Source organism: Motacilla alba, chromosome 23 (genome assembly GCF_015832195.1).
Source record: "Motacilla alba alba isolate MOTALB_02 chromosome 23, Motacilla_alba_V1.0_pri, whole genome shotgun sequence".
NCBI classification, from domain to species: domain Eukaryota; kingdom Metazoa; phylum Chordata; class Aves; order Passeriformes; family Motacillidae; genus Motacilla; species Motacilla alba.
This window is the reverse complement of record NC_052038.1, coordinates 981,903-1,209,786: the sequence shown is the minus strand read 5'-3', so window position 1 is coordinate 1,209,786 and position 227,884 is coordinate 981,903. Positions and strand designations below refer to the sequence as shown.

At 54.2% G+C, this 227,884-nt stretch overlaps 3 protein-coding genes and 1 non-coding gene across 9 annotated transcripts in view; all 4 read left to right on the top strand.

Annotated features, from left to right (window-relative positions):
• The window catches only part of NKAIN1 (sodium/potassium transporting ATPase interacting 1), a 24,016-nt gene extending 3,573 nt beyond the window's left edge, over positions 1-20,443 (top strand). Inside the window, exons 2-7 of the mRNA XM_038161163.1 lie at positions 9,571-9,708; positions 10,659-10,739; positions 12,331-12,528; positions 13,096-13,156; positions 15,361-15,442; positions 18,432-20,443. Of these exons, the coding sequence (XP_038017091.1) occupies positions 9,571-9,708; positions 10,659-10,739; positions 12,331-12,528; positions 13,096-13,156; positions 15,361-15,442; positions 18,432-18,441 (570 nt within the window). The 3' untranslated portion in view covers positions 18,442-20,443. The remainder of the gene's footprint in view (positions 1-9,570; positions 9,709-10,658; positions 10,740-12,330; positions 12,529-13,095; positions 13,157-15,360; positions 15,443-18,431) is intronic.
• Positions 20,444-34,207: 13,764 nt separating this feature from the next.
• Positions 34,208-118,606, top strand: PUM1 (pumilio RNA binding family member 1). Of its 6 annotated transcripts, none has more exons than XM_038160640.1 (22): positions 34,208-34,346; positions 38,226-38,599; positions 54,188-54,256; positions 63,001-63,106; positions 66,442-66,620; positions 68,472-68,638; positions 71,393-71,663; positions 79,127-79,220; positions 80,326-80,430; positions 86,224-86,375; positions 89,169-89,307; positions 90,686-90,829; positions 92,572-92,868; positions 96,625-96,861; positions 102,793-103,060; positions 104,673-104,802; positions 105,684-105,812; positions 107,138-107,275; positions 108,990-109,115; positions 110,266-110,387; positions 112,658-112,850; positions 116,760-118,606. In XM_038160640.1, the coding sequence occupies exons 2-22, from the start codon at positions 38,237-38,239 to the stop codon at positions 116,889-116,891; spliced, it is 3,561 nt and encodes a 1,186-aa protein (XP_038016568.1). In that variant the 5' UTR covers positions 34,208-34,346; positions 38,226-38,236; the 3' UTR covers positions 116,892-118,606. The 6 variants fall into 6 exon arrangements, with proteins under 6 accessions (XP_038016568.1, XP_038016565.1, XP_038016562.1 ...); XM_038160637.1 differs by having other exon boundaries at positions 62,998-63,106; XM_038160634.1 differs by having other exon boundaries at positions 62,998-63,106; positions 105,684-105,818.
• LOC119711251 lies at positions 84,174-84,258 on the top strand. Its single transcript, XR_005259688.1, has one exon. It is a non-coding gene; the product is annotated as a small nucleolar RNA SNORD103/SNORD85 (small nucleolar RNA).
• Positions 118,607-124,568: 5,962 nt separating the features above from the next.
• SDC3 (syndecan 3) lies at positions 124,569-167,604 on the top strand. Its single transcript, XM_038160862.1, has 5 exons — positions 124,569-124,799; positions 163,263-163,380; positions 163,850-164,466; positions 166,032-166,302; positions 167,384-167,604. Exons 1-5 carry the CDS (start codon positions 124,710-124,712, stop codon positions 167,548-167,550), a joined length of 1,263 nt encoding a protein of 420 aa, XP_038016790.1. The 5' UTR covers positions 124,569-124,709; the 3' UTR covers positions 167,551-167,604.
• The last annotated feature ends 60,280 nt before the right edge of the window (positions 167,605-227,884 follow it).

Sequence of the window (227,884 nt, the reverse complement as noted above, 5' to 3'; positions counted from 1 at the left end):
ATGGGGCATTTCAGGAAGAATGGTGATGGGATTGTTATTGAATTCCTCAGTGGATACTGAGATATCCTGGGCAGACTTTTGCACCCCAAAAAGCTCCTTGAGGGCTCAGGGAACATCCCAGCCCTTTCCCTGCCACTCATCTCTCCCACCCCCTATCATTTCCTTACAGCCCAAGGGAATTTCTATCCCAGCACCTCCTCCTTCCAGGGTGCTGATCCAGCCAGGAGGAGACCCCAAACCCTCCGGGTCCCATTATTCAATGGAGAAATAAGAATAAATCCCCAATTCTCCAAGAAATTCTCACCCATTGGGGGGGGGGGGGGGGGGGGGGGGTTGCTCCCATATTTAAGCTCCAAATCCCCCATATTAAAAATACAAATCCCCCAAATTTAAACTAAAGGTTTCCCATATTTAAGCCCAAACTCTCCCATATTTAAGCCCTAAATGTAAGCCCAAACTCCCCAAAATTTAAGCACAAAAATCCACCAGATCCAAGACCAAGATCCCCAAATTCCAGCCCCCACCCACCCAGGATTTAAGCCCATGATGGGAGCGGGCAGTGGGGGTGGTGCCCGTGGGTTGTGGAATTACCCCGAGGAGAGGGAAACCCACCGGGCTCATCCCACAAATCCCATTTGCGCCGGCAGCTCCCACGTCGCCGGGCAGGCGAATCCCTCAGACCTGCGTTGTTTGATCCGCGGTTTTAACGCTAAAAAATTGGATAAACGCTGGAAGGAGCACCCACACCCGCCGGGCTGGGTGGGCGCACACGGGAACCACCTCCAGATGTCCGCTCATCCCTCCAGGATGTGGGAGCGTCCCCTCCTCCTCCAAAACAATCCCAGAAAAATCAATATTTTGGGAGCCGTTTCGCCTCCCCACCGGCTGCCGCCGGCTGCTCCTTTGGCGGCGCCGGCGCTCGCAGGGATTATTTTCGCTCCCCGGCTCGTTAGCGGGGTTGTTACCAGGCAGATTTCCCCAGCCCGGCTTCTCCTTCGCAGCCCGCGGGCCGTGGAGGAGGGAATGCCGGTTTCCATAGCGATGCGCTTGGCTTTAATCGGGGGCTCTTCCCTGGGAGGATTGGTTACGGAAAGGGGCGCTAAAGAAGTCAGTAAATTGGACATTTTTTTGGTATACATATGTATATAATATATTCATTTTTTCCCTCTCCTCTGTGGGATTATATTAACGGTGTCTTTGAGGCATCAGTTGAGATTTGGGGGGAAATACCTCTGGCTTCTCCCAGGTGTCAGGAGAAAGGACAAAACCGGGAAAATCAGCACGGCTTGATCCGTGTCCACCGCGGGCTGCTGGGGCATCTCCTCCGGCATCCATCCCGCCCCATCTGCTGGGCTTTGGCAAATTTTTGGAGCAGGTTGTCCCATTCCTTTGCTCTTCCCTGCCTGGTCCCCTCCCACGTCCAGCCCCAGCCTTTGTCTGTGTCATTCCCGGAATGTGTGATTTAGGGAGTCAGGCTCCCCACATCGCTCCTGGCTGCCCATCTTATTCACTCTGGCTGTGCAGTGCCCCAAAGTTAAACCCAAGATTCCCAAATTTGAGCTCAAGATCGCCCATATTTAAGCCCCAAATCCTCCAAATTTAACCCCTAAATTCCCCAAATATAAGGACAAAATTCCCCAAATTTAAACCTAAGATTCCCAAATTTGAGCCCAAGATCCCCCATATCTAAGCCCCAAATTCCCCAAATTTAAGCCCCAAGTCCCCCAAATATAAGGACAAAATCCCTGAAAGTGAAATCCAAGATCTCCCAAATTAAAACACAAAATCCCCTAAAATTTAAACCCCAAATCCATCAGATCTAAGACCAAGATCCCCAAATCCAAAACCTAAACCCAGATTAAAGCACAAGCTGTCCTAAATCTTAGATCCCAAAATTAAGCCCCAGCTTCCCCAGATCTCAGCTAATGAGTCCCCAAATTTAAGCCCAAAACCTCCCAAATTTAAGCCCTAGTTTGCTCAGACCTAGGCCCAAGATCTGCCAGGTTTAAACCCACATTCCCTACATTCCATCCCCGAGCTCACAGATTAAAACCCAACACCGCCCAGGTTTCAGCCCTGAGCAATTCCCCATTTGCTCGTGGGGTTTTTAGGGATTTTTCCTGCATTTTAATTAACGCTCCACCTCTCAGTGGCTTCTGCTGGGGCTCTCCAAGGGGATGCCTGCTCGAGGTCCTGGATTAATCCTGATTTTCTTTGGGGCTGTTGGTTTAGGGGCCGATGTCCCTGGGGATAACAAATTCCTGCAAGGCTGAGCTGGGGCTCAGGGATCTGCCTTGGATGGGACAGGGATTGATTGATTGATTGGGATTTGGGATGCTAGAATGGGATGGGGGGATGGGATGTGGGATGGGATGGGATAGAATGGATGGAATGGGATTGGCATGATGGGATACAGTGGGATAAAATGGGATAAAGTGGGATGGGGATGGGATATGTGGGATGCACAGAATGGATGGAATGGGGTGGGATAGGATTGGCATGAATGGGATTGGGAATGGATGGGTGGTATGGGACACAATGGCATGGGATGGGATACAGAGGGATGGGATATGTGGGATGCACAGAATGGATGGAATGGGATTGGGATAGGATGGGATACAGTGGGATGTGTGGGATGCATAAAATGGATGGACTGGGATGGGATTGGCATGAATGGGATTGGGAACGGGTGGGTGGTATGGGACACAAAGGGATACAATGGGATACAGTGGGATACCATGGGATGGATGGCTGGGAGAACAGCAGACTCTCTGGTCACTCCAGAGGGGCCAGCCCTGCTCCCACAGGTTTGGAGCAGCTCCCAGCTTGGTGTTCCCAAGGCACAGCTTTTCTCCAGGGCTGGAGCTTCCCTGCACTCTGCTGTGCCTCAGTTTCCCTGAGAACCTGCTCCATGGACCTGCTCCCCCTTGGCAGGAGAGCAGATGCTGAGCAGGAATCAGGCTGTTTTCCAGGGAAACCGAGGCACAGCAGGGCAGGCTCACCACCAGTGACCTCAGCCTCACTGGAACGCTGGGTCCAGCTGTGGTCACAGCCCTGTGACTCAGTTTCCCCCCTGGGCTGTTCCCACTGCATTCCTCTCTCCGGGGACACTCCTGGCACCCTCTCATCCCCTCCCATAAGTGCCACCACCCCGTGTCTCCCCACCAGGGCACCCTGGGCTTGCCGAGGTCACTGCCAGGTGACGCTGGGGGATGCTGAGCACCAGCCCGGGATGAGCGGAACCGTGCCGGCTCCCTCCTGCAGGAGCAGCAGTTCCGAGGGGATGGATGGAGCAGTGCCCCGCGGGGACATCCAGCCCGGCTCCCTCCTGCAGGAGCAGCAGCAGTTCCGAGGGGATGGATGGAGCGGTTCCCCTCGGGAACATCCAGCCCGGCTCCCTCCTGCAGGAGGAGCAGTTCCGAGGGGATGGATGGAGCGGTTCCCCTCGGGAACATCCAGCCCGGCTCCCTCCTGTGGGAACAGCAGTTCCGAGGGGATGGATGGAGCGGTTCCCCGCGGGAACATCCAGCCCGGCTCCCTCCTGCAGGAACAGCAGTTCCGAGGGGATGGATGGAGCAGTGCCCCTCGGGAACATCCAGCCCGGCTCCCTCCTGCAGGAACAGCAGTTCCGAGGGGATGGATGGAGCGGTTCCCCTGGGAACATCCAGCCCGGCTCCCTCCTGCAGGAACAGCAGTTCCGAGGGGATGGATGGAGCAGTGCCCCTCGGGAACACCCAGCCGCTGTGCGGGAGGGCAGCGTGCGATGGGCGGGCAGGAAATTGAGCTGCTTCGATCGCCCCGGCTTTCCCTCGGCGTGGAAAAGTTTCCTGGCTGGGAGGCAGGAGGGGAAAGGGATCTGGCAGCAGCATTTGTGGGATGCTGCCAACAGGAGCCGGGGCGTTGTGCTAAAGCTCAGTGAAATATAAATGCCGTGTTGTGTCAGAGTTAAGGAGATATTTTAGCAGCGGTAAATCGGTTAGACCTGCCTGCTCCTGGGGAAATTGGGAATTTGTGGTGTTTTCAGGGGGAAAAAAATAAATCAGAATTCCCGGGGTTCTTATGGGGGTATTGGAGCCGAATGCAGCCAGACCCCGCAGGCTGGGAGCTGAGGGGGCCCAGGGCTTTGTTTTAGGGGTGGAAATGAGGAGGAGCTTCCTCCGGGGTGACAATCATCGGGAGGTGATCGTGGAGCATCCCCTCCCCACGCGGGAACACCAAATTCCCTGGATTTCAGCGTTCCCAGCATCTCAGAAGGTTTGGGGGGGTGGGGGGGGTGTCTCTATGCTGTGCCTCAGTTTCCCTTTCCTGTGGTGGAGCCAGAACAAGATGGGCCGGGTTTGATCAGCTACATTTAGGGGAAATAATAATAATAATAATAATAATAATAATAATAATAATAACTGTTAGCCCCCCCAGGGCTGCATTTTCCAGCCCTCCCTGATGGAACCTCAGGGACGGACGGAGCCAGGAGCACGGATGTGGGAGCAGGGCTTGGAGGGCACCCGAGGGGGGACACCCTGGGGTCCCCAGGGGGTCCCAGGGGTGGGGACGCCCCCAGGGGTGCATCCCATGGGGCAGATTCCATCGGGATCCCGGGGTACAGACAGGCGCATCCAGCCGGGCCTGCGTTCCCATGGCAACGCCGCCGGATGCGGGGAAATGAAATAAATAACTGGGAAAGGGGAGGGGGCATCGGATGGGAGAGAGCAGGGGAAGCCGTGGGGTGAGCGGTGGATGCTGGAGGGCCCTGGCGGGGGACCCTGGGCACCCCAAGTGTCCCCAGTGCCACATCCCGGGCACCAGGGATGCTCCAGCCACGCGGTGGGAGCTCCCACCTGGGGGGTTCACAGGGGCCCCAAAACCTGCGGCATCCACCAGGGACTGTCCCAGCTGGGGAAGGACCCCATTTGTGCCTCTTTCCCCCCAGTTTCTGCTCCTGCCGTGGTTTTGCTCCTGCATCGGGGCCTCGTTCCAGCTGGGGCTGCATCCTGCTCGTCCCCACCCGATGCTGGAGAGGGATGGGCGCCTTGCGTTTCTTTCCATCTGTGATTTCATGAAGGTGTTTGCAGATGGAAGTAGGTCAGGAACTTGTTTCCAAGTCATTAAATGAAGTCCCTGGGTTCACAGCGGTGTTTGCACCTCCGTAACAGCCAACCGTACTCTCCTCTCATTTAAATCGCGGCCGATTCCCCGTCCCGGGGCCGGGGCTGCGGGGCGGAGCCGCTTCCCACGGCTCCTGGGGCTCCTCATGGGCAAGGGAGGCGTTGGCAGAGCCAAAATGCCCTGAACGGCCTCAAAAAGAGGGGCTGGGGGAGGGGGGAGCCTGTTAGGGGGTCGGGGTGGGGATGCGGGGTCCTGGATCACCTTTGGGGTGGGACCGGGCGCGGCTGTCCCTGGGGCTGGGCCGGAGCTCCAGGGATGCTCCATCAGCCGGGGGCTGTGGAGAGCATTCCTTATGGATCGGGCATCCCGCTGCCTTGCAAACGCCGCCCCGGGGGGTTTCTCTCCGAACCCCGATGTTGTTTTGGGACCAGAACTCCCAGAGGTGGCGGCGGCTCCGGGACGGGGCGAGCGGGGCTGTCTCAGCACCTCCGGCCGCGGCACGCGAGTCAGAACGGCCACATCTCCTCAAAACGCGGCCGAATGAAGAGTTAAATCCCTGGCGAGCCTCGGGCATATGGTGTGCGGGAGGAAATCACCCGGCTGCGGGATAATGACCCATGGGGGGCCAGGAGCCCTGCCCGGAGCGGAGCTCAGAGCTCAGCCCGAGGTGCAGCTGCTGCTGCGGGGCTGAGGAGCAGCAGGGAGCCGGGAGCAGCATCCTGCCTGCTCCAGGATCCTGCCCAGCACCTGCTCCGGGTCCTGACTGCTCCAGGAAGAGAGAGAAGGCTCCAGGGAGAGCTCAGAGCCCTTGCAGGGCCTGAAGGGGCTCCAGGAGAGCTGCAGAGGGACTGGGGACAAGGCCTGCAGGGCCAGCACACAGGGAATGGCTCCCAGTGCCAGAGGGCAGGGCTGGATGGGATCTTGGCAATGAGGAATTGTTCCCTGGCAGGGTGGGCAGGGGCTGGGCTGGAATTGCCAGAGCAGCTGGGGCTGCCCCTGGATCCCTGGCAGTGCCCAAGGCCAGGCTGGACACTGGGGCTGGAGCACCTGGGACAGGGGGAGGTGTCCCTGCCGTGGGAATGGGGTGGGATTTAAGGTCATTTAAGGTCCTTTCCAACTCGAACCATTCTGGGATTCTCTGGTTCCCGGAGGAGCTGCTGGGCAGGAAGGTTCCTGCTTTCCCAGGTTTTGGGTCCGGGGTGTTCACCCAGCACTCCCCCCTCGCAGTCGGATTTCCAAGCTCAGTTTCTCAGCTGTGGGAAGGGGCTCCTGGTGACCCTGCACTGCTCCCAGCACAGCCAGAGCAGGATCCAGCTCTCCCACCCTCCTTGTGGGGGTTAAGGACTGGGAAAACTTGGAGTGATGGGATGGGTTTGGAAGAAGGCGAGGGGGCTGAAACCAACGCGTGATCCAGGGACAGAGGAACTCCTTCCCTCTTACATTTGGTGCCAGCACGCCAGAAAAATCCCACTTTCCCCCAGCTCTGCCTCCCTGGTGCCATCTCCCTGAGCCCCAGCTGAGCTTGTGTCCCCTCCCGGCACTGCCCTGCCCTCCCGCTCCAGTTTCCCGGGGCAAACAAATCCCTTTCAGGCCGGGATGAGCGGGACCAGCGCCCGCCCCCAGCTAATTGCTGGGATTTGCTGCAGAGCGAAGTTTTGGGGCCGATCGATGAACTCGGGAGTGTTTAATTAAGAGGGAGCCCTAAAACTCGTTGCATTGATCAGCCGCAGGTTTATCTTAATTGGCAGTGGGACGGCGTTTGCATCCCGGCTCCGGAGGCTCTGGGGCTGGGGGTGCTGGGAGCAGCAGGAATTCCCATTCCAGGGGCAGGGAGGATGCTCTGAGCCCCGCGGAATAATTCTGGCTGTGTTGGATGCTGCTGGCAAGTTCCTTGAGATGCCGCGGAGCCAGGGCTGCTGTCGCCGAAGGGCTGGGGGTCCTGGAGGTCCCTCCCAGGGCCATTTTCTCCCACAAGGATCGGGGATGATGCTCCGGGGGCTGGAGCAGCCCGAGGAGCAGCTCGGAGCTGAGGGTGCTCACTCAGCCCCGCAATTCCCTGGGCAGGGGCACCAAACCTGGACTCTCCCGCTGGAGGCTGTGCCTCAGTTTCCCGACTCGTGACACGCGTGAGGCTGGCCTTGGGATGCCCTTGGGATGCCCTTGGGATTCCTGGGATTCTCGGCGGGCACTGAGAGCTGGGGAGCTGCAGCCACGCTGCCTTTGTGAGTCTCTGTCTCTGAACCTTAGGCTGCATCCCACGAGGATGGAAAATCCGAGATCTGCTCTTCCCACGGAGGGAAAAAGCTGGAATAACACAGCCAGGGAGCGGGGCTGGACCTGCTGGGGCGGCTCCAGCAGAGCTCTGTGGTGCAATTAGCAGCCCCTAATTAGCTCATCCGTGGGGAAACTGTGGTGCTTATCCCGAATTCTGCCTCTGTGGGATGGAGAAGGGTTTGCTTCAAGCAGGGTCTTCCCAGCTCCTCCTCTTTCAGGCTGGAATTAAGGAGCCACACGGGCGTGATCCCTTCACTCCCAGCTCCATGGGATGCCCTCAGAGGTTCCCCCCACTGGATTTGCGGGGTGCCCCAACGAAGGCAGGAGTGCTGAACCTGACTCCACGTTCTCAGAAGGCTCATTTATTATTTTATGATACTATATTATATTAAAGAATGCTAAACTAAACTGTACTAAAGAATACAGAAAGGATATTTACAGAAGGTTAGAAAGATACTAATGAAAACTCGTGACTCTCTCCAGAGTCTGACACAGCTTGGCCCTGAGTGGCCAAAGAGTGAAAACAACTCCCAGCAGATCCAATGGAACAATCACCTGTGGGTGAACAATCCCCAAACACATTCCACACGAGCACAGCACAGGAGAAGCAAATGAGATCAGAATTGTTTTCCTTTTCCCTGAGGCTTCTCAGCTTCCCAGGAGAAAAGCCCTGGGCGAAGGGATTTTTCAGAGAACGTGAGTGCCACACTCTCCAGCCCCATCCCTCAGCTGGGAGCATCCCTGATACCCAAAGCTCCCATCCAGCTCCCGTTAAGCAGCTCCAGTGACAGCCCCCAGACGGATGGGTGGCCATAAACCCCGAGCACTGCGCTCCCGGTATCATTTATTATTTACATTCCTCAATTGAGGAGATTTACAGCCTGCCTGTGAGTGTTTCCAGAGGCTGTTTCCTCGGAGAGCTGAACGAGCAGGGAAGTGAATTCAGTTTCAGTGCAAACAGCCTTGTCCCGGCCCCACAGACCCAGGGGCTGCTGCTCCAAGGGTTTGCATCACCTTTAATTAAAATCAGGGTCCTGCTGGCACTGATCCAGCAGATCCTACCCCAGGGATAGGGTAGGGGATGGGATATCCCAGCCCTAGGGTGGAGCTGGGCTGAAATCAGTGGGAATTAGAGGCTTCACTAAGGAAATTCAATGAGTATTTGGAGTTTTATGGATGGGGAAACTGAGGCACAGCTGGTGGATGCACATTCCTGGGAAAAACTCAGGCATGCACTTTCCCCACCTCATTAATTCTCGCCTGTAATTAGGCTCACTAAGGCAGGGATGATGCCTGGGCCCCCGCGGGTTGTCCCCTGATTCCAGATCCCTGTGGGAGCTGCTGGGGAATGGAGGCGAGAGGCAAACCCCTTTTTTCTCATGGTTTTCAGGATTAACTCCCCCTTTCTGTGGCAGAAAATTGGGGAATGATTCTGTGAAGAGAACAGGAGGCCCTGAAGCCCTCAGGGTGAATCTGGGGCACCTCAAAGAGTGACAGGACAGGGCTGAGTAAGACAACTGGAAAAAAATTTGGGTTTTCCAGGCTGCTGCCAACCTGTCCCTGCACCTTGCGGTGTGTCAGCACCCTCAAGTCCCCTAAAACTCCCTTAAAAGTTCTCTAAAGAGCCATGGCCTCATCCAAAATCCCCATTTTTTTAAAAATTTAACCCATTGCTGAATGTTCCAGAGCTCCCACCTCGCCTTTGCTCACCCCTTCCTTGGAGCTAATCCTGTGATTAGGAGCAATGGAGCCATGAATTAGTGCTGGGATCAGGGCTGGGTCCCCTCGGCTGCCGGGGGGATTTACCCCCTGCAGCACGGCCCCGTTTGTGGGTTGCAGATGGTAACGGCCATCAGAGCCCCATGGACCCACAGAGGATGGGCTGGAAATCAAAATACGGGAGCTGGAGGCTTTTCCTGCCATAAATCCTCCTTCGGATGGGTTTTCAGCAGTGCCCGGGCTCTGAGTGCTGGGGCAGTGAGGCACAGAGTGGGGTCAACGTCTCCGTGGCTTCCCCTTTTAGCTCCAATGATCCCCAAAAGCCCCAGTCCTGCTGGCCAGTGCATCACACAGACATTCCAGCCTACCCAACCCGTTATCCATGGAATTCCCAGCGATTCCCAGCTGCTCCTTGCCCTCAGCGCCCCGGGGGTGCCCGGCCCTGACCCCTGCCCCTCCCCTGCTCTGTTGCAGGTCGCTGCTCTGGAGAGGCAGATCTTTGATTTCCTGGGATACCAGTGGGCCCCCATCCTGGCGAACTTCCTGCACATCATGGCCGTGATTTTGGGCATTTTTGGGACCATCCAGTACAGATCCAGATACCTCATGATGGTAGGTACCACCCTGGGGGGGCAGCAGCACCAGCCCCGGGGGGCTCAGCCCCGGGTCCCTCCTGTATCCCTGGGAACACAGAAGCCGTGGCTGCTCCATCCCTGCCAGTGCCCAGGGCCAGGCTGGACAGGGCTGGGAGTGGGATAGAGGGATTTGGCAGAGGTAGGAATTGGAGCCCTCACAAAGGAAATCCAACGAGTATTTGGAGTTTTATGGACGGGGAAACTGAGGCACAGCCGGTGGGTGCACATCCTCGGGAAAACCTCGGGCAAGCACCTTCCCCACCTCATTAATTCTCGCCTGTGATCAGGACTCACAAACCCAGCCTGGGATGATGCCTGGGCCCCCGTGGGTTCTCCCCTAACTGATGAACTCTAAGGTCCCTCCCACCCCAAACTGTGCTGTGATCGTGGGATTGTGTGATTGATCGTGTGATCGTGTGATCGTGTCATTGTGTGATCGTGTCATCGTGTGATCGTGTCATTGTGTGATCGTGTGATCGATCGTGTGATCGTGTCATTGTGTGATCGTGTGATCGATCGTGTGATCGTGTCATTGTGTCATTGTGTCATTGTGTCATTGTGTGATCGTGTCATTGTGTCATCCCACGGTCCCAGCCCGGACCCCTGGACGCAGCGGGCGGAGCGGGGCTGGAGGGAGAGCAGCGGGGCTGGAGGGGGAGCGGTGGGGCTGGAGGGGGGATGGAAGGGGTGCAGCGTGGGGGTACAGAGGGGCTGGAGGGGGTGCAGCTGGGCTGGAGGGGGAGCGGCGGGGCTGGAGCGGGAGCGGCGGGGCTGGAAGGGGTGCAGCGGGGCTGGAGCGGGGCTGGAGGGGGTGCAGCTGGGCTGGAAGGGGTGCAGCGGGGCTGGAGCGGGGCTGGAGGGGGTGCAGCGTGGGGGTGCAGCGGGGCTGGAGGGGGTGCCCGTGCCCTGAGCCGTCTCCTCCCGCAGTACGCGGTGTGGTTGGTGCTGTGGGTCGGCTGGAACGCCTTCATCATCTGCTTCTACCTGGAGGTCGGGCGCTTGTCACAGGTAACGACCCCACCTTCCTCCCTGCATCCTCCTGCCCTCCATCCTTCCGTCCTGCCTGCTGGCCCGGCCTTGCCCTCCTCCTCCTCCTCCTCCTCCCCTTCCTTCTCCCCCAGAAGTGCCCTCCAGGGCCCGGGGGTGCCCCAGCCCCCCAGCAAAGCGGATGCCGGGGGCGTCTCCCCGCAGCACGGAATTCCCGTGGGATGGGATGGACAAACGGACAGCTCAGGGTGGCAGAAGAGCGGCTGTTTCTGAACCCAAACTGAATTTCCTTTATCTCCGCTGAGGATAAGGGAGAGGCGGAGCACCGGGAACGGGATGAGCGGGGGCAGGAAAGCTCGGGGCAGGGTCTCTGGCAGGGATGGGGAGGGCAGTGGGTGAGAGGAGGAGAACCCCTGCTGTAAATTCCCAATTTTCCCGGGATTTCTGGGGCTCACCGGGATCAGCATTCCCAGCTTTGGGACGTCACCGTGCGGCCATGGGGTGAGGATGTGATGGGGCTGCGCCTCCACCACACCCCGCGCTGTTAAATGGCAGCTTTTACACCGAAAAGAGCGAAACTTCCCGCGGGGATGGGGCAGCACCGGCTGCTCTGGGGGAACCTCTGAGCCCAGGGTCGGGGTCCCTGTGCGTCCCTCCCCGGCTCTGGGGACATCACGGAGGGCTGGGGACGGCCAGCTCCGCTCTCTCCGTGCTGCCCGAGCAGGGCGAAGCCTCTGGGGGTGTCCCATGGCTGGGAACATCTCCCCGAGCAGCTCCAGGGCATTCGAGGCTCTCCCGGAGCGCTGGGTGCGCAGCAGGATGGGGAGAGGGGGAGGATTCCCTCCCACCGCGGGTTTTTGTGGAAATCCCCGGTGCCGTCACAGCTCCCCCTCTTCCCTGTGCCTCAGCCACATCCCCCAGCTCCCGAAACCCAAACCCACTCGCTCCCTTTCGGGGTTTTTGCCGCCCCCAGCAGCAAAAATCTTTTAATCCCAGATCGGTGATTTCCTGTGGGGGTGGGGGAGGGCAGAGAGGGGCTGGGGGGGCTCTCTGGGGGGTGGGGGCTCCCCAGGGGTAGCAGGGGGATTCTCATGGGGTGAGGGCCCAGCCAGAGGTACCAGGGGGACCCTCGTGGGGTGGAAAGAGGCAGCCAGAGGCTGAGGATCACCCCCGCCTTGCAGGGGGGTGCTGCCTGCCCAAGGCCGCCCCACAGCTGCTGGAGAGGACCCAGGCAGAGCCCCAAAGCTTGTGAGGGGCTGACAAGGAGCTCCCTGGGACTGGGATGAGGGCGTGGCACCCCGAAAGCCCAGGGGAAGCAGCAGGGGCTGCCCTGCATCCCTGAACACGCTGATGGGTTGCTGCCATGCTCCCGTCCCTGGGGTGGCAGGAGGCCTCACAAACACCTTCCCTGCCACTCTGGTGCCCGCTCTGTGACAGTCACCCTGTCCCCCGGGTGCTGCCTGAGCAGGTGCCCACGGTGCCCGCGCGGGAGGAAGCCCCAAACCGCGGGGCTGGGGCTCAGGGAGATCACCTGCTCGGGGAGCATCCTCGCCTTGGGAAAACCCATTTTCTGTGCAACCTTCCTACAAAGAACCTCCTCCTCCTGCTGCAGGACCGGGACTTCATCATGACCTTCAACACGTCCCTGCACCGCTCGTGGTGGATGGAGAACGGCCCGGGCTGCCTGGTGACGCCGGTGCTCAACTCCAACCTGGCGCCCGAGGACCACCACGTCATCACCGTCAGCGGCTGCCTGCTCGACTACCAGTACATCGAGGTGGTGAGCAGCGCCACGCAGATCTTCCTGGCGGTAAGGGCGCCCCTCCTCACCCTCCAGCCCAAACCGGGAATGGGACTGGGGTCAGCAGAGGCGCCGTGGTGCCCCCGTCACGCGTTTCTGTCACCCAGAGAGGAGCAGACAGAGCCCTGCCAGCACCCCAGGGGTGTGTCCCACCCCAAAACTTGTCAGGTCGAGGGCTGGATGCTGCAGGGATGGAGGAGCCACTCCCTGGGAATGAGCTGCCTGCTGGGAGGGAGGGTCCCCCCACGCCGGTGACTGTCACCCCCTGTGACAGGGAGGCGGCAGTGGGACACGCCTGGAGGCAGAGCTCCCGAAAGTGGAGCTTTAGGGGGAATCGGGGTCCCCAAAGGGGCCCCCAGCACTGTGTGGGGCTCAGCACCCTCTGTGGGGGGCCAGCTCTGGACCCCTTAGAGCCCCCCCCGTGCAGCTGAATCCCTCCACCCCTGCTGCACCCCGAACTGCACCGGGATGGGCTCTGGCTGCTCCCGGGCCCCCAGCCGTGCCCGCGCTGGCACCGTGCCCGTTGTGCTGCCCATCACCCCATAACCAGCCTCTCCCTGCCCTGTTTTTCCCCAGCTCTTCGGCTTCGTCTACGCCTGCTACGTCAGCAAAGTGTTCCTGGAGGAGGAGGACAGCTGTAAGTGCCTTGGCTGGGGGGACAGGGGCACAATGTCCTTGGCTGGTGCCACCCTGAGCGGGATGGCAGCTCCCAGCGGGGCCTGGGGAAGCAACGTCCGGGTCCCAGGCAGCTGAGGAAATCCCTTTAGTTGGGTTTTTGCCCCATTTTCCCATCCCTGGTGAGGCAGAGCTGCTGGTGTGTGATGGGACCGCTGTCACTTCTCTCCTCCCTCGACAGCCACAGTGACATGGCTGTGTCCCCACTGCCAGGTTTCCACCCCAAACCAGGGGGAAACAGCATTTGAGGCAAAGTGAAGGCTAACTTCTGTCCAATCTGCTCCTCCTGATCCCACCCCGCTCCCTGCAAACCCCCCTCGGGAAGCGCCCCAGCCCCAGTGAACCAGGTGGTCGAGGCTGTGGCTGCCCAAGGGCATTAAAAGCTCATCTGCCATTAATTAATTCCCACCAGCTGGCAGATCCCAGCAGGGATGTGCTGCTTCCCCGGGATCAGCACCGGGATCAGCACCCCACCCATGGCACGGACCCACAGGTGGTCCCAACCCAGCCTGGGGCTGCAGCACCCCCGTGTTTCCCCTCCTTTCCCATGGAAATGAAACATCTCCGTGAGGAACTGGCCACTGCCTGAGGAACCAGCTCCTTTCCAAAGGGTTTATCCAGCGCTGGCGGCTCTGGAGCTCGTTTGCACTCCCACAAACTCCTGCATCCAACACAATTTTAATATTAATGCTGCCTCAGCCCGGGATGCAAATGCATCTTTTTAATGGAATATCTTATTAGATTTGGAAATGGGTGGATGGCATCAAAATCGAGAGCTGGTGGAATATTGAGTGGGGAAGGGAAATATTGCGGGAGAGGGGGGCTCTCCCCTGGGGCTCTCAGCTCTTGGACACCCATGGATAACCCAGCCCAGTGTGGGATTTGGGGACTTGGCTGGTGCTGGGGGTCCTGGAAAGGATGGAATTCCCAGCCTGGCTGCACCTGGAGTCCATCCCTGTGCTGGCTGTGCTGGGGAGAGGGGCCAGGTCTGGGGAAACATGGGGGGATCTGCGAGAAGTTGAGGCATGTCCACCCACCCAGGGCACCCCCAGAACCCCCCAGGGCACCCGCAGCCCCCCAGAGCTGCCCCGGCACCACTCGGGACGAGGGGCCAGGCTGTGATCCCGCCGGGAACGGGCTCGGAGCGGGATGAGCCTCCAGGCTGGGAATGCCAGCGGTCAAAGCCGATCTATCGTGCCTGCAGTGCCCCGAGGTGACAGCCCCAAAGGAGCGCTAGTTCCCCCAGAACTCTCCCGAAATGCCCACTCCGCGGGCAGCAGAGGGAAGCTCGCCCTCTGTCCAGCGAGGCTGTGTGGGGAGAATGGAACGGGAACGGAATCGCCGCCATCACGGGAGCTGCTCCGGCTCCTTCCCCCCGTTTCCCAGCGGTGTTTTCCCGGGATGCTGCCACGATCCCGGCTGCTGTTCCCTGGGGTGAAGCCCTGGCCGGGGGTGCCCCTGTGCCTCCCTGGATGCTCCATTCCCAAAATGCCCAGAGAGCCTGTGGGGTCTCCAAAGCGGCCTGGACAGAATTCCAAGTGCCCCGGGGGACCCTGCTTGAGTTGGGCTGGGTGACCATCAGCGATCCCTTCTGAGCTGATCCAGTTTGTGGTTCTGATTTATTCCCCTGGGAATGCAGCACTGGGATTCCCTGGGATGCTGTGGTGGCTCAGGATCACCGAATCACGGGATGGTTTGGGCGGGAAGGGACCTAAAATCCCACCCAGCGCCACCCCTGCCGCAGCAGGGACACCTCCCCCTGTCCCAGGTGCTCCCAGCCCCAGTGTCCAGCCTGGCCTTGGGCACTGCCAGGGATGCAGGGGCAGCCCCAGCTGCTCTGGCAATTCCAGCCCAGCCCCTGCCCACCCTGCCAGGGAACAATTCCTCATTGCCAAGATCCCATCCAGCCCTGCCCTCTGGCACTGGGAGCCATTCCCTGTGTGCTGGCCCTGCAGGCCTTGTCCCCAGTCCCTCTGCAGCTCTCCTGGAGCCCCTTCAGGCCCTGCAAGGGCTCTGTGGACTTCCCAGCTGCCCCCTGAGAAGTCGCATTTCCCTGGGGTGTCACATTCCGCTGGGTGCAGCTGCAGCCCGGGATGTTCCCCGCCGCACGGGGATCTCCCTGCCGCCCTTCCCGGCTCACCCCGCTGCTCTCCCGGCTCTCCCCAGTTGATTTCATCGGCGGCTTTGACTCCTACGGGTACCAGGCACCCCAGAAGACGTCGCACCTGCAGCTCCAGCCGCTCTACACGTGAGTCCCGGGCTGTTCAGGGGTGCAGGACCCTCGGTGTGCCCGCGGCGCTGTCACAGCTCCCATTTGGGGCCGCGCATCCTCCCCGCAAGTCCCCAGGCTCCCCGGGCGGGCCCGAGCGCTTGGGGGGATCGCGGTTTGTGTTCGCTGCGGTTTGTTCTCCCGGGGAGCAGCGGCTCTCCCGATCAGCGCAGCCGACTCCTCCTCGCTCTCCCTTCCCGCTAAGCCGAGCTCGATAAACACTCCAGCTGATAAGGCTGGCAAATCTAAAGGGATTAACCGCGAGCAGGCTCTGCCCGCTGCCAAAAATTAATTGTATTTTAAGCCTTGTATGCAAATTCAAGGGCGGGCGATGCCATTAGGGAGGCGGAGAGGCGCTGGGAGGGGACAAATCCATCTGTGGCACTGCTGGGCCCTCCCTGGGGACACTGCTGGGGTGGAGAGAGGAGCACCCGTGGGTCCTGTGCGCCCTGCACGGGGCTGGCCCTTCCCTGGGAGTCCCCAGCCCCCCGCGTGTGGGTGGGACACAGATGGGGACGTGGACGGTGGCATTGGCACCTCCCCATGCCAGCACCCACATCCTGGGGCTTACTGGGGTGTCCTCCCCCACCTTGAGGGGACCCAGGAGTGCTGTCCCACGGATGGGACATGTCCCCTGTGTCACTTCAGCCCTGCCTGGGTGGGACTGGACAAAGCCAGCATGAGCAGAGGGACAGAGGAGCCCACCCTGACCCCCGTGTCACCCCCAGGGCACAGGGGAGCCCACCCTGACCCCCATGTCACCCCCAGGGCACAGGGGAGCCCACCCTGACCCCCACATCACCCCCAGGGCACAGGGGAGCCCACCCTGACCCCCGTGTCACCCCCAGGGCACAGGGGAGCCCACCCTGACCCCCGTGTCACCCCCAGGCACAGGGGAGCCCACCCTGACCCCCGTGTCACCCCCGGGGCAGAGGGGAGCCCACCCTGACCCCCGTGTCACCCCCGGGGCACAGGGGAGCCCACCCTGACCCCCGTGTCACCCCCGGGGGGAGCCCACCCTGAGGGGGGGAGCCCACCCTGACCCCCGTGTCACCCCCGGGGCACAGGGGTGCCCACCCTGACCCCCGTGTCCCCCCCAGGCACAGGGGTGCCGGGGTGCTGCAGGCCCAGCGCGCCCCACGGCTGCGGGGTCAGTGCTGGAGGCTGCAGGGTTTGGGGCAATCAGCTCCAAACGGATTTGGGGTGCTGGGAACAGCAGCTTCACACACACAGGGGACACGAACGCTGCTGGCAGAGAAGGCTGGGGCCCTGTCACCGGGTAGGGACACCTCGGCTCCTGGTGGGTCCCTGTCCCTATCCTGGGAGGTTGTGCCCTCCCTGTGCCCTCTGCCAGCCCCAGTGTCCCCCTGGCACCGCCCCAGCTGCCAGGGACCCGGGCTGGGGTGTTGGGTGGCACAGGACACTGTCACCACTCTGCCAGCTCCCCCCTGTCCCCAGCAGCTCATTAATGAGCCAGTGATTAATTAATGCCGTTGTCATTGCCGTGTCCCCTCCATCCCCCTGGCAGCAGTGGCAGCTCAGGGACTCAGGGGTGTCCCTGTCCCCAAAGGAGGGGACAGGGAGGGGACACCAGGGTCCCACTGCTCCTCTCACCAGTGAGGGGACAAACGAGGGCTGGCCTGGCTCTGTGGGGCAGGTCACTCGTGTCCCCAGGGCCAGCCGTGTCTCCAGGTCACTCGTGTCTCCAGGGTCACTCGTGTCCCCAGGGCCAGCCGTGTCCCCAGGGTCACTCGTGTCCCCAGGGCCAGCCGGGCTGCAGCAATTACAGCTCATTCTGCAGTTTCTAATTAGCTGTGATTGAATTAACAGACATGGGGGGGAGGTCTGGGGATAATTACAAGAATAATAGAAATAGCAATAGCATTATTATTATTATTATTATTATTATTGTTGTTATTGTTATTATTATTATTGTTGTTGTTGTTGTTTTGTTGTTGTTGTTGTTATATTGTTGTATTGTTGTTGTTGTTTTTAACAATAACAACAATGATAAGGAAAACCTGTGATAAAACAATGGTTTAATAATTGAAACGAAGCAAAATATAATAACAACAATAATAACAGTAGTAATGGTGTTAACAGTTGTAGTAGCAAGTGCATTGTTATTATTAATAAAAATAAAAATAGCAACGACAGTAATAGGGAGGACTTGTGGGGTAACACCAGCTTAATAATTGAGGTTAAGAAAAATATAATAACAAGAATAACAGTAGGAGGAGGAGCTGTATTATTATTATAAATAATGTGAAAAATAACAGCAATGCCAGTGGGGTAACAACAGTTTAATAACTGAAATGAAAAAATATATAATAACAGGAATAATAGTAATAGTAGTATTCATAATGGTTGTAGGAGGAGCTGTGTTATTATCAACAAAAATAAAAATAGCAACAAAAGTAACAGGGAGAACCTGTGGGGTAGCAACAGTTTAATAACTGAAATTAAGCAAAAGATAATAATAATAATAATAATAATAATAATAATAATAATAATAATAATCCTAGCAATAGTAGCACTAGCAACTGGATCATTAGTATTAATAATGACAACAATAAGATTATTAATGATAACAACGATAACAATGCTGATTAGAATAACAACAATACAAATAAAAATAAAACTCAAAAGCAAGCGTAAAAATAAAAATAAAAATAGAATTATAATAGACGCAACAAGGAGAGAGAGGAATGAGCCCCAAGAGCACGGTGTCCCCATGTGAGGGGACACCAGCCCTGCTCCCCAGCCCCTCTGACATTTTGGGGGTGGAAGAGAGCAGTGACCCCATGAGAGGTCCCTACCCCCCTCTGGCTGCGGCTCTGTCCCCACATGGGGACACCCGCGGGGTCTCTCCCAGCCCCTCCCGTCCCCTCTTTGTCCCTTTGTGCCTCCTTGTCCCCCACGACACCCACGGGCTCTGTCCCAGCCCCCGCTGTCCCCTCTCTTCCAGCTCGGGATAACCGGGAGCCAGCGGCGCCAGGACCCCGCGGAGCCACCAGCCCTGATGCCACCAGCCCTGATGCCACCAGCCCTGATGCCACCACCCCCGGCGCGACGGGGCCGCCACGGCGAGCGCCCGTCCCCTCCTGCCCCCCGGGACATCGCGACAGCAGCGCCGGGAGCCGCTGGGCGGGTGGGCTGTGCCACCCCCGGGCTCCCACCCTGCCCGCGGTGGGGACACGGCGACAGCGCCGAGGTGGCAGCGCTCACGGGACACCGCTGGATCTGCCTCTCCCGGCCTGGCTTTTCCTTGGAGCAGCGGAGCGGGCTCGGGACGGGGACAGGGACAGGGACAGGCACCGCCCTGGGGACAGGCGGGCTCGGGACAATTTCGCGGAGCTCCGGATCTGGCTCAGACTGGCTCCACGCACGGGACCGTGCTCCCGGCAGGAATTCTCCGGCCCCCACGCCGGGATGAAGCGGCGGCCAAGGGGCTCGCTCTGGGATGCTCCGAGGAGTCGGATCCGTCCATCAGCATCGCCTCGACCCCCGGATTTGGGGACGCGGGGGGACACACAGGACCCCGAAGTCCCCCTGCACCCCCCTCCCGCCCACATTCTGGGGCCTTGCTCCGAGCTGGGAACAGCGAGGCTGCTGTGGCCCAGCCCCGTTCCCGCCCTCCGAACGATCTGATGAATGTTTTGGGTTGCTTTGGGATTTTTTTTCCCCCAATCATTTCTTTGGGTTTTTATTTAATTTAAAGTGCCTGAGTAGACTCTGGCTGAGCCGGGCCCCCCCAAGGCTGACACCGTGCCTTCAGCATCGCTGGGACCCCCCAGGGCCCTCCCAAACCTCGCCCAGGGCTGGGGGTTCCCCCCGGTCCCTTCATCCGTGGGGGTCTCGGTGCCACATCCATCCGTCAGCTCCAGCGGCACAGGGACACCGGCACGGGGGGAGGGATTTTTGGGGTGTGAGGTGGGGTGGGCAGGATTGCTTTGCAGAAGGAAGATCAGCTGGGAAGGAAAAGCCTTGGAAGGAACTGGAAGGGGAAAAGGGAGTTTCCTGGAGTGTCCCAGCTTCCCAGAAGCTCCTCGCTCTCCTTCCTGTGGGATGTGGCTCCTCCAGACCCCTGGATCTGCTCTGAAGCCCACCCTGCCCTCCTGGGAGCTGGGGAATTTGGGTGGGTTTCACCTCCCAGCTGTTTCTCCTCCAGTGCCAGGGGAATTTTTTACACCCTGGAATGGTTTGTTGACCCTTCCCAACAGGGAGTGCTGGAAGTGCCAGGGCCTGGAGCTGGGATGGGCTGAGCCCCCACGGCCCCCACCACCTCCAGCCAAGCTGTGAACTCTACAGGCAATAATTTTCCACCCTTTGCCCCTCTTTTTTCCATGGAAAATGGTGGGTTTATCAGGCAGTGATCCCCCTCATCCCCCACAACATATCCCCATCCCCAAGCCCTGGGGCCAGCAGCATCCTTGGGGTTTATTTTCCTCTCCAGGACCAAGGATGCTGCACTGACCTGCTCTGGGACGGGATGGGATGAGATGGGATGGACAGGCAGGCACTCCCCTGCTACCAACCCTTCCCAAACCCAGCAGGAAGCAGCAGGAAGAGCTCACTGCATTGAAGCTCTTGGGAAGAGCCTCCCTCCCTCCCTGGGCTCCACAGGAGCTGGGCACGGTGCTGCAGGACCTTGGGTGTTTCTGTTCCGTTGGCTTGGTTTTCTATGAGCCCGTCTTTGTAACGTGAATCGAGGATTTCTTTTCTATTCTGTAATTATAAAAGTCAAAGGAAAGTTTCAGCTGGTGCTGTTCTGCTTTGGGGCACTTCCCTTCCCCAGGCAGTCCAGGTGACTAAGGTGGGGGTGGTTTTTAAATTTTTTTAAAAATTCTTTTTCTCTTCTTCCCTTCCTTCATACTGCCACCTCCCTCCTCAGGGCTCTGAATGCCCCAGATTTCCCCATTTTATATCATGGAATGCTTTGGATTGGGAAGAGAGCTTAAATCCCACCCAGTGCCACCCCTGCCATGGCAGGGACACCTCCCCCTGTCCCAGGTGCTCCCAGCCCCAGTGTCCAGCCTGGCCTTGGGCACTGCCAGGGATGCAGGGGCAGCCCCAGCTGCTCTGGCAATTCCAGCCCAGCCCCTGCCCACCCTGCCAGGGAACAATTCCTCATTGCCAAGATCCCATCCAGCCCTGCCCTCTGGCACTGGGAGCCATTCCCTGTGTGCTGGCCCTGCAGGCCTTGTCCCCAGTCCCTCTGCAGCTCTCCTGGAGCCCCTTCAGGCCCTGCAAGGGCTCTGAGCTCTCCCTGGAGCCTTCTCCTCTGCAGGGGAGCACCCCCAGCTCTCCCAGCCTGGCTCCAGAGGGGCTCCAGCCCTGCAGCAGCTCCATGGATTCCTCTGGGCTCTCTCCAGTTTCCATGTCCTTGATTTCGGAGGCTCCAGGGCTGGGGACAGCTCTGCAGGTGGGTTCATTCCATGACCACAGCGCTCCAGCATCCCACGGACCCCCAGCCGGGGCGTCCATCCTGCCGCGCTCCTCCGCAGCCGGGCGGGAGGGGCGAATCCTTTCTCTGCTCCCCCTGCGGATCCGCCTCCTCCCCAACAACCTCCCAGGCCAGCCCGGCCCGGCCCGGCCCAGCCCGGCCCAGCCCAGCCCGGCCCGGCCCAGCCCAGCCCGGCCCAGCCCAGCCCAGCCCGGCCAGGCTCCGCAGCCGGGCCGGCGCGCCGGGACATCCTCCGGAGGTGGCGGAGCTGCAGCTTCACCCTCCTGGGAAGGGTGGGAGAGCATCAAGCTGGAGGCTGGAATAGGCTCCTTAAAGTGGTTTTCCATTAAAACCTTTAATTTGGGACATAACTCCGAGTTTATAACCAGGGCTTTGGTTTTAGAGCCAGAATCGTCTTTTGAGAGCAGCAGGGGCAATTCTTGGGACGGGGCAAAAGCTGTCCCAAATGTCACCCGCGCCCCCAGCCGAGCCTGGAGCCGGGTGCAGCACCCAAAAAAAAACATTGGGGCACCCCAAATTTAAAATCCAGTGCGTGTGGACGTTGTATTGATACTCACAGACACGGGGGAGCCTGGGGGGTCGCTCTGCACCCCTCTCACCCTGGCCCCAGCCGGTCCCTCTGCACAGCCCAGGTCCCATTCTCAAAGTCCCCGTGCCCTTCCCTACAGCCCCTGTCCCCTCCCCAGCCCCTCTCCCCTTCACACGGCCCCTGTCCCCTCCTCAAACCCCTGTCCCCTCACACAGACCTGTCCCCTCTTCAAACCCCTGTCCCCTCCCAGCCCTGTCCCCTCACACAGTCCCTGTCCCCTCCCAGCCCTGTCCCCTCACACAGTCCCTGTCCCCTCCCCAGCCCTGTCCCCTCTTCCCAGTCCCTGTCCCCTCTTCCCAGTCCCTGTCCCCTCCCCAGCCCCTGTCCCCTCCCAGCCCTTGTCCCTTCCCCACAGTCCCTGTCCCCTCACACAGTCCCTGTCCCCTCCCCAGCCCTGTCCCCTCACACAGTCCCTGTCCCTCCCAGCCCCTGTCCCCTCCCAATCCTGTCCCCCCCAGCCTCTGTCCCCCCCAGCCCCTGTCCCCTCCCAGCCCTGTCCCCTCACACAGTCCCTGTCCCTCCCAGCCTCTGTCCCCTCCCAGCGCTGTCCCCCCCAGCCTCTGTCCCCCCCAGCCTCTGTCCCCCCCCCATAGTCCCTGTCCCTCCCAGCCCTGTCCCCTCCCCACAGTCCCTGTCCCCCCCAGCGCTGTCGCCTCCCCTCGGGGCTGAGCTGTCCTTCCCGGCTCCGAGCAGTGCCCGGGCTCCGTGCAGAGCCCCCAGCGCGGCCGTGCCCGCTCGGGGCAGCAGAAAAACGAGCTGATTTTCTTCCATCCCAAGCCCGGCGGAGAAAGAAACGGCGGAGGAGCAACAAAGGATGAATTTTCCGTCCCGCAGCCGCCGGAGCCCGGCGAGGCACAGCTGCTCAGGAGTGAAAAAGCCGCTTTCAGAGCCCCCAACAAAGGCACAGAGCGGCTTTTCAGGGCCCGGGGATGTGCGGAGCCAGCTGGGCGCTCCCAGGTGCGCTGGGGTCCGGGGTACGGAGCCGTGAGGTGCTCCCACTAAACCAAACCCCGCAAGGGACACGCTCGGGGCTTGACTCCTCCCGCTTTGGCTCGGGAGCAAGGGGGGATGGAGGGAACATCCCTGAGCAAGGGGGGACGGAGGGAACATCCCTGAGCAAGGGGGGACGGAGGGAACATCCCTGAGCAAGAGGGGATGGAGGGAACATCCCTGAGCAAGGAGGGAAGGAGGGAACATCCCTGAGCAAAGGGGGACGGAGGGAACATCCCTGAGCAAGGGGGGATGGAGGGAACATCCCTGAGCAACGGGGGATGGAGGGAACATCCCTGAGCAAGGGGGGGATGGAGGGAACATCCCTGAGCAACGGGGGATGGAGGGAACATCCCTGAGCAAGAGGGGATGGAGGGAACATCCCTGAGCAAAGGGGGATGGGGGGAACATCCCTGAGCAAAGGGGGATGGGGGGAACATCCCTGAGCAAGGGGGGATGGAGGGAACATCCCTGAGCAAGGGGGGGATGGAGGGAACATCCCTGAGCAAGGGGGGATGGAGGGAACATCCCTGAGCAAGGGGGGGATGGAGGGAACATCCCTGAGCAAGGGGGGGATGGAGGGAACATCCCTGAGCAAGGAGGGAAGGAGGGAACATCCCTGAGCAAGGGGGGATGGAGGGAACATCCCTGAGCAAGGGGGGGATGGAGGGAACATCCCTGAGCAAGGGGGGATGGAGGGAACATCCCTGAGTAAAGGGGGGGATGGAGGGAACATCCCTGAGTAAGGGGGGGATGGTTCTCCAGGGGTCCCAGCCAGGTGGAGATGTGACAACCCCAAGGACACCCTCCTGAAACCACATCACCATGACATGACGTGGGTGGGGTGTCCCAAACATCCCCAGCCCTTCATCCCCAGAGAAATGTCCTTTTCAGGGCTCCCATCATCTCTGGTCCCGGCTGGAAGGTGACACGTGGAGGGGTGCTCACCCGGATGGGCACTGCAGGGATGTGACACCTACCTTGGTGGCAGATCTGGGGCTTTCTCTGCTGGCTGTGGTGCAGCCACAGCACGGGCACAATTTTTCACTCCATATATCTCTATCTCTCTTTATCTATATCTATAGCAAATATATTTTATCTACTTTGTGAAAATATAAGTAAATATAAATAAAATAGAAATATATAGAAAATAAATTTATAGAAACAAATATAAATAAAAATATAAATGGAAAAATATAAATATAAATATAAATATAAATATAAATATAAATATAAATATAAATATAAATATAAATATAAATATAAATATAAATATGTGGCCCCATCAGTCCCCAGGATGAGCAGCCAGGATGCCCTCGCTGGAGCACAGCAAGGCCCTGCTCTGGTCCTGCCCTAGATCGGCTCCAAATCAGCCGGGTTTGGCCCCAGAGTCTCAGGGCGGGGCTGAGGACAGGATGGAAGCAGCTGGAGCACGGTGCGGGCAGTGAGGGTGGAGTTTGGCAGGGATTTGGTGCTCCAGTGCCACCGTGGGCAGGGCAGGGGACACTGCTGGGAGCAGGAGGAGGTGGCAGCTGGCACAGATGGCAGGAGAAGCTCCACCGTGCTCCTGCACCATTCCCTGCCCTTGGCCACGGGATTCCCTGGCTGTTCTGCACCATTCCACGGGATTCCCTGGCTGTTCTGCACCATTCCACGGGATTCCCTGGGCTGTTCCTGCACCATTCCATGGGGTTCCCTGGGCTGTTCTGCACCATTCCACGGGATTTCCTGGGCTGTTCTGCACCATTCCACGGGATTTCCTGGGCTGTTCTGCACCATTCCACGGGATTCCCTGGGCTGTTCCTGCACCATTCCATGGGGTTCCCTGGGCTGTTCTGCACCATTCCACGGGATTCCCTGGGCTGTTCTGCACCATTCCATGGGGTTCCCTGGGCTGTTCTGCACCATTCCACGGGATTCCCTGGCTGTTCTGCACCATTCCATGGGATTCCCTGGGCTGTTCTGCACCATTCCATGGGGTTCCCTGGGCTGTTCTGCACCATTCCACGGGATTCCCTGGCTGTTCTGCACCATTCCATGGGATTCCCTGGGCTGTTCCTGCACCATTCCATGGGATTCCCTGGGCAGTTCCTGCACCATTCCACGGGATTCCCTGGGCTGTTCCTGCACCATTCCATGGGATTCCCTGGCTGTTCTGCACCATTCCACGGGATTCCCTGGCTGTTCTGCACCATTCCATGGGGTTCCCTGGGCTGTTCCTGCACCATTCCACGGGATTCCCTGGGCTGTTCCTGCACCATTCCCTGCCCTGGCCATGGGATCCCCTGTGCTGCTCCTGCCTCCAGGAGCTTTGGTTGCAGCTCTGGGGTCTCCAGGATTCCCAAACCCGCCCTGCAGACCCCACTCACCCCTGAGGGCCCTGCCCTGCTCCTGCCGCAGCAGCCAGGGGGGTTTGCAGGTGGAGGGGGTGGGGAGGCAGCACCTCCCAGGCAGGGAAGGGAAGGGAAGGGCCTCAGGAGTGGCAGCAGAAGGATTCATGTCCCTTTGCCACCACGAGTGCAAGACCTGAGTGTGGGCCGGAGTAAATCCCTTGGTTACAGTCCGGATGGCTGCAAGGACAGGGAAAATCAGGCAAATTCCCACCTGGGACTGGCTGAACAAACCCTCCCAGCTGGGCTCTGAGGTCCCTGCAATCTGTTTTCCCTCTGTGAGAGCAAAGCTTGGCTCCTGCTGTCTGTAAAAATTATAAATTGTTAAAATGATCTGCAAGTGGAACCCCCAGACAGTGCCACCACCACCCCAAAGCATCACCTGGGGTCACCTCTCGGGGGATGCTTCCTGCTCTCCTCCCTCTCCAGCCTCACAGGAGGAGCAGGGCAGCTCCAGAGGGCGGGTCAGCCCTGCTCAGCACGGATTTGCTGCCTCCAAATTACACCGAGGTGATTTGGCTCCCGAGCCAGGGGTACCTGAGCTCCCAGCAGGAGGAGCTCCCAGGGAGGAGCTGCGAGCTCCAGGGAGGATGAGGGAGCTGAGGGATGTCGGGCAGGGCAGAAGGGTTGGGATCAATCGTTCCTGGCCCCAGGGGGTTACAGCTCTCTCTCCTTTCCACCGGGAGATTTTTCCAGCAAAGCCATCGAGCTCCAGCTGCTCCCCAGGCAGCTCCTCCGGGCTGGGAGGTTCTGGAGCTCTGTGGGGCTGGGCCAGGAGTGACAGGAGGTGTCCGGGCTGTGCCCGGGCTGGGCTGCAGCAGGAGGGAGAAGCAGCAGCCCCAGGCAGAGCCGGAGGAGCCGGGGGCAAGGAAAGGTGGAATGAAGCAGCCTCCACTTGCCCGAGGCACAGCCCGTGCCCACAGCCCGGGTGTGTGTGGCACAGGGATGGCAGGAGCTCTGCTGGGCCAGGGGAGAGGGAGGAGGCGCCAGGAAACCCTGGGCAGCAAGGGAGGTGCTGGGGAGGGGGTCTGGGGGGACCCCGGTGGCAGTAGGGGATGGGTTTGGGAGCAGAGAGGCTCAGCCTCCACCCCTCACCCTGCATTGCTCAGCAAACCCTCCTGGGCTTCTGCAGAATTGCTCAGAGAGAGGAAAAGCAGAAACATTTCAAGCACCAAACTTCTGCCCTTCAAGCTCCTTCCAGCTTGGCCAGGAGTGGACATGGGGGTCCCCTTGTCCCTCTCTGCCCTGGGACAGAGCCAGCCCTGCCTGGGCCGGGGGTGTCATGCAAAACCCCCTCATTCGTGAACCTGTAATTGAGGAGTGCACAGCCTGAGGGGGCTGAATTAAAGTTACAGGCAAATGTGACACTGCTATTTCCTAAATTTGAGCCCAGGAGGGTGCAGCTGGCAGGGTGGTGGCCTTAGAAATGTGACGGTTTGGGGGCTGTTGATTTGTCTTAGCAGGGAACACAACAGGAAACGTCTGGAAGGTGCAGGGAGCAGATAGCTGTGCACCCCAGCAGCATCAGCTTCTCCAGTGTGACAAGGACGAGAGCAATTTGGAGAAATTAAACACCAATAAATAAGGTCTAGGGAGCTGGAAGCAAAGAGTGGGGTTGAGGACTAGCAACACCCAGCCGCCAGAACAATATTGTAAAATTAGAGAGTCTCACAATATCCTGAGCTGAAGGGACCCCCAAGGATCATCCAGTCCAACCCCAGGCTCTGCCCAGACCCCCTACAATCCCACCCTGGGCATCCCTGGAGTGCTGTCCAAAGGCTCCTGGAGCTCTGGCAGCCTCGGGGCTGTGCCCATTCCCTGGGAGCCTGGGCAGTGCCAGCACCCTCGTGAGTCCCCGCTCACCCCTGGCTCTGTGTGAGCTTTGCTGCTCTGTGACTCTGCTGAGGAATGATAAATATTGTCCAGTATACACAGAAATTCCAATTAACAGCTCTGGCTGCAGAGGAAGGGTCCTCTGGTCTCAGTGCTGTGCTCCAGCCCAGCTTGGCTCTGGAGATGTTGATAAAAAAGAGGAAGAGCAACTTTTTGCAAAGAGAGAGAGAGTGGAAGAACAAAGGGGAATGGCTTTAAACTGAGAGAGATTGAGATTAGATATTAGGAGGAAATTCTTCCCCAGGAGGGTGGGCAGGCCCTGGCTCAGGTTCCCAGAGCAGCTGGGGCTGCCCCTGCATCCCTGGCAGTGCCCAAGGCCAGGCTGGACACTGGGGCTGGGAGCACCTGGGACAGGGGGAGGTGTCCCTGCCGTGGCAGGGGGGGCACTGGATGGGCTTTGAGGTCCCTTCCAACCCAACCCAACCCTTTCCAGGATTCCATGATCTTGTCAGAGCAGCAGGAGAAGTCAGAGCATCCCTCTCCCACTTTCCAGCCCAAGGAAGGGCTGATGCAATGCAAATGAGAAGCAGGGAGCTGGCAGAGGGAAATCACTCCCCAGAAATGCAATCAGGCCGTGGGGCTGTGAGGAGAAGTCATGCGGACAGGAGGGCAGGAGGCTTCCAAAGGGCTGAGTCACGTAATTGCCTGTTGAGAAAACCCAGCCTCCATGTCCTTAATGATAACAAACGAGCTGGAAACCTTAATCAGCCTCCTGTTCAGAGCGTTAATGACAGAATCTGGGACAAGGAACGGGGTGGGGGATGATCCCCAAGGAGGGGAGTCTCACCAGCCCCTCTGAGGAGCTGCTGTCACTCCAACCACGGCAGCATTTGGGGACAAGGTGGCACCAGTGGGTGGGAAATGACCCCAGGGAGTGTCTGCTTCCTTCCCCACGGGGCAGCCCCTGTGCCCCAGCCACCCCTCCTGGTGCCCACAGAGCAGGTGGAAGGATCCAGCTGGGATTTTGGGGTTGATGCCTCAGATTTTAGCTTTCTTTTCCAGATTCTGTGCTGGTTTTGTATGTGGGTCTGGGCTTCATATTATGGGATGGGGAGCTCTCTGCACAGAGCAGGGACACAAAACAATTCCTGCTCCAGCTGGGCACCAAGGACAAATGATCCAAATCTCAGCCCAGGAGCACAAACAGCGTGGGCTGGAGAGAGAAAAACAAGCAGGGTGGGAGTGCCTGGGCTGGGGCTGGAACGGGACAATGAACTGCAAGGTGCAAATGGACCAAAACTCATAAAAATGTGAAATCTTGTGAGCAAGCTCTGTTTTGCTTCAATCTTGGAGCCATCTGGGCAGAGCCACGACTGTGGCTCCGGTACTGCCAGGGTGTGGCCTTTGAAGGCTCTGCAATGAATATCCCCTTTATTCCCCTTAACTCCATCTAGCCCCTGCTCCAGCTCCCTAAGGCAGCAGGGTGACCCAGCGAGGCCACACACAGGGCCAGTCCTGGCTGTGGCTGGCCGGGTGTTTGGAGGGACAGGTGCTGCAGGTGAGATGTCCTGAGCAGGGACAAGTCTCCTCCAGGCCCGGGAAGTGCTGGCCATGGATCCTGCAGCTCCTTCCCAGCCGGATCTCAACCATAGGGGCAGCGGGGACACCACAGCCCCAGGGGGTGAAGCTGCCACCACCTGAACTCTCCTGCCTGCAGCCGCTTTGTGAAGCACAGGAATTTTGAGATCCCAGCAGCTCCCAGGTCTGCGCTCCATGCAGCGGCTGCCGGCACCCCAGCCGCTCACCTTTTAACCCTTCAGCCTCTCTCCGCGCTCCTGTTCTCTCTCCCCACCATCCCTGCAGGGTTTGGCAGCTGCTTCAAAGGGCTGCTGGGAAGGTGGGAATGTGAGCCGGGCTGTGACACGTCTCAGCAGCGAGGGCTGGGGGGAAAACCCGGGTGGTTTTTAAACCAAACACGAGTTTCCTTTTTCCTGGTTTAGAGCTCTGTCGGGTGTTTGTGTGGCTGCCATTGCTGCAGGTTTCTGAACTCCATCCTCACTTTCAGTGTGGCAGGGGGGTGCAGAGGGGCACTCGGGGATCCCTTCCAGTGACCTTTGACCCCCTGTGCCTGCCAAAACCAAAAAACTTTTGTCTACCAAGCATTTTCCTGACCAAAACATTCCCTACTGGCTGGGCTCTGGAGAAAACACCTTCTCGACCCTACAGAGTGAGAAGAAGCCCCGTGTGTCTCTCATCCTGGATTTAAACTATTGTGGATCCCATAAAGCCATCCTGGGTTTATCTCTGCTTCTCCAGGGCATTTTTCACTGCCAGCCTCTGGCTGTCTTCTGCTGCAGTGGCTCCATGAGCTGTGACAAACCGGAGGAGGCACAGCAGAGGACATCACTGGGATCACAGAACCATGGAATGGTTTGTGTTGGAAGGGACCTTAAAATCTAAATTCAACCCCCTGCCATGGCAGGGACACCTCCCCCTGTCCCAGGTGCTCCCAGCCCCAGTGTCCAGCCTGGCCTTGGGCACTGCCAGGGATGCAGGGGCAGCCCCAGCTGCTCTGGCAATTCCAGCCCAGCCCCTGCCCACCCTGCCAGGGAACAATTCCTCATTGCCAAGATCCCATCCAGCCCTGCCCTCTGGCACTGGGAGCCATTCCCTGGCTCCTGGCCCTCCAAGCCCTCATTAAAAATCTCTCTCCACTTTTCTTGCAGCTCCTTCAGGCACTGGAAGGTCACAATTTGGTCACAATTTGGTCACAATTTGGAAGATGCTTCTCTTCCAGGCTCAACAATCCCAGCTCTCCCAGCCTTTCCTCCCAGCAGAGCTGCTCCATCCCTCTGTCCATCCTGGTGTCCTCCTCTGGACTCTCCAGTGGCTCCATGCCCATCCTGTGCTGGAAGCCCATTCCCCTGGGAAGCAGAGGCGTTGGCATGACTCTTTCCTCACCATGGGATGTGGCATGGCTTTGCCAGCAGCTTTCCTGAGCACAGAGAGGAAACAGTGGGATCTGAGCAGCCTCAGGACACTCCCAGAGCAGCTTTGTCCTTGCACCAGGTACTGGGGACTCCATGCACGGCTCAGCACAGCCCTAAGTTCAGCTGGTGGGTGGGAGCTGCTTAAAAACTTTAATTTTGGGGGCTGTATTTTCACAAGAAAAAGCAGCTCTGCAGCCAACACCAAACTCTCAGACCCTGCTGCTGCCAGGTGGGTCTGCAGCCAGAACTCCCTGCAGCTTCCCATAACCACAACATTTCAGCAGCCACTTTTAGACACTTGGCTGGGACTCCTGAAAAAAAAAAAAAAAAAAAAAAAAGAAACAACAACAATAAAACCCCCAAAAAACCCCAATCTGCTCTGGGTGTCTCAACACGAGCGTGGAAAGAAACCCGTGGGTGAGAGGTGTCGGTGGAAAGCAGGGGTTGATCTGCTGGCTCAGAGCTGCTGCAGAGCCCAGCGACATTCCCCGGCCGCTGCTGACCTCAGGTCCAGCTCAGGAAGGGTTTCCATGAAGGTGGCACTGGGAAGGCCCCTGATTTCAGGTGTCTGGAGCAACTGGTGGAGCAGTGGATGTGCTCAGGAGCAGCACTGGAGCTGCCCAGCTCAGGGCTGGTCATTGTTTTGTGTCTCAGGGCTTTGACGAAACGCTGCCCCAGTGATGCAAATCAATGAGGCACTTGGCTCTGCGAGGATTTTTCGGTCAAGCCAGCACACTCTGAAAATATTCTGCAGAAAGACCTCAGCAGTTTTTGGCTTGGCTTGGGAAAAATTGAGTCAGTCTGAATTTTTAATTTTTTTTTTCTGGTGGCTAAGGAAATGTTGGTGCCCTACACAGAGGGAGATCCTCTTTCCTTCAATTTAGCTTTTAACTGCAGGCATCAGATTGCCATTGAAACACAAGCATTGGATATATCAAGTCTGGGGCCAGTCAGGTTTCCCTGGGGCAGCACTGAAGCCACTTTTAGGAGCCCCCCAACCAGTTTTTTCTCCCAGGTGAACCCTCTGTCCTGTGCAGGTGTCTCCCTTGTGGAGCTGTGGGAAGCTCTGCTCCCAGGAGGATGAATCACAGCAGCAGAGCTGGGTTTGTTCGCTCTTAGACTCCTTCAAAGAGAAGATTCTGCGGTGTTGGGCATGGTGCCACCGGGCACAGTGTCTGGGCAGAGCAGGGAAGGAGGGTCTGGACTTGGCCTTTGGTGGGGATGTGGAATTTTCATGCTCACTGAAGAGCACCGTGGATTGAAGCCCCTTCTGTGGGGCAGAGAGGGAGAAAGGCCCTTCTAGGGAGGCATTTGGAGGTGGGAGGACATCAGTCACCTCCTGGAGGTCCCTTTTTCCCTTTGCAGATGAAGATGTATCCCAGGATAACTTCTGTCAGGAATGGTATGGGGTCAGCCAGGGCCAGGCAGCTGGGGCAGCTCTTGGTGGCCAATGGTGCAAGGAAGATCAGAAGGACATTTCCACCCCCAGAAGGTTTTTCCTGTGGAGGTGGAAGTTATTTCACTGCCTGTTCCTCTCACTCTGGCTCTGAAGCTTTTGGAGCAGCATGTTCTCCCAGTGGGAGACTTTTCCATGGATGGCAACAAGCTGGGAGCTTGGGAAGGTCTGAGGCAGAAGAGAGGATGGCAGTGGTGGGAGGCAGGAGAGGCTGTGGGAGGGATGCAAGTGCTGGAGATGAGACCCAAACTCCCCTCAGCCCCACAGCCGCAGGACTTCTTCCTAAATCCGGCAAAATTCACTGGCAAATGAGGGTTTGAACCACTCACATTTCATCCCCAGCAGGACTCCTTCCCTCCCCCTCTCATTACACCAGCATAACTGTAATTATCCCAGGTATAATTAACAGAAAGCACATTTCCAGTGCCAGCAAGCAGCCTGGGCGTGTGCTGAGCCCACCTGGCAGAGCCCTTATCTCTGCCTCACAGCAGAGGAACAGCACTGCTGGGGACCTCAGGGCCACCGCCAGCAGGACAGCTCAGGGACAGCCTGCTGGGGTGCTGAGGGTGGCAGCTGGCAGGCACAGCATCCCAAAAGTGGCCAGAAGAAGTGCAGGGGGCTCTGTGCCCAGTGAGGACATGGTGTGGGAAAGAACTCCTGACCTCTCAGGCTCTGCAGCCCAAATCTTTGTCAGCCAGGAGCCATCTCTGGTGCCTTGCATCAGCCCAGGGTGCCCAGGAGATGGGTGGAACCAGAGCAGAAGGGTGTGCAGGCAGATTGAGTTGGTCCAGTGCCCAGATGACACAGTTCCACCATTCACATTTCCACCCCAGCGAGAGGCTGGCCTTGCCCACACGGTTGGCATTTTGGGGACACTGCATGGGCCCCCACAGAACCATGGAAATGTTTGGGCTGCTGGAAAACACCTCTAAGATCATCCAGTCCCACCATTAACGCAGCACTGCCATGCTCACCACTAAACCACATCCTCAAATGCCACATTCACACATTTTTTGAACACTTTCCGGGCTCGTGGCTTCACCACCCGTGCCAATGCCTGATATCCAAATTTTTCCTGATGCCCAACTCAAACCTCCCTTGGCACAGCCTGAGTCTATTTACTCCCATGTTGCTCCCTGGGAGCAGAGCCTGATCTCCCCCCGGTTGTCCCCTCCTGGCAGGAGCTGTGCAGAGCCACAGGGTCCCCCCTGAGCCTCCTTTTCTCCAGGCTGAGCCCCTTCCCAGCTCCCTCAGCCTCCCCTCACAGGACTCCTCCTCCAGCCCCTTCCCCTCTCCAGGGAATTCAAGACACTGGAGCCACAGGAATGACCCAGCAGAGCCGCGTCCACTTCTCAGCCACGCGTGGGTCCACGCCCAGTGTCACAGCAGAGCCGAGGCCAGCAGAGCCGAGTTTATCCCAGCAGGGCTCGGCCAGGTCACACCAGCCAGGCTGCTGCTGGCCAAGGCCACCTCTGAGTGTCTGTACAAGGCTCGGCTCCAAACCCTCCTCAGCAGGGAAAACCTTTGCTCGCTGTTTATCTTGACTGTCCTGTCATCCCCGGCCCGGGGCACCCAGCACCAAACCCTTCAAGCCGCGTTTCCCCAGGTTTTTGGGGGTCGGGGTGAGGCCCTGCTGCCCCACAAGGGAGTGCACGCTGGAAGAGGCGGTGGAAACACCCATCAATCACCCCGGCAGCCCATCGAGCAGAAAATGGATGCAAGGCACGGCTGGATCCAGCTTTGCACGTGTTTTAATGACCGAGAACCCGGGCTTGAAGTGACTTCTTGCACCCTCATAACCCACAGAAGCTGCGGCTGCGGGGACCCGCCCGTGCCTCGGGCTCTGTGCCCCACGGCCGGCCGGAGCCCTTGGGAACAGCTGCCGGTTCTCTCTCCGTGCAAGTGAGGGCACGTCCCGAGCTCTCCCCAGCGCCGGCTCTTCCCTCCTGCTTCCCTGCGTGCCCCGCCAAGACGGAGAGAAAATATTCCACGAGCGCATCAAGCGCTCAGCCTCCCGCAAAAGCTCCGGGAGCGCAGCACGGCGGGGCAGGAGGGCACAAAGGCGCTGCCCACGGGCTGCCCCTTTAACATGGAGGAGCCGGGGCAGAACTACCGCTCCCAGCGGCCAGCGCCGCCCGCCCGGCCCTGCCCGGGCTCCGCGCCCAGCGCCGCACGCCGGGGGCTGTAGTTCCCCCGCAGACCCGGCTTTGTGGGCAGGGGACATGGAGAGGGGGAGGCACGAAGCGAGAAGCACCCCAAAACTGTGTTTGGCTGTTGGTGGAGAGGGAGGAGGCGCCGCTGTGCAGCCGGCGCTCGGTGCTCCCGGTGCGGTTCTGGGGCAGGAGGGGAATCACCGCTGCTGGGGGCTCGGGGGGGCCGGGCTGGGGGGGCTCGGGGTGTCCCGGCGTGTCCCGGCTCGGAGGGGCTCGGGGTGCACGAGTTGGAAGTGCCAAGGCTGGGGGACTCCGGGAGCACGGGCTGGGGGCCTCAGGATGCCCAGGCTGGAAGGGGGCTCGGACGGGGAGCACTCGGGGTGCCCAGGCTTGGGGGGCTCAGGGTGCACAGGCTGGGAGGCTTGGGGTGTCCAGGTTGCCCAGCCGGGGGGACTCAGGGTGTCCCGGCTCGGAGGGGCTCGGGGTGCACGAGCCGGGAATGCCAAGGCTGGGGGGACTCGGGGGCCGCGGGATGTCCAGGCAGCGGGGTGCAGAGCGTTCAGGATGCCCGGAGTGGAGGGGAAATCAGGGTGCCCAGGCTGGGGGCGCTCAGCCACATCCCTGCCAGCCCAGCGAGCGCTGGTGGCGGTGCCAGCGGCAGCGCGGGGCTGAAGGCGGGGCTGTGCCCGCACCCCGGCCGGGGCAGGGGCCACGCTGGGAGGGCGCTGCGGGCTGACTCCGGCCTGAGCAGCGTGGCAGGGTCGGGGCACAGCCCGGGCACGTCCCGGTCGGGTCGAGTCCGGTCCGGTCCATCCCGATCCGATCCGTCCCGTCCCGGCCCTTCCCGGTCCATCCCGCCCCGTCCCGGCGGCGCTGGAGCGGCCTCGCCTTCCCGTGGTGCAGCGCGGCCGCGGCCCCGCCGCGCCGCCATGTTGTCGGAGTGAGCGGCCGGGGAGAGGCAGCGGCGAGCGGCCGGGGGGGGCCCGGCATCCGTCTGCATCCGAGCGCTCCGCCCGTGAGTACCGGCCCGGGGCCGGCCCCGCCGCGCCGCGGACCCCCGCGGACCCGCCCGTGGGCGCATATTGGCGGGGGGCGCGGGAGGAGAGGCCCCAGGCCGCCCCGAAGGCGAGCGGCGGCGGGGGCGCTGCGCCGGCGCTCCCGCCCGGCTCCCTGTCGGGGCCGCGGCCTGGGCCCATTGTTAGCGGGGAGGGGGCGCGGGGGGACCCCCGGGCCCCGAGCGCGGCCCCGCGGGCGCTCCGGTAACGGGGACGGGGGTTATTGTTGGGGGGGCGCGGGCCCATCGCAGCCCTCAGCCGCCTTGCCCCGGGCCCGGCCCGCCGGGAGCTGCCCCTTGGTCTGTGGGGCTCCCCCTTCTCCTGGGGAGGGTCTCCCCTTTGTCCTGGACGGGTTTGATCCCGGGGGGGCTCCCCCTTATCCCGCGCCTTCAATCGCGGGGGCTCTGTCGCTCCGGCCGAGGCCCCGCTTTGTTGCCCCCGGGGCTCCGGGGGGTGGTTGGGTTCCGTCCCCCCGGTTTTGGGGGGGGGTTTCGGCGGCTCTGGGGGTCCCTGGAAGAGGAGAGGGTCGGGGCTGGCAGCGGGAGGGAGGGAGAGAAGCAGACAATCCTTTCAGATGTGCTGGGTGACCCTGGGGGTTTTGTGTTTGTGTGGGGTTTTTTTTCCCCCCTTGTTTTTATCTCGTGCTCGCATAACGACAGCCTCGGCCCTTGTGAGCTGCAAAGTTGGAATTTTAAGAGCCTCTCGGCCCAGCCTGAGAAATGCTCTGATTTTTTGTTGTTGTTATTGTTGTTGTTTGCTTTGGTCAATGTTTAATAACTTTGTTCGGAGCAGAGATTTTATTAGGCAGATCATGAGTAAGGAATTTCCTTTATTGAGAGGGGTGGAGGTGGGGGAAAGGGGGACCGTGGGTCCTTTTGGGTTTCAGTGCTGGTTTTGGGGATCCGATGGCTCAGGAATTCAGTGCTGCGGCTCCCCAGGTTTTCAGGAAAACACAGGGATAACGTTAAAAGTTCTGCTAGGCCACAGAGCTCTCAAACAATGGCTCTGCTTTCATTTCCAGTGGAACTTTCCAAAAAAAAAACCAAACCCACCCAACCCAAACTCCTCCGCTTTGGGGTTGAACTTCTTTGAAACGGGCGTTTTACACCGTGTTAATTTTGTAATAATCTGTGATTTTGGGGGTAATACGGAACCAGAGCCGGGAGGATCTGGCCGTGGAGCCGGGCTCTGTGTGGATTAAAGCTCCTTTATTCAGTGTTGTCACCGGCGGTACTTCAGACTCGCTGGGAGATTCCTCCGAAGTTTTTTTTTGTTTGTGGAACGTCCCATAATCTGCAGTGTTCCGCCTGCGGTGACAACACGGAGCAGCTCATTTCCACGCCGTGTTTCACCCGGGGAAGAGCCGAGCCGCCTGCCCCGAGCGCGGCGGAGCAGCGTGGAAGCCTTTGTTTGCAAACCCGGGGTTTCACCTGGGAAAAGTTGATCCTCTGTGTTCAGGAAGAGTTTGGGAATGCAAGAGGCTCCGGAGGCCCCGAGCAGCTGCGGCTTTGCAGTGCTTGTGTAGGTGACTGCCCGTATTCCCGGCGCTCCGGGAGCTTTGAATGACAGGATTCAGCTGTCCCGCTGCTGCCTCGATCGCGGCATTCCCATAAAAACACGGCTTGGAACTAAACTTGAACTACCCACAATGCTCCCTTCCCCTTTGCTCCCTTGCAAAATGTCGCCTTTGCCAAGTTTTCGGCTCGTGCTTGGAGCAGCCCAGAGAGGAAGCGCCTGGGAGCTGCCTCTCCTTAATCCATTGACTGAGATTTTCTGGACCCTCCTGATTTTTAAGATAACACGTTTATTAACTCAGAAATTAATTAGTGTCTGCAGCCTTTTGAAGGAGCAAAGACTGTGGCAGTGCGACTTTGTACCTTGTTTCTCACTGGAAATGGGCTTGTCACAATCTATAGATACAGGAAATTTTTTTTGGTGGGGATTCATAGTATCTTACTTTGTTTATTTTTTTTTTTTACAGTCTGCCCTGAGATAACTTGTAACTTCCTTTCAAGGGGCCCCGCTCAGATTTCGTTGCTGCAGTTTGTACACACCTCAGTTTGATGATAAATGAATTTCTTACCATTAGTTACTTAATTTTTTGTTCTTTTTGCATGGAGGAGCTTGAGTGCTTCATGTGATGCTACTGACGGATTTTGATATTGTTTGCTAAAGGGAAATTAAGAGGAAAATGCCATTAAACTGAATTGTAGTCTTAAAATCAGTCAAGATTTAGCCATATCGTGTTTTCAGTGTTTTTTCAAGTATGTGGGGAAGGTGGTGATTTCCAGACTCTTTGAAAGCTGGAGGAGTGAGTCCTGTTGGATGTCCCTGCTATTTAAGTTGTGAGTGTATAAAAAGCCCTGCAGAGTGGCCCTGGGGGCTGTGTGTGCGCAGCACCAAATTATGGTGGAGGTGCAATTAAAACAACCTGATCTCTGCAGTTTTCAGAGTCATTTTCCCCTCAGTATTAACCCCATGCTCGACTCGTGGGGCAAACCTGACAAAGTTTCATCAGAGATAGGACTCAGATTTTTTTATTTTGGTCTCTCCACCGTTAGTAAATTGTTCTTGGAAGTTGTTTGTAGTAGAGTGTTGTTCAGGGCTACTACGAGGAGCAGAGAGGGAACAGAGCCGCCTTTCAGGCCCTCGGAGGCGCTGGCAGGAGCAGGGCCAAGCTCTGAGCCACCAAGGTACAGCAGTGAAACGTCCTGGGGCTGCTCTGCCAGGAGCTTCCCAGGGCTCCGCCACCCCAGGGTCATCCTCAGAACTCTCTGGGGGGCTGCATTTAGGTACCTCGAGTCATAAAATGTTGATCTTTTAATGAAGATTAATTCAGACTATCCCATGCCTTTAAAAATGAATTTGGCTTGTTGTGTGAGCGTTACATAATGGGGAGAAAACACTTTGCTGTTCACACCTGTAGTGTCTTTATTGCTCTGATAGTCCTGCCTTAAAAAAACAAACAAACTTCTGTGGTTTTGTGCTGCTGGAATGTTATCAAAATATTTGGGGACTAGGAAGTTAATGAGTTGCTATCAGCTTAATCTGCAGGTTTTCCTCCTGCTTGCAGATCATTTGGAGACATGCAAAACATATGGGATATTTCATTTATTGGGGTATTTTACTGGGGTGGTCAGTGCTCTGGGCACTGAAAGTGTGTTGGAGTTGTCCAAATTTCCCCCGGTGCCATCGAGAGCAGGACCAGCAGTGCTGCTGAGATCTCAGGTTCAGATTTGCTGTTCTTTCTCCAGGGAATTCCATAAAGCATGTCCGTGGGTTTTACTGCCTCCTGAGCACAGCTCCTGAGTTAGCACGCTGTGTTTGGGCCCCATGAACTGTATGAGCAGAAATCCAGGATTTTAAGTTTGCATGGAAAAACAAAAACCACAACAAAAGCAAACCAAACTTTGCTTTGCTTTGCTGCTTTGCATGACTGAGGGAATACTTCGGGATACAGGGGACCTTGAGTGTTTATATGGATGGGGGACGAGGCTTCTTTTGCCTGGTGTAAATGGACACAGCAGGTTCTGGTGTCACTGCCTTCCATGGGTTTTTTGGGGGCTTTTTCCCGGCAGTTTTCCAGTCAGTGTGTTGTCCCTGGCAGAAATTGCCGTTGTGCTGCTGCTCCATGGACATTCTGTGCGTCCTGCTAAGGCCGTGCGGCACAGAAAGTGGGGTCTCTGTGCATTTTCAGCGCTGTTCTGGCTGCTGGGTTCACAGGGCGAGTGCGTGTTGGGGGAGTCACTTTGGCCACAGTCACAAGATGGGTGTGTTACTTACCGCTCCACGCTCAGCTGGGAGGATTTCATGTCTCTTTCCCCCGTGTCCCCCTGCAGGTGTTGGTGGAATGAGCGTAGCGTGCGTTTTGAAGAGAAAAGCAGTTCTGTGGCAGGACTCGTTCAGCCCCCACCTGAAGCAGCACGCTCAAGACACAGCCAACCCCACCATGCCTGTGGTACTGACATCTGGCACAGGCTCGCAGGCTCAGCCACAGCCGGCTGCAAACCAGGCCCTCGCAGCAGGGACACACTCCAGCCCCGTGCCCGGATCCATAGGAGTGGCGGGGCGCTCCCAGGACGACGCCATGGTGGATTATTTCTTCCAGAGGCAGCACGGGGAGCAGCTCGGGGGAGGAGGCAGCGGCGGAGGCGGCTACAACAACAGCAAACACCGCTGGCCCACCGGGGACAACATCCATGCGGAGCATCAGGTAGAAAACCACTCCCAGCTTGCCCAACTCGGCCCTGCAGCCTTCTCAGACATGCTTTCCATGGTGCTCTTCTAGAGCTGGAGCTGGTTCTGGTGGAGTGGCAACAGTGGTGCTGTTTGTTTTCTCTTCTCAGGGTGGCGGTGCCCTGGTAGCTCTGAGTTGAAAGGTTTCTGCTCTTGAGGGTGTTGAAATCCCAAATCCCAGTCCACTCCCTGTGACAGTCGAATGCGTGTTTACAAAATTCATCGCTCCCTTTATTGATTTTTTTTCTGATGTGTGAGCCAGCATAGCTGTGACTGCTGCTGCTGCTTTTCAAATCTGTTGCTGTAGTTAAATAATTCTTATGTAATGGTATTACAAAACTGCCAATGCCTGTAGGTTGTGCTTTTACCATTCCCAGTATTGGAAAACACAGGAGTGGAAGTTGCTGGTGGTACGTTTGACTGGGTTTCTTTGCTTTGGGGTTGGGTTTTTATGGTTATCGTGTACAGGGGAAGGTGGTGATGATGTGTGTAGCTGAACTGAGAAGAGCAGCCGTAAGAGTGTCACCAAGCAGTGGTTTTAGGAACTTCCTAGAGCCACTCGGTCTCTGGAGGGGTGGTGGGCCAGGCTGTGTGCTAGTGGTGTTTACTAGAAGTCTTTTCAGCAGTTGCATTGTCACTCGTGCTGCAGTTAAATGAGTGGCTGACTCACTCCACTCTGTCTGTGACCTGTAGCTCACTCATCAAAGACACACGAGTGCTTCCTCTCCGAGGCAGCAGAACCCAAGTGTAAGCACATTTTAAAGCAGAATGATCCCCGCAAATATTGCCAGGGCAGCAGACACAAAGCTTTTGCAACCTTTGTGAACATCTCCTGCCTCCAGTTTCTGGAATCAAAGCAGCCAAGCCCTGGCTCCTCTGCTGTGCCTCCCCAGGGAATGTGTTGCCAACCAGAGCATTTAAAAGCAAACATTGCAGGGAATTTTGCAGCCTCACCGAAGGCAGTGTGTACATCAACAAAGAAATAAACCCAAGTGCCCTGTTAATTTGTTCTGGAAGAAAAATCACATAAAATACTGCAATATGAGCTAAGGAGCCAGAACAATATTGTTGTTATTCCCTTATAGAGAAATGTAGTATTTAGGTATCAGTTCAGAGGAAATAACTGCATTGAAACAGATGTAATTTTTCTGTTTATTATCCAAGTTTTCAGTCACTAACTGTAAAACTTGCTTCAAGAGACATCAGTGCCAGAGATCTTAAAACATTTTAAGTTCTGAAAGAAGCCATAAACAAGAATTTCTTCCTGCAAACTTGTAGATTTTTCAAATCAAAGCAGCCACGCAGTCTTGGATGGAGATGCCTGGGCAGGGCCTGCTATTGTTTGGGCATTTTGTGGCAAGATGACTTCATGAATTAAAATGATGTCATAAAGTCTCAATCCTTTTTTCCTCCAGCTCGCGCTTTCATCCTCCTTTTGCTGCAAATCCCTGAAAGCAAAGAAAGCAAAAGTGACTGGAGATAAGGAGGGTGGGGACAGGGCACTCCAAGCTCTCAGTCATTAAAAACTCTGCTGGTATTTGAACTTTTATTTATCTAATAATGGAAAGATTTAAACTTTCACTCAAACAAGAGAATCCTGCCTGTTCCAGAGACTTGTCCTGTTGTCAGCAGAAGTGTTGCTCAGCTTGATTTTCTTCAGTAACTTGTGGAATGAAGTGATCCTAATAAATAAACCACTTAATGAAAGGAAAGCTCATTAACTTATGCTAGTTTAAATGAACTTTTCAAATCCAGTTCCTGTGGTGAGAGTGGACAGTGGTGAGAAGGTTGTGTGACTGATCGCACCTGCAGGATGGAGCTCACGGATGATTCTGTGGGATGCTCTCCGTTTCCCCTGTGAGTCCTGTGACCGAGGCTCAGGAAATACCCACCAGGCCAGAACTAACGTCGGCGTTTTTATCTGTTCTGCTTCCTGCTGGCTTTTACACTCTGATAAATGGGGTACAGCTCTAGTTGCAATGTTTTTGCATTCAGTGCTCATCTCCAATCTTTGTGTCTAATTTCTTGCAGGTTAGCTCTGAGGCGGGGCACTAACCCTGTTCTCCTCAGTCTTGTTTGATGCTGGGTGTTCCAGTGATTGATGGGCGCTTTTATCAGAGTTTGGTGCTCCATCCCTCTTTTTCTGTGGTTCTCTGCTTGCCTCAGGGTTTACTCCTGGGAAGCAGAATGCAGGATATGTGTAATCCTAGCACTGCCATTCTTCTTGACTTCTTGGCCACCTCCACATCTGCTGCTTAAATTATAAATTCCTTGGAGCAAGGACTAATCTTATGCATGCAAAATGATTTAATTCAGTTTGGGTTTAGCTGGGGTAGAATTTAATTTGGCCTGCAAGAGCAGAAGTGGAAGGAAGTGCTGGGACATGCAGGGAGGTAGGGAATCATTAGGGATGTCTCCTGACTCTCAGTTTCTTATGGATGCACTTTTATTACTGTACTTTTCATTTTAGACTTTCAGAGATGGTTCAGTGAGGGCCCAGCCTTGAAGACTGGTTAGGAAACTCAGTAGCTAAAAGATAATGGGAAGTCAGAAAAAAAAAATAATTATAGGCTAATATACGTTAATGTCTGCCTAAAGCTTGGGAGGTCGTGATTAAAGGTAGAGGGATTTGAATTGTTGAATCCCAGATTCTTTTTGTTGCGTGTGTAGACAGACGTGTGTCTGTTGGTGATAACACTGCAGTGGTTTTTACCAGTGATGACATTTCGTGGTGGTGTTAAACAGCCAGGAGTGCTGTGAGTCACAACTGAGCCGCAGTATCCTGATTTTCCATGGGTTTCATTGTGCTGTTCCTCCTGGTCACTTTTCCTCCTGGCAGCTCTGGGAATTGGGCTGAGAGTGGCTTTAGCAGGGATGGCTTAAGGAAAAGTTCCTCCCAAGGAAGGGAGGAGAGAATCTCCTTCCTGGTGGTGTCCTCTGCTTGTGAGCAGCAGGAAAATGCTGCGTCTGTTTGTGTTTCACTTAGAAACGTTCTTTTCCTGTTGCATTTTCCCTTTCTCCTCTGGAAGGTGTGTTGGGGGCCAGGTTTTTATATAGCATGAAACTATTAAAGATGCCTGTGTCATTTCACAAATATAGGTGTCAAAGCTTCACCATCCACACAAAAAAACTTGTGCTTACAAGGTCTTCTTTGTCCTGCAGACACTGAATTGATGCTGGGATCAGACTTTTGATTTCCTGACTTGGTCTCTCTGCTGTTTGCAGCTCCAAATCATTAATCACCAAACTTCCATGGAAGACACTTAACTGCAATTTTTTTCTCTTTTTATCCACAAAAAGCAGCAGGATGAGGCTGAGGTTCAGGGTCCCCAGTAATTTTAATATGGGGGTGAGCAGGTTTAGGCTGTCTGATGCCTGGTTGGTGTTGGGCAGAGCGTTACCCTGGCTGCAGGAGAGTGTTTGTGTGCTGTTTATCCTGCAAAACCACGGGCAGGGAGCAGGACATCACGTAGGGAGGGCACAGGATGGCTCCGGGTGAGGAATGGCCTGGGTTGGATCTGCCCTGGTTATGAAAGGTTGCACAGAGCTCCTCACAAACCCAAACAGCCTCTGCTGCTCCTGGGGGCAGTGAAAAAAACACTTGGGATATTCAGCTGGGACAAGTTATCAACACTGAGCAGGTTTTTAGGAAAATTGGCTGGGTTTTCTTGGCTGGGGTCTCCTGTGGCTGGTGCGTGTGTGTGCCTGAGATGGAGTGAAGGGAGAGTTCTGTGGTGGTGTCCCTCTGGAATCGCAGTCACTGGATCTGCTTAGACTGTCGGAATTGCACTCGGGTAGTGTGGGAGTTGCTTGGTAGAAGCAAATGATTTTAGGCATTTGCTTTCTCTCAGAGCATGTTTAATTAATAATTGGAGACAATAGAGCTCTGCAGGGATGGTCTTGTTGAATGTGGGGAATTTTTCACATAGAGTTGGTGAAGAATAGTCAGCACAACAGGGCTGGGACTGGGGTTTCTGCTCAGTTTTGCCTTTTGGCAGCGTGACCATGTGAGAGTTCTTCACTGGGAGCTGGATTCAAGCGGAGGCAGGAGGTGATTCTGGCAGCTGCCCTCGTGGGGCACAGCTTCTCCAGCCAGGCTCCTTCCTGCCCTGGGAGCAGCTGGATCTGAGCACATTTGACAATGCTGGGTGCTGCTGGCAGGCACCGTGGCCAGAGCTTGCCTGAAAGTTGTGGCAAGAGCCTCTAAAAAGGTCCTGGAAGCAAAGGTAGCCCTGGTGTTTGTTCTTTCAAAGGGGAATCCTGGCTAAGTGGTGCTTAACTCCTTAGGACAGAGATTTTGCACCATCCCTGGAAGTGTCCAAGGCCAGGTTGGAGCAGCCTGGGACAGTGGAAGGTGTCCCTGCCCGTGGCAGGGGTGGAGTGAGCTGAGATTTGGGGTCTCTTTCCACCCAAGCCATTCCATGATTTCTGATGTGCCTGTGAATACGTGCTCCGAATAATTGGATGTATTGTCTGCGCTGGGGTTGAAGGCATGGAGTGAGTCCCTTGTCACACAAACCATGTGACAGCACCTGTGGCTCAGCTCTGGAAGGTGGTTTCTGACCTCTCTTTCATTAAACCTATTGAGTTTTCATGGGAACTTCCTTGTGTCCTAGTGAACTGCTGAGGGCTTTCCTTTCCCTGACACTGAAAGGGCTGTGCTAATTTGATACCCAGGTGATTTGAAACATAATTCCTTGCTGAAATGAAATGTCTGGTTTGACTGATCTGTTTCACAGAGATTTCTCCATAGTGGAGGGAAACTGGAACATTTAATTTGGTTTTCTGCTTTATGTTGCTCCCTGAAAATTTCTCCTGAGGTACAAGGAGCCTGAGTAGTTTGGCTTAGTTGGATATTTCAGGTTGGAAAATCCTTGTGATGTACAGGGGAGAGAAGACACTCTGAAACATTCAGAAAGATACTATGAGACTCTGCTTCTTCCAAATCCATGGATTTTACTGTTCCTGATGGGCAGCTGCAGATTGTCCAGGTGGGATTGCCCAAGAGACCTCGTGTTGGGATTTCTCTGTGGTTGTTGTTGTTCTACTCTTAATTCCTTGTCATGGTGTTCACTCAGGAGGACCAAAAACACTTTCACATTACTGAATTCACAAATTTCAGTGCTTCCAGAAGACTTCAGGCATTTCAGTGGATATCTTGTACAAGTGTGCTTTGTGAAGAGGTTTATTACAGAACTCGTCCTGCTTGTTTTCTCCTCTCCCCAACTTTGCTCTCCCCGTAGCAGCTCATTTGTGGTTTGCAGAGTTGCTGTGACCTCCTTGTGCTTCTGCAGAGCAGGTTGTGATCCTGGGAGCATTTTTGTAAATGGGTGAAGCTTTGCAGTGGATCTGAGCCCCACAGTCCCTGCCCAGCCACCTCAATCCATTCCCAGTCGCCTGTTCCTTGTGAACTGCCACAAATTCCAGCTGCTGATCAGAAATCTCCTGGATGAAGAGCTGTTGCAGAGCGCTGTCTCTGCCTGCCAGGCTCCGAGAACTCTCTCCTAGGTGTATCAGGGACGATTTCCAGGCTCTTTTCCCTGAGTGCTGATGTCAGGCTGAACAAACGCTCCTTTGTGCTGCTGCCATGTGATGCTGCTCCCTCCCGGCAAGGAGCTGCTCTCAGCTCTCCTGTTACTCCTGCCTTTGTTAGGGATAACTTCTGTTCCAGGGAAGTTGTTTTTGTTGGGAACATCTGGCTCTGGTTCTTGCCCTGTTCACACTTTTGTTCTGACTGTTGCTAAACCCTCAGTGAGTCCCTGTCAGGGTGGCATGAGGCCACTCTCATCTGTTCTGACCGAGGTGCCTTGACACTGCAATTAAACACTGCTGCATCCCTTCTCCACACCTTTTTCCCTCTGAATTTAAACTTTGGGAGGTCAGAGTAGGGCTGGCAGTAAAAGGAAAAGCCCCCCAAGGTTGGATCTTGGCGTGGCCCCAAGCTCTTGCACAGACCCAGGTTCCAGGCACACACCTGGGGTGCAGAAGATGGTTTTCCCAAGGGATTGCCAGCTCCAGCAGGACACAATTAAAGTTGTTTCTTCCCTAATCCAGTAGTTTTGAATCCTGCACCCCAATATGTGCCTGAGACATGGCAGGGTAACCTAAATTCCACATTAATGAAGCGCTTCCCTGGGTGGATAAAATGGGAGGAAAAACATAATTAGCTAAGGAAGGAGAGCCCCTCTGCAAGGCTGGCTTTGCTGCAGTTATTTCTGTCCCCTGAATCATTAATCAGCCTGGCCCCATGCCAGGGAAGGCATTAGCCAATCTGCAATTTCAATGGCTTTTTGCTTCCAGTGCTAATGGTAGTAGCAATTCTAACCATGAATCCTTTACTACAAAAATAGTAGTTAAACCACCTAATCCTGTCTAATACTTGTGACTTCACATTCTTTCTTTACCCACTATTGTTATGGGAGAAGGCTAAAAATAGGGCAGTAATCAGTTGATGGAACAAGGTTTTTTAACCCTGGCTCTGGTTGTCAGTGCAAACCTGTTGTGGAGTGTGTGATGCTTTCCTTGCTGTCAGCTGGGGAATGCATTTCCCCTCTGCTGGATGCTATAAATTGTCTGACTGCACTCAGATCTGGCATTTTTTTGAAATAACCTCCTGTGTGAGCTGTTCAAATTCAAGCAGCCTCCCCCAGCTGAAGGAGGATTTGTTTCCATCTGAAATGTGTAAACCTTTAGTTCATTTAGAGTTTTAACAATTGTGAGTATATAAATCAAAGTATTCAGCTGTAGTTTTTGGTTTTCTCCTCTCCATTCTAAGGATGTTTCTTGGTTTTGATGATTTTTGTTCTTCGTGTCTCAATTCTAGTGTTCTTGCTGTAATGTTGACTCTTTTGAGGGATGTTTTACTAGAGAAGTGTTTGGTTGGAGTTTTTCTGTTGTTTTTTTTTAATTGCAAATTGAGCAAGACTTAAAATATAGAGGCCAAATGGATGGAAATGTTGCATTCCTACTTGCAGAGTGCACAGGAGTTAAAAATAAATATCCCAGGAATAATCACACTCTGGAGGTGCTCTAGGTAAGCACCCAGCATGTACACATAGGGAGAACTTGGGATTTCATCTTGTTTTCTCACAAACCAAACAAGTGCTGTTGGGTTTTCCAGGCTGGAAAGAGATTGGAGCAGCCTGGGAGGAGTGCCTGCCCGTGGCAGGGGTGGGATGAGATGGGATTTAAGGTCCTTTCCAGCCCAAATCAGTCTGGAATTCTGGGATCTTACAGCTGAGGAATCAGGACATTTGCCTCTCCAGAGAAATATAACAATGATATAATTTCCCACATTTCTCTGCAGCAGTGGAGGAGCAAAACAAGAGAGATCCCCCAGCAGAGCTGAAATCCTGGGAGGCTCCTCAGGCCCTGCAGGAGCTCAGCCAGCAGCAGGAGAGTCCTTCCCACGATTTGTGGTCCCGGCACCCATCCCTTGCCATGCCTTTGTTTGCCAGGGTGGCAAAGAGGAGCTCAGCCCAGAACTCCTTGTGGAAGGATCTGTGGGATTCCCTGGAGTTGGTTTGCAGGGCTGAGGGCAGCACCGGGCCCTGTAATTTAGTGCAGATCAAAGGAATATTGAAATGATCCATTTGCATGTTCCAGCTTCAGGAGTTCCTGGCTTTGCAGGGCCCGTCCTGGGAGCAGATCCCTCCTGGCCAGGAGGGGAACTGGGCAGAGCAAATGCTCCAGTGAGAGGGAGGGAAGGGCTGGGACAAGGGAGTGGGGCCAGGTGAGGAGCAGGGGTGGGAGTGGGAGCCTGGAGAGCTGGGACTGACAGAGGTTTGCTTTGGTTCCCTTCTAAGAGAATTGGCTAAATAGAAACAGATCATTTAAACCCTCTTCAGTCACTGCTACCCCCAGTAAATACAGGTATTTGATTTATTTAATGTTGAACATTAAAATAAAGAATCACTAATCCGGCTTCACAGTGCACTTTTACAGACAGTTTAGATCATCACTCGAATATTTCTTAGCTCAAATATTTATTAGCAAATATTTTTTAGGTTCTTTTTATCCAAAGGAATTTCTAGTTAGTTTTCTGGGGTTTTTTTTTCCTCCTGTATGCCAGATTGTTTTGTTTAATTCCACTTGCCTTTTGTTTCCTGTGAAACATCTCTTGGATAAGGAGAAAGAAAAAGAATCCTTTGGGGTTGAGAGTGAAATTTAGCCTCGGATAGTTTGGCTGCCTGTCTGCCCAGGTGAATGTAAATTCTACATAAATGAGGATTCCTTAATATATAAAAAACTGGTGTACAATCCCCTGGGATACCTGAAATGTGATACAGCCCTGCACTTGGAATTTGTACGTAAAGGTCATTTTAGCAACCATATTTGCTTAATATAAGGTGCAGTATTAACACAGACTGTTGGCATTAATATTTACCTAAATTACAATTCACATGCTTTGCTCGTTGCTCTCAGGGCATGAAAAACCCCCCCTTGGATTATTCTGGAATAAAAAATACAGTCCTGGAAATCTGCAAGGTAAATTCCCTGTTGTTTTCATGCTAATTTGTTGGGTCTTCAGCTCAGTGCTCAGTAATCAGAAGGACAGTTTGGGGCCCTGGCTGCTGTTAATTGACCTGAGTGCAGAATCCCTTTTGACAAGCGCCGTTCCCCGGGGCCTGGCTTTGCTGGGATCCAATGAGCTGGAGTTTGCAGCACCAGCAATGCCCTGGCTCCTGCCAGGAGTTGGGCTCTGGGGCTGCTGCACGTTTGGGAATCCTGGCATTCTGAGGTTTCATGGAATCTCAGGTGGTTTGGTTCAGAAGGGACCTTGAAGCTCATCCCACCCCACCCCTGCCACGGCAGGGACACCCCTGACTGTCCCAGGTGCTCCCAGCCCCAGTGTCCAGCCTGGCCTTGGGCACTGCCAGGGATGCAGGGGCAGCCCCAGCTGCTCTGGCAATTCCAGCCCAGCCCCTGCCCACCCTGCCAGGGAACAATTCCTCATTGCCAAGATCCCATCCAGCCCTGCCCTCTGGCACTGGCAGCCATTCCCTGTGTGCTGGCCCTGCAGGCCTTGTCCCCAGTCCCTCTGCAGCTCTCCTGGAGCCCCTTCAGGCCCTGCCAGGGCTCTGAGCTCTCCCTGGAGCCTTCTCCTCTGCAGGGGAGCACCCCCAGCTCTCCCAGGCTGGCTCCAGAGGGGCTCCAGCCCTGGAAGATTTTTATGTCCCTTTTGCTGTGTTGCATTTTTTTACCCCAGAGGACACCAGGGCCTGTTTGGGGTGCAGTGTTGGAGGTGGAGCAGGCGGGGCTCGGTCCCAGTCCCTGTGTGTGGGTTGTTCCTCCACTCTCACTCTCCGGGGTTATCCACACCCGTGGATCTTTGGTGATGTCTGTGACGAGCATCTGAGTGTTTGCTCTTCTGCACAAGATAACTTGGAAAACTTAAATCCGTGACAGGGTGTGTTTAAGGGGATTGGAGACAGGGAAAAGTGTCTGCCTGGGTTAGTTGGGGGGTGGGTGAGCAGCGGGTCCCGGCACACAGAACATCCCCACCTGCTGGCATTTGCTTTGTGCCTGTCTGGTACAGCTCCAGCCATTCAGAAGTGTTCCAGACACGGACAAGGGCTGGTGTCGGGGTAGCTTTGGGACAAAGAAAACATTTGCTTCTGAGTTGTTGTCACTGAGTTTTGTGATGCTGAGTCTGTCTAATCTTATTTAAAAGGAAAGAAAGCGCAGTTGTCCTGTGTGAGGTGGCTGCCTGACATGAATGAGCTGCTCGAGGGGGTGGAAAATCCCCGTGAATGTTCGAATGTGTTCGGTTCAGAGCTGCCGAGAGGCTCCTCTGCAGTGTGCGAGGTGTGAAGTGGCCATTGACCACCGGAGAAATGCCTTTGGGCTGCTGCAGTACCGGAGAGCTGAAAGCATTCCATGCTTTTTGTCCTCCTGGAGTAGGATTGGGTGTCTGCTCTTGGAGTTGTGAAAGGCCCCTGGAGCACTAGTGCAAGGCCAAAGGGGTTGGGAGGATCAGTAGGGTGAAATGCAGGGTCCTGCCTGTGGGTCACCACAACCCCCAGCAGCTCCGGGCTGGGGCAGAGCCTGGAAAGCTGGGAAAGGCCCTGGGGGTGCTGGTGACAGTCTGAACATGGACCCAGTTGTGCCCAGGTGTGCTACAGGCCGCTGCCACCTGGGCTGTATCAGCAGCAGTGTGACCAGCAGGAGCAGGGCAGTGACTGTCCCTGTGCTGCCACTGCTGGGGCACCTTGTGGCGGGAGAGACACTGAGGGGGTGGAGAGTGTCCAGGGAAGGGAATGGAGCTGGGAAGGGGCTGGAGCCCCAGGAGGGGCTGAGGGAGCTGGGAAGGGGCTCAGCCTGGAGAAAAGGAGGCTCAGGGGAGACCTTGTGGCTCTGCACAGCTCCTGCCAGGAGGGGACAGCCGGGGGGGTCGGGCTGTGCTCCAGGGAACAGGGACAGGAGCAGAGGGAACGGCCTCAGGCTGGGCCAGGGCAGGCTCAGGGTGGGCACAGCAGGAATTTCCCCATGGAAAGGGAGCTCAGGCCTTGGCAGGGGCTGCCCAGGGAGGCTTGGAGTGCCCATCCCTGCAGGTGTCCCAGGAAGGGCTCAGGTGGTGGCACTGAGTGCCCTGGGCTGGGGACAAGGTGGGCATTGGGCACAGCTGGGACTCGATGGTCTCTCAGATCTTTTCCAGCCTCAGTGATGTGGGAGAATGAATGAGGTTTTGGGGTCTGACAGAGAGGAATTTGCAGTGAGGAATCCAGCTGTGCCTCAGGGATGTGAATGAGGAATCCAGCTGTGTCTGTTGGGGTGTGCATTGGGAATCCAGCTGTGTCTGGGTGTGCAGTGAAGAATTCAGCTGTGTCTGTTGGGTGTGCAGTGGCAATCCAGCTGTGTCTCAGGGGTGTGCAGTGAGGAATGCAGCTGCATCTGGATGTACAGTGGCAATCCAGCTGTGTCTGGGTGTGCAGTGGGAATGCAGCTGTGTCTGGGCGTGCAGTGGCAATCCAGCTGTGTCTGGGCGTGCAGTGAGGAATCCAGCTGTGTCTGGGCGTGCAGTGAGGAATGCAGCTGCATCTGGATGTGCAGTGGCAATCCAGCTGTGTCTGGGTGTGCAGTGGGAATGCAGCTGTGTCTGGGCGTGCAGTGGCAATCCAGCTGTGTCTGGGCGTGCAGTGAGGAATCCAGCTGTGTCTGGGCGTGCAGTGAGGAATCCAGCTGTGTCTGGGCGTGCAGTGGCAATCCAGCTGTGTCTGGGTGTGCAGTGGCAATCCAGCTGTGTCTGGGTGTGCAGTGGCAGTCCAGCTGTGTCTGGGCGTGCAGTGGCAGTCCAGCTGTGTCTTGCTTTGCCCGTGTTTTTCAGCAGGGAGGTGAGGGGTGGTGCAGAGCAGGGGCTGAATTCCCCCCAGCCTCGGGAGCTGCGGTGATCCCCTGGTTTTGCTCCAGTTTCTCAGCGTGGTTCGTGGTGAATCCCACTTTGGGATGTGTGCTCCCACGGGGCAGGCAGGGAATGATTTCTGAGTCAGTGGAGTGGCTGGAGCTGAAGTGTGTTACAGTGACACACATTCCTGTATCAGTGTGTGGAAATTGTTCTTCTTGAATGAGATTCACATAACTCCTGAGTGCATCCACCTGTTCATGGCGAGGGGAGGGATGTTCTTGTGCGATGATCTCGTTCCAGAACATGGTGCTCGTGTCCAGAGCCTTCATTTTGTGAAGTGGGGTTCCACGGTGTGTGTGAGCAGAAGGGAGGAGCTCTGTCATCCTGGGGAAGGCGGCAGCTGGCTCCTGTGAGGATGTGCCTTCTGCATCCCTTCCCAGAGGCACAGCCTGCCTGGAGCAGGGAGCAGCCTTGGGGTGCTGCTGGCTGAGAGCAGCAGAATCAGGTTTGCTTGGATCACTTCCCAAGGGATTTGGACTCCAGCTGGCCTCTCTTGTGTGATTCCTGATTCCTGAAGTTTGTGGAGCTCACCTTTCTCTCCCAGGATGTCACATCAGCTGCAGGTGTCAGGGCATCGCTCCCTCGTGCAGCCGATTGATCCTGGCGTTGTCTTCTGGATTTCTTTCAAATCTCTGCTTCAGTGGTGAGCCACATTTTCTGGTAATCAAATCCGATCAGCGTCAGTGCTCATCTGGGGAGAAGTTCTGTCTCTGTGGACCTCCTTGTTTCTTGTGTTCTCACCAGCCTGGCTCTGCTCTGTGCTCCTCAGAGCTCAGGGGTCAGTAACAAGAACAGATCCTGATGAGGTGGAAGATCAGCTCCATTGTTCAGTGGCCATTCCGGAGCAATCCCTTCCTTCTGGAATGCAGAGGTGTTGGAAGTCGTGGCTTTGGCTTTGTGTTCTGCTGTTTCAGACACTTCGTTCTTGAAGGAGCCCTGTGATATTTGTGTGCAGTGAGGTGAAAATGTGTTGCTGTTTAGCGTTATAGCTGCTGAGAAATGGGAAAAGGATCTTTTGGGCGCAGTGTTTGAAAATCAAATAAGTAGATCCAATGATCAGTGAAGGTAAAGAAACTGTGGGTGAGAGAAAGAGCTGGAGAATTGCGGTTTATGGACACTTCGAGCTCAGAGTGGCCAAAATCAGGCACAAAGACCCGATTTAGAAAATCCTTTTATCCATATTGGTTAGGATTCTTGTAAGAGAGATGATAAGGGACGTGAAATACCTGCGAATGAATAATATTTTCATTTCCTCATGTCTGGTAGCTGATAGAGAAAGCAATTTTTATTTTCTGCTTTTCATCATGGCTGGGGTCAGGGATAGTGGGGAGGGAGATGGAGGCAGCTTGTTTCTCCTGTGGCATTGTCCTGGTGGAGCAATCCAGGAGCCACCGAGTCATCTGCAGGGCTGGAGCACCTCTGCTGTGAGGAGAGGCTGAGAATTGGGGCTGCTCAGCCTGGAAGAGAGAAGGCTTGGGGTGATCTCATTGTGGCTTTCCAGTGCCTGCAGGGAAAAATGGGGAAGGGACTATTGACACGGGCCTGGGGTGACAGGAGGAGATGGCTTCAAACTGACAGAGAATAGGTTTCAATTGGATATGTGGGAGAAATTATTCCCTGCCCGGGGGAGGGGCTGGGATAGAATTCCCAGAGCAGCTGTGGCTGCCCCTGGCAGTGCCCAAGGCCGGGTTGGACAGGGCTGGGAGCACCTGGGACAGGGGGAGGTGTCCCTGCCATGGCAGGGGTGGCACTGGAGGAGCTTTAATGCCCCTTCCTACCCAAACCATTCCATGTCGACCAAATCAGATAAAAATATCACTTAATATCCTTTTGGATTTTGCTGGGAATGTAGTGATGGGATCTTTGTAGCAGCTTTGTTTTGAGGTTCCCACAGCTCAGCACCCAGCCCTGGGAGATGGTTTGTTTTGGGGAAGCTGCTGGGCACACTCTGAGCAGCCTTTGTGTGGCTTCTGTGGTTTGCTGGGACATCACTTCAGCAGCTGTGAGTTCACATCACCTTCTGAATCTCTCTGTGCAACTTCTCCATTCCTCAGATGTCTGATGGAAATAATAATTTGCTCTCTGCCAGCTTTTGTGGTTTGGCACATCTGGAGGTTGCAGCACTTTCCATGAGTTCAGCCTCAAGAGCTCCACGGAGGAATTTGGTCCCAGTGACGTTTGTGTGGCACCAGGCAGCTGAGCTGTGTCAGCTGCAGAGCAGGGACCGAGCTGGCAGGGGAGGAAGGTCCTTGGGGCTGCAGCTTCGGGAAGGGTTTCACTTGGTGTCAGTGGCCCATGTGACAAATGTCACTGCAAAAGGTGGCGAGGCTGAGGCAGAACTGAAAATAACTGAGATACAGTAACGGGATTTTTAACCTGATTTTTAAACTGGGATTCTGAGTGAGTGACCCTTGAGCATTTGCAAATTATAAATATCTATTGAATAATTCACTAATATACCACTAATCTATTGCAAAGCGTGATGGCCACAGAGTAGAAGAATTTAGACTGGAGGGGATTTCTGGAGGTTAATGTGGTGCTTCTGTCTGATTCTTAGATGAGATCTATAAAATAGTGTCTTAGTTGACATCTACAGAATATTGTCTGGGTTGACATCTCCAGAATATTGTCTGGGTTGACATCTGCAGAATATTGTCTTAGTTGAGATCTACAGAATATTGCCTTAGATGAGATCTATAGAATATTATCTTAGAATAGAAATAAAACATAATCCCAAGGTCTTGGTCCTGCTGGAAGTGGTGCTGCAGTATCAGAAGTCATGGTAAAGGTCAGTGATGGTGGTGTAAGATTACAGTGCTACAGGTCACTGGTGGGCCATGAGCATTTGAACAGTTTTTGGGACTTTTTTGCCCTGTAACTCACCCACCAGGTATTGCTGAGCTCCTTCCTTGGCCTGGCAGGGCTCTGGACAGAGCCAGGACTGAACCCTGTGTGTAAACGTGCAGCATGCTGCGAGGAGCCTGGATCAGTGTGGGCATTACTCATTTCAAAGTGCTTTATAAACTCCTCCCTGCTGAGCAGAGCGGTGCCTCAGCCCTGCTGGGCTGCAGGGAGTGTGCAAGCACGGAGCAGAGGGGAGTTTGTGGCTGCGGGGACGTGGAGTGGGGCAGGGGAGGGCAGTCACCTGCTCCAGTCCCAGCACGTGCCTCAGCTGCTGGGCTTTGGCCTCGAGTCCAGAGTTGGGGTTTCCTTTTGAATTTGCTTCCTCGTGTGTGCTCAGCAGCTGAGATTTGGGAATGAGAAGCAGGGGAAGGGTTTTCCTGCAGTTTCAACCTTTCCAGTCCATGTCAGGTACTGATCCCTGCTCTGGGCCAGGGACAGCAGCCAGGGCACGGCTGGAGCTGGGCCAGGGCAGCTCAGGCTGGAGAGCAGGGCAAGGTTCTTCCCCCAGAGGGTGCTGGCACTGCCCAGGCTCCCCAGGGAATGGGCACGGCCCCGAGGCTGCCAGAGCTGCAGGGATGGCCAGGGTGGGGTTGTTGGGGTCCAGGAGCTGGATCAGTGATCCCTGTGGATATTCCAGCTCAGGATGCCCAGGGTGGGATTGTTGGGGGGTCAGTGCAGGGACAGGAGCTGGACTTGGATCATCCTTGTGGATCCGTTCTATGCTTCTGTCAATTTATTTAGCCAATAGTTTTGAGTTTAAGGTTTATTTTTCTGCTCTAAATGACTCGGTTTTCATCAAATCAAAGTGTTGTTTTTTTCTGCTTTGTGTCAGTGTAACCTGGATGTAAATTTGCCAGGTTTATACAGGAGATTTTCCTTGATTCCCACCTGAAATGATGCTGGCTCCTCATGCCTTGACTCCCTCACCTGAAACTACTGTGAAATACGAGCAGAGACAGTTGTGTTAAGGCTTGTGTGTCTTAAAAGTAATTGCTGCTTATTCCTTCCTGTGCATGTATAAATCTAACACACAGAAATAAATCTGTGTGTAACAATACATGTGTGTGTATAATAATGAAAGTTTATAAATGTTGTAACTGCTGGGAGTGTTAGAGGTAAGTCATCCTCTGGAGCTCCATAATCTTGTTACAGGCTCTCAGTCTGCAGCAGAAAAATGGCTATAAACGGTGATTATAGTAAAAATAGCAGCAGAGAAAAGCATTTCCTCATGGCCTTTTCTCCCCCGTCTGTGAATAGGTGCGTTCCATGGATGAACTGAATCACGATTTCCAAGCGCTGGCTCTGGAGGGACGGGCTATGGGAGAGGTAAGTGAGAGGCCTGGAGAAAAAAAATCTGTATTTTGGGTAGGGGGAAGAAATGAAATAGCAGCTTTTTGAGGCTGCTGGGACGATTGTGATGCTGAGGGTTCTCTGCTCTGCCTGTGAGGTGTGTGTGGGTGTGTGTGTGTGTGTTTGTGTGGTTGATCCAACTCCAAACCCAAACCTGCCAGGCCCTGAACCTGCCAGGCTGGAATCCTTCTCAGAGGGAGGAACAGTTAAACTTCCACCTGTTGGCTCATCCAGCAGGAGAGAGTGGCTGGACAACAGCAGCTTAAAATCCGGCTGGGGACAGGTGTCCCAATCCTTGGAGCAGGTTTATTTTGGGATTCACTGAGCTCAGACCTCATTGGGCTGTGGGGCATTGTCTGCTGCTCTGTTTCCAGTCCTGGCCACCTTTTTTTGGCTCTTGCAGGAGGGCCAGGGCTGTGTTTAATATTTGGAGTAACTGGGCAGGGTGAGCCAGGGCTGCAGGAGGGATGAGAGCAGGGCACAGACAATGGGCCTGCAGCTGGAACTTCACACAACCCCAGCCAGAGTTAATTTAATCTCTCACAGCAGCAAGGTGGTGGCAGATTTAGGGGGAAATGCCCACTGGTTTTCTTGGAAAAAAAGAGAATTTATCTGTTTTTAGAGTGACCTGAAAGAATAGCTTGTTCCTGTAGGTTCCTGGAAGCTGGATGGAAAGACTTCTTTGCCTTGCCTGGTTCCTTCTGCCTTTAGTGAGTCCCTTGTGGAAGGACAGAGGAGAAAATCATGTCTGGTAGGAGGATGTTCATGTGTGGCAGCTCAGCTTGATGCAAGTCTGATGCTCCTCTCAAGCTCAGACCAGTTTATTTCCTCCGTGTTTAATCCATCCTGTCTGTTACTCAGTGCATGAGCCAGGTGTTAAAAATAAAAACCCCTGGAACCCTGAAGTTGCTGTTTTGGAGAAAAAGAGCAAACCAGTTCTATGCTGTGGTGGAATTCATAGGAAGGTGCCCTCTCTCAGGTCAAAGACCTCCTTCCTTCCTCTGTTTCTTCCTCCATTATGCTTTCCATCCCTGCCTTTTTTCTCTCCCCCTCTCCTTTTTTCTCTCCCCCTTTCCTTCTCTCCCCTTTCTTCTGTGGAAAACCATAATCCAGGGCTGGATTTTGATGTGACTAGAGAGGAAAATCCATTTCTCCAGGTTGGGTTAATTTACCCCAAGACTGTTGACTAAGAGGAGGTGAAAATGATTTTCAAAGGAGCAAACCTGACATTAAAAACCTGCCTGAAGCTGCTGCACAGCAGCTGCTGTGCTCCATGTGCAGCTTGCCTGTGGAATGCTGGGGGTGGGAATGTTCTGAGGAGATGAGTTTGTGACACCTCATTTGGGCAGGAGGTTCATTCCCAGAGAGAGAGCCCGGGCTGGCTGAGAGCAGGTTCACAGCAAGCACAGCGCTTGCTTTGCTTGTCAGGACACAAGGTCACAGAGCTGGAATGCCTGAAGTAATTCCTAAAAATGCTGAGTTCTCCCAGCTTTTGGTTTATTTAGGCATTTCTGAGAGGAGCGAGTTTGGGTTTGTGTTTTGGAGCTTTGCCTCCCAGTGATGACTCATTTTTTTCCCCCCCTTCTTGTAACTGTGATGCAGAAAGTTTTTTGCAATGGCATCCTTTTGTCACTGGGCTTTTCCACATGCTGGAATGAGCGGGTTTTTCTGGGAAAGGTGACATCTCACCCTTGTCTTTCAGCTAAGCCACTATTGTTCCTCTCGGGGTTTTTCTCCCTCAGTCTCACAGTTTCCATTCTTTACCCATTGAATTTTCTCTCTATCTCTCCAAGGGTTATTTCAAAGGATCCCATGGGATCTGTTTTGATTTTCAGGACCGTGTTCCTCACCTGGGTTTTGTGCAGTTTAGGTGCTTTAACAAGGCACTGGTGGTTTCTTCCCCTTCTGCTCCTGGAATGGGAAGGAAACTTGGGGAGAAAGTCAGAGTCTGAAATAAATGATAGTGAAATAAATTGATAGTGGAGAAAGATGAGGAAGAGCGTTTCTGCATTTAGTGTTAGATTTCTGTTATCTTCTAGTTTCCTTGCTCCTTGTTAAGCACCGTTGTAATTTCAGTGATGGAAGGAGTTTGTGAAGACATCAGAGCAGTTTTTTAAAGGGCACTGTCAAACAGTTAAATCTCTTATCTATCCTGCTCTCGAAATGTAGATAATGCTTGGAGATCAACAGATATCCTTATCTGGGAACATTAAGAATACTTTAAAAACCCCCACAACTTTCTTCTCTCTTGGCACTATTTCCATCCTCAGAGTCCCAGCCTCGTATTCCTGAATTTCCAGAGAGTGAAGTGCAATATTTTCTCAAGCAAGGTTTGAAAAGGGTCCCAGAGTCCCTTCTCCCCTCTGAACTGTGAAAGCTTTGTGCTGTTGGTAGTGACTGTGGTCAGTAATGCTGAAAGCAGCTCTGGGGCAGGGGATGTTGTCTGTCTGTTCCAGCACCTTGTCCAGCCTGTTCTCTGGGATGAAGATCTCACCTTGGAGATTTGGCTGGCAGCTGCATGTGGGATTTTGGTGCTGTGGCTCAGCCCAGCACATATGGGCCTTAAGGCCTTGATCCCACAGCCCCGACCCTTATCTTTGCCTTAACACAAGGCCCTGCAAGTTCCCTTTCTCCCCCAGCCTCAGGATGGGGAGCTGCATGTCTGCTTTTCCTTGCTGAAGTCCCTTGGGTTTCATAGTTTCATATCCCTTTGCAGCAGGGAGTATGGGTGCAGTGTCTCTGGGGATCTTGGGCAGCACAGAGGGGCTGTGAGGTGCAGTTGGGTTTGTCCCCAACCCCTCACAGGCATTTGGACCCTTGGGTTTGGAGTAGGTTGTGCAAAGTCTGTGTCTGCAGTCAGGAGCAGCTGGGTGAGGTGCTGGTGAAACTTAATCCCGAGAGTGGGAGGAGGATGGGGACACAGAGCCATGAGGCAACCGGAGGTGCTCAGCTTCAAACCTGGCATCCCGGGGGTAGCAGGGAATTGCAGCCTGCCCTGGGAGAGAAATGCTGGTAAGAAATAATTATGCATTTCACTGAAAGGGTTTAATTACTGCTGGGCTGCTGCCCTTGCAGGTGGTGGTGCTGGGATCACTGAACGTGGGCAGTGAAATTCCTGCAGTCCCTGAGGATCCTTGTAGGGGAACTCTGGGACATCAGAACCTGGAGAGGCAGGGACAGGGAGAGGGGACAGCAGCCAGGGCACGGCTGGAGCTGGGCCAGGGCAGCTCAGGCTGGAGAGCAGGGCAAGGTTCTTCCCCCAGAGGGTGCTGGCACTGCCCAGGCTCCCCAGGGAATGGGCACGGCCCCGAGGCTGCCAGAGCTGCAGGGATGGCCAGGGTGGGGTTGTTGGGGTCCAGGAGCTGGATCAGTGATCCCTGTGGATAGTCCAGCTCAGGATATTCCATGATTCTGTGCCCATGTCCATGGTCAGTGCCCCTTTGGTGCAACTGGGCAGGTTCTGGAGAAGCCCCTGCAGAGGGACACAGTCCCAGTGGTTGTGACACTGGGGCTGGACACTTCTGTACCTGGATTAAAGAAAACAACCACAAACCAAACAAAAATGAAGGAAAAACCCACCCCAAACTAAACCCCCGTGCCTCTGCTTTCCACGCTGCTGATGTATTGTGTTCCCATAAATTCATGATTTATTGGCCCCATAAATTTATGATTCATTGGCAGCTGGGGAGTGCTGGCAGTTGGGAATGATGTTTGGGTTGGGCTTTTCAGTTTCCCCAGCGCTGGCAGCGCTGAAAATGGGAGTGGAGCCAGGCTGGAGATGGGAGCAGTGGGATCGGGCTGGAGATGGGAGCAGTGGGGCTGGAGATGGGAGCAGTGGGATCGGGCTGGAGATGGGAGCAGTGGGATCGGGCTGGAGATGGGAGCAGTGGGATCGGGCTGGAGATGGGAGCAGTGGGGCTGGAGATGGGAGCAGTGGGGCTGGAGATGGGAGCAGTGGGGCTGGAGATGGGAGCAGTGGGGCTGGAGATGGGAGCAGTGGGGCTGGGCTGGAGATGGGAGCAGTGGGGCTGGAGATGGGAGCAGTGGGGCTGGAGATGGGAGCAGTGGGGCTGGGCTGGAGATGGGAGCAGTGGGGCTGGAGATGGGAGCAGTGGGATCAGGCTGGAGACGGGAGCAGTGGGGCTGGGCTGGAGATGGGAGCAGTGGGGCTGGGCTGGAGATGGGAGCAGTGGGGCCGGGCTGGAGATGGGAGCAGTGGGGCTGGAGATGGGAGCAGTGGGGCTGGGATGGGAGCAGTGGGGCTGGAGACGGGAGCAGTGGGGCCGGGCTGGAGATGGGAGCAGTGGGGCTGAAGACGGGAGCAGTGGGGCTGGGCTGGAGATGGGAGCAGTGGGGCCGGGCTGGAGATGGGAGCAGTGGGGCCAGGCTGGAGACGGGAGCAGTGGGGCTGGGCTGGAGATGGGAGCAGTGGGGCCGGGCTGGAGATGGGAGCAGTGGGGCTGGAGATGGGAGCAGTGGGGCTGGAGATGGGAGCAGTGGGGCTGGGATGGAGATGGTGGCAGTGGAGCAAGGTTGGTGATGGTGCCACAGCAGCTCCCCTGGCATTTCAGGAAAGCTCAGGGCAGGGCTGGGAGCAGACCTGAGCAGGAGCACAAGGAATGGTCAGGCATTCCCAATCCTATGCTCCCTGTCCTGTTCTCTCCCCAGAGCTGGGAGTGGTGTGAGTCCCAGAGTGGGCAGGGAATGCCTGTTCCTCGCAGGGCAGTGCAAAGGCAGTGCCAGGGGCTGTCGTGGGGCAGTGCCAGGGCAGTGCTCGGGATGTGCAGGGCAGTGCGGGCTGGCATTGCTGCCAGGTGCTCCCCTCCCTGTGCAGGGCTGGCTGCAGATAACATCTGCAGTACAAAGCAGGACCTGTAAACACCGGTAAATACCCGCTCTGCCTTCCCTACCTGTTGCTGCAGACAAACCCAGTTTGCGCTGCACAGATGGCTGCTTTTATCTTAATATTTGCCTTGTCTGAGGGGGATCAGTTTTCCTAATTTGTCTAATTCATACTCCCATCTCAGTGGGATCTCTGTGCCCTGGCTGCTGGAAGAATTGCTTTTGTTGGTGATGGGTAAGTCGTCCCCTCCTCCCTGCTCTGCCAAATTGAATATTGGCCTAACTCGTAAGTCCTGTGTAAGAGGGCTTAGCAGGATTATTTTCATACTGGATAGGGTCAATTTTAATAAAAACCAGGGAATGAAAAAACGACTCTGGTTCTAAACCACTGCTTGTTCTTTTGAAATTTCCAACCTGCAGAACCGCATGAGAGTCACTTAAAATACCTTTTTTTTTCTTCCATTGAAACTGACAACTTTCCCTGAGGAAAAATTCATTGTCTTAGCAGCCTGTTGCATAATTGCAGATGATTGCTGCTTGCTAATGCTCTGTGGTGGTTAAAGCAGCACTTGACAGAACAAAGCCCCCTCCCCTCGTTAGCATCTGTTAATATTGGCTTTGGGGGTTCCCTGATATCTGTAAATAGCTCTGGAATCTCCGGGTGAGGTAAACTTCTCTCTTCTGTTCGTTTCTGCTGATGGAGCAGAACTTCCAGTTGGAAACACAACTCCAGTTCGTGCTTCTGGTGGGGAAAGGGCTGGAGGGGACAGAGCTGGGGTTGTCTGTGCAGGAGCAGGGGGCCTGCAGGAGACAGTGAGAATTTAAATGTTTTGTGACCTTGGGTGTGATTTACTGCAAAATCCAGAAGGTGTTGGGGAGCAGTTCTGCTGGATTGTGCTGGTAAAGGTTTTGATTTCCTTAGGAAAGGGGTTGAGGAGAGCAGGGCAAAGAGGGAAGGGCTGGATTAGCTGCAGATCCCTCTCCAGCAGGAAATGCTGGGACAGCCCCAGGTGTGCTGGAGCTGCTGCAGGGGTGGGAGAATGCCCGAGTGCTGTGGGTGGGGAGGGATCTCAAAGCCCATCCAGTTCCACCCCAGGGACACCTCCCACTGTCCCAGTGTCCAGCCTGGCCTTGGGCACTGCCAGGGATCCAGGGGCAGCCCCAGCTGCTCTGGCAATTCCAGCCCAGCCCCTGCCCACCCTGCCAGGGAACAATTCCTCATTGCCAAGTAGAAATAAAGGATGAGAGGGGTTTGGGCCCTGCAGGACAGGGCAGAGGCAGGAAAGAATGAGCAGAACAGAGAAATTTCCAACCTTATTTTCTTTTCAGGGATACAGGAGAGGGATTTTTACAAGGCCTGGAGGGCCAGGAGCCAGGGAATGGCTCCCAGTGCCAGAGGGCAGGGCTGGATGGGATCTTGGCAATGAGGAATTGTTCCCTGGCAGGGTGGGCAGGGGCTGGGCTGGAATTGCCAGAGCAGCTGGGGCTGCCCCTGCATCCCTGGCAGTGCCCAAGGCCAGGCTGGACACTGGGGCTGGGAGCACCTGGCACAGGGGGAGGTGTCCCTGCCATGGCAGGGGTGGCACTGGGTGGAATTTAATATCCTTCCCACCCAAACCATTCTGGGATTCCATGTTTGGAGCTGTGGCTGCAGAACATTTTGTGTCCTGCAATGTGAGGTGTTGTCAGGGGAAATGGGAAGTGTTTAATTGCAGCTAAAATTCAGTTGAATCATGAGGAGAGTTATTATTTCTGCACTGTGGCAAGAGCAGGAGACAAAAAAAGCTGCATTTGAAGAAATCCGGGAATGAGAGAAGCTTAAAAAGAATTTGCAAGACACCTGAGGCGTGTTGATGTTTATAAGCACTGGAGAGCAGTGGCTTGGCTTTTCCCTCCTTCCTGGTGCAGATGGAGGGGCAGGTTCTTGTGTGTTTGGCAATGATTGCTGCTCATGGGAGCCTCCTGCCCTTCCATTTGGGGTTATTTTGGGATGGCAGAAAGGGGAGCATGGGGCAAGGTCCCTGCTTTTATCCTTGAGCAGCCTGCACTGTACTGAGGATGTGAGGAGAAATCCTGTCTGAAATCACTGCAGACTGAATGGTTTTGTAAACAAACAGCTCTTTGTTGAGTTGGGGAGGAAATGAGAGCACAACTTTGTGATTGTGCTTTAAACCAGCACACGAGAGCTGTGAAATCAGTTCTTGCTGCTTCCCCTGCATCCAGAGCTGATTTACTCCTCAAGTTCAGCCTTAGATTTGCATTTCTGCTGCTGGAGTTATCAGCAGGAGTTGGTATCAGTCTGGATATTGAATTTGATTTCAGTCAGGGCACTGAATTTGCTATCAAATTGAGATATTGAAGCGGTTATCAGGATATTTAATTTGCTATCAGTCAGGGTATTGAAACAGATACTAATCAGGATTTATCACCATTCCTGATTCAGAGGAGAGATCCCCAGAACTGATGATTCTTGTTTGTTCCATGGTAATTTCAGGCAGATTCAGGTTCTTTTCATCTTCAGTGCCTGAGTTTTATCCCAGCTTGAGGCAAGGCTCATTTCATGGTTAATTTGCTGTGAATGTGCTGCTAGGAATTCCATCCACCCCATGCAGAGGATTTACTGGGATATTGTCCCCTTGTCACCTCAGGGCCGGGAATTCCCAGTGTGGAGGTGATCCCTGGGGAAGCTCTTCCCAAACCCCCTAAAGAATGGGAGGAAGGATTCAGGAGAGGGATTTTTACAAGGCCTGGAGGGCCAGGAGCCAGGGAATGGCTCCCAGTGCCAGAGGGCAGGGCTGGATGGGATCTTGGCAATGAGGAGTTGGTCCCTGGGAAGGCGGGCAGGGGCTGGGCTGGAATTGCCAGAGCAGCTGTTCTCTCTGCCACCTCCAGAGCTGGGACCCCTGGGCTGTCCCATCCCCAGGATGGCCCTGTCCGATTCCCAGGGAACTTTTCCTGGGCTGTCCCAGCTCAGGATGGCCCTGTCCGATTCCCAGGGAGCTTTCCCTGGGCTGTCCCAGCTCAGGATGGCCCTGTCCGATTCCCAGGGAACTTTCCCTGGGCTGTCCCATCCCCAGGATGGCCCTGTCCGATTCTCAGGGAACTTTTCCTGGGCTGTCCCAGCTCAGGATGGCCCTGTCCGATTCCCAGGGAACTTTTCCTGGGCTGTCCCAGCTCAGGATGGCCCTGTCCGATTCCCAGGGAGCTTTCCCTGGGCTGTCCCAGCTCAGGATGGCTCTGTCCGATTCTCAGGGAGCTTTCCCTGGGCTGTCCCAGCTCAGGATGGCCCTGTCCGATTCTCAGGGAGCTTTCCCTGGGCTGTCCCAGCTCAGGATGGCTCTGTCCCAGATGGCATTGCTTACGTGGCAGTGCTGCCCTCCCTCCCATCAGTGTTCCCAAAGAACCCCTGCAGCACTGGAGTCCCCAGCAGAAGGAGAAATGGCAACTCCTGAGCTTTCCCGTCCCTGATGTCCTGTCCCTCCAGCAGCAGCTCCCAGTGGCAGGCAGGAATTTGTTCCCAGGTGAACTCAGGAAAACTCACAATATTTTCCCCTTCTTTGTTTCCCTGGTGAGTGCAGAGAAGCTGGAGAGTGTCTGTGAGAGTGTCTGACGTGTGGGGGGTTCCTGGAGCTGGGAGGACAGTCAGGAATGGGGAGATGGAATTGTTCCCTCAGCTTTCGCCTGGGACATGGCGATATTTGATTGTGTCACTTGTGTTTAATGGTTGATACCTGATAGAAGGGAGACGCTTATGGGGTTTATGTTTGCGTTGTTTGCATTTTATACTTATTTTAATCATGCATTGCTTTGTTTTGTTCTTTTTTGTTTGTTTTTTTTGTTTGTTTTGTTTTGTTTGTTTGGTTTTTTTATTGCAGCAGCTGTTGCCGGGTAAAAAGTTTTGGGAATCTGATGATTCCAGCAAAGATGGACCAAAAGGGATATTTCTGGGAGATCAGTGGAGAGACAGTGCTTGGGGAACATCAGGTAGCTCAATTATTTTCTTAATTTAGTTGGGGCTGAATACAGAAATGTGCAATTTATTTACTTGAAGTCCGTGGCCAGGCTGGATGACCCAGCTCTGAAAAGATTTAAAAACCCATCTGGCTTATATAATCAAAACCAAATAGAAAACCTCACTTTGCTTTGTGATAAAATTAGGTTATCTGTTGATGTCAGAACATTGTATAATGTGAATATGTGTAAATTCATGTTTATCTGCTTAAAAACCTTAAATTATCCTTAAAATTTCAATTTCTCGTGTGTTTTCTGCCTTGGGGTGGATCAGCTGAAAGTTTGAACAAAGGTCTTTGAGAACAAGATGAATAAAAAAAAAAATTAAAAAAAAGTTTTTAAAATACTGAGCCAACCAACCAAAACCCACCATTCAGTTAAAAAAATAAAATTAAGTGATGTTTTGAATTAGTGTTGAGTTAGATCTGCCAAAGATTTTGTTCTTGCATCAGGGATTGTCACTGATTTTGGACTTGATGGGAGAATGGGGGAGCAACATTCAGTTTTAAAAGAAAAAAAAAAAAAAAGAGGTTTTGAATTAGTATTGAATTTTATCTGCCAAAGATTTTGTCTTGGCTCAGAGACTTTCCCTGATTTTGAGCTTTGGGGGAGAATATTCAGGTTGGTTTTAGGAAAGAAAACAAACCTGCAAGTGCTGGGTTTGAAATGCTGATCTTTGATCTGTTCTGTCCGTGGTTTCTGTGTCGTGCATCTGCTCCTGGAACACAGCTGGGTGTCTGGTGCAGCTCCCAAAACCTGCAGCTCCCAGGAAATGGCATTTGCAGCTCCCAGGAAATGGCATTTGCAGCTCCCAGGAAATGGCATTTGCCTCACTGTTGCGTGGGGTTTTCCCTGATGAAAATACCCGTTTTTAAATTAGTGATAAGGCCTCGTTTTATTATTTCCATTGGAAAATGGCCATGAAAAGGGTACAGAGCTTCTCCAAATGTGCCTGGCTGGATCAGTCTGGGCCCTGGGGGATTTTGGGCAGCTGCTGCCTGTCCCGCCCTCGGGAGCACCTTGTACCTGGCATAGTCCAGCCTGGAGCTGAGGGGGATTAGGGCTGAGCCAGGCTTTGGGACCAGCTGAGCTTGGGATTTTCTCCCCCAGGCCCCTCTCATCCCTCCCTGTGCTGGTTCCCATTCATCCCACAGCTCACAGAGCCCTGAGTGTCTGAAGTTTCCCTTTGGCTCCCCCAAAATAAGGGAGCAGCACCCGGGGGCTCTGCTCCCAAAGCCCCCCAGTCCATGAGCCCCCGTGGGATGGCGAGGCTGGATCCTCCCTGGCTCCATCCTTCCCATGGGCTGCACTGCTGGATTTGGGGTTTCACTCCTCTGCCTCAGAGTTGTGGATTTGGAACCTTTAAAGGCTTTTCAGAACTTTTAAAAGCTAGAATTCTAGTCCTGCCCTTCCTTCCACTCCTGGGACATGGAGCTGGGCAGCAGTGCTGGGTTAAAACCAAATTTTCCCTTTTTGTTTGGTAGCTTTTTTCCTCCACAATCCCCCCAGTCCATCCAGGTGATCTGGATCTTCCTTGGCTCCATCCCTTCTCCGTCCGTGCCCACGGGATGCACTGCAGGCCTCCCACGTGGATTTGGGGTTTTACTCTACCCCAAAGTTGTGGATTTGGACCCTTCAAAGCCAGCCCAGCTCCAAGCTGCAGTCCTGCCCTTCCTTCCCTCCTGGGGACACAGAGTTGGGCAGCACTGCTGGGTTAAAACTGGCTTTTCCCCACGTTTGGAAACTTTCTGCCCAAAAAATCTCCCCAGCCCAAGTCCCTTTGTGGCCACACTGATGGGAAAAGGAAGGAAGTTTAGCCAGGAGCAGTGAGAGGATGGAATTCTTTCACCTGCTTCATCAGGAAACTCCAGTGCCAGTACCCGTGGGTATTGATGTTCCTTCCACGTCCCACCAGCCCCTGGCAATTCCCAGACCTGCTGCCTGTTGCCAGGAGCAGAGAACCCTTTCCCCTTTCCCCCTTTCCCCCCTTGCCTTTCCCCCCTTGCCTTTCCCCCTTGCCCTTTCCCCCTTGCCCTTTCCCCCTTGCCCTTTCCCCCTTGCCCTTTCCCCCTTGCCCTTTGCCCTTTCCCCCTTGCCCTTTCCCCCTTGCCCTTTCCCCCTTGCCCTTTGCCCTTTGCCCTTTGCCCTTTGCCCTTTGCCCTTTGCCCTTTCCCCTTTGCCCCTTTGCCCCTTTGCCCCTTTCCCCTTTCCCCTTTCCCCTTTCCCCTTTCCCCTTTCCCCTTTCCCCCCCCTTTCCCCCTTTGCCCCTTTCCCCTTTGCCCCTTTCCCCTTTCCCCCTTTCCCCCTTTCCCCCTTTCCCCCTTTCCCCTTTCCCCTTTCCCCCTTTCCCCTTTGCCCCTTTGCCCCTTTGCCCCTTTGCCCCTTTCCCCCTTTGCCCCTTTGCCCCTTTGCCCCTTTGCCCCTTTGCCCCTTTCCCCCTTTGCCCCTTTGCCCCTTTGCCCCTTTGCCCCTTTGCCCCTTTGCCCCTTTCCCCTTTCCCCCCCCTTTCCCCCTTTCCCCTTTCCCCCTTTGCCCCTTTCCCCTTTGCCCCTTTGCCCCTTTGCCCTTTCCCCTTTGCCCCTTTCCCCCTTTCCCCTTTCCCCTTTCCCCCTTTCCCCCTTTCCCCTTTCCCCTTTCCCCCCCCTTTGCCCCTTTCCCCTTTGCCCCTTTGCCCTTTGCCCTTTGCCCCTTTCCCCTTTCCCCTTTGGGGTCGCTCTCCTGCCCAGCCAGGGATTTTTGCAGAGCCCAGCAGGATTTGGAGCCCCCGAGTTGCCCTGTTGGACCTCAAAGCCTCAGGGATGGCAAAGGGCTGGGCTGGTGCAGGAGGACAGGGGGATGAGGAAGGAGAAATGAACTCCTCAGAAACCTTTTCTTGAGGAAAGAGCAGCCCAAAAAAGTTCTGATCCTGACATGAACACAATTGGTGGAGCAAGGGACGCGGGGCTGGTGAGCAGCAGGATCATGTTTTAAATGACAAGCCAAAACTTGTTTCACTGTACTAATGCAAGAATTTTACTAAAACTAAAAACTAAACCTTTGGTTTTTTAATTACAACCTTTAATTAGTCTTAAATTTCTGACATTTTATGGGTTTAGATTTTAAACCTAGCTCTCACTTGCAGGTTTGCATGTTGTAGTATTTAAAAAATGAGAAAACCATCCTGGTTTAACTAATGGACATCAGCAGAATCACAGAGCTGGCACTTCTGAGTGCAAATACGCCCCTGGGGAGTACATACTGAATGATTTAATTTGCCTCCTTTGAATAGTTGGATCTGCTTGTGAGAGTTTCCCATGTTTCTGTTCCAGATCACTCTGTTTCCCAGCCAATTATGGTTCAGAGAAGACCTGGGCAGGGCTTCCATGTGAACAGTGAAGTGAACTCCGTGCTGTCCCCGCGGTCAGAGAGCGGAGGGCTGGGGGTGAGCATGGTGGAGTATGTGCTGAGCTCATCTCCTGGAGACTCCTGCCTAAGGAAGGGAGCATTTGTAAGTGCCTGATTGCCACATCTCTGTTCTTTCCTCCCTTTGCTGCTTGGTTTGCTCGCTTGTGAATCATTTCTAGGGCAGAGGGTTCTCTCTTTGCTCTCAGTTGAGCTCTTCCCTCAAGCAGGGCAGGTTTAGTCCTTGGCTTGGGGATGTGGGGTGGGAGATGGGAAGGTGCTGGCATTCCCTGCATGCTTGGAAAAGCCCCCCAGCAGAAACAGCCCATGCAAGCTAATCCTTGGAAAGGGTCCCACAAACCTGCCGTGGTGCTGATCCCAGAAACGGGATTCCAGCTCCAGACCCTTCACCTGGTGATACCTGTCATGGCATGATGTTCATCCTTGTCCTGGAGGTTTTCCTCGTGCTATTTTTTGGGATACCCCACCCCCTTACAAATAGATTGGGGTCAGCCCCCCTTCCCTGGACTCCTGCTTGTGGCTGGGTGTGTTTCCCTGCTGGGGTTGCTGGGCAGGTTGTTTCCCGTGGGGAATGGCAGCAGCCCTTTCGTGGGGCGGGGAAGGGGCACAGCCTCCAGTTTATGGATGTGGGGAGAGCTGGCATCAAGCCCAGCCCTGCAGTGGGGAAAAGGGCTCCAGAAATGTGGGAAAGCCTCCTTAGGCTGCTGTCCTCTGCAGCTTCCCTCAGCCCTGCTGGGGTTGCTGGCCCTCACTGGAGGCTGCCCAAGGACCTGGGAGGGCAGGGAGGATTTTTGGGATGTGAGCACTCAGAGCCAGGAGCCAGTTTATCCCCGCTGGGGGTCAGGGAGGGGTTTGCTCCTCAGCACAATCAGAGTGACAGTGGTGACACAGCTGTCACCCCTTGTTTGGGGTTGGATGTACAGGTGGAATTTCCAAGTAATATTAAGGAAACACAATTCTGTTTTCTTTTAGAAGCAACACCAAAAGATTTTTGCTTTCAGAACAATTTATTTTTCTCTAAATATGAGGGGAAAATCCCTCCCTCCAATCAGAGAGAGTGGGAAGAGGGTTCAGTGGATAGAGGCAGAAATGCTGTGTGCAGAGCACTTCTCCCTCCAGTCAAGTGGAAGGCAGGCTTTGGATGTCTGTTCCTGTGACAGCACCAAAGCTGCCTCTGATAAATATGTTTATATGCCCCTTGCTGGTTTTTATCATAAATTATGTTGTTTTTCCTCTCCCTTTTGTTGTTCAAAACGCTGCCCCAGGCATCATCACCCTTTATTCTCCTCCCAAGTGCAATAAAATGCAGACACGCTGCAGATGTTAACACCACTCATGGAATGCTCAACAGAACAGAAATCCTTTTTTTCCCCTCTTTTTTTTTTTCTCCCAAAGAAATGTGCTTCAGGATTACAGGGGCTAATGATTGAGGCAGTGATTTATTTGAGTGTTTTTAAATGAGCTGTGCCTTGGAATTCACTGTTGTTGCCTCCAAAACTGAGGTGATTTTCAAACACTTGTCCAGTCAAGAGCTGTGTCTGACACTGAGCCAGGCACTTCAGAGAGGCACTAATTCACTTTATGCCCCTGCAGCATTTGCTGGTGTTTATTTTGAAGTGCTTAAGCCCCATCTAGAAAGAGAATTCCTTAAAATTATTTTGGGATGGGATTTTTAGAGCCTATAAAAGCAAACCTTGAGTTACTAAATGAAGAAACCTGTAGAGATGAAACACCTCTTGGAAGAGTGAGTGCTAATTCCCTTATTTCTTTGATTACTATTGAATATTTTGCATTTTTAGCTATTTTTTGGAAGGAGCTAATGTTTGCAAGTGACTTCTTTTATGGTGACATGTGTCTTTGATTTGTTACTGTCTTGGGGTAACAGGAAAATTGATCTGAAAACTCAGTTTATTAAAACAATGTCTCTTTTGCCCAGGGGCCAAGGGATGCAGAGAGTGATGAGAATGACAAAGGGGATAAGAAAAGCAAGGGCACGTTTGATGGAGATAAACTGGGAGATCTGAAGGAGGAGGGGGATGTGATGGATAAATCCAATGGTTTGCCTGTTCAGAACGGGATCGACGCCGATGTCAAAGACTTCAGGTATGTGCACGGGTGCTTAGTAATTAATCAGGTAGTAATTAATCAGTGTTGGGGTCTAAGCTCAGCCCCTGCAGGCTCTCACTCCATCCCCTGCAGTGCCATGGGAGGAGAATCAGAAGGGGAAAAGTGAAAATTCCTGGGCTGAGGTGGGAGCATTGAAAGGGGAAAGGAAGAACGGCCTGGCAGTGAAGCTGAGGCAGGAGTCCATGCAGGCGTCCCAGGCGAGGGGTCAGGCACCCCCTTCCCAGGAAAGCTGGGCTCTGCCGGGGGTCACTGCCTGGGAAAGGCTGAGGGAGCTGGGGCTGCTCAGCCTCAAGGGGAGCCCCAGCTGAGAGGGACCCTCAGCCCTGGGTGTCCCCAGGTGTCCCTGTGTGTCCCTGTGTGTCCCTGTGTGCAGAGCAGGCCCAGGCTCTGCTCCAGGCCCAGCAATGGCCCCAGAGCCACGGGCAGGGCCTGAGCCCAGGAGCTGCCCCTGCCCAGGAGGCAGAGCTGCTGCCCTGGGCAGTGCCAGCCCTGAGCAGAGCCCAGAGAGGGGCTGGAGTCTCCTCCCTGGGACATTCCAGAGCCACATGGACACTCTGCTGTGCCCTGAGCTCTGGGATGCCCTGCTGGAGCAGGGAGTGGCACCAGTGACCCCATGGGGTCCTCCCAGCCTGACCCAGTCTGGGATTCTGTGGCGGGGACTGGTGAAGACCAAACACCATCCCTCCAAACACCCTCCCCTGCCCTGTTCCCTCAGCTCTGGGTGCTGTGTGGGCTGGGATATCACAGAATCCCTGAGTGGGTTGGGTTGGAAGGGATGTTAAATGCCATCCAGGGACACCTCCCCCTGTCCCAGGTGCTCCCAGCCCCAGTGTCCAGCCTGGCCTTGGGCACTGCCAGGGATGCAGGGGCAGCCCCAGCTGCTCTGGCAATTCCAGCCCAGCCCCTGCCCACCCTCAGTGTGACAAACTCCTTCCCTTATCTTATCCAGATGATTTGATAAATGAATTATAAGATCTCTTTTATAAAACCCCTTGGATCAGTTGGGATCAGCTGTCCCAGCTGTGTCACCCTCCCTGTGTCCCCCAGTCCCTCAGTGGTGGGGTGAGGAGCAGAGCAGCCCCTGGCATCCCCGTGCAGTCAGCCCAGTGCCAAACCTGCCCGTGCACTGGTGGTTTTGGGAAGGTTTTCCATGCTGTAGTGTCCCCGGGATGTTCTGAATGTCCTCAGGGAGGCAGGGGAGAAGGGGGGAACCCCTGAGAGCTCAGGGCTGGGTGTGATCCCGGTGATTTTCACACCCACTTTTAATCCCTCTGGGTGAAGTTCCCATGGAAACCCCCATGGGAAGTGTTGGCTCTGCTCCTGTCCTGTCCACACCACAGCTGGGGCTCTGGGTTTGTTCCCTCCAGCTCTGCAGGGCTGAAAACCTCCTGAAACTGTGGCTCTTGATGCCATTGATACATTAGTTTGTGTTCCTTGTTCATTTCTGGATCTCTTGTGGTTCCTCATGGCCTGTAGGAAAACTGGAGAAGCCAAACAAATGGTAAAATAAAATGTAGAAGAAGAATTTCCCAAACAAAGTGCTGGGAAATGCCCATTCCTGGCTCTTCCATGGATCTGAAGCATTCCCATGAAGTCCAGTCCTTATTTTGGGGGATCAGGAGCCCATGGCAGCTGCCTTAGAGTGGTGTTAAGTGAGGTTTGGTGCCAGAGCTTCACACAGCTAAAAATCACCAAATGCTCCATTAAATAGAAGTATTTTGGGAGATTATGGCTTGTTCTGTCTGACTGTCAGCTGAGGAGAAAATAGAAACTGAATTTTTTACATTTTTACTGTAACAGGTGTTTGAGGCTGGGGACTGGGGGTTGTGGGTTATTTTTTGTTTGTTTTTAAAATCCATCAATTTCTTTGTAGAATTAATTGAGGGAGCAGTTTCAGACCATGTATTTTACTTTCCCCCCCTTTATTACACCACCTGCAGGCACTTCTGATGGGTTTGATGCTGGGCTGGAGCATTCCTGCTTTTATTTTTTTATATGCATCAACTTCTGTGTAGAATTAACTTAGGGAACTATTTCAGGCCATCTCTTTAATTTTTTTCTTATCTTCTACAACACTTCTCCAACTTCAGGGAGTTCTGGGTGTATTGCTGCTGTGGTGCTGGGCTGGAGCATTCCTGGTTTTGTTTTTTGTTTATTTTTTAAATACATCAGTTTCTCTGTAGCATTCACTCGGGGAACTATTTCAGACCATCTTTTTTATTTTTCCCCTCTTTCCTCCAACACCTCCGAGCAGTTCTGGCGGGTTTAGGGGCGTGATGTTAGGATGGAGTATTCCTGGTTTTATTTTTTGAAATACACCAATTTCTCAGCAGAATTAACTATTTCAGACCATCTCTATTTTTCCCCTCTCTTCTACAACACCTCCGAGGAGTTCTGGTGGGTTGGGGGTGTGATGGAGCATTCCTGGTTTTAATTTTGATTTTTTAAAATACAACAATTCTCCATAGAATTAATTTGGTGATTGGTTTCAGACCGTGTCTTTATTTTTCCATCCTGTACTCCACCACCTCTGGGCAGTTCTGGAGGTGTGATGGAGCATTCCTGGTTTTAATTTTTTTTTTAAATACATCCATTTCTCCATAGAATTAACTTTGAGAACCGTTTCAGACCGTGTCTTTGCTTTCCCTCCTGCACCCCAGCACGTCCTGCCGGGTGCCATGCTGGGCTGGAGCACTGCTGCCTTTTCCTGACCCGTTTTCCTCCCCGCAGCCGCACGCCCGGGAACTGCCAGAACTCGGCGAGCGAGGTGGATCTGCTGGGCCCCAACCAGAACGGCTCCGAGGGCCTGGCCCAGCTGGCCAGCACCAACGGGGCCAAGCCCGTGGAGGACTTCTCCAACATGGAATCCCAGAGCGTGCCCCTGGATCCCATGGAGCACGTGGGCATGGAGCCGCTGCAGTTCGACTACTCCGGCACTCAGGTCCCCGTGGACTCAGCTGCGGCCACCGTGGGGCTCTTTGACTACAACTCCCAGCAGCAGGTACAGAGCTGAGCCCTGAGCCCTGATCCCTTAGCCCTGAGCCCTGAGCCCTGATCCCTTAGCCCCGAGCCCTGAACCGTCATCCCGAGCCCTGAACCCTGATCCCTTAGTCCTGAGCCCTGATCCCTGAGCCCTGATCCTGATCCCTTAGTCCTGGTCCTGATCCCTGAGCCCTGATCCTTGATCCTGATCCCAAGCCCTGAGCCTGATCCCTGATCCCAATCCCTGATCCAGCCCTGTGGCCCCACTGGGGTTGGTGTGGGGAGGGATGAGCTCAGGATCCTGTCCTGGGAGAAGGGATGGAGGGAGATTGGAGATGTTGTCATCATCCTCGTGCTCTGTGTGTCGTCCTGGGGAACTAGAGCAGATCTGCTTCCCAAGGCAGCTGGAATAACCAGAATTCCCCCAGCAGTTCCCACAGCACTGCCCTCTCTGGTGATCCTGGCTGAATTGAGGAGCTGGCATTGAAAAAGAGCTTTAAAGTAGTAAAAAGTGCTAAAAACCCCCCAAACACCCCCCCTGGAGCCCAGGAAGTGACTGAGAGCCAACACCTGCTCAGCCCAGGTGTGAGCCCTGCACTGGGCTTTGCTGAGCCCCACGCTGGGTTTTGTTAAGCCCTAAATTTGGCCCTCCTGGTCTCCACATTTGGCCCTGCTGAGCCCCACGGTGGGCTGGGCTGAGCCCAGCTTGTGAGCCCTGCTGAACCCATGTGGGAGCCCTGCTGAGCCCCACCTTGGGCTTTACTGAGCCCCACACTCAGCTTTGTGCAGCCAGAGCAGCCTGAGGCGATTACAAGTTCAAACTTTCTTCTACCTGAGCCTGGTTTAAACCCTAAGGGCAGAGTCCACTACTACAAATCTTTATCTGGGCCTGGCTTAGGTTTGTTTGACCTTTCTCCCACACAAGCCCAGACTCCCTTGGCTCCTGCTGAATGCTGGGCCTGGCTCCAGCAATCGACTCCTGCTCTGCTCCTGTTCCTGCTCGTTGGGGTAATGATTGGAAACTTTATTGCTCTCCCTTTGCAAGTCTGATATCCCTCAAAGTGGAAGGGAATCCTTTGTTGTAGCTGATTGCAGGGATATATAACTCTCCCTGGCTTCCCTAAAATATCTGATTTTTTCAGCAGAAGAGCCTCTGGCACTCTGGAGTGAGGGAAAGCATTGCCAAGTTTGTGCTGAGTTATCACAGCCTCAAAAGCAATGTAAATATCTGTATTGGAGCTCAAGTGGCTGCTCTGTTCTACAGCATCTTTGGGAGGTTAATGATGGAAAATTTAATGATTAAACAAAATAGCTGCTGTAGAGTTCAAAAAGGAAAAAAAACCAGATAGTTCCAAGTCTTTGTCTTACTCTGGGGTAAGGCCTGGGATGCCAGAATTACTTCTAAACCAGGAATGTTGTGTGTTTTTAAAAACATGAGGGCTCCACAAGTGAGCTGCTTCTGGAGAAGCATTAGAGATGGGACTGGAGCAGCAGGAGTGGGAAATCTGGAATTTACATTTTGTCAGGGTTTTCTCTTTAGGTGAAGGCTCATTTACAAGTTCAAGGAGTTTTTATTTGTTTCTTTCAGCCTTTAAAAATTAAGATTTCAAATTTGGCACATCTGGCACCTCACTGGTGGAAATAAACCCTGCCAAAGGGAGGCAGAGCCGGGCAGGGTCCCCGTTTCAGGGACGATGCTGTGAGGATTTTGGGCTGGGTTTGCATTTTTTATTTCATACCAAGTGGATGGGCAATTTCCATGTGGAGCTGATGTCACCTCTGTGTCACCAACTGTCTGGGAATCACGGAATCACTGAGCCTGGAAAGCCCTCCCAGAGCATCAAATCCCAGCAGTCCCCCCCTTGTCCCCAGCCCAGAGCTCTGAGTGCCACATCCAGGAATTCCTGGGACACCTGCAGGGACGGGCACTCCAACCCTCCCTGGGCAGCCCCTGCCAAGGCCTGAGCTCCCTTTCCATGGGGAAATTCCTGCTGTGCCCACCCTGAGCCTGCCCTGGCCCAGCCTGAGGCCGTTCCCTCTGCTCCTGTCCCTGTTCCCTGGAGCACAGCCCGACCCCCCCGGCTGTCCCCTCCTGGCAGGAGCTGTGCAGAGCCACAAGGTCCCCCCTGAGCCTCCTTTGCTCCAGGCTGAGCCCCTTCCCAGCTCCCTCAGCCTCTCCTGGGATCCCAGCCCCTTCCCAGCTCCATTTCTGTGTTGTGAAGCCCAAATCCCCTCTGATGTCTCCCTGATTTTGGGGGAGCAGTGGGGACACAGCTGCTGTCCCTCAGTCCCCCCCAGGCCCTGCTGGGCTGGCAGACAAGATCTGTTATTTTCAGCTTTCACCCTTGTTGCAGCTTCCACCTGCAGTGAAAGCAAACGGGAGCCTTTAGTCAGCCTGAGGTGCTGTAGGAAAGGTCAGGAATCACTGCCCAGCCAGATGTGCCCTCTCAGGGCAGGTTTGTGTGAATCCAGGGTCTTGTGCCCGTTCCCTTAATTCCTGATCCCCAGAGCCAGGAGTCCTTGCTGCCCGCTGCCACTCTCAGCCTGGATGAAGGGAATCTGTCTGACTTCTGCTGTTCCGTTGGCAGCAGGAAATCTGTCCTGAGCAAGGGACATCCCTGAAAGTGCCTTTAGGGGCTGTGGGGAAGCATCCCATCCTTGGAAGGGATTACAGGCGAGCACAGCTGCGGGCACTGTGAGGAAGGGGAAGGTTTTACCCACGGCTGATCTGATTAGAGATGTCAGATGTTGATACTGCAGAAGAAACTGGCTGAGGCAAATCTGATCTTCCAGAATTCCCATAATTGTGGGGTTCTCCTCCCTTGGAATTCCCTCAGTGAGCTCCTCCACGTGCTGGAAATCACCCTTCATTTGTCTGCACATGGAACAGCCTCACTGAAATGTTGGTTGATCTCCCTGAACTCCCCCAGAACTGTGTCAGGGCTCTGTAGCTTTTCACTCCAAATGCATTTTCCAGCAGCCTGAAACGCCCCAGGTGCACTTTTCTGATACCTTTGTCAATTCAGGTCAGTATTGCTGTTGCAGAGGTTCCTTGTCCTTTTTCTGCTCCCCAGTGCCACCCTTCAGCACTGCTCTCTGGGCTGGGAGTGTGGGGCTGTGCTGTCAGCAGATGGAGGCAGCGCAGCGAGGCTTCAGCAGCTCTCCCTAAAGACGTGGAGCTGATGATTCCCAGGGCTCCCCTGGCTTGTCTGGCTCAGGACAGGCTCCAGTTGGGATGGTCGTTCTTGGCTCTGCTTCCTTGGACAGGCTGCAGGATGAAATCTGCAGCTGGGCTGAGCTTCTTCTGAGGGAGCTGAGCCAGGCTGTGAATTAAAGGGGAGAGGGAGAGGTCACAGAATCCTGCAATGGTTTGGGTGGGAAAGGACTTCAAAACTCATCCTATTCCAACCCCTGCCATGGCAGGAACACCTTCCACTGTGCCAGGCTGCTCCAGCCTGGCCTCGGGCACTGCCAGGGATCCAGGGGCAGCCACAGCTTCTCTGGCAATTCCAGCCCAGCCCCTGCCCACCCTCCCAGGGAACAATTCCTTCCCAAGATCCCATCTAAATCCCTCCTCTCTTAGTCTAAGGCCATTCCCCCTTGCCCTGTGCTGTAAAAAGTGCCTCTCCAGCTTTCTTGCAGACCTCTTATGTCTGGAAGTCAAATTTTGCAGGGACTAGATGAGCCCCCAGAGCAGGCAGACAACAAAAAGAGCCAAGAGCAGCAGGTGAAATATTGATGGTGAAGTACTGAAGCTCTGAGTGGGTGTGGATTCCTTTATCCCAGTTTTTCTGATTCCCAGGTGGTTCACTGAGTTGCATTTGGGAGGTGTGGAAGTCTTCACACGTGTAAAGTGAGCAGAAGTGTTTTTAGGGAGATAAATGCTTTTTGTGCCCTCAGAGAAGGAAATAATAACACAGCCATTTCCTCTCTGCTTCACTGTGATGGAATCCACAGCAGCAGGCTGGAAAAGCTTGTGAGAACTCAGGGGTTTGGTGAAATTGTGCAGCTGAAGAAGCTAAAAAGCTCAAATTGCTGAGCTAATACAGCAGCCCCCAACCCTGAGGATGTTGCAGAGGAGTCCACACTTCAGGAGGAAACCGTTCAGGGGATTTATAGGATTTTTTTCCCCATATTTGCTGATCTGTAAGATGTTGCTGGTCACTCCCACAGAGCCACTGTCCCTCATTCCATGTTCTGCTGCTCCTGTTGTCCGTGATCTCCTTGGTGTTTTGCACTCAGGGATGTTCACAGAATTCCCAGAATCACTGGGTTGGAAGAGACCTTCAAGCTCATCGAGTCCAACCCAGCCCCAGCACCTCAGCCCAACCCTGGCACCCAGTGCCACATCCAGGCTTTGTTAAACACACCCAGGGATGGGGACTGCACCACCTCCCCGGGCAGAACATTCCAGAACTTTATCACTCTTTCTGTGAAAAACCTTTTCCTGCTCTCCAGCCTGTATTTCCCTTGGGGCAGCTGGAGGCTGTGTGCCCTGGTTCTGTCAGTGCCTGGAGACAGAGCCCAGCCCAGCTGAGCACAGGCACCTTTCAGGAGCTGTAGAGTGATGAGGGCAGCCCTGAGTCTCCTTCTCTCCAGGTTGAGCACCCCCAGCTCCCTCAGCCGTTCCTCACAGGGTTTGTGTTCCAGGATGTCAGTGGCGTTTTGCCCAAGCTCCTGGTGACCTGAACAGAGGTGGCACCAGAACAGAGGTTGCACCTGAGCAGAGCTGCCCCCAGCTTTGTGTGACCAGTGAATGGCACCTTAAAACAACAAAAAGGGCAGGAAAAGCAGGTGTGTTGTGCAGCCAGACTGCTCAGGGTGTTTTATGGCCCAGGAGGCAATAAAGGAACTGTAGATCAGATATTTTCCTCCACAAGGAACATTGTGATAGCCCCTGAGGGATGAGCAAACAAAGCCGTTGTGAGGGGGAGGGTTTGGCACACAGCAGGTTAATTCTGGCTGCCCTAAATGCTGCATTTCCACCTCATAAACCCGATGCTGATCCCTCAGATGTATTTTCTCCACCTGAACTTGTAAAAAGACAAAAATAAAGGTAGATTTTCTCGCACAGCTTTGCTCACCCTGCTCTCAGGAGAATCAATGCCAATTTTTGCCTCTAAATAAAATAAGTAATAGAGTTTTCTTGATGTTTCTGGGCTTCTTCTTGATGGTTGTGGGTTTCTGCCAAAAATTTGGGCAGAATTATTGCTCTGTCTGCCAGCAGTTGACTTGTCTGAAAGGAGGACAGGATAATAGGTGTGAAAATCATAGGCATTTGGGCATCCAAGTCTGTTCTGAGGGAGTGGAGGGAGAAAACATTTCTCACAGTGCTTTGTGGAGTCATTCCCACCTCAGAAATGATCCCTGGAAGTGAGGGGGGATGGACATGCTGGATGATTTCAGAGGAGATACTCAGCTGGTGTGTCCTTAAATGTTTTAATTAGAGCCGAAGATGGGTGAATTCAGGGTTTGCTTTAGGGAGAGGCAAAAGAAGCTGGGGAAGAAACTTTTAGTGAGGCCCTGAAGAAAGGAAAAAAAAACCCCAACCCTCAGCAAAAATACTTCAAGGGAATCCTGTTCTTTTTTCCCTAGTGAGGAATAAGTTCTCAATACCCCTGAGAACTGAGCAGGTAAAGGAAGTGTTTGCTCTGGGGTTTGTGATGCTGGGGCTGTGTCCCCTCTGCTGGCTCTGAAGGCATCTTGGGTGTCTCAGACTTGGCTCTGCATCTCTTTGCCATCCCCCTTCCATCCCATTTCCCACTTCAGCCAAACTGGGAGGGCACACTGGTGGCATTCCCAGCACCTGGGAGTGCTCCTGGGGACCCCCGGGCTGCAGCTGGGTGTGAGCAGGAGCTGGGATAAATCCTTAGGGATTGAGGGAACAGCAGGGGAAAAGCTGGGCTGGGGCTGGCTGTCTGCAGAAATGTGGGGTTTTTTCAGGTGGATTGACACAGCCATTGATTCCAAAGGAGTTCAGGTCCTTTTGAGGTGTGGAGTGGAGTATTTGTAGGGTTAAAGGAAATGTGGTGTGAAGGGATTGCTGAAAAAGGAACAAGTTGCTGCTTTTTGTGCCAGATTTCAGCAGTGCTGGTGTGTTTGTGTGCGAGTTCAGCAGTGCTGGTGTGTTTGTGTGTGAGTTCAGCAGTGCTGGTGTGTTTGTGTGTGAGTTCAGCAGTGCTGGTGTGTTTGTGCCAGATTTCAGCAGTGCTGGTGTGTTTGTGCCAGATTTCAGCAGTGCTGGTGTGTTTGTGTGTGAGTTCAGCAGTGTTGGTGTGTTTGTGTGCGAGTTCAGCAGTGTTGGTGTGTTTGTGCCCCAGTTCAGCAGTGTTGGTGTGTTTGTGTGTGAGTTCAGCAGTGCTGGTGTGTTTGTGTGTGAGTTCAGCAGTGTTGGTGTGTTTGTGTGTGAGTTCAGCAGTGTTGGTGTGTTTGTGTGTGAGTTCAGCAGTGTTGGTGTGTTTGTGTGTGAGTTCAGCAGTGTTGGTGTGTTTGTGCCAGATTTCAGCAGTGCTGGTGTGTTTGTGCCCCAGTTCAGCAGTGCTGGTGTGTTTGTGTGTGAGTTCAGCAGTGTTGGTGTGTTTGTGCCCCAGTTCAGCAGTGTTGGTGTGTTTGTGTGTGAGTTCAGCAGTGTTGGTGTGTTTGTGCCCCAGTTCAGCAGTGCTGGTGTGTTTGTGCCCCAGTTCAGCAGTGCTGGTGTGTTTGTGCCAGATTTCAGCAGTGCTGGTGTGTTTGTGTGTGAGTTCAGCAGTGTTGGTGTGTTTGTGTGTGAGTTCAGCAGTGTTGGTGTGTTTGTGTGTGAGTTCAGCAGTGCTGGTGTGTTTGTGCCAGATTTCAGCAGTGCTGGTGTGTTTGTGCCAGATTTCAGCAGTGCTGGTGTGTTTGTGCCCCAGTTCAGCAGTGTTGGTGTGTTTGTGCCAGATTTCAGCAGTGTTGGTGTGTTTGTGCCCCAGTTCAGCAGTGTTGGTGTGTTTGTGTGTGAGTTCAGCAGTGCTGGTGTGTTTGTGTGTGAGTTCAGCAGTATTGGTGTGTTTGTGCCCCAGTTCAGCAGTGTTGGTGTGTTTGTGTGTGAGTTCAGCAGTGTTGGTGTGTTTGTGCCTGATTTAAGGGAGGGCTGTGCCTGATCTAATGCTGTTTGTGTGTTTGTGCCTAGTTTAAGGGCAGTGTTTGTGTTTTGTGCCTGATTTAAGGACACTATTTGTGCTTCTTGCCCGGTTCCAGGGCTGTTTGTGCCCCGTTTCAGGCTGTTTGTACCCACTTTAAGGGCTGTTTGTGCCCCCTTTAAGGGCTGTTTATGCTCAGTTTCAGGCTGTTTGTACCCACTTTAAGGGCTGTTTGTGCCCCCTTTAAGGGCTGTTTGTGCCCCGTTTAAAAGGCTGTTTGTGCCCCCTTTAAGGGCTGTTTATGCTCGGTTTCAGGGCTGTTTGTACTCACTTTAAGGGCTGTTTGTGCCCCCTTTAAGGGCTGTTTGTGCTCTCCCTACAGCTGTTCCAGAGGCCCAACGCGCTGGCGGTGCAGCAGCTGACAGCAGCCCAGCAGCAGCAGTACGCCCTGGCTGCTGCCCACCAGCCACACATAGGTGAGTCTGCCTCTCCCCCGGGCTGTCCCACTGCCCTCCTCCTGATCCTTGGGGAAACTCCGGGGGGGTTCAAAGTGTATTTTACAGCTGATAATCAGTGCATGAGCAGCAGTGCATTTTTACAGTTTTGCTTGTGGGTGTCTCTTGCACACTTGAGAAGCCTTTTAAAAGAGTTCCCCGGGTGGCAGGAGTGACACACTCACCCTCCTGAGGGTGCTGGTCAGTCAGGAGAGGCTTTGGAAGCCTCTGAGTGAAACATAAATCAGAGTGGCAGCACACTGAAGTGAGGGGAAATGCACAATTTAATATCAGCCAAACGTGCTGCCAGGGGTCTTAGGAGTTAGAAATGTAATTTATGCAAACACATGATTGATACTAATAAAATTATTAATTAAAAATATAAAATATAAATTTTTATTAACTGGGAATGAAGCACTTAATCATGTGTAGAAACCCAGGAAAACAATGCATTAATGTTTTAGCACAATAAGCAGTTTGTGGTAGTTCTTCCTGCCCCAAACCCCGATATAAATGTGTTGGGGCTCTCCCAGCTCTGTGCTGCACCCTTGTGTGCTCGGTGCAGTTCAGGGACTGAAATTATTCAGCTTTTCAATTTCCTCCCCTTCACCTTCACCTCCCCTGCACACCCCTCTCCCGCCCACCGGGCTTTCTCTAATGATTAAACTGTTTTGCCACTCTGAGCCCTTTCCAGACTGTGCAGCTGGAGTGCTGCATCCTGTGCTGGGCACGGAGCTCGGGATGGGGCGCTTCGGCTCCTCATTCAGTCACTGTAGGGAATACAGAGTAGCAGCAAGCTCCAGTCTCCTGAACAGGGTCTGTCTGCCCTGCAGAAGCACCCGAGCTGTTGGATATAAAGGATTTTACCTCTCAAGGAGCATTGAATCCCTTGAATTGGGTTTTTTTATGCCAGATCTCTCCTCTGCCCGTCAACACTCATTGGTTGTCACTCCCTATAGAAAGCCACCCGTAAAAAGCTTTAAACCACGAAACCAGCCTGAGTTTGGAGTTGCCCAGGCAGCAGCAGGGGGTTGTGGTGGGGCTGCAGTCCTGTTGTGTTTGTTTTCACTGACAGGAATGTTTTCAGCAGGTTTAGCTCCTGCTGCCTTCGTTCCCAACCCCTACATCATCAGCGCGGCGCCTCCGGGGACGGATCCGTACGCGGCCGGGCTGGCGGCAGCTGCCACGTTAGGTGAGAGCTCCCGGCTCCCTCCAGAGCCCTTCCCCGCTCCAGAGCTGCTCTGCATCTGGGGCTCTGCCAGGCCAACATCAGCACCCTGTGCTGGGAGGATTGCTAGAATGGTGTGGCTGTGAGTAAAACCAGAATTTGTCGTTGAAACTGGAGGTGAAATGGGATAATTTTTGTTTAAGGCTCCCAGAGCAAATGGGAAGGGAACAGACACAAATACTGCTCCGTTTTGGGGGTGTTTTGGTGACTGACAGTAGCAAGGAATACCTCTGAAAACAAACTTCTGAAAGGCTGGAAAGATGCAGGATGTGTTTCCTGCCGGGAAAGTTGTGTGTCCTTTCTGTTCGGCTTGTGGTGCATCCTGCAAATGAGCTCTTCCCTGAAATTCTGCTGGGAATTTCCACTTCCCAGGAGGTGAACACATCCATATCTGCTGGGGCTCCTGCTGGGAACGTGCCCTTTTGCAGATGGTAGCGAAGATGGAGCCTCTGCTCTTTCTGCAGGATCTTCTTCCAGCCATTCATGTATCAGTTCCCAAATTCCTCCCAGCTGTCACGGCCAGAACTGGTGATTCTGGAGGTGACAGCTCTGTGCCACAGCTTGTCAGGCACTGTGAGGGACATGGTGAGCGTGGAACTTCTGCTGGGGGTGCCATAAAGTTCTTGCCCAAGCACTGGGGACAAAGCAGGAGTGTGCTTGTAGGAGAGGATTTTCAAAGGAGGAACGTGATTTCAGGAGAGGATTTTAAAGGAAGAATGTGCTTTTAGGGGAGGATTTTTCTAACCATGCCTGGCTTTCCTTGGGCAAGGCAGAGGGAATGTTCTGTGCTGTGTTTGGAGTGGGGTGTTTGTGGGGTCTCTCCCTGCTGCCATTCTTCACTTAGAGCTTGTAAACTCACTTCAGTCCTCTGGTTTTGGGTGGCTTGTCCCAGATCAAAGCCCCAGAGCTGGGCTGTGTGTGGATGTGGCACTCTGTGGTTTGGGACATGACTTTGGTCCAGCTCTTACCAAACCCCTGCTGAGCTTTTAAGCTTTGAGGCCGTCGTGGGGTCAGCTCTGAAATGGGAATTGAGTGACTGCTGCCCGCTTGGATGGAGGTTTTAGTGGATCGTGCAGATGTGTGTGAAGAGTTTGGATTAGAATCTGGGCTTTGGCCTGGGCTGCTGGGAGTTTCGTGCTGGGATTATGCAATGCCATGGGGAGATTGGGTGGAGGCAGCCCCGGGCCTCGGCAAACGGGTGACGCCGTGTTCCGTGGGACAGAGCCAAGGGCAGGGGCACAAGGACGTTCCTGCTGCTGCAGGGCTTGATAACCCTCCTGGGATGGTGAATGGAGCAGGGAATGAATGAGCTGAGCTGCTGCTGGCCAGTGCCACAGGGCACTTCAGTCAGGAGGGGCTCCAGGGCGTTGGCAGCCCCAGTTTCGGGCAGAGGAGGAGATTTGTGAGTGATTCCTGTACAGAGAGGCTCCTGCCTGGCCTTTCTGCATCACCTCAGGGCCTCCAGAGCTCCTTTCTGGGTAGCAGCAGAGTGCAGAGGAGCAGCAGGTCAGCAGCTTGCTTTCATAGAAAGACCACATGGAACTGGGCCACCTTTCCAGGAAATACCAAGTGCTGGCCACAATGTTCTTTTCTTTTTCTCAGCTCTACTGAAGCTGAGCTGCCTGAGCTTTTGCAGCCTGTCACCAGGAGAAGAACCCATCTAGGCTGTGTTTAACTCAGGTTTTAGACATTTGAACTGGAAATAACACCCCAGGGATACCTAAAGCATCCCAAAACTTGGCATCAGGGCCTCTACTTGAGTAATTCTAAATTTATGACTCTTGAAAGAAACCAAACAATGTGTAATGTGCTGGGTGTATTTATAGTGTTACACCACTGAGAAATAGGAGTTCTTTTAACCCTCTCATCAGGCTTTGGACCCTAGAAATGACAAGATAAACTCCATGTTGATGTTTATTTCAGAAAAGCATCTTTCCTGTCTAGGCCTGAGCAGGTTTGAGAACCCTTTTTTTCTGTCATGACTGAGAGCAGCACTGGAGGAACATGAGGCAATTTAAATGTTTATACAAAGCCAAAAAGCTGCCTTGAGGTGCTTGGGAGTGTTAAACTGGGAGGACTTGGAGGAGCTTCTGAGATGGAAGAAATGAGTTTGGAGTTTATTTCTCACAGTTCCTGTCAGAGCAGAGAGGAGACTTTGGTGTGTGTTTTATGGCAGAGATAATCTGTCAGTTAAAGTTCTGCCATTATGGCAGGTTTGTCATGATTGTGAGACTGGCAGCTCTAGGATAATGCTCTTCTCTTCCCAACAATAGCAGCATTTTAAAGAACAAATTTGAATGCAGAGGGAAGAACTTCCTAAAAAAACCCCTCATTTAGATTTTAAACTGTGGGGAAGATGCTGCTGCCTTTGAATTGCCTTCCATCATTTGAGAAAGATGTCACTCAAAAAACTGAAATCTTGCCTTTTTTTAGGCCAGTTGGGAAATGATTCCCTCTGGGGTGGAGTGTTGCAGGTAGCAAAGTGTTCCTGTTCTTTGTGGAGAGATGGATGAATGCTGGGATAACCTGGATGCAGGAGAAGCAGAGCCTCCCACAGCAGGTTCTGGGATTTTCAGCCTTGGGTGGTAGGAAATGATTCCCTCTGAGGTGAGGTGTGCAGAGCAGAACAGTATTGCTGTGGCTTGTGGGGAGGTGGGTGAATGCTGGGATGCCCTGGTCCCAGGCGAAGCAGAGCCTCCCAGTGCATGTTCGGGGTTTTTTTCAGCCTGGGTGAATTGATCAGGCCCTCGGTGCTGAGCTGGAGCAGGTGTGGGTGTGTGCACACCCTGCAGGACTGGCATTTGGGAGCACCTGCAGCTGCCTTTATCCTGGGTACCTGAGCAGTGCCAGCCTGGCCAGTCCCTGCCCTTCGGGGCTGGGGCAGCACCTCTGAGCTCAGCTGCTCACTGCCGTCCTGAAAGCAGCCCTCCCCTGCTGGGATTCCATGGGGATCACCCCACAGATCACTGGGAATTCCAGAGGATCACCCCACAGGTCACTGGGATCACTGGGAATTCCAGGGGATCACCCCACAGATCAGTGGGAATTCCAAAGGGATTACCCCACAGATCAGTGGGAGTTCTGAAGGGATCACCCCACAGATCAGTGGGAGTTCTGAAGGGATCACCCCACAGATCAGTGGGAATTCCAGGGGATCCCCCCACAGATCAGTGGGAGTTCCAGGGGATCACCCCACAGGTCAGTGGGAGTTCTGAAGGGATCACCCCACAGATCAGTGGGAATTCCAAAGGGATCACCCCACAGATCAGTGGGAATTCCAGGGGATCACCCCACAGATCAGTGGGAGTTCTGAAGGGATCACCCCACAGATCAGTGGGAATTCCAGGGGATCACCCCACAGATCAGTGTGAATTCCAGGGGATCACCCCACAGATCCCTGGAGTTGCTGAGGTGCTCCCTGCAGCCTCTCTGAGCTCCTGGGCAGGCTGAGCTGCTGTGGCCTGTGGTGCAGGAGGGCTGAGGTGGAGCACACCCCCGCAGTGCTCTCACCATCTCAGTGATGTTCTGAGCACGCTCCCAGCTGGATTTGCTGCTCTCCCTGCCAGGAGCAGCTCTGGCTGCCCAGGGGCTGAGTGTGACACAGCATGGGCAGTATCCACCTCCAGAGGTGCTGGAATTTTTCTTTCCCAGGGATGCCCAGCTCTGATGGGAGCAGGAGCAGTGCAGCAGCTCTGGGTGCTGCTGGGTCTGGCAGTGATGCCACACTTGCCCTCACTGAGAACTCGGTTCGATAATGAGCCTCTCTCCTGTGCTCGGAGCAGCTGAGCCAGACTCGCAGCCCCTTCAAACCCAGCTGCTGCAAACTTCAAAGTCTCCTCTGCTTTTGTACACCCAAGGCTTTGGCAGCAACCTCTGCCTAGGAGAAAAGCCCATCCAGGCTGTGCTTGGTTGATAATTAGAGCTGAGACTAAAATATCCCAGAGAGATGCCCAAATTTTGCCTGGATGAAGGGATTGCAGCAACTTCCAGCAGCCTGAGGGCAAATGCAGGTTAATGACTTGCATGAAAAGGGAGCAGTTGCAGCTCTTGCCCTGTTGGGTGCAGAAGAACCCTGGGAGTTGGGGTCTGATGTGCATTCAGTGATTATAAACAGGTTAAAGTCACTCCCTGCCCACCTGTCTGTGCCTGCTGAGGCACCACCTTGGTGGCACTGGTTCATTTGCTGCGGGTTCTTTTCCATTTTAGCTGGCACTGCTCATGAATTTCCAGGGTGGAAGGTAAGAAGTGAGTGGTTGCTGCTCCAGATCTGAGTAGGAGAAGCAGATCAGCCTCTCTGATTCTGTAAATCCAGCAAGGATGGGCTTTGGGGTGAGATACAAATCCAGGTGTTCAGCATCTGCCTGGAATTAGCCAGCACCTCCCTGCTGGGCACAGAGCTGGGCACCTCAGTCCTAAATCTGGGGAAAGCACAGTAGTTAAAACCAGAATAATATAATGAGAGTAACTCTTACATGTTTGAAATATGAATTTAATCTTTGGCACAAAACATGGAATGAATGTTCTGCAGTGTGAATGTGGGAGCAGGAGCTCATCCAGCTCCTTGACATCCTGCAGGAGGTCAGCTGAGCCTGTTACTGTAAAAGTCAAGAAGAAAGAAACAAAAGCCAAAAGGAAAAGGGACTTCCAGGATTTCCCCCATTGTTGCAGCCAGGCTAACACTGAACACTGTTTGCACCTCCCTTTTTGTGTCATCCCTCATTTTCCATGGAATCACACACTTGGGCAGAACCCAAGTGCTGAGTGTCTCTCTTTAAAAAGAAAAAAATCCTGGTTTTACTCCAGACATGGCCAAGGTTCTCTAAAGATTTGTTTATTCCAGTGTCACACCTGACTCTGGCTCTGCCTGAGCTATTCCTGCTGTGGGGAGGGAGCCCTTGGGATGGGGATGTATTTGGGAATCAAAGGGAACGCTTCTGCTTTTCTGCTGACCTTTCCTAAAGATATGAAACAGTCATTAAAAACTATTATTGGATTCTCATCATGTTATTGGGTGGGAAGGGCTCCTCCCTCCAGCACTGAGAGCTTCCTCAGCATTATTCTAACTGGGATTATTTAAGGAGAGAGGCTGCCATTCTGCTATCTCCAAATTTCTGTGGTCTCCTGAGACCTGATAAACACAAGGAATCTTCAAAAGTGAGGCTTTTTCTGCTGCTCTCCAAGATGATGATGATGATGATGATTATTATTATTGTTGTTGTTGTTGTTGTTGTTATGCCTCTTAAATTTGAGGAGGGGATGTGAAGTTTGAGGAGGGAATGTGGGAAGGGACAGGATCATGCAGCCTCTTTTAGAAAGATTTGCAAATGCAAAGCAGGCCTGGAAAAAGCATTTTAATACTTGAGAGTTGATGCACTCCAGCTGTGAAGAGGTTTGGTGATTTATTGAGGAGCTGAAGGTGGATGGCAGTGAGCTGTGAATGTCAGCTGGAATGAGAAGTTATCTCTGTGCTTGAAACAAAGTTCCTCTGTTGGGCTTGGAGATTTTTGTTCCTTCTCTGTAAAACCGGGGCACACCAATAAAAACATAGAATCTCTGCTGGCAGAGTTTGACCTCGTGCAGTGATGAAATTCCTGAAAGGTCTGACTTGAAACTTCATAAATCTGTGACCCAAATGCCAAATCCCTCAGTGTTTGCAGAGGGTTTCACACGGGTCCCATTAAACCAGCCACGACGAGCAGGTGTTTTTGGGGTGCCCCTTGCCCCCCAGCAGCTCACCGTGCCCGTGCTGTGTTCCAGGTCCAGCTGTGGTCCCTCACCAGTACTATGGAGTCACTCCCTGGGGAGTTTATCCTGCCAGCCTCTTCCAGCAGCAGGCGGCCGCCGCCGCCGCCGCCACCAACTCAGCCAGCCAGCAGAGCACGCAGCAAACGCAGCAGGGCCAGCAGCAGGTAAGGCCTGGCACCTCCTGGGCCAGGGACACCTGGGAACGACCCCCAGGGATCGTGGATTGCAACCCCTGGCCCTGCACAGACCCCAGCAATCCCAGCCTGGGCATCCCTGGGAGCGCTGTCCAAAATCTGCTGCCTCTGGGCCGTCCACGCCCGTTCCCGTGCTCGTTCCATGCCCGTGCCCCCATTCCTGTGCCCGTGCCCTGATTCCTGTGCCCCAGTTCCCGTGCCCATGCTCCCATTCCAATGCCCGTGCCCATTCTCATGCCCATTCCCTCTGGGGAACAGTATCGGGGAGAATTTCTTCCCAGGAAGGGTGTTAGGACAGTATGAGGGGTTGCCCACTGGAGTGGAGTCCCTGTGCCTGGGGGTGTTTGAGAGCCTGGATGTCACTTTGTCACTAGGTGCCGTGGTCTGGATGACAGGGTGGTGTCAGCTCATAGGTTGGACTCGGTGATCTCAGAGGTCTTTCCCAAGCCAAGCCAAGCCTCCCCTGACACAGCTGCAGCCATTCAAAACCCTGATTTTTTCCATGACTGATCCTGCCCTCAGCTCTGGGCAGTTTAAAATGAGCAGAAGACCCTTTGGCCTGTCCTGAAGACAAAGGGACAGGAGCCATCTGTGCATTTGTAATTTGATTTCTCCATCATGCACATGGAGAATGACACGTGTACCTGGGTGGTGGTGAATTGCTGAGTGTCAGTGCTGTGGGCAACACCCGTGGGTCAGGCTGGGAATGGCCTGAGCTGTGCAGCAGCAAACCTCTGGTGCTGTTGGTGTGTGAGGGGGAATCACCAGGAGCCAGAGCTGGCCTTCAGTCCTCTCAGCAGCTCTCCTGTCTGGTCCTTGGTGATGGCAGAATAAAGAGCTACTGGCAGGTGAATTTTTCAGCTCGAAAACCCTTTGAAAACTAAACCCAGTGTCAGGAGGTGTTCTAAGGCCTTTACAGATGCAGCAGGTGTGAGCTGAGAGAGCTTCTGCAAAGGCTCAGGCTATTAAAATAAAATATCTCAGTGCCAGTGGCCTTTATGGGATGTTTCATTACTTTTATGGCCGTGGAGCAGGCATGAGTGGGGTTGGGAGCGGGGTTTGGAATGCAAACCTTGCTCTGAGGGGATGCAGCAGGGATTGTTTGCATTAAAAGTGCTGAGGCAGAGGCTTTGGGAACCTGCAGCACTGAGTGTGGACTCTTGATTTGTCACCCTTGTGACATCTTAATAGTGTGTTAATAAAACCCACCAGCATTCCAGTGCTGCAGTCTGCACCCCCTGGAATTCTTGGCTCCCAGAGATTGCCCGGGCTGGAGGGTTCCTGTTGGTGATGGAGAGAGCCAGGGAGGCTGATTCAGTGATCACAATCCAGCTTTATTGTGGGATACAAACACTTAGGTGCTATTTTAGGGAGACCAGTAATGTGCACTGCAGTGATTAGGTTAAAATCACACACACAAACTTATGCACAGAGCAGCATCTCTTGCTTGCAGAGTTTATTGGGATTTTCTTTTTCTGGTGAATCCATCTGATTGAATCTTCTTGCAATCCAGGTCTAATTTTCAAAGTTCCATTTGCTTTTGCCAAGGCATCCTGTTATCAAATCTCTTATGCCAGCCAGGTCCAAAGTCCATCGTCTGTCTCGTGTCCCCCAGCATTCCAGTAGCTTCCTGAGCACGCTCTGGCAGGCTCGGGGGGCACCTCCCAGTCAGTGAACCTGGGGATCCTCCCCAGCCTCTCTGTGCACAGAGTCAGTGCTTCCTGTTAATAACTGGAGCAGGTGACACCCCCGATGTCACCTCTGCAGCGGGATGTGCTGGGGACACGGGGCTGGCTCCTTTAAGCTGAGCTTGCAGGTTCCTGCAGCAGCGCTGAGCCAGGCTCTGCCAAGCCAAGCCTGGCCCAGGTAATTGCAGCGTGGCCACTCTGCCATCATCCCTTCTGAGGGACTCCCACCACAGCAGCTCATCCCTGCAAACCCCACTGTGGGCTCTCTGGTCATGATTTCCTGTGTTTTAAGTCTTGTGTCACCAGGTCTGTGCCCTCTACTGGGGCTGATGGCTTGGAGACACCCAGGTCATCTCCTGTCACCTGCCCCCAGCTCCTGAACTGGGCTTTGTAAGGTTTCTGCTCAGAGGGCTGTTAGTGGGGCTGTGGTGGCAGGGACCACATGTTAGCTGGGGTGGGCAGGTGGCTTGTACACACTTCTGGCAGAGGATGAGTGTGGGAGGTGGGATCAGGGAATTAGAAAGGTTGGGAAAGCCCTCGAACGATCATCGAGCCCAAGCATGAACCCAGCACTGACCCCTGTTCCAGGCGCCACTCCGTGTGCTTTGCACACTTCAGGGATGGGCACTCCACCACTGCCCTGGGCAGCCCCTGCCTGACCACCCTTCAGTGAAGGAATTTTCCCTGCTGCCCACCCTGAGCCTGCCCTGGCCCAGCCTGAGGCCGTTCCCTCTGCTCCTGTCCCTGTTCCCTGGAGCACAGCCCGACCCCCCCGGCTGTCCCCTCCTGGCAGGAGCTGTGCAGAGCCACAAGGTCCCCCCTGAGCCTCCTTTTCTCCAGGCTGAGCCCCTTCCCAGCTCCCTCAGCCTCTCCCGGGGCTCCAGACCCTTCCCAGCTCCATTTCCCTTCCCTTGACTCTCTCCAGCCCCTCCAGGTCCTGTTTGAATGTGAAGAAAAGTGAATTAAGAGCAAAGGAGAGAAGTTTTCCCCCCCGGTGCTGCTCCTGCTCCTGCCTGGTGACAGTGGCTGTCTCCCGGATCCCAGAATAACCCAGTGGCTGTTCTGTCCTCCCCAGGTGCTCCGTGGGGGAGCCAGCCAGCGTCCCCTGACTCCCAACCAGAACCAGCAGGGCCAGCAGACGGATCCTCTGGTGGCCGCCGCCGCCGTCAACTCCGCGCTCGCCTTTGGCCAGGGGCTGGCAGCAGGAATGCCAGGTACCAGCACTCCTGGGCCAGGGGGAGCCTGGGAAGTGGCATCTCCCAGGGCTGCCTTTGCCTGGCACCAGCACTGCCTGCTTGTCTTGGTTTGGGGGTTCATTCCAGGGTTGGGTGTGTCCCCAGCTGGCGGCACTGAGGGGTCACAGGTGGACCTTGTGGCACAGGTGACAGCAGTGTTATCTCCCTGTGCCTGCATTGCACTCCAAGAATTGATGGCTCCTGTAGAAAATCACCTCCAGATTTTTCTGTGGATCCTTCAAGCTTATGGGATCTGTATTTTAAAGCTCAGAGATTTCTTAGTCCTGTTCATTCATCTCACCTCTCCATCCCTGCCAGGTGCTTGACTTAACAGGGGCTTCCTTCCATGATTGCTCTTCCAAGAGGCTTAAAATCAGGGAAAGAAAAGGGATAAAAGGGAGCAGGGTTTAGTTCTCATTTCTGGCTCTTCATTGCAGGAGCTGCTGTAGGAATTCTGACTCTGATCGCTGAGGCTTTGGGGTAAAGTGCTGCTGAAATTCAGTTATTCAGGACATTATTGTGATAGTAAAGCACAAACCTGAGCTCATTAGAATAACGTGCAGATATGTCCTGCTGGTCAAATGCAAGGAAAAAAGGATTATTTGGGTTTCAGGTCTCTTTGCTGGCACTGTCCTGTCTTTAATTGGGGCTTTTTATTTTATTTTTAAGAAGAATGTTGGAGTATTAAGTTACAAAGTGAACTCTGCAGATTTCCTTTAATCTCTGTTATTTGGGCTGTATTTGCAAAGCAAATACACACACACATACAACCACAGATGTGTGTTTGTACCTGTATTTGCAAAGCAAATATTCCCTAACATTCTCTTTGTGACCCCCCACCTTAGAAAGTCACTGCATTTAATTTTATTGTTTTCATTTAATGTAGAATTCCATAATGAGGTGCCTAAATCACTATATTCTGTCAGCCTGCTGCTGTGTGTGTCACCAGCATTTATGAGAGTTTATTTACAGGCATTAAAGAATATTTTATGGTACCAACCTTCCAAAATACAGAAGTGGAAGTTCCTGTGGGTGCACCCTGGCAGCCCCAGCTCTGAGCAGTCCCAGCACATGTTGTACATACCATGGAGCAGCAGCGGTGCTTTTGTATTTTAAACCCTGTTTTAGCTGAATTTCCACTGGTGACAGTGTAATAGAAAAGATCCAGGGGGCAAAAAGTCTTTTCTACCTGAAATTCTCAGTGTAAAATCGTGGATGTTTTTGGGGAAAGCAGGGCTGTTCTTGCTTCTTTTTTTTCCCATTCAGCTTTTCCTTTAAAAACCCTCTTGCGCCGCACTCACCTGGACATGGCCGATGTGTTTGTCACCTGCCCTGTCCCCTGTGCTTGCCTCTGCAGGTTACCCCGTGCTGGCTCCTGCTGCTTATTATGACCAAACAGGAGCCCTCGTGGTCAACGCCGGGGCCAGGAACGGCCTGGGGGCTCCCGTGCGCCTGGTGGCCCCTGCCCCTGTCATCATCAGCTCCTCTGCAGCCCAGGCAGGTGAGTCCTGTCCCCCCCTGCTCAGGCAGGTGAGTCCTGTCCCCTCCCTGGCCCAGGCAGGTGAGTCCTGTCCCCTCCCTGGTTCAGGCAGGTGAGTCCTGTCCCCCCCTGCTCAGGCAGGTGAGTCCTGTCCCCTCCCTGGCCCAGGCAGGTGAGTCCTGTCCCCCCCTGCTCAGGCAGGTGAGTCCTGTCCCCTCCCTGGCCCAGGCAGGTGAGTCCTGTCCCCCCCTGCTCAGGCAGGTGAGTCCTGTCCCCTCCCTGGTTCAGGCAGGTGAGTCCTGTCCCCCCCTGCTCAGGCAGGTGAGTCCTGTCCCCCCCTGCTCAGGCAGGTGAGTCCTGTCCCCTCCCTGGCCCAGGCAGGTGAGTCCTGTCCCCTCCCTGGTTCGGGCAGGTGAGTCCTGTCCCCTCACTGGCTCAGGCAGGTGAGTCCTGTCCCCTCACTGGCTCAGGCAGGTGAGTCCTGTCCCCCCCTGCTCAGGCAGGTGAGTCCTGCCCCCACAATGGTTCAGACAGGTGACTTCTGGTCCCTCCAAGTGCCTGCTGTGTCCCCACCCCTCCGTGCTCCGCTGGCAGTGATGACAAACTTGCCCTCACTGAGATCCCTGCAGGGATTGTTGTTGAGAAACATCCTCTGTGCTCAACTTGGGCTGAGCCTCCGGAGCAGCCACGGAGAGGGGCAGGAGCAGGAACCTGAGTGATTTTGTAGTTTCATGGCAGGTATTTAAAACTGCCCCCTGACACCACCAGCTTTCCTACTTGCCTTCAGAATTCCCAGTGGCTCCAGGGAGAGCTCAGAGCCCTTGCAGGGGCTCCAGGAGAGCTGCAGAGGGACTGGGGACAAGGCCTGCAGGGCCAGGAGCCAGGGAATGGCTGCCAGTGCCAGAGGGCAGGGCTGGATGGGATCTTGGCAATGAGGAATTGTTCCCTGGCATGGTGGGCAGGGGCTGGGCTGGAATTGCCAGAGCAGCTGGGGCTGCCCCTGGATCCCTGGCAGTGCCCAAGGCCAGGCTGGACACTGGGGCTGGGAGCACCTGGGACAGTGGGAGGTGTCCCTGGGGTGGAACAGGATGAGTTTTAAGGTCCTTTCCCACCCAAACCATTCCTTGATTTATGCTTTATGACACTACCGTGCCTAAAATGGCCTTTGCCATGAGTTGCTTTGGCATTTATTTGGGTTCCTTGGGAGTTCAAGGCTTTTAAAAGGACTTTTCAATCCATTGGTGTGAGCAGCCCCTGCCAGCACTGGGTTCAGATTATGAAATGGGCCTTTTAATTGTTTTCTTGTAGTTCTTGTTTATTTTGCTTTTTCTTTAACTTTGGAACTGGCTGAAAACCAAAAGTCCTCGGGTTCGATGTTCTTGGCACCGAGGTTCATGTTTCATGTGCTGAAGGACCATTTCAATTATTTCAAAACTCTGGTTTCTTAACTGGCCCTTGCAAGTGTGGGGCTGCACTGATTGGACTCTTGGGTCTTTGGAGAAAGAGCCATTCCTGGTTTTGATCTGTGCAGCTTCAGCAGCACAGGAGCAGCAAGAACAGCTGGGCATGGCTGGAGTCTGGGCGCTGTGGGCAGCTCAGATAGAATAAAGAGAGATTTATGCAGAGTTTGGTCCCGAAAGAAAAAAACTGTAGCAATTCAAAGCAACCTGCTAAGTTTTAACTTCCAGAACTGTGATGAAAATGCATTTTCTCAGTGTTTTTCAGCGGCTTTTCCATTTTCCCCCCGTTTTTGTGTCCCGCAGCCGTGGCGGCGGCCGCGGCGTCGGCCAACGGAGCAGCAGGAGGGCTGGCAGGGACCACCAACGGCCCCTTCCGGCCCCTGGGCACGCAGCAGCCGCAGCCGCAGCCCCAGCAGCAGCCCACCAACAACCTGGCCTCCAGCTCCTTCTACGGCAACAACTCCCTGAGCAGCAACTCGCAGAGCAGCTCGCTGTTCTCGCAGGGCTCGGCCCAGCCCGCCAACACCTCGCTGGGCTTCGGCAGCAGCAGCTCCCTGGGAGCCACGCTGGGCTCGGCGCTGGGCGGCTTCGGCACGGCAGGTGAGGGGCACGGCAGGTGAGGGGCACGGCAGGTGAGGGGCACGGCTCCCAGCACTGCCAGCTGGGCTGGCTACGGATCAGCAGCGGGACGGGGCTGGGAGGAGCGCCGCTGCTCCCTCCGAGGCGGAGCTTAGGTGATGTGTTCCAGGAGCGGAGCTTTGCGCTGTCAGAATCCGTGTCTGGCCGGGCTGTTTGGGTCCCGTCCGGCTAGCTGTGGACCCCAGCCCACACGATCCTACATGAAAGGCAAAAGACGAGAAGCATTCTTCTCCACGTGGGGAATAATGTCCTTGGTTTGTTGACTTGATAGGAGACACCAGATCAGGCAACCCCACAGATGGAAAAGAGGACGTCGCCTTCTCGAGGGGAGATTTGGACCTGGGAGGGAATAAAGGGGGCAACAGCCCATGGGATACAAGTGAGGAGGGGCAAGGGGAGGAATCTGAGCAGCAGAGAGACCCCCAGGGGGTACTGGGGAGAGGGGTGTGTGAGGGAAAAACCATGGGATAAGAGAGGGGATTTCCCCAAGAGGGGGAGAACAAACCATGAACATAAACTGTTCAGTGCAATATAAAGACTGCTCAGTGCAAATCTCCAACCGCCCAGTGCAAAACAACTAAATGAACCATTTAGTGCACTACAGCATTGCACCTTGGCTAAGGGAACTTTATAAAATAGGTTTATGTGTGTTGGGTGTTGTAGTGGTGATACTGGTAGCATACTTGGGTGTGTGTCACAAATGATGGACAAAAGTATCAAAGAGGTTTTTATCATACGAGAGAGAGGTAGGAAATGGATTCAGAGAGTTCTTGAAATCCTGCAGAGATAGTGGATGAAGGTGTATATAGTGGATTGAAGGTATATATATATAGAAGGAGGAAGGTTTTGAATTAAGACCTTGGAACTGGTGAGGCTTTTTTGAACAATGACCTGTAATTGCTATGAGGCACGACTTACTCCCTTTGGACTGACTGGACTTTCACAGCATTAAAATTGCTGTGCTGTAATATAGCAATGCTTAATGCGAGCAAAAAAGATGCTTTAAGCAAGTAATAAGCAGATATATTCTAGTAAAGCTGTGAAACACAAGGTAGTTAATAAATAACGCAGTTACAGAGGTTTCTTTTTAGGTGAACTGAGGGGGGAATTGTGGGAATCACCAGCAGGATGGGGCTGCTGAGGGATGCCTCTCTGTTGATTTTCCAGCATCTGTCTCATGACATGGTTATGGCAGTGGGAAGATGCCAGCAGCTCACATCCCCAGCAGCAGCCACAGAACTCAATGTTCCAGCTCACTTTCAAAGTTGGGATATGGATATGGGAGAGGGAGCATGGGCAAGGACTCCTGGGGATCTGAAAATGCCCACAGTGCTCCCCACCTGGGACCACAGCAGCACTGGGGGAAGGCAAGACATGGAGGAGTACAGAACATTGATTGTAGATAAAAGAGGCAGCTCCACGTAATCAAAATGCCCATAAGGCCTTCAGTGAGCAGCAAAAGAAGGAAGAAACCCCAGCAGAGTGGTTAGAAAGGCTGGGGAAAAATCTGAGGCAATATTCAGGGGTTGACCCTGACATGGTGGCCAGGCAGATGTCACTAAAGATAAACTTTGACCAATCACACAAAACAAAAGCACACTGACAGTGGTTCTATCCAATCACTGTGAGCACAGGTACCTTTGGTTAAAGCAATGCTTGCTTATTTCTAATACCATACCTGCTTGTAAACCTTCAAACACAATGCACAGAGCTCCATTATTAAGCTTAGAACTTCCTAATATCTCTCTAAATACACTTTTCTGCAGCTTAGGGAGTTATTCTAGCCAAGTGTTAGTACACAGACCATTGTTCTGTTTGTCCTTACTGTCTGCATCTTACACAGCTGGTCTGCTGCCCAGTCTTATGGCTCCTGCTTAGCTCTAACCACAGCTCTGCTGTTTCTGAGGCCTGCCTTGTGCAGCTTTCCCAAACCCCTCTGTTTTTAAGGATTCCCACCTGGGGACAGGATCATGAGGACAACTCCAGATTTCAGGAGTTTGTGCTCTGAGCTGAGCCCTCCTCATACATCCCAGCCTAACGGGGAATTTTCCTTTAGGGACTACTTCAGGCTTTAAAATCTGCAGCAGTTCTTGACAAAAATGCTTTTAGTAGGTGATAATTAGCAGTAGCAGAGTAATTAACTTGGAAGTGTTTTTCCCTGCATGTACTTGGCTGACAAGATTGGTTCCAGAGTGTGTCAACCCTTCTCACCTTGGAGTAAAGGCTGAGGAACCTCCTCATGCCTTTAAAAAAGCTGATCTGAGGTGGTTTCTGTGCTTTATCCTGGGAATTGTTCCCATCACACACCACAAGAATCACTCCCTGTGCTTGCAGACACCTCCCATCCATGCTTTGATGGTGTTGGGCAGCTGGAGACCAAGGTTCCTTTCAGAATCAAACCCATCCAGAGATGGCTCTGGTTTTTTAGGGTTTTTTTTTCCCTTAGGTTTGTGTTCCTTTTGAAGTGGAACAATTGTTTTAATTACTGCTCAGTCTCAGGGCAGTAATTATGTCCTGAACTTTGCTGCTCTCATCAGTGTGAGGGGCAGGTTCCAACCTGGCTCCATCAGAGCCGGCTCGGGGAGGGGCTGTTACCTCACAGAGGAACAGTTTGCAATAAAAAGTTATTCTAAATATTTCTCTTTAACCAAGCCTTGAGATTGGAACCATCTTGGTTCCAGGTAAACAAAGCATTTGCTTCTCTCACCTCAGTTTATTTAACTAATTGAATTCCATGAGTGGTTTGCTCAATGCCAAGATTCACAAAGTTGTTTTCCCTCAATCAATGAATAAAGCTCTGATCCTGCTGCTCCTGGAGCCCGTGTGCACTCACCAAAAATGATCAGTTCATTGCAGTTAACAATTTCACTGTTTATTAAACAAGATTTTAATGCAAAATTGATTTTTCTCCCCGCTAGTTGACAGTGCATTTTAAGAGTTTGTATTTGCCTGTCGAGACAGCTCTTAAAAACCGTGGGGGTTAGGAGTGAAATTGAATTCTGATTTCCAGCTCCATCAAGCTGGGGGCAAACAGGGGCTGATTTCTCACCTGCTGGAAGGTGAGCACAGGGATTTCAGGGAGGTGCACCAGGCTGGGCTCGCTCCTGAGCCACCACAGGGAAAATCCCCTGAGGCTGGGGCTCAGCTCTGATGGCTGGGAGCAAACAGGAGAGGGAGTTCAGATCTGCCCCATCCTGGGAACGTGGGGAGGGAGCTCTGGGGAGCTCAGACCTTCTCCTGGAGGGCCAGAGCAAAGGTCTCAGTGTGTCCCCAAAGGTGTCAGTGTGTCCCCAAAGCTCTGAGTGTGTCCCCAAGCTCTGAGTGTGTCCCCAAAGTGCTCACTGTGGCCCCAAAATGCTCAGTGTGTTCAAAGGTCTCAGTATGTCCCCAAAGATCTTAGTGTGTCCCCAAAGCGTGGTCCCTTCCTTTAGGGAGATTGTTGACCTTTCTGCTCAGGGATTTTTGGAGCTGTTTTTCCATGTGCTCTGTCACAATAAATCCTCCAAGGCACTGAAGGCAAAGACAAGATCCCAGAGAATTTGTTTGGCCGTTTTATCATTACCAGCGTGGTTTTAATGACTGTGGTTTTAATGACTGTATTTGATCTCTTTACCAAGCAGCAGCCCAGTGCAGTGTAGCTGTGGCTCTTCACTGTAGGGGCTGGTGGCATTTCCCATTTCCCCATTTTCCCATTTCCCATTTTTCCTGTCCCTGCAGTGGCAAACTCCACCACGGGCAGCGGCTCGCGCCGGGACTCGCTGACGGGCAGCAGCGACCTGTACAAGAGGACCTCGAGCAGCCTGACCCCCATCGGGCACAGCTTCTACAACGGCCTGGGCTTCTCCTCCTCCCCCGGGCCCGTGGGCATGCCCCTGCCCAGCCAAGGCCCCGGCCACTCGCAGACTCCTCCTCCTTCCTTGTCCTCACACGGATCCTCCTCCAGCCTCAACCTGGGTAAGAGCCCTGCTCCTCTCCTGGGGCATCCCTGATCCCCGAGGCAGGAGCTGTGGGGGGGTCTCTCAATCATTTAGGTGGGAAACAATCTTGAACTCAGGTCCAACCCTCCTGGAGTGTGTGTCCTGCAGGGTTCAGCTGGAAACAGGTTTCCATCTTTCCTTCTCATTTCCTGTCCTGGTTTGAACAGCCAGGTGTCTGCTGAGGAAGGCAGAAATGCAAACCCCCTCCCTCTGAATTATTGTCATTTTGACATTAAGGGGCTCTCAGGCAAAGATATGGGAATAGGAATAACAGTTCTGTACTAGGGAAATTAAAAGTACAAATGCAACAGTACAAACAAAGCCCTGCCAGAGTCAGAGCAGGCCCTGGCACGCTGTGGCTCAGGCTGGTGGCAGCAGTGCCATTCCATGGTGGCTCAGCCCTCCTGCAGTGCCAGCTGTGCTTCTGCTGGAGCAGGGATCCTGCACAAGGCTGGAGTTTTCCTCTGCAGCTCCAGGGCTGCTGGAGATGGGCCTGCTCTTGCTCTGGCAGTGCAGGGCAGCAGAAAGCTGCTCCTCTGGGAATGCAGGGGGCAAAGGCTGCTGTGCTGCTGCCAGGCTCAGATTGGATCCAGGGAGGAATGCTTGGCTCCTGCCCTGGGCACAGCATCTCCCCATGGGATGATGGAATTGGATCAGCCCTGCAGGGACACTCAGTGGCCATGAGCAGCAGAGATCTCCTGCAGGGAGGATTGGCTGTGGCAGAGAGAAAGAAAACTGCCCCGTGAGCAGCAGAGAACTGCCCCAGCTCTGACAGAGGGGGGATTGAACACACAGCCCATTTCCAACCTGAGACATTTCCTCAGCTCAGAATTAGGGACAATATTCCCAAGTGTTTATAAAGCAGGATTTTCTTGCACCAGTCTTGGTAACAGCAGCAATGGTTTGTGGAATAAACTAGGTAAGGAGAGATGATCTTCAATTTAAATGGTTTTAAAGGGGATGTTTTAAAATACCAGTAGATTGGGAATAATGAGCTTGGAATACAATTCCTCCTTTTAACCAATGTTCCCTGGAGCAGTGCTCAGCTTTGAGCTGAGGATTTGGTGAGTTTACCTTGGAAAGTTTCCCATCAGTGTGGCCTTATCAAAAGCACAAGAGGAATCATTTTGGGAAGATCCATGACTTTGTGCAGCTGAATCTTCTCAAAGAGCTTCTGCCTGGCCTGCAATAAAATAAATCTTAAAAATAAATAAAGCAAATATTAACTAATAAAGCAATGCCCATCTGAACCTCCTGCAGTGTTCATTCCCTCATAAACAAACCAAAGAGATTATTTGTTGCACCTGCAGCAGGTAATTTAATATTTCCTCCAAAAATTCACTTGGTTTTGGTTGTGTCATGAATCTGCTGGGTTTAACGAAACTTCTGCTTCTCAGAGCAGTTTTCCCCCCTCAGCAGACTGTGTATTTATTATGTTTGTTCCATGCATGTGTGATAAATCCAGTGCTGGCTCTAGGTTAGCTGGAGTAGTCGTAAATATGATTCTTGGAGATCAAGTTTAGATTTACCATCGTGCCTTGTTCAGAGCTTTAATGGAACTGGAGGGATTTTGACTTTATTTATGGAGCTGTGGAGGCCTTGGCTGACAGTTAAATGGCCACAATAAATTAGTCCTGAGGAGGAAGCAGATTCCAAACCTAGGAAAAACCTGGTTGCCCTTGCAGGAAAAAAACCCCAAATCCTGGAAATTCTTTGGAATCAAAGAATCTTAAGAATTCCTCTGGATCAGAGGAAGGTGGATCTGTCTGGGAACAAACTCTGGAAAGAAATTGGAATTAGCACCCCCAGGAATGGGTTGTGCTGGAGAGGATCAGTGTGGGACTTCCCACCTTCCCAAAATATTCCTGTCCTTGTGGCCTTGTCCCCTCCATGGCTGGTTCCATGCTGGGTGATGGCTGTAGGTCACATGTCACCTGGGATTGCTCTGATTTTGAGGGATTTCACTTTGAAATCCATGAAAAGTCATTTTATCTCTCCAGGTTTCTCTTTCATTGGTAGTGGAGGGCACTGGGAAGGAGAGGTCTGATTTCCTTTGATATAAAATCAGTTCTAATGGAGAGGAGAAGGCTCCAGGGAGAGCTCAGAGCCCTTGCAGGGCCTGAAGGGGCTCCAGGAGAGCTGCAGAGGGACTGGGGACAAGGCCTGCAGGGCCAGCACACAGGGAATGGCTCCCAGTGCCAGGGGGCAGGGCTGGATGGGATCTTGGCAATGAGGAATTGTTCCCTGGCAGGGTGGGCAGGGGCTGGGCTGGAATTGCCAGAGCAGCTGGGGCTGCCCCTGCATCCCTGGCAGTGCCCAAGGCCAGGCTGGACACTGGGGCTGGGAGCACCTGGGACAGGGGGAGGTGTCCCTGCCATGGCAGGGGTGGCACTGGGTGGGATTGAAGGTCTCTTCTACCCCAAACCATTCCCTGATTTCTCTGTAGTCCCACAAGCAGGGATCCTGGGTTCCAGGGATGCAGGGGCAGCCCCAGCTGCTCTGGCAATTCCAGCCCAGCCCCTGCCCACCCTGCCAGGGAACAATTCCTCATTGCCAAGATCCCATCCAGCCCTGCCCTCTGGCACTGGGAGCCATTCCCTGTGTGCTGGCCCTGCAGGCCTTGTCCCCAGTCCCTCTGCAGCTCTCCTGGAGCCCCTTCAGGCCCTGCAAGGGCTCTGAGCTCTCCCTGGAGCCTTCTCCTCTCCAGGGGAGCACCCCCAGCTCTCCCAGCCTGGCTCCAGAGGAAGAAGGAGCTGTTTCTTTATAATTTTTGGTAAAATCCCATTGAAGCCTGGGATCTGACCAAGTCCTGGCACAGAGGAGCTGGAGGCACCCTAGGATCTCAGGCTTTTGGTGGGGTTCAGAATTGTGATTTAGGAAGCTGGTTCCCCATGGGATCTCTGTGTTCCCAGGATGATGTGGAGCATCCTGGGGAAACCTGCAGTCAGCATTTCCCTCAGGAGAGACAGCCAGGGGTGACAGCAGAGTCACTCTGAATCGCCACGTGATTGGAGCTTTCTCAGAACACCTCTGACAGATTTTCTGTACTGACCGTGCTCTTAACTGAGAGATAACAGTCTGAGTGCCAAACCCTCCCCTTTCCCGTCAGGAACCATTTTCCACTTCAGTCCCAAGTTTTAACTTTGCTCCAGGTGTTGGAACAAAAAGTGGGAATTGTGAGAATTCCAGGGGAGTGGGAAGCATCAGTGCCCCATCGCTCAGCTCGTCCCTCCCAGGTGTCCTCACCTGGAAAGTGCTTTACTCATCCTGTGGCAGTCCTGCTCCTTCCAGGAGACAGGAATATCAGCACTGTCACCTGGGAGTTGTTGCTCAGTGTGGGAGTCGGGGTGCAGGAGGTGCTGGGCACTCCAGAGCAAGGCAGCACAAGGAGCTCTCAGCTCTCCTTTTCCTTGGGAAAAAATAAAAGGAGGAAAAAGGGTCTTCCCCTTCCTTGGGAAAGGAGAGTTCTGGCACTAGCTCCAGAGAAAATTGCTCGGCTCAGAGATGTAGAATCACAAAATATCCTGAGCTGGAAGTGAGCCACAGAGGTCATAATTAATAATTAATTAGGCTGTCACCAGATACAGAGTTCTCCTCGAGTTTCCTGCATGGGCGCTTCCTCCAGGTGTCGATGGCTGAGGAGTGCAGCTCCCTCAGCTCTGTTTTATGGAATACTTTAATTCCAGCCCGGCTGCCAGGAGCTGCCTCTCTGCAGCCAGCCCTGCCAAGGTTTCCTTGGAGTTCTCCCCTCCGTGGCACAGATTCCTGCAGCTCCTTTCCCGGGCATTCCCCCCTGCCTCTGCTGGCCCTGCAGGTCCCTGTGTGATCAGGACGTGTTCCCTGGCAGGACTTTGTTCCACCCAGGAAAATCCATGCAGGCTCCTCCTGCACCAGCAGAGGGATCCCAAGCCCTGCAGGAAGGGCAGAAACCAAATCCTCTGCCACCGTGCTGAGCCACATCCCGAAAAATTGCAGGCAGGGAAAGAGCACTGGAAGGTCTCAGTTTGTTCCTATCAAAGCTTCTCTTTGTGGGATGAAGCATCACCAGTCCCCGTATTCTTGTTTTGGGGTCACGCAGCATCTCTGTTAATGTGGCTGCAGATATTTCAGCCACTTGTGAAAGCACCGGGGTTTAAAATCTTTCCTGGTTTTAATTTATTGGTATTGACCTGTGTTTAATAGTGATTTGTGCCTTTATATCCACATTTTTTATACTTTTATGTCTATCCCCTCCCCCCAGCAGACTTCCTTTAACTCAGTCCTTGCCAGGGCAGCAGGAGAGGTGGGAACAACCTGAGGATGGAGGCAAAGGCAGTGGAAACAGCAAAAAAGCTAAAATTTGGGTGTGTTGGGATTGCCACTGGTCTGGTTCAGACATTTTGGAGACAGGGGGAGGAACAGGAGTTGTTTCACTCTTGTCAGGAAGCCACAGTCAGAGATGTGATGTCATTGAATAGAGTCAGAATCACAGAATATCCTGGTTTAGAAGGGATCATCAGAGTCCTTTGCTGGAGTCTGTAGCTGTTCCTGCCCTAATCCAGCAGTGCCACAGATGCTTGGACACATCCCCCTCTAAATTCCTTGGTGGGCGGCTCACTTAGCTTTGTCAGGAATCACAAAATGGGATCATGGAGGTTGGAAAAGCCCTTTGGGCTCATTGGGTGCCACCTGTGACTAATCAACCAGCCCAGCTGAGTGCCATGCCCAGGAATTCCTTAGACACCCCTAGGTATGAGGAATCCAAACCTTCCTGGGCAGTTCCAAGGCCTGAACATCATGAAACGGGATCATCAAGGTTGGAGAAGCCCTCCAAGGTCTTCAGGTCCAACCTGTGACCAGTCTCCACTGGGGCACTGAGTGCCACGTGTTTATTCCTTTGACATCTCCAGGGATGGGGACTCCAAACCTCCCTGGGCAGTTCCAGTGCCTGAACACCCTTCCAGTGGGGAAATCCTGCCTAGAAATCCCACCTAGAAATTCTGCTTAGAAATCCCACCTCAAAATCCTACATAGCTGAATATCAGACCCCCCCCATGTTGGAACAGAACTCAGGATCCAGTGTCAGATCCCTGTGTCCCCATGAGGCCCATCCATGTCCTGTTCCTTTATCCCCATCCATGCCGTGTCCCCATGAGGCCCATCCATGCCTCGTTCCCTTGTCCCATGAGGCCCAGCCGTGCCTTGTTCCCTTGTCCCCATGCAGCACATCCATACTCTGTTCCCTTATCCCCATCCATGCCCTTTCCCATGTCCCACAAGGCCCATCTATGCCTTGTTCCCTTATCCCATCTGTGCCCTGTTCCCTTACCCCATCCATGCCCTTATCCTATCCATGCCCTGTTCTTATCCCCATCCATGCCCTTATCCCCATCCATGCCCTGTTCTCTTATCCCATCCATCCCCTTATCCCATCCATGCCCCATTCCCTTATCCCATCCATTCCCTTATCCCATCCATTCCCTTATCCCATCCATTCCCTTATCCCATCTAAGCCCTGTTCCCTTATCCCATCCATGCCCCGTTCCTTTATCCCATCCATCCCCCGTTCCTTTATCCCATCCATTTTCTCATCCCATCCGTGCCCCGTTCCTTTATCCCATCCCTGCCCTGTTCCCTTATCCCATCCACGCCTTCATCCCATCCCTGCCCTGTTCCCTCATCCCATCCATGCCTTCATCCCATCCCTGCCCTGTTCCCTCATCCCATCCATTCCCTCATCCCATCCATTCCCTCATCCCATCTGTGCCCCGTTCCTTTATCCCATCCCTGCCCTGTTCCCTCATCCCATCCATTCCCTCATCCCATCCATTCCCTCATCCCATCTGTGCCCCGTTCCTTTATCCCATCCCTGCCCTGTTCCCTCATCCCATCCATTCCCTCATCCCAACGCTGCCCTGTTCCCTGGCAGGGGGGCTGACGAACGGCAGCGGCCGCTACATCTCGGCGGCGCCGGGCGCGGAGGCCAAGTACCGCAGCGCCAGCAGCGCCTCCAGCCTGTTCAGCCCCAGCAGCACGCTGTTCCCGTCGTCGCGGCTGCGCTACGGCATGTCCGACGTGATGCCCTCGGGCCGCAGCCGCCTGCTCGAGGACTTCCGCAACAACCGCTACCCCAACCTGCAGCTGCGCGAGATCGCGGGCCACATCATGGAGTTCTCCCAGGATCAGCACGGATCCAGGTGGGCTGGGCAGCCTGGGCGCGGCTGCTCCTCGGGGAGCATCCGTTGTGTTTTGTGGCTGTGTTATGCAGTTTTGTTTTGTTGGTTCCATTTTGCAGTTGTGTTTTGTTGGTTCCATTTTGCAGTTGTGTTTTGTTGGTTCCATTTTGCAGTTGTGTTTCATGGTTCCATTTTGCAGTTGTGTTTTGCAGTTGTGTTTTGTTGGTTCCATTTTGCAGTTGTGTTTTGTTGGTTCCATTTTGCAGTTGTGTTTTGTGGCTGTGTTTTGTGGTTCCATTTTGCAGTTGTGTTTCGTTGGTTCCATTCTGCAGTTGTGTTTTGTGGTTCCATTTTGCAGTTGTGTTTCATTGGTTCCATTTTGCAGTTGTGTTTCGTTGGTTCCATTTTGCAGTTGTGTTTCGTTGGTTCCATTTTGCAGTTGTGTTTTGTGGTTCCATTTTGCAGTTGTGTTTCATTGGTTCCATTTTGCAGTTGTGTTTCGTTGGTTCCATTTTGCAGTTGTGTTTCGTTGGTTCCATTTTGCAGTTGTGTTTCATGGTTCCATTTTGCAGTTGTGTTTCATTGGTTCCATTCTGCAGTTGTGTTTCGTTGGTTCCATTTTGCAGTTGAGTTTCACAGTTGAGTTTTGTGGTTGTGTTTCATCTCACTTCCCCAAGCTGAGGCATACCAGGGAATAAGCAGGAAAAGCCAAGCCAGTGTCACTCTCAGAATCCCCAAGGATTGTCCAGTCCAATTCCTGGCCCTGCCCAGACACCCCAATGATCCCACCCTGGGCATCCCTGAGAGTGTTGTCCAGGGTTGGGGATGGGTGCTGGTAGCAGGAATTCCTCCTCAAATTTATCCTGGAGAGGAGACTCAGGGCTGCCCTCATCACTCTCACAGCTCCTGAAAGGTGCCTGTGCTCAGCTGGGCTGGGCTCTGTCTGCAGGCACTGACAGAACCAGAGCACACAGCCTCCAGCTGCCCCAAGGGAAATACAGACTGGATATCAGGAAAAGGTTTTTCACAGAAAGAGTGATAAAGTTCTGGAATGTTCTGCCCGGGGAGGTGGTGCAGTCACCATCCCTGGGTGTGTTTAACAAAGCCTGGATGTGGCACTGGGTGCCAGGGCTGAGTTGAGGTGTTGGGGCTGGGTTGGACTCGATGAGCTTGAAGGTCTCTTCCAACCCAGTGATTCTGGGAATTCTGGGAATTCTGTGAAAAGGAGCTTCCCTGCTTTGTGGTTTGCTCACTCATCCTGCTGGCACAGCTAAATCCATTTTAAAAGCCAGCTGGACACGAGGCCGTCCTCCATTACTCCACTGAGATCTGCTTTGCTTGGCATGAAGATTCCACCACGTGGCCATGGACCTCATGGCTGTGACCACCCCGAGCTTTCAGATGGCTGGATAAAATATCTGTGTTTGCAAGAGCCTTGCAAGTTGTGGATGACTAAAATGTCTTAAATTTGAATATTTAACTTGTGATAGGAAGCTTAGGTTAATGAAAGTGCTTAATCTTCACGCCATAATAGGATTTTTCATGGTCGTTTCTGGAACACACGGGTGAGGCTTTGGGAAGGGGTTGAATGAACAGATGTGCCCGTGGCATCACTCCAAGGCCTGCTTTTCAGATTTATTCAGCTGAAACTGGAGCGTGCCACCCCAGCAGAGCGTCAGCTGGTGTTCAACGAGATCCTGCAGGCCGCCTATCAGCTCATGGTGGATGTGTTTGGCAATTACGTCATTCAGAAGTTCTTTGAGGTGAGTCTGCCCTCCTCTGCAGCTCTTCCTGGGGCTCGTGCTGTGCTGAGGTGTTGGATGAGCCTGGAAAACCCTGCCCTGAGGCTAAACCCCTTCAGCACTGGCACCATCTCCTCCCCACAAGCTGTTGGATCTTCACTGCTGGGGTGACTGAGGGGTAGGACTCGCATTCCTCTGAAAAGAAACACTTCAAAAAGCAAAACATGTTGTGATAAACAGCAGCGTTCAGGAGATGTAGATTTCAGTGAAAAGGGGGTGGGGGTTGGAATGAGCTGAGCCTTAAGGTCCCTTCCAGCCCAAACCCCCCTGGCGTTCTGTGAGGTGCAGATCCAGCACAACTTGTCCAGGATGCTGCGTTGAGCTGTCACTGCTCCTGGACTTGGGAACAAGGGAGAAACTTCTCCAGTAACAGCAGCTGCTGGGAGGGTGTTGTGTCCTTCCACCACTGTCTCTCGACACTGGTCTGGTCCTTCACCAGCTGTTCTGGTGCTTCTGCCCAGTAATTGAGAGTCAGAATCACAGAACCTCCTGAACTTTAAGGGACCCGCAAGGATCAAATCCAGCTCCTGGCCCTGCCCACACGCCCCAGCATTCCCACCCTGTGCATGCCTGAGCATGCCTGAGTTGTCCCAGTACTTCTGGCAGCCTGGCAGCCCTGGGGCTGTCACCTGTCCAGGGCTGGTTGGTCACCCTGGTGGCCCCAGCCCCTTTGGGGTGTGCAGGCAGACACAGAACGCGTCTGGCTGTGCCAGTTCACCCCTTTCCCGTGGCATTGATCTTTGATCCTTCTCTGCGGGCAGCTCCTGCCTCCGGGGTGGGAGGGCAGTGCCAGTGGCCAGGACAGGGGTTTGTCCTTGCAGTGACAGTTTCTCCTGTCCCAGTTTGGCAGCCTGGAGCAGAAGCTGGCGCTGGCAGAGCGCATCCGTGGCCACGTGCTGTCCCTGGCGCTGCAGATGTACGGCTGCAGGGTGATCCAGAAGGCCCTGGAGTTCATCCCCCCAGACCAGCAGGTAATTGTAAGTTTCAATTTTAACTTTCTTCTTGATGTTTGATGTTACTGAGCTGTCCCCTCCTGTCCCTCTTGTGCCCGGTGTTCCCTTGGTTTGGTTCCTGGCATGTTTGTGGTGTTCCTTGTGCGTGACGAGTCCGTGCCACCGTCCTTGGTTGTCATTGTCACCTCCTTGTTCCCCTTCCCTGGCCATGGGGCTGCTTCTCTGTTAATTCCCTGGAAGCAGATGATGTGTGTAGGGAAAACTGAAAATGAGGGTGAATTAAAAGAGATTTTTAAATCCCTTGAAGGAAGAGTTTTCATTTAATATTCACTGAGTTATTGCTATGTGGGTCAGCATCCTGCGCTCCTGCAGGGAGATGGATGAGGAGCTCCTCGTCCTGGCTTTGGAGAGATGTGGCTGATAGCCCCACTCAGAGCTCATTAATAAAGCACTTCCTCAAGGGCTTTAGGAACAATGAATTGAGATGAAAAATACACTGGGCAGAAAGGGTTGGGAATGGTTGTAACAGGAATCTCAATGTAGGTTATGAAATTAGAAATATGAAAGAGGCTTTAGGAGTGGTCCTTTAGGCTGAGCCTGAGCCAAGTGTGTCAGCAGGGCCGTGCCCAGGCTCCAGCACTGCTGCTCCAAGGATTTACTGTCTCCTCCAGAGGGGCATTTTTCAGTACTCAGTGCTCCCCAAGTTCCTGGGTTTGGTTCAGTTACAAAATGAATTCACCCGGGTCTTGTCAAAGCATTAAAGTTCCCCAGAGTGTCATTGCTGTTTGTGAGTGAAGCTTCCACCCTGCACGTGGGGTACATCAGTCATGCCTAAACTTCATCAGTTCCTTAATTATCACCTGTGTAAAATCCCAGCAAGTTCTGAGCCCAGAGCTGACCCTGTTTTAGTGACAGGTGACCCTGATAACCCAAAGAGTTTGTGAACTTTGTGCATTTTAGATTTGCTTCTCTTTAAGGGGAGCAGAGAGGAAAATGGGGGATGCGCAGGAAAGCAGTGGCCAGGTTAGGATTTCTTTAATTTGGATTCTTGGCAGAGGATGCTCATCAGGAAGGAGGGTTTCATCTTCCTAGACTCCCACGATGGTTTGGGTTGGAATGGAGCTCCAAGCTCCTGTTCCAGGGCTCCTCCCAGCAGGCCAGGCTGCTGACAGGGTGTCAGAGCAGGATTTTCCTGCTGGTTTCTGTGTCCAGCCAAGCCTCATCTCCTGGCCATGGGAGCACCCCTCTCTCGTGTGCACTCCTGCCCAGGCCAGCAGTGCCAGCTGTGCTCTCTGAGCTGGGGATGCTGGTGGTGCTTTCTGTTTGTGCTGTGTCCTCTGTAGAACGAGATGGTTCGGGAGCTGGACGGGCACGTGCTCAAGTGCGTCAAGGACCAGAACGGGAACCACGTGGTGCAGAAGTGCATCGAGTGTGTGCAGCCCCAGTCCCTGCAGTTCATCATCGATGCCTTCAAGGGACAGGTGAGGCCCTGCCCAGCTCCTGCTGCCAGCTTGGAACAGCCTCAGAGTGGCTGGGACTTCAGCTCCTGGGAATTCTCAGTTTCAGCAGCTGTTGCTTGCAGGGTTGATTCAGCAGTGAGAGTCCAGGAACTCCTTGGTCACATCTGTGTTATCATTCCTGGGCAGAGCTGCCAGAGTAAAACGTCCTTGCACGAGTCTGTTCTCCTGGAATAGTGAATATTTTTGAGTGATGAGGGAAAACAAGACTCTCCCTAATCCATCTTCCAGTGAAGGTGGTGAGCAGAGTTTTGTGCTGCTGAGGTACCTTAGTCATGTCTAAACTTCATTAATTCCTTAATTATCACCTCCCTTGTGTGGAATCCCAGCAAGTTCTGAGCCCTGAGCTGATCCCCTTTTAATGACAGGTGACCCTGATAACCCAAAGGATTGGTGAACTTTGTGCATTTCAGATCCGTTTCTCTTTGAAGGGAGCAGAGAGGAAAATGGGGGGTGCACAGGAGAGCAGAGTTTCATTGTGATCCCTGTCTGTGCAGGTGGCTTAGAGGAATGCTGAATGCTGATCCCCAGGGGCCTCAGAGCAGGGAAGAAGCAGGAGTTTCATCTAGAAATGGGCAGTTGTCCTTGACTCTCTTAGTTCTTTGCTTTTTTATTGGTGTCCTCTCCTGAATTGATGTCCAGTTGTGTCTGGCTTTACTCTGCCTGCCTCAGGTCCCAGTACAAAAGTGCTGCTTTTTGGGTGTTCCCAGCCTCAATTTAATTGGCTTTGCAGGGGCACTTTGAAGTTTTGAGGACTTGCCCCAGAGATGTGAGGACAGCCAGGGGCTAATACAGCACAAACCAGGAGCTGGGCGTCTGGAGGAAGTGGGGATTTGGTTGGTTGGGTCAAAACAAGCAGGATTCTGCCTGGAAACTTGCTCTTGACTAGAGTTTAGGCTTGGATTTTCCCCCGGGAGTTTGGGAAGGCAGAAACATCTCTGGGAGCTCAGCTGATGGCACTGACATTTCCTTGACCAGTTGTTCCAGTTTTATCTGAACCTTCACACAGTAGATCAAACTCAGCACCTCCAGATGATTTCCCAGCAGTTAATTGCACTCCAAGCCCTGTTTCCCTGCAGGGTTTACTCACCAGTTATTAAAAATGTGTGACTGTTGATTTAAACTTCAGTGCTTGGATTTGCTGCTGTTGTTAAATCAAAGCAACCAAACGGGACTTTGTGCTTCAGACAGAAAACGGAGCAGCAATAACAGAACGTGTCATGTTCTCACCCACAGATCTGCTAATCCATTAGAAATGAGAAAGATTCTTTGTTGTCGCTTCTCCTAAGCACTGTTAAGGCTTTTAAACAAATCCAAACAGCTGAGGAAAATCCTTTGCTGGGCATTTTTAACTTTTCTGGCTCATAGCATTTCTTAAATAGTTTAAAATTTGTGCTGGCAAACAATGTGCTGGAATTATTTGGAAAGAATAATCAAGCTTCCAGCAACGCTTGGTTGTTCCAGGGCTTTTTTATTAATCAGGAGGTTTTACCATTTGTTTTCATGGATGGGGAAGCTGAGACTTCCCCAGGTGGGGATGGCATGTGCCAGGGGTCCCCGTGGGCATTTCCAGTTGCAGCTGGTGCTGCCTGGAGCTGGCATTCCCTGCAGGAATCCTGGCAGGTTTCTGGGATTCCCGAGGACTAATGGCATGTTGCTGCCTGTCCTTTGTCCCCAGGTGTTTGCTCTGTCCACGCACCCCTACGGCTGCCGGGTGATCCAGCGGATCCTGGAGCACTGTCTGCCCGAGCAGACCCTGCCCATCCTGGAGGAGCTCCACCAGCACACGGAGCAGCTGGTGCAGGTCAGTGGGGAAGGGGCTGCAGTGTCCCCAGGTCACTGCTGGGTGCTGGGACAGCTCCTGCAGGGAACATTCCCACCTGGAAAAGGAGTGGGAGTGAGCACAGCAGGCAGGAATTTCATCAGCACCACCTGCTTTGGCCACGGGCACGGGTCCAGGGGGTGCCAGGGGTGTTGTCACCTCCCTTTCTGAGGATGCCTCAGGTCCTGGTGCTTCTCTCCAGTGCAGGGGAGAGCAGGAGGAATGCCAGGAGCTGATCACTCCAAGGAAAAGGAGGTGCCAAGTCACTGGAATTCTTAAAAAGAGTTGGTTCTATGCTCCCCCCGCCTGGCTGCCTTCCCTCCTCCCTGCAATCCCTGGGAGAACCTGGTGTGCCAGGGTTTTACAGGGATACCTGGTGTGCCAGGGTTTTACAGAGATACCTGGTGTGCCAGGGTTTTACAGGGATACCTGGTGTGCCAGGGTTTTACAGGGATACCTGGTGTGCCAGGGTTTTACAGGGATACCTGGTGTGCCAGGGTTTTACAGGGATACCTGGTGTGCCAGGGTTTTACACGGATTCTGCTCTTGGGGCCTGTGGAGAAAGCAGCAGAGCCAGTCCTGGTCCAGTTCCCCAGTGGCCCCTCAGATCCCAAGGCACAGACTGGTGAAATTTGAGCTGGTCCAGTTCCCAAGTCCCGTGTGCTCAAGCACTGGGAACTGGGAAGAGGCTGGGCGTGGACATCAGGCCTGTGGTACCCTGAACTGGAAAATAAATATCCTGTGCCCTGAAAATTCCCAAATCCAGAACAGTGTCCCGTAGCCAGACCCATGGCACACCCCTCCAGGACATGGGATTTGGTAGGTTTGAACCTGGAGAGAGGGAAAAAAATGGGGACTAAGCAGAATATGGACATTTCCTGTGCAAGGACATAATTTTAAGTTCTATAAATAAGAAAATTTCTACAAAAATGCATAATTTTACCACCCGGTACCACCCTAGAATGCACATTTTTGCAGAAATAGAAAGTATTGAGCTGATTTGTTCAGGAAATACTAAAATTAATCTTTAGTTGAACTTTTAACTCTGAATGCACTTTGGGAATCAGTTTGCTGGGAATGCTTCTAGTCCACTTCTCCACCCTTGGTGACCATTGCTGCTGTCTCCACCCAGGATCAGTATGGGAATTACGTTATCCAGCACGTCCTGGAGCACGGCCGGCCTGAGGATAAGAGCAAGATCGTAGCAGAAATCAGAGGCAACGTGCTCGTGTTGAGTCAACATAAATTTGCCAGGTAGTAACTCCTTCCTTAAATTCTCCCTCTGGGAGCACGGACACATGGAAGAGCTGCAGAAGACTTAGGAGTGGGTGTAGGGGAGGTGAAAATGACTTTTGCTTCATAAAAAAAATGTTACTTATAACAGTTATAAACTGAGGTGTGTCAGCCAGTCTGTCATGGAGGAGGATGGAGATGTGGAAGAGTAGCTCTAATCCAAGCTCCTGAATTTACCCAGGAATTCATATGTGCTTTGGTTTATCTGATTTATTTTCATGGGGCTTGAGTTGTCACTACCCCTTGGATAGTAAGAGCATTCACTGCCCTGGGATGCTGTGTCCAGCCATGGGGAGATTTGGGAAATCAGTGCAGCAACATTCCATCCCACTTTTCCCAGAGGAATTTCCACTCACAGTCATGCCATTCCCAGCTTTTTGCTGTGTCCCTTTTGGGTCACACCAAAGGAACCCTCCAAGGGGAGCTGCAGCATTCCCAGATGCTGCAGAGCCGCACGTGGGTGAAGCAGGATCCAGGTGTTTGCGGATGTCAGGACAAAGCACTGCTTCCCACGTGTGTGAATCCCTGCTGGATGAGCTTCCAGCCCTCGGAACATGAAGGCTGAGCTCTTCAAAGGCCCTCTTCCTCTGATGAGAGTACTCATGGACACGAGGGAAGTGGAACATTAATGAGAATTAGGAGAGTGTGGTCTTCACATTGTTATTTCAGGTTCTTCCTCCGTGCTCTGCCTGGTTCTTTTTCCCAAACTTCTTTCCAGCTCCGTTAATTAGTGGAGGGTCCCCCGAGCTGAGCAAACCCGCTGGGTGCTGCTGTGAGTCAGGCAGGGGTGTGGGATGAGCCCAGCACAGCTCGTGGTCCCCTTTCATGTACCCTACTTCTGGCTCTCCAGAGAGCTCAGGCTGCTCATTAATATATTCAGGAATTCTGGGAATCCTCTGCTTGGCTGAGATTTTTCATTCCTGAACCAGCGTTTCTGTGTTGTTCTAACCTTGGATGTCCATTCCCACCACGTTCCAGTGGGGAGAAAATCAAAACAACCACTTGGCTTCTCTGTTGTGAGAGTGGACAGTGACCTCATAGAGCATCACTGGACACTGGCCTGAGCTGGTCCAGTTCCCAAATTCCCACTCAGATCCCAAGGCACAGATTAGGGTGAAATATGAGCTGGTCCAGATCCCGAATTCCCACTGAGATCCCAGATCCTGTTTGACACTGTTGAGCTCTGCCAGCACAAATCCCCTGCCCTTGTAGCAGCACATGGGATCTTTTTGGGTTGGATGAAAAGCTCTGAGGAGACACCTGTGCTCAGTTCCCTGTTATATTCCCACTTCCGTGCTCCGTTCCCATTCGCAGTTCCTGTTCCCAGTTCCTGTTCCCATTCCCAGTTCCTTTCCCGTTCCCATTCCTCGTTCCCATTCCTGTTCTCCATTCCCCATTTCCCATTTCCCATTCCCCATTCCTGTTCCCCATTCCCGTTCCTCATTCCCATCCCCGTTCCCCATTCCTGTTCCCGTTTCCTGTTCCCATTCCCGTTCCCCGTTCCCGTTTCCCATTCCCGTTCCCCATTCCCCATTCCTGTTCCCCATTCCCGTTCCCCATGCCCGTTCCCATTCCCCATCCCCGTTCCCCATTCCCTTTCCCATTCCCGTTCCCCATTCCCGTTCCGCATTCCCATTCCCCATTCCTGTTCCCATTCCTGTTCCCCATTCCCATTCCCCATTCCTGTTCCCCATTCCTGTTCCCCATTCCATTTCCCCATTCCTGTTTCCATTCCCGTTCCCCATTCCCATTCCCCATTCCCGTTCCCCGTTCCCTTTCCCCGTTCCCGTTCCCAGTCCCTTTCCCCATTCCCGTTCCCCATTCCCATTCCCATTCCAGTTCCCCTTTCCTGTTCCTTTTCCTCATTCCCGTTCCCATTCCAGTTCCCCATTCCCGTTCCCCATTCCTGTTCCCCATTCCCGTTCCCATTCCCGTTCCCATTCCCGTTCCCATTCCCGTTCCCATTCCCGTTCCCATTCCCGTTCCCATTCCCGTTCCCATCCGCGTTCCCCATTCCCCATTCCCGTTCCCCATTCCCCGTTCCCGTTCCCCATTCCCATTCCCCCTTCCCTTTCCCCGTTCCCGTTCCCATTCCCTTTCCCCATTCCTGTTCCCCATTCCCGTTCCCGTTCCCCGTTCCCATCCGCGTTCCCCGTCCCCATTCCCATTCCCGTTCCCCGTTCCCGTTCCCGTCCCCGTTCCGCCCCGCTGACGCTGCGGTGCCCTTGCAGCAATGTGGTGGAGAAGTGTGTGACGCACGCGTCGCGCACGGAGCGGGCCATGCTGATCGACGAGGTGTGCACCATGAACGACGGCCCGCACAGTGCCTTATACACCATGATGAAGGATCAGTACGCCAACTACGTGGTGCAGAAGATGATCGACGTGGCCGAGCCCGCCCAGAGGAAGATTGTCATGCACAAGGTGGGCACTGGGGAGGGGCAGCCTGGCACTGCCACGCTGGGAAATGATGGCAGAGGGGTTGGAGTGTTGCAGTGGCTGGGAGCTGGAAATTATGGTTTGGGTTTGGATTGGAAGGGACCTCAAAACCCATCCTGCTCCACCCCAGGGACATTTCCCCCTGTCCCAGGTGCCCCAAACCCCATCCAGCCTGGCCTTGGGCACTGCCAGGGATCCAGGGGCAGCCCCAGCTGCTCTGGCAATTCCAGCCCAGCCCCTGCCCACCCTGCCAGGGAACAATTCCTCATTGCCAAGATCCCATCCAGCCCTGCCCTCTGGCACTGGGAGCCATTCCCTGTGTGCTGGCCCTGCAGGCCTTGTCCCCAGTCCCTCTGCAGCTCTCCTGGAGCCCCTTCAGGCCCTGCAAGGGCTCTGAGCTCTCCCTGGAGCCTTCTCCTCTGCAGGGGAGCACCCCCAGCTCTCCAGGCTGCCTCCAGAGGGGCTCCAGTCCTGCAGCAGCTCCGTGGATTCCTCTGGGATCTCTGCAGCAGCTCCAGGTGCTGCTGGTGTTGGGTGCCAGGGAACAATTCCATCCCAGTATCCCATCTGTCCCTGCCCTCTGTCCAAGTGCAGCCATTCCCTGTGTGCTGTCACTCCATTCCCGTGTCACAAATCCCTCTCCAGCTTTCTGGAGGAATACGGAGCTGCCCCTGGGCTGGAGCTGCAGCTGGCAGCAGTGCCCATGTCCCAGTGACCCAGTTCTGCACGGAGCAGGCGCCGCGCTCCTGCCAGCGCCGGGCTGGGCACGTCGGAGCGACACCGGGAGCCAGCCGCGCCTGGGGCTGTGTCCCTGTGGGCTGTGTCCCAGTGTGTCCCCCTGCCTGTGTCCCAGTGTGTCCCCCTGCCTGTGTCCTACGCCTGTGTCCCTTGCAAGCTGTCCCTCTCTGTCCCTGTGGGCTGTGCCCCTGCTGCTTGTGTCCCTCTGTGTCCTCCTGCCTGTGCTCCTCTGTCCCTGCTGCTTGTGTCCCTCTGTGTCCCTGTGGCAGTGTCCCTTGGGCTCTGTCCCTCTTGCTGTGTCCCTGTGGGGTGTGTCCCCTTACCTGTGTCCTTGTGACTGTGTCCCTGTGTCCCTCTGCCAGCAGCTGTGTCGCTCAGGCTGTGTCCCTCTGTGTCCCTGCTGGATCTGTCCTCTGCCTGTCTGCTGTGGCTGTGTCCCTGTGCCTGTGGCTACCAGCCCCACCTGTCCCTCTGTGTCCCTCCCAAGGCCACCGGCTTTGCCTGGTGCCACTGTGCTGGTGCCACCTCCGAGCCCACAGCAATTTATCAAATCCTCTGTTTCTCACTTCTAAATGAGTTTGATGTGACAGTTCCCAGAATCCTGGGATCCCTGAGGCTGGAAAAGCCCTCCAAGGCCACCAGGCGCAGCCTGTGCCCCATCCCCACCTTGTCCCCACCGAGCCCTGAGTGCCACCTCCAGGGATGGGCACTCCAGGCCTCCCTGGGCAGTTCCAGTGCCTGACCACCGTTTCCTTGGAGAAGAATCCTCCTGCTCTCCTAAACTTCCATGGTTTAGCATTGCCCTCAGTGCGTGCACAGCCATCCCAGGAGTTCACATTTCTCCAAAAGGAGGACATTTGGAATGCAATCTGCCTTGCTGCCATCCCCTGTGCCTGCTGCTCCAGGGGCAGGGAGCCCTGGAAGCAGGGAATATCTTCATTTCCCTGCTTTCAAAGGTCACATTTGCAGGGCTGTAGAACGCCAGGGGATGGAGAATAACAGGCTGTAGCTGGGGGTGGGGCTGCGGGGATTTTCATTTTCCTCAGTGACATTTGTTGGGGTCACTTGATGGAGAAGCCCAGGTACAGCCAGAGAAATGAAATCCTGACTGACCCAGGCATGGAAAATCTGAGATGTATTTATTTCTAATAATGTCAGGTATTCAAATGCTAATGAAGCTTTTTTAGAAAATTGTATTTAAGCATCCTTGACTAAACCAGACTGATGTTTCTGTAAGCAACAGAATTTGTGTGAGGGAGCTGCTTTGACCTCCACACGCCGGGAATCAGCACAAACAGCTGGAATAATCCTCAGGGATGTTAGTTCTTAGGTTTAGGAGCCACTCAGAGTCATTCCTTTAACCCCAAATCTGTTTTAGTCCACAAGAAATGCTAAAGATAATTGAATAAAGATATCTGGCAAGGGATACACCTAATTTATCTGTGGCAGCAGAAGGGCCCTGGATTTGTTAATCCATAACAGAGTTGTGTATTAAAAAAAACAAACAAAAACAACAAATTATTGTTCCTAACATTTTTTACTTTCTTTTTCCCATGGAGCAAAGGCTTTGGAATAAAATGCAAATTAGATTATCAGTGGGGCTGTCAAAAATAGCTCAGGGTTGACAGCTAAGTGGGCCTGAGTGAATGTGATTTCAGCTGTGATCCCAGGCTGCAGGAAAGCCTGGAGAAATGGAGCCAAGGGCTGTGGGAATGGCTGCTGAATGTGGAAAACAGCAGCTTGGGATGGGGCTAAAAATGGGATTTTATTTAGGGTTTTATTTTAAAAAATAAAATTGAAAAGTGATTTTAACAGTTGTGTCATTAAAGGCAGAAAGTGAAAGGGATGAAGCTGGACAGAGAAGGAAGGGTTGGAATTGGAGCTTCTCTGCTCCTTGTGCTGGGCACAGGCATCATTCCTGCTGGGAATGGGGAGCCAGGTTGGATTTGTGCTTTGGGAATGGGGTCCCTGGAGTGGAACAGGAATGGGAGGGACCGGAGGCTGAGCTGCTGAGCCAGGGGCAGTTGGAGATGAGGTCCTGGTTAGGGGCACTGGTGGGATGTGGCTGCCCTTGGAGCAGGGAATGCTGGACATCCACTTGGAGAGGAGGAAATGGTGAAATGGTGGAATCCTGGAATGGTTTGGGTTGGAGAACCCTTAAATCCCATCCAGTGCCACCCCTGCCACGGCAGGGACACCTCCCACTGTCCCAGGCTGCTCCAGCCTGGCCTTGGGCACTGCCAGGGATCCAGGGGCAGCCCCAGCTGCTCTGGGAGTTCCAGCCCAGCCCCTCACCTCCCTCTCAGCCAGGAATTCCTTCCCAGTATCCCATCTAACCCTTCCCAGGCAGTGGGAGTCCATTTAATTCAAAGCCCCAGTGCTTGCCTTGTGCAGAATCCCACTGGGAATTGAGGAGCAGGGCCTGGATTCCAGGAATTGTGTGATGCTGATGCCTTGGGAAGGCTGCCCTGGGACAGAGGCTGGACAGAGCTAAAGAATAAAGCAGGGATTTATTAAAAGGATAATGGATCCGTGGATCCACCTTGGGCAGCACCAGAGCCCAGCCAGGGCTGCACCCAAGGTGAACCCAAATGGTCCCAAAATGCACGAGCGGGCACGGGGTCTGTCCCTTGGATCAGCTCTGCTCCATTTGCACCTTGCAGTTCATTGTCCCGTTCCAGCCCCAGCCCAGGCACTCCCACCCTGCTTGTTTTTCTCTCTGCAGCCCACGCTGTTTGTGCTCCTGGGCTGAGATTTGGATCATTTGTCCTTGGTGCCCAGCTGGAGCAGGAATTGTTTTGTCTCCCTGCTCTGTGCAGAGAGCTCACCATCCCATAATGTGAAGCCCAGACCCACACACTAAAGCAGAACCTGAAAAATAGAAAAGCTGAACCTGGGGCATCAGTGCCAGCAAAGACCTCTGGGCTCTGGGGGAGCTGGTTTGACCCAGGGGACGGGTGTAACCCCACTCGGGCTCCTAAATCCTGAGGGGGGCAGGACACGGGGAAGAGCTGGGGCTCTGCTTTTCATGGAATGTTGGAGTTTGGAGCTTCACTGTGGGACCGGGACACGGGGAAGGGCTGGAGAGCAGGGGAAGGGGCATTTTTAAAGGCTTTATTTCTGTCTTCAATCCCATTTTGGCCGCTTTTCCCTCAGATCCGGCCCCACATCGCCACGCTGCGCAAGTACACCTACGGCAAGCACATCCTGGCCAAGCTGGAGAAGTACTACATGAAAAACGGGGTGGACCTGGGGCCCATCTGCGGCCCCCCCAACGGCATCATCTGAGCGGGGCTGCTCCAGAGGCACTCCAGGATCCCAGGAATCCCGCCAGGAATCCACCCCAGAAGCCACCCACGCCACCCGCCAGGGTTGCTAAAAAACCACAAACAAACAAAACCCACAAAAAAAAAAAAACAAACAAAGAAAAGCAGAAAAAAAAAAAACCACAAAAAAAAAAAAAGAGAAGCCTTTGTAAATTTCTTTAATTTTATTACGCATAACATGTACTAATTATTTTTTTTAATTAACTAATTGCCCTGCTGTTTTACTGGTGTATAGAATTCTTGTACATAGGTCTCAGATGTACATGGAAGGCCACATTTTTGTTCACTGTTGTATCTATATTCCAAATGTGGAGACTTTCAGGGTGGTTGGTTCGAAGACAACAAACAAAACAGGAAAAAAAACCCCGTTTTTAATTCATCCTTTTTTGCAAATACCTTTTTTGGGGGTTTTTATTTCCTCCTTTTAGCCCAAAAATCAGCGAGAAGTTGGAATTTTAGTTCAGTGACACCACTGGTAGAAATACTAAAAAGAAAAAAATTCAACTTGCTAAAGTTTGGTTTTAAACAAAGACACCAAAATTCCAGTTTTGGGACTTTTTAATGGCTTTATTTCTATTTTATTTGTGACTGACATGCTGAAGGAGGGAGCTTAGCTGGCGTTTTGAGAAAACACCCAGAGATGATGTAAAAGTGGAGGATTTTTGGGATTTTTTATGCCCACTCCTCTGTTCACCTGGAGAGACACAATTTGATTATTTAGCATGAGGAAAAACAAAAAAAATCCAACTCGGCTTTGGTCTTGCTTCTATAAATATATAGTGTATACTTGGTGTAGACTTTACATATATAAAAATTTGTAGTATTTTCTTGTTTTGATGTCTGATCTGTATCTATAATGTACCCTAGTAGTGGAACATACTTCTGACTGTACAATTGTACATTTGTAAACCTCTGTAATGTAAATGTGGAGAAGTTTGAATCGACATAAAACCCGTTTTTTGGTAAGAAAACAGGAAAAAAAAAGAATTTAGCAAAACCTGTGCATTTCAGTGTATATTCACACCTTTTATGGTCGTAGCATATAGTGTTGTATATTGTAAATTGTAATTTCAACCAGAAGTAAATTTTTTCTTTTGAAGGAAATGTTCTCTTTATACAGCCTAGTTAATGTTAAAAAACAAAAAAGGAAGAAAAATAAACTGCTTGGTTTTATTTGTCACCTAGTTGGACGGTAGAGATCCTTTCTAAATGTTCTACAGACCTGATTCAGTTCCAAATAGTGTTTTTTTGAATCTTAAAAAGTAATGTTTTGCTTCTTTTGTGACAGTAAGAAACAAAAAGTGCAAAAGTACAGCCCCCTCCTAGTTTTCCTTACAATCAGAGCCCCTTTTCACCTTGTAAAGTGTGAATCACCTCCCCCTTTTTTGTACAGAAGATGAACTGTATTTTGCATTTTGTCTACTTGTAAGTGAATGTAACATACTGTCAATTTTCCTCGTTTGAATATAGAATTGTAACACTACACGGTGTACATTTACAGAGCCTTGTGTATATTTCCAATGAACTTTTTTGCAAGCACACTTGTAACCATATGTGTATAATTAACAAACCTGTGTATGCTTCTGCCTGGGCGACTATTTTTTGTAACTCTTGTGTAGATTGTCTCTAAACAACGTGTGATCTTTATTTTGAAAAATACAGAACTTTGGAATCTGGCTCAGGGTTTCATGGAATCGTTTGTTGGAGTTTGGAGCCTCAGTCCTGGGGACAAGGGGAAGAGCTCCAGCTCTTCATGGAATGTTCTGTTGGAGTTTGGAGCTTCAGCGTGGGTCCAGGACACAGGGAAGAGCTGGAGCTGTTCATGGGATTGGAGCTCCAATCCCAGGGCAGGACACAGGGAAGAGCTGGAGCTGTTCTCATGGGATTGGAGCTCCAATCCTAGGGCAGGACACAGGGAAGAGCTGGAGCTGTTCATGGGATTGGAGCTCCAATCCAAGGACGGGACACAGGGAAGAGCTGGAGCTGTTCTCATGGGATTGGAGCTCCAATCCAAGGACAGGACACAGGGAAGAGCTGGAGCTGTTCATGGGATTGGAGCTCCAATCCAAGGGCAGGACACAGGGAAGAGCTGGAGCTGTTCATGGGATTGGAGCTCCAATCCCAGGGCAGGACACAGGGAAGAGCTGGAGCTGTTCATGGAATTGGAGCTCCAATCCCAGGGCAGGACACAGGGAAGAGCTGGAGCTGTTCTCATGGGATTGGAGCTCCAATCCCAGGGCAGGACACAGGGAAGAGCTGGAGCTGTTCATGGAATTGGAGCTCCAATCCAAGGACGGGACACAGGGAAGAGCTGGAGCTGTTCTCATGGGATTGGAGCTCCAGTCCAAGGGCAGGACACGGGGAAGAGCTGGAGCTGTTCATGGGATTGGAGCTCCAATCCAAGGGCAGGACACAGGGAAGAGCTGGAGCTGTTCATGGAATTGGAGCTCCAATCCAAGGACGGGACACAGGGAAGAGCTGGAGCTGTTCATGGGATTGGAGCTCCAATCCAAGGACGGGACACAGGGAAGAGCTGGAGCTGTTCATGGGATTGGAGCTCCAATCCAAGGACGGGACACAGGGAAGAGCTGGAGCTGTTCATGGGATTGGAGCTCCAATCCCAGGGCAGGACACAGGGAAGAGCTGGAGCTGTTCATGGGATTGGAGCTCCAATCCAAGGACGGGACACAGGGAAGAGCTGGAGCTGTTCTTCTCATGGGATTGGAGCTCCAATCCCAGGGCAGGACACAGGGAAGAGCTGGAGCTGTTCATGGGATTGGAGCTCCAATCCAAGGGCAGGACACAGGGAAGAGCTGGAGCTGTTCATGGGATTGGAGCTCCAATCCCAGGGCAGGACACAGGGAAGAGCTGGAGCTGTTCTTCTCAAGGGATTGGAGCTCCAATCCAAGGGCAGGACACGGAAGGCTTGGAGGAGTGCTGTTCATGGAATGTTGAATTGGAATTTGGAACTTCCATGTGGGAGCGGGACACAGGGAAGGGTTGGATTTGTGCTTTTCATGGAATTGGAGCTGCAATCCAGGGGCAGGACATGGGGAAGAGCTGGGGCTCTGCTTTTCATGGAATGTTGAATTGGAGTTTGGAGCTTCACTGGGGCCAGGACGTGGGGAAGGGCTGGAGCTGTGCTGGAGGGCTGGCATGGAGAGCAGGGGAAGGGGCATTTTAAAGGCTTTATTTCTGTCTTAGTGAGTGTGATGTGCTGAAGGAGGGAGCTGAGCTGGCGTTTTTGTGGGGGAGAAAACACCCAGAGATGATTTTAAAGTGGGGGATTGGGGGCCCATCCTGAACAGGCTCCCTGGGGCACAGGGATGGGAGATTCTCCTGAGACCCCACCTGCAGAGCTGCCCCAGCCCTGGACCCCCCAGAATCGAGGATTTGGAGCTGCTGGAGAGAGCCCGGAGGAATCCACGGAGCTGCTGCAGGGCTGGAGCCCCTCTGGAGCCAGGCTGGCAGAGCTGGGGGTGCTCCCCTGCAGAGGAGAAGGCTCCAGGGAGAGCTCAGAGCCCTTGCAGGGCCTGAAGGGGCTCCAGGAGAGCTGCAGAGGGACTGGGGACAAGGCCTGCAGGGCCAGGAGCCAGGGAATGGCTCCCAGTGCCAGGGGGCAGGGCTGGATGGGATCTTGGGCAGGAATTCTCTCCCTGTTCCTTCTCCAGGCCACTCCATGGAGCTGATGGTTCTACCCCCACTCACCCCTGCTGCCCCCATGATGTCCTGGTCTCCCTTATTCCTTCAATTCCCTATTTAAGGGAGCTCCAGCTCCGCTTTTCTTTCCCTCTGTGAACAGAACCCCAAAACCAGCCTCTCCTTCCCACCAGTTTCCCCCATTTGCAGCATCCGGGACCTTCCCTGTCCCTAACTGTGCTTTGCTGCATTGAAAATCCCTTTTCCAGAGGGACATGTGGGGAATGCTGATGAATCTGGGATCCTGTGGCGGGAGGGTCACGTGGCCAAGTGATGGAGGGCAAGAAAGCGCCCATTTTACAGAAAATGACTCCTTTTGGCTTTGCACATGGAAAGGATGGGTTTGAAGCCCAGACTCTTCCCACGTCCCATTCCCACCCCTCAGCAGGGCCAGCACCCCTGGGACCCCACTCTGGGATTGATCTAGGATCCTGTACTGGGATTTATCTGGGACCCTGTACTGGGATTGAGCTTTTCCCACACTGGGATTAATCTGGGAACCCACAATGGGATTGATCTGGGACCCTGTACTGGGATTGATCTGTTCCCACACTGGGGCTGATCTGGGACCCTGTACTGGGATTGATCTGTTCCCACACTGGGATTGATCTGGGATCCCCACACCAGGACTGACCTGGGACCCCACACTGGGATTGATCTGGAAATCACACTGGGACTGATCTGGGACCCTGTACTGGGATTGATCTGTTCCCACACTGGGATTGATCTGGGACCCCACACCAGGATTGATCTGTTCCCACACTGGGATTGATCTGTTCCCACACCAGGATTGATCTGGGACCCCATGCTGGGACTGACCCTTTTCCACCCCGTTGGTGTAAAACCCAGCAGATTTGGGGTTTGACTCCGTTTGTGCCCGGCGTTTGAGGCCGCCCTGTGCCCAGCACGGCCACCAGGGCCACGGCCCCTCCGGCTTCGGGGCTTTGGAGCTCTCTGGGTGTCTCTGAGCTCTTCAGCAGCTCATTCACCTGGTGGCGCCTGTGGAGCTCAGCCAGCCCCGGTTTGGGGACAAACATGGTGGAAGCGAGGGACAGCAATCCAGTGGTTAATGTTTAATTCAGCGCCGAGCGCTCGTTCCGGCCGCAGAGGGCTGCAGTGCCGGGCTCAGTGTCCGCTCCCCCGGACTCCTGCGGCTCCGGGCTCAGCCCGAGGTGCTGGGGAACGGCATCGGCTGTCACCCGGAGCGGCTGGCCCTGCCGGGTGACAGAGGGGACACGGCCGGGGAGGGCCCGGGCGCTCCGTGCTGGCCCGGCCTCGGTCCCTCCTGAGCGCGGCCGGCGACTGCCGCTGGAGAAGGGATGCGAAGGGACCTGTCACCTCAGCCAGGATCCCCTGTGCCACCCCCCGTCCCATGGCGCTGCCCGGACCCGAGGGGACACGCGGGGACCGGAGCTGCCGCTGTCACCGCGGCGCAGGGGGACAAGGCCCCGCTGGCAGCGCCCGCCCGCCCCCAGCTCCTCCTGTGGGGTCCCGCAAAGCCCCGCCACCCTCGGGGGCCACGCCTGGGCGGCCACCCCTCGCTGGGGACCCGCGGGGACCTGGCCCGGTCCCTGCAGGGGCGGCGGCGGCCACGGCGGGGCGGTGCAGGCTCAGCAACGCGCGGGGCTGGGGACACTGCCCTGCTTGGGGACAGGAGCCCTGCCTGGGGACAGCAGCCCTGCCTGGGGACACTGCCCTGCCTGGGGACAGCAGCCCTGCCTGGGGACAGCAGCCCTGCCTGGGGACAGCTCCGGGCCTAGGGACAGCAGCCCTGCCTGGGGACACTGCCCTGACTGGGGACAGCTCCGGGCCTCGGGACACCGCCCTGACTGGGGACAGCAGCCCTGCCTGGGGACACCGCCCTGCCTGGGGACACCTCCCTGCCTGGGGACAGGAGCCCTGCCTGGGGACAGGAGCCCTGCCTGGGGACACCTCCCTGCCTGGGGACACTGCCCTGCCTGGGGACAGCACCCCTGTCTGGGGACACCCTGGCACCGGGACCCCATCCCTGGGACCCCCCCAGCACCGGTGGCCCCCTGCTCCACAATCCCCCCTGCATGGGACCCACCAGTGTCCCCAGGACCCCACTGCCTTGTGATACCCCCGGCTCGATGTCCCCGCTGTCCCTGGCACCTCCCCCACTGTCCTTGAGGCCCCCCCGATGTCCCTGGGACTCCCCCACCCCAAAGCCACCTCCTGTCCCCAGACCTCCCATGGCCCCAGGATGCCCCCGGACCCCCTCTCTGGGACTGCCCTGCTCCGGGGCCACCCCACTGTCCCGGGAATCCCCCCATTCTGGGACCCCCCCGCTGTCCCTGGGATGCCCCCGGGACCCCTTTTCACCCCCAGCCTCGGGGACCCCTCCCCACCTTTCCCTGGGTTTTGCCCCCCCTTCCCACTTCTCACTCCTTCTAAAAATGCACTTAAAAAATTAATTTGGATTCTGCTAATTACAGGCCAATTCAATCCGAATGGAGTCACTCAGGTGGGGGCCCCCAGAGCCCCCCGATGTTTCCCACTCCCCCCGGTGTTCCCCGAGTTCCCAGTCCCGGGGCAGTGGGAGGATCCTCGGGGGGGATTTGTGGGGAGCCGAGTCCCGGCTCCCCCAGCCAGAGGTTCAGCTCCGTTTGTGGCTGAATTCGGCTGATTTTCCCTCCTTTGTCCCACTAACCCCCCTGCCCCCCCGAGCCCCTCCCGGGCTGTATTTTGGGGGTGAATGAGGGGGTTTAGGGGAGCCCGAGTCTACTTTTAGGCCCCTGACAGGAAAGGAGGAATTCCACGTGTGTGGAAATGGCTCATTCCATCCCATCCCATCCCATCCCATCCCATCCCATCCCATCCCATCCCATCCCATCCCATCCCATCCCAGCTCACCCGCAGCCTCACCGCCCCCAGGGGTGACCAAACCCCGGGTTCAGAGCGGAGCCGCTCCCGGGCCGCCCGGCAGGCGTGTGGAGTCACCGTCACCGCCCTCTGATCCCGCTGCCATCCCGGGTTTTGAACGGGGAAACTGAGGCTGGTTCAGCCCCCACCCCCCTGTCCCCTGTCGGCCCGGGAGTGATTCCCGGAATGCCCGAAGGTTTTCCCCTCCCACCCATCCCTGGTGGGTACCCCCCAGGCGTCCCAAACACCACCTTGGCTCCCCCGTCTAATCCTGGGTGCCCCCAGCTGCCCCCAGACCCTCCCACCTCCCCCTGGATGTCCCCGATCTGCCCCTGATCCCCCCCCACACACACCCCGGGCTGCCCCAGTTTGCCCCAGTGCACTCCTTTACCCATCCCAATGCACCCCATCCACCCCAGCCCCTTCCAGCTGCCCCAGATCCCTCCCCATCTCTCCCTGCTCGCCCCTCAGTCTGCCCCGGGCGCCCCCTTCCCATCAGGCTTCCCCCTTTAACCCATGGCCCACTTATCTGCCCCATTCCCCCCTTACGGCCCCCAGTTCTCCCCTCCCAAGGTCTCCCAGTCTGCCCCAGACCCCTCCCAAATGTCCCCCTGGTCTCCCTCATCCACCCCACGTCGCCCCCATCGATGCCCGCTCCCCAGCCTGCCCTAGACGCCCCCCACATGTCCCCCACGCTCCTCCCCATCCACCCCAGGGTCCTCCCAGTTTTTCCAGACCCCCCCCCCTCCTCCATGTGTCCCCCAACGTCCCGCCATCTACCCCAGGGTCCCCCAGTCTGCCCCAGACCCCTCCCACGTGTCCAGCTCCCCCCCATCTACCCCAGCTCCCCCCCATCTACCCCAGGTCCCCCCCATCTGTCCCAGGTCCCCCCCAGGCTCCCCCATCCCCCCCAGGACCCCTCAATCCACCCCAGCCCCGCTCGGTCCCCCAGGCTCCTCCCCCGTCCCCGCTGTCCCCGTGCCGTGCCGTGCCGTGCGGGGCCGGGGCGGGGCGGCGGCGGCGCGGGGGGGGCGCGGCGGGGCCGGGAGGGCGGCGCGGCGGCGGCGGCGGCCCCGCACCCAGCGCCCGCACCCACCGCCCGCCTCCCGCGGGCGGCGGCAACAAAGGCCCTTCCCCGCCCCCGCCGCCGCCTCCCGCCGCCTCCCGCCGCCGCCGGCAGCGTCCTTGCGGCAGGAAGATGCCCGGGGAGGTGCCGCCGCCGGCGCCCCGGGGGCTGCGGAGCCTCCCGCTGCTGCTGCTGCTGCTGCTCGGCGCCCGCGCCGCGCTGGTGAGTGCGGGGGCACCGGCGGGGGGCACGGGCAGGGGGACAGGGGGACACCGGCACCGCCAGGGGGGCGGCGGGGACCGGCACCGAGCGGGGGGTGAGGGGAGGGATCGGCACCGGCCCCGGGAGGGGCGGCGGGGACCGGCGGCGGCAGCGGGGACCGGCGGCGGGCGGCACCGGCCCCGCGGATGAGCCGCCGTGGGCAGGGGGGTGGGACCGGCCCCGGCATCGCGCGTAGATCGGTACCGCGAGGGACGGGGGTGTGTGCGGCGGCGCCGGTTCCGTGCCCGAGCCGGCCCCGGGCAGCGGCGCCGGTCCGGAACCGGCCTCGGTACCGCGCGTGGATCGGCAGCGGGCGGGGGGCGCGGGGCCGGCAGCGGTACCGGGGGGGACCGGCCCCGCGCGGGGTCCGGCAGCGGCAGCGGGCGGGGGGCGGCACCCCCGGGGACCGGGACCCGGCTTGTGGGGTCTCCCAGCTCCCCCGGGGCTCCGCTCCCCGCACCCTGCCCCGTGGCAGCCCCTTGGTGCCCGCAGAGCCCCCCCGAGCCCAGCAGGCGCTGCCCCCGGGGCTGTCCCCTCCCCTGCGACCCCCCCGGGCGGTGCCGGGCGGTGGCGGCCGTGGGGAGGGGGCTGCGGGCAGCTGCCGTTTGAAGGTCGTAGCGAAACACGCCTTAAAAATCCCCCTGAGGTGCGGAGAGGGAGGAACCCCCCGCTGCTGCTCGGGGGCAGCAGGGACCCCCCCCGCCCTTCCCCTCCGCCTCCCCGCGTGCATCCCCAGCCCCCGATGGGGCGGGGGGCGGCAGGCGCAGCCCGGGCCCCCCAGGCAGCGCCCGCTCTTCCCCCTCCGGAGGAGAAGGGGCCGGGGGGGCTCGAGGCACTTCCAGAGCTGCTGCTCCCCCCGGGATCCGTGGATCCGAGGGATCCGCGGGAACCTCCCCGCCCCGCCTGCTCCCTGCCCCGAGCCCGGCGTTGGAGTTTGGGGGATTGGGGCGCTGCTTTTTGGGGGATGCTCTCCGGGAAGGAGCCCGAGGATGCTTCTCCCTCCAGCTCGAGAGCAACGGGAGAGGGTGGTTGGGAGGAAGGCTGCTCCTCCTCCTCCTCCTCTCTTGAAGAGGGGAAGAAGCCCCAGGGCCTGGCTGCTGCATTGAATCGCCCGGAGCTCATCCTCCTCCTCCCGGGGCTCCGGTTCGGGGGTGCCCCGGGCTGGCTGCCCCCCGCACCAGGGGCGTCCTCCTGGCTCTCCCAGCAGCAAGTCTGCCCCTCTGGAGCAGAGACACGGCTCCAGAGTCTCCGAGGGGACGTGAGACGCTCCTCCAACGCCTCTGGTGAATTTGCACGGCTCCAAGGGCGCTTTATCCAGCCCGCTATTCCTCTGCCATGGGTCCGGGGAAGGCTCTGCTCCACCGGGAGCTCCCGCCGTGCCCGGTGGCCGCGGTGCAGAGCGGTGAGTGTGGCTGTGCCGGTGTCCCAGCCCTCCTGGGGGTGTGGGGGCGGCTCTGGGGTGCTCACCCCCCCCGAATGAGCATTTCCCCTTTGCTTTTGGAGAGTTGGAGTTGCTGGTTACTGGATGAGGCTGTTGGCGTTTCCGGGGGGGATTTGGCCATTCAGGGGAGGCTGTGAGGCTCTTCAGTGCCGGGCTGGAGGTGACGGGATGTGGGATGCTCCCAAGGGCTGGAGGAGCTGCTGCCTCCACCTGGATGGGATCGAGGCCTCGCCTCTCCCCCTCTCTTCCCCCTTCAGTCCTTCCTTCTCCTTGGACTGACTCAGCTCCTCCCCTGGGCCACCGGGAGGGAAGCGGGGCCTTGGCACAGCTCCGGCACATCCCTGACGGTGGGATGGGGACGGTTTGGGGATTCCTGTTCCCCCAGCGCCGGATCCTGGGCCCTGCCAGGGGACCTTTCCCTGGAGCAGCACCCGGAGCGGTCGTGGCTGCTCGGAGGAGCCGGGATGAGCGACCCCAGCCCCGCAGGCACCGTGAGCTCCCGGGGCTGGGTCCCTGTGCCCGTCCCAGGGGAGCAGGGGACAGGGACAGGGCACGGCTGTGACACCTCCCCGGGACTCGATGCCTCCCTTTGATCTTCTGCAGTCCGTGACCCCTCTCGGCCCGGCCTTTGGGGAAGCTGGGATGGATCCCCTTGGGATCAGCCCCTGTAACTCTTTACTTGCCAGCGTGGGAGAGCTGGGGGACAGCGGCTGCTCCTCCTGCTGGGCCCCATCGCCGGCAGAGGGGTTTTCCCAACAGCGCCGTGGACCAGTTTGGGTTTGGCTGTGATTTCCCAAGGCTCCTCCCTGGTCCTGGCTCATCCCTTTGGAGCTGGATATGGACCATGGGGAGAGGGGACAAGGGACACTCAGGCTCCTGCATCAGCCCTTCCCGGGGCAGGGACGGGCTCAGCCCCTGTGGGACACCCCAGATTCCCAGGAGAGGCTCCCCTCTGTGGAGGGGGTGGGTGCAGACAGCCCTGAGTGTCCCCCTGGCTCCGAGGTCCCCAAGGTGGGGGTCAGGATGTTTTGTTGTGGCCCTGGCTGCTGTCGGAGCCCAGCTTAGGGATCAACTCATCACCTTAATTACCGAGAGCGTTAATTGCTCCTAACCTTTCCCAGGTCCCTGGGGCACTGCTGGGGTGGCTCTGGGGCCGGCCAGGTCCTGGCTCCCCGTGCCGGCGATCGGGGGGTGCTCTGGATTTACTCCAGGGTTGTGTTTCACTGTGGAAGGGCTTCCCTTGCTCCCTGCCACCCCCCAGATCCTCCCCTGGCTCAGTCCTGAGGGATAATGAGGGACACAGCCCCCAGAGAAGCCCTGCAGGGTTTTGGGGTGAAGCACCCCCTTCCCGGCAGGGATCTGGAGTGAGTTCAGCCTCCCCACAGCTCCGGGTCCCACCAGGGCCGGGGGGTCACAGGACGCCCTCATTCCCGTGATGATTCCCAGTGTTTCGGGCTCGGCAGCTCCTGGTTTCCAGCCTGGCCTCGAGGCCGCGGGGGAGGGTCTCTGCTGAGCTTCGGGGGTGCTCTGGGTTTGGTGTCATGGGTTCGCGGGGCTCAGCCCGGCGCCCAGGGGTGGCTTGGAGCTCCCCGGTGTGAGCTGGAGTCACACGGGGTCCAGCCCGGCTCTCCCAGTCCAGCCGTGCTCAACCCCAGCTCCTTCCTCTTTCACGGAGAAACTGAGGGGAAAAAAAGTATCAATAAATAAAGGAACGGGTCTCCAAAGGGTGCAGGGTCCCCTGGCCACTCTCACCTCCTACCCCTGCCTGGGAGCAGTGGCCGTGAAGTCCCCGGCTGTCCCCAGGGCTCCTTTCCCTCGGGAGATGTGCGGCAGCCCCGGGAGACGGCGGCGGGGGCTGGGGAATGCCGGTCCCGGGAACGTGAGCCGGGTACCAACCCTGCCGGGCCCGGCGGGGCTCCGGGAACCGGGCACTCCTCTCTTCCCGAGCCCTCGGAGGCTTCAGCCCGGCTCCGGTGGGTTCTGTCCCCGTGTCCCGGGTCCCTCCCGGCTCTCCCGGAGCTGGGGCCGGTCCCACCCTCGCCTCCCGCCCGGCTCTGGGTGGGTTTTGCCGCTGTTCTGCTCCTGGAGGCTCAGGCCCGGCGCTCTCGGTGCTCCGGAGATGGGGAGCGGGGATTTGGAGCCCTGCAAACGCGGCTGGGCTCTCCTGGGAGCACGGAGATGCGCTCCCTGCATCCTCCCTTCCCTCCTCATCCTCCCCAGCCAGCCCGAGGCTCCCCTGGCTCGGGAGCTGCTGGAGAAGGGTTTATCCGCAGGAAGGGGCCGAGGCCCTGCCCGGTGCCACCGAGACCCCCCGGTCCCTGCCGGGCTCCGGAGCCCCCGCCCGGCTGCGGGGGGAGGAGCAGAGCCTTCCCCGCGCTCTGGGCCATTCCCGGCTTCTCCCTCTTGTTTTGTGCCATTCCCAGATTTTCTACTCATGATTTGTGCCATTCCCAGCTTTTCACCCGTGTTTTAAACCATTTCCATCTCTCCCACACACGTTTTGTGCCATTCCCAATTTTCCACCTGAGCTTTGTGCCATTCCCAGATTTTTCCACCCATGGTTTGTGCCATTCCCAGCTTTTCCACTCGAGTTTTGTGCCATTCCCAGCTTTTCCACTCGAGTTTTGTGCCATTCCCAGCTTTTCCACTTGAGTTTTGTGCCATTCTCGACTTCTCCCCTTGTTTTTTACCATTCCCAATGTTTTGTGCTATTCCCAATTTCCCACCCATGGTTTGTGCCATTCCCAGCTTTTCCACCTGTGTTTTGAGCCAATCCCAATTTCCCACCCGGGTTTTGTGCCATTCACAGTTTCCCACCTGAGTTTTGTGTGATTCCCAGCTTTCCCACCCATATTTTGTACCGTTCCCAGCTTTCCCACTCATGGTTTGTGCCATTCATAGGTTTCCACCTGAGTTTTGTGCCAATCCCAGCTCGTGTTTTGAACCATTCCCAGTTTTCCCTCCTGTTTTCAGCCATTCCCGGTTTCCCACGCGTGCTTTGCGCCATTCCCAATTTTCCACCTGAATTTTGAGCCATTCCCAGTTTTCCACCTGAGTTTTGTGCCAATCCTAGCTCGTGTTTGAGCCATTCCCAGTTTCCCCCCGTGCTGTGAACCATTCCCAGTTTTCCCCATATTCTGTGCCAATCCCAGTTCCCTCCCTGCCGGGGGGTTCCGCCGGTGCCTCCCGTCCCTCCGCGGCTCCGGGGGGAGCGGAGCTGGATCCGGGAGCTTTGCACGGCCACTCCTGCCTCTCCCCATTAATTAATTTGACATTTAAGGCGAGCTCCTCGTGTGGAGCTCTCCGTGGGCAGCTCCAGGACGGGAATTCCAGCTGGAGGGAGGGACGCGGCCGGATCCAGGCAGAGGAGGCTCCTGGGGTGCAGCACCTGCCCCCCAAACTCTCTTTTGGGGCCTTGTGTGCTCAGGAAGGAACGGGACGTGGCTGTGGGAAGGCGAAAGCATTTTTAGAGCTGGTTCTTTCAAGGACTTTAATTAAAATTGACTCAAAAGAAGTTAACTCTGGGCTGCTTGAGGCAGCACTGAGCCCGAGTGCGGTGGCTCTGCTGGGGGACAGCACGGATTTGGGGGGACCCAAACTCCTTTTCCTTTACCTCAGCATCCCAGAGCAGCTCCCAGCTCCCCCCAGGCTGGACTGGGACGGGCTGGGATGGGCTGGGACGTTCCCTCTGCCCTGCCCACAGGGCTGGCTGTGTTTTCATCTCTGCGGCCACACAAAAGCCTCTCCCTCCTCCCTCAGCACAGCTTGGCCACAGCTCAAACTCTTTCTTTCGAGATAAAAATAACAGCAGCAACCTCAGGGCTGCTGCTTCTGCCCCGGCTGCTGGAGACATTGGGATTATTTTAGGAAAAAAGGGGGAAAACCTCAGTGTGGGGGAGCCTGGGTGCAAATCCCCCCTGGCTGCAGCCCCAGAGGGGGACCTGGAGTGGGGAGGAGGAGGCTGGAGCCAGGGAAAACTGGGAAAAGCCTCATCTCCCAGGCAGCACGGAGCACAACTTGTTGGCAAAACACTTTGTTTGCCAAAAAAATGAAGTTTTCTGGAGGAGGAGGAGGAGGGGAATGGAGCCTGTTCAGGAGCTGCGGAGGGAAGGGGGGGCCTGGCTGAGGGTTTGGGGGGGTTGGGAGGGAAACTCAGGCAGCAAATGTCAAAAATCCAACGCAGGGCTGTGTTTTGGGGCAAGGGAGTGGGAGTTTGGGGCCAAAGCGGGCATTTAAGAGAGAAAAACAATCTTATTTATTTCTCATTTCTGCAAGTTAAGCTGGAAGGGAACAGAAAATCGCTGTGTTGGTGTCCCTGCCCGAGCAGCTTTCCCTGGAGAGGCAGCAGGTCTGGGAGCACACAGGGAGCTTTGCTTCCCCGAACTTGATGTTAATCCACTATTTCCAGCTTTTTTAAAGGCAAATTTGAGCTCCTCACAACTTTTCCAGCTGCTGGCAGCGGCCCTTGCGTCCCTGCAGAACTTCTCCATGCACCCAATGAAAACCAAGCAGAAAAAACCGGGATAATGTCATTTTCCCCCACATTTTGGAGGTTTTTTGGGGAATGGCATCATCCAGGTTTTCCTTTCCCCTCTCCCTCGGTCTCCAGTGCCAGGTGAGGGAGATGTGGAGATCCTGGAGCCGGGATCAGGGTTTGGAGCTGGAGCTGGGACAGGATCTGGGCGGCCTGGACTGCTGCAAAGCCCTGGATCCAGCCCAGCGGGAAATCCCGGAGCTGCCAGGGATTTGGGGATGGAATGGGGGATTTTAGGCAGCTGGGACCCCCTGGAGGCAGCTCCGAGGGTGAGGTTCCCTTTTGTAGTGATTTCAGGGTAATTTTGGGGTGGGATGTTGGGCTTGGGTGCCACCCCTGCCTTTGTCACCTCCTCCTCCTCCTCCATAAATAATCCAGGATTATTCCAATTCCAATTTCCTGCCCAGCCCGGTGCCCCCCAGCCTGGAGCCCCCCAGCCTGGACTGATGGGGGGGGGGGGGGGTCTCTGATGAGCACTAATTAAACTCTAATTAGCCCCCAGTGGCAGCAGGTCAGTGCCCTCTGTGCTGACAGGTGTTAATTACCCTGGTGTTAATTAAGGAGAGTGCTGATGGGGATATTGGGGGTCCATCAGGATTCCAGGGCAGGGAACTGGGATGAACTGGGATCCTGGGTGGGGGTTAGTGGCCAGGGGCCCTCTTCACTCCCCCAGGCTTCTCTGGGATTTGGGAATTCCCATCCCCCTGGGACAGCCGGGCTCTGCAATCCCAGAGGCACCGGATTCCTCGGGCTGTTTTCTCGGGAGGAGCCATTTCTCCTCATTTACCGGGGGTGAACTGGAGCAGGTGGGAGCTGGGATGGGCCCCCCTGGATCCTGGGATTGGGGGATGCCTCTGGATCCTGGGATCAGCCTCTGGCCGTGGATCCTGGGATCCCCCTGTGACCTTGGATCCCAGGACTGCCCTGGGACAGTTCCTGCAGCATTGGGGGCCCAGGGCTGGGCAGGACCCCCTGGATTTTGGGGTGTTCCTAGGGCTAGAATTGGGGTGGCCCAGCTGGTTCTCCCCCTTTGCTCTCCTGCCTTTAATTTGGATTAGTTATTTATAATAATTGGGATTAATTAATCCTCCTCCGCCTCGGAGGGCTGGGCCCCCTGCAGGGCCAGGCCTTGGCAGGGTGTCCCCAGGTGTCCCACAGGTGTCCCTAAAGCCACCAGGGCAATGCCCAGGGGTGCAGTGGGAAGAGGCTGGTGGGATCTGTGGCTGGGATGCCGGGATGGGAGCAGATCCTGGATTTGGAGCATCCTGAATCCCTTTCTTTTCCATGGCAAGAGCTCTTCAGCAGGCAGCCAGGAGGAGGAGGAAGGAGAGAGGGAATCCATGGAGAGTGGCACGGCTGGGTGGGCAGGGAGGGCCATTGTCCCTCACAGGGATGTCCCTGTGTCCACAGGGATCCCCTGATCCAAGAGGAGATGGGAGTTCCTGGGAGTGGCTGGGGCTGCAGGGAGCAGCAGCTCCCGGTCCTCTCTCCCGCCCATCACAGGAGTTTGGGGCTGAACTGGGACCTTTTGGGGCTGCCTGCTCAGGGAGCTGCTTCCAGCCCTGGAGCACCTGGGAATTGTGCTGGGAAGGGCTCTGGGAGGAGCATTCATTCCCAGGGGCTCTTCTGGGCAGGTTCTGACTGTTAAAAGTCCTTCGTTTCTGTGTGGGTTTGGGGATTTCTTTTCCAAGGAGGTTTTTGGCTGCTGGTCCCACCGGCCTGGCGTGAGGCCGAGGGTCTGCCTGGGACCATCCCAGAGGCAGGGGAGTCCCAGGAACCCGACTGAGGGATTTTCCTGCTGGTTTTCCTTCTGATCCCACTCCGACATTCTCGAGTGCTCTTGCCAGCTCTGGCCAAGGCTGACTCTGTGATCCCAGTGCTGGAACTCCTGGATGAAAACATTCCCAAGGCCCAGCCAGGCAGCTGCTGGTGCTGCCAGGGGTTCCAGGGCAGGAAGGGGAGTGGGATTGGGATGCAGAGCCGGCTCCCAGCCCGTTCCCATCCCTGAACTCACTCCTGCTCGGGAAGTGGCTGCTGCTCCTGGGGCTCCCTGTCCTTCCCTCCCCCATCCCATCCCCTCCCTCCAGCCGAGTTTTCCCGGTGGGCTGGCTCAGATCAGGGAGAGGAGCCGGGCTGGACACTGAGGGTTGGCAGGAAGGGACCATTTCATCCCTCGTGCTCCAAAGGGTGAACTTCCCGTTCCCAGAAAATGCTTTTGGAGCAGCGGGTGCCTGGATTTTTGCGAGGAGCTGCAGAGCAGCAGCTGGGCTGGCCCTGAGCCTCTCAGCCTCATCCTCTTTGCTCTGGGTTCGGCCTTAAAACCCCAAATCTGCCCCCAGCCCCCGGTGCAGGTGAGATTCCCACACGTTCCTGCCGCGGTGGTCAGGGACCAGTGGGATCGGGGCTGACCCGGGCGGGGCTGGTGCCCCAGAACCCCAAAATCCCTGCTGCAGGCAGGGCCGGATCCCTCCTCAGCACGATTCCAGCTGCTCCCAGCGCTCCAGCCGGAGTTTGCCTGCAGCTATAAATACCTCGGAGCGCAGCAAAGCCCCCGGAGGGTTTCGGCTCTATATTTAGGTTCCTGCAGCACAAAGCCATATTGCACGGAGGCTGGGCAGTGGGATCTCCTTCTAGGAACTGGGAGGAGGAGAGGACTGGAGCAGAGGGGTGTGATGGAGCCTTTCCATGTGGATCCGGGGCTGGATCCTCCCCCTGCAGCCGCTGTCCCATCCTGGTGCTCCAGTCCGGGCCTTTTCCCCCAAACCCCAGCAGAAGTTGCTGCCTGAGCGGAGGGAAAGGGACATCAAACATTTATAGGCCTTGTGAATCGTCAAGGAAATGCCTGGCTCTGTTAAAATAGCAGCAGCAATTAGAGGAGAGGGGGAAAAAAAAAGAAGCCAAACTCCACATCCGCGGCTCGTGTGTTTTCCCAGCGTTTTCCCGTCCTCAGCCGGGGTCACAGCTCCGGGGCTGGGCTCCCCGAGTCCAGCCGGGGGATGGGACAAGCTCTGAACCCCCCCAAACCCGACCTCGTGGCTCTCCAAACACATCCCAGCCTCAGTTCTGACCTAAGCTGAAAGGGCGGTGAGAAGTTAATTGGGTTCCTTCTCCTCTCGAGGTTTTGGAGCGGGGTCGGTGCTTCCTGCTCGCTCCTAATTAGGGAAACACCAAATCTGAGCTTCCCCGGTGCCTCAGTGGGGTTTATCCTCTGGGGACCAGTCCTGCCCCTCACCCAGGGTGAGGATGGGGTGGGAGGTGAAGGAAAACAGCCAAACCCGAGGATCAGGGGAATTTTGCTGCTGCTTTTGTGTGACCCAGGGTCTTCCAGAGGAAAAATCCACTGCCTCTCCAGCGGGCAGCAGGGCAGGAGGGTCACCCTCGCCTGCTCAAGCTTTGCACTTCCCTGCATAAAAATCAGGGCTTTGGTGATTTTTCATTGTTTTTTTCTCTCTGGCAAAGGTTAGAAGCTGAATGAGGAGCAGAGCGAGCTCTGGAGTGAGGAGGAGGATCAGGATCCAGGACTGGGTGTGGATTTGGGCTCTGCCTGCCCCAAGTTTTTGGGAACTGGGGCTTGTCTGGCACAGCTCAGAGCTGGTGTGGAAAAGAGGAAAGAAAATTCCTGGAGGGGAAATCCAGGGAGGAAGAGCAAGGCTGGGAGCAGCAGCTGAAGGGTGCAGAGGGGTGATGCCCACAGGGACCTGGAGGGACCCATTTTTCTGGTGCTGCTGACGTGTAGGGACGGGTTTGCCAAGGAAGAGAAGAACTCAGCCGGTGGGAATGAGGGTGGACCTGGCTGGACTTGAAAATGAGGGGTCAGTTGGTGTTTTGGGCTCAGGAATTGGCTTTGTTTGCTTTGGGAATGTGAAAAACACGTTCCCTCTTCTGTGAAAATGTGCAAAGTTTAATAAAGGACAAAGGGAGACAAGGACCACAGAGCAAAGGTTATTAGGGCCTGGTGGATCAGGCACTGAGCCAAGAGCACACTGTTATCTTGGGGTAGTCCTTAAATACCTGTTAATTACATCAGCCTGTTGCATATTCATAGATCCTTATGCATATCCATAAACTAGCTTACATGTTCCAAGAACTGTTTAGCACAGCTCCTCGGATCTGCCTTTTTAGAGCATGGGGATTCCTTGGTGTGGTTTTAGTCCATTCTCATCCCCTCCAGTTCTGGGCCCTGCCCACACTGCCTTCAGCCAGGGAGTGCTGGTGGTTGGCAGATCTGTGCAGGTGTCCTCGTCCTGTGTGCACTGGGTGTTATCCCATCCCAGCAGGCATTTTAACACAAGCACACTGATATCAGCTATTTCACTGAGCTTAATCAACAACAGAAACAAAACCTGTATCTCTATAACAAAGTTATTTAACACCACAGATATAAATCTATTTTACTGTTTGAGAAGAGCCAATATCATAATGAGTCTCTGTAACAGGGAACAATGCTCCTTCCCAATGGGGTCACCCCAGCCGTGGAGCCCACGGGAAAATCTTCCCTTTGTGAAATCAGAGTTTTGGGTGCTTCCTTCACCCCCTGGGCTCTGGGAGCTTCCATGGTTCCGTCTTTAAGATTTTCCTGCTGGCACCAGAGCTGGAGGTGTTTTTCCAAGCACAAGGTGGATCCTGCAGCTCTTGGAGTGGAGAATTTGAGGAAAACCTGGTGTGGTGGGGGGTGGTCACTGCAGGGGGGACCATCTCCCCTGCTCTTCACAGAGCCTGGAGCCTCCCCCTGGAGGAATCAGCTGAGGATGGGCTGGAAGGAGCAGCTTCTCCTGCTGGTGGCTGCCAGGGAGTCCTGGTGCCCTGGGCTGACATTCCCTTGCCATGGAGCTCTCCCTGTTCTCATTTTCCTCCTGCTCTGCTGGGTTGTGGGTGAGAAGAGTTGTGGGGTTGGAGGTGGTGAGGCTGGTGCCAGGCCTGGCTGGGGGTGTTGGCCTAGGATGTTGGGAGCCATTCCCATGTGGGAATTCTGGTACCTGGCCCTGTACTGGGAATGCTGGGACCCACTGCTGTATGGAAAAGCTGGTGCCTGTCCCACTGAGGGGATTTTGGGACCCATTCCCATGTGGAGATCCTGGTGCCCACTCCGCTGGCAGGATCCTGGTGCCCATTCCCATGTGGATATCCTGGTGCCCACTCCACTGGCAGGGTCCTGGTGCCCATTCCCCTGGCAGGATCCTGGTGCCCATTCCCATGTGGATATCCTGGTGCCCATTCCCCTGGCAGGATCCTGGTGCCCATTCCCATGGCAGGATCCTGGTGCTCATTCCCCTGGCAGGATCCTGGTGCCCGTTCCCTTGGCAGGATCCCAGTCTGTCTGACATTCCCCCCGTTGGCATGCTGGGCCCCGTTCCCACCTGCTGCCATGTTGGGCACTCCCTGACCCCCCCAGCAGGACCCCCCCAGTTTCTCCTCCCTCTTCCCCCCCGTGGCAGGGCAGGACATTTCTGTGCCTCCTTTCTGTCACCTCCTGTGTTGCTCTCAGCCGACCTGGACTGCTCTGGGAAAAGAGGCCTCAGGGGCAGCAGAACCCCCTCACAGTTCATTTGTTCCTCACCCGTTCCCAGGCTGGATCCCAGAGCTGCCAGAGCTGGCTTTGGTTTTCCCTCTCCAGCAATACATTTGAATTCCCCAGTGAGGCTGCGAGTGTTGAGCAGCTCAGAGCAGGTGACAGCAGGCGCATCGGGAAGGGACATTTCCACAGCAGGCTGGGGCTGTGAAAATCCCTGCTGCTGTGGAAAGAGCAGGAGCCTCCTTCCCGCCTGGATCTGCGGAGGGAAACAACAGGTTGGGGAGTAAATATTGGCACTTGTCCCCTCGGGGCCTTCCCAGTGCCGTCCCCAGTGCAGCCCCGCAGGTGGACACTGCCCGTGAGAGGGAAGACTCCCAGCAACGCTGGATTAGGGTTGGATTTTTTTTTAATTTTTTTATTTTTTTTTTCCTGAATGGAAAAAGCCGTGTTCGCACAGAAACCCATCGGTTTGTGCGGTCCTGAAAGGCGGGAGCATCCCAGAGGCGCCTGAAGAGCTCCTGGCTCTCCACTCAGCGTGGCAAAAAGGTTGAGAAAATTAAAAATAAAGCGTGGAGGGCGCGCCTGTGGAGCGCGGGGCTCTTTGCGGAGGAGCTGGGAGAGGGGATGAATCCCCGTGGGTGCTCCGAGCCCGCCGCCCCTTCCCCCGGGCTCCGGGGGCAGCAGCCGCGCATCCCCCGGGGCCGGGGCCGCGATCCCCCGGGGCAGCAGCCGCGCATCCCCCGGGGCCGGAGCCGCGCATCCCCCGGGGCCGGAGCCGCGATCCCCCGGGGCAGCAGCCGCGCATCCCCCGGGGCCGGAGCCGCGGATCCCCCGCGGGGATGGGGCGGCCCCGGGGCGGCCCCGCGGAGCCGCCGCAGCCGCGGGCGAGCAGGGCCCCGCCGGGCGGGCGGAAAGTAGGTCGTGGCTGCGCTGGCATGGCCGCCCCGTCCTACATATGGAAATCGGGGCTATTTCTGGCCGCTCCTGCCGGGCTCGGCCGTGTCCCCGCTCCGGCCCCGCCGCGGGGCCCCCCCGGGCACGGCCCCGCTCCCGGCCCCGCAGACGCTCGGGGGATGGAGCTGCGGGGTTGCTTCCCGGGGATTCCTGCCCGTGGCACCTTCCCCTCTCTCCTGGGGGGGGTGACTCCATCCTGTGCATCCCACTCGGCTTCCCAGGGCTTGTGGGGTTAATTCCTCATGGGAAAACCCTTTTCCAGCTGCGCTTGTCCAGGCTCCTCAGTCCGTCCCAGGCAGGGGCCGGGTCTCTCTCCAAGGCTTCCCCCCAGACCCAGCCCTGGGTTGCTCCCATCCCCTCCAGGCTGGGCTCCAGCTGGAAATCCTGGATTTGGCAGCATCTTAATCAACCTCGCTTTGCATTTCCATGACAACCGCGAGGAAGGTGGGCAGGAACTCCTTCCTGTTGGACACACAGGAGCTGGCAAACACCGGGTCCTGCTGCTGGGGCAAAAAAGCACCTCCCTGGGTGGGATAATCCTAATGAAACGCCAGGAGCACAGGGAAAAGGGCTGCTTGGGGTTTTCCCCGGTTTTGAGTCCTGCCTGTGGGGAGGGGGAGCCGGTGTTGATCCAGATCTGCCTGTGAGAGTCTGGAATATATTCCTGATTAATCATTCCTAGGGTTCATTAGCTGTGGCTCAGCACCAGAACGAGTCCTGGAGGGTCTCCAGTAACGGGACCGGCACCGTCTTAGGGGCAGCCAGGTGAGGGTTGGCTTTAGGGCAGTGACAGCTCTGTCCTTGGCCTGCCACTAAACACAGCCTGGACACCCCCATATTCCTGGGGTTTGATGTGTTTGTGGGAGCTGGGAAGGGGCTCAGCCTGGAGAGAAGGAGGCTCAGGGGGGCCCTTGTGGCTCTGCACAGCTCCTGCCAGGAGGGGACAGCCGGGGAGGTCGGGCTGTGCTCCAGGGAACAGGGACAGGAGCAGAGGGAACGGCCTCAGGCTGGGCCAGGGCAGGCTCAGGGTGGGCACAGCAGAGAAAATTTCCTTGTGGATAAGTTTGTCAGGCCCTGGCACAGCTGCCCAGGGAGTGGCGGATCCCCATCCCTGGAAATATTTGAAGAATGTGACACTCGGGGCAGGGGTGAGTGGTGACAGCCCAGTGCTGGGTTAATGGTTTAACACCAGGGGCTGAGGGGATTTTCCAACATCGGGGGTTTTCCAACACCAGTAATTCCAGAATCCCGTTGATGTGTGACCTGGCTGGGCCTGGATGCTCCCTGCACCCCTCAAAATGAGAGACAAACCCTTTTCCAGCCTCCTGTGCAAGGTTTTCCAGGTGACTTTGGGGTTGGGACGATGCCTTTGGGGGAACTCCCTCCTTGTGGGGGAGCCAGTGAGGATTTCTGGGCTGGTCCATCCAGAGCAGTTCAGGAAGAATATTCCCACATGTAGGACTGGTGGGGTTTGCACAAAGCACCCCAAAAGCTGTTAAAGCAGAGGGCACCCCCAGCTCTGTGGGCCTGCTACCCACCCTCCCTGCAAGGACAGGACACGGCTCCTCTGCCAGCTCCTGACCCCTTTCCATGCTGGAAATTCCCCTAAATTGTGCCTGTCCTTCTGCTCGTGCAACTCGGGGCTGGAGCGGTCCCGGGTGCCCCCAAACTGCAGCACGGGGAGGGGCGGGGGAAACTGAGGCAGCGGCTGCGAGGGAGAGGAGCCGTCGCGGAGCAGGGATTTGGGGAAAGGAGAATGACTTGTAGGGCTGGAGGATGCTCCCTGCGGGAACTCTGCCCCCGCCCCGGAGCCCTCCTCTCCTTTCCCAGCCCATCCCTGGGGAGCTCAGCTTTCCCTCGCCCCCTCAATGACCACAATTAAGCCGATCCCAGCAAATGAAGTGGCGCTCAAGGAGCCAAATAAAACGGGAAACACCCCACGATTGCTTTCTGTGGTCGTTAAGAGGCTTTTTACTCCCGCAGCTGCCTTCCTGCGGTGTCAGGGGAGCGTCCCCTGGCACGGTGACAGCGCCCTGGCACGGTGACAGTGCCCCGGCTCTCCAAAGCCACCCCCAGCTCCCACTGGACTCCTTTGGGAGCGATCCCGGTTTTTCCTGAGTCTCCTTAGGGGAAAAGCGGTCCCAGTGCATCCAGCAGCGGGACAGCTCCCTCCGAGCTGGTGTCCCCGCGGAGGAGGTGGCTTTGTGCCCGCGGGGAGGAGGTGACACGGCGGTGGCCCCTGAGCAGGGGGATTTGTGTCCCCTGAATCACTGCGGGCAAGCAGAAAAGGTTCGGGGCCGGCTCGTGCCCCCGGGCTGTGTCCCCGGGCTGTGTCCCCGTGTCCCCAAACCACCCCTGGCGCTGCTCCCGGGCCGGGGGCCGAGCCCCGGCTGTTCCCCACGGGAACGCTCCCGGAAAAGCGGCTGCGGAGCGTTCCCGGTGCCGGCTCCACCGGGGCTGCTTTCCCCGGGCCCGGAGGCGTTTCCAGCTCAAACCTTTCCTTCCACAAACACCATGAGATCATTTTCCTCTCCCAGGCGCACAATGCGCCATTGTCCTGCCCTTCCACTGGAAATCGAGCCGGGAATGTGAGTCCGAGCGCCCTGATCCCTTCCCCAGCGCCGGAGGAGCCGGGATGGGGCTCCCCAAACATCCCAGAGCCTTTTAGGGAAGGGTTTTCCCTGGGAGAGGCCCTGGGAGATCTGTGATCGAGCGGCTGCGGGTTCCTGCTGGGAACCAGGGGGCTGGGAGGGCAGGAGCTGCGCTCGGCTGGCTGTAAAAAACGGGAATTGCTCTTTTCCTCGCCTTTTCATTGTTCAGGGGCTCTTATCGGAGCGGGCAGGAGCAGCCGGGATCGGCTCAGGGCGGGAGCTGGGAGCGGCAGGAATGAGACATCAGGGCCGAGACTTGGGGGACAAAAATGCCATGGTTTTGTGGAGCTGTGGAATGATGGAATGGTTTGGTTTGGAAGGGAGATTTAAACCTCATCCAGTGCCACCCCTGCCGTGGCAGGGACACCTCCCCCTGTCCCAGGTGCTCCCAGCCCCAGTGTCCAGCCTGGCCTTGGGCACTGCCAGGGATGCAGGGGCAGCCCCAGCTGCTCTGGCAATTCCAGCCCAGCCCCTGCCCACCCTGCCAGGGAACAATTCCTCATTGCCAAGATCCCATCCAGCCCTGCCCTCTGGCACTGGGAGCCATTCCCTGTGTGCTGGCCCTGCAGGCCTTGTCCCCAGTCCCTCTGCAGCTCTCCTGGAGCCCCTTCAGGCCCTGCAAGGGCTCTGAGCTCTCCCTGGAGCCTTCTCCTCTGCAGGGGAGCACCCCCAGCTCTCCAGGCTGGCTCCAGAGGGGCTCCAGCCCTGCAGCAGCTCCCTGGGCTCCTCTGGGCTCTCTCCAGCAGCTCCAGGTCCTTCCTGTGCTGGAGCAGACCCCAAGGTGGGAGCGGGATCTGGCCTGGCTTGCTCGGGAACGGGGAGGAGGAGGAGGCTGGAAAAGTCTCTGGGAGCTCTGGAAAGCCAAACTCTGCTCCCAGGGTGCCCGTCTGGGTCCTGGTGTGCAGCCCGTGCTGCTGGCAGGGATTCCCTGTGCTCCAGAAATATCCAAGGGATATTTCTGTCCCATGGGGACACGAGGGAGAACAATCCCCCATCCCCTCAGCCCTGCAGCACCGGCTCTTCCTCCTCCTCCTCCTCCTCCTCCTCCTCCTCCTCCTCCCTCCGCGCCCGGCACATCCCAGGACAGGAACCCTCCAGTCCCACCTGGGAGCGTCCCACGGCACATCCCAGGACACGAACCCTCCAGTCCCACCTGGGAGTGTCCCACAGCACATCCCAGGACACGAACCCCTCCAGTCCCACGGCACATCCCAGGACACGAACCCTCCAGGACAGGAACCCTCCAGTCCCCAGCCGGGAGCGTCCCCCGGGGCCACCAGCCCATCTGCTCCGTGCCCAAACCCTCCGGGGTCATTTTTGGCGTCCATCGCTTTGGGCTCCCGCGTTTCACATCTCCCTCCGCAGTTTAAAAAAAAAAAAAAATTAAAAAAAAACTATTAAAAAATAAATTAACCCATCATTATAAAAAATCTATAATAACAATTTCAAACCCTAAAACCCTACAAAAATTACATAAAATTTATTTCTACCTCATCTTACCTCAAATGTAGCATTAAAACAATTAAACCAATTAAAGTATTAACTAAATAAAAATCGATATTACTTCCATTACAATTAATAACATAATAACAAATATTAATACTATCAAACATACAACCTTAAAAAACAAAACCCCCAGCAATTTTCTGTCACTAACACATAGACAGTATTATAAAAACTTTAAAAAATATATTATATAAATTTATCTAACCATTCAAAATCCATCCACAAACAAGTTCAAAACTGAAAAAAATTAGCTAATCAAATTAAGCCAAACAATAAATCATAATTAAACAACTTATTTAAAAATAGAGTTTTACACCTTAGCTAAAAAACTTTACAAAATAAATTTATATACATGAATTATTATAGTAACAATGTTAATAATAATAATACCTTATGTACTTTACTATACACAGCAATCAATAAACAAAACCATCAAAAAAGTTTTTCCCATTCAAGAGAGGGGGGAAATGTGGGAAAATAAATTTATAGAAAACTCTCAAAACTTAACAAAAACTCCCATAGCATGCATCTGTATCCAAACCTGGAGGTAAGAAATGCTAACTTAGAAAAAACACGGGATAAGACAAACATTGTGAAGAGAAAAATAAAAGTTAAAAAAAAAAAAAAGAAAAAGAAAATTAAAAGTTGTATAAATTTTCTATAAATCCGTTTCCCACAGGTTTTTTTTCCCTCTTAATGAACGGGAACCATCCAGGTGGGCAGTGACAGCAGAGGTGACCTGCCCTGCACGCCCTGCTGGGGTGAGGAGCTGGGGCAGGGACAGCAAACCCGGCCTGGGAGCCACCAGGAAAATAACCCGGGATTTGTTAAACCCGGCCTGGGAGCCACCAGGGAAAATAACCCGGGATTTGTTAAACCCGGCCTGGGAGCCACCAGGGAAATAACCCGGGATTTGTTAAACCCGGCCTGGGAGCCACCAGGGAAATAACCCGGGATTTGTTAAACCAGGCCTGGGAGCCACCAGGGAAAATAACCCGGGATTTGTTAAACCCGGCCTGGGAGCCACCAGGAAAATAACCCGGGATTTGTTAAACCCGGCCTGGGAGCCACCAGGGAAAATAACCCGGGATTTGTTAAACCAGGCCTGGGAGCCACCAGGGAAATAAACCCGGGATTTGTTAAAGCCTGGCCTGGGAGCCACCAGGGAAATAAACCCGGGATTTGTTAAAGCCCGGCCTGGGAGCCACCAGGGAGATAACCCGGGATTTGTTAAACCCGGCCTGGGAGCCACCAGGGAAATAAACCCGGGATTTGTTAAATCCGGCCTGGGAGCCGCAGGAAGGCAAGCCCGGGATTGGTTAAGCCCTGGAGGGAAGGCTCAGGAGGGCCCAGGGCTGGGTCCAGCCCCTGTCCAGCAGCTCCGTCCCCTCCGTGCCTCGGGGACAGCCTTTAGGCAGGGCTGTTGTGAGGGGACAAGGGGAAATGGCTTTAAATTAAAATTGGGAGATTCAGACGAGATCTAGGAGGGAAATTATTTGCAGTTAGAGCAGTGGGACACTGGGCTGGGATTCCCAGAGCAGCTGGGGCTGCCCCTGGATCCCTGGCAGTGCCCAAGGCCAGGCTGGAGGGGGTTTGGGGCACTCGGGACAGGGGGAGGTGTCCCTGCCATGGCAGGGGTGGCACTGAGTGGGATTTAAGGTCCCTCCAACCCAAACCATTCCATGAATACACGATCCCAAGGTGCGGGTTGGTGGGACACACCTGGCTGGTGGGATTTAAACCTTGCCCAGACGGTGCAGAGGATTTTGCGCGGCTCCTCCAGGCGTGGAGCTGCTCTTCCTTGGAGATTTTTGGCCTTGGCTCCCGGGTGTGGAGCAGCCCGGCGCCAGCAGTGCCCGCCAGCTCTGGAGATGCACCCGGGGCTGCAGCCGGGGGCTGTTCCTGCATTTTCTGTGAATCTTTCCTTGAGTTTTCTCGAGCCATTCCGCAGGGAGGAGGGGATTTAACCCCCCGGGAGCGCCTCAGAGCTGCCACAGCCCCCACCCCGAGCCCCATCCCCCTCCAAACCTCCAGGTTTCTGTCCCCTGCTTCGCGACACTCCTCCCCCGTGGCTGTCCCCCTCCCCAGCTGCCGGCCCGGAGGCTCCGGCCCCGTCCCGGCCCTGGGCGGGATGAGGATCCCCGGAGCCATCTGAGCCCTGCAGGAGCAGCCCCTGCTCAGCCCCGGAGCCCGGAGTGGATCAGCAACCCTGAATCCATGGGACAATGTCCGGTGCGGGGCTCAGCCCCAGGAGAATCCCCTCAGAGCCTCCCCGTGTCCCCAGAGGGGCTGGCTTTGGGGACGCTCCTCCTTTTGGGGTCGCTGGAGTGGCGGGGTTGGGGTTTGCGGCTGCAGGGGCTGAGTTTGGAGCCAGGTGCATCCATGGAAAGAGAGGGAAAATCTCCCAAGGGCATCTCCAGCCGTGTTTTGGGGAGATTTGGGCCACAGCCACCTGTCATGGTTGGGATTAAGATGAAAGATCTCAAAACGGCTTTGGTGGGAAGGGAATTTAGGGATCATCCCGTTCCAACCCTGACACCTCCCCCTGTCCCAGGAGCTCCCAGCCCCAGTGTCCAGCCTGGCCTTGGGCACTGCCAGGGATGCAGGGGCAGCCCCAGCTGCTCTGGCAATTCCAGCCCAGCCCCTGCCCACCCTGCCAGGGAACAATTCCTCATTGCCAAGATCCCATCCAGCCCTGCCCTCTGGCACTGGGAGCCATTCCCTGGGAACAGGGCTCCTGCCTCGGTTGGATCCCCGGGGAAGGCTCCCCTGGCTGGACACTCCCGCGGGTGCCACCTCGGCTCTGGTGGCTCCGTGTGGCCGCTGTCACCGTCTGAGCGGTGCCGTAATTCCCGGTAATCCCCGGAGCGGCTGCGGCCTCACCTGGGGCCGGCGCTCACCGGAGGGTCAGAGCGGGCAGGGCCGGCGCCGCAATCGGCTTAGGGGGATAAACCGAGGGGACAGAGGGACAGAGGGAGAGGGGGACGAGGGATAGGAGGGACCGGGGGACGGGAGGCAGAGAGGGACAGGGGACAGAGGGACAGGAAGAACAGGGAGACAGAGGGACAGGGGGACGGCAAGGACAGAAGGACAGGAGGACAGGAAGGACAGAGGGGCACAGGGACAGAGGGACAGGAGGGGCAGAGCGACAGGAGGGACAGAAGGACAGCAGGGACAGGAGGGGCAGAGGGACAGGGGGAACAGAGGGACAGGGGGACAGAGGGACCGGGGTTATAGGAGGGAGAGAGGGACAGGGGGACAGGAGGGACAGAGGGACAGAGGGACAGAGGGACAGAGGGACAGAAGGAGCTGCTGCCACCTGGGGGCGGGGCATTGCGCCGTGGGGGGTGGCCTTTAGAGGCTGGGTGTCGCGGGTGAAAGCGGTGTCACCCTGGGGGACAGGGTGGCCTTTGCCCCCTCGGGACATCCCCGGTTTGTCGGGGCTGCTGATGGGTGGCACCGAAGGTGTTGTTTTGGGGTGGGGGGAACTCTGTGCATGTCAGGGGGGTCGGGGCATTTCTGCTCTCCCTGGGTAAAGCCTTGATGTCCCTGCCCCACCTCAACCCTGGCATCCAGGGAGAGGAATTTCCTGGAGGGTCTTCCTGGAGGGTTTTCTTGGAGGATTTTCCTGTGGAGTTTTCCTATAGTGTTTTCCTGGAGGATTTTCCTGGAAGTTTCTCTTGGAGGATTTTCCTGTAAGGTTTTCCTGAAGGATTTTCCTGGAGGGTTTTTCTGTAGGGTTTTCCTGTCAGGTTTTCCTGAAGGGTTTTCCTGAAGGGTTTTCCCGTAGGGTTTTCCTGTCAGGTTTTCCTGAAGGGTTTTCCTGTAGGGTTTTCCTGTAGGGTTTCAGGACACTGCCCCATGGATGTTGTGCATACAGGGAGTAGCCCCCCAAGTGGGCTGTCCCACAGCCGGGTCCTGGTGGGGTTTTGGGGCCAGGCAGAGCAGAACCATCAGCCCTTTTCCAGCATTCCCACTCCAGGGTTGGGCTGGGAGCCCAAATCCACATTCTGAGTGCAGCCCAGTGTGTAAAAACCCTTCATTTGGGATAATTGTAGGTGAGCGAAGGGCACAAAAAAAGCACTTTATTTTGGGTACTGTGAGGTGGGCGCAGGGCACGGCACCTCCTCCACCCCAAAACGGGGCAGCTCTGTGCCCTGGGCATTGTCCTGCCCGGTGTCCCTGTGCCTCCCCCATCCTGGGATCGAAGCACCCTCCAAAATCCGGGAATGCCACGAGTCCCAGAGCCCGCGATACGAGCTGCTAAAAATAGGGGATTTGTCCACAGACACACGGGTTGTGCTTTTGGGGACGGGGGCAGGAGGGGAGGCAGGACGGGGCTGGGGTGAGCTGCAGCTCTGGGCGCAGCGGGGACGTTTTTGGGGTGCTGGTGTTTGTAGGGAAGAGCAGAGGAGATCCCCGCTCCTTCCAGAGGTGATTCCTGGTGAAGCTGCTGAAGAGGGGACACGGCTCCGCCGGGATTGGCCCTGTGACTCAGTTTCCCCCGGGTGACAAGGGGGTGGCAGCGAGGGTTAGAAATTCCTGGGAAAAGCAGGAGTTTCTGTCCCATAGCTCAGACAGGGATTGGTCACCCCCTCCAGCCGATCTCCCGTGCCCATCCCTCAGGGAATTTCAGCATTTCAGCCTCCCCGGGTTTTATTACACCCTAAAAGTCCACCAGAAGCAGAGCCCCGAGGTTTCCTGTGCCTCTCCCGTGGGGAATTTCAGCATTTCAGCCTCCCCGGGTAAATCCTGTTGTTTTACACCCTAAAAATCCGTGAAACGCGGGGCCCCGGTGTTTGCTGCTCCCTCCCCCCGATCTGGGCAGGGCTCCGGGTAATCCCTCCCTGGCACATCCCTAATCCTCACCCTGGCCCTCGCTGAACTGGCCACGGGCTGAGCCTGGCAGGGGCCAAACCCCGCTGCTGGCAGGTGGGGAGCGGTGCCAGCCCCGCTGCCAGGGCGGGAAGTGCCACCAGCAGGAGGAAAATCTCCTGGATTTCGAGGGCCTGGCTTGCTGGAGCATCCCCTGGGCGTGGGGAAGGGAATGAGGATCCCCCGCGCCTGGGACAGCCGAGCGTCCTTCCCTGGGAGTGAGGGGACACTCCCGGGAGTGGGGCTGGGGCACCTCCCGCTCCCCCCAGCCCGTCCCAGTCGGGGTTTTCAGCCTGGAACTCGGGGGCTGGGCGCTCAGGGAGGCCTGGACTGTGTTTTGGGCCTTGATGGCCATTCCCAGGGGACAGCAGGGTCCCCAGCGGGTGGGGACATTCTCGAGGCTGCCGCAGCTCCAGGAGCATTCGGACCCCGCTCCAGGGGTCCCCAGGGTGGATTTTGGGGTGTCTGGGCAGGGCCAGGGTTGGACTGGATGATCCTTGGGGGCTCCCCCCGGCTCAGGATATTCTGTGATTCCATGAATCCCTGTGTGAGCATCCCAAAAGCGTTGCTCAGCCCAGACCATCTTCCTGGGCACCCCACTGTTCCCTCAGGCCCAGGTGACCCCGGCCCAGCCCAGCAGCCCCTTCAGCCCGGGCTGGGCTCTTCCCTTTGCCCACGGACCACATCCTACAGCTTTCCGAGCATCATTCCTGGCACTGGGTAGGCTCCCACGATTTATGGGAATATTTTAGGTGAAACCACCAGCAGCCCTGCAAACAACCCAGGGGAAAGGGGCAGATTTTAAAGGTAAATTCTCCCTTTTAACTGATTTTCTTTTTTCAACAAAGCAGCAGCTGGGTGAGCTGGGAGCTGGCTGCTCCTCTGCTGAGCAGAAATCCGTGCTGCTGGAGGTTTTTCCGTGCGGAATTGTGGCAGCCGGAGGATTTGAGGAGGCTGCCAGGGAGAGGCTGGATCTTTTATTAGAGCAACTGATACGGTTGGGGAAAAAAAGCTCCAAAGCAGATCAGCTTTTGGGCTCACCAGTCCTTATTCAGGTCCTAAATAGAAACAGCTCAGTCAGATCCCCGGGTTTATTTTAATCAATTTTAGGTCTGAAAACAAAAAAAAACCAAAAAAACCCAAAAAAAAAAAAAAAAAAAGAGAGAAAAGAAAACCAACTGGTGAGCTGAAAGCTTTCCCCCCCTTTCTCTGGTGGTTTTTCCTGCTTTTTTATTTTGGATTTGTTTTCCTGAGAGCCTCGTGTTGGTGCTTGGCAGAGCTGCTGGCCTCAGTCATGGCCCCGACACCTCCAGACACCCCAAATTTGGGCTTTTCTGCCCCCTCCAGGAGAGGCTGGGTGAGGTGGAGGCCAGGACAGCTGGATTCGCTCCCAGATCATTCCGGGCTCCAGGAAAGCACTGCCCAGCTGCTTTTGGGACTCATTTATCCCCTGGATGTCAGGGATGCTCCAAATCCCATGGGGCTGTCCCTGAGCTCCAGGGCTCCGTGGGGTCAGTTCTGTGGCCCCGAGTGATTCCCAGGATTCATCCATCCCTGGGGAAGGACATCACCCCCCTGAGCGCTGCCTCCAGCCCTGGAGATCACCTGACCCTGGGAAACATCGGGAAATTGGGAATATTGACCCACCTGAGAGCCTGGGGGCACAGAGCTGCCCCGGGCTCTTGGAAAAGTGAAAGGGGCAGAAATCCCTCTGCTGGCCCACTTCCAGCAGGAAATCCCAGGGATGTGACAAAGGAATGACAGAAATGTGGTGGCACAAGGCCTTGATCCATCCGGTGTCCATCCCACCAACCTGGGAGCAGAGCAAAGGCTGCCTTTGTTTGTTGAGAAAATGCTGGAATTTGTCACTGCTGGGCATTCCCTGCTCTGCCTCAGTTTCCCTCTCCCTCAGCAGCACTGGGGGAGGTTTTTCCTTTCCATGGGAGGAGTTTGATCCCTTCCATCAGCAATCCCTGGGATGGGGAGATGGAGGGAGCTGGGAATGTGAGGGGCATTTCCCTCTGGACCAGCTTGGCTCCAGCTCCACCCGACGGCTGCGTCACTCCATGGAATCACAGAATTCTGGGATAATTTGGGCTGGAAGGGACCTTAAATCACATCCAGTGCCACCCCTGCAATGTCAGGGACACCTCCCACTATCCCAGGCTGCTCCAAGCCCCAGTGTCCAGCCTGGCCTTGGACACTGCCAGGGATCCAGGGGCAGCACCAGCTGCTCTGGGAATTCCCAGAATTCCCAGAATCACTGGGTTGGAAAAGATCTTCAAGCTCATCGAGTCCAACCCAGCCCCAGCACCTCAACCCAACCCTGGCACCCAGTGCCACATCCAGGCTTTGTTAAACACACCCAGGGATGGTGACTGCACCACCTCCCCGGGCAGAACATTCCAGAACTTTATCACTCTTTTCCTGATATCCAGCCTGTATTTCCCTTGGGGCAGCTCGAGGCTGTGTGCTCTGGTTCTGTCAGTGCCTGGAGACAGAGCCCAGCCCAGCTGAGCACAGGCACCTTTCAGGAGCTGGGAGAGTGATGAGGGCAGCCCTGAGTCTCCTTCTCTCCAGGCTGAGCACCCCCAGCTCCCTCAGTGCTTCCTCTCAGGGTTTGTTGTTGGCGATGGAGAGAGCCAGGGAGGCTGATTCAGTGATCACAATCCAGCTTTATTGTGGGATACAAACACTTAGGTGCTATTTTAGGGAGACCAGTAATGTGCACTGCAGTGATTAGGTTAAAATCACACACACAAACTTATGCACAGAGCAGCATCTCTTGCTTGCAGAGTTTATTGGGATTTTCTTTTTCTGGTGAATCCATCTGATTGAATCTTCTTGCAATCCAGGTCTAATTTTCAAAGTTCCATTTGCTTTTGCCAAGGCATCCTGTTATCAAATCTCTTATGCCAGCCAGGTCCAAAGTCCATCGTCTGTCTCGTGTCCCCCAGCATTCCCACAGTTTGTGTTCCCAGCCCCTCTCCAGCCTCGTTGCCCCCTCTGGATGCTCTCGAGTGTCCCGTTGTCCTTCCCAAGCTGAGGGGCCAGAGCTGCACCCCGCACTCCAGGCGTGCCCTCAGCAGTGCCCAGCGCAGGGGCACAGTGCCCTCCCTGCTCCTGCTGGTACCCCATTCCTGACACAGGCCAGGAGCCATCGGCCTTCCTGGCACCAGGGCACGCTGCTGGCTCGTGTCCAGCCGCTGCCCAGCAGCGCCCCCAGCCCTTGTCTGCCCGGCACTGCCACACGGCCCGGCCCCACGCCTGTGCCCTGAGCCAGGGCAGATCCCATGGCAGGGGAAGGGAACGGCCCCAGTGGCTCTCTGGGGACGGGGAGGGATCCTGGGGTGGATCCTGGGGTGGATGCTGGGGTGGATCCTGGGATGGATCCTGGGGTGGATCCTGGAGTGGCTCCTGGGGTGGATCCTGGAGTGGCTCCTGGGGTGGATCCTGGGGTGGATCCTGGGATGGATCCTGGGGTGGATCCTGGGATGGATCCTGGGGTGGATCCTGGGGTGGATCCTGGGGTGGATCCTGGGGTGGATCCTGGAGTGGCTCCTGGGGTGGATCCTGGGGTGGATCCTGGAGTGGATCCTGGGATGGATCCTGGGGTGGATCCTGGGATGGATCCTGAGATGGATCCTGGAGTGGATCCTGGAGTGGATCCTGGGATGGATCCATGTGTGGATCCTGGGATGGATCCTGGGAGGGATCTTGTTATGGATCCTGGGGTGGATCCTGGGGTGGATCCTGAGATGGATCCTGGAGTGGATCCTGGGGTGGATCCTGTAGTGGATCCTGAGATGGATCCTGGAGTGGATCCTGGGATGGATCCTGGAATGGATCCTGGGGTGGATCCTGGATCCCTAAAGCCTTGGGGCTGACACCTGGAGGTGTTTCCTGCTTTTCCCCTCTCTGCCAGGTGTGGGAACACCACCGTCCCACCGGATCCACGTGTGGGGAATGGATTGACAAAGAATTGTTAAAATTTGATGGAATTTGGAAAAGCTGAGGAAACCAACATCCGTGGAGTACACTTGGGAAGGAGGGGTGGGAGCAGCTCCTCCAGCTCCACTGCCCTGCTGGAGATTCAGGGGTTTTTTTGTAGGATTTTTTTTAGGTAATTTTTTGTGGGATTTTTTTGGAGGGTTTTATTTTGTGGGGTTTCTTTGTGTGGTTTTCTTTTTTTGGTGTGGGTTTTTTTTTTGTGTGTGTGGTTTTGTTTAGGGTTTTTTGTGGGGTTTGGGGGACAAACTGGACAAGCACAGCAGTGGTGGAATGAGAACTAACTTTCTGGGGTTTCTTTTTTGGGTTTTTTGTAGGTTTTTTTTTTTGTTTGATTTTGTGGGGGAGTGTCTTTGTGGTTTGACTTTTGTTTTCGTGGTTTTTTTGGTGAGTTTTGGGGTTTTTTTTGCTTTGTTTTGGTTTGTATTGGATTATGGTTTTATTTTTGATTTAGAGATGGGGTAATTGAGAGGTGTTTTAAAATATTTTAAAATATTTTATTTTATTATTTTATTTTATTTTATTTTATTTTATTGGTTTTTTTTTTGGTTTTGTGTTTATTTTATTTTTTACCTGAACACCTTATTCCATGGCATTTTTAAGTCAGCATTTCTTATCTCGAGGTTTGCACACTGTGTGAGCCTTCTGTCAGGCTCTGAGAATTTTTTACAAATTAATTTCCCAGAGGTTTGGTTTGTTTTTTGTTTGTTTTTATTTGTTTTTTATTTTATTTGTTTTGTTTGTTTGGGTTTTTTTTTTTTTGGTTTTTTGGTGGGTTATTTTTTGGTTGTTTGGTTATTTTAAACCCCTGGCAGCAGCAAACTCCAAGAACTCCATAAATATTTGATTAAATCCTTCTGGCACCACCACCATCCCACAGAAAACCTGGAAACGCTTCCCAACCCATCCCAAAATCCCCCAAATCCCCCATTCCCCGCCAGGATCATGGGGTGGGATTGCTCTTCCCTCGTTTCTGGGGTTGGAGCTCCAGCTCTTTTATTTCCCGGGTAAGCCGAGCCCAGCAGGGCCGGGATTGGAAACCCGAGCTGGGCCAGGCTCAGGTCAGGGCTCAGCTGATTCCAGACTTCTCCTTTCAGCTGGAAACCTGAGCAGGATCCCTCAGGAATGACAAAAATAACAGAAAAAAACAGGCTCCTGGTGGCAAGAGAGGGAAAAGGGGGAAAAGTGGTGGAAAAGGGGCAAAAAATGATGGAAAATGGGAAAAAATGGTGGGAAAAAGCCAAAAAGTGGTGGAAAAGGGGGAAAAGTAATGGAAAAAGGAGGAAAAGTGGTGGAAAAGATGAAAAAAGTGGTGGAAAAGGGGTACAGAATGATGGAAAATGGAAAAAAAGTAGAAAGGAAGCAAAAGGTGGTGGAAAAGGGGAAAAAGTGGTGGAAAAGAGGAAAAAAGTGATGGAAAGGGACAAAAAAATGGTGGAATAGGAGGGGGAAAGTGGTGGAAAAAGGGGGAAAAGGGGTGGAAAATGGGCAAGAGCTTCTCACTTCCCCTGCATTAAATTTAAGGCAAAAAAGAGGAAAAGGATGGAAAATATGGATGAAAATGTGGCTGTTCGTTTTCGTAGGGTTTTTTAGTGGATTTTTGTTGTTGTTTTGGGGGTTTTTGTGATTATTTTTTAATTTTTGAGTGATTTTTTGTTGATTTTGCTTTTTGGGTTTTTTTTGTGGTTTTAGTTTAGGTTTTTGTAGGGCTTTGGGTTATTTTTTGTTGTTGTTTTGGGGTGGTTTTTTGGTTTTTTTTGGTTTGTTTTGTTGGAGGTTTTTTTGTTTGATTTGGCTTTTTGGGTTTTTTTTTTGTTTGTTTGGCTTTTGGGTTTTTTTTCTTTATGTTTGTTTATTTCTTGTTTTTTATTTGTTTGTTTTTAAATTCCATTTTCACTTGCATTTGCCCCCGTTTCTGTGCTGAAGGCGAGGTGAGGCCACTAAAGGAGGGTTGATTTCCATTTCCAGCTGAACAATTCCTGCTCAGGGTAGATAAATCTGAGTTTCGGGCCCTTTGAGCACTGAGCAGAAAGAGAAAATCCCATTTCTTCCCTTAATTTGAGCTCTGGGGGGAGTGGGGAACACCAACCTGCTCCTGAGCATCTTTGCAGGGTGGATTTTGCAGCTGGAAAATGCGGATTAAAGGAATTTTGTGCTGCTGGGACGCGGAGAAAGCGGGAATTGCAAGCGGGGAGGGAGCGGGGTTGGGTTTCCCCCGCGCGGGGGAGAACAAGGGCAGCACTGTCCGAGGCACCAAAGCAGCCCCGCGCCGAGATCGCCTCCCCTTTTCCTGCTGCTGGGGTGGGAAGGGAAAACTGAGTCTGGAGAAAGGGTTTTTCCATGGAACTCCTGGGTGTTGGTGTTTCCTCAGCTGTTGGAGGGAGAAAACGGGATCCTGTTGGCAAAATGGGTGGAAAATGGGAAAAAATGGTGATGGGAAAGTGGCAAAAAGTGGTGGAAGATGGGCAAAAATGGTGGAAAGGGAAAAAAAGTGGTGGAAAGGGGAAAAGGTGGTGGAAAAGGGGCAAAAAGTGGTGGAAGATGGGCAAAAAGTGGTGGGAAATGGGCAAAAATGGTGGGAAATAGGAAAAAATGGTGGAAAGGGGCAAAAAGAATCTCCTTCCCAATGTTCCCCTTCCCATTTTTCCTGCTGCTGGGGTGGGAAGGGAAAACTGAGCCTGGAGAAAGGGTTTTTCCATGGAACTCCTGGGCGCTGGTGTTTCCTCAGCCGCTGGAGGGAAAAAACGGGATCCTGTTGGCAAAATGGGTGGAAAATGGGAAAAAATGGTGATGGGAAAGTGGCAAAAAGTGGTGGAAATGAGTGGAAAAGTGGTGGAAGATGGGCAAAAAGTGGTGGAAAAGTGGTGAAAAAATGATGGAAGATGGGCAAAAATGGTGGAAATGGGAAAAGTGGTGGAAAGGGGAAAAGGTGGTGGAAAAGGGGCAAAAAGTGGTGGAAGATGGGCAAAAAGTGTCGGAAAATGGGCAAAAAGTGGTGGGAAATGGGAAAAAATGGTGGAAAGGGGCAATAAGAATCTCCTTCCCAATGTTCCCCTTCCCATTTTTCCTGCTGCTGGGGTTGGAAGGGAAAACGGAGCCTGGAGAAAGGGTTTTTCCATGGAACTCCTGGGTGTTGGTGTTTCCTCAGTTGTTGGAGGGAGAAAACGGGATCCTGTTGGCAAAATGGGTGGAAAATGGGAAAAAATGGGGTGGAAATGGTAAAAAATAGTGGGAAATGGTAAAAGATGAGGGAAAATGGGAAAAAACAGTGGAAAGCGGAAAAAAGTGGTGGAAAATAGGAAAAAATGATGGAAGGGGGCAAAAATGGTGAGAAAGGGGCAAAAAGTGGTGGAAAAGAGGGAGAACTGGTTGAAAGGGGCAAAAATGGAAAAAGGTGAAAAAGTTGTGGGAAAAGGTGAAAAAGTGGTGGAAAATGGGAAAAAATGGTGGAAGATGTGCAAAAAGTGACAGAAAATGGGCAAAAAGAGACGGAAAAGGGGGAGAAAATCTCCTTCCTGATGCACGGCTGGGAGAGGGAATATTTCCTGTCCCTCGGAAGCGCCGGGGTGCCCCGGAGTGACCCCGGCTCTGTAATCAGCCCAACCATCTGCTGGGAGATTTGGGTGCTCCCAGGAGCTGCAGCTGTCACCAAACCCCTCCCGGATCCCAGCAGGGCTCGTGCTGCTGGATTTGGGAGCCTGGAATTCCAGGGATCCATCCCGGGGGATCAGCCGTGCCTCGGGGATGGAGGAAAACATCAAAATGTTGATTTTCACCTTCCGTGCTGGGCAGCGGGCAGGGGGCGGTGAATGAAAACGTCTTGAAAATGGGAATCATTTATTCAGGTCACCAAAATCCTCTCAGGGATAATTTTGGGATTAATTAGGAGACAGGAGGCTGCTCCCTAGCAAGTTCTTCCCCACAGCTCGTCCTCCTCAGGTTCCTTTTTATGGGAAAATTTTTCTGAGTGCGCAAAGTTTTCCATGGAGTTTGTCAGGTGTGGCTGAAAAGCTCTGGAATTTTGGGTTTTTTTTTGGTTTCTGGTTTTGAGGCTTTCCTGTGCAAATTTCTGAGGTTTTCTTCCCGCTCTGGAGGGCTGGGAATGAGCTTTTTTTCCTCTGTCTCTTCGCTGGGAAGAGCCAAAAGGTTCTGGAGCCTGGAATTTAAAATTGAAAATCTTTCATTTTCCTGGGATGGAAAATGAAAAAGAAACATTAAAAATAAAAGGAAAAATGTTAAAAAAAATCAAGAAAAGGAAGCAGGTGCATATCCAATCCCAGGAATACCTGGGGGAAAGGAAAAACATGGATGGGACGTGGATGTCCCTATTAGAAAGTGTCCCCAGCACCCCTGGAATGGGACAGGAGCCGCTCTCTCCTCCCAGGTTGTTTGCAGCTCTTTTGCATACAGGTAAACTGAGGCACGCGGTGATTTCTTTTTCCTCCTGGGCACATGCACTCCCTTGGAGCTCTGAATTCCAAAAAATTCAATAACAAACCCCTCAAAGCCCATTTTTCTTGGCCAAACTCCCTCTCCTTGGGTAGGGAGCACAGGAGTGGATTCCCTTGGCTCCTGGAGGAGCAGGAAGGCAAACGGGGAATGTGGGAATCCCTAAATGCCAACCAGCACCACCCTGGAGCATCGGGGTGGAACAGGCAGTGCCCATCCCTGCGCCGAGTGCTCCGGGAAGGAAATAAAAGGACAGACATAAAGAAATTCCTATTTTGGAGCTCTTTGGAAAGCTGAGGGAGCTCTGGAATGAGCCTTGGTCGAAGGTGAGGAAAGCCTGGGGCAGTTGTGCACGTTAAGCTGCAATAGGATTATGGAGCAGAGCAAATTAAAACAATTCCCTAATGAGGAGGGGGGGAATTCCAGCTGGGATGGAGGCTGGGAGAGCCGGGAAGGAAGGAATGGAGGGAACAGGGGCAGGAATGGATGGAACGGGACAGGAATGGAGGGAACAGGGACAGGAATGGAGGGAACGGGGCAGGAATGGATGGAACAGGGACAGGAATGGATGGAACAGGGGCAGGAATGGAGGGAACAGGGACAGGAATGGATGGAATGGGGCAGGAATGGATGGAATGGGGCAGGAATGGAGGGAACAGGGGCAGGAATGGATGGAACAGGGACAGGAATGGAGGGAACAGGGACAGGAATGGATGGAATGGGGCAGGAATGGAGGGAACAGGGGCAGGAATGGAGGGAACAGGGGCAGGGATGGAGGGAACAGGGACAGGAATGGAGGGAACAGGGGCAGGAATGGAGGGAACAGGGACAGGAATGGAGGGAACAGGGGCAGGGATGGATGGAACAGGGACAGGAATGGATGGAATGGGGCAGGAATGGAGGGAACAGGGACAGGAATGGAGGGAACAGGGACAGGAATGGAGGGAACAGGGGCAGGAATGGATGGAATGGGGCAGGGATAGATGGAACAAGGACAGGAATGGATGGAATGGGGCAGGAATGGAGGGAACAGGGGCAGGAATGGATGGAATGGGGCAGGAATGGAGGGAACAGGGACAGGAAAGGATGGAACAGGGGCAGGAATGGAGGGAACAGGGACAGGAATGGATGGAACAGGGACAGGAATCGAGGGAACAGGGGCAGGGATGGATGGAACAGGGAATGGAATGGATGGAGCCGGGGTGGGGATGGATGGAGCTGGGGCAGGAATGGGGCAGGAATGGATGGAACAGGGGCAGGAATGGATGGAGCTGGTATTCCCTGTGGGATGATGAAACTCGGGAGCATCCATGTCCATTTTTGGGATGTGCCTGGCTCCTCTCATTGGCAGTGGAGAATCCATACAAATCCGGGATAATTGCAGCTCCTCCATCAACGTTAATGATTATTTTCCTTGCAGAAAATGAGTGGCCAATTAAATCCAAATGTGCTGGCTTTTGGGCAGCTCTTAATTGGGGTTTTAATTAATCTGAGGAACAATGAAGGGACACAAAACAAGGGGGTGGTGCTGGCTGAGCTCATGTCACATCTTGGGAGTGGAATCTCCACTGGGATGAGCACCCACACCCCTTTTCCAACATCCTGCATCCCAAATTCCACCCCATCCTCCTGCCTCTGCCTTGGGGATCTCCATCCCGAGCAGCTCTGGTGGTCCTCAGTCCCATGGTGGTCCTCAGTCTTTCGCCAGGTTCCTGCCCAGAGCTGCTTTCTAACAGATTTATTTTTAGCTCCCAGCCTTGGATCAGGGAATGGAAATTCAGCAATGTTTTGGAGTGGGAAAAGAATCGTGGAGTTTTTTAAACTTCAGAAACGATGTTTTCATTCCAGCTTTTTGTGGAGCTCGTATTATTCCAGCTGCTTATAGTATCCCTAAATCACTTGCTGGGATGAGTTACTGAGGTTTTCAGTATAAAACACCAGAAAAGGACTTTTGAGGGGAGATTAATTGAAAATATCCCATAGAAAATATTCAAAGAATCAACATTTCCCCCGTGATATATTCTCAGTATAGAAGTGTTTTCCCGGAGAAAGAATCTTCCTGCTCCTGACGGATTCCTGCCCCTGGCTGTGCCATTCCAAGCTTTCCAAAATGCCCAGACCTGCCATTTCTCTGGGAAGAACAGCCTGGGGTGCTGCTGATCCATTGGCTCCATCTCGGCAGGGCCACTCTCCGTCCCCCTTGTCCTCCCAGTGCCTCCCTGGCACTCAGAGCTGCTGGAATGGGATTTGGGCTTCCCAGAGCTTCTCCAGGTTTGGGATTCCCAGAGCTTCTCTGGGGCTGGAATCCAAACGAGTGCAGAGATTTTGGGTTTTTGGTTTTGCTGTTCATTTTGGAAGTGGGATGGGCAGGAATGGGATGCAGAGACGAGAACCTGGACATGGCACCAAGGGATGGGGATCTGTGGGATGGGAAAAGGATCCTCATGTCACCTGCACAGCCCTGCCCCATTCTCCCGGCACTTTCCCCCTGATTCCATCTTCCTTTCCCTCTTTCCCCATTGGGATGTGACCTGGCTGCTTCCCTGTGTCCCTCTGCTGCTTCCCTTTTCCTGCCTTGGCCCCAGCCCACATTCCAGATATTCCAGAGGCTGCTGGATGGACACAGGAGTTCCTATCATGGAATAAAGTCCCCTCCATCCCCAACTCTCCCTTCCAGGTCTTCTCAGAGCAGGAACCTCCTCATCTCCAACCATTTGTGGTCCCAGAGGCTGTGGGATGTGTGGGCTCCTCAGGGTGCCTGGCTGGACCTGGACGGGGCTCCTTGGAATTCCATGTTTTCTTGGGATTCATCCCTCTGGAGCTGCTTGTGGATGCTGCCAGAGAACCTGGATAGGAAAGGACTTGGCCACCTGGACTTGTCCTCTCAGCCAGAGCACCGGGCACAGCCCAAACCTGGGTCCCAGCTCCTCAGGAACATTCCAGAGCCAGATCCTGATTTCCTTTCTGATTCCCTCAAGGAAAGAACTCCTGATGTTCTGCCCGCAGCCAGGAGGGCTGGGAACACCCACGGGCTGGGGTGTCCCTGTCACCTCCCACCTGCAGCAGATCGCTCCCAGTCACAGCTCCTGGAGCTGGGGGTGCTGCTCCCGCCTTCCCCAGAATCCACGGATGGATGCCTGGAGTTAAATCAGGATTCTCCCCACCGGGAGAGCTCCCTCAGGAGCTGGAGGTGCCTCCTCTCCCCCTGCTCCCGCCCCATGACCCCATTTCACTGCCCCCGCCCCGGGAAGGAGCCTCCATCCCTGGTTCTGGCGGCAGGACACCACCCCGGCTCCGGCGGGATGCGTCGCCATGGAGGAGGCGTTGCCATGGTGACCGTTGCCGTGGCGATGGCGACGGGCGCAGCAGGGCCTGGGAGCATCCCAGGGAGGTTTCCCGGCCTCTCCCGAGCTTGGAGATGGATTGATTGCCCAGGTTTCCCTCCTCCCGAGGCCAAACACTCGGCACTGAGAGCTTTCACCACGGCAGCGCGCTTTGGGGTCTGTTTTGGGGCAGATTTAGGGAGTTTAAATCCCATGGGGTGGAAATGCCCTAAATAATAAAACAGTCTGCCTGGGGAAGGAGGGATGTACAGGGAACTTAGGAAGCTCCGAACCAGGTGCTCCCTGTGCCCCGGGATGTGTTCAGAGATGAAGAGGTGTCTGTAGGAACATTCTTGTGCCACACATGAAGGTGACAGGAAGGTCCCTTCTGTGCCTTAGTTCCCACCTCTTTTAAGCCCCCAAATCCTCTGTATCCACAAAAGCCCTTCCATGGAGGTGAAAATGTCCTAAATAATAAAATTCCCTGGCCCTCCCTGCCAGAGACGTACAGGGAATTCGGGAGACTCCAAACCAGGTGCTCTCTGTTCTCCAGGAATATCTTTGTACCATGAAGGTGACAGGAGGGTTCCTTCTGTGCCCTGCATTCTTTAAGCCCCCAAATCCCCTGGAGATCTGCTCCTGGGGGTCCGGGTGAGACCCTTTACCCCAGATTTGCATTTCTCACCTGTAAAATGGTGTCACGCAGGCTGCCAAGGGGAGAGGAGAGGGAGAGGGTGACACTGTCCATGTTGGGTGGTGACACAGCCAATGGAGAGGGGCTGAAGCTTCCCTGCCCCGCTGCTCAGCTCGGATGCTGCCACGCCAAGGGCTCCGAGCCCTCCCTGGCTTTCCCAGGCTCTCAGTGTGGGCTTTGGGTGGGATTTGTGCTGCTGGGGCCTCTTGGCTGCCGGTCCCTGCCAACCCAGCCACGCATGGAAGGGGGCAGGGAATGTCCAGGAGGGAATCATCACCTGCCCATCCCCCTTTTCAGGTGGAAAAGGATCCTCTGGATGGGCTGGGGGATGTGTTTCTTATCCCAGCTCGATGTAGTGCCCGCGTCACCGCTGAGATCCAAGCCCTTTGTGTCTGGCGCGTATTTGGGGTCATTCAGAGCACAATGAAGGAGCTTTCAGTGAAATGTGACTTTTTGGCCCTGCCCTGGAGTCTGCTCTTCATCAGGGCTTGTTTTTATAGCAGCAGAGCTGTGACTTTTGGGGACCCTGGGGGAGAGGGAACGGGGCCGTTGTTTGGGGTCTGGGTGGTGCCTGAGCCGGGTCCTGGCCGGGGCCACCCCCAGTGACGGCTCCTGGGACATGGGAATGTGACAGGAGCAGTTTCCTGGCTGCAGGACAGTCCTGGGCACAGCCAGCTCCTCCCTGGGCACACAGAAACCTTCCCGCTCCTCCAGAGGTGGCGCAGCCCCCAGGGCAGCCTCATCCCGCCGCCTCCAGCAGCTCTCCCGTGGTCCCGGGTTTAATTTCCCTAATGAGGCAGTGCTGAGCTGGGGAAGGAACCCCTGCCAGGAGCTGTCAGCCGGGCAGTTGGAATGCAGGAATGGGAGTTACTGGCCCTTGGCTGGAGCTGGCTAATAAACGGTAACCTGGTGCCACCAGGGCAGGGGGTGACAGGGGGAACAGAGCCAGGGCCAGCAGAGCACAGGGATTTCCTCCCTGCCCCAAGGAACCCTCTGCCTGGCCCGGCTTTGGATTGAGCACCTGGAGAGGGTTGCTCGGAGCACCTGGAATGCTGTGAGCCTGTCCCTTGTGCCAGGCACGGGAGGGGATTGATCCAGATGGGGACGTGGCTGCTGTGGTACCCCCAGCCCCCGATGGCTTGGGGGCTGAGATGGACTGGGGATGGGGGCTGGGATGGACGGGGAATGGGGGCTGGGATGGATGGAGAGGGGGCTGGGATGGATGGAGAGGGGGCTGGGATGAATTGGGAGGGGGGGCTGTGATGGATTGGGAGTGGAGGCTGTGATGGATTTGGAATGGAGGCTGTGATGGATTGGGAATGGGGGCTGTGATGGATGGGAAGGCAGCCCCAGGTCGGGAGGTGGGAGATGCTGTCCTGGGTGATTTGTGGTTTCCCGGGCTGGCAAACTCTGCCTTCCGGCCCCTCCACCCCGGTCAGACCAGAGGGAGCAGCCCCTCATTCCTGGGGGAAGCAGGCTCTTGTTCCCAGAGGGAGCAGCCCCTCATTCCAGGGGGAGCAGCCCCAGAAGCAGCCCCTCGTTCCAGAGGGAGCAGCCCCAGGAGCAGTCCCTCATTCCAGGGGGAGCAGCCCCAGGAGCAGCCCCTCGTTCCCAGAGGTAGCAGCCCTAGGAGCAGCCCCTTGTTCCAGGAGGAGCAGCCCCAGGAGCAGCCCCTCGTTCCAGGGGAGCAGCCCCAGGAGCAGCCCCTCATTCCGGGGGGAGCAGCCCCAGGAGCAGCCCCTCGTTCCAGGAGGAGCAGCCCCAGGAGCAGCCCCTCATTCCGGGGGGAGCAGCCCCAGGAGCAGCCCCTCGTTCCCAGGGAGGGAGAACCAGGCACGGCCGGGGGCACACAGAGCACTAACAATCCAAGCAGCACTAAATCCAAATAAACCTCGACTGCTCCCAAGATTTATGGCATGAGCCTGACCCCAAACTGTCGGGGCTGCAGCTGGGAGGGGGTTACGTCAGCACCTTGGGAACAGAGTGGGGAGGGGGCTTCTTTAGGAACAATATCCCAATGTCCCAAATATCCCTGTGCACTGGGAACACCTGGAGATTGTTCCCCAGTCTTTAGGTCTGTGTGGATCTTGGCTGGGGCTGTGCTGCAGGTGGGGTCCCCCCAGATCTGGCCCTGCCTGTGGGGTTGTTGTGGGGTTCGTGCTGGTCCTGGCTGGGGCTTGATCAGGTTTAGGGTAAGGTGGATGGATGGATGATGGATGGATGGATGGATGGATGATGGGTGGATGGATGATGGATGGATGGATGGATGGATGGATGATGGATGGATGATGGATGGATGATGGATGGATGGATGATGGATGATGGATGATGGATGGATGATGGATGGATGGATGGATGGATGGATGGATGGATGATGGATGGATGGATGATGGATGGATGATGGATGATGGATGGATGGATGGATGATGGATGGATGATGGATGGATGATGGATGGATGGATGGATGATGGATGGATGGATGATGGATGGATGGATGGATGGATGGATGGATGGATGGATGGATGGATGATGGATGGATGGATGATGGATGATGGATGATGGATGGATGGATGGATGGATGGATGATGGATGGATGGATGGGTGATGGATGGATGATGGATGGATGGATGGATGGATGGATGGATGGATGGATGATGGATGGATGATGGATGGATGGATGATGGATGGGTGATGGATGGATGATGGATGGATGGATGGATGGATGGATGGATGGATGGATGATGGATGGATGATGGATGGATGGATGGATGGATGATGGATGGATGATGGATGGATGATGGATGGATGGATGATGGATGGATGGATGGATGGATGGATGGATGGATGGATGATGGATGATGGATGGATGGATGATGGATGGATGGATGATGGATGGATGGATGGATGATGGATGGATGGATGGAGGGATGGATGGATGGATGGATGGATGATGGATGGATGATGGATGGATGATGGATGGATGATGGATGGATGGATGATGGATGGATGGATGGATGATGGATGGATGGATGGATGGATGGATGGATGGATGGATGGATGGAGGGATGCATGGGTGCACAGATAGGTGTTGGACAGATGGGAGCTGCTGAGCCAAGCTGGGACTTCCGTTCCCATTTCCTGCTCCAAGCCCAGAGCCAGGAATCTGGAATGGCCTCATCTGGTTCCAATTTCAGGAGGAACAAAGGGAGCGGGGCCATGTGGCTCCCATCAGCGGGAAGCTTTGCAGGTCACACAGGGAGAATCCCACCCTCGGGAATGGGGATGGGCTGGGGAGCGCTGGGCTCTCCTCATTTCTTGGGGAGCCTCGATACTTCTGGTGTACAAACATCAAAAAGCAAATGAGAGTGATTCCCAATCTCTGCTTCTTCCTGCACCTCTCAATCCTTGGCAATTTTCCTTGCCTTCCCATCAGTTCTGGCGATCTGTCTCATATTTTTGGGCTGTGCAATTCCCAGATCCCTGTGGATTTATTCTGCTGGATCACAAAATCCAGTGAGCTGCTGGTGAGGGGGCGTTGGGAATCCAGGATGCCTGCCAGCTGGGGGGCAAAGGCTGAATATTCCCAGAGATTTGGGAACCACATGGGATGTTGGGGACCAGCAGTGGCTGCTGAGGAGAGCTGGAACAGATCCAGCCAGACACAGCTCAAACACTTAAAAGCTCAACTCCCCCTGCCCTTCCCGAGCTGCTGGATTCTCTTTCCTGATGGGAGAAGGGATGTGGGGACAAAACGCGAGTCAGGTCCCAAATTTCTCTGCCTGACTGTTCAAGCTCCAAACAGTGAAAACAAAGAAACCCCGAGCTGTTTTCGGGAGGTAAAATGCTCCGAGAGAGACAGGGACCCTTCAAGGCCTTGATTTGAAACTGAAGCTCGAACCTGGCTCGTTACATCTTGAAACATCCGATGCGATCTCGCAGATCAAAGCCGCCTTGTTTGCCTTGTAATGAGGTGTCAAAGCGTTTCCTTGCAACGCCGACAGGAGACACTTTGATCTGCAAAACAAGATGTTTAAGAGCGCTGCTAGCGAGGGCTCCCCGTGTTTTCGCAGCTCTGGGAGGCAGGGGAATATTTGAAGTCTGGTGTTGTTTCCTCTGGAGGTTTCCCAAGCTGTGGCAGCTGATGAGGTGTTGCTGTCACACCGGAGCCAAGACTCACAGGGAAATCATCGAGCCTGAACAGCAGCCAGCTGGAGAACCAAGCCAAGCATTTTTCTTACAGCTTCCAAAAGGAATTGTTGGGTTTTCCTCAAAAAAAGGCCTTTTTGTTAATGGGAAATGCTGGAGTCGGTGTGAGCTTACTCTGAGCTGTTTTGGGGGAAAACACTGCGATTCTGGGTGGTTCAGCTGGAGGCTGTTTGTGCTGCTGCTGCCTTGGTCTGGATGCCTGTCACACGAGGGGTGGCTGGGGAGTCACCTGGGAGGGGCTGGAGCCGCTCACGTGTCCCTCTGGTCACAGGCTCAGCGCTGGCGCAATGAGAACTACGAGCGGCCTGTGGACCTGGAGGGCTCTGGGGACGATGACCCCTTTGGAGAAGATGAGCTGGATGACATCTACTCCGGCTCTGGCTCGGGGTGTGAGTAACTGGGAATGGTCCCTGGATGGCTGGGGGGTTCCTGGGATTCCTGGGAAGGGTCCTTGGCTGGGTGTGGGGTTTGGGGAGTTCCTGGGAAGGTCCTTGACCAGCTGTGGGTTTGGGGGGCCTCTGGAGAAGGGTGTCTGGCTGACTGTGAGCTTGGAGGGCTGGAGAGGGGATGTGAGGAAGGGAATTGCCCTTTATCCATCACTGGAATTGTCCTCTGAGACAAAAGCAATGGGAGCTGTCCCAAAAGTTGGGCTCCAGTGCCTCCATGTCTCAGTTCAGCCTCTGGCCCTACTGGGCAGGACTGGCCACTCCACAGACTCCAGGCAGGGCTTTGGCCACCACACGGGCACAGCCCTTGGTTTCTGCCAAGCCTGGAACCATCCGTGCTCTCAGGTTTTGGGGGTGATGCCAGGGAAATGCATCAGCAGCAGCTTCACTCCTCCCTCTTGTCCCGTTTCAGATTTCGAGCCGGAGCCAGGGCTGGACACGGCTGTGAGCCTGACCACGGACACACTGGTGACACTGCCCACCACGGCGGCCGTGCTGCCCGCCACTGCCGCCCAACCCATGGCAACGCCCCTGGAGCCATCCTCCACCCCCCAGGACACCACCCTCGGGCAGGCCACCAGCGCCTTCCTCATCCCCAGGACCACAGAAGCACCAGTGGTGCCCAGCTGGAAACCCACCAGCACCAGCACCACGGCCAGCGAGCCCCCAACCACCACAGCCACCACCGCCACCACCACCACCACCACCACCACCACCACCACGGAGGCCACCACGACCACAAGCAGCACCACCGTGGCCACGGCCAAGCCCACTACCGTCCGGAGGTTCCTGCCCCCCTTGGCCACCAGGGCGGCCACCACTCGAGCCACCACCCTGGAGACCCCCACCACGCCCGTCCCCGAAACCAGCACGCCGACAGAGGTGGCCACGTCACGCCTTGTCCCCACCAGCACGGCCAGGCCTAGGGCCCTGCCAAAGCCCAGCACCTCGAGGACTGCAGAGCTCCCCGAGAAAAGCACGGCCTTGCCACCCACGGCCACCACGCTGCCACCCACAGAGGCTCCCCAGGTAGGAGGCCAGAGCCCTTCTCACCTGCTCGGCGCTCCTGGCTCCATGGGAAGCCAAGCAGTGGCCAAGGGAGGCCTTTGGTGTCCGTCCATCCTTGCCACTTCCTCTGAGGGAGGTGGAGGCAGGCTGGGCTCCTCCAGAGCGGAACGTCTGGGGAGCTGGAGGGAAGTGAAAGGGGGAGCTCAGCCCAGGCAGGGGCTCAGGCTCCTGGGGGCACCCAGGGTGTGCCACCCACGCCGGTGACCCCCGCACTGCCTTCTTCAGAGCGGCTTCCCCAGGCGGGAGGGCAGCGGTGCCACATCCCAAAGGGACACAGCGACTGTCCTCGGGGTTTGGTGTCTTGTCCCAGCTCCCGCCCCTCGCCGGGAGTCCCAAACTCTCCTCAATTACCGGTTGGTGGTGCATTTCCAGCCCATCGGGTGTCCTGAGCAGGAATTTCAGCTCCATCTCGCATTCAGAGCCCCTCAGGGGCCCTTTGCAGCCGCTTTGACTGAAAGGTGGAGTGATTTGTCTAAACTACTCTCTCTTTTCCGCCTGCAAATGCGTGCTCGGAGCGCTCGGGGCTCTCGCTGACCTTCAATTAATCCCTGTCACAAACGCGGCCGCTCGTGGGGAGCGCTGAGCCGTGCGCTGCCCCGGGGCAGCGGGACATGGAGAGGGCTCCCACCCCCGCCCCAGACAGCTCCCGACTCATCCCGAATCCTGCCTCATCCCGAATCCTGGCTCGTCCCGAATCCTGCTTTGTGACCGAGGCAGGCGGGAAGGAGCCGTTGGCCCCACCAGGGAGGGATCCGGGGCAGGTTTGGCTCGGGGATGCTCTGGCCAAGGGACATGGGGGAAGGTCCGGGGGATTTGGTCCCGAGGGGATGTGCAGGAGGCAGTGAATGGATCAGGGATGGGATGGAGGGGTGGGATGGATAATTTTCCCAGGCAATCCTTGAGGCTGGGATCCCCTTCTTGCCAAGGGAATTGAGCAGGGACAACAGGGAGCTGGGCTGGGTGACAGCTCTGTGGCCTGGGTGACGGCCCTGTGGCCTGGGTGACAGGGGCCCATCCTCCTGCTCCCACCCTGTGCAGCAGGAAGGGGGGAAAGGAAGGGGGAAGGGACCCTTGGAGCTCATCCAGCAGCATCCAATCCTTCCTCTTGCCGTGCTGACGTGGCATGGAGGTTGTGTCATCTCCTGTTAGAAGTGAGTCACCTTAGAGCGGTGACATCCAACCTGTGCTCTGGGGACAGAGCCCAGCGCAGGTCTGGGGTGGGATATTGGGGAGAAATCCTTCCCTGTAAGGGTGCAGGGTCTGGGATGGGGTCTCTTTAGGAGAAACTACAGGGAACAGGTCCTGCGATGGGGACAGAGAATGGCCTGGCTCAGCCATGGTGGCCTCAGGCATTTGGTGACCAAGTCATGGGATTGTGTTGTTGCTGCGGTACAACTTCAGTGACACAAGGAAGGGACACCCCAATGTCATCCCCATGTCCCCCACCCGGTCCTCAGTCTGGTGATGTCCTCCTTGCGGACACCCTTTGGTCCTTGTCCTCTGCTCCATCTTGTCCTTTCTCCCAGATGGAGCCAGGGGAGGTGACAACAGCCCCCGACAAGGAGCCGGAGGTCCCGGCCAGCAGCGGCCCCAGCGGGGACTTTGAGATCCGGGAAGAGGAGGAGACGACTCGTCCCGACCTCGGGAACGAGGTGATGGCTGTGGTGACACCGCCGGCGGGGCCGGGGCCCGGCAGGAACGTGGAGACAGGGCTGATGGACAACACGATAGACTCGGGCAACTCGGCCGCTCAGCTGCCCCAGAAAAACATCCTGGAGAGGAAAGAGGTGTTGATAGGTGAGATGTGGGAGCGGGGGTTTGGGGGAGAGGGTCTGGGGGCACAGGGAGCTGGGCTGTCCCAGGAGACGGGACAGTCCTGGGAAGAGCATTGGGATAACCCACACCCACCTCCCAAAATTGCTCCGTGGGCTGTCCCAGGGTCTCTGTGCCTTTGTCAGGACAGCTCTGCACAATTTCCTTCTACTGAGATGGATTTCCAGGAAAAAAAATGGGATTTTAGTGCAAAATGTTCTGTGGTCGTAGCTCAGCACCCAGTGCTGCTCCCAAACTTCCAAAGCACAAAACCAGGCTGGAATCCCAAATGAGCCCCCCAAACTGTGGCAGTGCTGAGCCTGGTATAACCCACATCTGCCTCCCAAAATTGCTCCATGGCCCTGCTGAGGGGTCCCAGGGGTCTCCATGCCTTTGCCAGGAACATTGTCCACAATTTGTTTGTGCTGAGATGGAATTCCAGGAAAAAAATGGGATTTTTTTCCTGGAAATCCGAAGATGTGCTGCAGTGACCCAGCCACTGCTGAGAGGCTGCTCCCAGATTTCCAAAGCACAAAACCAGGCTGGAATCCCAAAGGATCCCCCCCAAACTCTCTGTGCTGGAAGCTGGGCTGGGGCTGGCGGTGGCACTGATGGCCAGAGGGGTGACACTGATGGCCAGAGATGGCACTCATAGTTGGAGGTGCCACTGACAGCCAGGCCAATGGGTGGCACTGATGGCGGGTCTGGGGGGGGACACTGATGACCAAGGGGATGGCACTGAGGGCTAGGGGTGGCACTGAGGGCCGGGGGTGGCACTGACAGCTGTGTGGGACACTGAAGGCCATGGGGGTGACACTGAGGACCAGAGGGGTGGCACTGATGGCCGTGGGTGGCACTGAGGGCCAAGGGTGGCACTTATAGCTGGGGGGGGGGGGTCACTGATGGCTGGGGATGACACTGAGAGGCAGTGGTGGCACTGATGGTCAGAGGGGTGGACTGACAGGCAGGGGGGTGCACTGACAGCTGGGGGTGGCACTGAAAGCCGTGGGTAGCGCTGATGGCCGCGGGTGGCACTGACAGCCGTGTCCCCTGTGCGTTGTTGCAGCGGTGATCGTGGGTGGCGTGGTGGGCGCCCTTTTCGCTGCCTTCCTGGTGATGCTGCTCATCTACCGCATGAAGAAGAAGGACGAGGGCAGCTACACCCTGGAGGAGCCCAAGCAGGCCAACGTCACCTACCAGAAGCCCGACAAGCAGGAGGAGTTCTACGCGTAGACGGAGAGCCCGGAGTGCCTCACGCTTCCTCCCTCCCTTCCTCCCTCCCTCCCCGCTCCAAACCCTCCCTCTCCTCTCCTCTCCTCCATCCAGTCTCTCTCCCCTCCCTCCTCTCTCTCTTTTTTTGGGATCAGACTGTGAATTTTTAAAAGCAAAACCCGCAGCGGCTGAAGGAGGAAACGCGTCCTTGGCATGGGGGGCACGGGGTGCCCGGAGCAGCATTGGGGTCACACCGAGCGCGCCCAGGTCACACTGAGCACCCCGAGGTGACACCGAGCACTGCTGAGGCGACACAGAGCATTGCTGCAGTCACACTGAGCAGCGCCCCGGTCACACTGAGTGCACCTGGGTCACACCGAGCTGCGCCAAGGTGACACCGAGCAGCGCCTGGGTCACACCAAGCACCCTGAGGTGACACCGAGCAGCGCCTGGGTCACACCAAGCACCCTGAGGTGACACTGAGCACTGCCTGGGTCACACCGAGCTGCGCCAAGGTCACACTGAGCAGCGCTGAGGTGACACTGAGCACCCCAAGGTCACACCGAGCAGCGCTGAGGTGACACCAAACTCCACCAAGGTCACTCCGAGCAGCGCTGAGGTGACACTGAGCATCGCTGAGGTGACACTGAGTGTGCCTGGGTCACACCGAGCGCGCCGTGGTCACAGCGAGCACCCCGAGGTGACCTGAGCAGTGCTGTGGTCACACCGAGCACCGCTGGCCTTTCTGCTGGCGGGAGGGACGGGACATGGAGCCGATGCCAAGGAGCCGATGCCAGGGCAGCCGTGCCCAGGAATGCCCTGGAGAGCACGGGATGGGCTGCTCACGGTGCCTGGAGCTCATCTGGACTTTTCCCACCACCACCACCACGAACTCTGGGATTTGGACACCTCCTGCCAGCCCTGGGGCGCAGGGGGTTGCTTTGGATTTATTGCCCTTTCTTTTCCATCCATAAAGGAAGGAGATTTCCTTCCCTCTGTCTCGTCTTTATTTTTTGGTTTTCCTTTGGAATGAGGTTGGTTGCTCTGCAGGAATCCCCTTCTGCTGGAAGAGAGAACATGACTTTCCAACGCTCCTGGAACCTTGGGAAAAGCACAAGGGGCTGGAATACCTGGAATTTGCTCCTGGAGTGGGAAAAAAAGGAAATGAATACAAACGCTGGGAATGATCCCTTTGGATCAACATTCTGGAGAGCTTGTGGAGCTGGATTGGGGCGTCCCAGAGGTGCCATCCAGCCACCCCCTGGAATCTCTTGGATCCACATCTAGCTGAGGGGTTTGGCCAGGAAGGGACTTGGCTTGGGCTGGGTTTTCACTGTGACCACTAAAGCTCAGCTTTGCTGGACATTCCCTGGGGAGGAGCTGAATCCTGTCCCTGGCTCTTCCAGAGGGGATAACAGAGCTCAGCAAGGTGTGGGATGCAGCCTAAGGGAGGAAATCTAAGCAGGGACCATCCCTGTCCCCTCAGCGTCCGGCAGGGATCCCACTGGCTCCAGAGGTGAGGAAGGGGAGGCAGAGCCATGGCTCAGCCCCAGGGGCTGATTGGATCATTGGGAAGATCCCAAAATCGATGGAAACACCCAGGATTGATGGTTTTCCTTTGTTTTTTGAATCCCCAGGATTGATGGTTTAAATCTCAGCACAACCCACAGGGCCAGAGAGAACCCAACCCTGGCACCCCCCAGGTGTCCCCTCCGAGGCTGCCCAGGGTGCAGATTAATTAATTAAGATATTTAAATTAAGGTGTTTCAATGAGGTGGCTCTTAATTAGCTGGAGCCCTGTTTGTGGGGTTGTTTCTGTGGTTGTGATCTCGGTGGGGTTCCCTGGAGACTTTTGATTTGCTCTTGGAACAATTTAAATGGGAAAATCTGGAGGGAAAATTGTTGCTTTGTGAATTAACAGAGCCAGGGACACTTTGGCCCCTGAGGGGGGTGGGGGACGTCGGGTTTCATGGGCCTGGTGGGGGTTACAGGACAGAAGAGCTTCATTGTGGAAGGGATTTGAGGCCAGATGAATATTTTAAACACATTTAAATACACATCTCCACTCCTGTACACCACAGTAACACAGGTGTGGAAGGAAATGAAATCCCTGGAATCTCTCAGTGCGCTGGGATGCTTGGGTGGGATTGGGAGTTGGGAAGCTGGGAGTTTTGGGCTGCTTTTCCCTGGGATACAACCCAAAATGACAACCTGGCTTTACTTTGGGATGGGGAACAGAGCCCCACACATGGATCAGCTCTAAATCCTCATTTTTGGGCTGTCAGCCCCAAAATTCTCATGGTTTAGGTTCTTGGAGCTTGGAGAAGGCTCTGCTGGATGTCTGGGGTGGTGGTGCTGGGAGTGACCATTTCTGTGTCCATCCTGGAGAGAGGATGAGGATGAAGGATGAGGATGCTCCAAAGGAGGGAACACACTTGGAAGGAGCCTGGTGCCAACCCAGAGCCACTTTGTGCTGCTCCAGAGGGAGTTTGGACTCCTGGATTTGATGATTTGGAGGATTTTGGCTCTGCTGAGATCACACAAAGGGGAGTGGCACAAGTGAAGGTCACCAAGGCCACCCAAAATCCCCATCTTTTGGGGAAACCTGGATTTAATCTTTGGAGCTTGCTTAAAAAAAAAAAAAATCCCTCCCAGCTTAATCTTTTTAATGCTGCTTTTCAGAGCTGCCTCCTTAATCTTCTTCATTCCATTTTTTCCTCCTATTTAATAGTCTGAAGTTCCATAATACAATTTTTTTACTCACTCAAGCTTAACCTCGTCCCTCTCAGCTGGTGTTAGGTTGTAATCCCGGCACTTAAATCCATCACAGCTTCGGGAGAGAGGGAAGCTGGAGGTGGGAGGGTGAGAGGAGCCTGGGCAGGGCTTCTGCAGTAATTAAAATATGAGATAAACACAATAAAAAAAAGGTGAAGGCAATTAAACTGCTAATCAGAAGTGATCAAATAATTCATTGTTTATCTCCTGCTTCCATGCTTTTGCTCTCCACCTGGAGAGGGATGTGAGCTCCAGGAGAGTTTCTGGGTTTTGGAGCCAACTTTTTGTGGTTGTGGAATGATGTCACAGCCTCTCGTGTCTCCTCAGCTCCATGGGGGCTGTTGGAGTTGGTGTTTGAAGAGGGAAAATAAGTCTGGTGCTTTTGGAGGAGAACGTGACCCTGTGCCTCTCTCCAAGGAGCTGGGATGGAGCTGAATATGGGCAGGATTTTTGGGAAGTCCATCTCCCTGGATGAAGTAATTTCTCCATGAGCAGAGCCACAGGGATGGATAAACCCCGAGGGCTGGTGCCTGGCACCGCGGGTGCCGCTCCCGCTCCGAGGCTTTCCCAGGATTCCTGGTGCGAACACGGATGGGGAGGAGGAGGAGAGGAGGCTCCGCACAGGAGGAGCCATCCCCCAGAGCAGATTTTTGGGAAAATGAACTCCAGTGGGAGCGGAAGCGTCTCTGGCATCTTCCCAAAGCCAAGTCTGGCATCGTCCCTCTGCCCATATTCCCATCCCTCGTGGTGATCCCAGCCAGGAGCAGCTGGAGCAGTGCCCAGATGTGCTGGTCCTTCCAGCTGTGCTCCCTGATGGATTTTCCATGGCTTTTCCATTTCTTTTCCTCCCGTTCCTGCGTGTGTGTGATGGGCTGGAGCTGCAGGGAGAACCTTGGCTGTTCCAGCTGGATAATTTTAGGAGTTTCTGGAATTGGAGAGTGGTGTGTTCTGCTCTGCCAGCTGTGCCAGCCTTGGGCTCTCCCTGCTGGAACTTCAGCAGGAGAATGATGGAGAATATCCAGCAGGAGAACAGCCAGGAACTCCTAGGCCACATCCAAAGGGAAGGGAAGAGCAGAGAGCCCAAACCAGGGCTGGAATGGGGAGTTTGGGAAGGGGAGGACATGGAAGGGGCCCAGCAGCAGCAGCACCAAGCCCTGGGTGGGTTTTGCAGGGCTGGGAATTGTCCCTTTGCTCCAAAAATCTCTCTGATCTTGGATCTTTCCATGAAAAGCACCAGGTGCCTGTGTTGGGATGGAGTTGTCCCTTTGCTCCAAAAACCTCTCTGATTTTCTCTTTCATAATGAGCTGTGCCGGGGGGATCCAGCAGCAGGGAAGGGGATGGGACAGGGATGGCCCGGGCTGGGTGACTGCCAGGATGGGCTGGTTGCTGCAAATTTCCCCTCTCCCTCCCCCATTTCCCCGACAATCCCTGTCTGGGAGTTCCTCTGCCTCAGCTCCAGCATTCCCAGCTCTCTGTGCTGTGAATCCCCAGCTCAGCTCCTTCCACAGGAACAAACCCACCGGCCAAGAACTGGAATGGATTTTTTAATTCCCTTTTTCTCCCATAACCACCCTTATCCTGATCTTTTCCTTGCTCCAAGGTTTTCTGCCGGGCTCTGAAGTAACTCTGAGCTTTCAGCCCAGGAAGGTTGGGTGGGAATGAGCTCCCTGGGATCCCTGGGAACAGGGCTGGGGCTGGGGGTGTCTGTGTGTGTATATAATGTGTGTATGTAATTAATGTATATGTAGAGATGTATAGATGGGCACGGGGCCGGGGGGCTCTGCTCCTGAGGGGGAAAAGGAGGAGGAAAAAGAGGAAAAGGAGGAGGATTTCTCCTCCAGCACCACATTGGGCACTGCAGCCCTTGGCCCCTGTCCCAAGGAATGTGGGATTCAGCCTCATTCCCTGCCCAAGGAATTCGGGATTCAGCCTTGGCCCTGCTCCCAAGGGATCTGGGATTTCCTGTCCCAAGGGCTGTGGGATTCAGCCTCAACCCCTGGCCTAAACGATTCGGGATTCCCCCTCATTCCCTGCCCCAAGGGATTTGGGATTCATTGGGGCCTTGGCCCCATTTCCGAGGGATGCAGGATTCCCTGTCCTAAAGGATGTGGGATTCCTCATCACTCCCCATCCCAAGGGATGCAGGATTCCACCTCTCCAATTCCTGCTGCTCCTCCCTCCCCTCCCTGCCCTTCACATCCCCCTGATCCCAGTCCCGATCCTGATCCCGATCCCAATCCCAGTCCTGGTCTCGGTGGCTTGGGATCACCCGGGCTGGGATCAGGAGCCTTTTGCTGCCATAGGGCCGGAGCAGATCTGGGCTGGGATCCCAGGGTGGATCCAAAGCCCCGTGAGCTCTGGAGCCTCCCCAGTCCTTGTGCCGGCAGCTCGCCCTTCTCTTAGAGGAGCCTCAGAGGGTCTGCAGATCCCAACTGTTTATTTCTATGCTTATTTTTCCCATTATTTTGATTTTTGGGTGAACCCCCTGATTTTTTCACACCCCACACTCCAGTGCTTCTCCCAAGACCTCCAGGGCTCCAGGGATTTTTCCTGCAGGAATTTCCCCCGTTCAGGGTCCCCCCTGGCCGATGTCACCCCAGCCCAGCTGACAATCAAACCAGACTCCCGAAAAACAGGAATCCATTGCAGTTTGATAGAAAAACTTTTTAAAATCTCCCCTTCTCTCTCACCACCACATCTCCAGGATAAACCATCACCCACTGCTCGTCCTGTAAATAAACATCAAACCTTCTTGTATAAATTAAAAATAAAATAATTGTAAAAAAAGACAAAAAAACTCCATTGATAAACATCCCAAAAATAAAATTAAAAAAAAATCTCCCTTTCCAGAAGATTGAAGTAATTCCAACTTCACTTTTTTTTGGAGCTGATTTCCAATCCCCATAGGAGAACAAAACAAAGATCTGGAACGCTACAAATGTTGGAGCTTTCAATGAATCCGGGAGGGAAAAAAAATGCATGTAAATATTTTTAATAGGAGACATATCTTAAACAGAACTTTTTTTTTGTATGTACATAACTCTCCTAGAGTTTAGTACTGAAATGGCTTCATAGTGTCTGTTTCAAAAAGGAAAGGAAAAGAAAATGTTTGTTAATTGTTTTTGTTCTTACTCAATGGCCAAAACTTTAAAAATAATGACAAAAAAAAAAAAAGACTCTAAAAATAATCTTTGCCAATGGATCTAGCACTGTAATGGTACTGTCTATTTTTTTTAATTATTTCTGTGCTGTGCCCATTTATAAAATGAGGAAAAGATAAAAAATAAAGTCATTTAAACATTGTCTGCCCAGGACCTGGCCTGAGTTCTTGGTGCCGGCTGCTCCGGGCTCTGCCGTGCCCTGGCAGTGGAGGGAGAAGGTTCTGCCTGGTCCTGGGCCCATCACGGTGGCGTCAATGAATGGTTTCTTTGGCAACTGCAGCGATGCTGAGGAACCTGGAACTTTCCAGCACAGCCATGGATGATCCCAATACAGCCTGGACCATCCCAGTGCAGCCCTGGGCCATCCCAGCACAGCCTGGAAATGTTCACCTGGAGAGGAGAAGGCTCCAGGAAGAGCTCAGAGCCCTTGCAGGGCCTGAAGGGGCTCCAGGAGAGCTGCAGAGGGACTGGGGACAAGGCCTGCAGGGACAGCACACAGGGAATGGCTCCCAGTGCCAGAGGGCAGGGCTGGATGGGATCTTGGCAATGAGGAATTGTTCCCTGGCAGGGTGGGCAGGGGCTGGGCTGGAATTGCCAGAGCAGCTGGGGCTGCCCCTGCATCCCTGGAAAGGATCCAAGTGTCCCTGGAAGTTCTTGGAGCAGCCTGGGACAGGGGGAGGTGTCCCTGCCGTGGCAGGGGTGGCACTGGATGGGATTTAAGGTCCCTTCCAGTCCAAACCATTCCAGGATTCTGTGATTCCTGGAATTTTTGGGAAAGCCTCATGACAGAGGTAGGGGACACCCCTTTCTCTCACAGCCTGGGGATCTCTCCAGGTCTGATCCAAACTCAGCTGGCAGCAGGAACTGCTGGGTGACCCTTGCATCCCACCCCAGAAATCCTCTTGGGCTGCTCTTGGCCTCCCTAAGGACGCCCTGGATGTCTTTATCCAGCTCCTGCCAGACCTCCCTGGCTCCATCCCTGGAGCAGCAGGCAGGGTTTGGATGCCCCCATGCTGCCCTTGGAGCCATCCCCAGCCCCAGTGCCAAAGCCCAAGAGGCTCCCAGAAATATTCCCCCAGCCCCAGTGAAGTCCTGCTGGCCCGAAATCCAGGGAACATCCTTCTCTTTGGGCTTGGGGAATGGGTTTTTATGACCCTGCTTCCCTCAGGACCCCCTGCACCAAGCGCTTCACTCCCCAAGGAGCTCAGCAGCAGGATATCCCAGCCCTCAGCCTCCAGCAGGGACACATCCCACTCTCCTGGGAGCAGCTCAGGAACCCCTCCTGGATGGCCGCAGCACCAGAGCCCCATTCCCTCCCTTTTCAGCCCATTTCCTAGAGCGGGGCAGTTCCATCAGCAATCCCTGCCTGCAGCAGCAGCTCAGCATTCCCGGTGGGAAGGGCCCCAGTCCCGGCTTCCAGCCCGTCCCAGCCCCAATAATGACCCCACTGTGCCGTGCTGCCGCGTTTGGCAGAGCAGAAATGAGCGACTGCCTGCTCGAGGTGTTGGAATTTGGGCTGAAGGCTGGAAACAGCCTCTGATTATATCCCAATCCCCAATTTTTTATTTATTTTCTGCCCCAACGGCTCTTACAGGAATTTTCCACTCCTGCGGTGCTGTTGCAGACCCCAGGATTTACCAGGACAGCCCCAAATGTGGTTTATTTGGAATTTTTTGCACCCTGTGGATCAGCCTCTATAAATCTCTGTGATGTGAGCAAAGAACACAAAAATAACACCAGGATTGGGATTTCACCTGGAAAATGAACGGCCCAAAGGCACCAAGCCCCTGGTGGCTGACAGGGATTTTAGGGAACAGCCACACCTGAGTGGCCAGGTGACCAGCTTGGGGACACACAGCTGGGAAGGTCCTCAGGTGCCAGCCCTGAGCTGTGGAGGGTCCTCAGTGGGTCCCAAATCCTCCCTGAGCTTTTCTGGATACTCCAAATGAAGAGGATTTATCCCATGTCCTGACCTGCTGCTGCTCTGCTCCTGCCTCACTCCATGGACACGCTGGCTCCCCTCCTGCCTCCCTGGAAAATCCAAATCCCATTCCAGAGCCCTCTGCATTCCTGGACATAAACAACCCCTCCCCATCCTCATTCCCACCTCTTCCCGTTTCTCCCACCCTCCGTGGCTCCACAAATCCTCCTCCCTGAGCCTTCTCCACGTGTTTCTTCCCACCTTTTTTAGCTCCTGGCCCCTTTCCCCCGCTTTCCAAGGACAGGAAGCCCTTTAGGACAAAGAGTGCTGAAATCCCAGCGGGACTGGCCGGATACAGCTCCTTGTCCTGCTCGGGGGGAGCGATGGATATCTGGGCACGGCGACGCTCCGAGGATTTTTGGGCCATTGTTCAGGATCAGAGGCAAAGAGCAGAATTCGTGGTCCAGGAATTCCAGCATTTCCTGAGCCCCGGTGATCATTCCAGCAGCTGAGCCAACCTTCCCTGGTATCTGCCTGCTCCAGGACAATCGGCAGTGGGAATGCACCTTTGGGAATTGTGTCCCTTCAGTTCCCACCTATTTCCTGCCCTCCAATTGTTTTCCCCGAGGCTGAATCCATCCCTGCGTGGGGACAGGACAGCTCGCCCGTGTCCCACATCCCCGAGGACAGAGAATTCCCTAAGGGAATATTTCCCACTATAGAAACGCTCCGTGTTTATCCAGGACTGCTGGAGCCCGGACATTTGGTGCCTGGATTTGCATTCCATGAGGAATTGTGCCCGCTGACAAATCTGTGTTCGATCTAACGAGGAACGAAGCCAATTAAAAATAATGGGGAGCCTGAGCTGCTGCCTGGAACAAAACACTGATCATTATAATTCTAATAAAGACAAAACCCATCGCAGAATTCCCACTCAGATCAAATCCAAACCTTCCAAGCAGATCCTGCCTCCCTCATTTTTTGTAACCCTCTCCCATCCCCACGGAGTCGCTGGAGGAGGAATGGGAACAGCTGCTCCTGATAAAGCTCCCACCCCATTTCTTCCCTAGCAATGAATTCCAGAGGGAAATGTGAGTGCTGCTCCCACCATGGATGGGGGCTCCTGGCACTGCCATGGGATTTCTCCCTGGATTCGGCCCACTGAGTCACAGGGAGGCTTTAAACTGGGAGCAGGAATGGATACTGGGAAGGAATTCTGACTGGGCTGGAATTGCCAGAGCAGCTGTGGCTGCCCCTGGATCCTTGGGAGTGTCCAAGGCCAGGCTGGACACTGGGGCTGGGAGCACCTGGGATGGTGGAAGGACTGAGGGGACTTTAGGGCACCTCCCAACCCAAACCATTCCATGATTCTGGAGCCAGCCTGGAGAGCTGGGGGTGCTCCCGTGGAGAGGAGAAGGCTCCAGGGAGAGCTCAGAGCCCTTGCAGGGCCTGAAGGGGCTCCAGGAGAGCTGCAGAGGGACTGGGGACAAGGCCTGCAGGGCCAGCACACAGGGAATGGCTCCCAGTGCCAGAGGGCAGGGCTGGGTGGGATCTTGGCAATGAGGAATTGTTCCCTGGCAGGGTGGGCAGGGGCTGGGCTGGAATTGCCAGAGCAGCTGGGGCTGCCCCTGCATCCCTGGCAGTGCCCAAGGCCAGGCTGGACACTGGGGCTGGGAGCACCTGGGACAGGGGGAGGTGTCCCTGCCGTGGCAGGGGTGGCACTGGATGGGATTTAAGGTCCCTTCCAGTCCAAACCATTCCAGGATTCTGTGATTCCTGGAATTTTTGGGAAAGCCTCATGACAGAGGTAGGGGACACCCCCTTTCTCTCACAGCCTGGGGATCTCTCCAGGTCTGATCCAAACTCAGCTGGCAGCAGGAACTGCTGGGTGATCCTTGCATCCCACCCCAGAAATCCTCAGCATTCCCTTCACACAGCACCCCTGGAGAAGTTTGGAAGTGCTTGAGACACCTGTTGGACCCCTCTGGATCCAGATGGATCCCATCCCCTCCCAGAACCTTTAAACAGGGCAGGAGCTCATTTTGGGAATGTCAGATGAGGTCTCTGTGTGGAAATGTTCCCTCCAGCTGCCCATCCTGGCATTAAACAATCCCTGGGATATCCTCACACAGGGCAGGAGGGATTTTGCCAGGAATGGTGCATCTTTGCAGCTCAAGGTCCATAAATGGGGGATCTGATCCCTTTAAAACCCCCCATGGATTCCCATGGAATGCCCTGGGAATGGGCAGGATCCTCCACCAGGACAGGGAATTTGAGGGGCAGCAGGAGAAGTAATCCGGATACTCCCCCCTGCCCTGTCTGGAGCATCCTGCAGGAATCCCAGAGGCAATCAGCTCGGATTTGAATTACTGAACCTGTTTGAAATGTGGGTTTTTTTCTCCCTTTATTCCCTCACCTGTGTCTCCTGCAAACATTCCCGGCTCTGCTGGCTATTTTTAGACGCCGGGAATTAACACCTTGATTTGCATTTTCCCTTGGTTTGGCCGCGGCTCAAAGCGATTTCAGGGTAATTGGATAATGACAGGGCTCCCAGCCGCCGGGGCGGTGACAAATCGCCACACCTGGCTCACAGGAGGGGCTGCGAGGGACCTGCAGCGGCCACGAGGAGCAGCTGGAAGAGGGGAACAGAAGGAATTTGGGGCAGAGAGGGAGTTTTTTGAGCAAAATCCTAAAATCCTGCTGAAACCAGGAGTTTTTGTGAGTTTTAGGCTTTTGGGCTGAGCTTCTTTCTTTGGGAAACTGAGGCCCAGACAGGGATTTCTCTCAAATCCCCCTAATCCAATATTTTCCCTCCTGACATCAGCTGGGGATGCAGATGGGGACGGGAATGATTCCTTCTGCTGCTCCCTGAGCTGGAGCCGAGGTTTCCTCTTGGCGGGGTGGTCTGGAGTCAATTCCTGCCGGGAACCCCAGGTCCTGTGCCCAGTGGGGCTCAGCTTTCAGGCTGAACCCACATTACTGTCCCCAGGGAACTCCCAGGGCTCTGGCCCAACCCTTGGAATCCAAAACAAGGCAAGAGCAGCCAAGATCTGTGAAAAAGCTCAAAAACGAGCTGGTTTTCAGGGATTCCTTTCCAGCGTGTCTTGGAATCAGAGAATCCTTCAGCTTGGAAAAGATCAGGGAGACCAACATTGAACCCTGCCAAGGCCAGCACCGACCATGTCCCCAGGTGCCACACCCACAGGGCTTCTAAATCCCTCCAGGCACGGGGATGCACTACTGTCCTGCCTGGACAGCCCTTTCCACGAGGGAATTCTTCCCAAATATCCACCCTGAGCCTGCCCTGGCCCAGCCTGAGGCTATTCCCTCTCCTCCTTCCCTGTTCCCTGGCAGAAGGGCGGATGTCACCTCAGAAGTTGTGCTCTGGGGAGGGATGTCCCAAACCTGATGTTCTGAGGTCTCCACATCTCCATAGGAGCACTTGGAGGGTGCTTTGGGTAGGGAGCAAAAGCCCCGATCTTGATTGCTGTGGGATGTCCAGAGTGTGCTCCTTGTTCTCCTGCTCCACCCAAAAAGGATTTTGGATCACAATCTTCCCATCCCACCTTCCACTTCTGCTCTGAAAAAAACCTTATTCAGATCCTTAAAGATCCCTAAATTCTTCCCCATGCTGTGTCCAGTTCTCCTATACGGTCATGGAATTCCAGAATGGTTTGGGTCGGAAAGGACCTTAAATCCCACCCCTGCCATGGCAGGGACACCTCCCCCTGTCCCAGGAGCTCCCAGCCCCAGTGTCCAGCCTGGCCTCGGGCACTGCCAGGGATGCAGGGGCAGCCCCAGCTGCTCTGGCAATTCCAGCCCAGCCCCTGCCCACCCTGCCAGGGAACAATTCCTCATTGCCAAGATCCCATCCAGCCCTGCCCTCTGGCACTGGGAGCCATTCCCTGTGTGCTGGCCCTGCAGGCCTTGTCCCCAGTCCCTCTGCAGCTCTCCTGGAGCCCCTTCAGGCCCTGCAAGGGCTCTGAGCTCTCCCTGGAGCCTTCTCCTCTCCAGGTGAATAGACAGGAGCAACCTGGGATAGCAGAAGGTGCCCCTTCCCTTCCCTTCCCTTCCCTTCCCGATCTCTCTGAACAGTTTTGGAGCCTCACTCTGGGTGAGCTGAGCAGGTTCCAACAACCATGACACAGACCAGGCATTTCCACAAGAAAAAAAAATTCCCAAACCACAACATCTGGGGCAGTTCTGGAAAATAAAAGGAAGCTGTTCCTTGATTTTCTTTTTTTCTTTTTTTTTGGGGGGGGATGGGGAACAAGACTCCTACCAGCAACCCAACAAAAAGCTTTTGAGCCTTTTCCACATGGCTGGGATTTCCTGCTTTTGGCAGGGGATGCTCAGGGCGCTGCTGTGGAATTGGGACCTTTCCTGATGTTTCCCAAACAGGAGATGCTTGGAAAACAAGGGGGACCAAGAGATCCCCGCCTGATCCTGATTTCTCTTCAAAAGTGACCTGCAGGAATGGCCCTGGGAATGCCCCAGGGACGGCAGCTCCTGGCTCTGCTGGGGAGCCTGGATTTATCCCACTGGGATGGCAGGGATGGCTCCTGGCCTTTGGGTAAAACCTGGATTTATCCCTCTGGGATGGCAGGGATGGCTCCTGGCCTTTGGGTAAAACCTGGATTTATCCCACTGGGATGGCAGGGATGGCTCCTGGCCTTTGGGTAAAACCTGGATTTATCCCTCTGGGATGGCAGGGATGGCTCCTGGCTGTAGGGTAAAACCTGGATTTATCCCACTGGGATGGCAGGGATGGCTCCTGGCCTTTGGGTAAAACCTGGATTTATCCCTCTGGGATGGCAGGGATGGCTCCTGGCTGTAGGGTAAAACCTGGATTTATCCCACTGGGATGGCAGGGATGGCTCCTGGCCTTTGGGTAAAACCTGGATTTATCCCACTGGGATGGCAGGGATGCCTCCTGGCTGTAGGGTAAATCCTGGATTTATCCCTTTGGGATGGCAGGGATGGCTCCTGGCTCTGCCTGGATTTATCCCCCAGTACCAAGTGACTCTGGAACCCTTTGGAATAAGGATGCTCAGAGAGAGAGGCCTCTTCCCAGACATTTGGCTCCCAGTCCCACCACATCCCTGCCACCCACGTGGAATTCCTCTCATTCCTGGCCAGGATCCTGGGGAAAAAACAGCTTTGAACACCAGGCCCCCAAAGTGCCGCTTTTCATGTCAAGCTTTGGAGAGGGATTTGCTTTGGAGTCTGTTCCTGTGATCCCAAAGGGGCCATTCCTCAGTCACTTCCTGATCCACACATCTTGGAGCCACATCCCAGGTGGAACTTCCCTTCCCAAAACCCCCCATGTGGATGTATCTCACGGAAGGGACTCTGCCAGCAGCTCGTGAGGGAGGATGGTGAGGAGATCCAGCCATGCCTTGTCCTGACTTCTCTGGAAAACAAGGGAAAAACAGGGAATGAACCCCAAATCCCCAAATCCAACTCCACCGCATTCCTTATCCATGGAGCTAATGATGTGGGATGATATAAAAAGGATCAGGGATGCAGCAGGCGCTGAGGCCCTGGCACGTGGTGCCCAGAGAAGCTGTGGATGCCTCTGGAATTGTCTAAGGCCAGCTTGGATGGGGCTTGGAGCAGCCTGGGATAGTGGGAGGTGTCCCCACCCTCGGGAATGGGACGGGCTTTAAGGTCCTTCCAACCCAAACCATTCCATGAGGATCCCACGCCAGGGAGCTTCGGGCACTGGGCAGGTGAAGGGTGCAGGGGCTGGGGCTCAGCAGCTCCCTCTGGAATACAGATGGATCAGGGAAGCGCAGGAAACGGGGTTTTCCCAGGAGTTTGGGGCGTTCGGGAGAGGGATGGGAAAGCAGCAGTAGGGAAATGCTGCGGGGCAAAACCTGCGGGGGCTGGGGGACCTCAGAGCTGACATTCCCAGCTCCCCCGGCACCTCCCAGCCATGGAACCCGGAGCCGGGGAGCAGCGGGTGCAGGGCTGAGCCCGGGCTTTAAGGGATCCCAGAGCGGCTGCCGTGGGCTCCGGGCTGATCCCATTGCCCTCCCGGCACAAAGGGAGCTCTGTGGGGCCGGGAAAGCCCCGGGAAGGGCTCCGCATGGAACGGGAGCCAGCCAGGGGCGGTGGTGGCTCTGTTTGAAGCTCCAGCGCTGCGGCTGGATGGTGTCGGGGTGTTCCCGGGAAGGGGGGTTGGTGTTTTCCCAGCGATTTTGCCTTTCAAGTGCAGCCGGCGCTGCTCTGCCTTTGATGGCAGCGCTCCCAGCTGGAGCTCAGCTTTGGTGATGGAGGCAGGAAGGGATTCATCCAGCCCGGGCAGTGGGATGGTGGCAGGGACAGCACTGTGAGCTCCCATTCATGCCCTAACTCAATTAATTCCTCACCTAAATTAATTTCTAACCCCCACGTCTCAGGTGTTACCAGCCCATTACATGCCAGTGTGACGGTTTTATCAAATCCTTGCAAGCCAACACGAGCTGGAGCAGAGCCACAAACAGCCTAAAGTTTTGCTGAAGGTGAATTCAGTTCTTCAAAGCACCGTTGACTTGGGAAGCAGCGAGTGGTACCCACTGGAGTTCTGCAAATCACCCGAGGGTCCGAGCCAGTCTCCTGCAGTGGCTGCACCAATGAACCAGACTGCGGCAGCACCGTGCTCATGGGGGCATTTCCACATCGTCTCAGGCTGACAGATTTACCTGGGCTGTGTGTTCTACCCCCACCTGTCAGAGCTGGGGCAGTTCTCTGCTGCTCACGGGGCAGTTTTCTTTCTCTCTGCCACAGCCAATCCTCCCTGCAGGAGATCTCTGCTGCTCATGGCCACTGAGTGTCCCTGCAGGGCTGATCCAATTCCATCATCCCATGGGGAGATGCTGCGCCCAGGGCAGGAGCCAAGCATTCCTCCCTGGATCCAATCTGAGCCTGGCAGCAGCACAGCAGCCTTTGCCCCCTGCATTCCCAGAGGAGCAGCTTTCTGCTGCCCTGCATTGCCAGAGCAAGAGCAGGCCCATCTCCAGCAGCCCTGGAGCTGCAGAGGAAAACTCCAGCCTTGTGCAGGATCCCTGCTCCAGCAGAAGCACAGCTGGCACTGCAGGAGGGCTGAGCCACCATGGAATGGCACTGCTGCCACCAGCCTGAGCCACAGCGTGCCAGGGCCTGCTCTGACTCTGGCAGGGCTTTCTTTGTACTGTTGCATTTGTATTTTTAATTTCCCTAGTACAGAACTGTTATTGCTATTCCCATATCTTTGCCTGAGAGCCCCTTAATTTCAAAATGACAATAATTCAGAGGGAGGGGGTTTGCATTTTCCATTTCAGGGGAGCCTCCTGCCTTCCTCAGCAGACACCTGGCTGTTCAAACCAAGACACATCTGTGTTTGTGTGAGCATTTCTATCAAACAAAGACATGGGCACTGTTAGGATATTGATTCTGTAAATACAGAGTGCCTTCTCTTTTGAATTTTACAACACTCAATGTATTTACATAATATGATTTCAATTTTTATAAGACAAGGATAAAAAAATAATATAAATGAATAGTGGAATTTGCTTTCCCATATGTTTTTAACATATTTATAACATTAACTTCATTAAAGAATATTAAAATATGTAGACACAAGCCTTTCTCAAGGAATGAATCAATCAACTGCTTGGTTTAAGTTTAGGGTGACACCTCTGAAAACCAAAGAGAAATCCTGGAAAAGGGAGTGAGCTCAGTTTGCCAAACCTCTTCCAGCCAGAGCCCGGGCAATGCCACCTGATGGTTTCAGCAGTGCCCAGGGGATGAAAAACTGTCACCATTAAGTCAGAGGTGGCACAGAGCCGGAGCAGAAGGCAAAGTGGCAAAAGCCTTGTTTATTTCATGCTCTCTTTTTTATATCTCAGTTTGCTACAGGTGGACCTGATTGGTCATTTAATCAACACATTTCACATGACTGGCTAATTACCAAGACACCCCTTTTAAAAAACCTCATGAGAAAAACAGCAAAACAGATTGTTAGAAAAACACCACCTGCAGGTTGTTTTAATATTTGGCTATCACTGTTAATCTCCAGCTTCCTAAAGCTTCCCAGGCCAATTCTGGGAACACTTATCTAGCTTTCTCTCTCTCTGACCAGGCTGTCACATCCACAAAAAGCTCCAGCCAGACCCATCCCAGCTTCCCAGTCATCCTTCCCCATGCAAATCCTGGGATGTGATTCCAGCAGCTCCCAGCGTTGCTCCCGGAGGGCTCAGCTGGGAATTGGCACTCCTGTAATTGGGAACAGCGCCTGGCTCGTTGTCAGAGCATCCTGGGGTGCTGCAGAATGGGATGAGGCATTCCGGTGGCTGCTGTGCTCGGAACAAATTGGGATTTTAACACTCAGATGTGGCTCCTGAGTGCCAGCGGCTGAGCACAAAGAAATCCATAGAAATGGGGATTTTATGGGGTGGCTGGAGGTGCTGCCCCTCTTTGTAACACCCAGAGCTGCCTGGTGAAGCCTCTGTTTCCATCAGCTCCCATTTTTCCAAGTGTTTTCTCTGTGGATTGAGGCATCCTGGATTAAAAGCTGTGGGAAGAGCTCAGGAAAAGCAGCTCAGCTTTGGTGGGGTAAAAATTTCAAGGGGTCAGCCCTGACCCTCTGGTGTGAACAGCCAGGTGTCTGCTGAGGAAGGCAGGAGCCTCCCCTGAAATGGAAAATGCAAACCCCCTCCCTCTGAATTATTGTCATTTTGAAATTAAGGGGCTCTCAGGCAAAGATATGGGAATAGCAATAACAGTTCTGTACTAGGGAAATTAAAAATACAAATGCAACAGTACAAAGAAAGCCCTGCCAGAGTCAGAGCAGGCCCTGGCACGCTGTGGCTCAGGCTGGTGGCAGCAGTGCCATTCCATGGTGGCTCAGCCCTCCTGCAGTGCCAGCTGTGCTTCTGCTGGAGCAGGGATCCTGCACAAGGCTGGAGTTTTCCTCTGCAGCTCCAGGGCTGCTGGAGATGGGCCTGCTCTTGCTCTGGCAATGCAGGGCAGGAGAAAGCTGCTCCTCTGGGAATGCAGGGGGCAAAGGCTGCTGTGCTGCTGCCAGGCTCAGATTGGATCCAGGGAGGAATGCTTGGCTCCTGCCCTGGGCGCAGCATCTCCCCATGGGATGATGGAATTGGATCAGCCCTGCAGGGACACTCAGTGGCCATGAGCAGCAGAGATCTCCTGCAGGGAGGATTGGCTGTGGCAGAGAGAAAGAAAACTGCCCCGTGAGCAGCAGAGAGCTGCCCCAGCTCTGACAGGTGGGGGTAGAACACACAGCCCAGGTAAATCTGTGAGCCTGAGACAAGTTCAGTCTGTAAAACCAAACCTGGAGGATCCCAGAGCTGCTGGGAATTAAGTGGGAGCTCCAGGGGGTGAAGCAGTTCCAGGTTTGGCCTGGGGGGGATCTGAACATGCTGAGCTGAGGGGTTTGGCATCTCTGAATGTCCCTGCACTGGGAACCTGGTGCTGCTCCAAGCTCGGATGATGATCCCAATCACTGGGTTGAGATTTGCCTTCTGCATGGGCTGAGCTGAGGCTGGTTTAATGTCAAGTCTGGATCAAATCTGCCTTTCTGTGGCCAAGGTGTCCCATGGCCACGTTGGTGCCAGAGCTGCTGGAGCTCTTCCTCAGAGAAGGTGCAGAGCTCTTCCAGATGTGGGCTTGGATGCACAGCTGGGCCTGGAGCAGGGATCACTCCTGGCTGCACAATTTGGGGTGATTTAATCTCATTCCTAATTGGTTCTGTCCTCTCCTCTGCCATGGAGCATCCCTTTCACCAGCAGGTCACCAGAGACCCTCGTGCTGGGCAACCTTGCACTCCAACTCCACAAAAAGCAGGGAAAAACCCTCAAAAATGTTTTCCCCAAATGGTTTCTGTCATGCCAGGCTTTGAGAAACACCAAAGCCATTAAACACCAAAGCCATTAAACAGTTGGAATCCCCCAAATCAGTGCAGGTTAAATGTTGCCTTAACTGCTCCTCTGGGCCAGACAAAGGGGATGAAGCTGAGATTTGGGTTTTCTTCCAGGAGAATCCATCAGAATCCATCTCTGTGAATCACGCATCACCTTGCTGCCTCTGTGGGACAGGATCCTTCCCCTCTCACAGCCCGGGGGATCTCATGGATCGTGGGAGGAGAGGAAAACCTGGCACCCTCAGATTGGTGTGGGCTGAGCATCCCCCACACGCCCACTGTGGTTTAGGGGGAAGCAGCAGGTTGAAATGCAGGGAATAAAAACAGGGAAGAAAACCCAGGGAATATTGGCAGGAAATCCTCTGGCCCTGCACAAACCCAGCCCTTTTCCAGGCCCCCCTCATCACTTCTTGCCCACGTTCAACTCCCTGACCTTTGCTTGCAGCCAGTTTCAATTACTCCAGACTTCTTTTTCCCAGATGCTGATTCCTTAAACTCCTCGCTGAGACAGCCCCAGTCAATCTGCACATTAAAAATCCCAGAGATTGGAGTCGGCTCCATGCGGCTCTGGGCAGCCCTGGAACCCAAATCTGCCTCCATGGAACCCAAATCTGCCTCCCCAATCTTCCTTCCTGGAACCCAAATCTCCATCCCTGGAACCCAGGTCAGCCTCCTCAGAACCCAAGTCTCCCTTCCCAGAACCCAAACCTCCCTCCAATGGAACCCAAATCTGCTTCCCTTGAACCCAAATCTGCTTCCCTTGAACCCAAATCTCTCTCCCTTGGAACCCAAATCTGCCTTCCCAGAATCCAAATCTGCCTCCCTGGAACTCAAATCTCCCTCCCTTGAACCCAAATCTCCCTCCCTTGGAAACCAAATCTGCCCCCCTGGAACCCAAATCTGCCTCTCTTGAACCCAAATCTCCCTTCCAGAACCCAAATCTGCCTCCCTGGAACCCAAATCTCCCTCCCCAGGAGCTCCCCCTTCCCTTTCTCCTCCAGCCTAAGGCTATAAAACTCTGGAGATGCACTCTGGGCATTATCTGCCTTTTTGGATCATGTTCAACAGGAATTTTAGCCTCATCTTTATCTCCAAAATAAAGATAAATTCAGCTGCTTCTCTCCCAGAGGCTGCTTGGATTTGCTGGCAGAAAAGCATTTTTCTCTGTGCTTTTCCTGCTGGGGCAGATTTTTAATTTTTTTTGCCCCTGGATGAATTTATTTGTTTCCCACTCTGCCCCAGCTCCTCAGCATTCCTTGGCTTGTGTTACATCAGGATGTTTCTCCCTGTGGAAGGATTTATCCGTCCAGAGGAGTTCAAAGCATTTTTCTCTGTGCTTTTCCTTCTGGTCAGATTTTTTTTGGTCCCTGGTTTACTTTATTTGCCCCTGGTTTTATTTGCCCCTAATTTTTTTTTTGCCCCTGTTTTTGTTTTGTTTTATTTTATTATTTTATTTTGTTTTATTTTATTTTATTTACACTGCTGTAGCTCCTCAGCACTCCTTGGCTGTTGTAACATTGGGATATTTGTCCCCGTGGAAGAACCCCCTGAATCCAAAGCATTTTCCAGAGGTGGGACCTGGGGCTGCTCCTGTTTTTCCTCCCAGCGGGTGCTGCTGGAAGGAGCAAGGAAAAAAATTCCTTCTCCCTCAGGGATTCACCAAATATTCCAAACCTCCTCCCAGACTCCACCTGACAGGATATTCCCCCTCATCCCAACCTTTTCCCCTCCTGCTTTAAGCTCATCGGGAATTTTGTGTCCTGTTTTGGGGCAGAACCATCAATAACAACATTTATTTCTCTCTGCTTGGAAAATCAATACATTTAAAAGCCAGCCCAGTTCATCTTTGAACATCCCGATATTTTTCCATGGAGGAACCTCTTTTTTGTGCCCTCCTGCCAAATCCTTCAGCGTGCCTGCAGCTGGAATACATCTTCCCTGCTTCTCCCAGAGACAAGCCCTGCTTCCCACGAAACCTCCCCGGGGACACCGGCCCTGGCTCTGCCTCCCTGATTAAACGGGCCAGGGATTTAATTGGGCAGCAGATAAAGAATCCTGTCCAAAGGTGGTGTTTCCATTGCTGCCAGATCCCTGGAGGGGCCCTCCTGCCGTGTGTGGTGGAAAAATCACCTTTTCCTGTGGGATATTTGTCTTTTTCCCTGTCTTTTCCCCATGTTTTTTGCTACGATCTGTCTGGAACAGACAGATTCCTCTAATTCCAGGATTTAGGAGGCAACGTGGGCTGTGTTTCTGTGGGCTTGGACAGGCTGAAATCCTCCCTGGAAAAGTGAGGGAACCCCCAGTTATCCAGAGATGTTGATCAGAGGATTTATGGGAATCTCCTGCTTCCCAACACAACTCTGGGAAGTTGCTTTTGTTTTCCCTTTTCCTGCAGCTCTTGGGGTTTGACTGGGGGGAGGCTCAGGGGGCTCAGGGGTGTGGGATTGGCTGTGAACCCCCTGGGAGGGAGATTTTGCTTTTAGGAACATTTTCCAGGAGCAAATTCCCCCTAAAAGTGACACCTGGGGAGTTCATCGTGCTCAGGTCCAAGGAAGATGGGGCTGGCAGGGCTGGCTGAGCTCATCCTGCTCCACTCCAGGATCCAGGGAAGAGCAGCCATCCCTGAGGTGCCAAAGCAGGGAATGCGGGCTGGGGAGGCATTATTTGGAGTTACCAATAAAATATGGAGTTCCCAATACAATTTTGGAGTTCCCAATGAAGGTTTGGAGTTCCCAATGAAATTTTGGAGTTCCCAATCAAGGTTTGGGGTTCCCAATGAAGGTTTGGGGTTCCAAATGAAATTTTGGGGTTCCAAATAAAGGTTTGGAGTTCCCAACAAAATTTTGGAGCTCCCATTAAAGGTTTGGAGTTCCCATTTAAAGTTTGGGCTGAGCTGTGGGGTCAGTGTGGCTGTGACCTCTGGAATTCTGGCTGCTCTGCAGGGTCTTCAGGAGAGTGACACAGGAAGGGAAATGGATCCAAACTAAGAGAAAGGAGGTGTAGATAGGATATAGATGGATCTTGGCAATGAGGAATTGTTCCCTGGCAGGGTGGGCAGGGGCTGGGCTGGAATTGCCAGAGCAGCTGGGGCTGCCCCTGCATCCCTGGCAGTGCCCAAGGCCAGGCTGGACACTGGGGCTGGGAGCACCTGGGACAGGGGGAGGTGTCCCTGTCATGGCAGGGGTGGCACTGGAGGGGATTTAGGTCCCTTCCCACCCAAACCATTCTGTGATTCCATGAGCTGGAACACTCCCAGCCCTGGTGGGACACTCCCTGTGCCACTGCAGTGTCCCCAGCTCGGGCACACGCCGGGGCCCTGCTCTGTGCCAGGGAGCGGGGCTGATCCCGGCAGGAACTCCCCTGTGGGAGTGTCCCCGCAGCCCAGCCAGGGCCAGGCTCTGCCGGCAGTTCCCAGCGGCATCCCCGGCTCGTAAACAGGTCACTGGATCGGGAATTGTGTGGAGCCAGGAGCCCCCTCCGCGGCTGCCTGCAGGAGGTGTGGCGAGGATGTGTGGGATTCTGAAGGAAGGAACTGCCTCTTCCATCTGATTGCTAATTCCCACAGAAAATAATCGATTATTTTTGGAAATCGTGAAATGCATGTGTTGTACTCACCATGGTTTGTTACATTAACTCTTGGAATGGTTTGGGTCGGAAAGGACCTTAAATCCCATCCCATTCCACGGCAGGGACACCTCCCCCTGTCCCAGGGTTCCCAAACCTCATCCAGCCTGGCCTCGGGCACTGCCAGGGATCCAGGGGCAGCCCCAGCTGCTCTGGCAATTCCAGCCCAGCCCCTGCCCACCCTGCCAGGGAACAATTCCTCATTGCCAAGATCCCATCCAGCCCTGCCCTCTGGCACTGGGAGCCATTCCCTGTGTGCTGGCCCTGCAGGCCTTGTCCCCAGTCCCTCTGCAGCTCTCCTGGAGCCCCTTCAGGCCCTGCAAGGGCTCTGAGCTCTCCCTGGAGCCTTCTCCTCTGCAGGGGAGCACCCCCAGCTCTCCCAGCGGGCTCCAGCCCTCCCAGGGAAGGATTTCTTCCTGAACAAATTCCCACGTGTGTCTCATTTCCTCTACAATTGCTGCTGTAGCAGCCCCAGGGGGGGTTTTCCCTGTGCTCCTCCATCCCCACACATCTCAGCTCCAGTGCCTGGCTCCTGCCTCCCTTTTATTCCAGTTATTCCCCAGTTCTGCCCAGCACCCTCCACGCTTTTTCCCAGTGGGATTTCAGGGGAGATGGGAAGGGACCGGGGGAACGTGGCCAGTTCATCCCGCAGTGAACCCGTAAGCACTGAAAGGGCTGCCCAGGGATGCTCAGCATTGAATGATCAACTCAGGCTCCTTGATGGGGAGGAATTCCGTGAGGGGAAGATCCCTGGGAAGGGAAGATCCCTGGGAAGGGAAGATTTCCGTAAAGGGAAGATACTTGTGAAGAGAAGAATTCTGTGAAGGGAAGATTTCCATGAAGAGAAGATTTCCAGGAAGGGAAGATTTCCATGAAGGGAAGACTCCTGCGAAGAGAAGAATTCTGTGAAGGGAAGAATTTTGTGTAAGGAAGACTTCCACGAAGGGAAGACTTCCATGTCGGGACGACTTCCATGAAGTGAAGGTTTCCATGAAGGAAAGGTTTCCGTGTAGGGAAGATTTCCATAGAGGGAGGATTCCTGTGAAGGGAAGATTTCCATGAAGCTACTTCAAGCCAGCCACACATCTGTCCCAAATCTTCTGGATATGAAAGCTGGAATTCACCTCTGGAATTCACTGGGCTGGAATTCAGGATTGAGAAAAAGTGGTTGGCGCAGGTCCAGGGTGTTCCAGGCGTGAGGAAGATGAGGATGATCTTCCCTTGGAGCAGCCTCCTCCAGGCACCGGGAGCTGCCCCTGATCCCTCTCGGATCCAAACCTGCTGCAGAGCCGGTGACAGGCTCTATCCAGAGGGAAATCCCGTGGGATGTGTGCTCAGGGAGCGTGATGGCAGCGGGAGCCGGGCTGTCAGCCCTGGTTTGTCACTGCCCCGGAGCTCAAACACCTCCTGCTGCTTTTCTGTGTCCTCTTTGGTGTGAACTCATCCTGGTGGGAGCTCCAGGGCTGTTTCCTTTCCTCAGTGTGTCCTGAGGGCTGCCACAGCGTGGACAATGCCGGGTTTCAGGTCCCTCAGTGGGAAAGGAATTGTGCTGGAATTACCCCTGGAATAAGCTCCTCCCCTGGCTCACCTGGCTGTTCCCTGCCTGCTCTCATCTTTTATTTAGGATGTTGATTTCCTGCTCTATTTTTACCAGAGGACAGCCCCAAACCATCCCTGCAGTTTTCCCTCTGTGGGATTCAGGATTTTCCATCCTCACCCCGATATTTCTGCAGTTCATCCCCAGGATTTTTTCAGAAGAAGTTGGATTTTCCAACTGACATTTTCTCAAAATGGATCTTTCAGGATCTTTCAAATTCAATTTTGGGAGCTGCCAAGTCATATCCAGGGAGAGAACAGCAAAAAACCCTCTGACCTCAGAGCAAGCTCAGGAAGGAGATTTGGCTGGCAATGTTATCCCAGAACCAGGGAATGGGTTGGGTTGGAAAGAGCCTTAAAACTTCCTTCCCTTCCCTTCCCTTCCCTTCCCTTCCCTTCCCTTCCCTTCCCTTCCCTTCCCTTCCCTTCCCTTCCCTTCCCTTCCCCCTTCCCTTCCCTTCCCTTCCCTTCCCTTCCCTTCCCTTCCCTTCCCTCCTCAGCTTTGGGTTAATCCTGGAGATTTATGGGAAGAACTGGAGGTTTTCCCCTCCCAAGAGTTCCCAAATGTCACCAAACCCAAACTGTGCCAGGACTGGGATCCTTTCCCCGGGCAGCTGAGCCAGGGATGGCACAGGATGTTCCATGGTCATTTGGCACCGGAATTTGAGGGATTGGAGCCTGTGGAGAGGAAAGGAACAGAAAAGAGCATTGGAGACAGTTTAATGGGAAAGATAAAAGGAAATCCATGGCCAGGGAGAATCCCTCAGGCTCTGGTGCCCAGAGCAGCTCCAGGATTTCCGGACTCCCATCCTTCCTGCCTGCTGTCCTTTGGAGAGGGAAGCACTTTAGGGCTCTCTGGAAAATCCAAACAGGGAAAATCCATCTGTTTTCTGGAGAAAACCAGGATCCTGCCTCTTCCCAGACCCAGCCAGGCTGCCTGGAATTCAGAGGGAAAGCCCTGCCTTGGGATTTAGCATGAGCTTTCCAAAGGGGAGCTGGGCTGAATTGGAATTAAAACCTCAAACCCTTCCAATATCTCAAGGTTGGGAATTTTAGGGAATATTTCCACCTCTGAAGGGCTCCTGAGCCACCTCAACACCCCCAGTTCCTCAGGGGTGAGAATTTAAGGGAATATTTCCACCTTTGAACAGTCCCCAGGAGAGGGTCTGGATATTCCAGCAGGACACGACCATGGCCTCACCTGCTCCAGGTTTTCATGGGAAAAAAACCTTTTGATCCACTCTGCTCATCCCACATCCCTCATTCCAATTCTGGAAAAGCCTTTGCAGAGTTTTGGGCAGGGAATGGTTAAAGCTCGCCTGGAAATCCTCCCAAACCCATCCCAAGATGTTCTTTCCCTTTCCCTTCCTCAATCAGGACCCGCCTAATTGGGCTGAGGGTGGGATTTATTCCCGGCCTTTGAGTGTGACCTAAATCCACTCTCCCTCCTCATCAGCCGCCCTTGTTCTTGGGCCGGGTTTAATCACTCGGCCTTTGTTCTTGGGCCGGGTTTAATCACTCGTCTGCTCAGCCAGACTGATTGTGCCTTTCACTCTCTTCTTCAGAGCAGGCAAAAATCATCCAGGAAAAGTTGTTTCCCTGGGATTCATCTTCTTGTGTGGCACTGATTTCCTGCCCTGGTTGCTGTGGGATGATTCCAGGGTCTCTGGACTGGTTCAGGGGTTGTAAAAGGGGGATCAGGGGTTGGTTTTTTGTCCCTTTTAATTTCTGGATGATGTAAATTCCAGCAGCGGCGCTGGGCAGGGCTCATCCCTCACCTCGGCCCAACAAAGCCGGGTTTAAACCAGCCCCTCTGGCTGAAGGAAGAGCTGGATCCTCCTCAGGGATTTCTGAGCTGTGTTCTGGGATGGGGAAGAGCCTCTGGAGGGTTCCAGACTCACCCCAAACCCCTCAGGTGGGAATTAAAGGGAATATTTCCACCCCTCGAGGGTTCCGGAGTCACCTCAATCCCAATCCTTCAGTACTTAGGGGTGAGAATTTAAGGGAATTTTTCTGCCTCTGAAGGGCTCCAGGGCCTCCTCAGCCCTCAGGATTTTGAATTTAAAGGAACTTTTCCACCTCTGAAGGGTTCCAGAGCCTCCTCAAACCCCTCAATACCTCAGGGATGCGAATTTTAGGGAATACATCCATCACCTTCATGCAATTCCTGAGGCCCAAAGTGCAGATCCCAAAATTCAGATCCCAAAAAGCAGCTCTCAAAATAGTAATCACTATTATTATAATTATTTCTTTAATAATTATTATAATTATCAATAACAATTATTAATGAAATAATTTAAATAATATTTACAGGTGAGGTTTGAAGTAGGTAAGGATATTATTAGTTATTAGAATTAGTAAAAATAAATATTACATTTATTTAATAATAATAGTTATTAGAATTAGTAATAATTATAATAAACATTATTATACTATCATCAATAATAATTATTACTATAATAACTACATTAAATAATTAAGATGAGGTTTTAAAGTAGGTAAGGATGTTATTATTAGTTAAGATAATTAGTAATAATTATTATAACAATATTTATTTTATAATTATTGTATTTTAATTACTAATTATTAACAATAATTGTTACTATAATAATATAATTAATGATTAAAATACTTGTAAAGTTATAATTGCTATTGTTACGGTTATTGTTATTATTATTTTATATAAATACTATTCTGATATTGTCTTTTGATGGTTTGTGTGAGGTGCTTTACGAATGAAGCAGATCCCAAGGAATATTCCTTGTTTTATTTCTGTGTATTTTTGAAGCCCTCTGGGCGTCCTGCTGGTTGGATTGGCCAGAACTTTTCCAGGATTCAGCAGAGATTTCCCAGGAATGCCAGCTGGTTCTCCCTCCCTGCATCCTTCAGCGCTGGGGGTGGGCAGAATTCCACGTTTTCTGTTGGATTATTTATTCCTTGCCTCCTTCTGCCCATGGAGCAGCTTTTGTTGGCCCCAAGGGAGTCCCAGGAGTGATGGATGGCCCTGCCAGGGAGATGGAACCTCCCACTTCCCTGGAATTCCAGGCACGGGGAGCGACAGTAAAACAGCCCCGGAGCAAAGGGAAACCAGGGATTCCCCTGTGGGAAAACTGGGATTTCCTTTTGGGAAACCAGGGATTTCTCTTTGGGAAACCAGGGATTTCCCTTTAGTAAAACAGGGATTTCACTTCGGGAAAACAAGGGTTTCCTTTTGGGAAAACTGGGATTCTCTTTTGGGAAAACTGGGATTTCCGTTCTCAGCTCCTTCCTGAGGGAGAAAAGGCCAGGGAGGGGAAGGGAGAGGCAAAAACAGCGGGAAGAGAAGAAGTGGGCTGGAAAAGGGAGAAGAAGGGGGGAAACGATCAGAGGGGGGAAGTGGAAAGGAGCTTTTTGGATTTTGGGAATGAGCTCCGAGTCAGCTCAGGGCGTGCCGGAATTGTGGCAGAGCAGCTGAGGATCGTCCGGCTGGGAGCCGCAGGAGCCATGGCCATCCTGCTCCAAGGGGCAGCTCCTGCCGGGTGACTGTGGGGTTTTTTTGGGAATTGCAGCTGCTCCTGTGTTGGGACCCGGTCACTGAGAATGTGAGACTTGCTGTGCTGGCAGGCACTGACCCCCAGGAGAGCACTGCATTGACCTGAGGCCGTGGAGAAGCTTCCAGAATGGAATGACAGAGCTGGGATTGTGGGTGTGGAGTCTGGATAGAAGTGTGTGATGTCACAGGGTGGGAAACTTAGAGTTTGGGGTTTAGAATGTAGTAATATCTGTAGAGCGAGATGGAGGTTTTATGGCGGTGGCTGGACCTTCTCCTTCTCCTTCTCCTTCTCCTTCTCCTTCTCCTTCTCCTTCTCCTTCTCCTTCTCCTCCTTCTCCTCCTTCTCCTTCTCCTTCTCCTTCTCCTTCTCCTTCTCCTTCTCCTTCTTCTCCTTCTCCTCCTCCTCCTCCTCCTCCTCCTCCTCCTCCTCCTCCTCCTCCTCCTCCTTCTCCTTCTCCTTCTCCTTCTCCTTCTCCTTCTCCTTCTCCTTCTCCTTCTCCTTCTCCTTCTCCTCCTTCTTCTTCTTCTCCTCCTTCTTCTCCTTCTTCTCCTTCTTCTCCTTCTTCTCCTTCTTCTCCTTCTTCTTCCTTTTATTTTTCTTCTCCTTCTCCTCCATGGGTTTGGGTGGTTTTGTGTAATTGGATAAAAAGTCTGCATTGCAGGGCAGGGGTGGTTGGTTATTGGGTTAAAAGTGAAAATAATTTAGGTGTCATTTCTGAACTGGACAGTTTAGCCTTGAAAGGCCTAGTGTTGAAGGATTGTTGGGCATTTTGTGCCTTTTTAGTGAAGAACTGCAGAACTCACTGCTGTGAGACTGTAACCCAGATAAGAAACAATAAACACCTGGGTCTGAACATGAATCATCATCTCGAGTGCCTTCAATCCTGACCTCAGCAGAGGTGGGAAAAGGAAGCCAAGAGCCAGCGAACGATGGTGCCCGTGTGAGGAAGGACACGGGCCAGGGTCGGGACCTCGCTGAGGTCTGGGCTGGGTGGGAGCTCAGGATGTGTGGGGTGGCTCAGAATGGGGGGGAATGGTGGTCCTGCCAGGGAGAGCAGATGTGGGAAAGCCCAGAGCAGCTCTGGGAGGGCAGAGCTGGGCTGAGCTGGGCTCCTCCAGGACCAATCCTGGGTGGAAACCTCGGTCCTGAAGTGGGACGAGAGGCCCCTTGCCCTCCTGCAGCTGGGGCAGCAGCAGCTTTGCTTCCAAAACTTTCCAGGCCCCAGGGGAGCTTCTGCTCCTCTCCCATCCCTGATTTTGGCTTTGAACTTACGATTTTGGCACCAAACCCTGCCCAGCTCCCAGTCCCTGTGCACTGGGAATGTTCCTCAGTCAGGAGAGCAGGGATTCCATTCTTCCCAAAACCCCTCTGATGGAAATTTGAGGACACCAGAAGTGGAGATCAGAGCATCATCCCTGTCTGGACACTTAAGCCTGGCCTAAAAGCGAAGCTTGGGACAGGTTTTATTTACTTGCGGTAGGACACAGCACAGAATGGAAGGGGCCATTCCCAGGAATCCAAGCCCTTTATCCTCATCCCTGGGGATCTTTGGGATGTAGAGGCCATTTCTCCTGATGCCCCAGCTGGTCCTCAGTGCTTGATGTTAAAATTCCTTCTTCCCTGGGTGTTTTAGGATGATAATTCCCAGCACTGACCTTGACCACCACAGAAAATTCCCTGGCCAGGACATTGGCCGATTTTGGGACAAATATTTCTAAAAAATCGTGCTGGGACTTTACTGGAGGTACCTGTACCACCTCTTCCCCTGCTGGGACTCCTCTCTGCCATTCCCTATGGGATGAGGGATTCTGCTTCCCTCTCTGGATCTTTCCCACTTCAGGATCACAGAGCCATGGAATGCTTTGGGTGGGAATAGACGTTAATCCTCATCCAGTCCCCCTGCCGTGGCAGGGACACCTCCCACTGTTCCAGGTGCTCCCAGCCCCCTCCAGCCTGGCCTGGGACACTGCCAGGGATCCAGGGGCAGCCACATCTGCTCTGGGAATCTCTTCCAGGGCCTCCCCACCCTCTGCATGTCCTGCTCCAGCACCTGCCAGAGCCTGGGAATAGTGAAATCCTTGGAATTGAAAAGAATCCTGAACAGTTTGGGCAGAGGGATGGCTCTGAGAGCTGTGACCCAGATCAGTGGCAGCGCTTCCCAAATCTTGGAATGAGCTCCCACAGATGCTGGGGGGACACCAACCTTCAGGGCTGTCCCTGGGCATGCTGGGAGCGGCTTTGGTGGCATTTGTGCCTTTCCCAAGGCTCAGGAAACGTCCCTGGAAGGATCCCGGATCCCAGGCAGCTGTGGTGATGGAGCAGCAACAAAAAAGGTCAACTCCAGCCATGAATATTTCAGGCCTGGTGAAAAATTCATCAGGAGCTGGGAATATTCCAGAGGTGGGATGGGCCAGCAGCCTGCCAGCCTCAGCCGTGTCCCTGCCAGCCCTGTCCCTGCCAACCTCATCCCTGTCCCTGCCAGCCTCATCCCTGTCCCTGTCCCTTCCAGCCGTGTCCTTGTCCCTTCCAGCCCTATACTGGTCCCTGTTCCTTCTAGTCCTCTCCCTATCCCTTCCAGCCTCATCCCTGTCCCTGTCCCTTCCAGCCTCGTCCCTGTCCCTGTCCCTGTCCCTGCCAGCCTCATCCCCTCATCCCCCTGCCTTTGTGCCAAAGGCTTTCCTAAGGAGTTATCAATATTGGCAATATCGGCAATATCTTATCAATATTGGCAATATCAGCAATATCTTATCAATATTGGCAATATCGGCAATATCTTATCAATATTGGCAATATCAGCTCTTCCCCCAAGCCCTCCTGCCCTGTTCCTCACGGCCCCAGCCCAGCTCCAGGAGCCCTCCGGGGGTGATGTGGGATCCTCTGCTCTCCCAGCCTGTGACAGCAGAAATGTCCCTGAGAAATGGCTGGAAACGCCTGGGAAGGAGAGATGGCAGCTGGCCAGGAGGGTGGGAAAGTGTGCCAGGAACACCAGAGGGTTGGGAAGTCTGGCAGCTTCTCCCAGGTTCTCCCAGCTGCCCTGGCTGAGGATTTGTCTCAGAAACCCCAAATTCAGTTTGAGGCTGCAGTGGAGTCCCTTAAAACCAGCTGAGGACACCAGCACTGAGTCCTGCATGCTTGGAGAAGGAAATTTTGGGATATTTCCATGGAAATGTCACAGCTTTGGCCACCTCAGGCTCCCTGTTTGCTCTTCAGGAGCTCCAGATCAGTTAGGCTGGGTTTGGAATTCTGGTTTTTCCCATCCCCTGGCTGTTCGCAGTGCCCAGCTGGGAGCATCCCGCTCCTCCTGGAGCTGAATCCCTTCAGGATCCCACATTTTTGGGATCTGCAGGGTGTCAATGCCCCTGGTATAGAGCTGAGGGATGATAGGGAGCAGATGGGACTGGCTGGGAGGATAGGGAAGAACCTGAACCCACTTCCTGCTCATTTCCCTGCTTCCAGGACAGCTCTGGATCCACCCCACCAGATCGGGGTGGGATTTGGGGTCGGCTTCTCCCAGAAAACCACCCACAGGATAAAAGGAGTGGCCTCAGGCTGGGCCAGGGCAGCTCAGGGTGGGCACAGCAGGAATTTCCCCATGGAAAGGGAGCTCAGGCCTTGGCAGGGGCTGCCCAGGGAGGGTTGGAGTGCCCATCCCTGCAGGTGTCCCAGGAATTCCTGGATGTGGCACTCAGAGCTCTGGGCTGGGGACAAGGTGGGGATCAGGCACAGCTGGGACTCTATGATGTCCTTGGAGCTCTTTTCCCACCTCAGCAATTCTGGCATTCCAATTCCAATTCCATCCCAGGCTGGGATGTGGCAGTGGGAAAGGAGCAGCCAAACCCAGCTGGACCCTGAGCCGGGGCAGTCCTGAATTGCATCTGGCTCTGATGCCTTGGGAAGGCTTCTCTGGGACAGAGGCTGGACAGAGCTAAAGAATAAAGCAGGGATTTATTGAAAGGATAATGGATCCATGGATCCACCTTGGGCAGCACCAGAGCCCAGCCAGGGCTGCACCCAAGGTGAACCCAAATGGTCCCAAAATGCACGAGCGGGCACGGGGTCTCTCCCTTGGATCAGCTCTGCTCCATTTGCACCTTGCAGTTCATTGTCCCGTTCCAGCCCCAGCCCAGGCACTCCCACCCTGCTTGTTTTTCTCTCTCCAGCCCACGCTGTTTGTGCTCCTGGGCTGAGATTTGGATCATTTGTCCTTGGTGCCCAGCTGGAGCAGGAATTGTTTTGTCTCCCTGCTCTGTGCAGAGCTCACCATCCCATAATGTGAAGCTCAGACCCACACACTAAAGCAGCACAGAATCTGAAAAATAGAAAAGCTAAACCTGGGGCATCAGCAGCTTCCTGCAGCCCGGCTCCCGGCACGCTCCCAGGTGGAGAGCACCACCTGCTGACATCCCGGCCGGATTCCCGGGATTCACCGCCGGGCTCGGGCCGCGCTCCCCGCGGGTGGCTTTGTTTGTTTGCCGGGGTGTTTTTGGGGAATCCGCGGAGTCTGGCGGCTCCGGAGGAAGGAACCGCTCTGTGCCAGGCACCAGGACCTCCCTCAGCTCCTGGGAATTGCACAAATCCCTTTCCATGCCTGTCCGAGCAGGATGTGATGGTCCAATACTCGCTGGAGCGTGAACTGGTCCATCAGTGATTTTGAGATTGAAATATCCAACGTTATGCGGCAGCATTTTATTGGAAAACCGTTCAAAACGCCGTAGGAAAGTGGGGAATTTTGGCTGCCTGGATGTGAAGCCAGCCATGGATTTTTGTCCCGGAGTCAAACGATTGTCCTTTGTCACCGTGGCAGCGCTGGGCTCCGCCGGAGCGTGGCTTTTCCAGGAGGGAGCTCTCCCGGAGCTCCGGATCCAGGGTATTTCAATATGGATGAGCTGATGGAAAGCAGCCGTGAAAGGAAGAGCATGGCTGATGAGCCAGAGTGGGAATTTGTTATTGCTGAATTAATCGCAGCAGGAGATGAGGCAGACACAAGAATTACCTCCCTCCCGGAGCCCTTGAATGGAAAATCCTCAAAGATTCCCTCTGTGACTCTTCCTCCCCTCCCTGCCCTGCCCTGGCTCTGGCTGTGCTGGCCCTGTGTCTGCTTTTCCTCTTTCCAGACATGTTTTGGGATTTGTTTGGCTCTTATTCCATAACCTTCCCTCGGCTTTCCCGCCTGGAGCTCTGAGGTTGTTCCAGCGCCCCCCCAGATGTTTTGGAAACCAGCTGGGACATGTTTTGGGACATTCCTGCTGTTCTGGGGGACATCCTGGAGGTCCAGGAGAACCAGCTTCTCCTCTCCTGGATCTTCCTGGATGGATGGAGCACATGGAAAATCCTCCTGCCCGGCAGCACGGAGGGCTCCTGCCCCGCTCCTGCACTCTGGGGATCAGGGAGCCCTTCCCAGTCCCAGTTCGGGGCTGCCAGGGGGTGCTGGCACCTGAAATCCATGGAAAAGGGTTCCTGCCTGGAGCGGGCAGCACTGGAAGGTGGGATGGACATCGGCCAGGCGGGAATCAGCTTCCCAAGGGCTGGGAATTCCCAGGAAAAGAGAGTGGCACACCAAGAAAGGTTTGTTCTGCCTTCCACCAGGCACTGGGATACACTGGGATGAAATGGGATGCAATGGGATGCACTGGGATGCACTGGGATGCACTGGGATGTACTGGGATGAACTGGGATGAACTGGGATGTACTGGGGTGCACTGGGATGTACTGAGTTGTATTTGGGTGCACTGGGATGTACTGGGATGTTCTGGGATGTACTGGAACACACTGGGATGCACTGGGATGCACTGGGAAGCACTGGGATGCACTGGGAAGCACTGGGATGCACCTGGATGCACTGGGATGCACTGGGATGTACTGGGATGCAATGGGATGCACTGGGATGTACTGGGATGAACTGGGATGTACTGGGGTGCACTGGGATGTACTGAGTTGTATTTTGATGCACTGGGATGTACTGGGATGTTCTGGGATGTACTGGAATATACTGGGATGCACTGGGAAGCACTGGGATGCACCTGGATGCACTGGGATGTACTGGGGTCTACTGGGAGGCACTGGGATGAATTGGGATGAAGTGGGATGTACTGGGATGAAGTGTGATGTACTGGGACATATTAGGATGCACTGGGATACACTGGGATGCACTGGAAGGTATTGGGATGCACTGGGATGCACTGGAGTGTACTGGGATGCTCTGCAATGAACTGGGATGCACTGGGGTGTACTGGGATGCACTGGGATGCTTTGGGATGCTCTGCAATGAACTGGGATGCACTGGGATGCACTAGGATGTACAAGGGTGAACTGGGATGCACTAGGATGTACAGGGATGCACTTGGATGTACAGGGATGCACTGGGATGCACTGGGAGGTACTGGGATGCACTAGGATGCACTGGGATGGCCGTTCTGCCCTTCCTGAAGCTGAGAAAATCATGGATTCATACCTGAACCTCCTCCCATCCCAGTTAAACTCGGGCAGGAAAACCCCGCTGTTCTCTTTCAGCTTCACCATGACCTTTCCCGTCAGGGCTTTTCTCCATTTCATTTTCCAGGATTTTAAAGGAACGCTTCAAATCCCAAGGAAATCCATTTCTCTTTCATTTGCCTGGTGGGTTTTTTTCCCCCTCATTGACCTAAATTCAGTTTCCTCATCACAAATTCAGTTTCCTCATCACCCCTTGCCCCAGATTTTTATTTTCTTTGCATGGCAAGAAGCCAAAAGAGAGGAAAAAAAAGAAAGTGGAAAGAAAAAAAAAAAAAAAGAAGAAGGAGCATAGATCTTCACAAAGCTCCATTTGTTGAATTTCCTGGAGGAGCTTGATCCCAGCTCTCCTGCTCTTTATTCCCACAGAATCCAGGTGTGTTTTTCCCTGCTGGTCTAATTGGCTCCTAATTGGATCCATCAGGGTTGTGGATGGGAGCGTGGCAGAGGAGATGGGAGTTGTAAAATCATGAAATATCCTGAGGTGGGAGTGATCCACAGGGATCATCGATACCAATTCCTTCCTCGCAGAGAACACCCTCAAATTTGGGTCAGCCAAGCAGCAGAGCCATTGGGATCACGGATGGAGCATGGCAGAGGAGATGGGAGTTGGCAAATGGCTCAAAATTCCAGTTGTAAAATCATGGAATATTCTGCGATGGAAAGAATCCACAGGGAGCATCGAGTCCAATTCCTTCCCTGCACAGAGCACCCCAAAAACTCCACCATGAGCAAAAATGGAGCCTGTGGATCCTGTAAGGGAATTGTCTACTTCTGTAGGATGCAGATTGCCCATGGTAATCATGGAATTTAATCCTTCCCTTGGCTCGTGGCTCGGGTGGAATCAGCCCTGCTGGCACAGGAGTTGTCATTCCATGTCAAAATTCCCAATGTTTATGAAGAATTTGAGGGGAATGGGATCAAAAGAGCCCCACATGGACTTTCTTGTCCCACACCACAGGGATTTAATGCTTTGGTTTCCTCTTTTGTGACCCAGAGCTCGACCTGCGGCTCAGCTGAACCCAGCCTTGTGCTGCTGTCACCCCCAGGCAGGTCTGCCCCTGGGGAAGCCGCTGAGCTCTGGTGCCTCTGAGAGCCTGAATTTTGGAAATGCGAAGCAGCGAACGGAGGCTGTGCCTGGGGCAACTTTGGGGACCCCATGGTGGAGCAAATCCTGCTGCACAGCCAGGCTGGATCCAAGGAGAGCCAGGCTGGATCCACGGAGAGCCAGGTCACGCATGACATGGGGCAGGGTCACCTCTGAGCATCACAGCCCAGACCTGAGACCCCAGTTTGGGCACTGTCCCCACCCGAGGCAGCTCCAGCTTGGCTGGAGGCCATTCCCTCCTCCTGGAGCACCTCAGGCTCTGCCTCCTGTGGGATCTTCAGGGAAGCACTGCCCTCTCCCTTCCTCCGTTCCTTCCTTCCTTCCTTCCTTCCGTCACCTCCGCCACTTCCTTCCTTCCGCCACTTCCCTCCTTCCCTCCCTCCCTCTGCAGTTCCCAGCAGGGTGGGAATGGGGGAATGGATGGATGGATGGATGGATGGATGGATGGATGGATGGATGGATGGGAGATGGAATCATGGACTGATGGATGGATGGATGGATGATGGATGGATGGGAGATGGAATCATGGATGGATGGATGGATGGATGATGGATGGATGGGAGATGGAATCATGGATGGATGGATGGATGGATGATGGATGGATGGGAGATGGAATCATGGATGGATGGATGGAGAGCTGGGAATCCCCCAGTGTGGGAAATGAATTTGTACAAAATCCATTTTCTACAATTCATTTTCTTTTCAAAATTCAAAAATTCATGTTCTACAAATTCATTTCCCACACCCCAGGCCTTTGCAAGCCACCACATCCAAGGGCAGGTGACAATCAGGAGGCACGGAAGGACCGGGCTGTGAAGGTCCCCACAGCCCCTGTCCTGGATGGGGCTGTCTGGAAGGATTTTCCCGGAGTAAAGCACAGCTCAGTCTCGGGAATTCTCCTTTTTCCAGGCCGTGGTTCCATTTCCATCCCCTGACCTTTCGGCTGAGCGAGCTCTGCTGCTCCAGACCCCAGGCAGGGGTCCCGGCGCTGCTGCGGATCCAGCACCAGGAATTCCCTCTGGAAGGGATGGGAGGCTGGGCTGAGGGCCCCGAGCTCTTCCTGAGCTCTCCATAAACCCAGGAAAATTGGAAAAGGCCTGCCAGGACCCCTGGGCTCGGGCACATCATGTTTGGGCTGAATAAACATCTCTGTCTCCATGGAAAAGGTCACCCGTGCTCAGAAAACATCTGGGGCAGCTCTGCCATGGTTGTAAATTTGGGGAGGGGGTGTTCAGCTTATTTTAATGATTTTCATATTTTATTTTAATACTAAATGGTTTGTCCATTTCCCCCCTCAGAATTGCTCTCCAGGAAGAACAGGCTGGAGAGGCTGTGGCTGATTCCCTGTGTTAAGGATTCAAAAAAAGTGTGGATGTGGCAATTTCTAAGGGATTTTCCAATCTTAATGGCCCTGATTCTTTGTGCCTCAGTTTCCCTATCCGAGGTGAGAGGGGTGTCACAAAGCCAAGGAGGATCTGAGAGGATCCGTGGGATCACTGTGAAAGGGAAAACATCCCTTTTCCAGTTATCCTGCTGATGGGAATTGCTCTCAGATCATCCTGAATGGGTTTTGGGAGGAGCACTCAGCCAGGTTTAGGCTCTGGAAGCTGTGGGGAAGGGAATCCCTCTGCAGGGAGGGAAGGAAAATTTGGGATTCCCAGGATAAGGTGATGTGGGATCCCAACACCTCCAGCTCCTCCCCTGCTGCTTTCCAAGAGGTGTCAGGGAGAGATCCCTGCTCTGGGAATGCCCCAGCCTGGGGATGTTGTTTGGGGTAAATCCAGGAAATATTTGCCCTCTCCAGCCTCATTCTGCTCTCATTTGTTCCCAGGCACATCTGGAGCATCCCTGGTGGCACTGGCAGGGAATATGGCAGGGAGAAGGGGCAGGGATGGAGGAATGCTCCAAAGTGTCCGGCTCTGTCTCGTCTGGAAGGAAAACCCAGCCCCACCCCTCACCTCAAAATCGTCCTTTCCCTTTCTCCTTTAACTGCTCCGTCAACATTCCCAGCCCCGCTGGCATGGTTCAGGGAAAACCCTGAACTCCAGTGCCCTTTCAAGGCTGCTGGGATGGCAGCAGGGGCATTCCAGTGGAGAAAGAATGGTTTTTAAATATTCCAATGGATTCAGAGGATTCAGGGAATTCAGGATGTGTGTCCAAACTGGAACGAGTTGCAGAGAAAATCCTGACTGCTGCCCTTCCCTGGCTTCCCATTTTCCTGGCTTTGTCCCGCTCAGGAACAGCTGGAGGAGAGGAGAGGGACCAGGCAGAGACGGAGCCTCAGAGGGGCTGGGATTCCAAACCTCCCTACAAAGGATTTTCCTGCTTTTCCTTCTCTCTCCTGGCTCTTTGTCCTGCCCTTTTCACTCAGATCCTGGGCCTGTGCCCACAGGGAATGGTTTGGGTTGGGAGAGACCTTAAATCCCATCCCATCCCCCCCTGCCACGGCAGGGACACCTCCCCCTGTCCCAGGTGCTCCCAGCCCCAGTGTCCAGCCTGGCCTTGGGCACTGCCAGGGATCCAGGGGCAGCCCCAGCTGCTCTGGCAATTCCAGCCCAGCCCCTGCCCACCCTCCCAGGGGGAATTCATCCCAAACATCTTCATCCTAATCCTCCTGGGAGGGAATTCATCCCAAACATCTTCATCCTAATCCTCCTGGGAGGGAATTTACCCCGAACAAACTGGCAATTAGTACTCAGCAGATCAGCGGAGCCATTTCTACTTCAGCTCCCATTTTCTCCTTCCCTCTTCCCTCCTCTCCAATTACCGAATTAGAGGCAGAGAAAAGCAGGGGTGGCCCTTGGGCTGACTGCTGCTGGAGGGGTAATTAATGCTAATTAACGCCTAACAACCTTCCTGGTGTTCCCAGCTCGCTTCATCTCCCACGTGCAGCCGGAGCATCGCTCCCTGCATTCCCAAGCCTGGGAAAATTCCCCTGTTGGCAGCAAAATCTGTTACATGTTTGGAACCACCTGTTTCACCCCAAAATTGCCAGGAGCTGCAGTGAGGAGCTGTTGGAATTTCTGGAATTTCAGTCTCTGAAGGGCTCCAGGCTGCCCCAAAATCATGAATCTTCATCCTAATCCTCACACGGGGGAATTTATTCCAAATATCTTCATCCTAATCCTCACAGGAGGGAATTTATTCCAAATATCTTCAACCTAATTCTCACAGGGAAAATTTACCCCAAATATCTTTGTCCCTAATCCTCAGAGGGTGGAATTTATTCCCAAATCTTCATCCTAATTCTGGAACACTCCAGTCCATCCCGGATCTGTCTCCTCTTGGTGTCTCCGCCCTCCTGAGCTGTGTCCCTGTCCCTCACCCTGGCCACTGGCTCGTGCTGTCCCCAAAGGGATAAGGGATGCTCATCCTTTAAATCCTGTTTCTGTGGAGGTTTGGGATCTCCCTGGGATTATTTTGAACAGCTAGGGTGAGGAAAGCTCAGGGGAGGAGCAGGAATGAGGGGTGTGAGGTTGGTCAGAGCCTGCATCCCTGTCCCTCACCCTTCCTCCCTGCCCACCCAGCTCCTTGCCACTGGCTCAAGCTGTCCCCAAAGGGATTCTTGTCCTTTAAATCTCATTTTCTGGTGGTTTGGGATCTTCCCTTTAGTGGTCCTCTGAATCCCGGAGCCCTGTAAGAGACTGGGATTAATGGGCACCAAAAGAAAGCAGGAGGAACAGCCACAAACAAAATCAAAGATGCCACCACGGGGCTCTGCTGGTTTGTTTGGACAGGTCTGGCTGAAGTTTAATTATTTACAGCCCGTCAGCGAGCAGCACGAATGGGGCGGCCACACGTTTGTGTCACAGGCTTTATGTCACAGGTTCTGTGTCACACGTTCTATGTCACACATTCTGTGTCACACATTTTGTGTCACATGTTCTGTGTCACACGTTTTGTGTCACACGTTCTATGTCACACATTCTGTGTCACACATTTTGTGTCACATGTTCTGTGTCACACGTTCCATGTCACATGTTCTGTGTCAAACGCTTTGTGTCACAGGTTCTGTGTCATAGGTTTTGTGTCATGTGTTCTGTGTCACATTTGGTGTCACATGTTCTGTGTCACAGGTTCTGTGTCACACATTTGGTGTCACACATTTGGTGCCACATGTTCTGTGTCACGCGTTCTGTGTCACAGGTTCCATGTCACGCGTTCTGTGTCACATGTTCTGTGTCACACGTTCTGTGTCACACATTTGGTGTCACACATTCTGTGTCACACGTTCTGTGTCACAGGTTTTGTTTCACAGGTTTTGTGTCACACATTCTGTCACACATTCTGTGTCATGCATTCTGTGTCACACATTTTGTGTCACATGTTCTGTGTCACACGTTTTGTGTCACACGTTCTATGTCACACATTCTGTGTCACACATTTTGTGTCACATGTTCTGTGTCACACGTTCCGTGTCACATGTTCTGTGTCAAACGCTTTGTGTCACATGTTCTGTCTCATAGGTTTTGTGTCATGTGTTCTGTGTCACACATTTGGTGTCACAGGTTCTGTGTCACACATTTGGTGCCACATGTTCTGTGTCACGCATTTTGTGTCACAGGTTCCATGTCATGCGTTCTGTGTCACATGTTCTGTGTCACACGTTCTGTGTCACAGGTTCTGTGTCACAGGTTCTGTGTCACACATTTGGTGTCACACATTTTGTGTCACATGTTCTGTGTCACGCGTTCTGTGTCACAGGTTCTGTGTCACATGTTCTGTGTCACACGTTCTGTGTCACAGGTTCTGTGTCACATGTTCTGTGTCACACGTTCTGTGTCACAGGTTCCGTGTCACGCATTCTGTGTCACAGGTTCTGTGTCATACGTTCTGTGTCACAGGTTCCATGTCACGCATTCTGTGTCACATGTTCTGTGTCACACGTTCTGTGTCACAGGTTCTGTGTCACACATTTGGTGTCACACATTCTGTGTCACAGGTTCTGTGTCACACATTTGGTGTCACACATTCTGTGTCACACGTTCTGTGTCACGCGTTCTGTGTCACAGGTTCCATGTCACGCGTTCTGTGTCACAGGTTTTGTAGTAGCAATGGAGCCTCGAGAGCAGCACCTCAACACTGGCTCTGAAGTCCCAGGGAACAGCTGTGGGGAGGCCGTGGGGTCACGAGGCAGGAACCAGTTTGGATTAAGGGAATACTGGGCATCCACCCAGGACTGAAAGCTCCGGGGGAAGAGCTTCTTCTGTGGGTGGTTTTGGGGTGGGAGGTGGAGATGAACCTCTGGGGAAACCAGGACTCACTGGAGATGTTGGGATGAGCAGCCCTTGTTGAGGGTTGCTGAGCCTGACTTTCAATAGCCCAGCTCTTTAGGATTTGGTTTAGGGAACCCCCAGCTCTTTCCTTGACCAGCTGTGGTTGTAAACCTGTCTGGCTTGGAGCTGAAATGTTCCATTCCTTGGAGCTGCACTTTGCTGGGGCTCTTGGACACCTTTGAGCCTGGGCCTGTGCCCTCAGGGAATGGTTTGGGTTGCGAGAGACCTTAAATCCCATCCCAATTTCCCCTGCCGTGGCAGGGACACCTCCCACTGTCCCAGGCTGCTCCAAGCCCCAGTGTCCAGCCTGGCCTTGGACACTTCCATGGATCCAGGGGCAGCCACAGCTTCCAGAGAGATCTTGACATGTAAGAAAAAATGGAAATGGAAAATATGGAAATATTTATACAGAGGCTGGTTTTGAGGTTGTTTTGGGAACAGAGTTGCTGAAAGCATCTAGAATTCTTGGTTTAAGCACAGGATGTTGCTCCCTGCCAGGCTCAGATACAATCCCAGCTGAGCACCTTGGGTTTGCAGGGACAGCTGAGGTGTCCTTGCAGGAACAGCTCTGCTTTCACTCCATAAACACATGGCAATCCTGCTCAAAGGCAAATTCCCGCTGTGCCATTCCCTCAGGGAACAAAGCCAGCCTTTGTCCAAGCTTTGGTTCAGCAGGACCAGCCAGGAAAAGCAGGAGAGGGAAATTTGCTGTTTAGTGGGGCCTCACTGAGATCTCTGGGATCTCCAAGGGTTTCTCCAGTCAAGAAACACTGAGAGAGCTTCAGAACACCCTGAGAGGAACTTTGGGTGCTCAGATCCATGGATTCTGCATGGCATGGGATGGGGGCAGAGGGCACAGTGTGGAATTTGGGAATCTCTGCTCAGGAAGAGGCAGCAAAATGAACCTTTCCTTGTCTGGAGGCAGCTTTGAGATGAATAAATCCAGCAGCTCTCCTGCCAGGATAAATTCTCTTCCAGGTGCCCATTGATGATGGATTTTAGGGTCTGTTTCTAGCCATCCTCTGGTTCCTGCCCAAAAAACCACATTGGCCTCTCTTTTCTGATGGGAAAGAGGCACAGGCAGGTCCTGGAAGTGTGGGAGGGGATGTAGGGAAAGGGATGTAGGGATGTCCCAGATTGCAAGGCCGGATATATTCTATTGTATTCTGTTTGCCATGTGTGTGGCAGCTGTCTCCTGTCCAGTGGGCAGTTCTCCTTATCTCTCCCACACCCACTCCTCCCTCAGCGAGACCCCTGCTGATAAGAGGCCATTGAATGTCCCTGCAGGGCTGATGAGAACTGCAGCATCCCACTGGGAGAGGTGAGCCCAGAGGGAGGAGCCAAGCATTCCTACCCGGATATAATCTGGAGCTTCTGGAACACCAGCACGGCCTCTCCACTGGATTCCCAGAGGAGCAGCAGCTGCCTCTGCCCCTGGAGCTTCAGAGGAAGACTCCACCTTTCTGCAGGATCCCTGCTCCAGCAGAGCCACCCCTGACACTCCAGGAGGGCTGAGCCACCATTCCAATGGCACTGCTGCAGCACCCTGACCCACAGCGTGCCAGGTTGTGTTCTGACCCTGCCAGTGCTGTTTTAGTTTACCGCATTGTTTATTTTATCTTTTTATTTTCTTCCCTAACAAAGAACTGTTATTCCTGCTCCCATGTTTGCCTGAGAGCCCCTTAATTTCAAATTTATAACAATTCAGAGGGAGGGGTTTGCATTTTCCATTTCAGGGGAGGCTCCTGCCCTCCTTAGCAGACACCTGGCTGTTCAAACCTAGATAAGGGAAGGAGATGTGGGGAAGAGAATGTGGGAAATGGGAGGTGGGGAAGGGGAAGAGGAAGTATGGAATGGGATGAGGGGAATGGGATGTGAGGAAGGGAAATGGGATGTGGGAAAGGGATGTTGGGAAGGGGAAGGGGATGTGAGAAAGGGGATGGTGGGAAGAAGAAGGGAATGTGCTCCCAATATCCCAGAGTGACCCTGGATGTGCTGCTGGGTTGGTTTTTTCCCGCAGGCTGGGCTCACATGCAGGGACAGCCATGGGAACAATTCTGCCTCTACATTTTCAGCCCAAATTTGTGCTGGACCACAGCAAAAATCCTCTGTAGTTTTCCAGCCTGGTTCATCCCTGTAGGGAGCAGCATTTGGGGCAGTGATCCCACAAATCTCCAGCTCTCTGCTCATTGGGAGCATTTCCTGTCAGGACATGGAATTTTTTTCCGAGTGACTGTTGGGGCTGGAAAAATCCTCTTTGGACAAATCCCCTTGCTCCAGTGAGCTCCAATCGCCCCCCCAGATCTGTTTCCTCAGGGCCATGGATGTTTAATTAACCCTTTTATGCTGCTGAGTGGGGAAGTTTTTTGGGGGCAGGAGCTTAGCAGAGGAAATCCTGAGCTTTGTCAAAGCTTTAAGAGCCGTTGAGCTGCCTGGAGTGGGAGGAGCAGCCAGGGATGGGCTTGGGCACCACAACCCAGCACTTGGCCTTTTCCTGCTCTTCCATCCCTCAGGGGACAAACCCGGCTGGAGAGGAGCCGGGAGCTCAGGGCAAACGGAAACCTCGGCAGCTGTGGGGGCTCTGGGAGAGCTGCAGGGCTGGGATGTTGGGATTCTACCTCCTCTTCCTCTCCTTGGCAATAATTCCTTGTCCTGGGTGGGGTTTGCTCCGGGAAGGGGATGTTGGGATGTTGGCAGGGGACTTTGTGACCCTTTTTTCTGCAGAGTGGGCACTGAAAGGGCTGGGGCTGGATGCTGAACAAGAGGCTGTTGTTCCCAGGCCATTCCCAGCCCAAGAACAAAGTTCAAACAAACAACAGGAAACTGTTCCTGGTGCTTTTCTGCTGGAACTCCTTGGCCTGGGGTGGTGCAGGGCTGGAAATTTCTAAGAGTTCCAAACCAATCCCAAAAGGTGCTCAGAAAAGACCTCAAGGGCTCAAGCAGGGAGGCGCCACTGCTGCCTTGAAACATCCCACACCTGCTGGGGGTGGAATTTCAGAGTTGGAGAATCCTGGAATGGTTTGGGTTGGAAGGGACCTTAAAGCTGAGTCCTGCTCCATCATCCATGGGGATCCTGCTCCATAATCCCAAGGGTTCCTATTCTATCATCCATGGGAATCCTGCTCCATCATCCATGCGGATCCTGATCCATCATTCCAGGGGTTCCTGCTCTATCATTCCAAAGGGATTCCTGTTCCATCATCCCTGGGGTTCCTGATCCATCGTTCCAGGGGTTCCTGCTCCATCATCCCAAAGGGGTTTCTGCTGGGGTCCTGCTCCACCATCCCAGGACTCCTAAAAAGCTCCTTTTTCTGGGTATTTTTTGGAGTTTAGGCACAGAGTGGAATCTCTGCTCCATTCTGTGGGATGGCTTCCAGAAAATCTCATCTGTTTCTTTATTGAATTAAAGGAGGTTGGAATGCTCTCCTGGCCCTCCTGCCATTCCTGCAGGAGAATGGGAACGCATTTGGAGCAGTTATTTATCTGAGCAGAAAACCTTAATGCGTTGGGATGCGGCACTTGGAGTTCAGGAGCATTCTGTCCATTAAGCTGGAACTCAATTAGCCAAGAAAATGGAGCCTAATGAGGATCTGGAGCTGCAGAGAACATGAGAGAAAATCATCCTCATTCCCAGGATCCCAGGGCTCTGTCCTTCTCTTCCAGGGTCAAGGAGGACCTGTTGGTACAGGAAGTGGGATGGTTTGAAATTGAAGGAGGTTTGGTTTAAACTGTGTGCAAGGAGAGATTTTTTATGATTTGGGTGTAAAACACTGGCACAGGTTCCCAGAGAAGCTGGGAGCTTCCCAATATCCCATCCAGCCCTGCCCTCTGGCAGTGGAAGGCATTCCCTGTGTCCTGTCCCCCATCCCCTGTCCCAAATCCCTCTGCAGCTCTCCTGGAGCCCCTTTAGGTAAAAACCCCAATCCTGGGGCATCAATGGGGACAGAGCCCAGCTCCATACACAGCCTGTCCTGCTGGAACCATTCCCAGATCCCTACAGCCCAGGCTTTTCCCTGCTTTTTTTTCCCTGCTTTTACCTCTCCAGATCCTGCTTAATCCCCTCAGTTCATCCACCTTTTTTTTTCCACCTCCATTTTGATGCTTCTGGCAGCTCCACAATGCTCCTGCAGCCCAGTTGTCAAAAAACCCTTCCCAACAAATCCTATTTGAGCTCCAGAGGAGCCCATTCCTTGCACCCCATTTGCTGCCTCCTGTCAGAGCTCCTGCAGGTTTCCATTAAATTGGAGATGGAAAACTATTCGCAGAGCAATGAAAATTTGTGCCTTTGAAAATATATGTGTTTGGCTTTAAAGGTATTATTTCCATGGAATAAACAGAATCCTGGAATGGTTTGGGTGGGAATGGACCTTAAATCCCATCCCAAGGGCAGGCACACCCCTCACTGTCCCAGGTGCTCCCAGCCCCAGTGTCCAGCCTGGCCTTGGGCACTGCCAGGGATCCAGGGGCAGCCCCAGCTGCTCTGGCAATTCCAGCCCAGCCCCTGCCCACCTTCACAGGGAACAATTCCCATTTCCCAAAATCCCATCTAATCCAAGCCTCTTCTCCTATCCTTGCATTCCCTTGTACTTGAAATAAATCCAGGAATGGTTTTGGAAGGAGAAAAGTTCCGGTGAGGAGCTTTCAGAGCTCTCCTCCTCCTGTATCCTTGCCCAGGAGCTGGAGCAGGGATAAAGAGCCTGGAATTGGGAGCTGGGACCTCCCCACCTTCCCCCAGCAGTGGAAGGTGTCAGGAAGGGGAATAATTCCAACTTCTCCTGCTGATTTCCACTTTGGATGCATTAGGAAACCTCCCCAGGAGTGTGAGCATGGTCACCCCCAGGCTTTGGGAATCATGCCCTTCTTCCTGCTGGATTTAGGAATTGTTTGTGGCAGGAAACCTTCCATGTGCTCACCCCACAGCCCCTGGCAGAGGGGAGATCCTGCCAGTGCAGTTCTCCCCATGGATATTCCCTTTTTTCCCTCAGAAATACTGCTGGTTCTGAGCAGTCACCCCCCACATGGCTATTTTGCAAGCCAGGCCCCATAAAACGTCCCCAGCTTTTTTGTGGGTGGTGTTACCTCATCCCTGTTTCTCCTGCCACCACAACTCTTCTTTCTGGGACAATTGCATCCCATTCATGCCTCTGAGGGAGGCCATCCTTGCCTTTAATCTCCAGGGCATCCCACTGGAAACACAGGGAGACAAAGAGGCCAACTCTGCAAATGGCCTGAAAGGGCTCTTTGTTCTCCCCTGGCTGGGGCTGCAGTGCCATTTCCAGCCCACTTCAAGTCTCTCTTTCATTTTTTTCCCTTGGAATTCAGTCATTTCAGCCATCCCCAGCTCCTTGAAGGAACTCTTCTGAGTGGGGAAAGTTTTCAAGCTGATTTTCACTCAGGAGCCCTCCAGACTTTGGCTCTGGTGAGCTTTGGCCCAGCTGTGCTGATTTTTCATCCTCTTGGGTTCCTGGGAGAGCTGCAGGACATGGAATGAGTTCCTGTCCTGGTTTGAACAGCCAGGTGTCTGCTGAGGAAGGCAGGAGCCTCCCCTGAAATGGAAAATGCAAACCCCCTCCCTCTGAGTTATTATAATAATGAAATTAAGGGGCTCTCAGACAAAGATATGGGAATAGGAATAACAGTTCTGTACTAGGGAAATTAAAAGTACAAATGCAACAGTACAAACAAAGCCCTGCCAGAGTCAGAGCAGGCCCTGGCACGCTGTGGCTCAGGCTGGTGGCAGCAGTGCCATTCCATGGTGGCTCAGCCCTCCTGCAGTGCCAGCTGTGCTTCTGCTGGAGCAGGGATCCTGCACAAGGCTGGAGTTTTCCTCTGCAGCTCCAGGGCTGCTGGAGATGGGCCTGCTCTTGCTCTGGCAATGCAGGGCAGCAGAAAGCTGCTCCTCTGGCAATGCAGGGGGCAAAGGCTGCTGTGCTGCTGCCAGGCTCCGATTGGATCCAGGCAGGAATGCTTGGCTCCTGCCCTGGGCGCAGCATCTCCCCATGGGATGATGGAATTGGATCAGCCCTGCAGGGACACTCAGTGGCCATGAGCAGCAGAGATCTCCTGCAGGGAGGATTGGCTGTGGCAGAGAGAAAGAAAACTGCCCCGTGAGCAGCAGAGAACTGCCCCAGCTCTGACAGGTGGGGGTAGAACACACAGCCCAGGTAAATCTGTCAGCCTAAAACAGTTCCAGAGGTGTGTCAGAGCCCAGTGGAGGGGTGTCAATAATCCAGATTTTGCTGCTCTCTCCCCTCAGTTCTGCTCCCTCAGCAGATGGACCTGCAGGAGGACACCGAGGTCGGGATTAAAACCAGTCAATAATTTCTGCTCTCCCTCCTTTTCCTTTGTTTTCATCGGAATTAGGTCTGGTAACGAGAGGAATTGATTCCTGCTAAGCCCTGGGTATCCTGTTGCACAACATTCTGATGGATTTATGGTGAATTCTGTGCCAAAATCCTGTGAAATGAGCTTGGGGGTGAGCTGAGCTCTCAAAGAGCTGGAGGGGGCATCGCTCAACAGGGATAGCACCTGGGGATTGTGCCAAGGCCTCTTCCAGGCCAAATTATCCAACATTTTCAGCAATGATCTGCAGGAAAATCACTGCTGATAACACCAGGATTGGCAGAGCAATCAACAACGGGAAAGATGCTGCAGTCAGAGCAAACTGATGCCCTAAATAATTCAGATTAATTCAAACAACGTGGAATTGGAATAAAAATAAACTCAAGGTCACTTCTTGAGGAGGAAACAAATGAGGGCCAGGCCTGGGAAATGCAAAATTATTTGTGGGAACACAACAGGGGAGTGAGTCTGGGATGGGAGAAGTGAGCAGGACCCCCACGGAAAATGGGGCTGGATATTAAATATCCAATATTAAATGGGAATTATGAGCTGGGGAGTTAGGAACTGACTTTGCCCAGGTCAGGGGCTGGCAGAAAGTCCTTGAATTTGGCGCTGGCATTTTGCAAAGGTAGTTAAACATCCAAGGGGGCAGTGGGAGCCCATCCAAGGCTGTCAGGAGCAGCAGAGCTGCCTCCTGTGCTCCCTGCTTTTAGCTCATCCCAGGAAGCACAAGGGATAACTTGATTATTCCACCTAAAAAACATGCAGGGGGAAACGCTGAGGTTCAAGGAGCTCTTCAGTCATGGGGATGGGATGCAGGGATGGACAGAACACGGCCCTGCTAACGGAGCACCCCCATGGAAATGAGGGAGGGGGCCCCTTCCTGGCCCCGAGCAGAGACATTCCCTGGTTTTATTTTTTATTTGATTCAGGAATGATCCGGGGGCAAGAGGCAAACCCTGATTTTAACAAGACCAAAATGGGGAAGGGGGATGGAATAAAACAAATGAAAAGGAGCCTTGTCTCTGAGGCCTGTTGGATTTGGGTCTTGGCCAGGCTGCTGGACTCAGTTCAGCTCCACAATCACACCTTGGTGAACGCAGGGAAATTCAGCTTTAACTGGCTGCTTGTGACATGTTCCTGCTGCTGGTCGTGTTTCAGGGCTGGAGATGGGAGGTGCTGGGGAAAAAGGGAGACTCCAGGCTGGTTTGGGATCAGGACTCTCCGTAACACTTATGGAATCCTCGGGGTTTCATATTTAAAGGAAATATGGGATTGGATGGAAAAGGGGCTCTGAGGAAACTCAGGGACAGGGTGAGGGCTGTGCTCAGGAATTCCAGCAGAGTCTGTGAGCTGGGGAAGAAAGCTGGAATTGGGATTTTGGGATTCAAGTCTAATCTGCACCTCTGGGGTGCCCTTGAAGGGGGTTCCTGGGCCCACATCCCCCTGCCCCGGGCTGGGAGCAGCAGCAGGGCCTGGACTGTGCTGCCCCCACAGTGGGCAGAAGCCGTGGCAGATCCTGGGGAATCCCACCGGGAAAGACTGCAGCTTTCCCTGGATCTCCACCCTCCCCTCCCTGGCCCCAGGGCCTCTGGAGCTCCAAATCCAGGGATGTGCCTGGAGCTGGGATGGGAAAGCACCGGGATCAGTGTGAGTGCTGCTGGTCCTACAGCAGCCTGCAGGACCCCAGGAGACCCTGGACAAGGATTGGAAAATCCTGTGTCCTTCCCAGAGGTTCCCAGGGGTGGCAGGGACCCAGCTCCTGGCAGTTCCTGGTGGGGTTTAGTCCTTGCGCAAATCAGAGAGTTTAATGTTGGAAAAACCTCTGAGATCATGGATCCAACTGTTCCCAGCACTGCCAAGGCCACCACTGAATGTCCCCACGTGCCACCACCAGGTGGATTTTAACTCCCTGCAGGGGGAGGATCCACCTGCTGAGCCCTGGGTTCTCCTCTCCTTTTGGGAATCAGGGATGAGGGGCTGGGAAAGGGCTGGAATCCTGTCCAGGGATTCTGAGCCTTTCCCTGAGGAGGGAATTGAGGAGCAGGGATGGACAAATGTCACACGTGGAGGGGCAGGAATTTCCCCTGCTCTGCTGGCTTTGACAAAGCTCAGCTTTGATACACCAAAAAAAACAACCAAAACAAACCAAAACAAACCCTCCTGAGCTGCTCTGCGGGGTCTGAGCAGGATCAAGCACAACCAGGACAAACCAGGCACAAACCAGGGTTTGACACCTAAACCAGAGGAGCTGTGCCCTCCCCAACCCCAAAAACCCTCCCTGGGCTCAGACCTGGCCACAGAGCCTCTCCTGCCAGCAGGCATTTGAAACCCAGCCCCAAGCAGGGAAAAGCCTCTGTAAAACTGTTATTTATGGAACTGTTATTTATGGAATCCTTGGGGTTTCATATTCAAAGGAAATACGGGATTAGAGGAAAAGGGGCTCTGAGGAAACTTCCTTTAATATCTCCCATGTAAAACCATGACAAAAACTTGGTCCCACCTCAAAATCCGGGGTTCTGATAGGGCTCAGCAGCGTGGCTGAGGGACAACACCAGGGCCAGAAAGGAAATATGGGATTAGATGGAAAAGGGGTCTGAGGAAACTGTGAGCTCTGAGCTTTGCAGGGTTACCCACACAGCACCCCACGGATCACCCCACACCCCATAAACCCCAAGCGGCAGGCCTGGGTCCAGGGAAGGAGCAGCTCCCGGCAGCTGGCTGGGAAAAGAGGCGTGAAAGGAGGGAGGGAAATAGAAGAAGTCAAATAAAAATGGTAAAAATGCCACTGGTGGTGGCTGGAATAGCAACACATTCCAGCCCTGTCCTTCCTCAGCTCCTGGGAAATGTGGAGGAGGCTCAGGAAAACCCAAACCTTGCAAACTCACCGGGAGGGGCTGGGAATGCCAGAAATTTATCCCAATTTGACTGATTTCTGCAGGAATAAACGCTTTATCTGGGGTAAGGCAGCCTGACGCTCACTGTCCATAAAACTTCCTGGAGAAACTTCACTCTCCTCATTCCTTCCAGGAGGGAAGGAGCAGAGCCGAGGATTTCCTGCCTCCAGAGAAAGCCCTGGGATTTCACCTTGTGCCAGGACTGAGCTCAAAACTTTGCCCATCTTTAATTTCATTAATCAAAAATCCTTCAGGAGCAGATCCAGGACTGGAGTTGGCAGCACTTGGGCGTTGGCATCTCCAAAGTTTCCTTTTCCTCAAGGAGTTGGGTTTTGAAATGGAATTTGCATTTTCTAGGAAACCCAGCCAATCCCTGGGTGAGTGCTGGGAACTGCCTGGAGACCCTACAGGTGACAGGGGGTTTGGGATCAGGTACAAAAGGTTTGGGATCAGACAGGTACAGGGGTTTAGGATCACACAATTTCAGGGGGTTTGGGATCAGACAGGCACAGGGGTTTAGGATCACACTGATACAGAGGATTTAGGAGCAGGGAGCAGGGAAGGGACTTTTTCAAATTGTCCCTGGCACCATTCCTCCCCCAGCTCCCCCTCCCCTTCCCGGCAGCTGATTATCTTCAAATATGCAAAATCATGCAAATGAGGCATAAAGATTGTAATTATGCTGAAGGAATTAGCTGCTCATTAACGTCAGCTTCCTGCTCGCTTATTTCTGTGACTGTCCCTCCTTAGGCGGCAGGAAGGACGGATGCATCCCGGTCCCGATATTCCCGGGATTCCCACGGATTTCTGAGGGATTCCCTTCCCCCCAGCCCTTCCCACCCGCCCCGGGGCTGGAGGCCAGGGACAGGGTGACTCTGAGGTCACTGCTGTTACAGATAAATATTATAACATTGGCTTTTCTCAAATATTAAAGCGGATTTTAATCTGTGGTGTTAAATAACTTTGTTATAGAGATACAGGTTTTGTTTCTGTTGTTGATTAAGCTCAGTGAAATAGCTGATATCAGTGTGCTTGTGTTAAAATGCCTGCTGGGATGGGATAACACCCAGTGCACACAGGATGAGGACACCTGCACAGATCTGCCAACCACCAGCACTCCCTGGCTGAAGGCAGTGTGGGCAGGGCCCAGAACTGGAGGGGATGAGAATGGACTAAAACCACACCAAGGAATCCCCATGCTCTAAAAAGGCAGATCCGAGGAGCTGTGCTAAACAGTTCTTGGAACATGTAAACTAGTTTGGGGGAAGTTTACCACGTGTAATTGTTTATGAACATGCAACAGGCTGATGCACTGGGAATGGTAAATAAAGGGTTTCCAAAATAGCAGGGGGGCTCCTGGCTGAGTGCCAAGATGCACCTGTAAATCTTTACTCTGTGGTCCTTGTCTCCTATTGTTTAAAATAGGTTAGAAACTGTTGTAAAACAGTTGATAGATGGTTAAGCGTGTACTGTTAGTTTGGTTGTTATATTGTAAATGGGGTTAAAAGGGTAGTTATATGAAATAAGGTACTCCACGTACCATAACACACCCCAGTAAAGTGCCCCACGAGCCAGCCTGGGCAGAACTGTCATGGGCCAACCAAGCATCTTAAACCTTCATGCAAATGAAGGATCCAAACAGAAACCAATCCAAAGGGGCAAAAAACAGGGTAAAAAGAGGCTCCTGACCCACTGAACCCGTGCTGCTCCCCCTGGAACATCGGGGCCATCGCTGCTGAGCAGCCCCAGCGCCGGTGCTGCAGCATCCTCGACAGGAACACTCCTGTTTGGCCCTCGGGCCCCCCTGCTTTAAGCCTTTCTTTTATTCTAATAAATCCTAAATCACTTTTAGTACTGGGAATCTGGTCCCGTTTGTTACACTATTGTCCTTTACTAAACTTCTAAAATTGTCACAGGAGAGTGAAGGTGTTCCTCACACTGCGGTCCCTCGGAGGGCCTTGGCAATGTCCCAAGCGGGCAGGACACGTCTGGGGGTGGCACTCACTCTGTCCATCCCTGCACGGCTTGGATCGAGCTGCTGCGTTTCCCCAGGGGAATAAGGCAGGCGAAGAGCTCGGAAATCCTGAGGAAAAGAGGAGATGAAAGCCTCAGGAGGTGTCAGTGCTCAGATGGGACTGGGAAAGCCTGTGAGGAGCCGTTTGTGACAGCGGGACACAGCCGAGCTGGCAGTGCTGCCACTGCTTGCTGTTACACACTGAGATGCCCAGACTGATATCCCAGATCATTCCTCAGCTGGCAGCTCCCATCAGCTCCCTGGAAACTGCCAGTGTTGGAACAATTAAATTCCACCCCAGGCAGTGACAGAACCCCGGAGCTGGGAGCGGGGTGTGAGGATGCTCTGCCACCCTCGGGGACAGGGAATTGTCACCCTGCTGAGATCAAATGTCATCAGAGCTGGCTGCACTTCCAGACACAACAATTCTCACTGAGGGATGGATGGGAGAAGTCCTGGCTTGGCTCGTCTGACACCTCTCAAAGGGATATTAAGGCTGATCCCCTCCCCCAAGAAGACCCAGAGGAATCAGGGAAGGAGCTGAATCTGGGCTGGGAAGGGAAGGTGGAGCTGGAGAGGGTGGGTGGCTTCTCCAGCACTTCCCTGCCCCGTGTGCCACACAGGAAAACGGGACTGTGAGGTTGGGGCAGAGCAGGACAAACAAACTTTGGGGTTTGCAGCTCCGCAGGGTTTCTGTGCAGTTCTTTCCCCTTGAGGGGTTTCCTTCCATGCATTTCCCACTTCCCCGGAGGAATTTCCACAGCCAGGAGCTCCATGGGGAAGGAAGAGCTGCTCCCTTGGTCTGCCTTGAACATGAGTCCTGCTGGCATCATTCACATCCCCTAAATCCCGCTCTGGAGGAGCTGCCACAGGACAAATCCCCATTTCCAGCTGTTTTCTCTGCAGAGATGAGGACAGGCTTCTGGAGAGGGCTGGCAGAGCTGCACATGGCTCCTCCTCATCCCAGCTGGATTTCATCTCCATTTTATTTCAACAGGGAGAATGTCCTGGGTTGCAAGAAGTGTCTGGGCTGTGTGTTCTACCCCCACCTGTCAGAGCTGGGGCAGTTCTCTGCTGCTCACGGGGCAGTTTTCTTTCTCTCTGCCACAGCCAATCCTCCCTGCAGGAGATCTCTGCTGCTCATGGCCACTGAGTGTCCCTGCAGGGCTGATCCAATTCCATCATCCCATGGGGAGATGCTGCGCCCAGGGCAGGAGCCAAGCATTCCTCCCTGGATCCAATCTGAGCCTGGCAGCAGCACAGCAGCCTTTGCCCCCTGCATTCCCAGAGGAGCAGCTTTCTGCTGCCCTGCATTGCCAGAGCAAGAGCAGGCCCATCTCCAGCAGCCCTGGAGCTGCAGAGGAAAACTCCAGCCTTGTGCAGGATCCCTGCTCCAGCAGAAGCACAGCTGGCCCTGCAGGAGGGCTGAGCCACCATGGAATGGCACTGCTGCCACCAGCCTCAGCCACAGCGTGCCAGGGCCTGCTCTGACTCTGGCAGGGCTTTGTTTGTGCTGTTGCATTTGTATTTTATTTTTTTCCCTAGTACAGAACTGTTATTCCTATTCCCATATCTTTTCCTGAGAGCCCCTTAATTTCAAAATGACAATAATTTGGAGGGAGGGGGTTTGCATTTTCCATTTCAAGGGAGGCTCCTGCCTTCCTCAGCAGACACCTGGCTGTTCAAACCAAGACAGAGTCAGAACCTTATCAAATCCTTCAAGTAGGGATGTTTGTTTTGCAGAGCTCTCTGTTCACTGTTCCAGGTCAGCGAAGCCATGGCCAAGGCACAGCAGAGGAGGAAAAAGGAGCATCCCGAGGTGCAAACCATCACTGCCTTGGGCTTTGGAGCTGCCACTGTCCCCCCGTGGCACTCAGAGCATGGAAAAGCTGCTCGCCGAGCCAGGGATGAGCTGCCAGGAGAGGCTGGAAGCTGGGAAAAGGAAAAGAGCCCTGGAAGAACAAATTTCCTAGGAAAAGTGTGGGGTTTGTTGAGGGAGGGGTGCAGCAGCAGCTCCTTGTGCTCTAATTACCAACAGGGAACAGAGCAGAGATGGGGAGCTGCTTTCATCCAGCAGAAACAAACCTGGAGAATCCAGCGGAGGCAGGAATTAGCAAAAAGTGAGATGTTGGATGCAAATAAGGCTGGAGATAATTAACAGCCTCCCTAATGAGTGAGGCTCAGCCACTGTAGGAGGGCCCAGGTTCGGGTTCTGCCTCTGGTCCTGGCACAGGGCAGGGCTGGGTCCCAACCCCCGGGAGCTGAGCTGGGATTCGCCCAGATCTGGGAAGACCCAGGAAGGTCCTGACCGGGGCATTTTCCACCACACGGACTCCAGACTCCCAGCTCAGCTTCACAGGAGGAGCCACACGGGCTCAAACCCTTCTAAAATCAGGGACTCAGAGAAGATCCTGAGCTGGGAGGGACCCGCCAGGGATCATGGAGCCCTCAACACCCCGAAGTCCCCCCCTGTGCCCTAGAGCAGTGTCCCAGCACCCCTGGAGCTCTGCGGCTGTGACCTGGAGCTGTCCTGCTGCCAGCAGGGCCCAGTTACCCCAGCCCTGGGACAGAGGGGACATCCAAGCTGGCAGTGCCCCACTCCAGACACAGGGGACATCAAACTGTGAGTGTCCCAGCCCTGGGACAGAGGGGACATCCCAGCTGGCAGTGCCCCAGCCCTGGCACTGGTGGCTGTGCTGAACAGGCTGTGCTGGTGCCAGGGCTGCTCCTTGGGCTGTGTCCTGTCCTGGGCTGTGTCCCACTGCTTTTCTGGTGGTTTAAGTGCCAATTTTGATGATTTTCCCCCGGCTTCTGCCTTGCAGAGATGGCAAATCCTCACGGGGCGCCTCGTGCCCCATTAATTTCATGGCCTGCAGTGGGTCAAGGTTGATTTCTTTCCCAGATCAAACACGAGTTGAGGCGTGACTCCGTGTGCTGCTGGCCTGGGGACACCGGGGGTGTTTTATTGGCTCTGTGCATGCCTGGCTGGCTGCTTTTATTCCTTAATAAAACCTTTTGGCAGAGCTGTGGCTTCTCGCTGCCTCCCAATTAGGGCCGAGAACGAGCAGTGCTCAACTCCGACACAGAAGTTTATGGAAGCAGCCCAGAAACACAGGGAGACCTCCAAGAACAATGCAGGCAGAGCTGCTGGCTGCTAATGAGGAAGAAATGGGTTATTTTTAGCTCCCCGAGAAGGTGGAAGGTGACAAAAAACAACAGAAGAACAAAGAAAATCCAGGGGCCAAGACAAACAGTGATGCCAAAAAAAAAAAAGAGCGAGGTGACTTTCTGCAGGGTAATTCCTACAGGGATGGGGAGGAGGGGCCCAGGTGTGAGGGGGCTCTGGGTGAGTGGGTGAGAATTTTCTTGGACTAGGGAAGATCCAGAAAATCCGGGGAGAGCTGAGGCTGGAGCAGGAGCAGGGCTGGGGGTGCAGCCAGCAGAGAGCTCAGCTCCTGAGCTCAGAAAGCTCTGCCGGGCTGTCCTGGTTTGAACAGCCAGGTTCTGCTGGAGCAGGGATCCTGCACAAGGCTGGAGTTTTCCTCTGCAGCTCCAGGGCTGCTGGAGATGGGCCTGCTCTTGCTCTGGCAGTGCAGGGCAGGAGAAAGCTGCTCCTCTGGCAATGCAGGGGGCAAAGGCTGCTGTGCTGCTGCCAGGCTCCGATTGGATCCAGGCAGGAATGCTTGGCTCCTGCCCTGGGCGCAGCATCTCCCCATGGGATGATGGAATTGGATCAGCCCTGCAGGGACACTCAGTGGCCATGAGCAGCAGAGATCTCCTGCAGGGAGGATTGGCTGTGGCAGAGAGAAAGAAAACTGCCCCGTGAGCAGCAGAGAACTGCCCCAGCTCTGACAGGTGGGGGTAGAACACACACACCCCACTACATCTTGCAACCCCTGACACAGGCCTTGGGAGCAGAATTCCAGCTGCCAATCCTGCTTTCCTGGCAGAGGAGGAATCCCCCAGTGGACAAACCATTGTGGGAGCAGAGCTGCAGTGCTGGGAAAAAGGATAAACCCTGAGGGAAACACGGAGAGAGCTGCGGGATCCCTGCGAGGGGCCCTCAAACCCTGAAACCAGTGAACCCCAGTCCTGTATCACAGTCCTGCAGCCTCCCTGCTGGGGTTATATCTCCAACAGCTGAAAAATTAGGGAACAGCCTCCTCCTGTCCCTGCACAGAAGTGGCACTTGTCCCTCTGTCCCAGGCTTGACAGAAGCTGGAAAACCAGGCTTCCATGAGATATTTGGGATAAATCCACCCCAAGGGCTTCCTGTCCACCTGGGACTGGGGGATCCCACAGCCTGAGGGTCCCATTCAGTCCTTTTTCATCTCCATTCCATTTCCCTGCTTCGGAAATCAGTTTTCCAAGCTTAGTGTCCAGTTTTGAAGGACACAGCTGTGGATCATGGAATATTTGAGGCTGATATCAGTGGGAACAGGGCACAGAGATGCCTCCTGGGATGGAGAAGCCCATAAAGATTCATTCTCCTCTTTCCTTTTAATGAGGGAGAATTAGGAATTGAAATTCAGCAGCAGCTGTGCCCCTTTGGCCTCTTCCCTGTGCTCCGGTGGAGAGCAGCGATTATCCCGAGCCTCCTTCCCAAGGACAGACTGGAATTCAGCAGGACAGGATTCTTCTGTCAGCTGAGCTCCTGCTCCTCACATCAAACCCGGGAGATAATTGAGGCGAAGGGATAATTGAGGATAATGGAATTTATAAAGGACTTGGAGATCTTTGGGGGAAATGTGAACGGGTTTGACCCTGGTGACATCCCAGCCCTGGTGGCCTTTGCCATCCCAGCCATGTTGGCTTTTCCATCCCAGTCCTGGTGACATCCAAACCCTTGTGGCTTTTCCATCCTAGCCCTGGTGACATCCCAGCTCTGGTGGCTTTTCCATCCCAGCCCTGGTGACATCCCAACCCTTGTGGCTCTTCCATCCCAACCCTTTTAACTTTTCCATCCCAGCCCTGGTGCTTTGTCCATCCCAGCCATGCCCAAAGTTCCTCCTGCAGCACTTCTGTTCAATGCCCAGCACAAAGTGGGGTTGGGGGGGGTCGATCTTTTGGGGTTTAATTGTACAAATTACCACAGAACCTTCTGGTTTTCTACTTGAAAAGCTCCAAAACCTAAAACTGGACCCAAGGGAAGAGGAGAAGTTCTGTCCTTTTCTGTCCTGCTCTGGCTTTGATCTTCACAGCTGCTCCCCCCAGCCTGGGATCCGAATCATTTATTGGCACTGGCTGAGTCCCAGATTTTATCTTCCATTAGTAAATCTAACATTTTAAGCTTCTTTTTCAGCCCAAACCCAAACCCAAACAGTCCAGATGTAAAAATACCCCAAGGAAAAGAAACTTCCTAAACATGTTGCTGTGGCAGAGTGGAAATTTTATCTTGTACCTGTCCAGGTCCACCTAAAACCTGAAGACTCTGTCTTAAAAAGAATGGGATTTAGTTTAGGACAGCAGATGTTAAAATAATATTTTGGGAGGGAAATAAAAAGGTAAAATAAATTTTTTTCTGCTTTCCTGGGTGAAAATCCCTTTGGATGAGTCTTTTTTCTTGGAGACTTCTGGATGATGACAGTGTCCCCCTCTCTTTTGGACTCTAGGGTTGGGGTTGCAGGGGCACCAAAGGGATAATTCCAAATCCAGCAGAATTTTCCCACATCCTGGGGCTATTTCAGGCTGTTTGGCCCCATTCTCTGGAGCTGGAATCAACCCCTACGTCAAATACGAAAATCACAGCCAAGGGCATCCCAGGCTCCATCCAGGAGAAGGAGAAATTTCTAGAGGTCACAGAATCCCTCCCCAGGGAGAATCCAGCCTGAATTTGGTGCTGCAGGAGCTCCAGGCTGGATCAGGAGGAGGCAACACCTCCAGTGCCTCCAGCTTTGTTCACTGGTAAATCAAAGAAATGATTTATTTTTAATTAAGAGACCCGAGCAGTCTGAGTTTACATTTGCCATTCCTTCCATTCCTCATTGCTCCTTTATTTCATTGGGATCTTCCCATGGGCCTCATTTCCACATGGAGAGGAGGGGGCTGCAATCCAGGGGGATGATTTAAGGGTTAAGGGATGGAGGGTATAAGGTTTAAGGGTTAAGGGGGCCTGGCACAGGTCCCTGCTCAGCTGCTGTGGCTCTGGGGACACCTGAGCTGCTGGGACAACGCAAAGCCCAGCTCAGAGAGGCCAAGCCAGCACTTTCTCCAGGTGTCCCCTGTCCCCAGCACTTTCTCCAGGTGTCCCCTGTCCCCAGCATGGGGTCCTTGTTCCTTTTCTCTGCTAGAAAAAGCAGCTGGCACCTATTCCAGAAACTCAGCGCTTCCAAAACCAAGGTGTTGGGTAGAAAAGCAGCGCCTGGAATGGGTCGGGAGGTGCCGCCCATCCCGCAGGGCAGCGGGGCTGGGCTCGGAGCTCTGAGCTGGGCCTGGCTGGGCTGGGCTTCAGTCCCAGCTCCCAGCCTGGGAGATGGCAGAGGAAGCCCAAAGTTCATCCTTGTGCTCACAGGGAATTGGGGAGGGATTTCCAGGCACAGCCATGGGAACACAGGAAAGCTCCAGGGAGCATCTTCCCAAATCCTGAACTCTTCCCTGGTTTGTGCCCGTTCCTTTGGGATGGGATCCCCCTTCTGCTGGGGGGAGGAGGAAGGGCAAGAGCAGCCTGTGATACCAGGAGCTCTGGGATTCAATCCCAAACCCAGCCCTATGGGGGCTGCCACAATGGGATTTCCAACATGGAAACAAAACTTCCCTTTCCCAACCCCTAAAAAATGGGATTTGCTAAGCAGCTCAGGACCAACCCCACTCATCTGGGATCTCCAGGCCTGGATTTATAAATCCAGGTGTGAAAATATCAGATTAAAACCCCTTCTGCTGGCCCTGTGGGATGGGAGATGCCCCAGGAACATTCCCTGTGGTTCCATCCCTTTCCCAGTGGGTCTGAGCAGCCTCTCCAGGCTGATTTGGGAATCCAGGAGCCACTAAAAGTGTTTTGAGCTGCACCCAGCTCATCAAGGATTCAAATGGAATCACAGCGTTTCTAATGGATTTAAGGGGAAAAAATAATTCCCTTCATGAATAATTTATTTACTCCACAAATTTATGGAGTGGGAAATGTGCTGTGTGAGCTGGGAAAAGTGCACAGCCAGCACAGGCAGGGGACAAGTCCCAAATATTCCCTTCATCCAAGGGTCAGGGACATTCCAGGTGCTGCTGGATGGAGGAAATGTCAGCCTGAGCTCAGGAGCAGATCCCAGCTCTGATTTCCAGCCTGGTGCTCCGGGTGCCATCCCAAATCCCAGCCTGAATGGAGAACAATTCCCAGGAGTGCAGAGCCTGGAGCCCTCCCTTGCCCTGTGCTGTTTTTATTGTGAGCTGACAAATCTCCCTCCTGGAGGAGTCCCAGGATGCAATTTGGGATCTGAGCTTCTTCCAGGAGATGGGAAAAGACGCCAGGAGATGCCTGGGAGGAGTCTCACAAATCCTGGGAGATGCAGGTTCCATGGAAGGAGCAAAATCATCTCAGGCACCTTCCCTGGAGGAGTCTGGGGCTGCTCCCCGGGATGTCAAGTTCCTAAACCAGAGATGAAAAGGCTCTGGAAGATTCCTGGGAGGAATGTCAGGTGAATCCAGGAGAACACAATTCCCTGCCAAAGAAAAAAATCACCTGGAACAGCTTCCCTGGAGGCATCTGAGGCTGGTTTTCCACCCAGAGAATTTGGGATGATGCTGTGGGGCTGGATGCTCCAGGAATGGCCCCACAGATAGGATGGGGTTGGATGCTCCAGGAATGGCCCCACAGATAGGAATTCCTGCTGGGAAGGATGGAATCCTGAGCTCCCCTGCCAGGGGGAGCTGGAATTGCTGCTCTTCCAGAGGCTCCTGGGTACAATAATTAATTTTCTCCCCATTCCTTCTTTTCCAGAGGCTGAGTTCCATCCTCCTGGGGCCCGGTGACCTCTCCCTGTCCTGGGAGCAGGGTCCCCACCAGCCCCAGGGCAAAGGGAATCCTGAATTCCCATCACTCCTGAAAATAAATGACATGGAATTAACGTCCCCTAACGAGCCAATTTGTCACTGCTGCCAGGCCTGGCTGTACCGGGGTGGGGGTTAAAACCAGCACCAGGAGTTCCTGTGGCTTTGCTATTCCATGCTAAAGGGTGGATTTTTCCATGAAGGAATTTACTGGGAAAGCAGAGAGACAGTGGGGGATGGATCCAAGGATGAGCACAAAGGAATGAGGCACTGCCCATCAGCTGTGGGGACAGCACAAGAAATCAGGGGTTTTCCTCCAGCCAGGAATATCCAGACAGGAATTATTAGAGCCATTCACACAGTACCAGTGGCACAGCTGCTGATTGATTGGAAAAACTCAGTTTCCAAAGTTTTTGGGAAGAGGGGATGGAAAATCATCCAGGAAAGGGCTGTGCAGAACTGGAGCTGGAATGAGATTAAATTTCCTCAGAGCTGTCACTGTTGAGCTAGGCTCAGATAGAAAATGTCATTTTTAATGTTAAAAATCCTGGGAAAATGTGGAGCTCTCCATATTTATATATTTAAATTTGGGAAATATCCACCTGAATATTCAACTTTTTATTCCCCAAACCTACAGAAGTTTATATTGAAGGAATTCTTAAAAAAAAAAAAAAAAAAAAAAAAAAGTTTCCTGCAGGTTTTTTTTTTTTGGTTTTTTTTTTTTGTTTTTTTTTTTTAATGAGAACCTCAGACTTTTCATCTTCTCTGGAAAATGTCACTGAAATCAGCAAGGAAAGTTTTTACTGGAATAAAAAATGAAGCAACCCTATGGTTTCCAATAGGGAATGGGTCCCTTGGAAGGGCAGAGCCACCCTAATTCCTAGAAATTCACTGAGAGTGACCTCCGGATGGTTTTCTGCTGGAAAGAGGAGTTAAAACATGAACTCAGGGCTAAGGGGTGAATTACTGCTGCCATTAATCCATTGTTGGCTTTGCAGGGGCATCCATGGGATAGGGAAGAGGGAAGGCAAAAGTTCCCCCATGTGACCAGAGGGACTGGAAATCCCTCCCCACCTTCACAAACCTTTGCTCCCAGTTTTACACGGAAAAACCCAAATCTTGTGGAAGGTCACAGCTTCATCTAAAGGTTTGTTCCCAGTTTTCCAAGGAAAAACCCAAATCCTGTGGAAAGGCAGAGCCCCATTGAAGGGTTTGTGCTCAGTTTTCCAAGGAAAGAACCCAAATCCTGTAGAAAGGCAGAGCCTCATTGAAGGCTTGCTCCTGGTTTTCCAAAGAAATCAAATCCTGTGGAAGGCCACAGCCCCATCTAAAGGTTTGCTTCCAGTTTTCTGAGGAAAACCCCAAATCCTGTGGAAGGGCAAAGCCCCATTGAAGGGTTTGCTCCCAGTTTTCCAAAGAAACCAAATCCTGAGGAAAGGCAGAGCCTGACTGAAGGGTTCACTCCCAGTTTTCCAAAGAATCCAAATCCTGTGGAAGGGCAGAGCATTGTTGAAGGATTCCAGGAGGAAGAGCAGCTCAGCCCCCAGAGCCACGGGAACTCCGGATGCTCTTCCAAAGGCCAGGGACATGGTGAAGCACGGACAGACGACTCTTCAACTCATTAAAGTTGAAAAAAGGGTACATTTATTACAGCGCTGGACACATGGGGAGCAACCTCCCAAAGACACGTGAAAAAAGTCACAAACTTCTGCTCTCTATTTATCCAAAAATGTTTTT

Bases quoted from the DNA above. Each gene is read 5' to 3' on its own strand.
- PUM1 (XM_038160634.1), top strand. From the start codon at position 38,237: ATGAGCGTAGCGTGCGTTTTGAAGAGAAAAGCAGTTCTGTGGCAGGAC. The intron at 79,221-80,325 runs GTGAGTCTGCCT...GAATGTTTTCAG, and splicing joins TGCCCACCAGCCACACATAG to CAGGTTTAGCTCCTGCTGCC. The intron at 86,376-89,168 runs GTAAGGCCTGGC...TGTCCTCCCCAG, and splicing joins CGCAGCAGGGCCAGCAGCAG to GTGCTCCGTGGGGGAGCCAG.
- SDC3 (XM_038160862.1), top strand. From the start codon at position 124,710: ATGCCCGGGGAGGTGCCGCCGCCGGCGCCCCGGGGGCTGCGGAGCCTC. The intron at 124,800-163,262 runs GTGAGTGCGGGG...CTCTGGTCACAG, and splicing joins TCGGCGCCCGCGCCGCGCTG to GCTCAGCGCTGGCGCAATGA. The intron at 164,467-166,031 runs GTAGGAGGCCAG...CCTTTCTCCCAG, and splicing joins CACCCACAGAGGCTCCCCAG to ATGGAGCCAGGGGAGGTGAC.